This window comes from Schistocerca piceifrons, chromosome 9 (genome assembly GCF_021461385.2).
Source record: "Schistocerca piceifrons isolate TAMUIC-IGC-003096 chromosome 9, iqSchPice1.1, whole genome shotgun sequence".
NCBI classification, from domain to species: domain Eukaryota; kingdom Metazoa; phylum Arthropoda; class Insecta; order Orthoptera; family Acrididae; genus Schistocerca; species Schistocerca piceifrons.
Window position 1 is genome coordinate 168086251 of NC_060146.1, and position 288358 is coordinate 168374608.

Genomic DNA, 288358 nt, shown 5'->3' on the forward strand with positions numbered 1-288358 from the left:
TCTCTCCCCCCCCCCTCCCCCCCGAGTCCTTTTGTATTCCCCTCCTCTGCCTTTCCCCACACTCTGTCGCGTACGCCCAAACCCCCCGCCCCCCCACCCTCTTATGGGTCCTCGTCTTCCCACGGCTCCTTCGCCCCCTCCCCCTTAGTTTCTCCTCTCCTTCCCCCCCCCCCCCCTTTTCTTTCCCATCACTTGTCCAGGTTCCCCCCGTCTGCCCCCGGCTGTGGTGTGTCACATTTGTACCAACATTTTAGTGCAGTGTTCAAGTGAATGTTCAGTGTTGTTCGTCTTTAGAAAGTGTTGCGAACAGAAATCATGTTGTGGTTGGGTGTGAATTTTATGTCTCTTGCGAACAGAAACCAGACTGTCGCCGTGTTTTTTAATTGACTGTATGTATTATTTTACCCGTCTGCTTCATATGTATTTTATTACCATCATCACCCTTTGTTCTATGTTTTTAAGTTCCACGATTTTTCGCCGTGTTACCATTTAAGTCTCCGATTTTATCGCCTGTTTTTATTATTTATTCTCTTCATCTTTTTAACACAAAGTCTGTAGGCTGAAGAGTAGCATACTAAGCTGCTGCCAGCCCGCCCACTTCAGGGGGAATCGAAACTCAATAAAAGAAGAAAGAAAAAAAAAGCATTCTATCATTCGATTATTTCAAAAGTATTAAGCAGCAGAACAATAAACAACACCAACACGAAAAGTCCAACGAAGCACTTCGGAGATCTTTAGATCGCGCCGAACTTAGACGGCAGGCGAAGCGGTTCGGCTGTAAGATCAGAGCTGGTTCAGCAGCCTCGGAAGACAGACGTGTTGTCTGCCTTGGTCGAATCGGTTAAAGACTTAATCAGCAATATCTGGTTGTTGGGGCATGTAACTGAGAACAATTTGATGGTAATTACGCATATACGCTGTTTATTTTCTACGAAAGTGTGAAGAATGGAAATTATTTGTGATTCATAAAGTGAAATAATAGTGCAGTTTGTCGTATTCTGCTAATGAAAAGCGAGTGGTATCCCATATAAAAAAACTAATCGAACATTTAGTTATTTACACAATATCAGTTCCTCGATAAGAGTTTATTACAGGCTCAAGATAACGGATATATGTCCTAAGTGCTGTTTTCTGCGCAAGAGACAACAACTCTGGGAGACTGCAGGTTGGTGAACATTATACAAAACGTATGTGTTCCACTCAAGGTGGGGGAGGCAAATAGGCACCTCGCGTCTACTGCAGCCTTACAAGGGGACGCCACGACTTTGCGACCACTGATTTACTTCCGACTTTGTATACTCTCATTAGGCAACTCAAACAACGTAGTGTGCGAATAGTAGGGCAATTGCACTGCTCTGGCAATTCCGAAAAAATCGCAAGAGAAGTTTTACGCGTCTATCATGTAACTGATGTGTCTGGTCGTAGGTGCGTAGGTTAGAGCTCATGGTGGTCAGGTGGTTAGCATTCGAGATCCGTAAAACGAATGTGTGTGAGGCGACAGTTAGACTACCGCTAAAGCCTTCACTTTTGTAGTACAAGTGTAAATTCTATGATGTTGAAAATATTTGCACTTTCACTATTCGTTCTCGCTACATTAGCAACGTTTGAACGATACGCAGGTTAAGTGCCTATTTCGGCTTGCATCTGTGTCTACAGCACGAAGCGTCGAGGTGCAAAGTAGTTTCGGGTATCTTACCAGATTTCTTGTATAAGGTATTTCGGAAATCCCGACAGGCGTATATGTTCAGGAAAACACTGTTCGTTTCTTTATGAATTTGTCGATATTTATAAATATATTTGTTCTACTAATTAAATTTAATTAAAAGTAGTAATTACTCAAATACTACGAAATTCACTATGAGAGTTGGCAATACTCTCTTAGGATTTAAGGGTTGGCTACAGCGCGCATACACAAGCTCTGGAATCTAAGATATTGTTGTCGCGCCTCGCAGCGCACGGATTAATTAGTGGCAGTTTGGAAGCCAGTGTAGGGGCCCGCCTGCTGTGGTGTGCGCGTGTGTTGGGCGAAGGGTCGTCGCCGAGCTGCCGCACTGCCGCGTCCGCCAGCAGCGACACAGGATTTGGTATTGAGTTGATATTTTTTATAATTTTCAGCGCGCTCATTAATTTAAAGGAAAGGGTTTGTGTATGTGCGTAGCAGCAGACGGTAATTTTGATAATGATAGGAGTTGAATTCTTAAGGGAAACCATTGTTAGGCGAATAGATTAAGAATTGATTTTTGTCATCCATTTCTTTTGTAATTGTCAGGGAATTGTTTCACTATGTATTTAATTGAGAAGTATTTCAGTCTGTCTCAAGAGTTTCATTAATTTGTAATATTGCTTTAATGCCACTGGAGGCAGATTTACATACGAAGCGATTGTTCAAAGAACTTTTAGCGTTTTGTTAATTGAATGAGAAAGAATCGCTTTCAGAATATAGTTTTTGAAAAAAGGAATTACTTGTTTGGGTTATCATTTATCGAGTTTACATTTGACCAAACCCTTTCTCTTGAATTATATGTAGTTGTAGTAAGCAGCAGCAGCCGCAGCAACAGCAGGAGCCGCCGCACAGAACATGTATTGCACTCAGCATGAATAATAGGTTTTTTATGTTTTTGTTAAATAATGTAATGCAGCAGATCAAGCAGTGGCAGCGGAAAGACCAAGTAAGTTACTTGTTCCGCACAGGACCAATTAAAAAAAAAATAAAGTTTTGGCGATCACTGTAATAGTAAAGTTAACAAGAGTACAATCACGAGATTTTCAGTAGAAAACACGAGATACGAAGATAGAGCTCGCGACTTTCAGCTAAAACTTGATACAAAAAAATCTGATTTTTTAAAAATTATATTACCTCTCAAGTGTCATATAAACTAAATATGACCAGTGATGAAAAAAAAATGTAGATAAAAAATCAAGCGTAACTGGTAGCGGAAACTTCGTCTCATGCACATTCATTTTACGAAACTGGAACGCTATCGACTAGACCACCGTGTACCCTGTAATGTTGTATCTACACACAGGCTCATCTCTTACACGATAAACGCGTAAAATTTCTCTTGCAATTTTCTCGGAATTGCCAAATTAGTGCAGCTTATCATATGTGCATTATGTTGTTTTAATGGCCTACTAAAGGTGTACAAAGTTTAAAGTAAATCTGTGATCCCAACGTCATGATCTCGTTTTGTTAGTACACATACATCAGCGACACGCCATCTGTGATGACACACATGTATGAAAGAGAGAAATTTTCGAGGGACTTCCCACTTGCTATAAGCCACAACACATGCTGCTCCAGGCTTTCAAAAATGTTCAAATGTGTGTGAAATCTTATGGAACTTAACTGATAAGGTCATCAGTCCCTAAGCTTACACACTACTTAACCTAAATTATCCTAAAGACAAACACACACACGCCCATGGCCCAGGGAGGACTCGAACCTCCGCCGGCATCAGCCGCACAGTCCATGACTGCAGCGCCTAAGACCGCTCGGCTAATCCCGCGCGGCCCCGGGCTTTCAGAATTTGTTTCATCCTCTGTATTCTGCTGACATGGCACACACTGAATTTCTCCCCTTTCCGCCGTTAAAGAAACCTTTGAGTGGCAATCAACACCGGAATGAAGGCTAGGCGATTTTGGAGGGTGGAACATTTGCTAGTTAGCAGAAACGGTGACTCCTATACGCAGGCGTTCCACCAAGTTATCCACCTTTCGGGAAAATATGGTGCGATCAATATCATCATCATCGAGTTTGGTGGTCCGTGCATGACATTTTCGAGGGACAATTAAAACTTCACGATTACGCCTCTGTGTGAAGAGCCTCCTTTCTTCACTTTGCACTAGCGTATTCCTAAACACGATGGAAGCCCACACAGCGGGCTGGCCCCAGACTCGATGGCCAAGAATGCGGTCGGCGATTCCTAGCTACCAGAGCCAGAGGCGATAAGGCGTTACGCAAGCCGTGGCGTCAGACGGCGCATTGATATGCATCAACCGATACCGCCGCCGCCTTGCATGTAAATATGGTGACTGGCGGGGGGGGAGAGCTTTCGTCGTCTCCTCGTCTGTCGCTAGACGGCTTCCGACACATCGCCTGGTATCCTCTCTGAAGTAGAGCTGTTCTCATCTGTCTTATTAAATGGAGGTACCGGTGAAGTTTCATCTTGGTCGCAAAAAAATCACAGGGGGCTGAGAATTTATCTCATATCGTGGGGTGTTGAATTCTGTAGGTTAATCCAGTTTGATAAACACAATTTTTTCAACACTTTCTAATGTTTGAGTTTTAAAAGTAACTATTATTTTTTTCAAATGCACACGTGGAGCTGTTGGTTATCTAGGACTGTATTTACAAAAACGTTTTGAGCCAAAAATTTGTGAAATTGGCAGAGGAGTAGCATTTTTTTCATTTTGGCCAAGAATACTGAAGTATAGTTACCTTTATAAAGCTATATAAATAAGAAAAGTGTACATCAATTATAATTTTTTTATTTATAATAAATGACAAGAATTTAGAGTAAAATAGAATTACTACGGTATTATGCAATGTATGGCCCAGTATGAACGAAAAATAAGTAAAAGACGACTTGATAGTTTGACAGTTGCATTCTTCATGTTCAGCTTACATATTACTGCACACATTCCCGTGTCCGCTGCGTCCGCACGGGCGGGTGGTCAGTTTCGGGGTACAGCTGGTCACGAGGAATAAAATTGAGTCTTTTCCGGTCGCCAGGCGTCGAGCTGGGTTTTCGCGTCGTATTACAGTTGACAGACTGCAGGACAATTACAGGTAGAATGTACGCTTTTCCATGGTATAAATAAAGTTATGTAAATTAACTGAACTGTGTTCGAATGTTGATCACCTGTCCCTTAAAAGCCTCACGCTCTACTGCCACCCACTCTGGGCCAGACCATCTCGCCGGGTTCTACGGCTTTCCGTGAACCGCTCTGCACACACCTGTTGCACTGCCGAAACACTTCGTCCCACACGAGCAGCAATTTCCCGGATGGATGCATCACATTCTCTCATGCCAATAATGCGCCCTCTTTCAAACTCACTGTTTTAACGGTACGGTTTGCGCATACGTATGCGAGGAATCCTGCACGTCTACTCAAGTCATACTGATCCATTACCTGCGGTTTATAGCGACAACAAAAGCCGCAGGCTCATTTTAACGGTAGGTGGTATTGCGTCGCCATTTCGATGTTGTCCCTAAAGCCCGCGGGTCGACATGGTTCAAATGCTAATCATCTGCAGAACATACGAGGGTGACTCAAATGAAAACCTTAAATCTGTAATTTTTTTTTCGCGCCGTTATCCTGTAAGTTGGTAAGCGTGCTACAAACAGCGTGCAGAATGGCCTGTAGGTGGCAGCATAGTGCAGATGCACACATACCGTCGCAGTATCAGTATAAAGATGGCCGCCCCACTTGCACCTTGCACCAGGGAAGAACAGCGTTCTGTTATTCTGTTTTAGCGTAGTGAAGATGTGAAACCTATTGAAATTCATCGACGAATGAAGGTTCAGTTCGGTGATGCATGTTTGTCACAGCAGCGAGTCTACGAATGGAGTAGGAAATTCGCAAATGTTGTGACTTTAGTGGAAGATGCTCCTCGTCCAGGTCAGGTACAACGAGTTGTGACTCCACAGAACATTGCGGCAGTTGAAGCCATAATGAATGAAAACCGCCGAGTGACACTGAATGACATTGCAGCATGTTTACAGAATAGTCATGGGTCAGCACACTACATTGTGCAGGATGAGCTCCAGTTTCAGAAAGCGCCTGGAAGATTGGTGCCACGGCAGCTGACTCCTGAAATGAGAGAACGACGTGTTCACGCTTGTGAAGAACTTGTTCGGACTTTGAACGAGAAGGTGATGGCTCCCTTGCAAGAATCGTTACTGGGGACGAAACCTGGGTTCGCTTCCACCAACCGGAGACGAAGAGAGCGAGCAAGGAATGGCGCCATTCCTCATCACCAAAACGAAAGAAGTTTCGAACAGAACCATCAGCAGGGAAGGTTACGCTGACTCTCTTTTGGGATGAAAAAGGCGTCATTTTGGAGCATTACATCCCTAGAGGGACCACTGTCACCAGTGCATCATACACAGATCTCCTAAAAAATCATCTGTGGCCTGCAATCAAATAAAAAAGCGACGTGGGTTGCTGTCAGCAGGTGTCCTTTTGCAACATGACAATGCAAGGCCCCACACTGCCCGTACAACAGTTACAACAGTCACAGACCTGCATTTGGAGTGTCTTCCTCATCCAGCATACTCACCAGACCTTGCCCCAAGTGATTTCAATATGTCTGGACCACTGAAAGACGCAATGGGAGGAAAGAAGTTCGGTTCTGATGAAGAGGTACGCCACGCGGTGCATGAGTGCTTGCGCGGACTACCAAAAGAATTTTTTTCTAAAGGAATTTATGCACTTTGTAAGCGCTGGCGGACTTGCATTGAGAGTGGGGGAGATTATGTTGAAAAGTTATACAGCTTTGTACCACTTCTGCACAATAAATAATATTTAAAAAATATTTAAGGTTTTCATTTGACTCAAAAAAAAAAATGGCCCTGAGCACTATGGGACTTAACATCTGAAGTCATGTCCCCTAGCACTTAGAACTACTTAAACCTAACTAAGGTAAGCACATGACACACACCCATGCTCGAGGCTGGATTCGAACCTGCGACCGCAGGGGTCGCGCGGCTCCAGACTGAAGCGCCTAGAACTGCTCGGCCACACTGGCCGGCCTCATTTGACTTATCCTCGTACAAATGTACATGTCGTGTGAAAATGAACGTCCTCTCTATAGTCATTCAATATGTTCTGTTTTTTTGAACATGAGAGTATAATTCTTAGAATACTTTATTCTGTTTATCTACGTGCGGGAGCTAATGATTACGAGGCTTAGCGCCGTAAACAACATCAAACGGCCGCCATCACCACGACCAGCACCAATAATGACAACAACAACAGATCAGGAGAGGTCCTCAGGAAAGGAAGAACAACTGTAGGTGTGAGTATCTGAGACCGGGAGAGGTGGCGGGGTCTGGTTACGGCCATGCCGCACCTCTTTCACTACCCTGAGAAGCTTCAACACGCCCACCTCCGCACTTCCGTGGACGCAGGATGTGCGCGATCAGCGGCTAACAAGAAGACGTCAGACCGACAATTCGCTAACTCGCCGCTAATGCAGTTTGCGGGCAGCTGTCGGGCGATGACTACATCACACACACCGCGGTTTCCAGAAAACCAGCACCCAGCGTCTTCCATGAGGTTTCTCCACCATTTCCTGTTGTCTGCTTCCTTCACCTTTTTGTCAGTCCTCTGTTTATTTGCCGCTGATACAGTCTTCGTTGTCGACCACACTGATGGCCAAAACATTATGACCATCCGCTTAACAGCTTTTCTGTCCATCTTTGGAACAAAATACATCACTGATTGTGCATATTGCGGATCTGACTGTTTATTGGTAGGTTTGTGGCATTAGATATCTACGCACAGGTCAGGTAATTCGCATAAAAAACGGGCGTACGAGCTAATGGCACCCAATAGCTACTGAGATGCGCTCCATAGGATTTACTTCAGGCGAATCTGGTCGCCGAGACATCAATGTCAGTTCACTGTGATGCTCCTCAAACCACTGTAGAACGAAACTTCCTGGCAGATTAAAACTATGCGCCAGACCGAGACTCGAACTCGGTACCTTTGCCTTTTGCGGGCAAGTGCTCTAGGAATGTAGGAGACGAGGTACTCGCGGAAGTAAAGCTGTGAGGACGGGGCATGAGTCGTGCTTGGGTAGAGCACTTGCCCGCGAAAGGCAAAGGTCCCGAGTTCGTGTCTCGGTCCGGCACTCAGTTTTAATCTGCCAGGAAGTTTCATATCAGCGCACACTCCGCTGAAGAGTGAAAATCTCATTCTGGAAACATCCCCCAGGCTGTGGCTAAGCCATGTCTCCGCAATATTGTTTCTTTTAGGAGTGCTAGCTCTGCGCCGCCCGGGATTAGCCGAGCGGTCTTGGGCGCTGCAGTCATAGACTGTGCGGCTGCTCCCGGCGGAGGTTCGAGTCCTCCCTCGGGCATGAGTGTGTGTGTTTGTCCTTAGGATAATTTAGGTTAAGTAGTGTGTAAGCTTAGGGACTGATGACGTTTTTTTGCTAGCTCTGCAAGGTCCGCAGGAGAGCTTCTGTAAAGTCTGGAAGGTAGGAGACGAGGTATTCACTGCAGAACGGTTTTGGCTCCGAGACACGGACGATTATAATGCTATCAGGTGGCAGCGCTGTCGGGAAAGACACCAAGCATGAAGGGACGCAGATGGTTGGCAGCTGTCAGCGTGTCTTTGATTACTACCGCAAGTCCAATGCAAGTGCAAGAGTACCTATAATACTGCTCCCACCTGCCTGCATCCGTGACACGCTGCACGTTTCGAACCGCCACTCCCCTCCACGACGGCGTTTTTGGACACGACCAACGACCTGCTGTTGTTGTTGTGATCTTCAGTCCTGAGACTGGTTTGACGCAGCTCTCCATGGCTACTCTATCCTGTGCAAGCTTCTTCATCTCTACCTACTGCAACCAACATCCTTCTGAAACTGTTTAGTGTATTCATCTCTTGGTTTTCCTCTACGATTTTTACCCTCCACGCTGCCCTCAAGTACTAAACTGGTGATCCCTTGATGCGTCAGAACATGTCTTACCAACAGATCACTTCTTCTAGTGAAGTTGTGCCACAAATTTCTCTTCTCTCCAACTCTATTCAATACCTCCTCATTAGTTATGTGATCTACCCAACTAATCTTCAGCATTCTTCTGTAACACCAAATTTCGAAAGCTTCTATTCTCTTCTTGTGTAAACTATTTATCGTCCACGTTTCGCTTCCATACATGGCTACACTCCATACAAATACTTTCATAAACGAGTTCCTGACACTTAAATATATATACGATGTTAACAAATTTCTCTTCTTCAGAAACGTTGCCACTGCCAGTCTATATTTTATACCCTCTCTACTTCGACCATCATCAGTTATAGCAAAATTCATTTACTACTTTAAGCGTCTCATTTCCTAATCTAATTCCCGCAGCATCACCCGATTTAATTCGACTACATTCCATTATCCTCGTTTTGCTTTTGTTGATTTTCATCTTATATCCACCTCTCAAGACACTGTCCATTCAGTTCAGCTGGTCTTAAAGGTCCTTTGCTGTCTCTGACAGAATTACAATGTCAACGACCTAGTACAGCAAAAATGCGAAACGTTTCCATTGATAGAAGGTCGAATCCCGATGGTACCGTGCCCAGTGAAATCGTAACTTACGATGTTGTTTGGTCAACAAGTGGTCCGCTGCGGAATTCCATGTTCAACAACGTACCACGAACGGTGTGCTCCGAAACGCTTGTGCCTGCATCAGCATTGTGCTCTGTCGGCAGAGATGCCACAGATCACCGTCTACTATATTTTACAGAGCAGACAAGCCTCGAAGCCCCACGTTCTGTAAAAAGTCGTGAACCTCCAACCATTTAGCGCCTACGGGTAGTTTCAGTGTCCTTCCATCTCTTTCCGTAGATGCTCACGACAGTAGCACGTGGACATTCCAGCAGTTTCGCCGTTTATGTGACACTCGTTCAAATGCTCTGCATAATAATAATCTGCCATTTCTCAAAGTCGCTTATCTCAATGGATTTCCGCATTTGCAGCCCATATCTTCGCTAGAGCAATCTACCATCAGCGTCTGCTCCTCTTATATACAGACAGTGTCACAAGAAAGTGTACGCCGTTATCTGTGTGAAATAAAAGACAGTATTCCATGTTCAACAACGTACCACGAACGGTGTGCTCCGAAACGCTTGTGCCTGCATCAGCATTGTGCTCTGTCGGCAGAGATGCCGTTGCAGCATCCCTGAATATGGAAGTTAATAGGAATATAAAAAAAGGGAGGAAGGTTTAACTGTTTAGCAAGAGTAATAGAAGGCAGATTTCAGACTACCTAACAGATCAAAACGAAAATTTCTGTTCCGACACTGACAATGTTGAGTGTTTATGGAAAAAGTTCAAGGCAATCGTAAAATGCGTTTTAGACAGGTACGTGCCGAGTAAAACTGTGAGGGACGGGAAAAACCCACCGTGGTACAACAACAAAGTTAGGAAACTACTGCGAAAGCAAAGAGAGCTCCACTCCAAGTTTAAACGCAGCCAAAACCTATCAGACAAACAGAAGCTAAAAGATGTCAAAGTTAGCGTAAGGAGGGCTATGCGTGAAGCGTTCAGTGAATTCGAAAGTAAAATTCTATGTACCGACTTGACAGAAAATCCTAGGAAGTTCTGGTCTTACGTTAAATAAAAAAAAAAAAATAACCTCTGGCGTACCACAGGGGAGTGTTATGGGACCATTGCTTTTCACAATATATATAAATGACCTAGTAGATAATGTCGGAAGTTCCATGCGGCTTTTCGCGGATGATGCTGTAGTATACAGAGAAGTTGCAGCATTAGAAAATTGTAGCGAAATGCAGGAAGATCTGCAGCGGATAGGCACTTGGTGCAGGGAGTGGCAACTGACCCTTAACATAGACAAATGTAATGTATTGCGAATACATAGAAAGAAGGATCCTTTATTGTATGATTATATGATAGCGGAACAAACACTGGTAGCAGTTACTTCTGTAAAATATCTGGGAGTATGCGTGCGGAACGATTTGAAGTGGAATGATCATATAAAATTAATTGTTGGTAGGGCGGGTACCAGGTTGAGATTCATTGGGAGAGTGCTTAGAAAATGTAGTCCATCAACAAAGGAGGTGGCTTACAAAACACTCGTTCGACCTATACTTGAGTATTGCTCATCAGTGTGGGATCCGTACCAGATCGGTCTGACGGAGGAGATAGAGAAGATCCAAAGAAGAGCGGCGCGTTTCGTCACAGGGTTATTTGGTAACCGTGATAGCGTTACGGAGATGTTTAATAAACTCAAGTGGCAGACTCTGCAAGAGAGGCGCTCTGCATCGCGGTGTAGCTTGATCGCCAGGTTTCGAGAGGGTGCGTTTCTGGATGAGGTATCGAATATATTGCTTCCCCCTACTTATACCTCCCGAGGAGATCACGAATGTAAAATTAGAGAGATTAGAGCGCGCACGGAGGCTTTCCGGCAGTCGTTCTTCCCGCGAACCATACGCGACTGGAACAGGAAAGGGAGGTAATGACAGTGGCATGTAAAGTGCCCTCCGCCACACACCGTTGGGTGGCTTGCGGAGTATAAAAAAAAAAAAATTATAAACATATGTTTAGATGAAAATGCATATCATTACCAATGGCAAAATTGCCTAATAGTTAATCGAATAGCCGTCATTATTCATAACTTGGCACCTTAGCCCTCTCTCCGGAAAATTATCCACATTTCAACCTCTTAACTGTCGGTTTACTCACTGCGCAACGAATGGCTTTCACTTTCTAAGAATTTTAGCAGCAGCTCCACATGAAAGCTTTGATCCCTTTGGATGATTTACGAGGAACACTGCCTCGTGACGCTTCAGATATTTTTCACTCATTTTAAACTTCAACAGACAAAACAAAACATTCCACTCTCATACTGTTTATCTATAGACTGTGCAGAAGCGCATTGATTAGAGATTGGAGACCACTACCAGAGATTTCGCAGCGGGCATTACACTTAAACTAGTGGCGTACATCTGTTGTGAAGCTGACTGCGATTCTGCTAGCGCGTCACGCGCCAGCAACGCCCACAGCGTCGCAGTGGGCTGTGGTCGTGATCCAGAATGGGATTTTCACTCTGCAGCGGAGTGTGCGCTGATGTGAAACTTCCTGGCAGATTAAAACTGTGTGCCGAACCGAGACTCGAACTCAGAACCTTTGCCTTTCGTTTGTAAGTCCTCTACGGACTGAGCTACCCAAGCACGACTCACGACCCGCCCCAACAGCTTCAATTCCGCCAGTACCTCGTCTCCTACCTTCCAAAATTCACAGAAGCTCTTCTGCGAAACTTGCAGAAGAGCTTCTGTGAAGCTGGTAACAAGGTTCCCACAACAAATGCTCCAAGGAAATCAAATAGTCTTTTGGCAGTGGCGGGGCCTGAGGGTGGCGGTAATGTGCCACCGAAACTAGTTGGTGGTGTGCGTACTGTAAGACCTTTAGTACACACACCATCAGATTATTTGACTTGTCGCTCTAACGAAGTAGGCGAGTGTCAGCAATGTGTCTCGTGGTCTTATCGTGGTGTGTTCATCTTCTGCCTTTAGGTCAGACGATAGAGATGCCACTTGCACGCTTAGAGTAGCAGATTGACGGTGACCAACTTTAAACAGAACTTGATTAATTTTCACACACATAAGCATAAAAATTACTTAACTTGGTTCTGGATGCTATTTACAATTGACAATCTGAAGTTCCCTTCGTATGGGTACGTTAATCTTATTCTCAGATATCTTTGATACTTGACAAAAGTGTCTACACATTTATCTTCATGGCTATGTACAGGAATATGGTAATCCTATTAGGCGCAGACTGAAACTTGACCTTAGGCTGGTACAGACAAATATAGAACTCGTACGGACTGGTACAGACTAATGCAGACTGACTAATCGGAGGTCTGTACACTCGTTCTAATACCTCGCGTGTTCATGTATCACTGCGCGAGTGTGATCCGCAAGGAGAAAAGGTTCTACGTTAGCAGCAATCTCATTGGCTGCCTTACATATTAATACGCGGATCGGCGGAAGCACAATTTGGTCCGTCTCTATGGCAGCGCCATCTCGTAGTGCGGAGACGGACGAGCGCTGCGCCTGTGCTGTTGTGCTTAGCGGGGCGCGCTCTAGTGGGAAAGTTGTGTACGTGCTGACTACGCAGAACTATGTACACGACACTAGTCGTGTGATAAAATAAAGCTACTCTCAAGTTACAGCTGTGATGGTACTTTTTCTCATATGAAATTAAACTGTCGACGTGCGTTGTGCTATCTCTCGTTCTGGATGTATTTCAGGTGGCCTGCCTTAAGCAACATTTCCAGCGTGGGTCCTTTATCACCAGAACAGAACAGCCTATAGTTCCGCTTCGGCCTGTTTCCCCGCTTTTGCACAGTAGATGTGTGACGTCACTGGTAGCGGCGGGGAGCGACCCGGCGCGGCGGCAGCTGGGCGCCACCGAGATACGAAAGTCAAACACCGGCTCCACTGTGCTCTGACGTAGGCAGCCGCTGTTTGCCCGCCGCGTTTTCTGCGCAGTTTCCGCAGCCGGATCCCGACACGCGGCGTTCCATCACGTCGAGCACAAATAAATTCCCGCTGCCGCTTTGGTACCGCCGAAACTTCTCCGACTCACGATTCTGCGTTTACGCTCAGCGGCAGACGCTTGGTTGACTACAGCTGTCCTGGTCTGGTAACGTTGTCGTGGTGCTGTACAAGATTTGAGGCATCGCTCCCTTGTCACCTCACGTTGAAGAGGCATTGGCGCGCATGAAGCACAAAATAAGTCGTGACATATTTCGGGAAAGCGCTACGAAACGTTGAACGAATAACAGACAAGAACGCTATCAACATCACAAGCAGAATTTCAGAGGCGCTATAATGGATTTCTTCGTTGGCAGTTGACTGCCATACTTACTAAGTTTTATATTCGAAGCGCGTTAATGGAAACATCGGACAGGAATGCGAATGGGGCATTCGATTGAGTTCAGTGACCTATGTCAAAGTCTGTTTCATTACACACGTTAGCTACCATGTACACAAGCCACCAAAGACAACATATGACTCTTCTCATATATGAAATACGGAGGAGTGATTTCCTTAATAATATTAGTAACATTTACTTCAGTTACCGCAAAATATTGAGTGGAGCTCCCTCGGCCATTTTATCAATAATTGCCCTCCAAAAATATATAAAGTAAGAATATCAGGCCACACCCCTTGGAAGAAAAATATCACATAAAAAAATTATCAATCACTACACTTTGCCATGTCCAGCATAGCTATTATCATAACAGACAAGACATGATACCTGGAAGCTATAAACTGAACTAACACAATACGTAAAGAACAAATACTTTCCATACACATTGACTTTACATACTAAAAACAGGCAGGAACAGGATTACACAAAAATAGTTCAAATAGCTCTAAACACTACGGGAATTAACATCTGATGTCATCAGCCCGCTAGACTTAGAACTACTTAAACCTAACTAACGTAAGGACATCACATACATCCATGCCCGAGGCAGGATTCGAACCTGCAACCGTAGCAGCCGCGTGGTTCCGGACTGAAGCGCCTAGAACCACTCGGCCACAGCGGCCGGCTCAGGATTACACAGAGAGGTAACAACCCATATCTCAATGTATGCTAATATATAAAAAAGGGTTCCTTCCCTTTCCTTTTTGTAGGTTTGGATCCCTCGCTCCAGTCCTCGAATACGGGTCGTACCAGACCGTTCAGTAAAAAGAACAGACAACAACAAAATCACAGGCCGGAGTAGGGTAGTATTAGACACCAGCGACGCACACTATAAAAACGGGAGCTTCTACATTGAAGAACCAACGAAACTGGTAGACCTGCCTAATATCGAGTAGGGCCCCCGCGAGTACGCAGAGTTGCCACAACACAATGTGGCTTGGACTCGACCAATGTTTCAAGGGAATCGACTCTGCGGAAACAGGCAGGGCAGTCCATAAATCCGTAAGAGTACGAGGGAGTGGAGATCTCTCTCCCGAACAGCACGTTGCAAGGCATCCCAGATATGCTCAATAACGTTCACACCAGGGGAGTCTGGAGGCCAGCGGAAGTGTTTTAACTCAGAAGAGCGTTCCTTGAGCCACTCTGTAGCAATTCTGGACGTGGGGTGTCGCATTGTCCTGCTGGAATTGTCCAAGTCCGTCGCAATGCACAATGGACATGAATGGATGAAAAATGCACAATGGACATGAATGGATGCAGATGATCAGACAGGCTGCTTAGTGGTGTCACCTGTCGGAGTCGTGTCTACTTGTATGAACGATCCCATATCACTCCAACTGCATACACACCACACCAGTACAGATTCTCCACCAGCTTGAATAGTCCTCTTCTGACATGCAGGGTCTCTGGATTCGTAAGGTTGTCTCCATACCCGCACACGTCCATTAACTCGATACAATTTTAAACGACTCTCGTCCGACCATGCAACATGTTTCCAGCCGTCAACGGTCCAGTGTGGTGCCGACGGGCCCGGGCGAGGCGTAAAGCTTTGTGTCGTGCGGTCATCAAGGTTACACGAGTGGGCCTCCGACTCCGAAAGCCCATATGGATGATGTTGCGTTGGATGGTTCCCACGCTGACACTTGTTGATGGCCCAAGCAGTAAAATCTGTAGCAATTTGCAGAAGGCTAAAGGCCGAAATACTAAATATCTTTTTCCAAAGCTGTTTCACAGAGGAAGACTGCCCTGTAGTTCCTTCTCTAAATTGTCGCACCATGACAAAATGGTAGATATCGAAGTAGATGACAGAGGGATAGAAAAACAATTAAAATCGCTCAAAAGAGGAAAGGCCGCTGGACCTGATGGGATACCAGTTCGATTTTACACAGAGTACGCGAAGGAACTTTCCCCCTGTTCTTGCAGTGGTGTACCGTAGGTCTCTAGAAGAGCGTAGCGCTCCAAAGGATTGGAAAAGGGTAGAGGTCATCCCCATTTTCAAGAAGGGACGTCGAACAGATGTGCAGAACTATAGAGCTACATCTCTAACCTCAATCAGTTGTAGAATTTTGGGACACGTCTTATGTTCGAGTATAATGACTTTTCTGGAGACTAGAAATCAACTCTGTAGGAATCAGCATGGGTTTCGAAAAAAGACGATCGTGTGAAACCCAGCTCGCACTATTCGTCCACGAGACTCAGAGGGCCATAGACACGGGTTCCCAGGTAGATGCTATCTTCCTTGACTTCCGCAAGGCGTTTGGTACAGTTCCCCACAGTCGTTCAGTGAACAAAGTAAGAGTATACGGACTATCAGACCAATTGTGTGATTGGATTGAAGAGTTCCTAGATAACAGAACGCAGCATGTCATTTTCATTGGAGAGAAGTCTTCCGAAGTAAGAGTGATTTCAGGTGTGCCGCAGAGAAATGTCGTAGGACCGTTGCTATTCACAATATATATAAATGGCATTGTGGATAACATCGGAAGTTCACTGAGGCTATTTGCGGATGATGCTGTAGTGTATCGAGAAGTTATAACAATGAAAAATTGTACTGAAATGCAGGAGGATCTGCAGCGAATTGACGCATGGTGCCGGGAATGGCAATTGAATCTCAGTGTAGACAAGTGTAATGTGCTGCGAATACATAGAAAGAAAGGTCCTTTATCATTTAGCTACAATATAGCAGGTCAGCAACTGGAAGCAGTTAATTCCATAAATTATCTGGGAGTAGGCATTAGGAGAGATTTAAAATGGACTGACCATATAAAATCAATCGTCGGTAAGGCAAATGCAAGACTGAGATTCATTGGAAGAATCCTAAGGAAATGCAGTCCGAAAAAAAGGAAGTAGGTTACAGTACACTTGTTCGCCCACTGCTTGCATACCGCTCACCGGTGTGGGATCCATACCAGACAGGGATGATAGAAGATCCAACGGAGAGCAGCGCGCTTCGTTGCAGGATCATTTAGTAATCGCGAAAGCGTTACGGAGATGATAGATAAACTCCAGTGGAAGACTCTGTAAGAGAGACGCTCGGTAGCTCGGTACGGGCTTTTGTTGAAGTTTCGAGAACATACCTTCATCGAGGAGTCAAGCAGTATATTGCTCTTTCCTACGTATATCTCGCGAACAGACCATGAGGATAAAATCAGAGAGATTAGAGCCCACACAGACGCATACCGACAATATTTCTTTCCACGAACAATATGGGACTGGAATTGAAGGGAGAACCGATAGAGGTACTGAAGGTACCCTCCGCCACACACCGTCAGGTGGCTTCCGGAGTATGGATGTAGATGTAGATTGCACTTTTGTCACGTCAAACGATTCTCTTCAGTCGTCGTTGGCCCCGTTCTTTCAGGATGTTTTTCCGGCCGCCGCAACGATGTCGTAGATTTGATGTTTTACCAGATTCCTGATATTCACGGTACACTGTTGAAATGATCATAAGGGAAAATCCCCACTTCATCGCTAGCCCGGAGATGCTGTGTCTCATCGCGCGTACGCCGAATATAACACCACGTTCAAACTCACTTACATCTTGATAATCTGCCATTGTAGCAGCAGTAATCGATCTAACAACTGCGCCAGACACTCGCTGTCTTATATAGGCGTTGAACCAATAACAGCGAAGAACGCTCTCAATGCCACAAGCAGAATTTCGGAGTCACCATTCCGGATTTCGTCGTTTATAGTTGAATGCCATATTTGGTAGGTTTTATATTATACCTGTAAATGTTAAGACAAAAAGGGGTTACTGACACTAGTTGCGTGTGGTTATTGATTTAAGTCGAAGGGGAAGTTGAAAATTAGTTCAAAATGTTTCAAATGGATCTGAGCACTATGTTATTTAACTTCTGAGGTCATCAGTCCCCTAGAACATAGAACTACGTAAACCTAACCAACCTAAGGATATCACACACATCCATGCCCGAGGCAGGATTCGAACCTGCGACCGTAGCGGTCGCGCGGTTGCAGAATGTAGCGCCTAGAACCGCTCGGCCACTCCGGCTGGCTGACAATTTGTGCCTGGCCGGTATTTCTGCTTACTAAGCACATGCTGTGACAACTTTTTTAAAATTATTGTTTAAAGGATCTTACCTTCCTGGCACCCAAAGGGAGGGGTGGGAGCAAAGTGGACAGGGACTGCAACCCGAGACCTGGCCATTATGTCCCGTTCCCTCCACCCAAGAAAGAAGGAAAGTACAGGGAATGTAGAGTAGAGGTACAAAAAATATTAGTCATTTATTTATTTATTAATTTAATAGTTATTAATATCACCGAGAATACCAGGACACCGGAGTCGAGAGGAGGAGGGAGTGGCAAGTTGGCAGACTCGGTGAGACCACCGACGCACAGTTTTGCGGAGAAAAACGTTCTAATGAAGAGACAATAACCGGTTCTAGGAGTAGAGGAGGCGTGGATCAACTCCTCACTGCAGTAACTACCCAACTGCATGGTGTGTTAAAAAAGACACTGCAACGGAAACTGGAGAAAAATTGTCTGTATTTGGGATAGCGGGCAACAGCACAACGGAGTTCACTGAAGAAGTGCCCGAAATCAAGGACATTTTTTTCGCTGTCAACAAACAAGTAGTGAACTCCGTGTCCACAAATCGACTTCACAACGTTCGTCTTCGCTTGAAATGGCTCTGAGCACTATAGGACTTAACATCTGAGGTCATCAGTCCCCTAGAACTTAGAACTACTTTAACCTAACTAACTTAAGGACATCACACACATCCATGCCCGAGGCAGGATTCGAACCTGCGACCGTAGCAAGAGCGCGGTTCAAGGACGGCATCGAAAAGCATGTTGATAATATAAAATGATTCACTCTGTGTATATTTGTCAAATATGCTTAAATATCAAAGTAGTTTATTTTCAAAATACACTCCTGGAAATGGAAAAAAGAACACATTGACACCGGTGTGTCAGACCCACCATACTTGCTCCGGACACTGCGAGAGGGCTATACAAGCAATGATCACACGCACGGCACAGCGAACACACCAGGAACCGCGGTGTTGGCCGTCGAATGGCGCTAGCTGCGCAGCATTTGTGCACCGCCGCCGTCAGTGTCAGCCAGTTTGCCGTGGCATACGGAGCTCCATCGCAGTCTTTAACACTGGTAGCATGCCGCGACAGCGTGGACGTGAACCGTATGTGCAGTTGACGGACTTTGAGCGAGGGCGTATAGTGGGCATGCGGGAGGCCGGGTGGAAGTACCGCCGAATTGCTCAACACGTGGGGCGTGAGGTCACCACAGCACATCGATGTTGTCGCCAGTGGTCGGCGGAAGGTGCACGTGCCCGTCGACCTGGGACCGGACCGCAGCGACGCACGGATGCACGCCAAGACCGTAAGATCCTACGCAGTGCCGTAGGGGACCGCACCGCCACTTCCCAGCAAATTAGGGACACTGTTGCTCCTGGGGTATCGGCGAGGACCATTCGCAACCGTCTCCATGAAGCTGGGCTACGGTCCCGCACACCGTTAGGCCGTCTCCCGCTCATGCCCCAACATCGTGCAGCCCGCCTCCAGTGGTGTCGCGACAGGCGTGAATGGAGGGACGAATGGAGACGTGTCGTCTTCAGCGATGAGAGTCGCTTCTGCCTTGGTGCCAATGATGGTCGTATGCGTGTTTGGCGCCGTGCAGGTGAGCGCCACAATCAGGACTGCATACGACCGAGGCACACAGGGCCAACACCCGGCATCATGGTGTGGGGAGCGATCTCCTACACTGGCCGTACACCACTGGTGATCGTCGAGGGGACTCTGAATAGTGCACGGTACATCCAAACCGTCATCGAACCCATCGTTCTACCATTCCTAGACCGGCAAGGGAACTTGCTGTTCCAACAGGACAATGCACGTCCGCATGTATCCCGTGCCACCCAACGTGCTCTAGAAGGTGTAAGTCAACTACCCTGGCCAGCAAGATCTCCGGATCTGTCCCCATTGAGCATGTTTGGGACTGGATGAAGCGTCGTCTCACGCGGTCTGCACGTCCAGCACGAACGCTGGTCCAACTGAGGCGCCAGGTGGAAATGGCATGGCAAGCCGTTCCACAGGACTACATCCAGCATCTCTACGATCGTCTCCATGGGAGAATAGCAGCCTGCATTGCTGCGAAAGGTGGATATACACTGTACTAGTGCCGACATTGTGCATGCTCTGTTGCCTGTGTCTATGTGCCTGTGGTTCTGTCAGTGTGATCATGTGATGTATCTGACCCCAGGAATGTGTCAATAAAGTTTCGCGTCCTGGGACAATGAATTCACGGTGTTCTTATTTCAATTTCCAGGAGTGTATTTAATGCACCATACTCCGCAAGCCATCTGACGGTGTGTGGCGGACGGTACCTTGAATACCTCTAGCGGTTCTCCCTTCTATTCCAGTCTCGTATTGTTCATGGAAAGAAGGATTGTCGGTATGCTTCTGTGTGGGCTCTAATCTCTCTGATTTTATCCTCATGGTCTCTTCGCGAGATATACGTAGGAGGGAGCAATATACTGCTTGGCTCTTCGATGAAGTTATGTTCTCGAAACTTCAACAAAAGCCCGTACCGAGCTACTGAGCATCTCTCCTGCAGAGTCTTCCACTGGAGTTTATCTATCATCTCCGTAGCGCTTTCGCGATTACTAAATGATCCTGTAACGAAGCGCGGTGCTCTCCGTTGGATCTTCTCTATCTCTTCTATCAACCCTATCTGGTACGGATCCCACACTGCTAAGCAGTATTCAAGTAGTGGGCGAACAAGCGTACTTTAACATACTTCCTTTTTTTCGGATTGCATTTCCTTAGGATTCTTCCAACGAATCTCAGTCTGGCATCTGCTTTACCGACGATCAACTTTATATGATCATTCCATTTTAAATCACTCCTAATGCGTACTCCCAGATAATTTATGGAATTAACTGCTTCCAGTTGCTGACCTGCTATTTTGTAGCTAAATGATAAGGGATCTATCTTTCTATGTATTCGCAGCACATTACCCTTGTCTACATTGAGATTCAATTGCCATTCCCTGCACCATGCGTCAATTCGCTGCAGATCCTTCTGCATTTCAGTACAATTTTCCATTGTTGCAAGCTCTCGATATACCACAGCATCATCCGCAAAAAGCCTCAGTGAACTTCCGGTGTTATCCACAAGGTCATTTATATATATTGTGAATAGCAATGGCCCTACGACACTCCACTGCGGCACACCTGAAATCACCCTTACTTCGGAAGACTTCTCTCCATTGAGAATGACATGCTGCGTTCTGTTATCTATGAACTCTTCAATCCGATCACATAATTGGTCTGATAGTCCATATGCTCTTACTTTGTTCATTAGACGATTGTGGGAAACTGTATCGAACGCCTTGCGGAAATCAAGAAACAAGGCATCTACCTGGGAACCCGTGTCTATGGCCCTCTGAGTCTCGTGGACGAATAGCGCGAGCTGTGTTTCACACGACCGTCTTTTTCGAAACCCATGCTGATTCCTACAGAGTAGATTTCTAGTCTCCAGAAAAGTCATTAACAACCGAACAACGCAATGACGTTACATTACGACAATGTCCGCCCAATGAACATGTCTTTGAGTTTATCTTCTATATTCTGCTTAGTTAAATTATTGCTAATTACAATTTATTCAGGTATTTAACGAAAACATCTAACAAAAAATCAAATAAAAATAACCCAACGTAAAAGATCCATTATAACGTGACCGCCTGGTACCGGTTGTACAGCGCTCCAAATGAACCAGTGTGCTGTGGGGAAGGTGAGCCAAAGGTTGCGTTTCATTGGCAGGACACTTAGAAGATGCAACAAGACCACTAAGAGACCGCTTACACTACACTCGTTCGTCCTCTGTTAGAATACTGCTGCGCGGTGTGGGATCCTTACCAGGTGGGATTGACGGAGGACATCGAAAGGGCGTTAAAAAGGGCAGCTCGTTTTGTATTATCACGTAATAGGGGAGAGAGTGTGGCAGATATGATACGCGAGATGGGATGGAAGTCATTAAAGCAAAGACGTTTTTCGTCGCGGCGAGATCTATTTACGAAATTGCATTCACCAACTTTCTCTTCCGAATGCGAAAATATTTTGTTGAGCCCAGCCTACATAGGTAGGAATGATCATCAAAATAAAATAAGAGAAATCAGAGCTCGAACAGAAAGGTTTAGGTGTTCGTTTTTCCCGCGCGTTGTTCGGGAGTGGAATGGTAGGGAGATAGTATGATTGTGGTTTGATGAACCCTCTGCCAAGCACTTGAATGTGAACTGCAGAGTAATCAAGTAGATGTAGATGCTGTTTGCCGGGGCAGGGAGGGGGGGGGGGGGGCGGTTGCTAATACCTGGCCATGCGTGCTTGTAAAGTACCCTCAGCCATTGGTACGCTCAATAGTTTGCGGACTCCGTATGTAACTGTGGTGGATGCGAGCGATCAGGAAGGCTGTGGTAACACCGAACAAGACCGAATCGAGGGATAGCAGCCTCGCGCTACCGCCGACCTTCCCTTGAACTTACGTTCGCTATTTCTGGAAGGACTTCAGGTGAACGGCAATAGCCACGTCATCTGGGTGACGCCATTAAAAGCTGCAGCATCATCGGCAGGCCCGGTGGTACAGGTCGCGCTGCAGTGACGCACGAGCTCAGACGGGGCCTCCTCGGCTAGGCCAGCGCGTAGCGGGGCGAAGTGCATTCTCGCCGTCGCCTAGCGCTGAATCACCGTGGGCTGACGGGAACTGGAGAACAAAGCCGCCGGCAGCCGGCCTCACAAGGAGACGGCACGGCCGTGGGGTCGGGGATTTGTCCGAAATTTTGTGTGGTGAAAGAGGACCCCTAACACCTCACGTGGTTAAAATATTAGGACGCACTACCAGGAAAATACCGGGAAAAATCGAACCAAAGTTTCCTAGGTGCCTTATGAGTATACAATGTTAGTCAATTGCCGAGCCGCCGTCCGGAGTAGAATAACATTTACACAGGATGTGCGCCGCACGGCTGCCATGAATTATGCACGATTACTACAGGCAATACGCACAGAAGTTCGCCGGAACTTACTTCGACGGATGGACCTCCAACAGCGTATGGAATACCTCAGCCTTCACGTGGCGACTAAGATGATCCACATGGCCCAGGTCCTACCGATATCGACAGCGATGGCACACAGACTGCAAGCAGCGTTTGGATATTACCTTACCGCCGGACACCTATTCAAAGTCCGCTACGAAACACTCACCCTCCCTCCGCTTGGTGGCGGACGGGGACTTATAAATGAACGAGCGAGGGCTACAGCGTTATACTTGTGCACAATGATGAAATTGTGGACCCGCAAAGATGCTTCCCTTACGGGACGTCTGTTAGAGGAATTGCTGCCTGCGTCTCTTCTGCCACCTGTCACGGTTGCGCACATTAAACCCTCACTCTCGCACCTCTCGGCATTTATTCTTGAGTATAGTTACGTGCACCCAGACCTTCCCAACACTCGCACTCCCAAGGCGACAGACGTTTACAGACTGCTGCTAAGGTCCATCCCTCGCAATGTGATTGAGAGGAAGAGCTCTACGACCGTATGGCCTGCAGTGTGGAGAGCGGTCCAGAAGCCGTTCCTCCCCACGCGGGTACAAGCCGCGTGGTACCAGTTGGTGAACGGGAAGGTTGTAACTCGACAAAGGCTGCACGCTATTGGGATGACGGATTCCCCCCTTTGCCCACGTTGCCACCTCGTGGATACTGACGAACACCGCTTAACATGTGGATCGGCGTTAGAGGTATGGCTGCTATTGCGGAAGATCCTCGCCTGCTACCTCCGTATCGCGCCTCCCACAATTGAGCCACGGCTCCTGCTTTGTCCAGAGGATACTTATTTCCCACCTGCGAAGACTCACGCTCTCACATGGTTTAAAGGCATGTCCATATACTACCTCTTTCGAGATGATGAAAAGATGGTGCTTGATTACTGGCAATTTCTGCAGGACAGTCATAGCGCACTTGAGTGTACACCCCGATACCGACAACTCTTTGGGAACTATTTGCGCAGTGTCTTCGATAATTCCCCTCACAGTTGGGGAGTACCGGGCAGAGGATGACAGCCTTCATGGGGCTCCACACGCTGCGAAATGTTGTACCAATTTGGAACATGGAATCTGTACGCAGATGAGCCATGCACATGGAATGGCGTGCGGGATTTGGTTACATTTTTCTTTCTTTGTCATCTATCATCACACTATTAGTTTCAAATTCTATTTCATAGTTTAGAAGGAACTCTCGTTCTGTTGTTGCTACGGATGTACATTCTAATTTTGTTTGTCGTAACTGAAAGACGCCTTTTTCCGTATATATATAAAAAAAAGGTTGGCAGAGGAAATAATTTACAATTAAAAAAATTAAAAAAAAACAAAAAATAAATAAAAAAGTTGGTAGAGCACTTGCCCGGCAAAGGCTAAGGTAAAAAAAAAATTCTTGGTCTGGCAAAAAAAAAAAAAAAAAAAAAAAAAAAAAAAAGTAGATGGTTAGAACGCGGACTCTTATGCCAGAGGTCTCGGGTTCGATTCCTCCTCTGGCACTTTTTTTTTCTTCTATTTCATTTTCTTTTGTTATTCCACCAATTATTCAGAAAGTTTCCCAAAGCTAAATTATCTTTATCAAATTAGTTACATTATTGAATAAAAATTATTTTCTTTTTGTCCAACAACACAATTCATGGCGGTGGGTTTTCCATTTTTCATTGTAAAGTATATGAGGAGGAACACTGGCTTTTTAATCAGAATAACAAAGTCGATTGGAAACATTGAATTTTTATACATAAAATAATTATAAACCAGAACATTGCATCGCGAGAGATTTCTTCCGAAGATGTCGATGCAATTAAATTATTTTCCATCAACAGCTTTTCATGATACACCACTGCGTCCTTCAATCTTAATTTTGATAGATCACTATGAATGGATTCTTCAGGAATTTCTTCTCCTATTCCAGACGAGCCAGCAACTTCTTCAGTCGACATGGTTTAACCTCGGATCGGAATAACACGTTGAAATTTGAAACAGGCACGTCTGTTCACGACGAAATCGAAAAACAAACTGCCATTTACTTCTCACGGCTCGCGCACAGTGCTATGCGCAGATGACCGTTATAATCCCAAGGGCACCCTTACAAAGCCCCTTTAAACCTTGAAACCCCATAAAACCAAATAGAACAACGAGCACGTATATTTTTCAGTGAATGAAAAATTTTACGTTCTTGAGCTAAAATAATGTTTTAAAAATAATGTAGGTTTGAGAAACTTTTTGAATAATTGGTGGAATAACAAAAGAAAATGCAACAGAAGGAAAAAAAGTGCCAGAGGAGGAATCGAACCCGAGACATCCGGCGTAACAGTCCGAGCCCTAACCATCTACTCCGGACGGCGGCTCGGCAATTGACTAACATTGTACACTCATAAGGCACCTAAGAAACTTTTGCTCGATTTTTCCCGGTATTTTCCTCGTAGTGCGTCCTAAAATTTTAACCACGTGAGGTGTTAGGGGTCCTCTTTCACCACACAAAATTTCGGACACATCCCCGACCCCACGGCCGTGCCGTCTCCTTGCCAGCTATTTCCGCATGTGCGGACACGGAGCGCGAATGCCAAAGGGGTGGGCATTCAGATGAGCTGGGCAGAGTCCTTGCAGCCGACGTACGCCGCCTTGTAAATGAATTGGCTGCACACTATCTGATGAAAACCATCCAGACTGCACTATGCAATGCGGAACTGGCCACGAGATGTGACGAGAGAAGGATCTGCCAGTGTAAATGGAGTCTGGGGTTGTGCGTTGTCAGCAGAGAAGCAGTCACAGCAGAAACTGTCGGCGAGGAGAGCTCATGACTTCAGAATGAGATTTTCACTCTACAGCGGAGTGTGCGCTGATACGAAACTTCCTGGCAGATTAAAACTGTGTGTCGGGCCGAGACTCGAACTCGGGACCTTTGCCTTTCGCGGGCAAGTGCTCTACCAAGGTTCACAGGAGAGCTTCTGTAAAGTTTGGAAGGTACGAGACGAGGTACTGGCAGAAGTACAGCTGTGAGGACGGGGCGTGGGTCATGCTTGGGTAGCTCAGTTGGTAGAGCACTTGCCCGCGAAAGGCAAAGGTCCCGAGTTCGAGTCTCGGCCCGGCACACAGTTTTAATCTGCCAGGAACTTTCAGGTCTCAGTGACTTCGTACGTGGACTATCCACTGAATGTCACCCGAGCAGCATATCCATCAGCGACATCTCTACCCTTATAAAGCTGTTCAGGTCAACTGACAGTTGCCGGCCGGAATGGCCGAGCGGTTCTAGGCGCTTCAGTCCGGAACCGCGCGACCGCTATGGTCGCAGGTTCGAATCCTGCCTCGGGCAAGGATGCGTGTGATGTCCTTAGGTTGGACAGGTTTAAGTACAGGGTGGCGCACGAAATGTGTTACCAATTGTTTCTTTCACAATTTACGACACACATTAGATATCTCGCTGGGATCTCTGCAGCAGTACCAGCAGAGCTTGGAAAAACAAATGAGTTACGAAATGACGTTTAATTCAGGATACTGACGCTAGGAGACTAGTAAGCAGCAATGGCTGACAATGGAAGACTGACGACACAGCAATGATCGGCAATTCTGTTACTTTTTCATGAAACGGAAAGCCTTGTTGTGACTCAGAGGCGTTTTCGACAACAGTTTAACACACGATGGGTCCCTTGCAAGAAGACCATCCACAGGTTGTACGATAAATTTGTACAGAAAGGAACAGTATTGGAAGCGAAGCGACCTCGGCCTAAGCCCGTTTGTTCGCCGGAGAATATTGAAGCGGTACGAGTTGCTGTACAGAGAAGTCCCGGGAAATCGTGTAGAAAGGCAGCAGTGCAACTGGGATTATCAAGACGCTCCGTTCAACGCATTCTTAAAAGTGACCTCCAAATGCACCCATACAAGATGACCTGTGCACAGAAGCTCACTGAAGAACACAAGCAGCAGAGACTACTGTTGCTCAGTGGGTGGAGGACAGGGAAGAAACTCTCAACAACGTTTGGTTTTCAGACGAGACGCATTTTTATTTAGACGGTGTGGTTAACAAACAAATGTACGCTTTATGAACGACAACATTGTGCTCCGAGGATTACAGCGTGGGCAGCAATTTCCAGTCACGAACTTATTGGACCCTTTTTCTTTGAAGAAACTGTGAACAGCGAGCGTTATTTGAGCATGCTTCGCAATAGCTTCATTCCACAGCTTTTTGCTGCTGCCTTGCCCTTCAACCCGCAGTGGTTGATGCAAGATGGAGCAAGGCCACACACAACTGCAAACACTGTCTTGGAGTTTTTACACGAGCATTTCGACATGCGGATCATTTCACTCAGGTTTCCAGGTCGCTGCAATGACGGACAAAATTGGCCCCCCAATAGTCCAGACCTCAATCCATGTGACTTTTTTCTTTGGGGGTACTTAAAGGAAAAAATTTTCCTGAAATGTCCACGTGATTTAATGGAGCTTAGAAGACGTATTCTTCAAGCTTGCAGTGAAATTACGGAAGACATGTGCCGTAGGGTAACCACTAACTCCAGTGTTCGTTTGAAGGAAGTTAGGAAATGAAATGGTGGACATATTGAGCATGTGCTGAGTTAGAACAAATCTCCATGGACGGCTCTTCATTGTAGTATATGTTCCTTTCAGATTGTATTGACAATAAAGTTTATATTCAAAAACAAAATGGTAACACATTACGTGCGCCACCCTGTAGTTCTAAGCTCTAGGGCACTGATGATCTCAGATGTCTCAGATGTTAAGTCCCATAGTTCTCAGAAGCATTTTTTTTCGACTGACAGTTATCTGACTGAGGAAGTGGAAATGCAAAGGAACAACTACAGTGAAATCGAGACGATGGAGACCTCATGCACTGATGGAGGGGCACCATCGAGCATTGCTGAGGATGACTGTAAAAATGGCATTGAATCAGTGAAGTGAATACCCCGAGAGTCCCGAAGTGCCACCAGGAGTCCACCTAGCACAGTGGCACGAGGACCGAGTCCTGGAGAGCCCCATCTGACCACATGTGTCACCACACCACAGCTTGTACCACTGTGCCTGCTGCTGATGCTGCAACTTTTAATGGCGTCACCCAGATGATGTGGCGATTGCCATTCACCTGAAGCCCTTCCAGAAATATGGAGCATAAGTTCAAGGACAGGTCGACATTAGAATGAAGGTCTTATCTCTCAATGCTCGTCTCCACACATACATATGCAGACCGCAAACTAGTATACAGACCAATGGCAAAGGGTACTTTACAAGCACACAAGGCAAGATGTTAATCATCCTCTCCCTTGCCGAAAAGCAACGCACTGGTTGATTTGGACCTTTGTAGAACCGGTACCAGGTGCTCACATGACCTTCCGCCTGTGAGTTGAGTCACGTCAGTAAAGTGGAGTGTATGCAATAAAGTTCATCGATCTGGAGAATGGCAGAAAGGAGCTACCGTGTCTCTACACATTTGTGAATGAACGTAGCAGATTTGTTACAGTGTCAGTGTGTACTGTCCAGTGCATCTACAAGGAGCCATGTACCAGCCACTGGCATGTAACTATGGGCAACCGCAGACATTTATCTCACACGGTGCAAAGTTCTCAAGTTGCCATTCTTATGCAACTGAGTCAAAGAATTAAAGCACATGTCATGCCGGAAGAATTCAAATGGTTCAAATGGCTCTGAGCACTATGGGACTTAACTTCTGAGGTCATCAGTCTCCTAGAACTTAGAACTACTTAAACCTAAGTAAACTAAGGACATGACACACAACCATGCCCGAGGCAGGATTCGAACCTGCGACCGTAGCGGTCACGCGGTTCCGGACTGAACCGCCTAGAACCGCTCGGCCACCCCAACCGCCCAGAGGAATTCCTTTTGACAAGAAGTAAACTCACTACACTGCCTGTATGCTAAACGATTGATGGTTGTACATGCAACATATTTTTAAAACAAACCACTTTGATACTTAAAAAGTAAGCAATTTCATAAATGTACTCGAAGTACATAATTTTATGGGCTGAGTGGAGGTGGAGGGGGGGAGGGTAGTGGTCGAGCAGCTCCTTGTAAGCCACACGTATGATATAGTCGATGCTGAGTGCCGCTTGAGCTGGAGTGAAGAGCGACACTACTCGACAGTGGATGAGTGGAAACACATGTTTTAGAGTGATGAACCATGCTATCCCCTTTAGCAATCCGATGGAAGTGTTTGGGTTTGGTGAATGACTGCAGAACATTATTTGCCATTATGTGGATTGCCAACCGTGAAGTATGGAGGAAGTGATGTTACAGTATGGAGATGTTTTCCTTGGTTAGGGTGTCTACCCCTCAGCGCACTACAGAAAATGCCAGAAGTGGAAGGATGTATACAGACTTCACAGCATTATGTACTGCATACGGCAGATGAACGGTTCGGAGATGTTGACTGCTCACATCACCATGACAGTGCACCATGCCAGGAAGCAGCGTCTGTCAGACAATGGTCTGTGGACAATAACACTCCTGAAATGGGCTGTCCTGCCCAGAGTCACAACCTGAACCCAATGGAACAGCTTCGATATGAGTTAGAAAGTTGACTTTGGGCCAGATCCCAGCGTCCACCATTCTCCGGTTCTGGCTCTTGGGGAAGAATAGGCTACCATTTCTCGACAGACATTCTGACACCTTACTGAACGTGTCCCTAGCAGGGTTCAAGCTGTCATAAACGTAAAGGTGGACACACCACTTATATCGACATATGGTAAGAGGTGTCTGGATATTTTTGATGAGGTAGTGTATGATATGGAGTAAAGTTGCCTTTGCATAGGTCATATTTATCGATACCATATGGTCAAAACAGTGTTGCCATCAACATTGCAACAATGTGGGTACAATAATTCTGTATGGCCTCGCTACAATGTTGACTGAGCATGTAGTTGCTGATAATTTCACAGCTACAGCCGGTGTTGTCCATCAAGAGTGGAGAATAATTCAGAAGACTGGGCCATACCTACCTCTGTTGCGTCTGTGAACGCTTCCCCCTTACTTTTTGCCCTGCTTTCTCTTTCTCAACGCTACAGTGCCAACTCACATGAAACTATATTATTTCGCTTCAGTTCGAAAGTTGGCACGTATATGTAGAACCTCTCGATTTGTTTGTTGTCTGCAGGAATGTAGACGTGGCACCTGAGACAACTACGAATTCCATAAATTTTATATGTGCATCGACGGACAGAGATATAGAAAACAAAAGGCAATATAGAATACAAAGAAATATATAGAGAAATTGGAGGAAGACGACTCTCTTTACCAGACATCACAAGTCTTGAGGCAATCAGATGCAGGGGCCAGAAGATGAACTGCATTACATTTGCTGATGACATGGTAGTGCCTACAGATAAAACAATATCTCTTCTAAGAACACTGTCCACATTTGAAGTAGGATTTCAAGGGCATTGAAAGAAAATCAACACAAAGCAAACTAAGGTGATGAGAGATCATGATGGACAAGATATGGAAACTGAAAGAACAGAAGCTTAAATGGAATGAGCAGCAGAGGGCAGAAATTAAGGGAAATGTTAACTGATAAGTAGATGAAGGAGTAAGAGATAATATCAAGATTTGCAACGGCAAAGTAATCTTTCCAGAAAAAGAAACGCTTATTGTGCAGTAAAATGGAGTTGGAGGTAAGGAAAAGGTTGGTTAAATACGTCATGTGTAACATTTCTCTGTACGGCTGTGAAAGCTGAACACTGAAGAAAAAAGAAAGAGACAAAACTGAAGCAAGTGAGATGTGGACTTGCAGAATGGCTGATGTGAAGAAGGATTACATACTGGAATGAGTAAAGAAACCAAAGAATTCTTTTAAAGAAAGGATAGGAAACTGGGTGGGATACTTTTCTGAAATTATTTGTATACTAGAAGAAAGTGCTCTATTGTTGGAGTCAACATAAAAATACGCAGTTTTCTTCCACTGCATGTTTTCAACTCAACAATATAGGGTTTTAGGGGTAGAGGTGCAAACATTTCTACTGATGACTGAGGACAGTATTATGTACAACGTTACATCAGTATTTACTTCATTTACAGACCATTAACAATGAAAATTTTATTTTTGTATGGGTCCACAGCATCAACATGTTTTGAGAATGAAAGCATGGTCCAAGGTGGCTGCAATCTTTTTATTATCTACGAGAGATAGGGCAGTTTCAACTTTCGGTCCTTTTCAAACACTTATCTTAAGCTTACAGCTTCATTTTACATTATCATATAGGCCTATTGCTGATACATGTGGACAGAAGTAAGATGTATTCCCGTCCACACGTACCAGCAATATACACTGACCAAAATTAAAGCAACAAAAGGGAACTTTGCGCGGCTGCGTTTATTTTGTCACAACATGGTGTAAATAGGTGATAGTAAAGTAGAAGCAATGTAAACAATACAGATTGAAACAACTGCAACGTGCATAACGGTACACTAATATGTTCTTCCTTTTTCTCAACTTAACGAATCTGAACACACACTCCGACAACTGGTTAATGTGCTCAGCATGGAGTGTGACCACCTCTGGCAGCAATACAGGCCTGACAACGACGGGGCATGCTCTGAATGACGTCATTACTCTCATGTTGAGGCAATAACGCCCATTCTTCCTGCAGAGCTGCTCGTAGTCTTGGGAAATGGTTGGTGGATGCTGACGTGTTCAAATGGCTGAGCACTATTGGACTTAACATCTGAGCTCATCAGTCCCCTAGAACTTAGAACTACGTAAACTAACCTAAGGACATCACACACATCCATGCCCGAGGCAGGATTCGAACCTGCGACCGCAGTAGTCGCGCGGCTCCAGACTGTAGCGCCTAGAACCGCTCGGCCACTCTGGCCGGCCCCAGACATGCTCTATGGGATTCAACTCGGGAGAGCATGTTGATGGTGCGACCTATTCTTGAGTACTGCTCGAGTGTTTTGGATCCCTACCAGGTCGGATTAAAGGAAGACATCGAAGCAGTTCGAACATCACGTAAGTGTAACGGAGGTGCTTCGGGAACTCAAAAGGGAATCCCTGGAGGGGAAGAGGACGTTCTTTCCGTGAAACAATGTTGAGGAAATTTGGACAATCGGCATTTGAAGCTGACTGCGAAACGATTCTACTGCCGCTAGCATACATTGCGCGTAAAGACTACGAAGATGAGATACGAGAAATTAGGGCTCATACGGAGACGCATTGATAGTCGTTTTCCCCTCGCTCTGTTTGCGAATGGAACAGGAACGGAAATATATATGAAGATGGTATCTGTTCTTTCGAACATATCCAAAAGAACAGATACCATCTTCATATAGTTAAGGCTAACCGGCCATTGACCTTCTTCTTCTGTGCTGGATGCACACGCATTGCCCGAACTCTTACGGTACTCGGTAAGATTGTCTGCCGCTAGTAATGAGTGTAATGGGCAGGGTCACTACGAATGTAGTGTGTGAGCATTAAGTTGGGAATGTGGGTCTCACGGGGAGCGTGCAAGGGATAAGTGCCTGCAGTCGCACTATCCTCTGTGCCCTCGGTGGCTGATATGGATAGAGTGTATGTCATGCAAGCAGGAGATCCCAGGCTCGAGTCCCGGTCGGGGCACACATTTTCAACTTCCCCGTTGACTTATATTAACGCCAGTGTGCAGCTAAGGGTATTCATTTCATTGTAATTTCATTCTAACAATCTGCATGCTCACTGATGGTATCTGTTCTTTCGGACATGGCCGAAAGATACCATCTTCATATATATGTAGTTAAGGCTCACCGGCCATTTGACCATCTTCTTCTGTGTGACTGCACAAACAGTGCCCGAACTCTCACGGGAATCGGCGGTAATGCCGCAAGTAATGAGAATGATGGGCAGGCGCACTATGAATATAGTGCTGGACAAAAAGTTGCGAATGTGGGTCTCACGGGAGGCGTGCCAGAGATAAGTCCCTGCAGTCGCACTATCCTCTGTGCCCTTAGTGGCTCAGATGGATAGAGCGTCTGCCATGTAAGCAGGAAATCCCAGGGTCGAATGCTGGTCGGGGCACACATTTTCAACTGTCCCCGTTGACTTATATCAACGCCTGTATGCAGGTAAGGGTATCCATTTCACTGAAATTTCAAGGAAAGGAAATGACAAGTAGTGGTACAAGGTGCCCTCCGCCACGCACCGTACGGTGGCTTGCTGAATATCTATGAAGATGTAGGTCTTTCTTTCTCTTTCTTTCTTGGGGCCTGTGTGCCGCTCCAACGCGGGGTCGGCTCTGTTATGACGGATTTGGCAGTGTTAATTGCAGAGGGTGGCCAGATGCCCTTCCTGCTGCCACCCTGAACCTCCCCCCCCCCCCCCCCCCCCCCGCCCAGCACGGAAGTAGTGTACCCCAGCTGTCTGCGTCTAGTGTAAGTCATGAAATCATGAAATAGTACGAACGTTTGCAAATGTCGGTGAGACGTGTAACTAAGGCGGAACTTGGGGACCAGCCCGGTATTCACCTAGATGGATGTGGAAAACCGCCTAAAAACCACATCCAGGCTGGCCAGCATACCGGCTCTCGTCGTTAATCCGCCGGGCGGATTCGATCCGGGGCCGGCGCGCCTACCCGAATTCAGGAAGCAGCGCATTAGCGCTCTCGGTTCCCCTGGCGGGTTATCTATGAAGATGTAGATATACCTTCAAAAATTGCTCCAAAAATCTTCTCCATCAATAAAGAGAATGAATCAGCTTTATAAACATGTTTTCATCTCCATTCCAGGCAGTTCCTCCCTGACTCACATAAAACAGATCTCATTCTCTGGCAAATTCAACTGCTCGCTACGATGCCTCAAATGAGAATGCCGCAGCGCTAAACAGCTGACAGACTAGAAGTGAATCAGAGATAAAATTAAACACAGAGCCAAGGATGCTATTCACTACTCGCGCAGTGCGCTCATTCATCTTTGCCCAAGGACAGTAAAGGTGAATTAGTTACCGCCATGGAGGTAAGAATAGAGGGAGATGCCGTGACGTCACAGCTGTGAAGCTATGTGAAGCCGAGGGTAGCCATCTCAATCCGACCAAAACATTGCTGCTGTAAGCTTGTGTGCATAGGCTTGTCGCTCGCTTTTGGAAGGATTTTGCGCTATTATGGTGACTTGTGTGGTGTTCGGATGTACGAATCGTTCTGATTGTGATGCGAAATCAAAGGGAATAACATTCCATGTGTAAGTTGTCGCGTTAAGTGTGATTTTACAACTTCATTGTGAATGAACGTGTGCTACATCGGTAATTGTACTATAACGTGTTTTTCTCCTGTATGATTTTAGATTTCCTAAAAATGAAAGTCGGAAAGCTCTGTGGGAGAATGCCGTGACGAGGAAGAATTGGCGTGCGTCTAAATGGAGCACTATATGTTCTCAGCATTTCCGAGAAGAGGGCATAGACCGAACTTCCCTTTCAACAGTAAGGCTCCGAGAAAATGCTGTACCATCAGTTTTCCCTACACACCCAAAACATTTGCAAAAGGTGTGTTAATTCAAAGAATTAAATTCTTAGTTTTCAAGTTCACGTTTCAGTATAATACGTACGTATCGTCGATAATCGAAGTGTTGAGTAACTCACTTTGTCTTCATCATGTACCAAATTAAAAGCTAACACTACATTGACTGGCGTAAAGTATAGGCCTAAACAGGACACTGTGTAGATTTGCCATTCTATGTACCGTATTTCAGTAAATATTGGTGGTAATGAACAGTGTTTCCCAGTAGTGTAACGTAACTGAAATGTCCCAGTACGTATTACAAACAAGATGTATTTATGGGGCTTTGGAGGGAGGGTATAGCTAACTTAGTTTTCAGTTTCTATTATTTAGTTTGTGATACACGTTTATTACTGAATTAACAAAATTGTATCGTTTACATTGAAGGCTAGCTATTCGTAATATTACATTAAAAACTATTTTTAATCAGAAGAAACGCGGAATTTCGCCTTTACGAGATTTTATTTTGAACAAAAAGTTTGAAACAACCAATCTGATGACGTTACATGCGTATATGGTGCAATTAGCGACTGTAATACACGCCGCGCTATAGCACACTGGCAATGTTTTGGTCAGAGTGTCATGGCAGCGAGCCACGCCCCCATGGCTTCAAAACGTAGTACGGCTGGGATACGTAGCGCCATCTCCCCTTATTCTTACCTCCATGGTTACCGCAGCAGAAAACATATGAAAACAACTGACGTCATTCGCACACTCGCGACGTGGTTGGCTGCCGATCTACGCGCAGGTACGAAAGGCGCACTCACTTCGAGCGGTCAGTCTCGACCAGAAAATGGCTCGTGTAGGCTGTGCTATACAGACGAAGCTATTCGCCATGTGCGGTCTGCCATCTGACGGAGCGGCAGCGGTGCATCGCACACCGTGAAGCACGGCTGTCCAGGATTAGCAGTCGCGGGCAGCGAGGCGAGGTGCAGAGGGCGGCGCGGGCTATGAAGCTGTCATCGCAGCAGCCGCTTGCCAGGGAATGCCGTATTTCTGGCCGCCCTGTCGACTGGTGTCTATCCCACTGACATTCGGCTTCACATCGGACGTGTGAGGTACCCACGTGATTCAGCTGAGCTGTTGCTCTGCGGGCATTCTGAAACTACTCCCTGCACCATATGACACAGCATTTACATACACCAGAAGACGCAACGCACAAGTTGCGAAACCGGTTGTGTGAGTCTGTAACTGACCTGAATAAATACAGCTACGGTGGACTACTGGACTTTTCATTCAATTTTATATTTGATAATTTTAACACCAGTATTAAAAAACTGTTTGCTGTATGAACTGTCGGTCAATCAAGTATCGTAATTCTGTTTTCATCGAAACAAAGTTTGAAAAGTCCGTCGCAGAAGGATGCATAGTCCCTTTTCATTGCTATATTAATTACAGAGATCTCGCAGACTTGTTTATCAAATATTAGGACACGTGAATAACATGGAAGAGCGTTTTAATGTGATGAGGAACATTGGATTATTACAAAAAGAACAAGTCATAAAAATCATTGACCTCAAAAATGGTTCAAATGGCTGTGAGCACTATGGGACTTAACTTCTGAGGTAATCAGTCCCCTAGAACTTAGAACTACTTAAACCTAACTAACCTAAGGACATCACACACATCCATGCCCGAGGCAGGATTCGAACCTGCGACCGTAGCGGTCGCTAGGTTCCAGACTGTAGCGCCTAGAACCGCTCGGCCACTCAGGCCGGCGTTGACGTCAAAAGGAGCTTATGATTTTATCCACAGATCTTCACTGATGAAGATACGAATTTCGGTCTCACCTACATCTATATCTACGTGATTACTCTGCTATTCACAATTAAGTGTCTGTCAGAGGTTTCAATGAACCACCTTCAATCTGTCTCCCTACCGTTACACTCTCGAACGGTACGCGGGAAAAACGACTTCTAAAATTTTTCTGTGCGAGCCCTGATTTCTGTTATTTTATCGTGATGATCATTTCTCCCTATGTAGGTGGGTGCCAACAGAATCTTTTCTCAATCGGAGGAGAAAACTGGTGATTGAAATTTCGTCAGAAGATCCCATCACAACGATAAACGCCTTTGTTTTAATGATTACCACTTCAATTCACGTATCATGTCCGTGACACTATCTCCCCTGTTTCACGATAATACAAGACGAGCTGCCCTTTTTTGTACTTTTTCGATGTCATCCGTCAGTCCCACACCGCACAGCAATACTCCAGAATAGGGTGGATAAGCGTGGTGTAAGCAGTCTCTTTAATAGACCTGTTGCACCTTCTAAGTGTTCTGCCAAGGATTCGTAGTCTTTGGTTTACTCTACCCGCAATATTATCTATATGATTGTTCCAGTTCAGGTTATTTGTAATTGTAATCCCTAAGTATTTAGCTGAATTTACAGCCTTCAGATTTGAGTGACTTATCGCGTAATCGAAATTTAGCTGATTTTTTTTTGGTACTCACTTCACACTTTTCTTTATTCAGGGTCAATTGCCACTTTTCGCACCACACAGATATCTAAATCATTTTGCAAATCTTTCTGATCGTCTGATGACTTTATAAGACGGTAAATGACAGCGTCATCTGCAAACAATCTAAGACGGCTACTCAGATTGTCTCCTATGTCGTTAATATAGATCAGGAACAATAGAGGGCCTATAACACTTCCTTGGAGAACGCCGGATATTACTTCTGTTTTACTCGATGACTTTCTGTCTATTACTACGAACTGTGACTTTTCTGACAGGAAATCACTCCATCTCAAATTAATAAAAACTTAAAACTTAGCTCTAATAAACAGGAAATCTAAAATAAAGTTCACAGGAGAAATATTTGAGCCATTTACGACTAAAATAGGGTTAAGACAGGGAGATGGTTTATCGCCATTAGTCTTCAACTGCGCACTCGAGTATGCAACGGAATGGTACAAGGAAAATCCTAAAAATTTACGAATCGGAACAAATAAATATCAATGGCTCAAATGGCTCTGAGCACTATGGGACTCAACTGCTGAGGTCATTAGTCCCCTAGAACTTAGAACTAGTTAAACCTAACTAACCTAAGGACATCACAAACATCCATGCCCGAGGCAGGATTCGAACCTGCGACCGCAGCGGTCTTGCGGTTCCAGACTGCAGCGCCTTTAACCGCACGGCCACTTCGGCCGGCTCAATAAATATCAAATAAACTGAAATTACTTGGGATTCGCAGATGACTTGGTGTTACTAGCTAAAAACATTCAAGAAGCTAGAAATCTAATAACAAGCCTATAAAATATAACACAAAAGATAAGACACCAGATATCATTCGAAAAGACTGAGGTAATGGTAGCAGATCCACTAGTAATCAACAAAATAATAATAAACAACATGAAAGTAAAAATAGTGAATACCAGAGAGAAATTTAACACACAACTTGGACGGGAAACCTGCACGGCAAGTAAGAACTAACAAATTGATAAAAGTTCAAAAATTAACATGGTCTATATATAATAAAATTGTCTGTCAATCAAAACTAAATTAAAGCATTACAAGGCGGTGATTCTAGCAGAGGTGACATACGGACGTGAAACATTTTTCAAATTCACCCAGAAATACAGAATCGACAAAATCTGGAAAGTAGAGAGAAGAATAGCTACAACATGCGTAAATATGAAATATCAAAAACATTGCGGAGGATGCTACGTGAAGTGGTGTACACTGAACTGGAGCTCGTTACAGATACTATTTGGAAAGAAAGGATCTCTTTTTTTGGTCACATTATGAGGACTGCAGAATCCAGATTGCCAATAAAAATCATACCGAAACTTTGCAACATGAAACAACAAGTAGGATAAGTCAAAGAAATAAGGGAGGATGTGAAAGAGCTAGAATTAACCCTAGGCGATTTGCGAAACAAAATAGAAAATTTAAACAAACTGAAAAACATAAAAATAAGATTTAAACTAAAAGCAGACAAGTGACAAGCAATAAAAAGGATATTTACAGATGAGGAACCACAAAAGTATCAGAGCGAATGAAAAATTACTGGGCAATATGGAAAGAGAAACTATTGAAGAAGATGACCTGAAAATGATTTACTGAAGCGGTCCAATGAGGCCGTAAAAGGAGAAGAAGAAACAACAATGGCTCACAGCATTATTGCAAAAAAACTCGGGATGGTGAAATGAACAGGTCTGTGCAAAACGAGGAAGCCTTGGAATCGAATGCGGATAAGGCTGAACAGCAAGCATTAGCAAATATACAGAGAACAGAAAGTCAGTAGCAAGTGATTGTGTAAATACCAAACTGATAAATTTCGCTTCAGTAGGATTAATAAGCAGGGTTGCTTAGATTTCTGAATCTTTGCTGGATAAAGAAGGAAACATCAAAATAATCGACTACATCGCTCGTAAAACCAATATTCCGGAACGGAGGCAGATCAAACGCCGAAAATTATAGAGATACATCGTTACTGACCTTGGCGACTAAGATGTATGCTAGAATAGTAACCGGAAGACTCAAGTCCATAGTGGAGGGCTTTCTGTCTCATGAACAAAATTAAAGTCACAGGAGGAGGAACGCATTATAAAGAAACACAAGGAATACAATAAAGAAATACACGTTTCTCGTTTACATTATGTAAAGAACTTTGATAAACTAAACAAACAATTGATAAGGACAATAGCCGGCCTTAGTGGCCGAGCGGTTCTAGGCGCTCTAGTCCGGAACCCCGCTGCTCCGACGGTCGCAGGTTCGAATCCTGCCTCGGGCATGGATGTGTCTGATGTCCATAGGTTAGTTAGGTTTAAGTAGTTCTAAGTTTAGGGCACTGATGACCTCAGATGTTAAGTCCAATGGTGCTCAGAGCCATTTGAACAAGGGCAATATTAAGAAGAAGCGACATATCAACATATATTACACATGTAAGGAGGAGATTTGTGATGACACGGGAACAAAAATAATTCGGAGGAGTGGCGAAAGAACAGAAGATAGTAATTTAGGAGATCGACAAGCTTATAGTCTTATGCCATTTTTATTTACATTTGCGAAATTGTGCGCCTATGGAAAATGAAAGTACAGAATTACACATACAATTTCAATCAACATGATTGTAAGGGTATTTCACAATTCATGTTACACACTTCTAGACGTTGTAGAGGGGACTTAGTAGATCAGGTTTTACACAGGAACCCGTGTGCAGAAACGTCATCCAACGACGCTCCAGGACGCCTAAGTTATAGGCGCCGGCGACTGTAAATGTATGTATACAGAGTGTGTTTCCGTGATGATGGAGTGTGTTTCTAGGATGATGGAGAAGAGCAAGTGTACCAATGTAAATAAGAGTCTCTCTATCGGAAACGAACGAGTCGAAAGTTATAAGCCAAAAACATTCAGATACATCTGACAGTGGAATACATGTACCGGTACTGTTGTTGCCAAGATTTTAGGATAGGCAACTTTTGGAGGTCGTAATGTGTACCAAATCAAGGAAAAAATGTCCAGTAAACATGGGTTCTAAAACGCATACCTTAAGAGCTATGACCACTTGTTCATCTTCGCTACTGTGAAACACGTCTCCTGTGTTCAACAAGTGTTCATAGTTCTTTAGGAATGCATTTTAGAGCCCATGTTTACTAGACATTTTTTCCTTAGTTTGGTCCATACTAGCACCTCTGCAAGTTGTCTAGCCTACAATCTTAGCAACAACAGTACCAGTACAGTATTCCACTGTAATAGGTATCAGAACGGTTTTCACCTGTGACTTTCGACTCATTCGTTTCCGATATAGGAACCCTTACCTTAAACTGATACACTTATCCTTCTCAATCATCCTAGAAAGTTTGTAACATCATCATGGAATCACCCCCTTGTATACATACATTTATAGGCACCGACGCCTATAACTCTGACATTCTGCAGCGTCGGTGGATGACGTTCCCGGAGATGTGTTCCTGTGTAAAAGCTGATCTACTAACTCGCCTCTACAACCTCTAGAAGTATGCTTTCAAACAGTAGCATTAATGCGGTGGAGTTTACAGGTTCCTCACACGGTACACCCACTGCACACATATGTTATGCTCTGACCCGCCCATCGATGACGATAAAAGTGAGACATAAGAAATGCTAAATATCTCAAGCAAATGTAGCCTACAAGTTGCAGGTAGTACCTGCAGTAGTCCAGAAATTGCTTCATTACTCGCTTCGGTACAGAAAAATGAATTAATTGACACCACGACACACCAGTAACTAAATAAGGGCTACTTCAGTGCTATACATCTACATCTACATGGATACTCTGCAAATCACAAACAAGTGCCTGGCAGAGAGTTCATCGAACCACCTTCACAATTCTCTATTATTCCAGTCTCGTATAGCGCGCGGAAAGAATGAACACCTGTATCATTCCGTATGAGCTCTGATTTCCCTTGTTTTATCTTGCTGATTGTTCCTCCCTACGTAGGTCTGCGTCAAAAAAATATTTTCTCACTCGCAGGAGAAAGTTGGTGACTGGAATTTCGTGAGAAGATTCCGTCGCAACGAAAAACGCCTTTCTTTTAATGATGTCCAGCCCAAATCCTCTATCATTTCTGTGACACTCTCTCCCATATTTCGCGATAATACAAAACGTGCTGCCTTCCTTTGAACTTTTTCGATGTACTCCGTCAGTCCTACCTGGTAAGGATCCTACACTGCGCAGCAGTATTCTAAAAGAGGACGGACAAGCGTAGTGTAGGCAGTCTACTTAGTAGGTCTGTTACATTTTCTAAGTGCCCTGCCAGTAAAACGCAGTTTTTGGTTAGCCTTCTACACAACATTTTCTGTGTGTTCCTTCCAATTTAAGTTGTTCGTAATTGCAATACCTAGGTATTTAGTTGAATTTACGGCTTCTACACTCCTGGAAATTGAAATAAGAACACCGTGAATTCATTGTCCCAGGAAGGGGAAACTTTATTGACACATTCCTGGGGTCAGATACATCACAGAACCACAGGCACATAGACACAGGCAACAGAGCATGCACAATGTTGGCACTAGTACAGTGTATATCCACCTTTCGAAGCAATGCAGGCTGCTATTCTCCCATGGAGACGATCGTAGAGATGCTGGATGTAGTCCTGTGGAACGGCTTGCCATGCCATTTCCACCTGGCGCCTCAGTTGGACCAGCGTTCGTGCTGGACGTGCAGACCGCGTGAGACGACGCTTCATCCAGTCCCAAACATGCTCAATGGGGGACAGATCCGGAGATCTTGCTGGCCAGGGTAGTTGACTTACACCTTCTAGAGCACGTTGGGTGGCACAGGATACATGCGGACGTGCATTGTCCTGTTGGAACAGCAAGTTCCCTTGCCGGTCTAGGAATGGTAGAACGATGGGTTCGATGACGGTTTGGATGTACCGTGCACTATTCAGTGTCCCCTCGACGATCACCAGCGGTGTACGGCCAGTGTAGGAGATCGCTCCCCACACCATGATGCCGGGTGTTGGCCCTGTGTGCCTCGGTCGTATGCAGTCCTGATTGTGGCGCTCACCTGCACGGCGCCAAACACGCATACGACCATCATTGGCACCAAGGCAGAAGCGACTCTCATCGCTGAAGACGACACGTCTCCATTCGTCCCTCCATTCACGCCTGTCGCGACACCACTGGAGGCGGGCTGCACGATGTTGGGGCGTGAGCGGAAGACGGCCTAACGGTGTGCGGGACCGTAGCCCAGCTTCATGGAGACGGTTGCGAATGGTCCTCGCCGATACCCCAGGAGCAACAGTGTCCCTAATTTGCTGGGAAGTGGCGGTGCGGTCCCCTACGGCACTGCGTAGGATCCTACGGTCTTGGCGTGCATCCGTGCGTCGCTGCGGTCCGGTCCCAGGTCGACGGGCACGTGCACCTTCCGCCGACCACTGGCGACAACATCGATGTACTGTGGAGACCTCACGCCCCACGTGTTGAGCAATTCGGCGGTACGTCCACTCGGCCTCCCGCATGCCCACTATACGCCCTCGCTCAAAGTCCGTCAACTGCACATACGGTTCACGTCCACGCTGTCGCGGCATGCTACCAGTGTTAAAGACTGCGATGGAGCTCCGTATGCCACGGCAAACTGGCTGACACTGACGGCGGCGGTGCACAAATGCTGCGCAGCTAGCGCCATTCGACGGCCAACACCGCGGTTCCTGGTGTGTCCGCTGTGCCGTGCGTGTGATCATTGCTTGTACAGCCCTCTCGCAGTGTCCGGAGCAAGTATGGTGGGTCTGACACACCGGTGTCAATGTGTTCTTTTTTCCATTTCCAGGAGTGTAGATTAGACTGATTTATCGTGAAACCTAAGTTTAACGAGTTCCTTTTAGCACTCATGTAGATGACCTTTATTCATGTAGATGACCTTTATTCAGGGTCAACTGCCACTTTTCGCACTATTCAGATAATTTTTATAAATAGTTTTGCAGTTTGTTTTGATCTTCTGATGACTTTATTAGTCGAAAAACGACAGCGTCATCTGCAAACAACCGAAGACGGCTGTTCAGATTGTCTCGCAAATCGTTTATATAGATAAGGGCCTATAACACTACCTTGGGGAACGCCAGAAATCAGTTCTGTTTTACTCGATGACTTTCCGTCAATTAGTACGAACTGTGACCTCTCTGACAAGAAATCACAAATCCAGTCACATAACTGAGACGATATTCCATAAATACGCAGTTTCAATACGAGCCGCTTGTGTAGTACAGTGTCAAAAGTCTTCCGGAAATCCAGAAATAGGGAATCGATCTGAAATTCTTTGTCAATAGCACTGAACATTTCATGTGAATAAAGAGGTATTTGTGTTTCACAGGAACGATGTTTTCTAATCCCATGTTGACTGTGAGTCAATAGACAGTTTTCTTCGAGTTACACAGTTTATTATTATTATTGTCGTTATTAGAGTGGTGTACATGTAAATGTCGTCTGACTAGGGCCTCCTGTCGGGTAGACCGTTCGCCGGGTGCAGGTCTTTCGGTTTGACGCCACTTCGGCGACATGCGCGTCAATGGGGATGAAAAGATGAGGATTAGGACAACATAACACCCACACCCAGTCCCTGAGCGGAGAAAATCTCCGACCCAGACGGGAATCGAACCCGGGCCCTTAGGATAGACATTCTGTCGCATTGACCCGTTTTTTATTTTTTTGTTGGTTGCTGGACAAAAGCAGTAATCACACCAATCTTTAAACATGGAAACAGAAAAGATTGTAACAACTACATAGGTATCTCTTTAATCAGCGTTGTGGGTAAAATCTTCTCAGGTATTGTTGAAAGGAAAGTGCGAGTATTAGTTGAGGAGCAATTGGATGAAAATCAGTGTGGCTTTAGGCCTCTTAGAGGTTGTCAGGACCAGATCTTTAGCTTACGACAAATAATGGAGAAGTGTTACGAGTGGAACAGGGAATTGTATCTATGCTTTATAGATCTAGAAAAGGCATATGAGCGGGTTCCTAGGAGGAAGTTATTGTCTGTTCTACGTGATTATGGAATAGGAGGCAAACTTTTGCAAGCAATTAAAGATCTTTACATGGATAGTCAGGCAGCGGTTAGAGTTGACGGTAAACTGAGCTCATGGTTCAGAGTAGTTTTAGGGGTAAGACAAGGCTGCAACTGTCTCCACTGTTGTTCATATTATTTATGGATCATATGTTGAAAACAATAGACTGGCTGGGTGAGATTAAGATATGTGAACACAAAATAAGCAGTCTCGCATATGCGGATGACTTAGTTGTGATGGCAGATTCGATTGAAAGTTTGCAATGTAATATTTCAGAGCTAGATCAGAAATGTAAGGACTATGGTATGAAGATTAGCATCTCCAAAACGAAAGTAATGTCAGTGGGAAAGAAATATAAACGGATTGAGTGCCAAATAGGAGGAACAAAGTTACAACAGGTGGACGGTTTCAAGTACTTAGGATGCCTCTTCTGCAAGAAGGAAGTCAGTACCAAGACTAAGTTCTCTGTGCACCGTTCAATCTTTCGACCAACTTTGTTGTATGGGAGCGAAAGCTGGGTGGATTCAGGATACCTTATCAATAAGGTTGAGGTTACGGATATGAAAGTAGCTAGGATGATTGCAGGTACTAGTAGATGGGAACAATGGCAGGAGGGTGTCCACAATGAGCAAATCAAAGAAAAACTGGGAATGAACTCTATAGATGTAGCAGTCAGGGCGAACAGGCTTAGATGGTGGGGTCATGTTACACGCATGGGAGAAGCAAGGCTACCCAAGAGACTCATGGGTTCAGCAGTAGAGGGTAGGAGGAGTCGGGGCAGACCAAGGAGAAGGTACCTGGATTCGGTTAAGAATGATTTTGAAGTAATAGGTTTAACATCAGAAGAGGCACCAATGTTAGCACTGAATAGGGGATCATGGAGGAATTTTATAAGGGGGGCTATGCTCCAGACTGAACGCTGAAAGTCATAATCAGTCTTAAATGATGATGATGATGATGATGATGTTGGTTGCGTTTGGTCTAGGCGGACGTCACAAGACATCCGTTCAAGTTGATCGTTGATTCCTTTACTCAGTTTCTTTTATTACAGAGGGCGAGCAGCCCTGTGACCGAACACGCTGAGGTACCGTGCCGGTACCACTCAGCTACCGGGGGCGAACATTAGAGAGGTTAGACACAAAGCATTAACTGACTGAAGTCGTCCAGTTTCTGGCACTTCAGAAGTAAGGAGTGCAGCACTCGAGTGATTTGCGAGCAATAACTATAGTGCACACATCTGAACTTGTTTGATTTTCAATGGGGTTGCGGTGTTCAGGTGAAGCAAGTGCCGCAATGGAGAGCAGTAGTGCAAGGGAAGCACGTTTTGTAACAAGTGTCTGCCCTCACTGTGCATAGCTTTCTCTTCTGAGAAGGAGTTGTGGGTAGCACTTGCGGTAACCACAAATTGCTTCATCACTCATTCTAAAACACACACACACACACACACACACACACACACACACATACACACACTAAATATCACTCATCTTTCACTTCTTTCATAATTTTAAAAACCGAAGTGTTCCAAGAAAAGTCTTTCATTCTACTAAAGTTGATGATAACGTGGGGGAGGAGGGGCAACAGACGGCATAAATGGTGGGGGAGGGGGGGCGGAGAATAGGGATACACGCTAATATCTAAATACACTCGAGGATAATGGTCTAAGAAACTTTGCGAACCGTTGACCTAAGGCATTGAAGTCTGAGAGCAAGGACTTTGAAGCTACTTAGGAACGGCGCTGTGGGACATAAAGAGGGAACATGTAAGACCTCCTTCCCATAAATTATTGTTTTGTGTATCAGACGTCGTGTTTGCCTATGAAAAGGAACATACACTACTGGCCATTAAAATTGCTACACCAAGCAGAAACGCAGATGATAAACGGGTATTCATTGGACAAATATATTACACTAGAACTGCCATGTGATTACATTTTCATGCAATTTGGATGCATAGATACTGAGAAATCAGTACCGAGAACATCCCCCTCTGGCCGTAATAACGGCCTTGATAGGCCTGGGCATTGAGTCAAACAGAGCATGGATGGCGTGTACAGTTACATCTGCCCATGCAGCTTCAACACGATACGACAGTTCATCAAGAGTAAAGACTGGAGTATTGTGACGAGCCAGTTGCTAGGAGACCATTGACCAGACGTTTTGAATTGGTGAGAGATCTGGAGAATGTGCTGGCCAGGTCAGCAGGCGTACATTTTCTATATCCGGAAAGGCCCATACAGTACTTCCAACATGTGGTCGTGCATTATTCTGCTGAAATGTAGGCTTTCGCAGGGATCGAATGAAGGGTAGAGCCACGGGTCGTAACACATTTGAAATGTAACATCCACTGATCAAAGTGCCGTCAGTGCGAACAAGAGGTGACCGAGACGTGTAACCAATGGCACCCCATAGCATCACGCCGGGTGATACGCCAGTATGGCGATGAGGAATACACGCTTCCAATGTGCGTTCACTGCGATGTCGCTAAACATGGATGCGACCATCATGATGCTGTAAACAGAACGTGGATTCATCCGAAAAAATGACGTTTTGCCATTCTTGCACCCAGGTTCGTCGTCGAGTACACCATCGCAGGCGCTCCTGTCTGTGATGCAGCGTCAAGGGTAACCGCAGCCGTGGTCTCCGAGCTGATAGTCCATGCTGCTGCAAACGTCATTGAACTGTTCGTGTAGATGGTTGTTGTCTTGCAAACGACCCCATCTGTTGACTCAGGGATCGAGACGTGGCTGCACGATCCGTTACAGCCATGCGGATAAGATGCCAGTCATCTCGACTGGTAGTGATACGAGGCCGTTGTGATCCAGCACGGCGATCCATACTACCCTCCTGAACCCACCGATTCCATATTCTGCTAACAGTTATTGGATCTCGACCAACGTGAGCAGCAATGTCGCGATACGATAAACCGCAATTGCGATAGGTTACAATCCGACCTTTATCAAAGTCGGAAACGTGATGGTACGCATTTCTCCTCCTTACACGAGACATCACAACAACGTTTCACCAGGCAACGCCGGTCAACTGTTGTTTGTGGATGAGAAATCGTTTGGAAACTCTCCTCATGTCAGCACGTTGTAGGTGTCGCCACCGGCGCCAACCTTGTGTGAGTGCTATGAAAAGCTAATCATTTGCATATCAGAGCATCTTTCTTCCTGTCGGTTAAATTTCGCGTCTGTAGCACGTCATCTTCGTGGTGTAGCAATTTTAATGGCCAGTAGTGTAGAAGTCAGATTTAAATGGATATGGGTTGCAGGAGTTGGGAGAGGAAGAGGCTCGCAGAGGATAGATTGGCGTGGAGAGCTGCCTACGTCACAACGGTCTTCCGATTCAAAGGCTCCGACGACAAAACGCCCTCCGGAAAAGGCACGGCCTGTCAGTGGATGTGCGTCACGGGTGCTCTGAACGGAGCGGCGTTCTGCGTCACAGGTCGTCCGCTCGCTGCGCGTTCCTACCATTCACCGAGCGGTTGACCACAGGACGTCCGGTTGAGGGGGTGGCGAGTGCCAAATTGAGGCTATGTACTCACGAATTTAAGGTTTTGCAAGAAATAAAATGTTATCAGTCAGACAGGGAGTGACAAAGAGTGAGAAGAGAGCACAACTTAATAAGGAAATGATTTTGGCCAACGACAGAGTCGAAAATGCACCAGAGAAGGTCGGGGTCTAAGAAGGCGAATATGGAATTTCTCCTGTAACTCTACGGATGCTCCTACGTGCTCTATAGTATTGCTTCCTTTGCGCACTCTTCAGGTACTTGTTTGTCTGTTCAACTAGACCCGCAAATTAATAGCTCAGCTTCTTCTCCACTTGTGAGGCTAGCTGCCTTCAGCAAAATAGCCAGCTGAATTTCCTGTCACAGCGCATTCGACACAATTCGAGTGTTTCCGGGTAGAACCAGGAAAGCACAAGACGTTGAGTAGGGCGATACAAAACGGCAAAAGAAGCTGACTTATCTAAAATATGTGGACACGACTGGAAGACCTCACATTACCTTCATTTACAAGCTCTCATGCCCACTGGACTCGCATTCGGGAGGACGACGGTTCAATCCCGCGTCCGGCCATCCTGATTTAGGTTTTCCGTGATTTCCCTAAATCGCTCCAGGCAAATGCCGTGATGGATCCATTGAAAGGGCACGGCCGACTTCCTTCCCTAATTCGATGAGACCGATGACCACGCTGTCTGGTCTCCTTCCCCGAACAACCCAACCCATTACTCCTGGATCCTCCTGTGTAAAGGATCACTCTCATGCCCATTCTCTGCGGATCTGTGATCATAGTCTTAAAGGTGAGCGAAATACTGATATTGGTGTCTGTACACTTCTATTTTATATCGTGTAATTTTTGATTTGACATCTTGTGATGCTCTCTGCACCTACACCACGGGACGTATTACGAATCGAAACGTTGTTAAAGTAGTAAGAGTTCGTTGCTCACATAGTTCTTAAATAAAGCTTCTCAAATTTTAGGACGAATTTTCTGAATAACAGTTTCTTGGACGTAACTTTGAAGAATGTCATAAGCAGCGATGTAAGAATTTTATTGTTATATTACAATACTTTACATTTTTTGTTGAGAACAAAGGCTTGCAAGTAGACGCTGTTTTTGCAACAATTTTTCCTACGGTTTAAATAACTCTCGGGTAAGTAATACTTTTACATTAATAAATATTAGTTGATACCTCTTAAGCCTTAAACATTTACTGATGGTTTAATAATGATTTAACGAAATTATTTTACTAAGGTTCGAAGCTCCTCTTCTCGTTCTTCCGTATTTGCGATTTAAAAACTGGGTTATTTCGGGAATCAGCCTTATGCAAACACAACTAGTTTATTTTTATACTTCCCCAGACATGTTTCGACACCAGTGTGTCATCTTCTGTGAGTTAACTTTTATTTTCTGTAAAGTACAATATCTTATTTGTAATAATTTAACTACTGTAGGCCTAAGAAATACAATATTTGCAATTTGGTTCGTTTTGTTTGGACACCCACCTTCAAATTACATCGCTAATTCAACTGTATTATTAAACATCGATTTTATTGCTCGTTTTCGTCGTTTTTTTGACAGCCTGTCATCTGCAAACTAGCCATGAAGAAAATTATTTGTGCAGAGCTGCTTCGAGGTTGCAAGTACAGAAACGTACATAACCTCTAATCTCGAAACAGCTCTCCACAAAAACGCAATAATTTTCTTCATGGCTTGTTTGCAGATGAGATACTGTCAAAAAACGACGAAAACGAGCAATAAAATCGATGTTTAATTATACAGTTCAATTAGCGATGTAATTTTAAGGTGAGTGTCCAAACAAAACGAAACAAATTGCAAATATTGTATTTATTAGGCCTACAGTAGTTAAATTATTACAAATGTGATACTGTAATTTACAGAAAATAAAAGTTAGCCCACAGAAGATGACACACTGGCGTCGAAACATGTCTGGGGAAATACAAAAATAAACTAGTGGTATTTGCATAAGGCTGATTTCCGAAATAACTCAGTTCTTAACGAAATTACCTTATAAGACTTCGTGCATGCTTATGTATGTATGCAAAATTTCGACTGCGGTTAATATGGCGAACTATCCAAAGACTAAGATGGCAGATTGGTAATCTTACCCGCCTATCTCTGGATACCTTCGTTGTTGTATAGTCATGTCATTTTGGCTGCAGGCTACGAATAAACGTAGGGAAAGTTTACATACGGAAGACAGATCGACAGAAAGGGAGCAAGGAATCAATTAAAGACGCAGTGCAGCACGTAACAAATAGAAACAGTCCTTCTGTATATGGATGATTATATATCACATGTGACACTGAAAGCCATTACCATCTGCAGGGACAATGTCATAACTCCTCTAGCTTTCCCACCCCACACAAGTCACAGAGTGCAAGCGTTTGACATATGTCATTCTACGGACCTCTGAAACTCTCTATTAGCAAAGCTCGTACTGGCTATCTTGCTGATCGTATGTGACAAGTGATAACAAAATGAGTCACTGCAAGATTTTGAACATGGCCTTTAGCAGAGCTGCGTCTCTAAATAATGCAATGAAGAGCTTTACGGACACGGGAATTGAGCCATAAAATTCACAGATATTTAGTGATGAAGACTTCGCACGATCACTAACAATGGACAGTCCCATCAGTGAAATTGCGCCCGGAGCAGAGGCTCTACCTAGGAAAGTGGTTCCCAACCTTTGTTAGACCATTACCCCGGAGCGCAGTCAGACATTAGCTAGTATCTCAGCCCTCTCTTTCCCCCCTCCTGCAGTCAGACACTAGCTAGTATCTCAGCCCTCTCTTTCCCCCCCGCCTGCTGTCTGTTGACCCCGCCCCACCCACACATTATCACCAAACTTAGCACCTAACTAAATTGCAGAATGAAAGACTTTTCTTGGAATACTTTCAGTTTTAAAATGATGATAATTGAATGATATTGTAAGGGTGTGTGTCTTACAGTGAATGACGAAGGAATTCGTAATGCATTGCAGGTGCTACCCACAACTCCATCTCGGGTAAGAAAGCCAACTGTCCACAGAGAGGTTAGACACTTGCTACAAAACGTGCCTCCCCTGCATTACTCCTCACCAATGCGGCACTTGCTTAACCTGCACACTGCAACCCCATTTAAAATGAAACAAGTTAAAATGCGTGAACTATACTTACTGCTCGTAAATCACTTGATTGCTGCACTCCTTACTTCTGAACTGGCAGAAATGGGAAGACTTCAGGCTGTTAATACTTTGTTTCCGACCGAAGCCACTAATAGTTATAATAATAATAATAAGAAGAAAGGAAGGAGGAAGGGAATTTATCGACATAAAAAACCTACATTATGGACAGGTAGACAATTTAAGAAAATTCTTTCTAGAACGAGCAGAAACTAGCAAAATACACAAGGCAATCACTCATATCAATACATCGGCTACACCACTGCAATTTCCTAACCACTTCTACAACCCCTTATATCACATAACATCAACAGATACGAAGAAAGTAAATTGGAAAAAGAAAACACTTCATGGCAAGCACCCGTATCATCTAACACAGCCAGACATCGATCAAGACGCATCCAACACATGGCTAAGAAAAGGCAATATATACAGTGAGACGGAAGGTTTCATGATTGCAATACAGGATCAAACAATAAACACCAGGTATTACAGCAAGCATATTATTAAAGATCCCAATACCACAACAGATAAATGCAGACTTTGCAAACAACAAATAGAAACAGTAGATCACATCACAAGCGGATGTACAATACTAGCAAATACAGAATACCCCAGAAGACATGACAATGTCGCAAAAATAATACATCAACAGCTTGCCTTACAACATAAACTTTTAAAACAACACGTTCCTACATACAAGTATGCACCACAAAATGTACTGGAGAATGATGAATACAAATTATACTGGAACAGAACCATTATAACAGATAAAACAACACCACATAACAAACCTGACATCATACTCACCAATAAAAAGAAGAAATTAACACAACTAATCGAAATATCCATACCCAATACAACAAATATACAAAAGAAAACAGGAGAAAAAATTGAAAAATACATCCAACTGGCTGAGGAAGTCAAAGACATGTGGCATCAGGATAAAGTTGACATCATACCAATTATACTATCAACTACAGGAGTCATACCACACAATATCCACCAGTACATCAATGCAATACAGATACATCCAAACATATATATACAACTACAGAAATCCGTAATTATTGATACATGTTCAATTACCCGAAAGTTCCTAAATGCAATATAACATATACCGTACAGTTAAAAGGAAGTGACGCTTGATCAAGGTCCGCGTCACTCCATTTTTAACCGGACTTACCGTCTGAGAAAGTGAAGGAAATAATAATAATAATAATAATAATAATACTGTGTACAGCACTATAGTAGTCCTTATGTAGTTACTGCTGTGTCGTGCTGTCAGTTAATTCACTTGTCTGTATTGGTGCCAGTAATGACGAAATTTCTGGGCAATTTCACTTACTATCTACAACGTGGAGAAGACATTTTATTGAGATATTTAGCATTTGTTACGTAATGTCTCACTTTTATCATCAGTGACGTATGGGACAAAGCACAAGAGATGTGTGTAGTGGGTGGAGTAAATGAGGAACCTGTAACCTCCACCACATTAATGGTACTAACTGAGGAAAAGTAATTATTGATAATTTATGTAATCAGTATATGAGTCACACAAAATTGTGATAATAGTAACAATATTTCGAAAATAATTTAGTTTCATGACTGAAATAGAATCGAATAGTTTAGTTTTTACCCCTCAGAAAATTTCATTTTATCCCTCAGGGGGTAGTTACCCCCCGGGTGTGAACCACTGACCTAGGACATCAGCAAACCTGTGCAGAATTTGATGAACTACTAGGGCCTACGCGTAACTCTACTACTTCTTCTATTTTACCTTCGTTACTCCAAGCAGAACCTCTCCCATGGTCTTCATCTAACCCTACACCTTTTCCTATTTTATCTGTATTACCCCATGCATAACCTTGTGTATTATCAGTCCCCTCACCTACATCTAACTCCACATCTACTTCTACTTTACCTTTGTTACCTCCAGCTACACCTGAAGGATGTCCAAGAAGCCGAAGAAAGAAGCTGCCATTTCTACACATAACCAGAACACCCATGAAAATAGCTCTCGAAGAAAAAAGATAAAGAAAAGTAGACAATGAGAAGAAGAATGCAAACGCAAAAAAAAAAAAATGAACAAAGGCCCTAAATATAAACTTGCGTTCAGTGGAGGCTTCGGGATGAAACAGAGAAAGGATCCAAGAACTGACTTTAGCGACTCATCTTCAAATTCGTCACCGAGCGAGGTGGCGCAGTGGCTAGCACACAGGACTCGCATTCGGGAGGACGACGGTTCAATCCCGCGTCCGGCCATCCTGATTTAGGTTTTCCGTGATTTCCCTAAATCGCTCCAGGCAAATACCGGGATGGTTCCTTTCCTGATCCGATGAGACCGATGACCTCGCTGTTTGGTTTCTTCCCCCAAACAACCCAACCCCAACCCAATTACGGCCACATGATTCAAATTCGTCCATCGCAACTGAATACGCCGACAGTCTTTTGAATGATGTCGATGAAAGAGACTGCATCCCTTGTGGTAAGGCTGGCAAGATAGAAATGTGGTATCAATGTTCTCGATGCCTAGAGAGGACTCATGCTCAGTGTATGGGCTTAGATTACAGGGAAGCAAAAGAGAAATGTTGTGTTTGTGACTTTCGTTATAAATATATAACCAATAAAAAAGTCTTTGTTTCCTAAATAAAACGTTTGTTTCGTCATCTTACCCATACCCCAAAGTTATCTTACCCTTCTTGTACGGTAAGCTGAATGGTACTACCACAAACAAAAGTAAATCAGTCTAAGAAATCACTATTTTAGAAAACGCTTTAAGACGTTGAATCTAAAGGAAATACATGAGGTAATAATTTTTTCCAAAAATAAAATATTTGACTTCAAAGTCAAGCCCAGAAAAATCATAATATACTTAATTTCGTCTTTTACCGCCGGCCGCTGTGGCCGAGCTGTTCTAGGTGCTTCAGTCTGGAACCACGCGATCGCTACGGTCGCAGGTTCGAATCCTGCCTCGGGCATAGATGTGTGTGATGTTCTTAGGTTAGTTAGGTTTAAGTAGTTCTAAGTTCTAGGGGACTGATGACCTCAGATGTTAAGTCCCATTGTGCTCAGAGGCATTTTCTCGACTTTCATCTACCTAGAAACGTTCTGAATCTGAAAGTTCTCACGACTCGACGGAATCGATTAAATCAAGGGGATGTATGAACTACACTTTGAATAAGATAAAATATTTTTCTCCGAGCATGAAAACACCGATCTGTTTCCTTCCGTTGCTGTTTAGCAGCGTCTTCTGTGAACTTAAATCTGTACATTACTTGAGATAACAGTAAAAAAACAGATTTTCTTTACCATCAGTTTTATTCTGAGCACTGCGTTTATCGTTTTGCCAGCAAACACTCAACTATACTCTAAATATGCTTGCATTTGTTCTTATGCCGCTGTAATTACACAGAGTGTCTCAGGAGCAATGGTCAGTGTTCGGAATATGGCAGGAAGGATCATTCGAAGCAAAACAGTCCAGTAAACAAGGGCTCTAAAATGCATACCTTCAGAGCCATTTTCACTTCTTCAAATGGTTCAAATGGCTCTGAGCTCTATGGGACTTAACTTCTTAGGTCATCAGTCCCCTAGAACTTAGAATACTTAAACCTAACTAACATAAGGACATCACACACATCCATGTCCGAGGCAGGATTCGAACCTGTGACCGTAGCGGTCGCGCGGTTCCAGACTAAAGCGCCTAGAACGCACTTCTTCATTTTCGACCTTGTGAAACAAATCTCTTATAGTGCAAAACGTTTGATTTCCATATTTTTAAAGCATGTTAGTATGCAAATAAAAAAGAAAAAAATACCCAATAAGCATGGGCTCTAAAATGCATACCTTAAAAGCTACGAGCCCTTGTTCAGTAGAGAAGGTGAGTTTCGTAACAGCGAAGGCGAAGGAGTGCTCATATCTCTTAAGGTAGGCACTTTAGAGCCCAAGTTTATTCGACATTTTTTTCGTTATTGTCCGTACTACGAACTCTCAAACTAACGACAGCAAACAGTTTGCAGCAGAAGAGATTAGTTCCATAGTATCGAAAATTAGGAAGTGCGTTTAGCTCTGAAGGTACGCGTTTTAGAGTCAGTGTTCGCTAAACTTCTCTGTTGCGAATGACCGTTGTCATATCCTGAATACTAACCACTCCCTCTTGGACACTCTGTATGTTGCTGCCGGGACACACTATGTGATGAATTCCACTTCTTTGAAATGGTGGATAAATACGCGAGACTTAGCAATACAAAGAAGCGTCCAGATTAATGTCTCGATAAAGCGGAACTTGTCTTTGGTAATGTCCACGACTGCGTATAGAGGATGATAACGAAAAATTCAAAAAGTAAAAAAAAAGCAAAAAAATGTTTTCGCTTTATTGGTATAGATTCAAAAGGGCGGCTTACCTAAATGACATACTAAAACAATGAAATATCTACGCTGGAAGAGATATATAGTAGTAAAAATCAATATAACGGCACGGTTCCTACGAAAGTAAAAGTACAATGTCTGAAGCATACATGTATCGAATTTATTATGAAAGTAGTAGATGCAGATAAGACATAAAGAACCATCACGGAATTACACAATTTCTTGAGTAACTAAGCACTAACTTCTTTCATAACACGAGTAACTAAGCACCAAAGATACTAGTATAGGCACGAGTTACAAATACAGAGATACGTGAACAGGCAGTATACGCCTATATAAGACAAGTGTCTGGTGCACTTGTTAGAACGGTTACTGCTGCTAGAATGGCAGGTTATCAAGATTAAAGTGAGTTTGGATGTGGTGTCATAGTCGCCGCACGAACGATGGGACACAGCATCGTCGAGGTAGCGATGAAGTGGGGATTTTCCCGTTCGATCATTTCACGAGTGTTCCGTGAATGCCACGAATCCGATACAACATCCAATCTCCGACAACGACATCAAATCTTCGACATCGCTGCGCCCAGAAAAAGATCCTGCTAGAACGGGACCAACGACGACTGAAGAGAATCGATCAACGTGACAGAAGTACAACCCTTCCGTAAACTGCACCAGATTTCAGTGATAGGCTATCAACAAGTGTCAGCGTGCGAACCATTCAACGAAACTTAATCGATATGGGCTTTCGGAGCCAAAAGCCCACCTGTGTACATGACTTCATGACACAAAGCTTTGCGCCTCGCCTGGACCCGTCAACACCGACTGGAAACACGTTGCCCGGTAGGACGAGTCAAATTGTATCGAGTGGATGGACGTGTACGGGTATGGAGACAAGCTCCCAAATCCATGGACCCTATTGTCAACAGGGGAGTGTTTAAGGTGGTGGAGGCTCTGTAATGGTGTGGGGCTTGTGCAGTTGGAGTGCTATAGGACCCCTGATACGTCTTGATACGACTCTGACACGTGACATGTACGTAAGCGTTCTGTTTGATCACCTGCATCCATTCTTGTCCATTGTGCATTGCGACGGACTTGGCCAATTCTAGCAGGACAATGCGAAACCCCACACGTCCAGAATTGATACAGAGTGGCTCCAGGAACACTCTTCTGAGTTTAAACACTTCCGATGCCCACCAGACTCCACAGACATGAACATTATTGAGCATATCTGGGACGCCTTACAACGTGCTGTTCATAAGAGGTCTCCAACCCCCCGTACTCTTATATATTTATGGACAGCCCTGTAGAATTCATGGTGTCAGTTCCTTCCATCACTACTTCAGACATTAGTCGAGTCCATGCCACGCCTGGTTGCGGCACTTCTGCGTGTTCAGTGTGGCCCTACACGATATTAGGCCAGTTTCTTTGGCTGTTCAGTGTATTTCCGCATAGAAAGTGGTACAAAGGAACTCACAGTTCTTTTGTGGTATTGCATTATCAGATCTTCCTAATTACATCAAAAATTCTCTTCGGAATTCATTTCGTTGGTCTGAAATTGTCGCTGACTCTACTCGCATCTCTCCTTTGAGCTGACACATGGACTCAAATTGCCTTCCATTCGGATAAATATGTCTTGCAAGTATTCCCAAAGGTTTTCCTGGAGATTCAAGTCCAGGCTACATGCAGGCCAGGGCAAGACATCGACTACACAGGTGATTGTCTTGTTGAAACGTTGGACTTTCGACCCATAGATCCTCGTTCATTCTAATCCATTCTGTCTCTAGCATCTCAACGTACACGTTGAGTTCATTCTAGTGTTCGCCCAAGCAACGCGTCATTTACCTTTAGTTCAGAATGCTGCCCAAATCATAACACTTCCACCATCAAAATGTCTGCAGACGTTCTGCTATGTTCCCAGAAGACGCCAGACATACTGAAATTCGTCCGGACCATCTTAATTAAACTTCTACTCGTCACTGAAGATCACTTTATCTCATTCTCAAGTCCAAGACATATGTTTTTCAGCAAACTACAATCTAGCCTTTTTACGTTTGGATGTTAGAGCAAGTTTCTGCAGCCGTTTCTTGAATGCAAGATATTTTCATCTCAGTAAATTTGTCGTAAGCGTCTGGCAGTTATTGTGAACTGTAAATTAGTAACAAGCTGAGAAGAATAAAGGTTTATGGCACTTGCTTTGCACAAAAGTAGCCGTTTTGTTGTCTCAGATAATTTTCTAGTTTGCCCGTACTTTCCGCTGTGTCCATATCCTGCGCCAAATATAACGAAATTATGAATCACTGTACTTGAACGGCCGCGCGGGATTGGCCGAGCGGTCTTAGGCGCTGCAGTCTTGGACTGTGCGGCTGGTCACGGCGGAGGTTCGAGTCCCCCCTCGGGCTTGGGTGTGTGTGTGTGTGTGTCCTTAGGATAATTTAAGTAGTGTGTAAGCTTAGGAACTGATGACCTTAGCAGTTGAGTCCCATAAGATTTCACACACATTTGAACATTTTTTTGTACTTGAACGGTTCAGTTTCTTGGTGATTTGACGCTTAGAGAGTCCCATTTCCTTCTACACACCGATTTTTGCTTTCTCGTCACATGTTAACTGTTTTGCTCGTGGCTATGTCACAATCGTAGTTTCTACACACAGGACGCACTGTCACTAATCGTATTTGTTTACTATACGCAGGAAAGGCAGGTAAACACACATTAAAATTTCACTGAGCCGATTGCTTTTATACCACTTGAATCACTGATGTCTTGTTTATATACTGTACTACTTACATCAAATACAATTTGATTGCATTGTCAATGTACTGGATCTCATACTGTTGCGTATACAATGTGCGCAACTATTCCAACGGACAATATTAACTTTCTTACAAATATCTATGCCTTTAGAGTGATTTCCACTACCGCACCAAGTGCAGAAGTATGAAACCGGAATTTCCCTATAGATGGTGCTAGCCGTAAGTGTAGGAGGGACAGTGAGACCGCGTCTGCAGCTCCATCTGCTTCCTTTAACGGCTGACGACGAATGTCAACACACAGTAACCCAAGTTCCGTACATCGGTATCTGTTTCAAACCCGTAAACATATCGATTTTTGTGTCTACGAACTACGATTTGCGGACAGTATTGGTTTTCTGCAATCATTTGAAGAAAACTGCTGCAGAATCGCATCGAATACTTGTGAAGCTTTCGGCGAACATGCTCTTGGGAAAACAGAGTGCTTCGAGTGGTTCAAAAAATTCAAAAATGGTAATTTTGACGTGACAAACGAGGAGCTGGGGAAACCACCGAAAATGTTCGAAGACAGCGAATTGCAGGCCTTATTGGATGACGGTGATATTCAAACTCAACAGGAACTCACGGAACAATTGAATGTGACAGAGAAAGCCGTTTTTCTTCGGTTGAAAGCTATGAGAAAGGTGCAGAAAGTGGGAAAATGAGTTCTACACGAACTGAACGAAAGACAGCAAGCAAATCGAAAGACCGCTTGTGAAATGCTGCTGGCCAGATACAAAAGAAAGTCGTTTCTCCATTGAACAGTGACAGGTGACCAAAAATAGATATATTTTGGGAATCCTAAGCGTCGTAATTCATGGCTGAATCCAGGCAAACCATCGACATCCATTGCAAGACCAAATTACTTTGGAAAGAAGACAATGCTATGTGTTTGGTGGGATCAGAAGAGCGTCGCCTATTACGAGCTGCTAAAACCTGGTGAAACCGTTAACACTGAACGCTAACAACATGAAATGATGGATTTAAATCGAGCATTACATTAAAAACGACTGGAATATGGAAAAAGGCAAAGCAAAGTCATATAGCTCCATGATTACGCCCCGTCACACACAGTAAAACGCGTCAGGGACACGATCGAGGCGTTCAGTTGGGAAATACGAGGGCATGCGGATTTTTCTCCAGACTTGACTCCGTCAAACTGTCATCTATTTGCATCACTGAACACCATCTCGCTGAACAACGCTTCACTTCGTACGAAAATAGCTCGCTGACTGGTTCGCTTCAAAATAAGAACTGGTCTCTTGGCGTGGTACTCATAGCCTGCCGGAGAGGTGGGAGAAATGTATAATAACAATGGAGATTATTTTGAATAAAATATTGTTTATCAGTTTCAAACAACACACGTGGCTTTAAGCACTATGAGACTTAACATCTGAGGTCATCAGTCCCCTAGACTTAGAACTACTTAAACCTAAATAACCTAAGGACATCACACACATCCATTCCCGAGGCAGGATTCGAACCTGCGACCGTAGCGGCAGCGCGGTTCCGGACTGAAGCGCCTAGAACCGCTCGGCCACAGCGGCCGGCGTGTAATTATTGCAACCAAATCCCTGGTATAAGGAACATCAGCCATACATCGATCTAACACGTTAAATAAATCACGTATCGCCCAACACTGCGTCGAATGTAATCTTGAAATATACACTTGAAGGAATGCCGAGAAAACCCGAGCGCTGACATGAGTTATTTACGTTTTTACTCTTTAGCAGCCGACCGGTGTGGCCGAGCGGTTCTAGGCGCTACAGTCCGGAACCGCGCTGCCGCCACGGTCGCAGGTTCGAATCCTGTCTCGGGCATGGATGTGTGTGATGTCCTTAGGTTAGTTAGGTTTAAATAGATCTAAGTTCTAGGGGACTGATGACCTTAGAAGTTAAGTCCCATAGTGCTCAGAGCCATTTGAACCATTTTGAACGCTTTAGCAGGCAGTTTACCGACGTCCTGTTCGTCAGTTCTCGGTTTCGACACGAGTAACGACAGCCGACGGCGAAGACGGACAGGGATGGCCAAACACGGTGGCAGGATGAGGACGAAGCCACGCCCCCCGCATCCGCCACCGCACACGCTCCTCGATACAGCCCGCGGGCCGCCAGTGTGAAGTCAGTAGATGTGCGTCATTGTTGCCGTACGTGGAGCACCGGCTGGCGTCATTCGTTCCATTAGGACTGGCGTTACGGCGTTCTCAGTTCCTGACGGCGACGTCTCAGCTATGGAGGGTGCGGCTGTGTGTGTCCGCAAAGAGTTCAACAGCCCGGCAGTTATTATTTCCTCATGATAAGCAGAGGACGTTTCTAGCATCACAGGGATTCGTGGTACGTTACCTCTTCCTTCTGTTGTGCGTAATCGGTTTTCGTAACAATATTAGAAATAGTCCAGTTTTGGTCATCGTACACTGTGTGATCCAAAGTATCCGGACAACCCCAAAAAACAAACGTTTTTCACATTAGGTGGACTGTGCTGCCGCCTACTGCCAGGTACTCCATATCAGCGACCTCAGTAGTCATTAGATATCGTGAGAGGGCAGAATGGAACGCTCCGTCGAACTCACGGACTTCGTCAATTATTTAAAATTACAGTCACAATCGCATTATTTATTTTGCCGCCAACCGGTTTCAAGCCGCGATGGGGTCATTTTCACAGCAATTTACACCATTTGGTCGCTCATTTAAGTGTTTGAAATTAAAAATCTAAAAACTTTGATTTTCGGCCAAAAAAGTCGTAATCCCGTACGCGTGCTGTAGTAAAACTAGCAGCACGCGCGTACGGGTAGGACCCACCAACCCACCCCCTATAACCGCCCACCGTGCCATTGCACAACACATCATGCTGTTGCTAAATAGTCATCATCGTACTCAGTATAGTAATTTTTATCAATTTGGTGCATCCTTTAGCCCCCGGTTCTCAATGTACATCTAGCGGTTGATGACATCAGCGGTCAGAGAGTAAGGCAGACTTAGTGTCTGAAAAATTAAATTGTTAATAACTTCGTTATTTGTCAGTATAGCTGGCTGATACTCAGACAAATGGAGCGACCAAATGGTGTAAATTGCCCTGGAAATGACCCCATCGCGGGCTGAAACCGGTTAGCGGCAAAATAAATAATGCGATTGTGACTGTAATATTAAATAATTGATTATAAGTAAATTAATCGCTGCTTATCTCTATACAACTACGCTGTCTAAAAATTCACGGACTTCGAAGGTGGTCAGGTGATTGGGTGTCACTTGTGTCATAAAGTGGGAACGTGAAGGGACACGTACAGCACAAAAGCGTACAGGCCGACTCCGTCTGTTGACTGACAAAGAGCGCCGACAGTTGAAAAGGGTCGTAATGTGTAATAGGCAGACATCTATCCAGACCGTCACACAGGAATGCCAAACAGCATCGGGATCCTCTGCAATTACTGTGACAGTTAGGCAGGAGGTGAGAAAACTTGGATTTCATGGTCGAGTGGCTGCTCGTAAGAGCAATTTGGGGATGGCGATTGCATCTTTCAACACGATCGAGCACTTGTTCATAGTGCACGACCTATGGCGGAGTGGTTACACGAAAATAACATCCCTGTAATGAATTACTTTTGAATGCATTATGGGAACAGCAGTGATCAATGTCTTATAAATAATTACTATTAAAAACAGTCTTGATCACGATTTATTTAACAAGGTGACCGGTTTCGACCACTACTGTGGTCATCTTCAGACCATTTAGTTGGAACGTCTTTCTGTTGGAGAATCACTACTCAATTCTCCAACAGAAAGAGGTTCCTACTCAATGGTCTGAAGATGACCACAGTAGTGGCCGAAACCGGTCACCTTGTTAAATAAATCGTGATCAAGACTGTTTTTAATAGTAATCCCTGTAATGGACTGGTCTGCACTGAGTCCTAACATGAGTCCTATAGAACACCTTTGGGATGTTTTGGAACGCAGACTTCATGCCAGGCCTCACCGACCGACATCGATACCTCTCCTCAGTGCAGCACTCAATGAAGAATGGGCTGCCATTCCCCAATAAACCTTCCAGCACCTGACTGAACGTATACCTGCGAGAGTGGAAGCTGTAATCAAGGCTAAGGGTGGAGCAACACCGAATTGTATTCCAGCATCGCCGATGGAGGGCGCCACGAACTTGTAAGTCATTTTCAGCCAGGTGTCCGGATACTTTTGACCCTATAGTGTATGTCTTCATATTACCTAGTTACACTTTCTATCCACTCAGCTACTGTACTTAACGGAAAAATGTATCTAGTGCCTGGTATACAAGGAACCGTCACAAAAAAGCTTTGATTCAAAGTAAGTTATGTGCTAATTACAGAGGGGTAATACACTGAAGGACTAGCTTCGCCCTCATGCTTATGCTGGTACGGACGTCTAAAGAGTATTAATAACTTAAATACAAAGTACTGATGTTCCACCGTAATATTCATTAGCTCGTTATGAACCGGCTTTCGCTTTCTTAGGCCAAAGTCACAAAAATTAATGCTAAATAGATAGTCCACATAACTTCAGCGAGAATTCACAGCTGTACAAAGAATGTCTGTATAAAGATATGTGACATTTTATGACTATATCGACACAAAACACAAGCATGATGTAATACATAAGAGACACTGAACAAATAAATCTTATATTATAGCGAATTCAAATAATAAAACTGTGTGCATGTATAAAACAGAAATGTTGTACAAGTCAGTAATGTTACAGGCTGCTATGTCCTATGGGCAAACTAGTGTATGTGACGAACAGACCGAATGAAGGGAGGGGAAGAACGATCTCTATGGAACGTGGACGTGGAACATTTACAACAAGCTTATTAGCTAATGATGAGAGGAATAATAGCCTGCTGCTACTTTAATAAAGGTGAGTAATGGAACTGTGCTTGGTTATTAAGGATCAGCTCAGGATTCGTTGACTGGTGTTCATTAATGGCCAGAATTTCAAGTAATGTTAGTTTTATCCCTTTAGTTCCTTTATGCAGAACATAAGACTTCATATCATATGAATAACGTTCATTCTGAGCATTTTCAGCAGTGGTGGAATCTTTCTTTCTCAGTCTCCAACTCCTTTTATGCTTGGTCAGTCTAGCAGTTATAGCTCTACCTGATTGACCAACATATAATTTGCCACACAGATTGCAGGGAATTCTACAAATTCCGCTCTGTTGTAAAGGTGGAATCTTATCTTTACTGTTGGACAGAAAGTGGGCAACAGTACTCCATGCGTAACAAGCTGGAGAATATTTCTTGAGTTTTAGTTTCCTGGCAAGTACCCGTGAACTTCTACCCACTTATAGCACGAGGCCGCATCAAGAGCAGTTCATCTATACCTCCACTGACGCCGTACTTGAACTTAACCTCCTTTTTCTTGTCAGTATTCGCCACGAATTCCTCTAATGCGCCGTCCTCTTCATTTTCCGTCCAGTTACAAACTGCCTGCTGTTTTTCGTACACTTCAGCTCCCTATAGTACCATGGAAACCCCTTGCCATAACCAGCGATTTCCAGATGTTCCTTTCGTCCACGTTTCAGCGGAGAACCAACTCCTTCTTACGGAAGGAACTGTTGTTGCGGTGGTCTTCAGTCTACAGGCTGGATGGATGCAATTTTGCACGTCCGTCTACCATGTGCAAGTTTCTCCATCTCCTAATATCTACTGCAGCCTACATCCATTTCAGTTTGCTTAATGTGCACATTACAAGATATCCCCTCTGTACTTCACAGTCCCTCCCCCTCTTCCTCCAAAACACTTGCCACTGTGACTACACTGACATGTCTTTGATGTCTCGGAATATGCTTTAACAACGTACGCCTTCTTCTAGTCAGGTTGTGCCACAAATTTATTTTCTACCCAATTCTATTCAGTAGTCCCTGTTCGGTTACGCGACCTACTCATCCAGTCCTCCCCAATCGTCTGAAACACCACATTTCAAAAGCTTCTATTCTCTTCTTGTCTAAACCGTTCACATCCGTACGAGGCTATACTCCAGGCAAATAACTTCAGAAAAAACGTAAATCTGTAGCCCCTGTTAACGAATTTCTCTTCTTCACACCTTTTCTGGCCATTGCCAGTCTACGTTTTATATTCTCTTTGCTTCGGATATCATCAGTTATTTTACTGGCCAAACAGCAACACTCATCTGCTACTAGTATTTCATTTGCTAATCAAACTCATTTGACTCCACTCCATTGCTCTTAATGGTACCTATTTGATGCTTGTCTTATATCCTCTTTTCACGACACTATTTATACCGTCAAACTGCACTTTCAAGTTCTTTTGCTGTCTCTGAAAGAATTACAGTCTCACTGACAAACCTCAAAGTCATTAATTAAAACTTCCGGGATCACCTCAGAAGATGTTGCCCGCAGTAGGCAACGAAACGTCAGGAAGGAGAAGCAGTTTTATATATGGATCACGGCAATTCAGCCCGGAAGTTTTAATTAATGAAGACGCCCGCCGTGAAAGCTTACATGTTATGAAACCTCAAAGTGTTTACTCCTTCTCCCTCAACTTTAACTACTCCTTCAAATTTTTCTTTTCAGCCAAGAAAAACCACTGTTTACGAATAATATAAAGGCCAGTAAAATGAAAACTTTTTGACGAAAAAAAGAAAGTAAACTGTTTGTTACTTAAAAAATAATCACCATAACTGTTAATACACTTACCCACTTTCAGACAAGACAGTCAATACCTTTGTGGAAAACCGTGTGCGGTTGCCTACGGAAACATGACTGTACTCAGGCGTTCACCTGTTCGTTGGAAGCTAATCGAAACCCACGAATATATTTGTTCAGGACTCCAAAAATATGGGAATCGCATGGGGAGAGATCGGGAATGTATGGAAGATGTGGCCATAAAACTAGCCTGATTGAACACAAACGCAGCTGAAGTTTGCCGAACGCGTCCTGAAGGAAGGACACAAATACCAAATGCACACAGATGCACTACATGTAGCCAACAAAGGAAGAAAACTAAGCCTACCAGAAGCACTTGAGATAGAAATTTAGTCCAAAATCACCAGCTGGTTCTAAAAGATCAGTTACAACTGAGCACAACTTTTAAGTTTCACAAGACGCAATCAAGCAGCCACATACCCACAAACTGTCACAATGACACACACTGCTTAACAAAATTAACCCATAACAGACTTTCCTATTCCTTAAACCACGAACATCAACATTGTAACCTTTAATACTTTAATATTGTATATTTTAACCATGTGATGTGTTAAATATTGCCCACTGCATAAAAATGTTGTTTACAGTGTAAAACATGTTTGTTTCTAAATATAAGTTGTTAGTGCTCATTTACGGCATCTTAACCATATATCCTATAACAACATAAGATTACGTATTCTAAATATTCTTTTTTACACTGTCCATTGCCTAGTGTTTAGTTTACGACGGGGCAAAAACTGTTTGTTGCTCAACATGAACGAAGAGTACTCAGTTTAACAGTATCTCACAAGAAATATTGTGTATTTTAATTATTTATTGTGCTTAACATTATCCATTTTAAAAGTGTAAGTTCAACATTAAGAAATAAGTTTGATGCGCAACACTCTATGCAAGTGATTGTATCTTTGTCTATAATGTTTGGTTATTTAACAACCAGTGTCCCTTGCAAACGCTAGTCAATTATTTCCTGGAGATGACCTAATAAGCCGAAAACTAGTTCGAAATAAACGGAAGTCAGTAGAACGAAAACAGTGTACTTGTTATTAAACCTTAAATATGGAATTGTTCTACCAAGAAGTAATGGAAGAGCCCATGAATAAATCTGTAAGAGGTGCAAAAATTCCAAAGAGAGAGTAACTGTTGCTCTCTGTAGTAACCCTAAACGTTATTGTTTGTTATCATGTCGTACCGTACGATACAGACGTGTTTCACAGTACAAGCACTTTCACTACCGAACATTAAACTCTCGTGTAAGATTTTTTTTTTAATGTGTCCACTTTTTTAACACGGTATGTTGTAACGTTGAAGAATATTTCAGACAGTATTTCTAGTTGAAAATTCAAGTTGTATTGTACAGTATTTTATAGTTTTTTTTTTCTTTTGAACCATCAGTCTTTTGACTCCATGGATGTGGTTCGCCAATAATTTCTTTCCTGTGCCGGCCTCTTCATCACAGAGGAGCTCTTGCAGCCTACATCCTCAATTATCAGCTGGATGTATTCCAGTCTACATCCACGTGATTACTCTGCTATTCACAATAAAGTGATTCCCAGCGTGTTCAATGAACCACCTTCAAGCTGTTTCTCTACTGTTCCACTCTCGAACGGCACGCGGGAAAAACGAGCACTTAAAGTTCTCTGTGCGAGCCCTGATTTCTCTTATTTTATCGTGATGATCATTTCTCCCTATGTAGGTGCGTGTCAACAGAATGTTTTCGCGATCGGAGGAGAAAACTGTTGATTGAAATTTCGTGATAAGATTCCGTCGCAACGAAAAACGCCTTTGTTTTAATGATTACCGCTCCAATTCAGGTATCATGTCTGTGGCATTATCTCTCCTATTTCGTGATAATGCAAAACGAGCCACCCTTCTTTGTACTTTTTCGATGTCATCCGTCTGTGCCGACCGGAGTGGCCGAGCGGTTCTAGGGGCTACAGTCTGGAACTGCGCGACCGCTACGGTCGCAGGTTCGAATCCGTTAGGTTTAATTAGTTCTAAGTTCTAGGGGACTGATGACCTCAGCAGTTAAGTCCCATAGTGCTCAGAGCCATTTGAACCATCCGTCAGTCCCACCTGATGCGGATCGCACACCGCACAGCAATACTCCACACTAGGGCGGACAAGGGTGGTATAAGCAATCTCTTTGGTGGACCTGTTGCACCTTCTAAAGTGTTTTGCCAATGAATCGCAGTCTTTGGTTTTCTTCACCCACAACATTATCTATGTGATCGTTCCAATTTAGGTTATGTGTATTTGTAATCTCTAAGTATTTAGTTGAATTTACAGCCTTCAGATTTGTGTGACTTACCGCGTAATCGAAATTTACTGGATTTTTTTAGTAATGTGAATGACATCACACTTTTCTTTAATCAGGGTCAAATGCCACTTTTCGCACAATACAGTTATCTTATCTAAACCATTTTGCAATTCGTTTTGGTCATCTGATGACTTAACAAGACAGTAAATGACAGTATCATCTTCAAACAATCTAAGACGGCTACTTGATTGTTTCCTATATCGTTAATATAGATCAAGAACAATAGAGAGCTTATAACACTTCCTTGGGGAGCGCCGCATATTACTTCTGTTTTACTCGATGACTTTCCGTCTATTACTACGAACTGTGACCTCCCTGACAGGAAATCACGAATCCAGTAACACAACTGAAGCGATATACCATAGGCACGCATTTTGGTTAGAAGACGCTTGTGAGGAATGGTGTCGAAACCCTTCTGAAAATCTACAAATATGGGATCAATTTATCCTCTGTCGATAGCACTCATTACTTCATGAGTATAAAGAGCTAGTTGTGTTTCGCAAGAACGATATTTTCTGAATCCGTGCTGACTATGTGCCCATAAATCGTTTCTGTTAGAATACCGAATACGTTCCAAAACGCTACTGCAAATCGACGTTAGTGATATGGGCCTGTAATTCAACAGATTACTCCTACTTCCCTTTTTGGCTATTGGTGTAACTTGACCAATTATCCAGTCTTTAGGTACGGATCTTTCTGTCAGGGAGCGGTTCTTTATAACTGCTAAATATGGAGCTATTTTATCAGCATAGTCTGAGAGGAACCTGACTAGTATACAATCTGTACCAGAAGCCTTGCCTTTATTAAGGGATTTAAGCTGCTCTGCGACACCGAGGATATCCTATGTTTCTAATCTTGGCAGTTGTTCTTGATTGGAATTCAGGAACATTTCCTTCGTCATCTTTAGTGATGGACTTTCGGAAAGACGTGTTTAATAACTCTGCTTTAGTGGCACTGTCATCAGTCACTTCATCGTTGTTATCGCGCAGTGAAGGTATTGATTGCGTCTTTCCATTGGTGTGCTTTATGTATGACCAGAATCTCTTTGGATTTTCTGCCAGATTTCGAGACAGAGTTTTGTTATGGAAATTATTAAAAGCATCTGGCATTTTAAGTATGGGCTATTTTTCGAACTACTGTAAAACTTTGCCAGTCTTGGGGATTTTGTGTTCCTTTAAATTTGGCATGCTTTTTTGTTGCTTCTGCAACAGCGATCTGACACGTTTTGTGTATCATGGGAGATCTGTACCATCACTTATTAATATATGTAGTATATATCTCTCAATTGCTGTCAATACTCTTTCCAATCATTCCATAAATTTTCTACGCTAACATAATCAGATTGGAAGGAGTGAATACTGTCCCCTGAAACGGCGTTAAGTGCATTTTTATCGGCTTTTTTAAGTAGATATACCTTCTGTTTCTTTTTGATAGTTGTAGGTGTTACGGCATTCAGCCTAGCAGCAACTGCCTTGTGGTCGCTAATCCCTGTATTCGTCACGATACTCACTATTTGTTCAGGAGTATTAGTTGCTAGAAGGTCATGTATTCTTTCGCAACCGTTTACGCTTCGAGTGCGCTCATGAACTAATTGTTCGAAATAATTTTCTTAGAAAGCATTCAGTACAATTTCGGATGACGTTTTATGCCTGCCACCGTCTTTAAACGTATAATTTTTCTCGCATATCGAGGGTAGATTAAAGTCACCACCGACTATAACTGTATGAGTGGGCACCTGCTTGAAATGAGACTCAAGTTTTCTTTGAACTGTTCAGCAACTATATCTTCTGAGTCGGGGGGTCGGTAAACTGATGCAATTAATAGTTTAGTCCGATTGTTAGGTATAACCTCTACCCACACTATTTCGCAGAAACTGTATTTCAATTTCACTACAAGGCAAACTACTTCTGGCAGCAATAAATACTCCATCACCAACTGTATTTAATCTGTCCTTTCTGAACACTGTTAGACAATCTGAAAAAAATTGGGATAAACTTATTTCTGGCTTTAGCCAGCTTTCTGTACCTGTAACTATTTAAGCTTCAGTGCTTTCTTGGAGCTCTGTTCTTTCCCAACACACCTACGACAATTTTCAACTACAATACCGATCGTTTCTACAACTAACTTACTGTGTTTTACCTTTCCCCTTTTAGACGGACGCCCTTTCTGTAGTTCCCTGAGGCTCTCTAATCTAAAAAGCCGTCAGTCCCTTCCACACAGCTCCCGCTACCCGTGTAGCCGCTTCCTCTGTGTGTAGTGGACTCCTGACCTATTAAACGGAACCCGGAAATCCACCACCGGATCTGCAGCCTACACGGACACGGTCACAGAACCGATTCTGACCATCCACTCGGCTCTGCACCAGAGGACCACAGTCTCTGTCTTCCTCTACAGTTTTTTCCCTCTACAGCTCCCTCTACTACCATGGAAGTCATTCCCTCATGTCTTATCAGTTGTCCTATGATACTCTCCCTTCTTCTTGTCAGTGTTTTCCACACCCCTCTCCTCTCAGATTCTGCGCAGAACCTCCCCATTCCCTACCTCATCAGTCCACCTAATTTTCAACATTCGTCGGTAGCACTAAATCACAAATGCTTTGATTCTCTTCTGTTCAGGTTTTCCCACAGTCCATGTTTCACTACCATACAATGCTGTGCTCCAAACGTATATTTTCGGAAAATTCTTCCACAAATCAAGGCCTATGTTTGATGTTAGCAGATTTCTCTTGGATGGGAATGCCCATTTTGCCATCGCTAGTCTACTTTTGATGTCTTCCTTGCTCCGTCCGTCATTGGTTATTTTGCTCCCTAGGTAACAGAATTCCTTAACTTCATCTAATTTGTAACCATCAATGCTGATGTTAAGTTTCTCGGTATTCTTATTTCTGCCACTTGTCATTACTTTCGCCTTTCTTCGATTTACTCTCAATCCATATTCTGTACTCATTACACAGTCCATTCCATTCAGCAGATCATGTAATTCTTCTTCACTTAGCACAGCAATATCATCAGCAAATCGTAGCATTTATACCCCTTCACCTTGAATTTTAATTCCACACCTGAACCTTTCTTTTATTTCCATGACTGCTTTTTCGATGAACAGATTGAACAGTGTTACGGGTAAATAAAAGTGTTCCTCTGAGCCGGCCTCTGTGGCCGAGCGGTTCTAGGCGCTTCAGTCCGGAACTGCGCTGCTGCTACGGTCGCAGGTTCGAATCCTGCCTCGGACATGGATGTGTTTGATGTCCTTAGGTTAGTTAGGTTTAAATAGTTCTAAGTCTAGGGGACTGATGACATCAGATGTTAAGTCTAGTACTTAGAGCCATTTTTGTTCCTCTGATAATCCGACCTTTCGTGAGTTCTGTTAATGCTTCTGGTCTCGTAACGACAGTTTAGCGAGATTCTACTGTATTGTGATACAAAAACGGTTTACGCTACAATATGTTGCTCCTGTCAATTCTCTCAGAGACCTGAAGTTTACTAGTGCCGCTAAAATTTCACGTCAAGGTATTGGCGCCATATCTGTAGAAACATCTTATACACGGTCTCCATAAAGTCCCTTTACCACTTCAAAATTTTATTACAACGGCAGTTGTTGAAATATTCTAGCAAAATTTCTTTTATTGTAATCACTGATTACTAAAGTTTTTATATGTACAAAAATTTAGTGTTTCAGATACTCTGTTGTTGGAAGGAACTGAACCTCTAAAAAGTGGTAACTCCTCAAGAGAGGCACTGGTTTATTGAGACAAAATCGGATGTTGAGACTCAACGAAACTTGAGAACGAAGTATGAACGAGATCCACCATCGCGCCCTTCAATCCGTGCATGACAAAAAAAAAATATGGAGACAGGGACAGTGTCGGATAAAGGGAGGAGCGAGCGACGAAGAAGATCCGAGGAAAACATCGATCACGTTTTAAACATCCTCACTAGTTCACCTACGAAGTCCATCTGCACTGCTGTCAGACAGTTCAACTGTGCATAAGGTCAACCACAAGAACTTACGGTTGTACACTTACAAAGTGCAACTGTTACAGACACTTGAGCCAAATGACAAGCCAAAACGGACAGAGTTAGCACTCAACATGCTGGAACGACTTTCGGAGGACGAAGCATTCCTCAAGCAAGTTTGTTTCCAGGCAACTTCTCATGTTTCTGGGACATTAAACAGACACAATGTGAGAATCTGGGGATCTGAAACACCCCCCATGTGACTAGAGAGCTTCACCGGGATAGTCCAAAAGTGAATGTGTGGTGTGGAATCATGTGCAACGGAATATTTGGTCTACTTTTCTTCGACGAGTCAACAGTAACTGCAGATGTTTGCCTCGACCTTCTGACCGAATGCGTAGCATCGCAACTGAATGACTTACAACCAACTATCATTTTCCAGCAAGATGGTGCACCACCACATTGGGGACTGCATGTTCGTCCGTTCGCCGGCCGGGATGGCCGAGAGGTTCTAGTTGCTAGAACCTGGAACCGCGTACCGATACGTTCGCAGGTTCGAATCCTGCCTCGGGCATGGATGTGTGTGATGTCCTTAGGTTAGTTAGGTTTGGCTCAAATGGTTCAAATGGCTCTGAGCACTATGGGACTTAACTGCATTGGTCATCAGTCCCCTAGAACTTAGAACTACTTAAACCTAACTAACCTAAGGACACCACACACATCCATGCCCGAGGCAGGATTCGAACTTGCGACCGTAGCGGTTCCGGACTGTAGCGCCTAGAACCGCTCGGCCACTATGGCCGGCTTTAGTTAGGTTTAAATAGTTCTAAGTTCTAGGAGACTGATGACCTCAGAAGTTAAGTCCCATAGTGCTCAGAGCCATTTGAACTATTGTAGAATGAAGGCTTTCACGACCGGATGACATGGCTATTTATATACTTTCCGGGATGTGAGGTCGTGGTCCAAGAACTTTTCTGCTCCTTACGTTTCGTCCAGGACGGCAAGACTCAGCGGAGCAGCGCCTCTGAGGAAGTCCAGAAAAGTTCTTGGACCACGACCTCACATCCCGGAAAGTATATCAATAGCCATTTGAACTATTTTTTTCGTCCGTTCCTCAATGAAACATTTCCAAGCAGATGGGTTGGGAGGGGTGGACCAATTCCTTGGCCACCGCGTTAGACAGATATCACTACCTTGGGCTTTGTTTTATAGGCGTATGTTGAAGATATCGTGTATCAAACACAGATACGGGACATATATCGTGTATCAAACACAGATACGGGACATTGCTGACTTGAAGTAAAGGATTCGTAATGCCATTGCCACCACTTATGCTATGCTACAGCGAACATGGCAAGAAATCGAGTACCGTCTTGATGTGCTTCCTACAACTAAAGGCGCCCACGTAGAGGTCTATTAAACACAGTCAAAAAAAACTTCTATAATAAAAGAAATGTTGTTAAAATATTTCAGCAACTGCCGTAGTAATAAAATTTTGAAGTTGTAAAGGGGCTTTATGGACACTCTGTACAATAAAACACACACACACACACACACACACACACACACACACACACACACACACACACACACAGAATTCTATACAGTAGAGCATCCGTGCTGCGCAGCATGCTCCCAACACGGAACAAAAGAACAGACTTTCCTTCCAACATACATGCAACGCATGTCCGTATATGAGGATACCGGAGGCGCCATTGGCGTCATAGCCGGCATCTAGACTACATAAAGGCGGTCTAACAGCCCGCCAGCAGTCACTCCACTTGACAATGCCCGGGGAGTAGTTCCTAGTCGAGAGCTCGCGGCACTTCAGCCCGTTGACGCGGCTGCAAGCCCGAGACCATTTTATTTACTGTTACATGCATTTTAGCAGGGAGACCAATTTTTGCGAGAATATTGAAGTGGCATTTAGAGGGCAATTCCTTGATGTTACAAATTTTCAGGGACGATGCAGATGGGTAAGTGTATCAGTCTGAGGTAAGGGACGCTGTCCCGAAAACGGACGAGTCAAAATTTACAAGCGAAAATCGTTCTGACACCTGTGACAGTGGAAAACACGTACCGGTACAGTTGTTGCTAATATTGCGGGGTTGGCAACCCTCCTAGGTGGTAGTGTGGACCAAAATAAGAAGAAAATGTCCAGTACACGTGAGCTCCAAAAGCAATAACTTAAGAACTATGAGCACTCCTTCATCTCCGCTACTGTGGTGCATAAGTATTTTACTGAACAAGTGCTCATAGTTCTTGGGGTGTGCGTTTTAGAGCCCACATTTACTGGACTTTTTTTTCTGACAGTTCTGAAAGTTGCTTACCCTACATTGACGAAGATACCAGTACATGCATTCCACTGTCACAGAGATCACAAAGGTTGTCGCGTAGATCTTTCCGCTCGATCCTTTCCACCTTAGGGTCCTGATATACACTACTGGCCATTAAAATTGCTACACCACGAAGATGACGCGCTACAGACGCGAAATTGAACCGACAGGAAGGAGATGCCGTGATATGCAAACGATTAGCTTCTCAGAGCATTCACACAAGGTTGGCGCCTGTGGCTACACCTACAACGTGCTGACATGACGAAAGTTTCCAAACGATTTCTCATACACAAACAGCAGTTGACCGGCGTTGCCTGTTGAAACGTTGTCATGCCTCGTGTAAGGAGGAGAAATGCGTACCATAACGTTTCCGACATTGATAAAGGTCGGATTGTAGCCTATCGCGGTTGCGGTTTATCGTATCGCGACACTGCTGCTCGCGTTGGTCGAGATCCAATGACTGTGAGCAGAATATGGAATCGGTGGGCTCAGGAGGGTAATACGGAACGTCGTGCTGCAACCCAACGGCCTCGTATCACTAGCAATCGAGATGACAGGCATCTTATCCGCATGGCTGTAACGGATCGTGCAGTCACGTCTCGATACCTGAGTCAACAGATGGGGACGTTTGCAAGACAACAACCATCTGCACGAACAGTTCGACGACGTTTGCAGCGGCATGGCCTATCAGCTCGGAGACCATGGCTGCGGTTACCCTTGACGCTGCATCACAGACAGGAGCGCCTGCGATGGTGAACTCAACGACGAACCAGGGTGCACGAATGGCAAAACATCATTTTTTCGCATGATTCGAGGTTCTGTACACAGCATCATGACGGTCGCATCCGTGTTTGGCGACATCGCGGTGAATGAACATTGGAAGCGTGTATTCGTCATCGCCATATTGCAGTACCACCCGGCGTGATGGTATGGGGTGCCATTGGTTACACGTCTCGGTCACCTTTTGTTCGCATTGACGGCACTTTGAACAGTGGACGTTACCTTTCAGATGTGTTACGAGCCGTGGCTCTACCCTTCATTCGATACCTGCGAAATCCTACATTTCAGCAGGATATTGCACGACCGCATGTTGCAGGTCCTGTACGGGCCTTTCTGGATACAGAAAATGTTCGACTGCTGTCCCGGCCAGCACATTCTCCAGATCTCTCACCAATTGAAAACATCTGGTCAATGGTGGCCGAGCAACTGGCTCCTCACAATACGCCAGTCACTACTCTTGATGAACTGTGGTATCGTGTTGAAGCTACATGGGCAGCTGTACCTGTATACATCATCCGAGCTCTGTTTGACTCAATGCCCAGGCGTATCAAGGCAGTTATTACGGCCAGAGGTGGTTGTTGTGGCTACTGATTTCTCACTATCTATACACCTAAATTGCGTGAAAATGTAATCACATGTCAGTTCTAGTATAATACAGGTTGATTCAAAAAGAAACCACAACTTTAGGAATTTTAAACTCTGCAACGACAAAAGCCAGAGCTAAGCACTATCTGTCGGCGAATTAAGGGAGCTATAAAGTTTCATTTAGTTGTACATTTGTTCGCTTGAGGCGCTGTTGACTAGGCGTCAGCGTCAGTTGAAGCTAAGATGGCGACCGCTCAACAGAAAGCTTTTTGTGTTATTGAGTACGGCAGAAGTGAATCGACGGCAGTTGTTCAGCGTGCATTTCGAACGAAGTATGGTGTTAAACCTCCTGATAGGTGGTGTATTAAACGTTGGTATAAACAGTTTACAGAGAATGGGTGTTTGTGCAAAGGGAAAAGTTCTGGACGGCCGAGAACGAGTGATGAAAATGTAGCACGCATCCAGCAAGCATTTGTTCGGAGGCCAGGAAAATCGACTCGCAGAGCTAGCAGAGAGCTGCAAATTCCACAATCAACTGTATGGAGAGTCCTACGAAAAAGGTTAGTTATGAAACCTTATCGTCTGAAATTGGTTCAAGCACTGTCTGCAGCTGATAAGATTAAAAGAATCGATTTCTGCGATTTTATCCTTGCTCAAATGGAAACAGATGAATCTTTCGTTTCAAAGATTGTGTTTAGTGATGAAGCAACTTTCCACACACGTCAACCGTCACAATGTCTGTATATGGGGCACTGAGAATCCGCGGGAAACAACTCAGTATGAACGTGACTCGCCTAAGGTGAACGTTTTCTGTGCCATTTCAGCCAATAAAGTTTTTGGTCCCTTTTTCTTCGAAGGTGCTACTGTAACTGGACTACAGTATCTGGAGATGTTAGAGAATTGGCTGTTCCCTCAGCTCGAACAAGAAGCACAACAATTCATATTTCAGCAGGATGGAGCGCCACCACATTGGCACTTATCTGTCCGTAACTACCTGAACGTCAACTACCCGAGGCGATGGATCGGCCGCCAGGCAGCCCGTGACAGAGCACTTCATCACTGGCCTCCAAGAAGCCCTGATCTTACCCCCTGCGATTTTTTCTTATGGGGGTATGTTAAGGATATGGTGTTTCGGCCACCTCTCCCAGCCACCATTGATGATTTGAAACGAGAAATAACTGCAGCTATCCAAACTGTTACGCCTGATATGCTACAGAGAGTGTGGAACGAGTTGGAGTATCCGGTTGATATTGCTCGTGTGTCTGGAGGGGGCCATATTGAACATCTCTGAACTTGTTTTTGAGTGAAAAAAAAACCTTTTTAAATACTCTTTGTAATGATGTATAACAGAAGGTTATATTATGTTTCTTTCATTAAATACACATTTTTAAAGTTGTGGTATTCTTTTTTAATCACCCTGTATATTTGTCCAATGAATATCCGTTTATCATCTGCATTTCTTCTTGGTGTAGTAATTTTAATGGCCAATAGTGTATAAGGGTTCCAGTGATAAGTTATGTACAAAACGTTATGGGTCGACCTCTGGCGACGGTGTCTGCCGACCGTTGCCGGTATCATTGTGGGCGTAGCCTAATAGGAACCATAAAATCTGGCACATTATCAACCCATGGAGTGTAGCCGTGTATGGAAGTGAAACATGGACGATAAATAGTTTGGACAAGAATAGAAGCTTTCGAAATGTGGTGCTACAGAAGAATGTTGAATATTAGATGGATAGATCGCATAACTAATGAGGAGGTACTGAATAGAATTGGGGAGAAGAGGAGTTTGTGGCAGAACTTGACAAGAAGAAGGGACCGGTCGGTAGGACATGTTCTGAGGCATCCAGGGATCACAAATTTAGCATTGGAGGGCAACGTGGAGGGTAAAAATCGTAGAGGGAGACCAAGAGATGAGTACACTAAGCAGATTCAGAAGGATGTAGGTTGCAGTAAGTACTGGGAGATGAAGAAGTTTGCACAGGATAGGGTAGCATGAGCTGCATCAGACCAGTATCAGGACTGAAGACCACAACAACAACAACAACAACAACAACATCACCCCATTTGACGGTATCGGGTACAGCCACTGCGCTGGCGTGTGTATAGCGGCTGCGTGCGTGGTGGGGCGGCGGCCCCGCTGCGGAGATATAGACATGTTTAGGACTGCCGGTCCGGCAGACGGGCGTGTGAGGCCGACAGCCAGCCAGTTAGCGCGCCTTCCTGCCGCGCGCGGTTCCCGCCGGCTGCTGACGTCACGACGCATCCGCACGCGGCGTTCCGCCCTGTTTGGAAGCGACGCGCTGGCCGGGGACCCTGCCCGTATCACCAACGCCGACTCAAAGGAAGGCCTCGGCGCTTGTTCGTGACGTCACGTCAGCTGGGCACAGCGAACGCCAGGTCTGTCGCAGGCATACTCATAATGGTGGTGTCTCCCTCTCTGACACAGGAAAATGTGAAACTATTGGCGGTAGTTGACCAACACACACATTGTTCTGAGAGATTTCTACAATCAGTTAATTGTGCAATTTATTACACTTGTTAACAAATAGTGTACTTCTGAACTTAAATTTCCACCTGTATTAAGGAGTGACATGCGGAAACAACTTCGGGGTCCAGCAGCAACAGAATTCGTGCTTCTTTACCTTATTTGTAAATCTGAGGAAGTTACGTTTGTACTGGGTTGCTTTTACAAGAAACTGTGAACATACTGGTGCTCTTCTTTAGGTATCTTGCTCGACTATGGGGTGAGGAGCACTGAATGTTAATGAAATATCTTGCGATTGTACACGTTGGGGGACAGAAGAAGAGGCAAAAGAGAGATACTTGTTTTATCAAATAAAATTTTTTTATCTTATAAAGTTTCTCCTTTCAGTTGCAAGAGGGGAATATTTGTCTTTTCTAATGCGCATGTTTAAAGAAGTTTAAGCTCAGCAGTATTTTCGATGTAAAAAGCTATTTTGTTTACTGTTTAGAATTCCTTTCGTTGAAAACGACTGTAATATAATGACTGTCAACAGTTGGACATTTACACATGTAAATTAGTTCACATTTCCAGGGACGAAGTCAAACGAAAATAAATAAATAAAAGATACGAATTCATTGTAAGGGGGCTGGGGTAAGTTTCGATAACAAAATGGATCAAGTAAATATAGTTACTTGAATGTAAAATTTCCGAAGCTTGCAATGGGGCAAAGCATCTCCTCATATTGATCTACGTTTATTTCGAGAGGATTCAGTAATACAGAACTATGATCTTCATTTGTAGCTTTACGATAGTATGAAAATCTTTCATTTAAATAAAACAGCAGAATCCAAAACAATACCAAACATTCTGTCCAAAAATAAGAGATTTATAGTGATAAGCACGCCCAGGCGTTTCTGCCTGCAACAGACCAGGCGTTCGCCGTGCCTAGCTGACGTGACGTCACCAACAAGCGCCGAGGCCTTCCTTTGAGTCGGTGTTGGTATCACACACAGGCTGAGCACTGGCTGACGTCACGAGTGTCCACAGCACCGCACTCAGACACGGGTCTACGTCGGCAGGATTGGGCGCCTGAGACTCGCCAGCCATGGTAGCCGCGCCGGTCAAAACAAGTAGCCAGCCCGAGACCACATCGTGCCAAAACGGTGGAACACTGCATCTAGTTGTGGAAGACAGTACAGAAGTTTCTTCAGGCATGCCATTTCCAATTTAAGTAACTCATTCGTGGATGCTGCCGCAGAGCTTGAAACGTCTCTGTGAAGTCGTTTCATAAGACGCTTGTCGAACTCGGTACAACTTACTCACTTTACAACCTGATTTTAGTTCAATCCACGAACTCTTCCAGACAGACTGAGCACTGAAATGAGGCCTATTGAATATTGATATTATATGTGCAACTGCAAAAAGGTGGGAATTTAAGGAGATGGGACCTTGATAAACTGACTAAACCAGAGGTTGTGGAGAGGTTCAGGGAGAGCATAAGGGAACAATTGGCAGGAATGGGGGAAAGAAATACAGGAGAAGAAGAATGGGTAGTTCTGAGGGATGAAGTAGTGAAGGCAGCAGACGATCAAGTAGGTAAAAAGACGAGGGCTGGTAGAAATCCTTGGGTAACAGAGGAAATTTGAATTTAATTGATGAAAGGAGAAAATATAAAAATGCAGTAAATGAAGCAGGCAAAAAGGAATACAAACGTCTCAAAAATGAGATCGACAGGAAGTGCAAAACTGTTAAGCAGGGATGGCTAGAGGACAAATGTAAGGCTGTAGAGGCTTATGTCACTAGGGGTAAGATAGATACTGCCTACAGGAAAATTAAAGAGACCTTTGAAGAAAAGAGAACCACTTGCATAAATATCAAGAGCTCAGACGGAAACCCAGTTCTAATCAAAGAAGGAAAAGCAGAAAGGTGGAGGGAGTATATAGAGGGTCCATACAAGGGTGATGTACTTGAGGACAATATTATGGAAATGGAAGAAGATGTAGATGAGGATGAAATGGGAGATACGATACTGCGTGAAGAGTTTGACAGAGCACTGAAATATCTGAGTCGAAACAAGGCCCCTGGAGTAGATAACATTTCATTAGAACTACTGACAGCCTTGGGAGAGCCAGTCCTGCAAAACCCTACTATCTGGAGCAAGATGTATGAGACAGGCGAAATACCCATAGACTGCAAGAAGAATATAATAATTCCAATCCCAAAGAAAGCAGATGTTGACAGATGTGAAAATTACCGAACTATCAGTTTAATAAGTCACGGCTGCAAAATACTAACGCGAATTTTTTACAGGCGAAAGGAAAAACTGGTAGAAGCCGACCTCGGGGAATATCAGTTTGGATTCCGTAGAAATATTGGAACACGTTGAGGCAATACTGACCCTACGACTTATCTTAGAAGCTAGATTAAGGAAAGGCAAACCTACGTTTCTAGCATTTGTAGACTTAGAGAAAGCTTTTGACAGTGTCGACTGGAATACTCTCTTTCAAATTCTGAAGGTGGAAGGGGTAAAATACAGGGAGCGAAAGGCTATTTACAATTTGTACAGAAACCAGATGGCAGTCATAAGAGTCGAGGGACATGAAAGGGAAGCAGTGGTTGGGAAGGGAGTGAGACAGGGTTGTAGCCTCTCCCCGATGTTATTCAATCTCTATATTGAGCAAGCAGTAAAGGAAACAAAAGAAAAATTCGGAGTAGGTATTAAAATCCATGGAGAAGACATAAAAACTTAGAGCTTCACCGATGACATTGTAATTCTGTCAGAGACAGCAAAGGACTTGGAAGAGCAATTGAACAGAATGGACAGTGTCTTGAAGAGAGGATATAAGATGAACATCAACAAAAGCATAACGAGGATAATGGAATGTAGTCGAAATAAGTCGGGCAATGCTGAGAGAATTAGATTAGGAAATGAGACACTTAAAGTAGTAAAGGAGTTTTGCTGTTTGGGGAGCAAAATAACTGATGATGGTCGAAGTAGAGAGGATATAAAATGTAGACTGGCAATGGCAAGGAAGTCGTTTCTGAAGAAGAGAAATTTGTTAACATCGAGTACAGATTTAAGTGTCAGGAAGTCGGCAACGACCTACGTAGGGAGAAATGATCATCAAGATAAAATAAGAGAAATCCTTTTTCCCACGCACCATTCGAGAGTGGAATGGTAGAGAAGTAGTATGAAAATGGTTCGATGAACCCTCTGCCAGGGACTTAAGTGTGAATTGCAGAGTAACCATGTAGATGTAGATGTAGATCTGGGTGGACAGATAATTCGCTCGCATTGTCCAGAAAGTTCTTTAAACCAATCGCGAACAGCTGTGACCCGGAGACATGTCGCATTGTCATCTATGAAAATTTCGTCGTTGTTTGGGAACGTCCATGAATGGCTGCAATTTGCCCCCAAGTACCAAAAGACAATAATTTTCAGTCAATGATCCATGTGACCGCAATCCACACAATCATGGAGCCACTATGAGCTTGCACAGCGGGTTGTTGACAACTTGGGTGTACGGGTTCGTGTCGTCTGCACCATAGTCGAACCGTACCACCAGCTCCGCGGTCGCGCGGTTCCAGACTGTAGCGCCTAGAAGAAATGAGGTCCGACGCTGTATTAGGAGGTACACTACAAGGGACACGACACAGTGCATATCCAATGGCAGCGGTGACGGCGTCCGAAGTAAGAAGGCGACGGCCGTAATGATAGCAGTCCCTGTGGCCGTGAGCCCTGGTTTAGCGTTTAGCGCGACCTACTTGCTAACTGGCGGCGCAAGCTCGAGTCCTAGGCCCTCGGCGCTGGGGCATCGCACGCTCATCCCAGTTCCTACCAACAAAGCGGGCAGCTGTAGGAAGAAAGAGAGAGACAGAGAGAGAGACTGCCCTTGCACTAGATGCGGTTTAAACAGTGACAGAATTCATCAGGGCTCTGTAGCGGGACATTTGCTAGTTTTCATATTCACCCCAGTAGACATACACTGAAGAACCAAATACCCCTGCGAGCACGCAGAAGTGCCGCAACACGACGTGGTATAGACTCGTCTAATGTCTGTGGAGGGAACTGACACCATGGATCCTGCAGGGCTGTCCATAAATCCGTAAGAGTAGCAGGGGATGGAGACCTCTTTTGAACAGCACGTTGCAAGGCATCCCACATGTGTTCAATAGTGTTCATGTCTGGGAAGTTTGGTGGAAAGCGGAAGTGTTTCAACTCAGAAGAGTGCTCTTGGAGCCACTCTGTAGCAATTATGGACGTGTGGGGTGTCGCATTGTCATGATGGAATTGTCCAAGTCCGTCAGAATCCACAATGGACATGAATGGATGCAGGTGATCAAACAGGATTCTTACGTACATGTCACCTGACGCATCAGGGGTCCCATATCAATCCAACGGCACACGCCCCGCATCGTTACAGAGCCTCCACCAGCTTGAACAGTCCCCTGCTGACATGCAGGGTCCGTGGATTCATGAGGTTGTCTCCATACCCGTACACGTCCATCCGCTCGATACAATTTGAAACGAGACTGTTCAAATGTGTATGAATTCCTAACGGACCAAATTGCTGAGGCCATCGGTGCCTAAGCTTACACACTACTTAAACTAACTTATGCCAAGGACAATACACACATCCACGCCCGAAGGAGGACTCGAACCTCCGGCGGGAGAGGCCGCGCAATTCGTAACATGGCGCCTCAAACCGCGCGGCCACTTCACGCGGCCTGAAACGGGACTCGTCCGAACAGGCAACACGTTTCCAGTCATCAACAGTCCAATGTCGGTTTTGACGGGGACAGTCGAGGCGTAAAGCTTCGTGTTGTGCAGTCATCAAGGGCACACGAGTAGTCCTTCGGCTCCGAAAGCCCATATCGATGATGTTTCGTTGAATGGTTCACACGCCGACATCTGTCGATGGGCCAGCATTGAAATCTGCAGCAAAATGAGGAAGCCTTGCACTTCTGTCACGTTGAACGATTATCTCATTGTTGCAGGACCTTTTTGCAGCCGCAGTGATGTCGGAGATTTGATGTTTTACCGGAATCCTGATATTCACGGTACACGCGTGAAATGATCGTATGGGAAAATCTCTACTTCATCGCTATCTCGGAGAAGCCGTGTCCCATCGCTCGTGCTCCGACTATGGCACCACGTTCAAAACTCACTTAATTCTTGATGACCTGTCACTGTAGCAGCAGTAACTTATGTAACAACTGCGCCAGACACTTGTTGTCTCATATAGGCGTTGCCGACCGTAGCGCCGTTCTCTGCCTGTTGGCATATCTTTGTATTTGAATACGCGTGCCTATAGTAGTTTCTTTGGCGCTTCAGTGCAATTTGTTGTCAGACTTGCACTGTAACGTCAGCGCATAAGTACCCACAGAATATCCAGTTTGTTCTCTAGTGTGTGTCAGATACCACCAGGACTAAATAATAAGTTGCGGACTAGTATTTCATTTGGTTAAAAAAAAGCGTTTGATGTATGGCAGAATAGTTTAGTAGAAATTGAAACATCTACATGCACATCTATAATCCGCAAGGCACTTTACCAAATACGAGTGCCGTCCAGTACAAACTTTTAATCTGCCAGTAAATTTCATCATCCCAGCAGTTTGACAGCTTGTAACGTATTACTATCTTTACGACGTTTCTCATCGAGCCATATACGTTATCTCGCATTTCTCGCTGCTTCTCTCACACAAATAATGATAAAAATTCAGAAATTCAGGGCCGCCACCAGCCCAAGCCCTTCTAACCATTTAGAAAAAAAAGGAGCTGGAAAATTATTAGTTTAATTGCTTTAATAATTTAATTACAAGTATGCAAATTTCTTTAAGTAACCAGATATATAGCACTCCATGTCGTGCATGAAGCAAATTGATTAAGTCAGGATTGGAAATCGGAGTAAGTGGGTAAGATCAACACTACAGAATTTATCTTTCACGTAGATTATTTACTGTAACGAAGTATTTGGTTGCACATCCTAACTAACATAACTGGTGCCTGACTAGAAATATTTAAGTAAGAATTACGTGAGAATGTAACAGAGAACAATTTAACTACAGCAAGAAAAACACAGAAAACGGGGGTGGGAGACAATGATACTATCAACTCCTTTGCATTCATACCATAAAAATATCTCAGTGAGATTCGCATTACGATTAACGCATGCACTATTCTGGACAGAGGTTTAACCAATGCACGAGGCTGTGCGATAATTATCCAACATACTAACTGCGTCTGCTGCTTGCAAACGGCCGAACTAGAGCACGTGGTGCATTCCGAATCAAACCGTTCTGTTGCTTTGTAGGAAGCACACGAAAGAACAGATATTCTTGCAGAAATTATAGCTCATTAAACAAGCAAAATGTTAAAATAAAGCCTATTGCGGTGCCGTGGTGGACCAGAAGGGTCGCTGATTACCAAACACGTGGCATAAAATCGACACATAAAGACAAAAGCAACTTCCAAAAAATATAAGATTAAAATCATTAAAAATCATACTCGCTTCACACGCTTCAGTTAATCTGAAGTTCTTAAGTATTTCAACAGTTAAACATAACGAAGTACTAACTCAACCTGCTGCCTATCACCTGAAACCCCCCTTAAGAGCTATGATCCGTACTTACCGAAGAGTGCCGCTTTCTCTTTCCAGATTACCTAGCTCCCCGTGCAGCGGAAGCTACCAGAGGGGTAGCACTCCGTTACCAACCTCACACACAAAAACAGCCTTCGACTAAGATGGGTAAACCTCTCTGTTCAGGTATGGGAAACCTAAGTTGGTCATCCTGTGCTCTCCTTCGAACGAGAAGCAACATCGTCTGCTCGCAGAAGACGATGACCAACTCAGCGTTTTCCACAAATCAAAACTGAAACCCCACATTAAAACACATATATAATATTCAATAGGCCTTATTTTAGTGCTCAGTCTTTCTGGAAGAGTTCGTGAATTCAGCTAAAATCAGGTTGTTGTTGTTGTGGTCTTCAATCCTGAGACTGGTTTGATGCAGCTCTCCATGCTACTCTATCCTTTGCAAGCTTCTTCATCTCCCAGTTCGTACTGCAGCCTACACCCTTCTGAATCTGCTTAGTGTATTCATCTTTTGGTCTCCCTCTACGATTTTTACCCTCCACGCTGCCCTCCAATACTAAATTGATGATCCCTCGATGTCTCAGAACATGTCCTACCAACCGATCCCTTCTTCTACTCAAGTTGTGCCACAAACTCTTCTTCTCCCCAATCCTATTCAGTACCTCCTCATTAGTTATGCGATCTAACCATCTAATATTCAGCATTCTTCTGTAGCACCACATTTCAAAAGCTTCTATTCTCTTCTTGTCCAAACTTTTTATCGTCCATGTTTCACTTCCATACATGGCTACACTCCATACAAATACGGGTCTATACAAGGGCGATGTACTTGAGGTCAATATTATGGAAATGGAAGAGGATGTAGATGAAGATGAAATGGGAGATATAATACTGCGCGAAGAGTTTCACAGAGCACTGAAAGACCTGAGTCGAAACAAGGCCCCGGGAGTAGACAACATTCCATTAGAACTACTGACAGCCTTGGAAGAGCCAGCCCTGACGAAACTCTACCATCTGGTGAGCAAGATGTATGAAACAGGCGAAATACCCTCAGACTTCAAGAAGAATATAATAATTCCAATCCTAAAGAAAGCAGGTGTTAACAAATGTGAAAATTATCGAACTATCAGTTTAATAAGTCACGGCTGCAAAATGCTAACGCGGATTCTTTACAGACGAATGTGAAAACTAGTAGAAGCCGACCTCGGGGAAGATCAGTTTGGATTCCGTAGAAATGTTGGGACACGTGAGGCAATATTGACCCTACGACTTATCTTAGAAGGAAAGGCAAACCTACGTTTCTAGCATTTGTAGACTTGGAGAAAGCTTTTGACAATGTTGACTGGAATACGCTCTTTCAAATTCTGAAGGTGACAGGGGCAAAATACAGGGAACGAAAGGCTATTTACAATTTGTACAGAAACCAGATGGCAGTTATAAGAGTCGAGGGACATGAAAGGGAAGCAGTGGTTGGGAAGGGAGTGAGAGAGGGTTGTAGCCTATCCCCGATGTTATTCAATCTGTATATTGAGCAAGCAGTGAAGGAAGCAAAAGAAAAATTCGGAGTAGGTATTAAAATCCATGGAGAAGAAATAAAAACTTTGAGCTTCACCGATGACATTGTAATTATGTCAGAGACAGCAAAGGACTTGGAAGAGCAGTTGAACGGAATGGATAGTGTCTTGAAAGGAGGATATAAGACGAACATCAACAAAAGCAAAACAAGGATAATGGAATATAGTCAAATTAAGTCCGGTGATGCTGAGGGAATTAGTTTAGGAAATGAGACACTTAAAGTAGTAAAGGAGTTTTGCTATTTGGGGAGCAAAATAACTGATGATGGTCGATGTAGAGAAGATATAAAATGTAGACTGGCAATGGCAAGGAAAACATTTCTGAAGAAGAGAAATTTGTTAACATCGAGTATTGATTTAAGTGTCAGGAAGTCGTTTCTGAAAGTATTTGTATGGAGTGTAGCCATGCATGGAAGTGAAACGTGGACGATAAATAGTTTGGACAGCAAGAGAAGAGAAGCTTTCGAAATTTGGTGCTACAGAAGAATGCTAAAGATTAAATGGGTAGATCACATAACTAATGAGGAGGTATCGAATAGAATTGGGGAGAAGAGGAGCTTGTGGCACAACTTGACTAGAAGAAGGGATCGGTTGGTAGGACATGTTCTGTGACATCGAGGGATCACCATTTTAGTATTGGAGGGAAGCGTGGGGGGTAAAAATCGTAGAGGGAGAACAAGAGATGAACACACTAAACAGATTCAGAAGGATGTAGGTTGCAGTAGGTACTGGGAGATTAAGAAGCTTGCACAGCATAGAGTAGCATGGAGAGCTGCATCAAACGAGTCTGTGGACTGAAGACCACCACAACAACAACACGACCGCCATCTGGATATGTGCATATCGCTATTCCATTACATTTGTCACCACTGTGTACGTTCCAGGGGAGTTGAGTGACGGTAGGTGAGGCCGTATTTTTTCCAGTGTTTTCATTTTACTAATATCTAAGCAATTAATTAAACTATGTAACTGTGTTCACGTCATCTGTTTCACGGTGCAGAGCAAGGGCACAGGAGACGAGCAACGGGCCTGAAGGCGCCGGTCACAGGAGAGCTAAAGGGGTTGGACAAAAATATGTGAGCACCACGAGAAATGCACCACTGAACATAAATACAAATGTCAGCCAAACCTGCAGCTCCCGCTGCTGTATTTGATCTGTGATCACAAACAGCACGAGTGCAATTTTCTCAGTACTGTTTCTCGTAGTCAGGACAGAGTTCTGTGTTGTTGCGACTTCGTTATGTTGCAGCCAGGTGAATTCGAACGAGGGCAGATATTTGGTGCAAGTTATGTGGGTGCTTCCGCGTTCAAGGCAGCCGACGTGATTGCTGTTTCGCGAGACACAGTATCGGAGATCCATACCGCATTCAGAGAAAGCGGAGAAATGTCGCCCGTTGAGTCACAACGCATATGAAAGCGTGTTTTGAGTTATCGTCGCAGAAGAGGATTGTTACGATAAATAAGAGGACGACAGTTGAAAAAGTTACTTCAAAACTGACTGCCGCATTCGCAAACCCTGTCAGCTCAAAAAAAAAAAAAAAAAAAAAAAAAAAAAAAAAAAAAAAAAAAAAAAAAAAAAAAAAACAGACCTGAGATTTGCAGGGAAATGGGTAATTCCAAAAGCACTCATCAGTGATGCAAATACTCGGAACAAGAAAACGTGGTGGCAAAGCCATAAAACCTGGACTGAGTAACTTCTGGCCAATTGTACGTCCCAGGAATTCAACATGGCGAGGGTTCGGTGATGATTATGGTAAGAATATAAGATGGTTCAAATGGCTCTAAGCATCATGGAACTCAACATCTGAGGTCATCAGTCCCCTAGATTTAGAACTACTTAAACCTAACTAACCTAAGGACATCACACACATCCATGCCCGAGGCAGGATTGGAACCTGCGACCGCAGCAATTCCAAAACCACTCATCAGTGATGCAAATACCCGGAACACGAAAACGTGGTAGCAAAGCCATAAAACCTGGACTGAGGAACTTCTGGCCGAATTTACGTCTCAGGAGTTCAATATGGCGAGGGTTCGGTAATGATTACGGCAAGAATATGAAATGGTTCAAATGGCTCTAAGCACTATGGGACTTAAGTCGCCTAGACTTAGAACTACTTAAACCTAACTCACCTAAGGACATCACACACATCCATGCCCGAGGCAGGATTCGAACCTGCGACCGTAGCAGCAGCGCGGTTGCGGACTGAGGCGCCTAGAACCGCTCGGCCACAGCGGCCGGCGGCAAGAATATACTGGTGTCGCGTGGTTTCCACGGTTACTCTGCAAGTTCGCATTACTGACAACGATTATGTGATCATTTTCGCTGATCACATCGTGGTACAAAGTTTGTTCCCCAGTTGTGATGCTGTGTTCCCAGACCGCAGGGTCCCTGCCCACACAGCTCGCATCCTTCGGTCACCAGGGCTACCAAATCTCAATATTGTTGTGCCTTTGTGGTCTATTTTGGAGAGGTGCGTGATCGCTACCCGCCATCATTACCTGAACTTGTCTCTATTTTCCAGGGTAAATGGTGCAAGATGCCCTGGAAAACAACACAGGATCTGTAGTTACACATCCCGAGAAGAATGGAAGCTATTTTTAGTGCTCTCGTATGGCGACGGCTGGAAAAACGTAATGCAGCCAGCAACTTTGACGAACATGATCGTTTTGATAGTGTGGGTGTTACTGTGTGGGGAGGCATAACGTTGTAATGTTACAAGTCATTCTTTTTTTTGTCATCAGTCTTCTGACTGGTTTGACGTGGCCCGCCACGGATTTCTCTCCTGTGCCAACCTCTTAATCTCACACTAGCACTTGCAAGCTATTTGCTGGATGAATTCGAATCCCTGTCTTCCTCTGCAGCTTTTACCCTCTACAGTTTTCTCTAGTACCGTAGAAGTCATTCCCTGATGTTTTAACAGGTGTCCTGTCATCGTGTCCCTTTTCCTTATCAGGGTTTTCCACATATTCCTTTCCTCTCGGATTCGGCGCAGAACCTCCTTATTCCTTACCTTATCAGTCCACCTAATTTTCAACATTCGTCTGTAGCACCACATCTCAAATGCTTCGATCCTCTGCTTTCCGGTTTTTCCACACTCCATGTTTCACTACCATGCTGCGCTCCAAAACTTGGTTCTTAGAAATTTCTTCCTTACAGTAACGCATATGTTTGATACTAGTAGACTTCTCTTGGCCAGGTATGTCCTTTTTGTCTGTGCTATTCTGCTTTTGATGTCCTCCTTGCTCCGTCCGTCATTGGTTATTTCACTGCCTAGATAGCTGAATTCCTTAACTTCATCTACTTCGTGACCATCAATCTTGGTGTTAAGTTTCTCGCTATTCTCATTTCTGCTACTTCTCATTACTTTCGTCCTTCTTCGATTTACTCTCAGTCCATATTCTGTACTCATTAGACAGTCCATTCCATTCGGCAGATCATTTAATTCTTCTTCACTTTAACTCAGCATAGTAATGTCATCAGCGAATAGTAGCATTGATACCCCTTTACCATGAAGTGCTTGGATGGGTCACTGTCCATGTCCACTGATTGCTGTTGGCAAGTAGGGTGCACTCAGCCCTTGTGAGTCTAACTGAAGAGCTACTTGACTGGGAAGTAGCGGCTCCAGTCATGAAAGCCGACAACGTCTGACAGAGGAATGTGCTGATAATATGCCCCTCCACATCTGCATTCAGTGATGCCTATCAGCAGAGGGTGACAAGCTGTTGTTCCATACTTTTAGGCCTTACAAGGCCTGTTTAGTCGGAGAGACACAGAGAGAGAGAGAGACAGAGAGAGAGAGAGAGAGAGAATAGATGTCTGAATACTTTTGCTCAGATACTATAGATTACTATCCAGCATACAATTTTTCAGTGTACTCCTCATATATCTCGTACGAGCAAGAGGCAAATCTTTATGAGCCACATTGCATTACATTTGAGACCAATGTATTCTGAGTAATATTTACACAGTTTCGTCAAAGATACATATACTATACAAAAAAACCACACAGTGCAACCATGTTCATAGTACCCTATGATGCTGATCAGTGCCCCTGTCATCTTGTATCGTATAGCATCACTTGGATGCGGTCTGGGGGGGGGGGGAGGGGGGAATGGGGCCTGAACACTCCTCTGTCAGCACCTGTCAGCTTCTCGAAGCTTCGAGCTGCCACTCCACTCAAGTACCTCCTCAGTTGGCCTCATGAATCTGAGTGGGGCCCATTTCTATCCCCTCCACCAGCGTAATGGTAATGGATCTTGAACCCTTATCCTTTGCAGTGCAGTGACTACCAATCTGCAGATGAGGACACATAATCAGTGTTATACTTCAGCGTCAATAAGCAATTTTGGGTCTAGTAATGTTTATGTCCGTTGAAAAGCCTTAAAATTTGATATTCGTCCTGATACAGAGACTTACCATTCTTCCTGTGCACCACTCATGAGTGGAATTGGAGATGGGAAAAGTGACAACAGCACAGTTCTCCATCACACACCAAAGGTTTCTTGTGGAATATGGAGATAACGGTGGACTCAGATTTATGAGGTATGAAGATCGTGACTTACCTTTGTTCCCTGGGCATCGGCAGCAGTCGAATCCGTCAGCGGCGTGTCTGAATCCCACTCCGAGCTGAGGTCGTCACTGGAGGCTTCACCGTAGTCGTGTGGACAGGGCACACCCAGCAGTGACTGCTGGTACATAGTGTAACCGGGCAGCCCACCCCCGATATAGACCGTGTTCTGCTCCTCCGTCTCCCAGGGTGGAGGCGGATCGTCAGGGGGTGGCGGCTCTACAGTCGGTGGAGGGGGCGACGGTTTGGAGCGTCCACAGCTGGGGAACACGTCGTCGTCCTCAGGTTCCGGGGGTGGGCGGGGCAGGCGCAGCTCACGGGGCGGTCGGAGGCCCATCCGTGGTGCCTGGTTGTTCTGGTGGCGGTGGCCGTGCCGCCGTTCTGGATGAAGTCGATGGTGACCACTGTCAGCATTAGCGACTGTTGAAGTGGATTCGCCGTCCACACTATGTTTGGCTGGTCGTGCCTTCACCACTTCACTGTCCACAGAAGGAGACCTGGCTCCACTGTCAGGGGTGTCGTCACTGGCCGACTGGTACCTCGGGATTGCCATAGGCCGCTGCGATCGCTGCTCGACTTGAGCCGCTGTTTCCTCCCCAGATTCTGAACTATCACCCTTCTTGAGCTGTGCAGTCTTGGCCAGTTTGTAGCGATTCAGCTGCTCCACACCGAAGACAGGAGGGTCCCTGACGGAGGCCACTGGGGAGTCGTCACTGCCTTCCACTTCGTTCCCATCTTTGCTCCTGGACGAGGCTTCCTCCTTGTCACTGGAGCTGGAACTGTCATCAGCTGACGCCATCCTGTGCTTGAGCAGCTGTTTCCTCAGCTGCTGATGGCGGGGTAGTGAGTCTTCAAAACTCTCCGTGTCACCCTCGTCAAGGTCTTCGGTATCTTCTGGAGTGGCGAGTGTGATCCTCGGGGGCGACGGTGGATCGTCACTGTGTTTCTTCTCCTCGTCATTTGCCTCAGCACTGTCCATCTCACCTCCCTGAAGCTTCTCACAATCTAGTACACCAGAAACCTGTGAACTATATGAAGGAATTCCTGGAGCTTCGTGCTTTGACGATGGATCTCCTGTGAAATCAGAAGCAACCAGAGGCTCCTTGTCCTCTCTCGCCCCACTGAGTAGCATTTTCTCCTGTTCACTCTGCTCATCACAAGTCCTCTCCGTGGTCCCCACATCCGCGATTGCGGCTAAAGCCTTAGTGGGTGAGACCCGCTGGTACGGGATGCAGCAGCAGCATCTGACGTCAGCCTCAGTATCAGTGGCTGCCACAGTCCGTGGTTCCATGGTGTTGGCTGAAGACCCTGGCCTCACTGCCGAGTGTGGTGGGGTCATTATCACATCGTCCAACAGGATCCTCGGTTGTCGATCACGGTCTCTCAGTGATTCCTCCATGTTCACTCAACCACCTGGGGTTGGTGCCCATGGCGCTATCTGCAACACTTCTGCACGTAATGTGCTAACATTCATAGCACACATCCTCTCTTCTCTCTACTATTTCGACAGGCTGTTAAAAAGGTGCAGATAATCTGTACGTTTGCGGCAAACAGATTCCTGCCACATACGATTCTAAGAAATAGCTGGCCAATTTCTTTTACTGCCTCTGCTAAAATATCTTTTCCCATTCACTGATAATTCGAATGTATGTCACTTGAGATTTTTGGGAATAGCTTAAGCCGCTGGTTATTCACTGGAAGTTTTGATGAAACAATAAAACTTTCAGTCAAAAAAAATCCTGTATATCACCATAATATACAATAAAGATGGATATTTTTCCTCAAATGTGGTACACTGCTTACAATTTCAGATTCTCCTCCGCGCTATATTTATGTCTCTCAAGAATCGAGCACTTCACGTTATTGGATATCCCTATTGCATCCCATCCTGTAGGGTGCTTTCGACGGAAGGCAGCAAGATATAATGTGTCACATGTCAAGTTATCAGCTAGAAACAAGTCATGCACACCGCACAGTTATTTCCAGACTGCTGGCAGCGGCAAGCGCATCAATGTCGCACAAGGCTGATATGCAGTATTTATCACACTGAAGACGTACATGTAAACACACTTCTGTAAACAAACACACTTCTACACGCCCGTCGGCAGAATGTCACTCCAGTGCGACGCACACTGCCTCACTGGCCGCTGGCAAAGGCGCTCGGGTAGCGGTGGACTGAGACGTTGTTGCAGCCGAGTCAGCGTCCAGAGATTGTCTACCATCCGCGGCCAGCGTCGCACCTGTGGCGCCAGTACAGCTGAGCTGGCGACGCACTGGCGCGCGGCGGAGACCGAGGGAAAGGGGTCACTCCGCCGCCAACAGGTGTTCTGCCCACGCCAATGTCACGGCTGAGCTCCTCGCCTCGCTGGCAGTCGGTGTACCGCGGTGACGTCACAGCCGTGCGGCAACAGGTTGGCGGGCGCCCCTCTGCCCGAAATCCACTCTCTGAAAACGCGCACACGTCACCAACACACACACAAGGGGTCTACACAACCGTGCTGCACGATTTATGGCCTATACCGCGCAACGACCAAAGTAAACAACGCCGAAATTTCAATGTTTCATCAGCTACATGTTATACAGGGTGGTCCATTGACCGTGACTGTGCCAAATATCTCACGAAATAAGCGTCAAACGAAAAAACTACAAAGAACGAAACTTGTCTAGCTTGAAGGGGGAAACCAGACGGCGCTATGGTTGGCCCGCTAGATGGCGCTGCCATACGTCAAACGGATATCAACTACGTTTCTTTAAAGTGCCTATACTTCTACAAATAAATTCATAAAACTTTGTCAGCATGACCAGGAAGGATTCAGGATTCACACTCATAGCAGTGGAAGTTCAAAAACATAACAAAATAATTTTCTTTTACATGTGAAATTTCATCATTTTTTCACTTACTATTGGCTGCATTTGTTGCTATAGGTACATTTTTCTTCACAAGTAAGAGAGATTCTTTGATAAATTTTGCACAGCATACAAACCATACTTGCAGGTGTGTGAAACTCTAGAATTTTCAAAATCTATTAAAAACTATGGTAAAAATAGGGATAATTAACTACAAAATTTGATTTTTTTTCCAAACATAACGCATAAAACAGCTCATTTATGTTTTCATAAATTAAATAGATTCTATAGTTTCAGACACCTGTAAGTATGGTTTGTATGCTGTGCTAAATTTATCGAACAGTCTCTCTTGCTTATGAACAAAAGTGTACCTATAGCAACAAATGCACCCAATAGTAAGTGAAAAAATGATGAAATTTCACATGTAAAAAAAATCATTTTGTTATGTTTTTGAACTTCCGCTGCTATGAGTGTGAATCCTGAATCCTTCCTGGTCATACTGACAAAGTTTTATGAATTTATTTGTAGAAGTATAGGCACTGGAAATTAAAATGTCCTGTGGTGCCTCTCGTGCTCCAAGTCGGCCCGTTTGAAGTCCTACCCCCCTTAAATAGGAACCCCCATTTTTATTACATATTCGTATAGTACGTAAAGAAATATGAATGTTTTAGTTGGACCACTTTTTTCGCTTTGTGATAGAAGGCGCTGTAATAGTCACAAACGTATAAGTACGTGGTATCACGTAACATTCCGCCAGTGCGGACGGTATTTGCTTCGTGATACATTACCCGTGTTAAAATGGACCGTTTACCAATTGCGGAAAAGGTCGATATCGTGTTGATGTATGGCTATTGTGATCAAAATGCCCAACGGGCGTGTGCTATGTATGCTGCTCGGTATCCTGGACGACATCGTCCAAGTGTCCGGACCGTTTGCCGGATAGTTGCGTTATTTAAGGAAACATTAAGTGTTCAGCCACATGTGAAACGTCAACCACGACCTACAACAAATGATGACGCGGCTGTCACGGCTAATTCGCACATCAGTAGCAGACAAATTGCGCGAAAATCGGGAATCTCAAAAACGTCGGTGTTGAGAATGCTACATCAACATCGATTGCATCCGTACCATATTTCTATGCACCAGGGATTGCACGGCGACGACTTTGCCCGTCGTGTACGGTTCTGCCACTGGGCACAAGAGAAATTACGGGACGATGGCAGACTTTTTGCACGCGTTCTATTTAGCGACGAAGCGTCATTCACCAACAGCGGTAACGTAAACCGGCATAATATGCACTATTGGGCAACGGAAAATCCACGATGGCTGCGACAAGTGGAACATCAGCGACCTTGGCGGGTTAATGTATGGTGCGGCATTATGGGAGGAAGGATAATTGGCCCCCATTTTATCGATGACAATCTAAATGGTGCAATGTATGCTGATTTCCTATGTAATGTTCTACCGATGTTACTACAAGATGTTTCACTGCATGACAGAATGGCGATGTACTTCCAACATGATGGATGTCCGGCACGTAGCTCTCATGCGGTTGAAGCGGTATCGAATAGCATATTTTATGACAGGTGGATTGGTCGTCGAAGCACCATACCATGGCCCGCACGTTCACCGGATCTGACGTCCCCGGATTTCTTTGCGTGGGGAAAGTTGAAGGATATTTGCTATCGTGATCCACCGACAACGCCTGACAACATGCGTCAGCGCATTGTTAGTGCATGTGCGAACATTACGGAAGGCGAACTACTCGCTGTTGAGAGGAATGTCGTTACACGTATTACCAAATGCATTGAGGTTGACGGACATTATTTTGAGGATTTATTGCATTAATGTGGTATTTACAGGTAATCACGCTGTAACAGCATGCGTTCTGAGAAATGATAAGTTCACAAAGGTACATGTATCACATTGGAACAATCGAAATAAAATGTTCAAACGTACCTACGTGCTGTATTTTAATTTTAAAAAATCTGCCTGTTACCAACTGTTCGTCTAAAATTGTGAGCCATATGTTTGTCACTATTACAGCGCCATCTATCATAAAGCAAAGAAGGTGGTCCGACTAAAAAATTCGTATTTCTTTACGTACTACACGAATATGTAATAAAAAATGGGGGTTCCTATTTAAAAAAAACGCAGTTGATATCCGTTTGACCTATGGCAGCGTCATCTAGCGGGCCAACCGTGGCGCTGTCTGGTCTACCCCTTCAAGCTAGACGAGTTTCGTTCTTTGTAGTGTTTTCGTTTGACTCTTATTTTGTGAGATATTTGTCCCGGTCACGATCAATGGACGACCCTGTACATAAATTTTATTTTCTTGGTGCTTGATATTGCTTCTTCCACGAAACTCAGGAAAAATTAAAAGCCGAACTGCACACTCTTGTATTATTCGTCTTAATGCGTCGACTCTACATGGAAAACATTATTATTTTTTTATACATCACATATGACTAGTCGCGAAAGTTGCCAATCAGATCCACACGATGTCAAACATGTGACACAATCTTACGACAGTGATGTGCTTTGCTTGTAGGTGGTTACAGCCAAGTGCGCCATTTGACTGTCAGTGTACTGTGTTTAGCTTTTAACTTACATGTGGTTACAGCAGGATGCTCCATTTGACAGCCACATTACCATGCTTACATTACAAGTGGTTACAGGCAGACGCTTCATTAACTATCACAGCACTGTGCTTATTTTATAAGTGTTAACAGTCAGGTGCGCAAATTTACTGCCACAGTAATGTAATTAGGTTACTGATGTTTACTGTCAGGCAGTGCTGATGCTGATGAAAGTATCATGCTTAACCTGTAGGTGGTTACAGTCAGGTGCTCAATTTGACTATCACAGTACCCTGATTAGATAACAGGTGTTTCCTGTCAGTGCAACAGCTGACTGTGACAGTACCGTTGCACATTTTACAGTTGTTTACAGTCATGTGTTCTACCTGATTGTCACAGTACTATGCTTCTCCTATATATGGTTATATACAGGTGTTCCACTTGAGTGTAACGTATGCACCATTATAAGTGAGTCTACAAGAGCACCTGGTTATAACCGGTCCTAAGCTAACCACAGCACTGTGATAGTCACGTGAAGAACGCGACTGCAAACACCTGTAACGCCTGCTGTGATTACGTTGCATCACATGTTTCACGCCGTGATGATCTGTTTGTCAAAACTAGCCAGGTGTGAAGTACAAAAAAGTTAAATTATTTGCTACCAATAATCAACATGTTAACAAATGTGCTGAAATTATCAATTCCGCTTATGTAGACCTTACGTCTTCTTCCGTTACGTGTAGTATTTTCTGACAAAAAGAAACGTCCCACTGGAAACTCAGGTATTGAACAAGCTGCTGAAACATTTAATGTTCTGAATATGCGTGTTGCTCGTTGAAATTGGCAAGAGCATAGGATTACCTGGTGACTGTGTTCGCGAATAAATATTTTTTGAAAAATTGTAAATCTTTGCTTTAATTTCAATCTATATTTCGGTATGATCCACATTTAGTTCGTACAGTGCTAAGTTCTACTGTTGCACAAACAGTCCAGGGACTACAGTCTGCTGCTTCAATTATTTGGCATCATTACCTCAGCAATTTTCCATGTGGTTTTCCACAATCATTAACCACATATTTCGAAATCCTAAATGGAATCTGCAAGATATGAAATACAGAAAATATGTACTTGTGAAGCTGTTTATAATCTCTAAACAGACTTCGGAATTTAGATACAAGGAACTGTTCAACCTCGTGTTCACTAGGCTGACCAGACGTTCCCGTTTTGCCGGCGCAATTCCGGTTTTCACATAAATGCCCTGGTGTCTCGAGAAAATCATTCGCGATACACAATTGTCCCGGGTTTCCACTGACAAAAAATGTGCATGCAATAATCTCAGTTAATTAAATATTTTTGGAGAAACATGTTTCCTAGGAGTAGAATGTTACAGAAATATATATTTTCACAATATATTTGCTCACCGCATTCGGTTTAAATAGTCTCATGTCAACAGAAAGAGTAAGAGGTATATTGCAAAGAAAAGTAGGCACGTTATTAGCTACCCCCGTAACTAACTTGCCGACTTTTCATTTTATGGCCATCGAAACAAGTAAAACCAAAGCCAAAGGGGGTATAAAGGAGCATCACTTAAACCATTTCTCCTAATGGGACTGCAGCCAAATGGAAGTTAATTTTGTGAAGAATGTGACCGATGCGGCGTGTGTTAGCAGTCCTTATTGAATACTGTTTAGCATGTACGCATGATTGCCCAAACAGTCTGCAGTCAAACGGAATCATTAACTATAGTGTGAAACGTATATTTTGTTTCTGCTTACTGATTACTAATACTACACAAAATTTAGGGTTATAAAAGTGTACCTAGTTACCTAGTAAGTGACTAAACATTCCAGAAAATATATCCAGCCCATTACTCTAAAAAAAGTATGTATTAGTCGTTTTTATTTCTGAACAAAATAATTTTGTTTATGTGTGATGCACCTACATATTCCTTTCCAGTGCACCAAATGGAGATATATTCTTCCTATTGGTCTTTCAGCTGCTGCTTCGCCATTGACGTAATATCGACTTCAAAATATCACGATAACTGACGAGAAAGGTAAGCATTAGTATTCTGATAAAGTTAAGTCTACTAAAGTACAAACAGAAATGTCCCGGTGTTTTTCTTTTTTTTTTCTGTCTTTGAAATATGGTCAGCCTAGTGTTCACGCATGTAAACGACCTGCAGTTATCTGTCTCCCAATACAACGAGCTTTTGGAGCTCTACTACATCTACAATCACGAAATTATCGTCTATGTTCGGTTAAAGCGGATGACTGACATCGGTTTCTTTGGCACGAAGATGTTCCTTGCTGTTCGAAACGTGTTGTTGTAAATGCAGTGGAATATAGCGGTTTTTAACCTGCCCCTTAATGTTCTTTATGTATTGAAAATTAAATACTCAAAGGATGCAACAGAGAGCGGTATGCTTGAAAATACCATTCTCTTGGCGCACAAGCTGATATTCTGTGCTACGTTCACTCCACTCTTTACAGAACATTCAATTTCATAAATCCTGCAGCAAACGGTATGGTATGGCGATGTAATACTAAAAGTAGGAAGTGACTTCATTCTTGGATAATCATGGGACGCAGGTAGTTTTTTTCATTTCGAGGAGAAAAAAAAAAAATCTGAAGATGTTACAAAAAAAAAAAAAAAGAGTTAAAAGCCCTTCGTGACATATAGAACATTATTTGAAAATAACGCAGCGCTCCTGCCAAACTTACATGCCCGTTTCTTGCGACGCCGATTGCAAAGTCGTGTTTCCCGCTCCACTGCCGACTGTGTTTCGCTATTTAGCAAAACTGCTCTAACCACTTGTAGCTGTCATATAAGTTTATTTTTGAAGAATATATGGCTCGAAATCGAACCATTAAAAGGTGAGATAAGTTATCAGCTCCGTTTACAACCAGTTAACAACTCATGTTTCGTATGTACCGCTTAAGAGCTGTTCATGATTAAAGTTTTCCATTAGCTTACCACTTATCTGGATATCGGTGACAGGCAACATATGACTGAATGGGGATAAATTTGGGTCTCGTTCTCTAAAATGGGATTTTTCTGACCTTGGGCACTGAGTGAAATCTCCAGTCGTTAGCTAGGACACGAAAATAGTGTCTGAGAAAAAGTGGATCATAAACCTGTACCGACCATTCTGATTTAGGTGAACGTGGTTTTCGTAAGTCAGGCGTAATTCCCTCCACAACACCGTAGCTAGACCACTTTTTCTAGCTGGGCTAGTGACGCGTCAGTAATGACTTTGATGTCGACGGGACATTAAAGTCTAATTTTACCTTCATTTGATTTTTTCTGATCTCTTGTCGCTGGGATGTTGGAATTTGTGGGTAATGAGAATTATTGTCATAGGAGGGTACGGCTACATGAATTTTGTTCTCCCGTGTCTGACCAAAACTGAGAATTTCTCTCAGATCTTGTAAATAGCGTTATCAGGAAATTAAGCAACACGTGTAAACGTAAATATTAACAAAGTTCGCTTGCTACTTTATGTAAGTTGTTATCAATGAAGGTGCAAATGTTTCCGCACTTTCTAAAAATTAAAAACATGTAGAATGAGAATGGAATTGGACTACAGAAAATGACAGTATAACAACCGCGAGTGGTATGCAGAACTTGTGGTGCTATAAAACGAAGGCCTCTACGGAGTAGCAGATGGTAGTTAAGAAAATTTTTACAAAAGGGTATAGCAAATTATAAACTGTGACAAATATTACCGCGAATGTGCAAATGGTTCAAATGACTGAGCACTATGGGACTTAACATCTGAGGTCATCAGTCCCCTAGAACTTAGAACTACTTAAACCTAACTAACCTAAGGACATCACACACGTCCATGCCCGAGGCAAGATTCGAGCCTGCGACCGTAGCGGTCGCGCGGTTCCAGATTGTAGCGCCTAGAACCGCTCGGCCACCCCGGCCGGCATAGGTGACTTGTTCTCAGTGGGAATTCTATGGTGCACTAACGGTGTAGCAGGCAATCGTTCAGGAAGGCTCACCAGTTCCGTGTATTCCTAATATTCTCTCCATGTCCACTTTATCACATTTGTTCAGATGCGACGCTCTTTTCCTTAGAGAAGTTAAAGCGACAAACTGTCCTGGCTTCATGTAGCCTACATTGAAATCCCTGTTCAACTCATCTTCCTCTAAGACTTCAAAGTCAGCTATCAGTGCAATTTTTATAGCCTTACCTCTTCGAAACTATAGTTACATTACAACATTACAACAAATACATTTCTCTCGCCGCTTCTTCCACTGTTCGAGACATAAACTGTAGTGATCTTTACAAACGGCTGGGAGTCCCTCTCTCCTTTTTTCTTGACTTCGTCAATGTTGTCAACTCGTTGCCCTTTCATTCCCCTTTTCATGTGTATGTGTGAAAATAAGAAAAAGTGGCACGGAGCCAGGTCAGGCCAGTAAGATGAGTGGGGCAGCAAAAAAAGCCATTTTTAGCAAAAAACTAATAGACATGGCAGTGAGTTCAGGTGCGTTTTCGTGGTTGAAGAACCATTCTCCTATCGGCCCAAATCTTCCGTTGAAATTCGTAGAACCGAGCTCCAAAATACGAGGTGCGTTTGAAAAGTCCGTGCAAAGTCCGAGAGATGGCACCGCCGGCACGTATCGAGGTCATGTTTAGTTAATAGCATCTTTGGAAAGAACACACACCAAATTTTTAGCAGTATTGGTCTATTTCTTTCCGTCTGGCATTCGTGTGAATCAAAGTAGTCGAGTAATTGTCAAAAAATGGACGAAAAAGAATTTCGTGTGGTCATTAAACATTACTTCATGAAAGGCAAAACGCGCCAGGAGACTAAAGAGAAGCTTGACAAACGTTACGGTGACTCTGCACCTTCGATTAGAACAGTTTATAAGTGGTTTCAAAATTTTCGGAGGGGCCATATGGGCACAAATGATGCTGAACGTTCTGGATGCCCTGTGCAGGTTACGACTCCAGCAATCATTGATAAAATCCATGATGTGGTGATGGACGGCAGAAAAGTTAAGGTGCGTGAGATTGCTACTACTGTAGGCATCTCAAATGAACGGGTACTTAATATTTTGCATAAACATTTGGACATGAGAAAGCTATCCGCAAGATGGGTTCTCCGAGTGCTCACGCTTGACCAAAAATCGAATCGTGTGAAGTGTTGCAAGGATGGTTTGCGGCTGTTCAGGAAGAATCCGCAGGACTTTAAGCCTCTTTTCGTCTCTGTGGATGAAACATGGATACATTACTATACTCCTGAGACCAAACAACAATCTAAACAATGGGTTACCAAGGGAGAATCTGCACCAAAAAACGCGGCCGGAAAGGTTATGGCGACTGTCTTTTGGGATTCGCAAAGGATAATCGTCATCGACTATCTGGAAAAGGGTAAAACCATTATAGGTGCATATTATTAATCGTTATTGGACCTTTTGAAAACCGAGCTGCAAGAGAAACGCCGGCGATTCGAGCGCAAAAATGACCTTTTCCATCACGACAATGCACCAGCACACACCTCAGCAGTTGTGGTCGCAAAATTAATTGAAATAGGATTCCAACTCGTTTCACATCCCTCCTAATCTCCAGACTTGGCTCCTTCCGACTACTATTTGTTCCCCAATTCGAAGAAATGGCTGTCAGACAAAGATTTTGTTGGAACGAGGAGGTGATTGCAGCAACTAATAGCTGTTTTGCAGACTTGTACAATTCCTATTATTAGGAAGGGATCAACAAATTAGAACAGCGTTGAACGAAGTGTCTCAGTCTAAAAGGTTTACCCATAACACGTAAGTACTTTTTATTTTTGCACGGACTTTTCAAATGCCCCTCGTAACCCATTAATCTCTGACAGTTGACCAACTGTCTGTCGAGGATCTGTGAGCACAAGCTCTCGAATTTTTTCAATATCTTCGTCGATTTCGGCAGTTGATGGATGTCCAGAACGACGTTTGTCATCAGTCGACATGCGCCATGTTTAAATCGAGCAAACTACTCGTACACTTGAGTTTTTCCCACAGCGTCACCTTGGTAAGCTGTTTTCAACATTAAAACAGTTTTAGAAGCAGTTTTACCGAGAAGAAAATAAAATTTCACAGCTGCACGTTGTTCGCTCAGACTTGCCATCCTAAAAAACGAAACAACAACAAAACGAGGCTAGGAGAAACAATGACTGCGGATGAACAGAACAAGCAGGGTCGACAAAACAGGCGGCACATACTTCAGACATTAGTGTTTCAGAGCCGCGCGGGGTAGCCGTGCGGTCTTGGGCGCCTTGTCACGGCTCGCGCGGCTTCACCCGTCGGAGGTTCGAGTCCTCCCTCGGGCAAGGGTGTGTGTGTTGTCCTTAGTTTAAGTTAGATTAAGTAGTGCGTAAGTCTAAGGACAGATGACCTCAGCAGTTTGGTCCCACAGCCCTACCACAAATTTAAAAAAAAAAAAAAAGTACTGTTTCAGAACATGGGTAGGGGGTTTCTTTGACTAAGAACTGAATGCGTATCTAAAGGAGAAAATTAAACAAGTACAATAGAATACCTCCCGTGGTCACAGGCTCCATCCTCTGTCGCATCACATCACATTTAGACCGTCATTTGTTGTAAACAAAAAAAATGGTTCAAATGGGTCTGAGCACTTTGGGAATTAACAACTGAGGTCATCAGTCCCCTAGAACTTAGAACTACTTAAACCTTACTAACCTAAGGACATCACATACATCCATGCCAGACGCAGGATTCGAACTTGCGACCGTAGCGGTCGCGCGGTTCCAGACTGAAGCGCCTAGAACCGCTCGGCCACAGCGGCCGGCTGTTGTAAACAAGGATGGCGTCTGGCGACTACTAGGTCCAAAGAACATATAGCAAAAGAGAAACATTATCCACCAGACCGTGCCATAGGTTACCCCAGAATCGTAACACAACACACACGAATGTCACACTAACACATGTAAATCCACCTGATGATGGAGGTTTAAACCTTCGAGATACGTTGTGGATATAAACTATCAGTGACCCAAAAGTTAACTTGTTGTTCCATTCGAACACTGATACTACTAAACAGTACGTACAGGAGCACTGTTCACCACCGTTAACGATCAACTGATGGCGAATGTTCCTTGGAACAGATGAGTGATACGCCGACGGGACAGTTCACTAACAGAAGTCACTTAACACAGCGCTAGTACACCTCTGGAACTCAATACGGCAGCCATTCTGTCTTGAATGGATTCGACGGGTCCTCGGCAGATTCCAGAAGTGTGTGGCAGCAGTCTCCTACCCACAGGTCACGTGATACTCGTGAATTACGGGAAGGTGGTTTGTGAGCGCGAGATGGCGCCCCAGATGTCTCCCGTCCGCTTCAGCTCAGGAGCCTTTGGTGCTCGAGACGTCAACGTAAGTTCACCATGAGGAGCATGCAAATTAAATAAAGTACACTACTGGCCATTAGAATTGCTACACCACGAAGATCACGTGCTACAGACGCGAAAATTGACCGACAGGAAGAACATGCCGTGATAAGCAAATGATTAGCTTTTCAGACCATTCACACAAGGTTGGCGCCGGTGGCGACACCTACAATGTGCTGACATGAGGCAAGTTTCCAACCGATTTCTCATACACAAACAGCAGTTGACCGGGGTTGCCTGGTGAAACGTAGTTGTGATGCCTCGTGTAAGGAGGAGAAATGCGTACCATCACGTTTCCGACTTTGATAAAGGTCGGATTGTAGCCTATCGCGATTGCGGTTTATCATATCGTGACATTGCTGCTCGCGTTGGTCGAGATCCGATGACTGTTAGCAGAATATGGAATCGGTGGGTTCAGGAGGGTAATACGGAACGCCGTGCTGGATCCCAACGGCCTCGTATCACTAGCAGTCGAGATGACAGGCATCTTATCCGCATGGCTGTAACGGATCATACAGTCACGTCTCGATACCTGAGTCAACACATGGGGACGTTTGCAAGACAACAACCATCTGTACGAACAGTTCGACGACGTTTGCAGCAGCATGGACTATCAGCTCGCAGACCATGGATTCGGTTACCCTTGACGCTACATCACAGACAGGAGCGCCTGCGATGGTGTACTCAACGACGAACCTGGGTGCACTAATAGCAAAACGTCATTTTTTCGGATTAATCCAGGTTCTGTTTACAGCATCATGATGGTCGCATCCGTGTTTGGCGACATCGCAGTGAACGCACACTGGAAGCGTGTATTCGTCATCGCCATACTGGCATATCACCCGGCGTGATGGTATGGGGTGCCATTGGTTACACGTCTCGGTCACCTCTTGTTCGCATTGACGTCACTTTGGCCGGCCGGAGTGGCCGAGCTGTTAAAGGCGCTACAGTCTGGAACCGCACGACCACTACGGTCGCAGGTTCGAATCCTGCCTCGGGCATGGATGTGTGTGATGTCCTTAGGTTAGTTAGGTTTAAGTAGTTCTAAGATCTAGGGGACTTATGACCACAGCAGTTGAGTCCCATAGTGCTCAGAGCCATTTGACGGCACTTTGAACAGTGGACGTTACATTTCACATGTGTTGCGACCCGTGGCTCTACCCTTCATTCGATCCCTGCGAACCCTACATTTCAGCAGGATAATGCACGACCGCATGTTGCAGGTCCTGTACGGGCCTTTCTGGATACAGAAAATGTTCGACTGCTGCCCTGGCCAGCACATTCTCCAGATCTCTCACCAATTGAAATCGTTTGGTCAATGGCGGCCGAGCAACTGGCTCGTCTCAATACGCCGGTCACTACTCATGATGAACTGTGGTATCGTGTTGAAGCTGCATGGGCAACTGTACCTGTACACGCCATCCAAGCTCTGTTAATGCCCAGGCGTATCAAGGCCGTTATTACGGCCAGAGGTGGTTGTTCTGGGTACTGATTTCTCAGGATCTGTGCACCCTAATTGCGTGAAAGTGTAATTACATATCAGTTCTAATATAATATATTTGTCCAATGAATACCCGTTTATCATATGCATTTCTTCTTGGTGTAGCAATTTTAATGGCCAGTAGTGTAAAAATGACATTAATAAAAAATCGCGCTTTTTCCTGCGGACGTAACCGTCACAGGAGGCCACTATCAATTGTTCCGGTGACTGCGAGCGCTGGAGTCGCGTCACCACATATTGTTTACTAAACAGTAGCCTCAACCCCCCCGCCTCCCCCCCCCCCCCCTTGCTTAACCTCTGTCCCGGATACGCTACTTCGGGACGATGCAGTTTACCCCAGATAGAGATTTTTCTCTCCTATTTTCGGCGGCTTCGAAATAGATCCGATAGCAGTGGGTGTAAGCTGTGAACAGAGGCGCGCAAAATTTATCGCGTGCTTTCGCGGTTGTTGCCTCAGCTGCCAAACATCGACGGGACACCCCGGGGAGATTGTGTGTGTGTGTGTGTGTGTGTGTGTGTGTGTGCGTGTGTGTGTGTGTGTGTGTGTGTGTGTGTGTGTGTGTGGACACAGAGTAGCGGGTCGGTTTACAAAGCTAGCAGATTCCAACTATAGGCTGGCAACGTGCCTAGGAATAATTTTCTTTTCCCTCTGCACTCTTACCGCCATGTTTCATGCCCACTACAAAACCGACATCCTTTGCTTTGGGGGTGTCAGCAATTTTATGGTATTCTGATAAAGGTCACAAACATTTATTTGTGCATACGAAACTCTTTCCTGGCCGCTCACAACTTTAATAAAGGGGTAATAAAGGGAATTTTTTTCTCTAGTGTTGTAGATATCTCTATCACTATTCCTCTTAAACAGAGGTGGATTACTTATGACTAAATTCATTAGCAGATATACATATTTTCATGGTGCACAACTCCTTGAAGATGTATCTACATAACGACAACGCGCGCGACACGACGTATTATTCTTACTGCTCGCTTTGGTGCCGTCAGTACTTTCTTTCTTCTAACTGGTGAGTTACCACAGAAAATTAGTCAGCCAGTCAATCACGCAGCAGTAGTCGACCGAGACAAACGCAGCAACAGGGAAGTTACCGCTTTTGTGTCATTTACGAGTTCCTAACCCGGAGTGAATTTTATTGTATCATCTGTGTGCTTTAATATACTACTGGCTATTAAAATTGCTACACCAAGAAGAAATGCAGGTGATAAATGAGTATTCATTGGACAAATATATTATACTAGAACTGACATGTCATTCCATTTTCACGCAGTTTGGGTGCATAGATCCTGAGAAATCAGTACCCAGAACAACCACCTCTGGCCGTAATAACGGCCTTGATACGCCTGGGCATTGAGTCAAACAGAGCCTGGATGGCGTGTACAGGTACAGCTGCCCATGCAGCTTCAACACGATACCACAGTTCATCATGAGTAGTGACTGGCGAATTGTGAGGAGCCAGTTGCTCGGCCGCCATTGACCAAACGATTTCAATTGGTGAGAGATCTGGAGAATGTGCTGGCCAGGGCAGCAGTCTAACATTTTCTGTATCCAGAAAGGCCCGTACAGGACCTGCAACATGCGGTCGTGCATTATCCTGCTGAAATGTAGGGTTCGCAGGGATCGAATGAAGGGTAGAGCCACGGGTCGCAACACATGTGAAATGTAACGTCCACTGTTCAAAGTGCCGTCAATGCGAACAAGAGGTGACCGAGACGTGTACCCAGTGGCACCCTGTACCATCACGACGGGTGATACGCCAGTATAGCGATGACGAACACACGCCTCCAATGTGCGTTCACCGCGATATTGATGCTGTAAACAGAACCTGGATTCATCCGAAAAAATGACGTTTTGTTATTCGTGCAGCCCGGTTCGTCGTCGAGTACACCATTACAGGCGCTCCTGTCTGTGATGCAGCGTCAAGAGTAACCGCAGCCATGGTCTCCGAGCTGATAGTCCATGCTGCTGCAAACGTCGTCGAACTGTTCGTGTTGATGGTTGTTGTCTTGCAAACGTCCCCCATCGGTTGACTCAGGGATCGAGACGTGGCTGCACGATCCGTTACAACCATGCGGATAAGATGCCTGTCATCTCGACTGCTAGTGATACGAGGCCGTTGGGATGCAGCACGGCGTTCCGTATTACCCTCCTTAACCCACCGATTCTATATACTGGCAACAGTCATTAGATCTGGACCAACTCGAGCAGCAATGTCGCGATACGATAAACCGCAATCGCGATAGGCTACAATCCGACCTTTATCAAAGTCGGAAACATGATGGTACGCACTTCTCCTCCTTACACGAGGCATCACAACAACGTTTCACCAGGCAACGCCGGTCAATTGCTGTTTGTGTATGAGAAATCGGTTGGAAACTTTCGTCACGTCAGCACGTTGTAGGTGTCGCCACCGGCGCCAACCTCGTGTGAATGCTCTGAAAAGCTAATCACTTGCATATCACAGCATCTTCCTCCTGTCGGTTAAATTTCGCGTCTGCAGCACGTCATCTTCGTGGTGTAGCGATTTTAATGGCCAGTAGTGTAGTTTAGTTTCTTGAGTTTGTGCGTGTAAATTTATTATCTAATAGCCACAAATCTGTTAATTTCCATCGTGCGGGCAATATGATGTCAGAAATGTTTTCGCAGGAATCAGCTGAGAGGAAATGAGAGCTCCGGGAACGCACTGTCGTCTTATACACAGTGTACGCGATACTACCGCCATATGTATATGTGCAAATCGCTGTGTCGTGACGTTTGTAACCTCAGTGTGTGCTGGCCTGCCGAGTACAGCTGTATATGTAGATGCACGTCAGCGTTGATGTCGCTTGACAGGCCGTGTCAACCGAGCTTTTGAACCGAAACGCGCCGTGGCAGCAAGCGAGCACGTAGCCGCGCCACAGCGCTGCCGGGACACAAAAGCGGCCAGGTTACTTCGCATGCGAGGCGACTCGCCGCTCATCCGCAAAGGCGCGCACCTGCACGACGGTACTCGTACGGCACGTTGCGACACTTAGGGGCCTCGCGGACGCGAATGGCCGCCCGACAAAAGCTTTGGCCAGCGCCTGTCGCCGAGACGTTCGCGTCTACGGCTCATTTGTCTTCTGCTAACGTTTCCCCTTTCGTGGGGTAATCGCACGGGCGCGAGAGTGGGTACAGTGTCTAACAACCCTACCACAACAAAGGTCAAAATTTAATTATGATTGTGGTGTTGCTCACGCTGTTAAATACTGCATTTTCGGGCAACAACAAAGTTATTGTGTGGCAGGTGTCATTGGAGCACAGTTAAGAAAGTCATTTCATGTAATAATGAATAAACGAGGCACACATCTTTTCGTTGTAAAATCGTGGCTCAATCGTCGAAAATCTAGGTGATGATTCCAAGCTCGGATGCAAAGAGGCCTAGGTTTTATTCTGCGATATTCAAAAGTTTTATAGATGCGTTTCACAAACCATTCTTGAAGATTACACTTTTGCAGAACAATGGCGATGTAAAAAAAGTAATCTGCACTCCGAATTTAAGTTACACTTCTTTTTTATTACTTTTGTTGCAATAGCACGTAACACACAAAACATCACTTCACTATACAAAACATACTTGAAAACATCTTCCTCACTGTTAAAGTTCACATTTTATAAGCTGACTACAATATGCGTCTTTTCAACATGACGTCCAAGACTTGAGTTTCTCATGGTCCGACTCTCTAACTAATAATCGCTTTCGCGCCCAAAAATCAAGAGTTACAAGAACGTCAAAGATCATAGTGACAATAGAAAGAATACACATAAGAATAATATCATTGCAATACAAACATATCGATGTATCAAAGTACCTCTACATTAATGAAATCAAATCTGAATGTTGTCTCACAAATATGTTAACTACTTTACAGAAACACAGTTGAATATTGCTGGTATTGAGAGGTTCAGGTGAGGTGTCGTAATGGTTGCGTAATTCAAGTACCATTACAAGTGGTTCGGACGGCGTCGTCAGTGCAAGTAATACACTGGAGAGCCAAAGAAACTGGCACACATGCCAAATATCGTGTAGGCTCCCGCCAGCATGCAGGAGTGCCGCAACACGACGCGGCATGGACTCGACTAGTGTCTGAAGTACTGCTGAAGGGAAATGACACCATGAATCCTGCAGGGCTGTCCATAGATCCGTAAAGGTACGATGGGGTGGAGATCCGTTCTGAACAGCACGTTGCAAGGCATCCCAGATGTGCTCAATAATGATCTTGGCTGGGGACTTTTGTGGCCAGCGAAAGTGTCTGAACTCAGAAGAGTTCAAAAAATGGTTCAAATGGCTCTGTGCACTATGGTACTCGTGAGGTCATTAGTCCCCTAGAACTTAGAAGTAGTTAAACCTAACTAACCTAAGGACATCACACACATCCATGCCCGAGGCAGGATTCGAACCAGCGACCGTAGCGCTCTCGCTGTTCCAGACTGCAGCGCCTAGAACCGCTCGGCCACTTCGGCCGGACTCAGAAGAGTGCTCCTGGAGTCATTCTGCAGCAATTATAGACGTGTAGGGTGTCGCATTGACCCGCTAGAATTGCCCACGTCCGTCGGAATCCACAATGGACATGAATGGATGCAGGTGATCAGGCGGGATTCTTACGCACAAGTCACCTGTCAGGATCGCATCTAGACGAATCAGAAATCCCATATCACCAAATGCACATGCCCACATCACTACAGAGCTTCCACCAGCTTAAACAGTCTCCTGATGACATGCTGGGTCCATGAATTCATGAGTTTGTCTCCATACTCTTACACGTCCCTCCTCTCGATACAATTTGAAACGGGACTCCTCCGATCAGGACACACGTTTCAGTAATCAACAGTCCAATGTCGATGTTGACGGACCCAGGCGAGGCGGAAAGCTTTGTGTCGTGCAGTCATCAAGGGTACAGGAGTAGGCCTTCGGCTCGAAAAGCCCATATCGATGATGTTCCGTTGAAAGGTTCGCCAACTGACACTTGTTGTTGGCACAGTTTGAAATCTGCAGCAAATTGAGGAAGGGTTGCACTTCTGTACGTTGAACGATTGTCGTCAGTCGTCATTGGTCCCGTTCTTGCAGGACCTTTTTCCGGTCGCAGCAATGTCGGAGGTCTCACGGGAAAATCCCAACTTCACCGTTGCCTCGGAGATGTTGTGTCCCATTGCTCGTGAGCCTCCTATACCACCACGTTCAAACTCGGTTACATCTTGATAACCTTCCATTGTGGCAGCAGTAACCGATCTAACAATTGCACCAGACACTTGTTGTCTTATACAGGCTTTGCCGACCGCAGCGCCGTTTTCTGCCTGTTTATATATATCTGCATTTGAATACGTATGCCTATACCAGTTTCTCTGGCGCTTCAGTGTACCTTGGTCCGCACAAATTCGTGCGTTCCTGGTGGAAGAGGCTGTTCTAAATGTCGGATCTGTGGTCAACACACAGCTCGCATGTCGTATGCAGTTGCCCTTGGTCGCCATGACCGCTTCCATTGCATCCACAATTTGGAAGTTGGCTTCTTATTTTGGATCGACCTCTTCCGATGGAAAAGAAAACTTCTTGGCCAATTCAGGATATGAATGTCAGCGGGAAAAGTGGATATAGTGCGGGTTTCAGTTCAAGAATTCTCCAAGCGTTCTGTTTGTAAGCACTCCGATCAACTTGGACGTCTGCCACTAGCGTAAGAAGTATCCTCCAAGGAGACCTTAAATTGCACGCATACAAGATGCAGGCAGTGCAAGAATTAAACGTAAGAGACTTGGAAATGCGAACGAATTTATGTTGCGACAATCTGCACAGTATTCCTCGCACTGCTATTTTGATCTGTAGTCACCAAGCCCATTTTTACGTGGCCAGAACTATTAACTAAAGAAAATTTCAGGTACTGGACTGACAATAACCACGGGAATCTTCACTAACGACCGCCCGAGAATCCTCGAGTGACAGTGTGGTGCACTGTATCAGTGTACTGTATCCAGACGGTACATTTCCGAACATGGGTCCCCTCTACAACCATAGAGATCCGTAACAGGAATTGTGAAACACGCTTCCAGAGATGTGACTCCCAACTTCTTCTTTTGACTCATCTCTGTTTCCGATTGACTGCAGTTCTCCTTCACTTGTGACTCTAGTCCTGTAAGACCTGTAAGATTAGTTTGTTCACAAGATGCGCCACGTAAACAAACAGTTCTTACAGCAAAGTCATCAGAATGGTCACAGTATACATTAGAAGCTATTGCCACACCAGCATTATTCAGCATTCAGTTAATTGAAAACCGAATGTGGAAAGAGAGAGAGATTTCTGCGTGAATATGTTGCGAACTTTCGAAAAACCTGTATGCTGGGAGAGGCGTATTTATGGCTAATCGTCCGAAACAGTGTAAATCCTACGCATTCGCAGATGGAAATTATGTGGAATACTGTCATTGAAGCTGCTATTCTCAGAGATCCAACAGCTGCAGAGATCTTTCTCGTATCCTATACAACACTGATTCCATCTGATTTACTCACTCATTTAAGCGACTTTATTCCCCATCAAGGTTTCGTTTGCAAAAACGGTAAACAAATAAACATAGTTCAACCTCAGACAGAGGGAGAAAAGAAAATATCGCCAGTGAGAGAGAGAGCTAGCGAGAGGGGGCGACGGGGGGAGGAGGGGGGTTGAAGAAACAGGCATACAATTGGGAGGGAGGGTAATGAAGAGATGGAGAGAGAAGAGGCGGGCGAAGAGATGAAGAGAGAGAAAGGGGAGAGAACGAGATTAGGACGTATATGCAGTTCGCACACATATTTAGCAACTGCGAAGCATTGCCGCGTTCTGAAGTATTTATACGGGATGAAATTCATACAAGTCCAGATATTTTTGCATGTGGTACCTTAATATGAACTCATGTCAGTGTGTTGGATGTTTTATCTATGCGACGAACAGTCTCCTCGCAAACACAGTACACAATTTACTGCCTGATAGCTTTCGCCCGGTCGCAACTGCACCGCTGACTGCGACTGTCAGTGTAGACTAGCCATTTTGCACCCAGGCATCCACATTTCAACATCTGACCTGCTGCCCAGGGGAAAACCCACATTTGCATGCTCTTGCCATGCGTACCACATATACCTGGAGGTCCTAACCAATCTAAAAACATACAAGTTGTACGAGCTGTAATTATTAGTCTACAAATGATGTAAATATTGATGTAATGTCGTTCAAAACACCATCTGCTGATCACTCCGTCCGTCAGATCGTTTTTGTGTTTACAGAGATCAAGAGCGCTCGTACTGGCGATATCCTTGTATGTGATGTGAACATTCGCCGTCCTGGACAACGTACTTGGTTCTATTTCTTACAAAGTCTTCGAGCAACTCACATATCCGAGAAGCTACTTCGTAAGCTCCGAACTTCGTTAGCAGTTTGCAGTGTGGCACTCCGTCAAACGATTTCTGGAAACCTAGGAATGAAGTATCTGCCTGATACCTTTCAGCCACGGTTTGCAGGATATTAGCGCATAAAAAGAGAGTGCCATCTCGTATTAACAAACTAATCGAAAATTTTATTATTTATAAAATATCAGTTCCTCGCTTAAGAGTTTGTTACGGCCTCAAGATAACGTATTCACGACCTACGTGCCTTTTCTGCGCAGGGAACAACCACTGTAGAAGACTGTAGGTTGGTGAACATTAATTATAGCTTATGTATTCCACTCAGGGCGGTGGAAGCAAATAGGCGTCTTGCGTGTACTGCAGTCTTAGTAAAAATGAGATCAGTGACACGTCACCTGTTATGGCACAGAGGTCGGAAGGAGAGAGATTTTTGAGGAAAGGAGTTTATCGCACGCACGTGTATACAGGGTGCCAATTATTGAACTATATGAAATAAAATCGTCATAACGTCTGAACGGTTTGTCTTAGGACGTTCAAACTGCATGGTTGGTCCCGGGGAATGTTGGGAATTAGCATGCGCATACATGGTTTGGTTTATCGACGAAGCCGACTTTCATTCGGGTGGGTTCGTCAATAAGCAAAAGTGGCGCATTTGGGGGACTGAGAATCCACATTTCGCGATCGAGAAGTCTCTTCACCCTCAACGGGTGACCACGTGGTGTACAAGGTCCAGTGACGGAATAATCGGTGCGATATTCCTTGTTGGCACGGTGACTACCGAACGGTACGCGAAGGGTTTGGAAGATGATTTCATTCCCATTACCCAAAGTGACCCTGATTGCGACGAGATGTGGTTCTTGAAAGACGGAGCTCGACCCCATCGAAGCAGGAAAGTGTTTGATGTTCTGGATGAGCACTTTGGGGACCGCATTCTGGCTCTGGGGTACCCAGAGGCTACTGCCATGGGCCACGATTGGCCGCCATATTCTCCGGATCTGAACATATGCACTTCCTTTTTGGGGGCAATATTAAAGACAAGATGTACAGCAAAAACCCCAAAACCGTTGCTGAGCTGTAAGCAGCCATTCAGGGGTGCATCGACAGCATCGATATTAGATTAGATTAGTACTTGTTCCATAGATCATGAATACGACACTTCGTAATGATGTGAATGTGTCAGGTTAATAAAAGGTATCTATCCAAGATATTACATTACACAAAATATTACGTAAGACTTAATATTTTTAATTTTTTTGTGTTGGGTGAGGAAATTAATCACTTACTATATCCAGAAATTCATCTAATGAGTAGAAGGAGTTGCTATTCAGAAATTCTTTTAATTTCCTTTTAAGGGGGGGGGGGGGTAGGACGTCAAACGGGCCGACTTGGAGCAGGAGAGGCACCACAGGACATTTTATTTTCTACTGTCTATACTTTTACAAATAAATTCATAAAACTTTGTCAGCATGACCAGGAAGGATTCAGAATTCACACTCATAGCAGTGGAAATGCAAAAACGTAACAAAATAAATTTTTAAAGATGTGAAATTTCATAATTTTTTTGTTACTATTGGCTGCATTTGTTGCTATAGGTACACTTCCCTTCATAAGTAAGAGAGACTCTTCGATGAGTTTTGCGCAGCATACAAACCATACTTACAAGTGTCTGAAACTCTAGAATCTATTTTATTTATGAAAAAATGAATGAGCTGTTACATTTTAAGCTTTATGTTTAGAAAAAATCAAATTTTGTAGTTAATTATCTCAATTTTTGCCACAGTTTTTAATAGATTTGGAAAGTTCTAGAGTAAGTATGGTTTGTATGCTGTGCAAAATTCATCAAAGAATCTCTCTTACTTGTGGAGAAAAATGTACCTACAGCAACAAATACAGTCAATAGTAAGTGAAAAAATGATGAAATTTCATATCTAAAAAAAAATTTATTTAGTTATGTTTTTGCACTTCCACTGCTATGAGTGTGAATCCTGAACCCTTCCGGGTCATGCTGACAAAGTTTTATGAATTTACTTGTAAAAGTATAGACAGTGGAAATTAAAATGTCCTGTGGTGCCTCTCCTGCTCCAAGTCGGCCCGTTTGACGTCCTAGCCCCCTTAAATGCTATATGACTATCTGTCAGACTTTTGATGCTATCATCGGGTCATCCAGAATCTCACTATTCGTCTGCGCCACGTCATCTCCAATGATGAGACGCATATCGAACATGTCATGAAGTAAATTCCGAATACCTGTAGTGACGTTTACGTGTTGTACGCCGTAGATTTTTTTTCATACACTTTAATAATTGTCACCGTGTATCACCCGGTCTCCCTCTCCTTTTTCAACTTGCCTTACCAAGTGTCGCTTGCTGGCCGCTTGGGGCGCTGCTATCGCTGTAACAAGACGTGGCGGAGTGTCGCGACTGTTCTATCAGACTGTGGTATAGCGCGTAGTTCTGCAGAGAGGACGGGCTCTTTGTTCCTCCGTGGAGGGAGGAGGAGGCGACCCTCTGAGGCTGGGAAAGCGGCCACGCATCCGGCATCCGACAGCGCCCCACACGTCACACCTCGCACTGCCGGCTCCCAAGTCCAAAGGGCTCCCGCATCAAGGACAGAGTGCGGCGGCGCCCTCCCGCCGCAGAGAGCGTGGGATACCCGCACGGTGAGACCCGTGTCCCGGTGTTACTCACGCGCTACACTCAGGCTGTGACGGCACCGCAGGATAAACTCCACTGGCAAAAGTCATGCGACACCTCCCAATATTGTGTCGGACCTCCTTTCGCCCGCCGGCCAGAGTGGCCGAGCGGTACTAGGCGCTACAGTCTGGAACCGCACGGCCGCTACGGTCGCAGGTTCGAATCCTGCCTCGGGCATGGATGTGTGTGATGTCCTTAGGTTAGTTAGGTTTAAGTAGTTCTAAGTCTATGGGACTGATGACCTCAGATGTTTCGTCCCATCTGAACCATTCCTTTCGCCCGGCGTAGTGCAGCAACCCAACGTGGCATGGTTTCAACAAGTCGCTGGAAGTCCTCTGCAGAAACAGAGAGCCACGCTGCCTCTAAAGCCGTCCACGACAGTGTTGACGGTGCAGAATTTCGTCCACACCTCATCTCTCGATTGTTGTTGTTGTTGTGGTCTTCAGTCCAGACGCTGGTTTGATGCAGCTCTCCATGCTACTCTATCCTGTAAAGCTTCTTCATTCCCCAGTACCTACTGCAACCTACATCCTTCTGAATCTGCTTACTGTATTCATCTCCTTGATGCCTCAGAACATGTCCTAGCAGCCGATCCCTTCTTCTAGTCAAGTTGTGCCACAAATATCTCTTCTCTCCAATTCTATTCAATTCCTCCTCATTAATTATGTGATCTACCCATCTAATCTTCAGCATCCACATTTAGAAAGCTTCTATTCTCTTCCTGTCCAAACTATTTATCGTCCATGTTTCACTTCCATAGATGGCTACACTCCATGCAAATACTTTCAGAAACGACTTCCTGACCCTTAAATCTATACTGGATGTTAACAAATTTCTCTTCTTCGGAAACGCTTTCCTTGCCATTGCCAGTCTACATTTTATATCCTCTCTACTTCGACCATCATCAGTTATTTTGCTCCCCAAATAGCAAAACTCCTTTACTACTTTAAGTGTCTCATTTCCTAATCTAATTCCCTCAGCATCACCCGAGTTAACTCGAGTACATTCCATTATCCTCGTTTTGCTTTTGTTGATGTTCATCTTATATCCTCCTTTCAAGACACTGTCCATTCCATTCAGCTGCTGTTCCAGGTCCTTTGCTGTCTCTGACAGAATTACAATGTTATCGGCGAACCTCAAAGTTTTTATTTCTTCTCCATGGATTTTAATTCCTACTCCAAATTTTTCTTTTGTTCCCTTTACTGCTTGCTCAATATACACATTGAATAACATCGGGGAGAGGCTACAACCCTGTCTCACTCCCTTGCCAACCGCTGCTTCTCTTTCAAGCCCCTCGACTCTTATAACTGCCATCTGGTTTCTGTACAAAATGTAAACTGTAAATAATTGTAAATTGACATCTCTCGATTATGTCCCATAAATGTATGATGGGATTCATGTCGGGCGATATGGGTGGCCAAACCATTCGCTCGAGTCGTCCTGAATGTTCTTCATACCAACCGCGAATGGGTATGGCCTGGTGACATATTTGGGAACATGTAGTCCATGAATGGCTCCAAGTAGTTGAACACAACCATCTCCGACCAATGATCGGTTCAGTTTGACCAGAGCGAGCAGTACATTCCATGTAAACACAGCCCACACCATTATGGAGCCACCAGCAGCTCGGACAGTGCATTGTTGACAACTTGGGTCCATGGCTTCAAATGGCTCTGAGCACTACGGGACTTAACATCTGAGTCATCATTCTCCTGGATTTAGAACTACTTAAACCTAACTAACCTAAGGACATCACATACATCCATGCCCGAGGCAGGATTCGAACCTCAGGCCGTAGCGGTCACGCGGTTCCAGACTGAAGCGTCTAGAGCTACACGGCCACACCGGCCGGCTTACAGTTGCAAGAAAGCAATTAGACCTTTGCTCGAAGTAACCAAAGGAGTAACTCGTCGTTAACAGCAACGACGACGACACCTCTGTTAATGTCTTCAGAAATCAACGCGAGTGGAGTTTGTTTATTTGTCCGCGCTGAAGGCCTGGCCAGACAGAATGCGGCCTGGCCGTCCGGCCTGTGGCCTTGAACCGCAGCCGGCAGGCCGCACTGTTGAATCGCTCGTTATTGAATGACGGCGGTCACACAGAGTGCGGCTGTGACGCACCGGCAGCCGGACTGCCGCACCGGCCGGCGCCGGGTTGTCACAGATTTACAGATTCGCCGCGAGCCGGAGCGGCTGCCTGCCTCTGTTGGCGCACTCAACTGCTCAACTGGAAGCAGCGGCGTGAGGCGGTTTTCGTCTTGCAGCTCGTAGTGCATGCATCATGGACACAGAAAGACTTCCAGAGGAGGTGAGACAATACAACTTTTTGTATGATACACGCGGTCCTGATTTGGAGGTAGAATACTTTTGCCCTCGATATACTCTTGATAGAATTCTCAGAAATAGTGTTGTCACTGTGACGTGCATAATTTCCAATATCAACTAGTGTAAACTCGTAGTATGGATCGACGATCGCCAGGAGAACCAGCGAAAAGAATTGTTTGTAACAGAAGAACTGGGATCCACTATCCTTCGGGCATTTTAACCTGATATGCTTTCCGTCTATGCTTCCAAGGCAGTTTGGAAACCCCCAAAGTTCTAGAAATCCTTCTTCAGATTTCTTCCACATCTCTGTTGTAGGAGTAGGTAAATACTTGGGTTGTAGAACAGTCCATATTGCCTGGCACACTTGTTTCACAATTTCTGAGATTGTTGAACGTCCTAACCGAAAAGAAAAAGCTATGGTCTGGCGACTGTCGCCTGTAGTCAAGTGTCTGGAAAAGATTAAAATAAATTACGCCGATAGAACGAATAGATAAGTTAACGACCAAAGATATGTTTGTTTAAATTCAAAGACAATGTTATAAATACAATGAAACAAAACAATTTGTTAAGCAGAAAATTCTCTCTAGCGGGACATACGGAACTAGATGTTACCTTTGTTTGCTGTATTCGTTAACACTGCAGATAAATTTATCATTCCACTCGTAACTACGTTGTGGGATAGCACTTTCTTCCGCCAAACCTTTCATATGATACAGCAAAACTGAAATGGAATAAATTATATGACTTCTGTTTGAAGCACAAAGAGGCCACAAATGGCTAGTCTGTGCCTTGTATCAATTGGCTTTCTCCAGTTCGTTCTGCACTTCTCGATGCTACCTTTTTATCAGGCGATGCAGTTCCTCGAAACATTCTCGCGACATACGAAAATATTTGAAGAACATATCTTCGTCAGACTCTAGATCAATACACACACGATGGTATTCTCGCAACCTTTCTCTCTTGCTATTAATGTCGTGCATCCAACATCTCCTCTTCTTGGTGCCATTTCGTATCGCACAAAGATAACGTGTCCCGCGTGAAGCTTCCAAATCGTCTACCGCCAAGACAATCGCGCTACGCATGCAAGCTTAATAATGGGGTTCGGCCCCTTCCACAGTGTAACAGCTGACGCATCAAGAGCCGCTGCGCCCGGCCGGCCGTTGCCTGTGTGGCGTCCCTGGCCGCTGACTGGCCGGGCCTCCCGTTGCGCCGTCCGTCTCAGCGGCAGGCCGGATACTGTCTGGCCAGGCCATGACTCGGGGCTGGTCTAGCAGCCGCCCGTCATGGTGCTGAAGAACGCGCCCAGACACCGGCCAAGAGGCGGAGAGATAACGCGGGTGTCGAAACCGCCGTTGTGCGAGGAGAAGTAATCGTCGCCGGCATACGCGGTTGCCCAGCCAGCTATCGCCTTCGATACTCACTTTATTCGACTATTGCGAAGATGGATACACATTTCACAACGCCTCGTCGCTGTGTCCTGGTCCGAAGTTCGAGGACTGGTCAGATACAATTCGCCACACTGGTCTATCTTATCCGGTTCCCTTCGTCTCTGCGTAACAATTCCAAAATACAGGGTGAAAAGTGTTTAAACCGACAAACTCTGGGGGACATCGAAACAAATATTTTTTCCTAGTGTCGTTTTTTTCTATGAGGAGTGTTTAAACCAGTAGAGGAAGATTTCTCTGGCGGCGAATTAATTAAACCAACAAACACTTTTCCATTTTTTATGACCCAGAGACAACACATTAACACAACCCAATTTCAATTACAGTAGATTTTCAAAAATGCCGCCATTGACACGCAAACAGAGGTTACACCGTCGGATCATGTTCTGTCTGACACGGGCAAAAACCCCAGGAGTATCCTGAATTGTTCCTGCTGCTACTATCCGGGCAACCAGATCCTCTTCTGATGCAACAGGAGTTGCGTAAGGAAGGTTGCGCATCTCTCCCCACACAAAAAAGTCCACAGGGTACATATCTGGGGATCGAGCAGGCCATGGTACAGGACCACCTCTGCCAATCCATGTTTCTGGGAACCGTCGGTCCAGGAATCGACGCACACGACGACTGAAGTGTGCCGGCGCCCCGTCATGTTGGAACCACATGCGTTGTCTTGTAGGGAGCTGGACGTCTTCCAGCAATTCTGGCAATACTCTGGCGAGAAAATTGTAATAGTGCCTGCCATTTAATGGCCTAGGTAGCAGATGCGGCCCAATTAAACAGTCCGCAACAACACCGACCCACACATTAACGAAGAACCACTCTTGATGAGCGCTAGTAACTGTGGCATGTGTGTTATCCTCACTCCAAACATGCGAATTGTGCATGTTGAAGACTCCAACACGCCCGAGCGTTGCTTCATCGGTAAAGAATACGGAGAATGGAAATGTAGGATGCATTTCACACTGTTCCAGGTACCACTGCGAAAACTGTGCTCTGGGTGGATAATCAACTGGTTGCAGGTTGTTGACACGCTGTAAGTGAAATGGACGTAACAATTGCTCTCGAAGGACTGTTCTTACATTCGTCTGATTCGTCCCCATGTTACGTGCAATTGCACGAGTGCTGATAGAAGGATCCCGATCCACATGCTGCAAGACAGCTTCCTCAAATTGTAGCGTTCTGACCGTACGATGGCGTCCCTGTCCAGGTAATCTGCTAAATGACCCGGTCTCACGCAGACGTTGGTACAGAGCAGCAAAGGTCGTATGATGCGGGATACGGCGATTAGGATATTGTTGTTGATAAACCCGCTGTGCAGCTCGTCCGTTGTGGTGCGCTACGTAGTACGCACCAACCATATCAGTGTACTCACTCCATGTGTATCGCTCCACTAGTAAACAGAGACAATGCACTACTACACTGGTGGACAGCAGTTGCCTACAACTGAAGAGCGTAATACGCCCTCTAACAACTGAAGAACGTAATATGGCCTCTAACAACAGAAGAGCGTAATACGGCCTCCACCGGGTTTAATAATCCTCATAGGAAAAAATGACATTAGGGAAAAATATTTGTTTTGATATCCCCTACAACCTCCCAGAGTTTGTCGGTTTAAATACTTTTCACCCTGTACAGTCTGATTAAAATTACTTGTCACTCCAGCGTTTCCACATCGGCTGCCAGCTACCGCCCTGTTATAGGCGTCAGATAAACACGGAAAGTCACTTCACAAATGCTGTTAATGAATAACGCAGAACAACGTTGAAAGCGGCCGGCGCGAGATATGGCGGAAGTCAGAGATACTCTTGTCAACAGCTGATTTTAAATGACCAATGACCGAACTTCGCTAGACGACGCGTTTTTTAGGCCTCAATTTAAACTCGTGTCCCAACATAACCATTATCTTATGATGTGTACTGTATCCGGGAAAGCGGCAGTCAACAGTCTGCGGCAGAACTAAAATCACAATGGCGCTGTTCGTTGCGATTAAACTTCTACGAGCAAACTCCAGACAGAAAAAATTCAGTTTTAGTGCTAAAAGCAGATTCTAATTTCTCGCCATCATGGGTTATCCGAAACTATCCTCGCACTGCCTACGCGAGCTTCTGCGTTACCAATCGATGAGCAGTGCTGGTTGGCACTTGGTTGCAGATTGTAGACGACACAAGTACAAGGTGGGGCACGAAATGTGTTACCAATTGTTTCTTTCATAGTTTACGACGCACATTAGATATCCCGCTGGGATCTCTACAGCAGTACCAGCAGAGCGTGGAAAAACAAATGAGTTACGAAATGACGTGTAATTCACGATACTGCCGCTAGGAGACTAGTAAGCAGCAATGGCTGACAATGGAAGACTGACGACACAGCAACGATCGGCAATTGTGTTATTTTTTCATGAAACGAAACGCCTTGTTGTGACTCAGAGGCGCTTTCGACAACAGTTCAACACACGATGGGTCCCTTGCAAGAAGACCATCCACAAGTTGTGTGATAAATTTGTACAGGAAGGAACAGTATTGGAAGAGAAGCGACCTCGGCCTAAACCTGTTTGTTCGCCGGAGAATATTGAAGCGGTACGAGTTGCTGTACAGAGAAGTCCCGGAAATCGTGTAGAAAGGCAGCAGTGCAACTGGGAATATCCAGACGCTCAGTTCAACGCATTCTTAAAAGTGACCTCCATATGTACCCATACAAGATGACCTGTACACAGAGGCTCACTGAAGAACACAAGCAGCAGAGACTCAGTGGGCGGAGGATAGGGAAGAAACTCTCAACAACGTTTGGTTTTCAGACGAGGCGCATTTTCATTTAGGCGGAGTGGTTAACAAACAAAATGTACGCTTTCCGGCCACTGAAAACGCACAAGTGCTTCATGAACGACAACATTATGCTCCGAGGATTGCAGCGTGGGCAGCAATTTCCAGTCACGGACTTATTGGACCCTTTTTCTTTGAAGAAACTGTGAACAGCGAGCGTTATTTGAGCATGCTTCGCAATAGCTTCATTCCACAGCTTCTTGCTACTGCCTTGCCCTTCACGTTTCGACATGCGGATCATTTCACTCAGGTTTCCAGGTCGCTTCAATGACGGACAAAATTACCCCCCCCCCCCCCCCCAATAGTCCAGACCTCAATCCATGTGACTCTTTTCTTTGGGGGTACCTAAAGGAAAAAATTTTCCCGAAACGTCCACGTGATTTAATGGACCTCAGAAGACTTATTCTTCAAGCTTTCAGTGAAATTACGGAAGACATGTGCCGTAGGGTATTCACTAACTTCAGTGTTCGTTTGAAGGAAGTTAGGAAATGAAATGGTGGACATATTGAGCATGTGCTGAGTTAGAACAAATCTCCATGGGCGGCTCTTCATTGTAGTATATGTTCCTTTCAGATTGCATTGACAATAAAGTTTATATTCAAAAACAAAATGGTAACACATTTCGTGCGCCACTCTGTATATTACAAACGAAAAAATAATGCTAAGAAGAAAAACAAGAGCAATGATACAATAAAGAAAAAGATGCGACAAGGTATTAGAAATAGAAAATATTACGTTTGAACCAATTAATTGAATAAAAATAATACCGCAATTGTCGCTTGGAACCGGCAACAATGCAATCCCCGTCCTTCGCTCGAACTGCACCGATGCCATCGTTCGTGGATCGGAATATAATAGCTTGAAATGAATTTTTTAACACTTCCTTACGTTAAATTCACATTATTGTTTAATCTGTTGACATAGTTGTATCATATACGTGGATAATGAGTAAGATAGTAGTTGCGCACATAGAAGAAGTATAGTGTGTTGTCGACGTCTACGTCATTAGAGACAGGGCTCTAGTTCATTTTGAAGGGTAAAGAACGGGCAATCGTTGCGCTACAAGGAAACTGGTAGTGCTGCGAAGTAGTCAAAAGCAAATTTGAAAAATGTAATATCAAAATATTACTTAAAACTCATAAATATAAATGTTGGTCCGTTAATATAGATAGGTAACAATGAAAAATCCGTCATTGTTCTTTGCGTCTGCACGTGGATTCTCCACATAGATTGCCATCTGACGGCATCATCTCAATGCCGCAATATTGTGCTTTTTTTACTTTACCTCTTGGTCCCGGTAATGCTATTGGAATTTTCTGCCGTTATCTGTCCCACATCCTATACTTACGGCAGCATCCAGTATTGCGCAACTGAATACTTCTGCGAGCGGATTGTACAATACGTTTCAGTGACTGAAAGTATACATGACACACTCTGTACTAGAGTGTGTTTGCTCTCCCCCTCCCCCCCCCCCCCCCCTCCCGTGCCGAAACGACAGTGTTGTTGTCCACGCTGGTACAGGCAGAATGTTCCCACTTGCCACGTGTGTTCTCACGTGTGCTAACAATCATTGGAACCTACACTGTTAAAGATCTTTTTTCTGCACCTTCAAGTCGGTGTACCTCCCTTGGAACGCATTTTCGGTCATATGTCCGTATGACCTTTTTCGCTCCTTATTCTGTCAGTAGTAGTTCCCAGCGATTTCTTCTCATTTAGGAAAATCACCTTGTATATACAGGGTGGTCAGGAAAGGTCTGAAAAGCTTGCAAGTGTATTATAGGATAGGCTGTGCGGAGAAATAACTCTTAAGAAAAAAAATGCGCTACGTTGCACCATTTTTCCGAGTTAATTAGCATCGAAATTAACCAATCAGGCTGATGCTCGCGAAAAATCGAGACAATGTCGACAAACGTCACCTACATTCGGTTTCCTAAAAGCGAACAAGAGAGCGATACAAAAATTGGACCTGGGACGATAGCAAGGATCGAACCCGAGCCAAAGGCTGACTAGTGCCGAGCCCTATCACCAAAGCCACGGGTTCTCAAACTTTCTCCGTAGCACCCCCCTCCCGAACCATAAGTTTTTTTTTTTTACAGTTGCAGTGTGCGCATACACGTGCTTTGCGTTTGATGAAAGCGCATATCCTGCGAATTACGTTGGGGTGGGTTGTTGTTGGGGGAGGAGACAAAACAGCGAGGTCATCGGTCTCATCGGATTAGGGCCGGGCGGGGAAAGAAGTCAGCCGTGACCTTTCAAAGGAACTATCCCGGCATTTGCCTGGAACGATTTACACAAATCACGGAAAACCTAAATCAGGATGGCTGAACGCGGGTTTGAACCGTCGTCCTCCCGAATACGAGTCCAGTGTGCTAACCTAGCTCGGTCGAATTACGTCTCTCGCTTTCTCGTGTAGAATTTGTCCCTCACCACCACCATCGGCCATGACAACTCGCAACAAATTAAATAAAAATTCACTGAATAACTCGCTACGATCGCGTGTAATGCTCGCACAGCGTACGCCGTTCACGGCAGGGCGTTCGGAACACTACTGAATAGACTTGGCCACTGTTTCTATGTTTCGATACAGTGTATCAATACGAGGAACTGTTTCAGTGTTTCAGAACGGCTATAGTTCACTGTTTCGAAACAGTAGTGTTTCATTCCTCCCCTGTCTCGGATAACCGGACCAGATTCGATCTAGAGGCAGACACAGAAACTGTATCGTGGTTTCAAAATAAGACTGTTTCAGTCCACCTGTGCTTGGAACGGACTAATTGAATCGAAACAGTGATTTTTCATTCCGCTGTGTGTCGGACGAGATTCGAGCTCGGCACAGGTACTGAAACACATTTAACATCAAACACTTTCAAGAGTGTCGAAATCTTTTTGACAAGGAATTGCATGAAGCTTAAGCTCTCCGAAAATAAAGCTTCGTTTCTAGCTGACTGCCCTATTCTGAAATGGCGTAACATCTGCTTTATAAACATTAAGTTGTGTAGAGGCAGATCTGCCATGAGGTAGGTATCACAAGGGCATTGCACTGTATGAATTGTTTTAAATTTTAGTCTGGATTTTATACTTTAGGAAACATACCGATCTTTGCATTTCAGTCACCTTGAAATATTTTAACATGTTTTCCAGTTCTATCAAGTGTACATATTAAGAGCTGTATTCAGCTGACTTGTGAATGTTTGATGAAAAACTGCCATACTTGACCACTGCGTTATATGCTCCAGTCTGTTACGGTAATGTTTTGATCTGTGTGCATCAGTCGCTTTGCAGGCCTGCCCTGTGTGGCGAACAAAGGAAAATTTAACGGTAAGAAAAGTGTGAGTGGTAAACGCATAAATGTTAATTCAGTGCCTCGCTTCCCAGAATGCAATCTCAAGAAATTACATCTCACGATATGCCTTTTCAAGAGTATATACGGATTTTCACTCATAAAACCTATCAAAATTAGGAGCTAGAATACAGGGAAACGAGTTTGGCAAAATCTATTATGTCAAACATACATACTCTGTCCTCAGCCAATTTAAAAGTATGGAAGTCACACGACACGAAAGCAGCGCATTTGCTGCAGGAAATACGAAACTGCCGAGACACCTAAATGAAAGTTTCATATTTTCTGCCATATGATTAGCGCTCTCGCACCTCATTTGTGTTTACATGGACACTCTTATACTGCAGACATTCAAGATGATAAAATGTGCAGTCTATTCGATTACGAAATAGAAACTGTTTCACTATTTCGAAACAACGTATCGAAACATTACATTGTCCTGTTTCATTAGTTTCGAAACAGTTACGTGTTTCGGTTTGCCCATCTCTACTACTGAACGCTCGTTGGATGTCGGAGACTATGTGACGTAGGTACGCAGAACAAGCCTAAAGTCGACTGCCACCGTTGGTGACTCCGACTATGGTTCTGAGCGATTTTTTTTGCCCGGCGCAGTCAGCTCTGTCGCCTCGACAACGAGCTAATTACGGCCCGACAACACTGAGATAAGACGACCAGCATTTAGGATAGAAGCAGGAGACCCTTCCCACTCACCAATTGTTCTGCAGCCACGAACAGCCCTTGCTCAAAACATATCGCTTTTATGACTCATGTGTGTGTGTGTGTGTGTGTGTGTGTGTGTGTGTGACTGTGAAAGCGCGCTTAACTAGTGGTTAGGGCAGTTCTTCGCGTTCAGGAAACTCTCGCTAAAGCCTGTCACCAGCTAGTGATTTCCGTCCAAGGACGCCACGAAACGCATAGCTGTTAGTGAAAGCTTCTAAAAATTAGTGACAGCATACAGTCCATAGGATAAAATAATTAAATATTACTTATCCACTAAATAAATGTCTGGATATCGGTGTATCAATATCAACAGTTCAGATGTCAAGCCAGTACTACGCAAAGAAGGGAAAACTGAAAGGTGCAAGAAACAAACAGAAGGGCTATGCAAGGGAAATGATTTTGGAGTGAATATTGTAGAAAGGAAAAAAAAGAAGATGAGACGAGATGGGAGATATGATGTTACGGAAAGAATCCGACAGGTCACTGAAAAATGAGAGTAGAAACTACGTTCCTGGAGGAGACGGCATTCCCTCACAACTATTGACACTCTTGGGAGAGCCATCCGTGAGAAAACAGGTCTATCTGGTATGCAGGATACATGAGAGATGTGAAATAGTCTCAGACTTCAAGAAGAATGACATAACCTCAATTCGAAAGAAAGCAGGTCCTGACAGGTAAAATATTACTGGTAGAGGTCTAGCTCGGGGGACATCACATAAGGACAATGTGAGGCAACACTGACTCTTCAACCTGTCTTACAAGATAGGTCGAAGAAAGATAATGTTACGTCTGTAGCATTACCCGATTTACAGAAAGATATTGACAAAATTGACAGGAATACACTCTTTGAAACTTTGAAGACTGCTGCGATAAAATAGAGGGAGCGAAAGGTTAGATACAGCATGACAGAAATCAGACGACAGTTACAAGAGTTGCGAGGCACGGAAGGGAAGCCATAAATATTTCCCAGACGTTATTCCATCTTTACATTCAGCAAGGAGTAAACCAAATCACGGAGAAATTTGAAAATGAAATTAAAATTAAAAAAAAAAAAGAAACAAACGAAACTTCGTGGTTTGACAGTGTTAGTGTAATTCTGTCAAGGACGGCAAAAAACGTGAAAGACCAGCTGAACGGAACGGATAGTGTCTTGAAGATGAACACCAACTAAATTAAAACAATGTTAACGGAAACACAGTCGAAATAAATCAATTGATACCGAGGAAATTAGATTAGGAAATAAGACATAGAAGGAACTAGATGTCAGTTATGTTTCGGCATTTCGCCAGCAAAATAACTGACGACGGAGAAGTAGAGAGAATATAAAATCCAGATTAACAGCAACACGAAAGGCACTTCTGGAAAAGAGTAATTTGATAGCACCGAACATGAAAATCTTAGGAAGTGTTTTCTGAAGTTAATTTTACTGTAGAATTGATCGAAAGTGAACTGTGAGTGGCAGGCAGTTCAGACGGAGAGAATGAACACTTTGTAAGAATGTGGAAGGTTAGATGGATAGTTCTGCATAGGAAGCACTGCATCGATTTCGGAAGAAAAGAAATTTACGACACAACCGGACGTAAAGAGGTGATCTGTTGACGAATCGGCAGCTTCGCGTATGTGTGTGGGTTCGTGTGTGTATGTGGAGAGGGGGGCGGGGGGGGGGGAGGGGGATAGAGCAGAAATTGTAGAGGGAGAATACATTAAGATCGGCTCAAATACACGCTGTCACTGTAGCTATGCGGAGATGACGCTTCCACAGGATAGAGTAGCATGGATAGCTGCAACAGGTCTTCGGACTGAAGAGCAAAACAGCATCAACAAGACAAAATAAAAGAGCACTGGTTGTTGTTGTTGTTGTGGTCTTCAGTCCTGAGACTGGGTTGATGCAGCTCTCCATGCTACTCTATCGTGTGCAAGCTTCTTCATCTCCCAGTACCTACTGCAGACTACATCCTTCTGAATCTGCTTAGTGTATTCATCTCTTGGTCTCCCTCTACGATTTTTACTCTCCACGCTGCCCTCCAATGGTAAATTTATGATCCCTTGATGCCTCAGAACATGTCCTACCAACTGGTCCCTTCTTCTTGTCAAGTTGTGCCACAAACTCCTCCCCAATTCTGTTCAATACCTCCTCATTAGTTATGTGATCAACCCATCTAATTTTCAGCATTCTTCTGTAGCACCACATTTCGAAAGCTTCTATTCTCTTCTTGTCCAAACTATTTATCGTCCATGTTTCACTTACATACAAGGCTACACTCCATACAAACACTTTCAGAAACGACTTCCTGACACTTAAATCAATACTCGCTGTTAACAAATTTCTCTTCTTCAGAAACGCTTTCCTTACTATTGGCAGTCTACATTTCATATCCTCTCTACTTCGACCATCGTCAGTTATTTTGCTCCCCAAATAGCAAAACTCCTTTACTACTTTAAGTGTCTCATTTCCTAATCTAATTCCCTCAGCTTCACCCGACTTAATTCGACTACATTCCTTTCTCCTCGTTTTGCTTTTGTTGATGTTCATCTTATATCCTTCTTTCAAGATACTGTCCATTCCGTTCAACTGCTCTTCCAAGTCCTTTGCTGTCTCTGACAGAATTACAATGTCATCGGCGAACATCAAAGCTTTCATTTCTTCTCCATGGATTTTAATTGCTGCTCCGAATTTTTCTTTTGTTTCCTTCACTGCTTGCTGAATATACAGACTGAATAACATCTGTCAACACCTGCTTCCTCCGGGATTGGAATTATTATATTCTTCTTGAAGTCTGAAGGTATTTCGCCTGTCTCATACATTTTGCTAACCAGATGGTAGAGTTTTGTCAGGACTGGCTCTCCCAAGGCTGTCAGTAGTTCTAACGGAATGTTGTCTACTACCGGGGCCTTGTTTCGACTAAGATTATCCACTGAATAAATGTTTGGATATGTTCAAATCTGCTATTGTCATACTGATGGCTAGTACTTATGTACTTGGGGTGTATTCAGCTATCGCAACATTAGGCAAGGGTTTGTTTGGGGGGAATAAGCTAGATAAGGGTGTTTTTAAAAGCTTCATCCGATTTGTCAATAGTAAATCTTCTACATTACTGAAGAAAGAAACTTGGGCTAGATTTTAAGTTACGCATGGAAACTAAAAGTTTACATTGGAGGCAGTTGCGAGATGCAAGTTCAGGTGGTCACTGCTAAGGTGTAGCTGACTCACTCTCTCGCTCGCACCTTCATCTGGCCTTTTCGACAACTGTCAGGACAATTTCTGTTGACCCGTCGTGGATCGAGGCGGCGGCCTGTCAGATCCTTACCAAAGAAAAATCGCCGAACAGCCGGAAGTTTTCATAAGTTGTTTTACTTAGACGACTAGTTTCGGCATCTCTTTAATGCCATCTTCGGGCTCCTATGCACTCTATGTATAGACAAACAGACACATCGATTCGTCCATAACTGGTGCCATCCATATCTAGATTCCATGAATTTTTTGCCGAGTGTGTATTTCGAAGACTTGTATTTGCTGTCGAACCTTCCAAGTACACACCCCACAACAAATACAGATATTGATGGCACCAGTTATGCAGGTATCGATGTATCATGATTGCCTATACATGAAGTTCATAGGGGCTGAAGATTGCGTTAATGAGATGCCGAAACTGATCGTCAAAATAAAATAATGGCTGTTGGTGATTTTTCTTTGGTAAAAACTGTGGCAACACACCGATAATTTCATTTTTGAGGAGGAAAAGCACCAGCACTCTAGCATCTGCATGAAAAAGCTTTCCTTAAGTCGTGGTTGTCAGTGGGGCGATACGATATTCAATGCTACTAGTGATACGACGTAGAAGCACACAGAAACTTAGTTGAAGCGAGTTGTCTGGATCACTGTGGAATGACAGCGAAACTACACTGACAGAATTCTCCGTCGTATCGCCCGGTGCAATGCAGGGTGCCAGTTGCCGATGCAACTACACTCATGCTCATAAATTAAGGATAATGCTGATACATGGTGAAACAACGCTCTGTTGGGCGGTATGGGGTTTAAATCACCTCGGGGTATGACCATGCTGTGCATTTGACATGCGATCGTCGCACGGTGGTGTTTACAGGAGTCCACAAATGCAGACGTGTGTTGGTGCATGTCAGAGTATGGTGCAGCGAGTAAGTGTGCAGGCATTTTCAGACATGCTAATGGTGACTGTGTGTTGAAAATGTCTCAAAGAACACATGACGTTAAGAGAGGTAGAATACTAGGGCGACTGGAGGCTGGTCAAACAGAGAAGGTCGTAGCACAGGCCCTCCGTGTGCCACAAAGTGTGATTTCAAGATTATGGCAACGATTCCAGCAGAAAGGAAACGTGTCCAGGCGCTACAGTACGGGACGTCCACAGCGTACAACACCACAGCGAGACCGATATCTCACCATCAGCGCCAACAGACGGCCACGGAGTACTGGAGGTAGCCTTGCTCGGGACCTTACCGCAGCCACTGGAACAGTTGTCTCCAGACACATCGTCTACAGACGACTGAACAGACATGGTTTATTCGCCCGGAGACGTGCAAGGTGCATACCACTGACCCCCGTAAAGGCTGGAGTCAAGAACACGGTACATGGTCATTGGAGCATTGGTCCCAGGCTATGTTCACGGGCGAGTCCAGATACAGTCTGAACAGTTATTCTCGCCAGGTTTTTATCTGGCGTGAACCAGGGACCAGATACCAACCCCTTAATGTTCTTGAAAGGGACCTGTATGGAGGTCGTGGTTTGATGGTATGGGGTGGGATTATGATTGGCGCACGAACGCCCCTGTAACAGACCAGGTGTATCGGGACGTCATTTTGCACCAGTATGTCCTCCTTTTCAGGGGTGCAGTGGGTCCCACCTTCTTCCTGATGGGTGATAACACACGGCCCCACCGAGCTGCCATCGTGGAGGAATACCTTGAAACAGAAGATATCAGGCGAATCGAGTGGCCTGTCTGTTCTCCAGACCTAAACCCCATCGAGCATGCCTGGGATGCTCTCGGTCGACGTATCGCTGCACGTCTTCACACCCCTAGGACACTTCTGGAGCTCCGACAGGCACTGGTGCAACAATGGGAGGCTATACCCCAACTGCGGCCTGTGTACATGTACGTGGTGATCATATCCCATACTGATGTCGGGGTACATGCGCAGGAAACAGTGGCGTTTTGTAGCACATGTGTTTCGGGACGGTTTTCTCAATTTATCACAAATACCGTGGACTTACAGATCTGTGTCGTGTGTGTTCCCTATGTGCCTATGCTATTGCCACCAGTTTTGTGTAGTGCCACGTTGTGTAGCACCACATTCTGCAATTATCTTTAGTTTATGAGCATGAGTGTAATACGATACACGGGGAGGAAAATTACATATCATCTGGTGTGCCTGAAGAAAACTGTTTTGTGCATTTGAAGCAAAGCTGCATTGTCTCTGTAGTTAGTTATTCAGTAAGCCTTTGACTTACCGTGTAAAAAATTAAAGCCCACTCTTTTGGGATTCTCTCGTGTTCTCCAGTGTGCACTCTTTCTCATTCGATTTAGACAGGACTGTGTGGTAACGAAAAATTTAATTTTTTTCCCATCTTATCGTCCGATAAGATCAGCCTTACGGATAGTGAGCGCTAAAGGGAGTAAACTGAAGTAGAAGAACTCTGTTTTTCGTGTTAACTTGTCTGTTTTCAAGGGCTAGAAGCAGAGAACAGCATGTTCTGTAGAAACGGGCAGCAGATCAGCTACTCAAATGGGTTAAAATGGCTCTCAGCACTATGGGACTTAACTTCTGAGGTCATCAGTCCCCTAGAACTTAGAACTACTTAAACCTAACTAACCTAAGGACATCACACACATCCATGCCCGAGGCAGGATTCGAACCTGCGACCGTAGCGGTCGCGCGGTTTCAGACTGTAGCGCCTAGAACCGCTCGGCCACTCCGGCCGGCAGATAAGCTACTACCTGTTTTTATTATATACTATGAATGAACTGTTAAGTTTTTTTATTGCTTCATAGAAATGGCAGACAAATCTTTATTCTCTAAAGCAAATGAAGCATCGTACTTCATTGCTACATCAATTCGTAAAAATATTGCCAGGCTAGCGTTGGTGCCATTTTCCAACACTATGGATGTCCAGGGACGACAGCGAAACACTGGCGTATAGACCAGGTGGGGGTAAAACTCGCACACTGCACATACACGCGTACTTTAAGCTACGACACACGGCAACATGGGAATCATTGTCTCACCAGTACTGTACCAATTCTCTTGCCAAGGTTCTGTTGCCAGTTTCATTCGGCACTGTTATTAAAATACTACTGATCGCTTTGCTCCTTAAAAAACACCAATATCAGAAATTGAGTCCATCTTGATGCAAAACACCTTGTTGTTTGTTTACTTGTTTATTTTCCCAAACTAGTTGTGTTTGTATAAGTATGCTATTTTCTGCAATTTTTAGATTTTAAAAAACCCACTGATGATGATGATATTTGTCGACGAAACTAGTTTGGAAAAATAAACAAGTAAACAAACAACAAGGTGTTTTGCATCAAGGCGGACTCAGTTTTTCTATGCAAACACGGACGAAATGGATGAGTTCCAAGATAAAGTTATTGCTTTTCTCATTTTCTATTATGACGCAATACTTCAAATCAACGTAAACTTGACGAATAGAAATTACTCGTTTTTAAAAGCGTCTATTTGAAAACGAAAAATTTTTGCGCTGCTGTAACGGCTAATGTCGTTTTTTTAGCCAGTTATCAGTAAAAACTAAAACCACCTGTTATAACCGACACCAAACAAACAACGAAAAATACCGGTTATTCAGAACTAATATACCGGTATCGGTTTTAACTGGTCGTTTTTTTCCCATCCCTATATGGAGCACACCTGGGACCAGGTGCCCACAGATCTCAGGCCAATCATTTACGGAGAGGGCGTGACGTGCGCCGGGACACCTGTTGCAACGCACCCCCAAACAGCCAGCAGCCACTCGGCGAATCCCTGCCACGCGCAATGGCTGCTGCGCCGCGTACCACACCGATATTAACCCCCTCGGTACTCGCGCTACAATTCCTGATATGGTTACCCCTGCGAATGACAGGTGTCACGCTTTGAACGGTGTGTATGAATTATTTTAGGAGTATTTCGTTTAAATGTAAATATAATACACATGATACACAAATGCAGTAAGGTATACACTCTTAACACTTGTTTGTAAATAGCAGTCAACTTGTCATTCTCTCTGCGAACACGTCTCTCAAGGATACTATCAAACCTCAGATATCTCAAGCACAAACTGAAGTTACTTCCACTCATGCATAAACAGCATGATCCAAGTCCGTTGTCCTATGAGTTATCCCACAACTCAGACAAAATCTTTTTAGAATGACTCAGAGATCCACGCAGATATTACAAACTAATGAAATCACTGATTCTATAACATCTGTTTCTTTAGCATTCCTTTCCATAGAAAAGTTACCAAGAAATATTAGTAGACGTTGCAATAATGGGTATTATACACTACTGGCCATTAAAATTGCTACACCACGAAGAAGACGTGCTACAGACGCGAAATTTAACCGACAGGAAGATTATGCTGTGATATGCAAATGATTAGCTTTTCAGAGCATCCACACAAGGTTGGCGCCGGTGACGACACCTACAACGTGCTGACATGAGGAAAGTTTCCAACCGATTTCTCATACATAAACGGCAGTTGACCGGCGTTGCCTGGTGAAACGTTGTTGTGATGCCTCGTGTAAGGAGGAGAAATGCGTACCATCACGTTTCCGACTTTGATAAAGGTCGGATTGTAGCCTATCGCGATAGCGGTTTATTGTATCGCGACATTGCTGCTCGCGTTGCTCGAGATCCAATGACTGTTAGCAGAATATGGAATCGGTGGGTTCAGGAGGGTAATGCGGAACGCCGTGCTGGATCCCAACGGCCTCGTATCACTAGCAGTCGAGATGACAGGCATCTTATCCGCATAGCTGTAACGGATCGTGCAGCCACGTCTCGACCCCTGAGTCAACAGATGGGGACGTTTCCATTACGACAACCATCTGCACGAACAGTTCGACGACGTTTGCAGCACCGTGGACTATGAGCTCGGAGACCACGGCTGCGGCTACCCTTGACGCTGCATCACAGACAGGAGCGCCTGCGATGGTGATGTACTCAACGACGAACCAGGGTGCACGAATGGCAAAACGTCATTTTTTCGGATGAATCCAAGTTCTGTTTACAGCATATCATCCGGGGTGATGGTAGGGGTGGGGGGGGGGGGTGCCATTGGTTACACGTCTCGGTCACCTCTTGTTCGCACTGACGGCACTTTGAACAGTGGACGTTACATTTCGGATGTGTTACGACCCGTTGCTCTACCCTTCATTCTATCCCGGCGGAACCCTACATTTCAGCAGGATAATGCACGACCGCATGTTGCAGGTCCTGTACGGGCCTTTCTGGATACAGAAAATGTCCGACTGCTGCCCTCTCCAGCGCATTCTCCAGATCTCTCCGTAATTGAAAACGTCTGCTCAATGGTGGCCGAGCAACTGGCTCGTCACAATACGCCAGACACCATTGTTGATGAACTGTGGTATCGTGTTGAAGCTGTATGGGCAGCTGTACCTGTACAGGCCATCCAAGCTCTGTTTGACTCAATGCGCAGGCGCATCAAGGCCGTTATTACGGTGAGAGGTGTTTGTTCTGGGTAGTGATTTCTCAGGATCTATGCAGCCAAATTGCGTGAAAATGTAATCACACGTCAGTTCTAGTATAATGTATTTGCTCAATGAATACCCGTTTATCATCTGCATTTCTTGTTGGTGTTGCAATTTTAACTGCCAGTAGTGTATTTTCGTCCACAAATAACTTCGCAATATCAATTTCTGTCTTTGTTATACGAGCTCCATTTTTGTGTCCAGGTAAATCCGTAATAACATCACGAGATCCTTGTTCTAGCATTAGTAGGATATTTACTTTTCCTCCATTTAGCTATTCCGTCTTTTCATAAGAGAAATACGCCCTTTTGAACTACTTCTTCCTATGATTGGTATTCAGCATTTTCTAACACGTCTTGGTCCGTTCGCGAATCCTCACAGCTTTCATGTACCGCACATAATCCTGGTTCTGTGAGTCAGCAATATCACTGTGAGGATCTGCATCACTCAGCTCATGGTACGAATCTAGTTATACGCCGGAAGCTCTGCTAAGAATTCAAAATCCAAACGAAGTGCGAAAGTTATGTTTTTCTGTGCATAAAAGAAGCTACAAGGCGTCTAACGAACTCGCAAATGACATGATGTATGCCGAGAAAAACGGCAACAGAAAAGCACAGAAAAAAAAATGCCGCAAACAACGACAACAATCTTAAACCATGCTGTGACGTATTGTAAATAACAATTAAGGAGCTCACTCATGATGGCGATATTTGTCGCTGAAACTAGTCTGCGGAATAAATACATAAATAACAAAAACGTTTTGCATCAAGACGGACCCACAATTCGCATACTGTTGTCTTTATTTTAAAAAAATTACGCAGATGAAATTTAGATTGAACTTAGGAAAGCAGTGAAGTAACATACACTTAGTTTGTTTCAGATTGTAACAGAAGTTCTCACGCGCATGACCAGTGTCCTCCAAGCTATAATAATATTTCATAAACGGTGCAACTATGCGTAACTGAAACCAATGATGGCTGAACGAATGGCTGGAGACTTAACGGAAAGGCACCGAAAATTGCCCGATCTCAGTCTAACCCAGTCAGAGAAAATGGAGCGGTAAAATGACGGGGCTCACGAGTGACCGAGCGATCAACGGAACGTTCAGATTGGGGTTGCGAGCATAATGTCTTGGCTTATCGGTGTTACAGGATCGCCCACGTCTAGGGCGAGAGAACGAACTGTAGCGGCGCAAACATCAGGCCAATGATTAGTGTGTTTCTTGCGACTAGCGTCCAGAGCTGGTTCAAACCTGGCTTAAGACCACGACAGAAAGTATAAAGGTGTCAAAGTACCTTTAACATCCAGTCAGTTACGTGTACGAATGACTGAAGGTTCAAATCTAATTTCCCATCTACATCACAATCATTAGGGTCTGAGCGATATATAGCGTGGAGCGGTTTTCGCCGGAATGAAAACACTACATTGCAAATTACAGCCGACAGGAAGCGAATCAGGTTATAGATAATGTGTTGCGCGACTGCAAATTGGAAAACGACGGAAGTGTAGCCGCAGTGTGGTTTCCGGACCGTTTAGCCGGCACACGTGTCGTTGATTCCAGAAATGACCACGCAACCTATGAAACCACAAACCGCGAGTGTAGAACTCGAAGATGTGGAAACCAAAACACTGACCCGCTTGCATCAGCAGCAAGTGGATAAAAAAAATGCCTCCACATCTCCAACTGTTATAGAGTACTACGAAATAATGGAGGTTTTGTATCTGCATCTTAACACTACTATCTGTTACACAGTAACAAAAATTAAAACTAATTCATGTTAAAGGCACAGGTCAATTCAGATTGAATATACCATGTAGATACGATAACGTGGTATAACTATTTAATGTATACTGAATCGTCGATTGGCAGTACACAAAATATAAAAATGTTCAATTTTTTAAAAACTTTATAGGGCTTCTAGATAACTCCCCATGGCCTCACGAACGACGTCTCCATTCCATGCCATACATTCGAAACCTTACGTCGAGTCATTAACACCAGCACATTAGAATTTCTAAATCGTTTTGCAATTTGTTTTGATCTTCGGATGTCTTTATTAGTCGATAAGCGGCAGCGTCATCTGCAAACAACTCAAGACGGCTGCTCGGATTGTCTCCCAAATCGTTTATATAGATAAGGAACAGCAAAGGGCCTGTAACACTACCTTGGGGAACGCCAGAAATCACTTCTGTTTTACTCGATGACTTTCCGTCAATTATTACGAAGTGTGACCTCTCTGACAGGAAATCACAAATCCAGTCACATAACTGAGACGATATTCCATAAGCACGTAATTTCACTACGAGCCGCTTGTGTGGTATGGTATCGAAAGCCTTTAGGAAATCCAGAAATATAGAATCGATCTGAAATCCCTTGTCAATAGCACTCAACTCTTCATGCAAATAAAGTGCTAGTTGTGTTTCACATGAACGATGTTTTCTAAACCCATGCTGACTGTGTGTCAATAGACCGTTTTCTTCGAGGTAATTCATAACGTTTGAACATACCAAAATTGCTGCATATCGACGTTAACGATATGGGCCTGTGATTTAGTGGATATTTCTTGAATATTGGTGTGACCTGTGCAAATTTCCAAACTTTGGGTATGGATGTTTCGTCTAGTGAACGGTTGTATATGACTGTTAAGTATGGAGCTAACGCATCAGCATATTCCGAAAGCAACCAAACTGGTGTACAGTCTGTACCAGAAGACTTGCTTTTGTTAAGTGATTTAAGTTGCTTCACTACTCCGAGGATATTTACTTCTACGTTACTGATGTTGGCAGCTGTCCTCGATTCGAATTCTACTTTATTTTTCGAAAAAAGCAGCGAACTGTGGGCACCGGCCGGTGTGGCCGAGCGGTTCTAGGCGCTTCAGTCTGGAACCACGCGACCGTTACGGTCGCAGGTTCGAATCCTGCCTCGGGCATGGATATGTGTGATGTCCTTAGGTTGGTTAGGTTTAAGTAGTTCTAAGTTCTAGGGGACTGGGGACCTCAGATGTTAAGTCACATAGTGCTCAGAGCCATTTGAACCATCTGAACTGTGGGTTGACTACGCTTTCCTTTATTTGCCTGTTTGACTTAATATTTCGTTGCTGTGTGTCTCAAAACTGAAGGAGTCAAAACTTTTCCAGCTTTTTCGATTTCTATGTTTATTATAGGAAATAAAAGGAATAAAGAACCGGATAATCGATTATTTCAGAAACGGGTCATTTAGAGTTCAGGTCAAGCTAACGTTGGAAAAAAAACAAAAAAACAAAAAAAGCGATATAACCGAAAACCGGTTGTTTCAGCGATAACCGCCATTCTTAGTTCGTAACACCCACGAGAATAGAGGAAAGATACGTAGGAAAGTGATTAATTCTAAAATGTAGACTTTCACGGAAAGAAATATCATGTCCATTATAATTATCCGGGCTGTTATGCCGTGGTCGGTTGATGAATTCTGTGTCAATTCCCAACGTTTCGTCTCCGACTGCGGGAGACATCGGGGTCAAAGGTCAAGCGCTCAGAGAGATGACGTAACATGCTGTTGCATACTCTATGTCGACAGATTCTAGATGTACCCTTGTCCGATTTTAAGCTACGCTACAGATCACTTTATTTGTGAAAATACATTGTACAATCTCCTACAAATTTAACATATTCACAGGTACCTTTACCTTTGATCCAAATAAATACAGTTTCATTAACAGATATCTTACGTCTACTACGTGTATACAAGGAAAAGGGTGAGGGTGACATATATGTTGATTTGCCAAAGTCTTTATTTGCATTTTCGGTAACATGATATGTTCGATAGGCTATGATGTCACGATCAACGAAGCTTTCCAGTCCGGATACATTGGGTACGCCTGTACCTCCTCGTACGATTGCAACTGTTAACCAGCCATTACCATGCGAGAAGGTATCATTCAGATCAATACTAAAGTTTAATCTGCAACCACAGAATACGGCGGGTCCGTCCAGTAGAGAGTCGGCGGCAGATGTGGTCATTTCGACGTCTTCAATTGTTTTATATATAGTCTGTCTTGCACGGCGACGGCGGCTGTATCTTCTGTAAGGCTCGATGGAAGGTCCAACACACCCACTGGCTCGCTACTGACTGTCAGTAGCGAGCCAGTGTGTGTGTTGGACCTTCCATCGAGCGACGGACCCCCTTGAAGATGTCTCCCGCAGTCGGAGACGAAACGTTGGGAATTGACACAGAATTCATCAACCGACCACGGCATGACAGCCCGGATAATTATAATGGAAGTGATTAATTCACACGGATTCAGAACGCTGCTAATCCAGTCAAGCCACTCAGTAGCCTCTGTTCACAGCTCGGCGTCCGATTAGTATGCCGACTGCTGACCTTTGGCGGGTGTAATTACAGGTATCCGCTTTCACGTCCTGGTCCAGTGATTGATTCTCGTGCGAGCGACGTACATCACCGTCCCGGATTCCTGCTCTGCGTTACGGCGCCGCAGGTGGAACAGTGCGACGTGAGAAAGTCGGCCGACGCCAGCCTCTGTTGTCCTGCCGTCCGTAGCCAACAAGAGGCCGCAACCTTGGCATTCGCGCTCGCGGGACAATACCCACACCCGGCGACTGCTGAAGGCTTACCAGATGCACGCGGCCAGTTGTGCACTGCCACCAATAAGAGGTGTGTTTCATGCTGCCAAAGGCACAGTCGGACGATGTGTTCTATTGTATTGTACACTACTGGACATTAAAATTGCTACACCAAGAAGAAATACAGATGACTAACGGGTATTCATTCGACAGATATATTATACTAGAACTGACGTGTGATTACATTTTCACGCAATTTGGGTGCATAAATCCTGAGAAATCAGTACCCAGAACCACCACCTCTGGCCGTAAAAACGGCCTTGATACTCCTGGGCATTGAGTCAAACAGAGCTTGGATGGCGTGTACAGGTACAGCTGCCCATGCAGCTTCAACACGATACCACAGTTCATCAAGAGTAGTGTCTGGCGTATTGTGACGAGCCTGTTCCTCGGCCCCCATTGACCAGACGTTTTCATTTGGTGAGAGATCTGGAGAATTGGCTGGCCAGGGCAGCAGTCGAACATTTTCTGTATCCTGAAAGGACCGTGAAGGACCTGCAGCATACGGTCGTGCATTATCCTGCTGAAATGTAGGGTTTCGCAGGGATCGAAAGAAGGGTAGAGCCACGGGTCGTAACACATCTGAAATGTAACGTCCACTGTTCAAAGTTCCGTCAATGCGAACAAGAGGTGACCGAGACCTGTAGCCAATGGCATCCCATACCATCACGCCGGGTGATACGCCAGTATGGCGATGACGAATACACGCTTCCCATGTGCGTTCACCGCGATGTCGCCAAACACGGATGCGACCATCATGATGCTGTAAACAGAACCCGGATTCATCCGAAAAAATGACGCTTTGCCATTTGTGCACCCAGGTTCGTCGTTGAGTACACAGTCGCAGGCGCTCCTGTCTGTGATGCAGCGTCAAGGGTAACCGCAGCCGTGGTCTCCGAGCTGATAGTCCATGCTGCTGCAAACGTCGTCGAATTGTTCGTGCAGATGGTTGTTGTCTTGCAAATGTCCCCATCTATTGACTCAGGGATCGAGACGTGGCTACACGATCCGTTACAGCCATGCGGATAAAATGCCTGTCATTTCGACTGTTAGTGATACGAGGCCGTTGGGATCCAGCACGGCGTTCCGTATTACCCTCCTGAACCCACCGATTCCATAATGTGCTAACAGTCATTGGATCTCGGCCAAGTCGAGCAGAAATGTCGCGATACGATAAACCGCAATCGCGATAGGCTACAATCTGACCTTTATCAAAGTCGGAAACGTGATGGTACGCAATTCTCTTCCATACACGAGGCATCACAACAACGTTCCACCAGGTAACGTCGGTCAACTGCTGTTTGTGTATGAGAAATCAGTTGGAAACATTAATGTCAGCACGTTGAAGGTGTCGCCACCGGCGCCAACCTTGTGTGAATGCTCTGAAAATCTAATCATTTGCACATCACAGCATCTTCTTCCTGTCGGTCAAATTTCGCGTCTTTAGCACGTCATCTTCGTGGTGTAGCAATTTTAATGGCCAGTAGTGAACGTTAACCGGGCCTAGAAACGACAACAGGCTCTGTCTCTGCCGCAGCCGCAGTGGTCCACAACCCCACGACGAGTACGGCAGTCCACTTCACTCCTCCGCCGCCGCCCCACACTGAACCACTCTGTCAGGGTTATTGTGCGGTTCGGCCCCCGGTGGACCCCCTCAGGGAACATCTCGCACCAGACGAGTGTAACTCCTATGTCTGCGTGGTAGAGTACTGGTGGTGTACGCGTACGTGGAGAACTTGTTTGCACAGCAATCGCCGACGCTGAGGCGGAAGAAGGGGAACCAGCCCGCATTCCCCAAAACAGATGGGAAACCGCCTGAAAACCATCCACAGACTGGCCGGCTCACCGGGCCTCGACACAAGTCCGCCGGGCGGATTCGTGCTGGGGACCGGAGGAGGTGTTACTCGAGGAACATTATTTTACAGGATGCGTCTTAGAGAGAAGCTTACGTGCACGAATCAGCGTGATTTCAGCAAGCATCGCTCGTGCGAAACTCAGATTGCCGCTTTCTCACATGATATACTGTGAATTATGGATGAAGGGTAACAGGCCATATTTCTAGATTTTAGGATGGCTTCTGACATGGTTGCCAACTGCAGGGTGTTAATGAAGGTACAAGCATATGGAATAAGCTCACAGGTACGTGAATGGCTAGAGGACATCTTAGGCAATAGAACCCAGTATGTTGTTCTAGACGGCGAGTGTTCATCAGAGACAAGGGTATCGCTAGGACAGCCCCAGGGAAATGAGATAGGACTGTTGTGGTTTTCTTCTTTTCTTTCTTTCGCTTACGCCATAGTCCCGCAGCGATCGCCGGGTCTTCGTAGTTACAACGGATGTTAGTGTTAGGGATGGCCGGATGTCCTTCCTGCCGCCATCCCGTACCCCCCAGGACGGAGTCAGTGTACCCCACCTGTCTAGTGTAAATCGTGAAATAGTGCGGACGTGTTTCAAATGTCTGCGACGCGTGTAACTCAGGCGGAACGTGGGGACTAGCCCAGTATTTATCTAGCGGGATGTGGAAAACCGCCTAAAAACCACATCCAGGCTCGCCGGCACATCGGCCCTCGTCGTTTATTCGCCGGGCGGATTCCATCAGGGGCCTGCACCCCTACCCGAGTCCAGGAAGCAGCGCGGTAGCGCTCTCGGCTACCCTGGCAGGTCGTGGGGTTCTCTATGTACATAAATGGTCTGGCGGACAAGGTGGGCAACAATCTGCGGTTGTTTGCCGATGATACCGTGGTGTGCCGTAAGGTGTCGAAGTTTACAGACTATAGAAGATACAAGACAACTTAAACAAATTTTCTGGTTGGGTTGGTGATTGACAGCTATCCTTAAATGTAGAAAAATGTAAGTTAATGGCAAAACATTTTTTCGGATGTATCCAGGTTCTGTTTACAGCATCATGATGATCGCATCCGTGTTTGGCGACATTGCGGTGAACCCACATTGGAAGCGTATATTCGTCATCGCCATACTGGCGTATCACCCGGCGTGATGGTATGGGGTGCCATTGGTTACACGTCTCGGTCACCTCTTCTTCACATTGAACAGTGGACGCTACCATTTGAGATGTATTACGACCCGTGGCTCTACCCTTCATTCGATCCCTGCGGAACCCTACATTTCAGCAGGATAATGCACGACCGCGTGTTGCAGGTCCTGTACGGGCCTTTCTGGATACAGAAAAGTTCGAGTGCTGCCCTGGCCAGCACATTCTCCTGATCTCTCACCAACTGAAAACGTCTGGTTAATGGTGGCCGAGCAACTGGCTCGTCTCTATACGCCAGTCACTACTCTTGATGAACTGTGGTATCGTGTTGAAGTTGCACGGGCAGCTGTACCTGTACACGCCATCCAAACTGTGTTTGACTCAATGCCCATGCGTATCAAGGCCGTTATTACGGCTAGAGATGTTTGTTCTGGGTACTGATTTCTCAGGATCTATGAACCCGAAGTGCGTGAAAATGTAATCAAATGTCAGTTCTAGCATAATATCTTTGTCCAATGAATACCCGTTTATAATCTGCATTTCTTCTTGGTGTAGCAATTTTAAAGGCCAGTAGTGAACTTAACGTAAAAATGAAGATTTGGCCCTGTCTGACTACTCCCTGAAGCAGATCTTAGGATCTCTGAATGGTGATATCATCTCCTTCCTCTCGCTCTTTAACATATAAATTACAACATAAATGAATAATTAAGGGAACTAGTAACTACAAATGATAAATACTGTTTCTGCTTATACGTTTATTGTGCATTAAAACCCCTTTATATATTACAGATGTTTATATACCAATGTCCAGTAATCATAAAGAGATAGAAATGGATTTCCTAACCAATATTATTGATCAGTTGCCAAAATCTTCCCCTTTTATGGCTACGCGATCTAATATAAATAAAGCGAAATGACTGACATCACCTACGTACCAAACACTAGAAGACGCCGGCCGGAGTGGCCAAGCGGTTCTAGGCGCTTCAGTCTGGAACCGCGCGACCGCTACGATCGCAGGTTCGAATCCTGCCTCGGGCATGGATGTGTGTGATGTCCATAGGTTAGTTAGGTTTAAGTAGTTCTAAGTTCTAGGGGACTGATGACCTCAGATGTTAAGCCCCGTAATGCTCAGAGCCATTTGAAGCATTTGAAGTCTAACCGTATTCGCAATTGAGGATACGTTTATGCTATTTCGCACAGCTATAAATCGTAGCAGTGGGTACAGTACACCGTAAAACAAAAGACACTGTAAGCCAGTAACTGCAGCAGTCTGGGAGTCGTGTGCCGCAGTGCGGACGCGTGAGGCGCACACCGAATGTGCGGCCGCCTGTACCGGCCCATTAAAGCCCAACACCTCGCCGCCTCCCAAAAGAAAGATGGCCGTTTCTCTACAGGACAGGCCCCACCGCCCTCGGGCTGGCGTGCAAGTCCGGTTCTCCAGATCTGGAGAAAGCCGGTCCAGGGCGCGCCATCTGTTCTGCTGGAGCGGCGCTATTAGAAGCCCCTTCGTTAGCGCGGCACGTCTGCCGAACAGCGATAAGGAACCGATTTCGGTTCCGCATTTCAGTCACGGAAGCATCTACAAGGTTCAAGATAGTCCCAAGACTCTGACTGGTTCAGAAAGGGATGTAGTGTATGAATACGTGATGTCTGTTCTTTTGGACACCACGCAGAATCCGCAGCTGCGAAACATTATAGGTATATTGAAGGTCATCACTGCTGTCAGCTGCTGTGGGTATTACACTCAATCAGGGCAAGCGGCGAAAATGTGTACCGGCCCGGGATTCGAACACGGAATCTCCTGCTTACGAGGAAGGTGCGTTAACCACTGCGCTATCTGGGACACTATACGAGGTATGTCCACAAAGTAAGTTCCGTTTGGTCATAAAAACAAACGTGTACAGATACAGAAAAAATATTTATTGTACAAAAATCTACAACTATATCTATCGCTTGCGCCTTTGTCCCGCATTTAGCGCGGGGTTGGCGTGGTTAAATCGGATTTGGCATGTTAAAGTGAAGCGGTGGCCGGATGCACTTCCAGCCGCCACCCCGAACCCCCCGGGACAGAATCAAGAGTACTCCATCTGTCTGCGTCCAGTGTAAATCATGGAAAAGTGCAGATGTGTATCAAATGTCTGTGAGTCGTGTAAATGAGGCGGGACGTTGGGACCAGCCCGGTATTCACCTAGCGGGATGTGGAAAACCGCCTAAAAACCACATCCAGGCTGGCCGTCACACCGGCCCTCGTCGTTAATCCGGCGGACGGATTGGATCCGGGGCCGGCGCGCCTACCCGAGTCCAGGAAGCAGCATATTAGCGCTCTCGGCTAACCTGGCGGGTCTTGTACAAAAATCTACAACTGTTAAAGTAATTTTCTACATAGCTTCCGAAACTTTGTAGGCGCTTGTCGTAGCGTGGCACAAGTTTTTGTATGCCTTCTTCATAAAAGGTTGCCGCCTGTGTATACAACCATGTGGTTCAAATGGTTCAAATGGTTCAAATGGCTCTGAGCACTATGGGACTCAACTGCTGTGGTCATCAGTCCCCTAACTAACCTATGGATAGCACACACACCCATGCCCGAAGCAGGATTCGAACCTGCGACCGTAGCAGGAGCGCGGTTCCGGACTGAAGCAATTAGAACCGCATAGCCACCGCGGCCGGCTCAACCACGTGGTAACATGTACTTTCAGCTCATCATCATAGCTGAAGTGTTGACCACCAAGGACAGATTTTAGGTGTAAGAAGAGATGACATAGGCTAGGAGCGAGGTCCGGGTTGTACGGACGATGATCAACGCGTCCCAGTGAAACTCCCGTAAGAGTTGTTTGGTCATGTGAGGTCGGGCATTATCGTGGAAGAAAACAGCACCATTTGACAGTAATCCTCGGCGCTTGTTCTGTATTACGCGGCGCAATTTCTTAATGGTCTCGCAGTAACCATGTGCATTGATTGTTTGGCCTCGTGGTAAGAAATCAATCAGCAAAATGCCTTTTCTGTCCCTAAAAACGGTGCACATGACTTTTCGAGGTGTCAAGATTTGCTTAGGCTTAACCTTCTTTGGGGATGAAGTGAGGCTGCATTCCATTGATTGCCGTTTTGTTTCAGGGATGTCGTACGATACCCAAGTTTCATCCTCTATGACTATCCGAGAAAGAAAATCATCGATTTCTTTATTGTACTGCGTCAAAAACTGGAGTGCACTGCCCATCCGTTGTTTTTTGTGTTGTTCAGTAAGAATTTTGGGTACCCAAAGTGAGAAATTTCAGTTTTTCAGTAACAATTTCATGAATTAGTGATCGTGAGATTTGCGTAACTTCCATAGCAAGAGCAATAAGTGTAAACTTACGGTTCTGCTTAGTCTTCTCTTCAGTTGTGTGAACGAGTTCATCAGTAACCACAAACGGGCGTCCACTTCGTTCTTCATAGCGCACTTGATCACGTCCTTCATTGAACAGTCTGACCCATCTTCTAACCATTGAATCACTCATAGCATTTTGTCCATAAACCTCCGAGATTTGCCGAAGAAATTCCTTTGGTTTGCCTTCCTTTGCATTTAGAAAACGAAGCACAGATCTGATTTCACACGCGGTGGCATTTTCAGTCACGGCTGATATCATAAAGAAGCACTACAAAGCACAAGTCGGAGGCAGCGATGTGAAAATGGCGAACATGTCTTCTCCTTGAGTCAGAGTAACTGACGCGCATGCTCCGAACTCCGATCGTAGCGCTGCCGCGGATAGAAATAGACTACTGACCATTAGAATTGCTACACCACGAAGATGACGCGCTACAGACCGAAATTTAACCGACGGGATGCTGTAATATGCAAATAAGTAGCTTTTCAGAGCATCCACACAAGGTTGGCGCCGGTGGCGACACCTACAACGTGCTGACATGAGGAAAGTTTCCAACCGATTTCTCATACATAAACGGCAGTTGACCGGCGTTGCCTGGTGAAACGTTGTTGTGATGCCTCGTGTAAGGAGGAGAAATGCGTACCATCACGTTTCCGACTTTGATAAAGGTCGGATTGTAGCCTATGGCGATAGCGGTTTATCGTATCGCGACATTGCTGCTCGCGTTGGTCGAGATCCAATGACTGTTAGCAGAATATGGAATCGGTGGGTTTAGGAGGGTAATACGGAACGCAGTGCTGGATCCCAACGGCCTCGTATCACTATCCGCGTGGCTGTAACGGATCGTGCAGCCACGTCTCGATCCCTGAGTCAACAAATGGGGACGTCTGCAAGACAACAACCATCTGCACTAACAGTTCGACGACGTTTGTTTGCAGCAGCATGGACTAACGGCTCGGAGACGGTGCCTGCGGTTACCCTTGACGCTGCATCACAGACAGGAGCGCCTGCGATGGTGTACTCAACGAAGAACCTGGGTGCACGAATGGCAAAACGTCATTTTTTCGGATGAATCCAGGTTCTGGAATGAGATTTTCACTTTGCAGCGGAGTGTGCGCTGATATGAAACTTCCTGGCAGATTAAAACTGTGTGCCGGACCGAGACTCGAACTCGGGACCATTGCCTATCGCGGGAAAGTGCTCTACAGTTTCAATCCAGGTTCTGTTTACAGCATGATGATGATCGCATCTGTGTTTGGCGACATTGCGGTAAACACACATTGGAAGCGTGTATTCGTCATCGCCAACTGGCGTATCACCCGACGTGATGGTATGGGGTGCCATTGGTGAGATGTCTCGGTCACCTCTTGTTCGCATTGACAGCACTTTGAACAGTGGACGTTACATTTCAGATGTGTCACTACTGTTGATGAACTGTGGTATCATGTTGAAGTTGCATGGGCAGCTGTACCTGTACACGCTATCCAAGCTCTGTTTGACTCAATGCCCAGGCGTATCAAGGCCGTTATTACGGCCAGAGGTGGTTGTTCTGGGTACTGATTTCTCAGGATCTATGCACCCAAATTGCGTGAAAATATAATCTCAAGTCAGTTCTAGTATAATGTATTTGTCCAATGAATACTCGTTTATCATGTGCGTTTCTTCTTGGTGTAGCAATTTTAATGGCCAGTAGTGTAGAAAGGGAGCATACTTTGTGGACTACCCTCGTATTACCGCAACAGCGCGGACTATCTCGGAATGCCTTACGGCCGATCTACGTTCCCACCGAGCGCCACCTACCCGCAATCCCTGTCCATTGACTCCATGTTCGCTACTCTGAGCTCTCCGCAGGAGATCCGATGTATTTGTCCATCCGCACTGAAGAAGGATGGATCCGTTGCCCAGCTAGGCATATCAATTGTAAGACTGCATGGTGTCTGTTCTTTTGGACAATATTCCTAGCTGGACAATGGACTCAATCTTCTCCAGTGCGGATGCAGAAATACTTCCGATATCCTGTGGGAATCTAGGAGTAGCGAACATGGAGTCAAAGGACAGGGACTGTGTGTAGGTGGGGCTCGGTGGGAATCCACGGAGCGGCCGCGAAGCGCGCAGTCGCTGTAAAGCTGCGTCTCGGATTTCGCAGTGGTTAACGCACAAACGAATGGAAAAACTGGTAGAAGCCGACCTCGGGGAAGATCAGTTTGGATTCCGTAGAACTGTTGGAACACGTGAGGCAATACTGACCTTACGACTTACCTTAGAAGAAAGATTAAGGAAAGGCAAACCTACGTTTCTAGCATTTGTAGAATTAAAGAAAGCTTTAGACAATGATGACTGGCATACACTCTTTCAAATTCTGAAGGTGGCAGGGGTAAAATACAGGGAGCGAAAGGCTATTTACAATTTGTACAGAAACCAGATGGCAGTTATAAGAGTCGAGGGACATGAAAGGGAAGCAGTGGTTGGGAAGGGAGTGAGACAGGGTTGTAGCCTATCCCCGATGTTATTCAATCTGTATATTCAGAAAGCAGTAAAGGAAACAAAAGAAAAATTTGGAGTAGGAATTAAAATCCATGGAGAAGAAATAAAAACTTTGAGGTTCGCCTATGACATTGTAATTCTGTCAGAGACAGCAAAGGACTTGGAAGAGCAGTTGAACGGAATGGACAGTGTCTTGAACGGAGGATAAATATGAACATCAACAAAAGCAAAACGAGGATAATGGAATGTAGTCGAATTAAGTCGGGTGATGCTGAGGGAATTAGGAAATGAAACACTTAAAGGAGTAAAGGAGTTTTGCTATTTGGGGAGCAAAATAACTGATGATGGTCGAAGTAAAGAGGATATAAAATGTAGACTGGCAATGGCAAGGAAAGCGTTTCTGAAGAAGAGAAATTTGTTAACATAGAGTATAGATTTGTCAGGAAGTCGTTTCTAAAAGTATTTGAATGGAGTGTAGCCATGTATGGAAGTGAAACGTGGACGATTAATAGTTTAGACAAGAAGAGAATAGAAGCTTTCGAAATGTGGTGCTACAGAAGGATGCTGAAGATTTGATGGGTAGATCATATAACTAATGAGGAGGTACTGAATAGGATTGGGGAGAAGAGAAGTTTGTGGCACAACTTGACTAGAAGAAGAGATCGGTTGGTAGGACATATTCTAAGGGCATCAAGGGATCACCAATTTATTACTGGAGGGCAGCGCAGAGGGTAAAAATCGTAGGAGACCAAGAGATTAATACACTAAACAGATTCAGAAGGATGTAGGTTGCAGTAGGTACTGGGAGATGAAGAAGCTTGCACAGGATAGAGTAGCATGGAGAGCTGCATCAAACCAGTCTCAGGACTGAAGACAAAAACAACAACAACGCATCTGTCTGCTAAGCAGGAGTTCGAATCCCAGTCCGTACACATTTTCGCTCATAGCCGTTTATTCCGTAAGTGTTGAGATGCGAGAGGTCGGCATTTTCACACGTCGGTCGTTCAAAATTGCTGCCTCAATGGCCCCGACATCCTGCGGGATCGCAGCTGTTGCCGACCGCCCGGAGCCTGGCGAATCACTAAGGTTCACACGGCCTTTCTGGCCGGCCGCTGTGGCCGAGCGGTTCTAGGCGCTTCAGTCCGGAGCCGCGCTGCTGCTACGGTCGCAGGTTCGAATCCTGCCTCGGGCATGGATGTGTGTGATGTCCTTAGGTTCGTTAGGTTTACGTAGATCTAAGTCTAGGGGACTGATGACCTCAGATGTTAAGTCCCATAGTGCTCAGAGCCATTTGAACCATTTTGTGAACGGCCTTTTTGGAAGATTGCTACGAACCACACACGCCACTCATGTCGCTTTGAATTTCACTCCGTTTGTGCCCCTTGGCCTACAAATACCGACTACACTACACCGCTCTTCACAAGTTGAAGACAATAACATGAGCGCCATTTTTGTTTCGTAGTTGAGGCTTATCTCGCCAGAGCAGCACACGGAATATATATATATATATATACCCTCTGTAGCGCAAACTTCAAATTCCAACATTTCGGCCGGCCGGTGTGGCCGTGCGGTTAAAGGCGCTTCAGTCTGGAACCGCGTGACCGCTACTGTCGCAGGTTCGAATCCTGCCTCGGGCATGGATGTGTGTGTTGTCCTTAGGTTAGTTAGGTTTAAGTAGTTCTAAGTTCTAGGGGACTGATGACCACAGCAGTTAAGTCCCATAGTGCTCAGAGCCATTTGAACCAACATTTCGGCTACAATACCAGGAAAGAAAAAAATTATCGTGCATCACTATCCCGATCCTTCCATGTATTTTATTTGGCGAGCTTAGCGCAAAAAGAAAAAAAAAAATTCGCGAAGAAGTAAATTTAGTTGGAAGTATTTACACAGATTGTGTGAAATGTTGATATTAATGGCCTGTATAATGGTAGTATATTTGTATGCAATCTTGTTACGTCCGTCTCGATGCAGGCATTGTGGTCATTATAGGCGACCAACACGTTTAGATTTGCCACAGAGCAGTAAAAGAAAAATCAGTTATGCCTAGTTAGGGGGGGGGGGGGGGAAGATGGAGAGCGGTTGGGAGGAAAGGGACTGGAATCCAGACCGTCCGGATTAACAGCGGCAGCTTCCTGGCGACACCACCCGACTGCAGCCAGACATGGATTAATGGCCCGCCGGAACGGCCATTTAAAAGGACGCGAACTCGCCTTTAACGGCAGTGCAGAGTGGGCGCCCTGTTGCCAAACTAGTTTTATCATCGCCACTGCAGCGAGTGGTCCCATTACTCAGGGCGCAGATAGCTCTTCGGAGGATGATACTGCTAATGACCCACCAGAGACCCGCCTTATTGGGCACCGAAGGCGAAGGCGCAGGCGTGGGAAGCCAAGCAGGTCTGGGAGCCGCCGACTCAACGCCGGCGCTGGTCGGAAGTCCGTTTGACTGTACGGCCTGGTGAAACTACACTGAGGCGACAAAATATCTTCAGGAATAGGTGGATAATATTTTTTCGAAACTCTGATGGTATCTTACAATGCTCCCGACACTGTATGAAATTGATGGTATAGGAAACCAACAGATGTTGTACCTAACCAAAAGAATCCTGGGAGTCGTACTCATTAACCAATTTAAGCAGGGTTGATGTAACTGACAACGGACACTAGAATACACGGCAGGGGTCGGATCACGAGGCATATCCGTAGTAGCAAGCTGCGTCGCTGACGTCACAGTGAACCCAACCGGCGTGTAATAGCAACACCTACTCTATAGAAGGCCCTAGCGCTACGTCACCAGTCGTTAGTGACGTCACAACGCCTAGGCATGCCACATGGCGTATGATCGTAGTGTTGGTTGTGCAGTGCCGTTCTTTTTGTGTTACTTATTGTATTTTTTCGACTACAGGAGTTATAGTGATTCACCATGGTGTACAAGTGTTGTGTTCCTCGCTGTAACGGGAATTGTCCAAATGGACCTAAGGTCCAAGTGTTTTCGTTTCCTAACGACGAAGACCTTCGTCGCAAGTGGATTGCCGCAATTCGCAGGGGTGCATTTTCACCAACCAGATATTCCAAAGTAAGTAAATCTGATACTGTTCCATGTTTTCAGTTTTTGTAGTTCTTTATTCTTTATTTGTACCTTTTGAAGACCTGTACGATATTGTACCCAGGCTTACATAGTAAACAAATTTTGACCGGTCAGTTCAGAAACTAGTATTCACACCTGAATAGACGAAATCGCGTTTTCTACATTATTTTTTATTTACTCGAAGGAACTATTTATTTGACCTGCATGTAGGCAAAGACTGCTTTTCAGAGTAAAGATCATACAGTTAGCTGTGTTGTGACAAGTCAGGTTTTAGCAAAGATTTCCACTGAAAATAATTGTACGATGTGTAAATTCGAAGTTATGAGCTCTAATACAATCGAATTAGTGTACAACTTCAGTCATTATTTTCGAAATTATTTTCAGGTATGTGAACTACATTTTCCACAAGAGAATTCAGTAATACAGAACTATGATCTTCATTTGTAGCTTTACGTTACTAAGAAAATCTTTCATCTAAATAAAATTGCTGAATCCAAAACGATAACAAACATTTTGTCCAAAAATAAGAGATTTATAGTGATAAGCACGCCCAGGCGTTTCTGCCTGCAACAGACCTGGCGTTCGCCGTGCCTAGCTGACGTGACGTCACGAACAAGCGCCAAGGCCTTCCTTTGAGTCGGTGTTGGTAATAGCCCGCAACTGTCATAACCTACTGTGTTGTAATTGCGTTTACGAGTGAAAACGATAGCGTAAATTTTTATTAGTGACTGTCGATTGAGTACAGAGAGACGCGATAAGTAACAGTGTATTGAGATTTTTATTTAGAGTGGGTCTTGAAGTGAAAAAATAGTTCACTGTGTGATTACCAGTTGTAATTATCACAGCAGACAAATAAATAAGTCAGCAATCAAGTTTCACATATTTCCTAATAACAACGACACAAAACGAAAATGGGTAAATGCTTGTAAACATAAGGATTCGTTCTCAGCTGAAAACGCTCGTATCTAGTTCAAAATGCTCAAGTCCACTCAAACTATTTTACTCATTTGGATTATGGAAGGCGTTTGAAAATCACACTGTTGAACACTCATTCGAAATGGAAGTTGACGATTGATGCTGTTTCAACTACAAATTTACGATCCTTCGGTGCAATGAGACAAATAATTAATCACAAAAACGAAGCAAGAAGAAAGAAAATAGAAGTAGAGGATATTTCATTTTTATATTTTTTAACATTTTTTTATTTTTATGTTTTATATTTTTTTATTTTATGAACTACTGAAGACATTACTACTAGACAAAACGTAAACTGTGAATGTGACAGTGCGTCCTTACACCAACAATTATGGAAACAAAAATAAAAGAAAAAATTTTGGAAATTTGTGGTAAGGTGTTATGGGACCAAACTGCTGAGGCCATCGGTCCCTAAGCCTATACACTATTTAACCTAACTTAAACTAACGTACGCTATGGACAACACACACACACACACACCCATGCCCGAGGGAGGACTCGAAATTCCGACGTGGGGAGCCGCACGGACCGTGACAAGACGCCTCAGACCGCGCAGCTACCCCGCACGGCTAAAAAAAAAACACTTTTGGCAAAACAACGCAGATTTACAGGATTGTATTCCTGAATGTAGTGAGGAGTTCTGAAATTAAAATGTGTTCAAAACGTGCGTCGCGGCTCTTTTTCTGTCAACAGCTAGTGGTTATGGGAGGGTGGAGTACTAACTGGTCATCTGAAGGTATTTGTAAAGGCTGCTCCCTAACGTTGCCTATCTTATAAAGAAAACCTGTTAAAACAGTCAAAGAATTTAAAATAACATTATTGGAGGCTTGTCCGTACACAGGTCTATGAGGCGTATGCCTGTGTGAGTCTATTCTCCCAGAAAAAAAATGAACTGTGCCCTCCTTGATGGTGAAAGAGGGTGATGTCCTTCGGAGTCTTCATACTAGCAATTCCCTGACTGTAGTAAATATAGTCTGACTGATGTGAAAAAACAACACTAAATACGCTAAAGTCCGGAAAATGTCGATAACATTCATACATGCATATCAAAGACGTGTGCCAATAAGTTCCAATGCAGGGCGGTGTGGCGAGAGGGTTCATGGTGACGTCACAGTTCACAGCCAGCCTCAGCGTCACCACTACCGCTTATTCTGGTATCCGTGTATCTGACTGAGGAGAGATGTCAGTTATGGTGTACCACAAGGTTCAATTCCTGATCCACTATTGTTTCTAATACACCGAAGAGCCAAAGAAATTGATGCATCTGCCTAATATCGTGTAGGTCCCCAGCGAGCTTGCAGAAGTGCGCGTGACATGGACTCTACTAATGTCCGAATTAGTGCTGCAGGAAACTGACACCATCAATCCTGCAGGGCTGTCCATAAATCCGTAAGACTACGAGGGGTGGAGATCTCTTCTGAACAGCACGTTGCAAGGCATCCCAGATATGCTCAATAATGTTCATGTTTGGGGAGTTTGGTGGCCAGCGGAAGTGTTTAAACTCAGAAGGTGTTCCTGAAGCCGCTCTGTAGCAATTCTGCAGGTGTGGGGTGTCGCATTGTCCTGCTGGAATTGCCCAAGTCCGTCGGAATGCACAATGGCCATAAATGGATGCGGGTGACGTACGTGTCACCTGTCAGAGGCGTACCTAGTTGTATCAGGGGCCCCATATCACTCCAACTACACATGCCCCATACCATCACAGAGCATCCACCAGCTTGAACACTTACCCCCTGACATACAGGGTCCATGGATTCATAGGGTTCCTCCATAACCGAACACGTTCATCAGCTCAATACAATTTGAAACGAGCCTCGTCCGACCAGGCAACATATTTCCAGTCATCAATGGTCCCAGGCGGGGCGTAAGGCTTTGTGTCGTGCAGTCATCAAGGGTACACGGGTGGGTCTTCGGCTCCGAAAGCCCATACCGAAGATGTTTCGTTGAATGGTTCGCACTCTGGCACTTGCTGATGGCACAGCATTGAAATTTGCAGCAATTTAGGAAAGGATTGCACTTCTGTCACGTTCAAAGATTCTTCAGTCGTCGTTGGTCCCGTTGTTGCAGGAGCTTTTCCAGCTGCAGCGATGTCGGAGATTGCTGTTACGTAGGCGTTTTCGACTGCAGCGCCGTGTTCTGCCTGTTTACATATCTCTGTATTTGAATACGAAAGCCTATACCACTTTATTTAGCGCTTCAGCGTAATATATTATATAAACGACCTTTCATCTACACTACTGGCCATTAAAATGGCTACACAACGAAGATGACGTGCTACAGACGCGAAATTTAACCGACAGGAAGAAGATGCTGTGATATGCAAATGATTAGTAGCTTTTCAGAGCATTCACACAAGGTTGGCGCCGGTGGCGACACCTACGACGTGCTGACATGAGAAAAGTTTCCAAAATTCAGTTGACGTCTTTCTAAGAGACAGTCTCCAATCTTTCCAAATTATGTAAGTGAAGACCATATGTAGCTTAAGTTCAAAGAAATAGTATCAACAGCACTCAAGAAATTCATACCAGACACAAACAGCAGTTGACCGGCAATGCCAGGTGAAAAGTTGTTGTGATGCCTCGTGTAAGGAGGAGAAATGCGTACCATCACGTGTCCGACATTGATAAAGGTCGGATTGTAGCCTATCGCCATTGCGGTTTATCATATCGCGACATTGCTGCTCGCATTGGTCGAGATCCAATGACTGTTAGCAGAATATGGAATCGATGGTTTCAGGAGGGTAATACGGAACGCCGTACTGGATCCCAACTGCTTCGTAACACTAGCAGTCGAGATGACAGGCATCTTATACGCATGGCTGTAACGGATCGTGCAGCCACGTCTCGATCCCTGAGTCAACAGATGGGGACGTTTGCAAGACAACAACCATCTGCACGAACAGTTCGACGACGTTTGCAGCAGCATGGACTATCAGCTCGGAGACCATGGCTGCGGTTCCCATTGACGCTGCATCACAGACAGGATCGCCTGCGATGGTGTACTCGACGACGAACCTGGGTGCACGAATGGCAAAACGTCTTTTTTTCTGATGAATCCAGGTTCTGTTTACAGCATCATGATGGTCGCATCCGTGTTTGGTGACACCGCGGTGAACGCACATTCGAAGCGTGTATTCGTCATCGCCATATTGGCGTATTACCCGGTGTGATGGAATGGGATACCATTGGTTACACGTCTCGGTCACCTCTTGTTCGCATTGACGGCACTTTGAACAGTGGACGTTATATTTGAGATGTGTTACGACCCGTAGCTCTACCCTTCATTCGATCCCTGCGAAACCCTACATTTCAGCAGTATAATGCACGACCACATGTTGCAGGTTCTGTACGGGCCTTTTTGAATACAGAAAATGTTCGACTTCTGCGCTGGCCAGCACATTCTCCAGATCTCTCACCAATTGAAAACGTCTGGTCAATGGTGGCCGAGCAACTGGGTTGTCACAATACGCCAGTCACTACTCTTGATGAACTGTGGTATCGTGTTGAAGCTGCATGGGCAGCTGTACCTGTACACGCCATCCAAGACTCAATGCCCAGGCGTATCAAGGCCGTTATTACGGCCAGAGGTGGTTGTTCTGGGTACTGATTTCTCAGGATCTATGCACCCAAATTGCGTGAAAATGTAATCACATGTGAGTTGTAGTATAATATATTTGTCCAATGAATACCCGTTTATCATCTGCTTGTTGGTGTAGCAATTTTAATGGCAAGTAGTGTATTATGTAAACGACCGTTCATTTAATATAAGGCAGTAGAATTAGTTGTGCAGCTGACAGTAGTAGCGTAATGGGTGCAAAAATACGTACAGTGATAGAAGAAATGGTAAACAATGTCGTTAAACTTGTTACTGAGCCTTGCAACTGTGCAGCGCCGTTGGTGGTCCCGCAGGTTAAGGCAGACAGACAGACGGCAATCACGGCCGCCTGCTGTCCACTGTGCGGTGGTGCAGCCGGCTTCGGCCCTTTGATGGCGCCGCGGCTCCCTGTATGGCGGAGCGCCGTCGCTGTCGCGGTCGCCCAACCGCACAGTGAGTGCCATTGCCGCACGGTTCACATTGACTAACAGGCCAGTGTCTCCGGCGGCTGCACGCGTCGCGGCATCCCACAGCGTATTCTAAACTACAGTTTCATCCTGTTGATGGAGTGTCCTTTCACTTCAGGAATGCATTCTTGGGTCCTCTGCTGTTCTTAATATATATTAATGACTTCTACATCTACATCTACATCCATACTCCGCAAGCCACCTGACGGTGTGTGGCGGAGGGTACCCTGAGTACCTCTATCGGTTCTCCCTTCTATTCCAGTCTCGTATTGTTCGTGGAAAGAAGGATTGTCGGTATGCTTCTGTGTGGGCTCTAATCTCTCTGATTTTATCCTCATGGTCTCTTCGCGAGATATACGTAGGAGGGAGCAATATACCGCAGACTCTTCGGTGAAGGTATGTTCTCGAAACTTTAACAAAAGCCCGTACCGAGCTACTGAGCGTCTCTCCTGCAGAGTCTTCCACTGGACTTTATCTATCATCTCCGTAACGCTTTCGCGACTACTAAATGATCCTGTAACGAAGCGCGCTGCTCTCCGTTGGATCTTCTCTATCTCTTCTATCAACCCTATCTGAAACGGATCCCACATTGCTGATCAGTATTCAAGCAGTGGGCGAACAAGCGTACTGTAACCTACTGCCCGCATCTCGTGGTCGTGCGGTAGCGTTCTCGCTTCCCACGCCCGGGTTCCCGGGTTCGATTCCCGGCGGGGTCAGGGATTTTCTCTGCCTCGTGATGGCTGGCTGTTGTGTGATGTCCTTAGGTTAGTTACGTTTAAGTAGTTCTAAGTTCTAGGGGACTGATGACCATAGATGTTAAGTCCCATAGTGCTCAGAGCCATTTGAACAATTTTTTGTAACCTACTTCCTTTGTTTTCGGATTGCATTTCCTTAGGATTCTTCCAATGAATCTCAGTCTGGCATCTGCTTTACCGACGATCAACTTTATATGATCATTCCATTCTAAATCACTCCTAATGCTTACTCGCAGGTAATTTATGGAATTAACTGCTTTCAGTTGCTGACCTGGTATTTTGTAGCTAAATGATAAGGGATCTTTCTTTCTATGTATTCGCAGCACATTACACTTGTCTACATTGAGACTCAATTGCCATTCCATGCACCATGCGTCAATTCGCTGCAGATCCTCCTGCATTTCAGTACAATTTTCCATTGTTACAACCTCTCGATACACCACAGCATCATCTGCAAAAAGCCTCAGTGAACTTCCGATGTCATCCACCAGGTCATTTATGTATATTGTGAACAGCAACGGTCCTATGACACTCCCCTGCGGCACACCTGAAATCACTCTTGCTTCGGAAGACTTCTCTCCATTGAGAATGACATGCTGCGTTCTGTTATCTAGTAACTCCTCAATCCAATCACACAATTGGTCTGATAGTCCATATGCTCTTACTTTGTTCATTAAACGACTGTTGGGAACTGTATCGAACGCCTTGCGGAAGTCAAGGAACACGGCATCTACCTGTGAACCCGTGTCTTGCCATTCTATGCTCACGAAGATGCAAAGCTGGCACTTTTTGCCGATGATACAAGTATAGCTATCACACCCGACAGACAAGAATTAACTGGTGAAATTGTAAACGATGTTTTTCAGAAAATCATTAAGTGGTTCTCTGCGAATGGGCTCTCATTAAACTTTGACAAAACACAGTATATACAGTTCCACACAGTAAATCGAATGACCCCATTAATAAATATAGACTTCGATCAGAAATCGGTAGCTAAGGTAGAATATTCAAAATTTCTAGGTGTATGCATTGATGAGGGGTTGAATTGGAAAAAACACACTGAGGATCTGCTGAAACGTTAGAGTTCAGTTACTTATGCTATTAGGGTCATTGCAAATTTTGGCGATATACATCTGAGTAAATTAGCTTACCACGCCTATTTTCATTCTCTACTTTCGTATGGTATCATATTCTGGGGTAACTCATCATTGAGTAAAAGAGTGTTCATTGCACAAAAGCGTGTAATCAGAATAATGCTGGAGCTCATCCAACATCATCCTGCAGACACTTATTTAAAGAGCTAGAAATCTTCACTGTAGCCTCACAATATATATATTCACTTATGAAATTTGTTATTAACAATCCGAACGAATTCAAAAGTAATAGCAGTGTACATGGCTACAACACTAGGAGAAAGGATGATCTTCACTACTCAAGGTTAAATCCGACTTTGGCTCAGAAGGGGGTAAATTATGCTGCCACAAACGTCTTTGGTCACTTACCTAATAGCATCAAAAGTCTGACAGATAGCCATATAGCATTTAACACGAAATTAAAAGAATTTCATAATGGCAACTCCTTCTACTCATTAGATGAATTTTTGGATATAGTAAGTGGGTATTTTCCCAACCCCCAACAATAAATAAATAAATAAATAAATTTAAAAAATTAAAAATATTGAGTGTCATGTAATATTTTGTCTAATGTAATATCTTGTATAGACACATTTTATTAACCTGACACGTTCCACATCATTACGAAGTGTCGTATTCATGATCTATGGAACAAGTACTGTACTAATCTAATCTGATCTAATCTAATCTAATATAGTTTCGGGCTGTTGTTCATTGAACAAAATACGACGTTACCGAACATTGATTCAGGATTTCTTTGCACATACACTGACCTGGCAAATGTCATGGGATAGGCGCGTTGGGGCTCCTATTGCCTTGGCGACGGATGTGAGACGCCGCGGCAGTGAGTCTACAAGTCCCTGGTACTCCTCTGGAAGCAGCTGACAGCAAACCGTTTGCAGACCGGCAGCCAATTCTGGTCTGTTCGTGGGTGCAGGATCTGCGGCACATAGCCTGCGGTCCGTGACATCCCAGATGTGCTCCATCAGGTTCAAATCTGGGCGCCTAGGCGGCCTTCTCAGCCTTTGGATCTCCCTTAGTGTTTCTGGAACCATTCCCGGGCGATGGGGGAGCGATGTGCCGGCGCAGCATCTTGAAACACCGCAGAACAGTCAAGGTGTCGGAAGGTTAAAAATGGTTAGAGATAATCCCCAACATACCGTGAACCATTCAAGAACAACTAGGGCACCCATTACATATCAGCAAAATGTACCCTAGACTGTAGCAGAGACACCACCGCCTTGGACCACACCTTCCTGGCAGGCAGGATCCATCGATTCGTTGGTCTGCGCCAAACCCGGTGCCTCTCATCGGCACAGTGCAGACCGTGATTACGTTACGCCATTGTTCCAGTGTGCATCCCGGGTGACTGACGACAAATGCAAACCGTTGTACCCCATGACGTCAGCTTAATAGTAGCGAGCGAGTGGGGCGCTCGCTCCGGTACCCCATGGAACCCGTGTTCCGATGGATTGTCATCTGGGAGGTCTCTAGTACGAATTGAACTAAAAACCTGCTACCGAACAGGCCATGAAGGCCCAACGGGACCGACCGGTCGCCGTGTCATCCTCGACCATAGACGTCACTGGTGCGGATATGGAGGGGCATGTGGTCAGCACACCGCTCTCCTCGCCGTATTTCAGTTTCCGAGACTGGAGCCGCTACTTCTCAGTCAAATATCTCCTCAGTTTTCCTCACAAGGGCAGAGTGCACTCCACGTAACGCTCGGCAGACGTTATGGTCACCCATCCAAGTGCTAGCCCAGCCCGACAGCGCTGATCTGACGGGAACCGGTGTCACCAGTGAGCCGTGATTTTTTGCACTTTTGGCCTTGTGTCACTATTGACGATCCGTCTCAGATATCGCCGATCACTTTCTTCGTTGGCGGTTGGTAGTTGGTCTGTTATGGACTGTAGCACCCTCATTCAGCCTCTCACTATACACCCTGAACGCGGCTGAACGTGTGAAGGCGAATTCATTATCGAAATTCCTGTCCATTGGGCATCGACCACCATACCCCGTTCGAACGGCGTCAGCTCACGATGACGTTGCACGTTACACAAATCACTTTCACTACCACTTCTCAGAATGTCTCCTACACAACTGCACCTGTCATAGGGGGAATGTGGCGCGCATGCAATACACCTGCGCCATTACTAGGTCCTGTACTAAGACATTTTCTAACCCAGTGTAGAACCCAGCACGTCATTCTTAGCGATATAGTACATACAGATATGCTTTCAAGCGCGCCCTGAAGAAGTGTCACCCCACCATTATTGTTTACAAAATATACAGCGTGAGACAGAAATCATCCAACGAACCTTCAGAGGTGGTAGCATGGACAAAAAAAAATCTAGAAAGCACACGCACTAAGATATTATTTTAACATTTACGAGCATTTGTTCATCTTCGATACTGTAAAACGTATCGTCGCATGGGATCTCTACATCTATTTCTGCATCTGTACTCTACCAGTACATGGCAGGGGATACGTCCCATTGTACCAGCTATCAGGATTTCTTCCCATTCCATTCGTATATGAATCGCGGGAGGAACGGCTGCTGCAGTGAATCTAATTTTGTTCTTATGATATTAGAGGTTGTAATACACTCCTGGAAATTGAAATAAGAACACCGTGAATTCATTGTCCCAGAAAGGGGAAACTTTATTGACACATTCCTGGGGTCAGATACATCACATGATCACACTGGCAGAACCACAGCCACATAGACACAGGCAACAGAGCATGCACAATGTCGGCACTAGTACAGTGTATATCCACCTTTCGCAGCAATGCAGGCTGCTATTCTCCCATGGAGACGATCGTAGAGATGCTGGATGTAGTCCTGTGGAACGGCTTGCCATGCCATTTCCACCTGGCGCCTCAGTTGGACCAGCGTTCGTGCTGGACGTGCAGACCGCGTGAGACGACGCTTCATCCAGTCCCAAACATGCTCAATGGGGGACAGATCCGGAGATCTTGCTGGCCAGGGTAGTTGACTTACACCTTCTAGAGCACGTTGGGTGGCACGGGATACATGCGGACGTGCATTGTCCTGTTGGAACAGCAAGTTCCCTTGCCGGTCTAGGAATGGTAGAACGATGGGTTCGATGACGGTTTGGATGTACCGTGCACTATTCAGTGTCCCCTCGACGATCACCAGTGGTGTACGGCCAGTGTAGGAGATCGCTCCCCACACCATGATGCCGGGTGTTGGCCCTGTGTGCCTCGGTCGTATGCAGTCCTGATTGTGGCGCTCACCTGCACGGCGCCAAACACGCATACGACCATCATTGGCACCAAGGCAGAAGCGACTCTCATCGCTGAAGACGACACGTCTCCTTTCGTCCCTCCATTCACGCCTGTCGCGACACCACTGGAGGCGGGCTGCACGATGTTGGGGCGTGAGCGGAAGACGGCCTAACGGTGTGCGGGACCGTAGCCTAGCTTCATGGAGACGGTTGCGAATGGTCCTCGCCGATACCCCAGGAGCAACAGTGTCCCTAATTTGCTGGGAAGTGGCGGTGCGGTCCCCTACGGCACTGCGTAGGATCCTACGGTCTTGGCGTGCATCCGTGCGTCGCTGCGGTCCGGTCCCAGGTCGACGGGCACGTGCACCTTCCGCCGACCACTGGCGACAACATCGATGTACTGTGGAGACCTCACGCCCCACGTGTTGAGCAATTCGGCGGTACGTCCACCCGGCCTCCCGCATGCCCACTATACGCCCTCGCTCAAAGTCCGTCAACTGCACATACGGTTCACGTCCACGCTGTCGCGGCATGCTACCAGTGTTAAAGACTGCGATGGAGCTCCGTATGCCACGGCAAACTGGCTGACACTGACGGCTGCGGTGCACAAATGCTGCGCAGCTAGCGCCATTTGACGGCCAACACCGCGGTTCCTGGTGTGTCCGCTGTGCCGTGCGTGTGATCATTGCTTGTACAGCCCTCTCGCAGTGTCCGGAGCAAGAATGGTGGGTCTGACACACCGGTGTCAATGTGTTCTTTTTCCATTTCCAGGAGTGTATATACCTTGAGTCGTTATTTAAGGCAGTTTCTTGAAACTTTGTAAGCAGGCTTTCGCCCAGCACTTTTCGTCCATGTTCACGAGTCTGCCAGTTTCTTCGGTATCACTGTAACATTATTCCACGCATCAAACAAACCTGTCACCATTCGTGCTGCCCTTCTCTGTATTCAGTATCCCCTGCTATTCCTATTTGGTACGGATTCCACACACATGAGCATTATTCTAAGATTGGTCGGACGAGAGATTTGTAAGCAATCTCCTTTGAAGGCTGAATACATTTCCCCAGTATTCTACCGTCTGTCAACTGCTCTCCACATGACTGCATCAACGTCATTGTTCCATTTGATATTCCTACAAAGTGTTTCATTCAGGATTTTGTATGAATCACTTCCATTTGTGACCTATCCAGTCAAAGGATACTACGTTTTTTCGTTTTGTGAAGTGCAGAATTTTACATTTCTGATCATTTGAAGCAAGTTGCCAATCTTTGCACCACTTTGAAGTCTCATCAAGATCTGACTGAATATTTATACCACTTCTTCCATACTTCATATAGATAATTACATTATCTGCAAAGAATCTCAAGCTACTATTAATATTGTCCCTATTAACATTGTCCGCAAAATTATTAATGTGTTCCATGAATAGTAGCGGTACAACACACTTCCCTGAGCACACCCAAAGTTTCTTCCACATATTCTGTCGATGAATCTGCAGCCAAATAAGTTTCTGCGTCGTCCCTACCAAAAAATTCTGAATGTGGTCAAAGATTTGGCTTGATAGCACATGCGTTCGCATTGTTGACAATAAGAATATGTGTGGTACTGAGTTAAAGCTCTTCGGAAATCTCTACTTGACTACATCGATTTAAGTTTTCAATAGGTCATTTGACAAATACCCGATTGTATGTTTATGCTGCTTCTATGTTTTCAGTGTTTTGGGAGGATGTAGTTTGGATCAAAACAGGAACAAAATGTTCAGTAAGCGAGGGCTCTGTAACACATATCTTAAGAGCTATATAGCTCTTGTTCAGTATAAAATATGTGACGCATAGCAATGAAGATGAGCAAGTGGTCGTAGCTCTAAATTTATGCATTTTAGAGCCTATTTTTACTGGAAATTTTTTCCTTGTTTTGGTCCATACTAGCCCCTCTGAATGTTTATCGACGGCGTTCTAGTTCGCCCAGAATATAGCGTGATTCGACTAAAACTGTTCAGCTCAAACATTCTCTGAGCCTTTTAATGTAGCGTAATTCCATTTTCACCCAAGTGAATTGTGAAGAAGTCCTCGCCAAATGACGTACAGTCTCGTTTTATATTTATATTAATTACAGCTCGTGGTCTTGCGGTAGCGTTCTCGCTTCCTGCGCACAGGGTCCTGGGTTCGATTCCCGGCGGGGTCAGGGATATTCCCTGCCTCGAGATGACTAGGTGTTGATGTGTTGTCTTCATCATCATCATTCATCCCCATTACGGTCGGAGGAAGGCAATGGCAAAAAACGGCCTTAATACGCCCGGGCATTCAGTCAAACAGAGCTTGGATGGCGTGTACAGGTACAGCTGCCCATGCAGCTTCAACACGATACCACAGTTCATCAAGAGTAGTGACTGGCGTATTGTGACAAACCAGTTGCTCGGCGACCATTGACCAGACGTTTTCAATTGGGAAGAGATCTGGAGAATGTGCTGGCCAGGGCAGCAGCCGAACATTTTCTGTATCCAGAAAGGCCCGTACAGGACCTGCAACATGCGGTCGTGCATTATCCTGCTGAAATGTAGGGTTTCGCAAGGATCGAATGATGGGTAGAGGCACGGGTCGTAACACATCTGAAATGTAACTTCCACTGTTCAAAGTGCCGCCAATGCGTACAAGAGGTGACCGAGACGTGTAACCAATGGCACCACATACCATCATGCGGGGTGATACGCCAGTATGGCGGTGACGAAAACACGCTTCCAATGTGCGTTCACCGCGATGTCGCCAAACACGGATGCGACCATCTTGATGCTGTAAACAGAACCTGGATTCATCCGAAAAAATGACGTCTTGCCATTCGTGCGCCCAGGTTCGCCGTTGAGTACACCATCGCAACCGCTCCTGTCTGTGATGCAGCGTCAAGGGTAACCGCAGCCGTGGTCTCCGAGCTGATAGTCCATGCTTCTGCAAACGTCGTTGAACTGTTCGTGCAGATGGTTGTTGTCTTGCAAACGTCCCCTTTGTTGACTCAGGGATCAAGACGTGGCTGCACGATCCGTTACAGCCATGCGTATAAGATGCCTGTCATCTCGACTGCTAGTGATACGAGGCCGTTGGGATCCAGCACGGCGTTCCGTATTACCCTCCTGAACCCACCGATTCCATATTCTGCTAACAGTCATTGGATCTCGACCAACGCGAGCAGCAATGTCGCGATACGATAAACCTAAACCGCAATCGCGATAGGCTACAATCCGACCAAGTCGGAAACGTGATGGTACGCATTTCTCCTCCTTACACGAGGCATCACAACAACGTTTCACCAGGCAACGCCGGTCAACTGCTGTTTGTGTATGAGAAATCGGTTGGGAACTTTCCTCATGTCAGCACGTTGTAGGTGTCGGCACCGGCGCCAACCTTGTGTGAATGTTCTGAAAAGGTAATCATTTGCATATCACAGCATCTTCTTCCCGTCGGTTAAATTTCGCGTCTGTAGCACGTCATCTTCGTGGTGTAGCAAATTTAATGGCCAGTAGTGTACATAATTCTCCCATTTGTCTGCTCGTGCTATCTTCTGCGCTGTATTGATGAGATTCTAAACGATAATCAGGGAATAATATTCTAACGAGCTTTAAACGAAATGGATACACACAGAAATCTTACATCTGACTACCACATCTCCCTTCGGGAATACCTTTGGGCAATCGTACGTATAGAATATCAGATCCTCTACCACGCCAGTTTATGTGCACCTAATGGACCAGTCGGACAACGTTCTAGAACGATTACTGGAGCCGTGGCACAGTATAATGAGGTGTCTGGTATTCTTCCACTCCGGCCTCACAACACAATAAAGCTGTCGTGGACACATCACTGCTTCTTGTGCTACTCTCCTTCATCTACAGGCTGGTCCTATTCGAGGCAGGTGTCCCCAACACTATAACTGATAGCGAAAACTGACATGACTGGAAATACGTGATAACAGAAGCGAAAATGTTCCAGTAAACTCTTGCCTTCTAACCAGCCGCTGCGAATGTATGGCTTTGACCCGCTGCATACATCAGTACGAAGTACTGTCATAGTTAGTACAAAATGTAATTGAAGTTGAAGTTTTTCAGGATAAATTCCAGTCATTAGTTGCAAATACATTTACTGATTTCGGCAACTTAATTTGTCATCTTCAGAAGCCTATAAAATTAGGCATATTATATATCGTATATTATATATTGTAAAGACTATAGATTTACGTGAAGTAAGAAAAGATATTATAGAAACTTAGTTTAGCAGACAGTCAATAGGAAGGTGGTATGTTTAGAACTTTACATATCGTATATGAATATTTTAAACACTGTTTGTCAATTTACAATAACTCAATCACAGCTATGTATTTGTTGAAGTGAAAACTTGCTGATATAGTTGGCACGTAGTGGAAAGGCTCAAAACTGTATCAATTTTGAGATTTTATTTATAATAGCCTGAACAGAAAGCTACAAAAATAATTGAAACAATGCCATCGTTCACTACAAGATATTGTTCTTTGCTCCTGACTTAAAGAATGGACTTTCTGAGAGAAACAAACACGCTACACTTAATTTTCTAAACACCTGTGGTTTCCGAATATCTATTATTGACTGTATAAACTGTCCACCGTTACAAAACATGTCTCTCAACTTGAAGATATGTACTTGTCTAAGTTTAGGGAAATGTTCTACATTTAAGTTCTCACATCACTATTTGCCGGCATTACAATATAACTTCTCCACGCCTTTCATCGCACTTTCCATGACTTCTCATTCTGCACTTCCTGCATCCGGTTATTTCATTCATTCATGTGTCCTTGAACAAATAGCAGTACCCTCTTCCCTACATAGTCTGCAAGACACTTCCTTTTCACAGATGAAGTTTTTGTTCTAGATATTGCCTCCTTTGCTTCGGTTAACTAAGTAACACCAAATGCTATTCATCTGTACTGCACATTCCACAACGCCGTTTTGCGGCCCTACTGTAACAGAAATACTTACTTATTAATTACTAAGGATGAAGAACGCATTAGAAAATTCACCACATCTTTTCTAAACTTTATATAGCACTACTAATGCTAAACGCATTTTTTTAATGTACACTTTACAAGCAAGTTTGTTGAATTGTACTGGTACAGTATCGGAAACTTATAGCGGTACGTTATAGGCCATTTTCTCTTTCTCAGTTCCCTACAATCGAATCACATTGATAATAGATTCATGACTGTGTGAAACGCAAGGTTACTTCATGTATATTCACCCGTAAATGAAACATTGTGTTGTCACTTGCCTATAAAAATAATCAGGTTACCTTCCATTCGGAAAGTGGGAGCACTCAGCGACTGTTATGTGACTTATAAATTATAGAATTCAAAGAACTGTGACTGACGCCCGAATAACAGTGACTTACATGCATTGACAATAGCAAACAGTGCATTGAGAATGGCTAGCTACTAGCCGAAATCTGGATTTGCGTTAGAAAATCTAAGAAAGGTTGGTTCAAATGGCTCTGAGCACTATGGGACTTAACAGCTTAGGTCATAAGTCCCCTAGAACTTAGAACTACTTAAACCTAACTAACCTAAGGACATCACACACACCCATGTCCGAGGCAGGATTCGAACCTGCGACCGTAGCAGTCCAGCGGTTCCGGACTGCAGCGCCAGAACCGCACGGTCACCGCGGCCGGCAAAATCTAAGAAAGAACGACTGATTGCTACACTATAATTTATATAAAAATAATTTTGATCTCAAAATACACAAAAAGTTACATGTAAATTAGACTCAAATCGACTTTGTCTTCAGATAATCTGTTCCGAAAGCTACACTACTCACAGCTCACAATATGGCTCCAAGAAGCAGATGCGACACGAAAATAGTTTTTCATTAAAAATCTTCTGTGCAACGTTTATAGCAGTAAAGTACAGCAACTCCAGTAGGTAGAGCAGTTCCAGAAATGAATTTTTTAATGGAATGCTCCTTGGATGAGTTAAAACTTAAACGGAAAAAGGTCTAAACTATTGCTTCCTTTCGATAAATCCAAGTAAGATCAGTAATGTGCTGCGACAGATGAAGGAAATACATATTTCTTCCTTTCGTGTTTCGTTGTGTTGCATTAATGTTGTTCTATGCTCCAAAATACGTAGAGTATCACTATTAACAGAGAAAGCTGACTTCACTAAATGTCAGATCTGCTCCCCAAGACACAGAACACAAAGCAGAAAATGTCAGATAGTAGAAGGAGTACTAATTTTATGGTGGTGATGCAAATTAATAGACGGTACAATAGAGGCAACCTTCCTCTTACTGGGCTCAAATTGCACCCATGTCTTACCTTCACAAGAAGTACAATAATGTCTCAGCAGGTGACAAGTTACGATGTGCTGTTCGCCACTATCTGTTAAACGACATGTTGCCGCGCGGGATTAGCCGAGCGGTCTCAGGCGCTGCAGTCATGGACTGTGCGGCTGGTCCTGGTGGAGGTTCGATTCCTCCTTCGGGTATGGGTGTGTGTGTTTGTTCTTAGGATAATTTAGGTTAAGTAGTGTGTAAGCTTTGGGACTGATGGCCATAGCAGTTAAGTCCATAAGATTTCACACACATTTGAACATTTTTTGAAGGATGTATTCCTCGTGTACCCCTGCATTTGGTGCAATACTGAGCTCGCCTCTGGGGTGGTTTAAGAATTTGTCCAAACTTCCCCGTATAGTCTCGTAATCTGTAGGACTGTACGATTCGCTGTTATCAATGGGACTACGGTACAATGCGCTTTTCAGATGACTCCAAACAGAAAAATCCGGAAGGGGGATATCGTCAGATCCTCTTGTACGCCAAGGTACCGTCTCTGCTCTAGGCTATCCGTCTTGGACGATACTGGCGTATAGGATGTCACCTTACATCAACAGCAGAATGTCCCGATACACCATCACGCATCTACAACCATCGACCATGGTTGACCTCTCAGCCAAAATTAAACACGAAATTGATTAAAAAGTTTACGTTTCAGATCAATATGTACTGACTTCAGCCATTTCGTTCTGAACTGAATGACAGCTGGTAGCAATCCGCAATTACCGCGCAATCGGATGACCTTCCGAACCCTTTTTCCCTGGAACGGTTTTGCTTGTGTTATTGTCAGCTTTCTCTGTTGCCGGGCGAGGTGGCCGAGCGGTTCTAGGCGCTTCAGTCCGGAAGCGCGCAACTACTACGGTCGCAGGTTCGAATCCTGCCTCGGGCATGGATGTGTGTGATGTCCTTAGGTTAGTTAGGTTTAAGTAGTTCTAAGTTCTAGGGGACTGATGACCTCAGATGTTCCCGTAGTGCTCAGAGCCATTTTTTTTTAGCTTCCTCTGTTAAAAGTGTACACGCCGTATTGTGGCGCATAGAATAACATTATAGGAAGATCGCGACACACGAAAGAAGAAGTGCGTAACTTCCTTCACCTGTCACAGCACGTCAGTAATTTGACTTCGATCTCTTGGTAGGAAGCAACAGTTTTCGTGTTCTTTTTGTCTAAATGTTAACTTATACAATCCTTTTAAAAAATCATTTCTAGATCTACTTTACATATTGGAGCTGGTGTACTTTGCTAACATAACATTGCACAGACGAGTTTTAATTAAAAAGTATTTTCAAGTTACATTACTTATCAAGATTACGATCGTATGGCGTATCAAACAAATTTGTAACAGGATTGGGTATTTTTTTTTGTATGGAGAATGCACCAGGTTATTTTGGCTCCAGAGTCATTGACAGATGTAGGAATAACTTCAGGTGTACCCCAGGGAAGTGTGTCGCAAAGTGGAAATTTTTGGTAAGGACTATGGGACCAAACTGCTGACATCACCGGTCCCTAGGGTTAGGCACTACTTAATCTAACTTAAACTAATTTACGCTAAGGGCAACACACACACACCCATGCCCGAGGGAAGACTCGAATCTCCGACGGGGGGAGCCGCGCGAACCGTGACAAGACGTCCAAGACCGCACGGCTACCCCACGCGGTGAGGTGTGTTGGGTCCCTTGCTGTGCGAGTTGTATATCAATGACCTTGCCGACAATATTAATAGTAATCAGAGCTTTTTCGCAGATCATTCAGCTATGTGAAATGCAATCTCAAAAGACCTGCACACATCCGCACTCAGATCGTGATAACGCAACCTGCTTTAAATGCTCAGAAATATAAAACTGTACAATTCACAAAACGATAAAACAGAGTAGCCGAGGACTATAATATCAGTGGGTCACAGTTGGAATAGATCAACTCATACAAATACTTGTGTGGAACACTTTGCGGGGATATGAAATAGAATGACCACACCAGCTCAGATGTGAGTTAAGCAGGCAGCAGATTCTACATCCACATCTACATCTACATTTATACTCCGCAAGCCACCCAGCGGTGTGTGGTGGAGGGCACTTTGGTGCTACTGTCATTACCTCCCTTTCCTGTTCCAGTCGCGTATGGTTCGCGGGAAGAACGACTGCCAGAAAGCCTCCGTGCGCGCTCGAATCTCTCTAATTTTACATTCGTGATCTCCTCGGGAGGTATAAGTAGGGGGAATCAATATATTCGATACCTCATCCAGAAACGCACCCTCTCGAAACCTGGACAGCAAGCTACAACGCGTCGCAGAGCGCCTCTCTTGCAGAATCTGCCACTTGAGTTTGTTATACATCTCCGTAACGCTATCACGCTTACCAAATAACCCTGTGACGAAAGGCGCCACTCTTCTTTGGATCTCCTCTGTCAAACCGACCTGGTACGGATCCCACACTGATGAGCAATACTCAAGTATAGGTCGAACGAGTATTTTGTAAGCCACCTCCTTTGTTTCCAGAATGAGATTTTCACTCTGCAGCGGAGTGTGCGCTGATATGAAACTTCCTGGCAGATTAAAACTGTGTACCCGACCGAGACTCGAACTCGGGACCGAGTTTTAATCTGCCAGGAAGTTTCACCTCCTTTGTTGATGGACTACATTTTCTAAGGAGTCTCTCAATGAATCTCAACCTGGCACCCGCCTTACCAACAATTAATTTTATATGATCATTCCACTTCAAATCGTTCCGCACGCATACTCCCTGATATTTTACAGAAGTAACTGCTACCAGTGTTTGTTCCGCTATCATATAACCATACAATAAAGGATCCTTCTTTCTATGTATTCGCAATACATTACATTTGTCTATGTTAAGGGTCAGTTGCCACTCCCTGCACCAAGTGCCTATCCGCTGCAGACCTTCCTGCATTTCGCTGCAATTTTCTAACGCTGCAACTTCTCTGTATTCTACAGCATCATCCGCGAAAAGCCGCATGGAACTACCGACACTATCTACTAGGTCATTTATATATATTGTGAAAAGTAATGGCCCCATAACACTCCCCTGTGGCACGCCAGAGGTTACTTTAAGGTCTGTAGACGCCTCTCCATTGAGAACAACATGCTGTATTGTTATTGCTAGAATGCTGGGCAAATACAATCAGTCTACAAAGAAGACTGCTTACAAAATGGTTCAAATGGCTCTGAGCACTATGGGACTTAACATCTGAGGTCCTCAGTCCCCTAGAAAGAACTACTTAAACCTAACTAACCTAAGGACATCACACACATCCATGCCCGAGGTAGGATTCGAACCTGCGACCGTAGCGGTCACGCGGTTCCAGACTGAAGCGCCTTTAACCGCACGGCCACACCGGCCGGCCAAGACTGCTTACAAATCACTCATGCGACACTTTCTAGAATACTGCTCAAGTGTGTGGAACTCGTACGAAATCGGAATAACAGGGGATATCGAACGTGTCCGGAGAACGGCAGCACGAATGGACGCAGGTTTGTTTCGTTCGCTCACAGAGGTGCTGAAAGGACTTAACTGGCAGATTCTTGAAGACAGACGTAAACTATCTAGATAAATCTACTAACAAAGTGTCAAGAACCGGCTTCCATTGGTGACTCTACACGAAAGTGTCCCACAGGGATCGTGAGGACTACATTAGATGCGTTTAAGCAGTCAAATGGCTCAAAATGGCTCTGAGCACTATGGGACTTAACATCTGAGGTCATCAGTTCCCGTAGAACTTAGAACTACTTAAACCTAACTAACCTAAGGACATCACGCACATCCATGCCCGAGACAGGATTCGAACTTGCGACCGTAGCGGTCGCGCGGTTTCAGATTGAAGCGCCTAGAATTCTCGGCCACACCGGCCGGCCTTTAAGCAGTTATTCTCTGCGCGCTGCATACGTGAATGGAACGGCGAAAGCCATAATAACTGGTACAACGGGATGAATCCTCTGCCATGCAATTTACAGTGGTTTGCTGAATATGGATGTATATGTAAATGCAGAGTACCTGCTATAGTCATTATGATTCAGAAGAAGTTCAGAATTATATCAGAATCAGCTGCTGGGTAACTCTGTACTGAAGCTTCAAAAATAATGTAACCACGCATTTCTATTAACTATCGAACTTCTTTCACTTACCTATAACGTCCATAATTAATGTTTTGGTCTTAGCAAATCACTCATCTTGTACGTTGCTTGCAAAGTAATTTATCTTCCGGTGACGAGTAAGAAGTGCTGCAGCTTCTAAACAAGAGGAGGGGGTCCTTTATGCGTGTCACGATTAACGGGGAGAATTATTACCCAATTTGTACCACGTGACGGAAACTCATTTTGTCTTTCATTAACGGCTAGACCGGTTACTATGTTAATGCAACCTCCTGCTCATGGCCGGGAGACAGTATTAATAAATTATATAGCTAAGGGGTTACAAACCTGTTCCGCTATTGAGCTTACTCCGTCCTAAACAAACGCTGGACCACCTTAACAAGCACTGCGTGTAAACGAAGAACCGCGGTGTACCCGAACATCACAGCAATGGATAATTTTTTGTGGAGTGTGCTTATTAATCGTTTCGTGATTAAAATTCATTTTCCTCATATCTGAAAAATAACTGTTCGAAAACTGTCTTGCTTCATGGTCGATATTACGCTTTCAGTGACAATTTTTTTTAAAGCTAGCTTTAAAAAAGGTTTTTAAGGTCAGTGTGGTGGGAACATCGTGTTCCATGAAAGTAAACTGATGAATGTTTTGATCTCAGCCTAACATCTTCATAGTTAATTTTTTATGGAGAGATTTTCACGATGGTATGTAAGCAGAAGTGTGACAAGCCAGCACCAATACACGTTTATTACCATGAAAATGGAAAACATGAATTATTGTGCAAAAATTTTCAAGATAAAATTTGAAGTTGCGGTTGATGTATCACGTACTGATGCCATTTTTTTATTTCATTCTGTAAAGTTTACTGGGTCATATACGTCCAACTAAATGCAAATGATGCTCAAATCAGGACATTTACTGAGGAATGTAGTAATGTTTCAAAATAATGTCTATAAGTATTTTTTATGTTTTCTGTTTGATAGTTACATCTATTTATTATTCTTTGAGATGTGGTCTGCAATTGTAATAAAGGCGCTCTAGTTTGTGTCATATTTGTTAGGTTGGTGCATAAGTTCTTAGTGTTTTTGTTTTGCATGTTGGCATTCCGGCTGCTATGAGTTTATTTACAGATTGTCATTTTTTATTTGTTATCGGAGCTGTGGACGCTAGGAAATTGAGTGACAAGTGGAGAAATCAGAATATTTACGACATATTCTTCTGTCAGAGTGACAGAAGCTGAGGCAGCCAGAAACATTTGAGGCGTGTATGGGGAATTATGCCATTGGGCAGACGAACGGCAAGAAAATGGTTTTTTCGTTTTAAAGAGGATCGTTTTGACATTAGAGACTCTCCACGTTCAGGAAGACATTTGGGATTTGATGAAGATCGTTTGAACGCAAAAACCCACTATCATCCACGCCAGGGTACTCGAGAACTGGCAAATGTGATGAACTGTGATCATTCCGCCACTGTGTGACGTTTGCATGCAAAGGGGAAGGTTCAAAAATTGTATGTACGATTTCCCCAAGATCACAAAAATCAGCAGGTAGCCATATGTGCATTTCTGATTGCTCGTTATCAACTGGCTCGTGAACAACACCGACCATTCCCGCATTGTATCGTTACTGGTGATGGGAAATGGTGTCTTGATCCTAACGGAAGGAAAAGAGATGAATCGTTGTGCCCAAACAAAGCAGCAAGTTTCCATACAAACACTTGCGCGCATCCACAAAAGATAATGTTGTGCATCTGATGGAATAGCGACGTTGTGGTGTATTACGAACTGCTTCCTCGAGGTGTAACAATCACTGGTGATATTTACTGTCGACAACCGAGACGTCTTGCAGACACAGTCCAAGAACAACGAGTGGGAAGACTGCGTGAAGTGATGCTATTGCACGGTCACGCCGGCTCCATTCTACTCTAAAGCAGTTGGGTTGGGAAGTCATTCCGCACCAACCTTATTTACGTCATGTTGGGCAAGATCGTTTGAACGCAAAGACTTTCAAGGAACTTCCTTTGCAATGAAAATGTGCTCCGAACATGGATCGACGAGTTCTTCGCCTTACAAATACGTGATTTCTACAGTCGCGGAATCTAAAAGTTACTCACTGTTGGCAGACTGTTTTAAACTTATTTATGTGATGTTGGTCAAGATCGTTTAAACGCAAAACCTTTCAAGAAACTTCCTTTCCAATGAAAACGTGCTCCGAAGATGGCTGGACGAGTTCTTCGCGTTAAAACCACGTGATTTCACAGTCGCGGAATCTAGAAGTTACCCAGCGTTGGCAGACTGTTTTAAGTAGTGAAGGAGAATACCAGTACATTATTGATGACTAAAGTCCCCATTGTGTGTAGCCTATCTGTTGTGTCTATTAAATTTGTGGAAAGACGCTACGAGCCCATTTTTCGCGTCATTTTGTTTATGAACAATCTTCAATGGCGATTTTATAATTTTGTTATTCCATATGTCTCGTCTTGGGGTTGCAGGCCTACTTAGTTGTCCTGTGTGCACTAGGATGTCCGATTTAAGGCGTTTTCGGTCACATTTCACTTCAATACTGCACTTTCGCAAAAAAAAAAGTAAGTCGTGTGACTACGGTCTCCCGTCGGGTAGACCATTCGCCGGGTGCAAGTCTTTCGATTTGACGCCAGCGTCGATGGGGATGAAATGATGATGATTAGGACAACACAACACCCAGTCCCTGAAAGGAGAAAATCTCCGACCCAGCCGGGAATCGAACCCGGGCCCTTAGGAGTGACATTCTGTCGCGCTGACCACTTTTTTTTAAAAAAAATCTCATTTTGTTCGCTTTCGTTCGTTGCATCTGCTCGGGGCGGGCGTCGTAAGACATCCGTTTAAGTTCGTTGTTGATCGATTAACTCAGTTGTTTACTACAGAGGGCTGCTAATCCTCTGAACACGCTGACCACTCAGCTACCGAGGTTGGACTTCACTTTCGCTGTGCGTTCGTTGTGTGTTTTCGTTGTGTATCTCTATACAGGAGATGCATAGACCGACCGCGGCTCTAATAATAATAATGTATTAAGTCGGATGTCTTTCTACAAGTACACACAGCAAGTAAATGAGCTATTAAAACGATGCAATGCTGTCTTACAGGTACAGCGGCCCCCATAGTCCATTTATGTTGTTCATGTTTAGTGTTGTTTCCAGACCAGGTGGGGTATCTAAGGGACGTCAATCGCGTCGGATGTTTAGTGATTACTGTGCACACAGTTTTAATCTGCCAGGAAGTTTCATATCAGAGCACACTCCGCTGTAGAGTAAAAATTTCATTCTAGAAACATCCCCCAGGCTGTGGCTAAACCATGTCTCCGCAATATCCTTTCTTTCAGGAGTGCTAGTTCTGCAAGGTTCGCAGGAGAGCTTCTGTAAAGTTTGGTCGAATCCGCCTGGCGGATTAACTACGAGGGCCGATGTGCCGGCCAGCCTGGGTGTGGTTTTTAGGCGGTTTTCCACATCCCGCTAGGTGAATACAGGGCTGGTCCCCATGTTCCACCTCAGTTACATGGTCCACACGGTGTTAGCCGAGCGGTCTAAGGCGCTGCAGTCATGGACTGAGCGGCTGGTCCCAGCGGAGGTTTGAGTCCTCCCTTGGGCATGGGTGTGTGTGTGTTTGTCCTTAGGATAATTTAGGTTAAGTAGTGTGTAAGCTTAGGGACTGATGACCTTAGCAGTTAAGTCCCATAAGATTTCACACACATTTGAACATTTTTTAAACTCCTATTATTATTATTACACGGCTCTCAGACATCTGAACACTTCCACAATGTTCCATGGATTACGCTCGACGCAGACAATTGGGCTACACTAATTCCGTCCTAGGGGGTACGGGGTGGCGGCAGGAAGGGCATCCGGCCACCCCTTAAACATTAACGTGCCAAATACGATTAACGATGGCGACCCCGCATAACTGCAGAACAACGCTCAAGCAATAGATAGATACATAGTATAAAAACCAATAGCATTCTGAAACTCCCATAAGAGCGGGTGGAACGAACAACGGAATACCACTGGAGTGAAAGTGGCTTTCGGACCCAGGTAGAGTAGCACTAGAGATACTGGCCGGTGGGCTGCTCAGACAGGGAGAAGCTGCCTGAATTACCAAACAGAAAAACTGGCGTCAGTTGGAATCGCCTAGGCCAGTGTGTGAGTCAGACGAGGTATTTTCTGTTTCTAGCCTCGCAGAAGGCAGGAAATGGATGCCGCCTGTCTCGGTGTGGCTGAGCTGCTGTCCGAAACCAAACAGCGGCTACTTTGAGGCGGTGCTCTGTCGCAACAGGAGGACTCAGCGCTGGCTGCGGTGGCGGCCCATTGGAGGTTCCGCTGATGGGATCGCCCCGAAGTACACGGCGGCCGCTGTTTCGTAACTCGCTGACACTCAGACTGAAGGGGCCTGGCTGTGCACGAGCGCGCGTGTGTAGGGGCCGCCCCACACTCGCGCAGCCACTTGCCAACAAATTCGTTTCCTCAAAGTTCTGTGTTTATACAGCGTCGTCCATTGATAGTGACCGGGCCAAATATCTCACGAAATAAGCATCAAACGAAAAAAACTACAAAGAACGAAACTCGTCTAGCTCGAAGGGGGAAACCAGATGGCGCTATGGTTGGCCACCTAGATAGCGCTGCCATTGGTCAAACGGATATCAACTGCGTTTTTTTAAAATAGGAACTCCCATTTTTTTATTACATATTCGTGTAGTACGAATGTTTTAGTTGGACCACTATTTTCGCTTTGTGATAGCTGGCGTTTTAATAGTCACAAACGTATAAATACGCGGTATCACGTTACATTCCGCCAGTGCGGACGGTATTTGCTTCGTGTTACATTACCCGTGTTAAAATGGACCGTTTACCAATTGCGGAAAAGGTCGATATCGTGTTGATGTATGGCTATTGTGATCAAAATGCCCAACGGGCGTGTGCTATGTATGCTGCTCGGTGTCCTGCACGACATCACCCAAGTGTCCGGACTGTTCGCCGGATTATTATTTAAGGAAACAGGAAGTGTTGAGACACGTGTGAAACGTCAACCACTACCTGCAACAGATGATGATGCCCAAGTAGGTGTTTCAGCTGCTGTCGCGGCTAATCCGCACATCAGTAGCAGACATATTGCGCGAGAATCGGGAATCTCAAAAACGTCGTTGTTGAGAGTACTACATCAACATCGACTGCACCTGTACCGAACTTCTATGCACCAGGAATTGCATGGTGACGACTTTGAACGTCGTGTACAGTCCTGCCACTGGGCACAAGAGAAATTACGGGACGATGACAGATTTTTTGCACGCGTTCTATTTAGCGACGAAGCGTCCTTCACCAACAACGGTAACGTAAACCGGCATAATATGCTCTATTGGACAATGCAAATTCCACAATGGCTGCGATAAGTGTAACATCAGTGACTTTGGCGGTTTTATGTATGGTGCGGCATTATGGGACGAAGGACAATTGGCCCCCATTTTATCGATGGCAATCTAAATGGTGCAATGTATGCTGATTTCCTACGTAATGTTCTACCGATGTTACTACAAGATGTTTCACTGCATGACAGAATGGCGATGTACTTCCAACATGATGGATGTCCGGCACATAGCTCGCGTGCGGTTGAAGCGGTATTGAATACCATATTTTATGACAAAGTGGATTGGTCGTCGAAGCACCATGCTGTGGCCCGCACGTTCACCGGATCTGACGTCCCCGGATTGCTTCCTGCGGGGAAGTTGAAGGATATTTGCTATCGTGATCCACCGACAACGACTGACAACATGGGTCACAGCATTGTCAATGCATGTGCGAAAATTATGACATTCCTCGCTGTTGAGAGGAATGTCGTTACAGGTATTGCCAAATGCATTGACGTTGACGACCATCATTTTGAGTATTTATTGCATTAATGTGGTATTTACAGGTAATCACGACGCTGTAACTGCATGCGTTCTCAGAAATGATAAGTTCACAAAGGTACATGTATCACATTGGAACAAGCGAAATAAAGTGTTCAAACGTACGTACGGTCTGTATTTTAAAAAACCTACCTGTTTCCAACTGTTCGTCTAAAATTGTGAGCCATATGTTTGTGGAAGGTAGGAGACGAGGTACTGGCGGAAGTAAAGCTGTGAGGACGGGGCGTGAGTCGTGCTTGGGTAGCTCAGTTGGTAGAGCACTTGCCCGCGAAAGGCAAAGGTCCCGAGTTCGAGTCTCGGTCCGACACACAGTTTTAATCTGCCAGGAAGTTTCATATGTTTGTGACTACTACAGCGCCATCTATCACAAAGCGAAAAATGTGGTCCAACTAAAACATTCATATTTCTTTACGTACTTACGTATTTGCGAAAATTATTTTAAAAAACCACGATATGTAGTGTACCATTTGTCAGCTTCATGAACAATTAATTTCATTAAACTCGCTATAATCCACCTTACACGCAGTAATCATTTTCATCTCTAATTTCACGGGGAAAATGTGATATACTATAGAAGACATGCTTTAGGTATTTGTATTGGTATAAATTATCTCATCTACATCTACGTCGGCGTGTTTACTCTGCAATTCACACTTAAGTGCCTGGCAGCGGGTTCGTCGAAAAACTGTCACATTATTTCCTTACCATTCCACTCTCCTACAGCTCGCGGGGAAAACGAACACACAAATCTTTCCACTCGAGCTCAGATTTCTGGCCGCGCGGTGTAGCCGCGCGATCTCAGGCGTCTTGTCACGGTTCGCGCGGCTACCCCCGCAGGAGGTTCGAGTCCTCCCTCGGGCATGGGTGTGTGTGTTGTCCTTAGCGTAAGTTAGTTTAAGTTAGCTTAATTAACAAAATGTTACCCTTTTTTACTCTTTCGAAGTAAGAGTGATTTCACGTGTTGTAGTGGGACGCGAAATTGAAGCGTCACCCATCCACCAGTGTCAGCCCAGTTTGCAGGTGAATATAAGTTTAATTTAGTTTTTTGTTGATGTATTTTTGTAATATTTGTAATGGTTGTGAAATGACTAAAGTTTGTATTTATTTTTTATGTTTCTTGTACGGAGAGGGCGGCGCAACGAACGGAGACAGCATCTTCGCTGCCGGGACCAGAGAGAAAATTGCTGGCCACTATACGTCGCGGGTCGACAGCCAAAGAGCAACAGAAGATCCTGAAACCGAGTTGTTGCGTCGTGCTTCTAAAGACTGAAAAAATAAGAATTTGTAATGTTTATACAACAATGATGTCATAGAAAGTTTAATCATGTTGTAAATGGTCAGTCCTATCTTGTCAAGGCTCAGGTTCACGTCTATATGTAGGAAGATAATAAACTAGTGGATGCTACAAAAGTTTAAATACGTGTTCCGAGAATTTATTTATGAAGAATTATGTGAATGAATTAATAATATATTTGACAAGATTATTAATTTTTCACAACGTTCATCGCGAGTTTGAATCTCGAAAGTTTATTCAATGTGGTTCTAATATATATTAAATCAGGTAACGTGCATTAATATGATTTCTGAGGAGAAACAAACGACATCTAAATTGAAAAAGTTTGCGCAAACGAATTGGACTGAGTGACGTAATTCTGCGCATACGACTCAAATGATGTTTTACAGTTTCGTTCAAGAACCATTCTGAGACAATTTAAAAAGAATATAAATAATTTTGAAGTGTGTTGTAAGTGACGTAGGTGACGAAGTCTACACATGGTCATATGTCAAAAGAAAATCATTTATAAAAAACTTACGTCGTTACACTACAGTGTGCCGCAGGGGAGTGTCGTACGACCGTTGCTATTCAAAATATGTATGTAAGTGACCTTGTGGATAACATCGGAAGTTCACTGAGGCTTTTTGTGGATCATGCTGTAGTATATCGAGAGGTTGTAACAATGAAAAATTGTACTGAAATGCAGGAGGATCCGCAACGAATTGACGCATGGTGCAGGGAATGGGAACTGAATCTCAATGTAGACAAGTGTAATGTGCTGCGAATACATAGAAAGAAAGATCCTTTATCACTTAGCTACAATATAGCAGGTCAGTAATTGAAAGCAGTTAATTCCATAAATTATCTGGGAGTGTGCACTGGGAGTGATTTAAAAAGGAATGACCATATAAAATCAATCGTCGGTAAAGCAGATGCCAGACTGAGATTCACTGGAAGAATCCTAAGGAAATGCAGTCCGAAAACAAAGGAAGTAGGTTACAGTACACTTGTTCGCCCACTGCTTGAATACTCAGTAGCTCGGTACGGGCTTTTGTTGAAGTTTCTAGAACATACCTTCACCGAGGAGTCAAGCTCCCTCCTACGTATATCTCGCGAAGAGACCATGAGGATAAAATCAGAGAGATTAGAGCCCACACAGAAGCATACCGACGATCTTTCTTTCAACGAACAATACGAAACTGGTATAGAAGGGAAAACCGATAGAGGTACCCTCCGCCACACACCATCAGGTGACTTGCGGAGAATGGATGTAGATGTAGTAGTAGTGTGTAAGCTTAGGGACCGATGACGCCAGCAGTTTGGTCCCTTAACATCTTACCACAAATTTCCAATATTTCTGATTTCTCTTATTTTATTGGTTGGTTGGTTGGTTGGTTGTTTCGGGGAAGGAGACCAGACAGCGAGGTCATCGGTCTCACCGGATTAGGGAAGGACGGGGAAGGAAGTCGGCCGTGCCCTTTGAAAGGAACCATCCCGGCATTTGCCTGGAGCGATTCAGGGAAATCACGGAAAACCTAAATCAGGATGGCCGGACGCGGTATTGAACCGTCGTCCTCCCGAATGCGAGTCCAGTGTCTAACCACTGTGCCACCTCGCTGGTCTTATTTTATTATGATGATCATTCCTCCCTATGCAGGTGAGCGCTAACGAAATATTTTCATATTCCGAGGAGAAAGTTTTTGACTGAAATTTCGGCGAAGGTCCTGCCGCAGCGAAAAGCGCTTACGTTTTAATGACTTCCACCCCAATTCGTCTATCATATCCATTGCACTGTCCCGCCTACTTCGCGTTAATACAAACCGGGCTGCCATTCTCTGAACTTTCTCGATGTGCTTCGTCAATCCTGTATGCTGCGGATCCCACACCGCACAGCAATACTCTTCAGTAAATCTGTTACATTTTCTAAGAGTTCTGCCGACAAGTCGGAATCTTTGGTTTGCTATCTCCACAACGTCGTCTATGTGATCGTTCCAATTTATGTTATTCGGAACTGTCTTTCCTAAGTCTTTAATTGAATTTACAACCTTTAGATTTGTGTGATTTATCCTGTAACTAAAATTTAGCGGATTCTTTTTAGCGCTCACGCGGATGACTTCACAATTTTCGTGATTTAGAGTCAAGTGTTTGTATCATACATATATTACAATTCGTTTTGATTATCTGATGACAATACATGACGGTAAATGACAGCCTCATCTGCAAACAGTCAAAGGGGACTGCTCGCATTGTCTTCTAAATCGTTTACGTAGATCAGGAACAGCAGAGGGCCTCTCTTTCTTCGGGAACTCCAGATATTACTTCTGTTTTACTCAATGATTCTCCGTCTGTTATTAAGAACTGTGCTCTTTCTGAGAGGAAATCACGAATCCAGTCACACAACTGAGGCGATACTCCGCAAGTACGCAGTTCAATAAGAAGACGCTTGTGAGAAAGGGTCTCAAAAGTCTTTTGGAAACCTAAAAATTTGGTGTCAGTTTGATGTCCTCTGTCGATAGCACTCATTACTTCGTGCGAATAAAGAGCTACCTGTGTTCCAAAACAACGATATTCCCTGAATCCTTGTTGGCTATTTGTCAATAAATCGTTTTCTTCGAGGTGATTTATAATATTGACGCACAGTATATGTTCCAGAATCCTACTACAAATCGATGTTAGTGACATGAGTCTGTAATTAAGCGGATAACTCCTATTTCTTTTCTTGGATATTGGCGTGACTTGTGCCAAAACATGAAGAGAACAAATAAATTTAATTATTTCAAATGGTTGAAATGACTCTAAGCACTATGGGACTTAACATCTGATGTCATCAGTCCCTTAGACATAGAACTACGTAAACCTAACTAATCTACGGACATCACAAACATCCGTGCCCGAGGCAGGTTTCGAACCTGCGACCGTAGCAGCCGCGTGGTTCCGGACTAGAGCGCCTAGAACCGCTCAGCCACAGCAGTCGGCTAGCCCGAGGTAGGATTCGAACCTGCGACCGTAGCAGCAGCGCAGTTCTGGACTGTAGCGCCTAGAACCGCTCGGCCACCACGGCCTGCTTTATTTATTTAAAAATTGTGCGGTGAACATCACGTTGGAGAGGGGGGGGGGGGTGGGGGTTGGGAGGTCGTCCCACATCTCTCCAACTCTCACCAAGAGAGAACAAAATAAAAGAAAAAAAGCACATACCACTCCGAAATTATCGGACGCCCCTGCGGCTATCGACGTCAGTTTCTATTTGCCCTAAAATCTCCCCAGGCGCACCGACATATCCGCTCACCCTGTCCATCCATCACCTCTCTGCCTCCCTCTTTCTTCTCCGAATCTAATGGCTAGCGTTGCTACCTCTGGGTCACGGGGTTGTTGTTGTTGTTGTTGTTGTTGTGGTCTTCAGTCCTGAGATTGGTTTGATGCAGCTCTCCATGTTACTCTATCCTGTGCAAGCTTCTTCATATCCCCGTACCTACTGCAGCCTATATCCGTCTGAATGTGCTTAGTGTATTCATCTCTTGGTCTCCCTCTACGATTTTTACCCTCCACGCTGCCCTCCATTGCTAAATTGGTGGTCCCTTGATGCCTCAGAACATGTCCTTCCAACCGATCCCTTCGTCTAGTCAAGTTGTACCACAAACTCCTCTTCTCCCCAATCCTATTCAATACCTCCTCATTAGTTATGTGATCTACTTATCTAATCTTCAGCATTCTTCTGTAGCACCACATTTCGAAAGCGTCTATTCTCATCTTCTCTATTTATCGTCCATGTTTCACTTTCATACATGGCCACACTACATACAAATCCTTTCAGAAACGAACCAGGTTCGATTCTTGGCCGGATTGGGGATTTTCTCTGACCGGGGACTGGGTATTTGTGTTGTTCTCATCTTTCCATCATCATTTATGAAAAGTGGCGAGATTGTACTGCGTTCAGATTGGGAAACTGTAAGGCGCTAATGACCGTGCAGTTGAGCGACCTACAAAGCAAACATCATCATCATCTTCTCCGACAGCTGACCAGCGGCTGGTAGACCAACTGGTATCGTGTAGGTTTAGACGGCGAAGTCGGCGAGCTGACGCGCAGCAGTTAACTCGCTCGCGGTACGAGAGGCCAGGCTGAGCGGCTTATGTCACGCGAGACAGAGGCGGGCGGCGTGACGTCATAACCACTGTGCGTGGCCGGGGTTACTGAGGCCAGCGGGAAGTGGCGGCGGCCCGAGTGGGCGGCCTCGGCCGCACAGTCCGCTCCTCCTCCTGGACTGGAGGCAGCCGTCCAGCGGCCGTGTCTACGTCTGTACTGCGCGCGTCACCTTACGGTGTGTGGCGGAGGGTACTTTGCTAACCACAGCCAGTTTCTCCCCTTTCCTGTTGCAGTCGCGAGTGCTCTGCGAGAAGAGTCGTTTGTTGGTAAGCCACTATGTGCGTTGCTTAATTCCTTTGGCCCCTATGGGGGCACAGAGCATCCAGAACTCGCCATCCGTCTCTGGCTTTGGCCCTTTCCATCAATTCTGCCCAGGTCTGTCCAACTCTTTTTGCTTCCTCTTCCACTGTCCTCTTCCGTGTGCCCCTAGGTCCTCTCTTCCTTGTTCCCTGGGGATTCCATTCCAATGCATTTTTCTCGATGCCTCCATTCGGTTTTCTCAAGGTGTGCCCCAACCAACCCCACTTTCGTGTCTGGTCTACTGTAGGTATTTGATTTGTTATTGGCCAGAGCTCTTCATTACATTTTTTTTTTTTTTTTTTTTTTTTTGGCCACCAGATATTCAAGATGCGTCGAAGACATCTATTTCTGAAGCTTTGTAACTGGGATGTTATCTTTTGATCCATTTTCCAGCTTTCACTGGCGTACGGAAGGACAGCCTTCACATTTGAATTGAAAAGCCACCGTGTGACCCCGAGTTTTTTTACATGTTACCTTCACAACCATTGCGCCGACGCAATGTATTTGTTGACTCTTCTAGGAAAGCACGATGCCGAAATTTTAACTTATAAAGGGTGAATCACCTAAAACTTGCACTGCAATTATTGCTGAAATGGAAAGAAATACTGAAGAGCGGTTCTCACAGAACACATTGGTAGTCAGGGGCTCATACTGATAGCAAATAAGGAGATTGTAATCATAATTATAACGGAGATGTCTTGTGCAAACACACACTTTTTTGAGTGGAACAATACCTGTTGATATCTACAAACCAAAAGTAGCGTAAATTACAATGTCAGTGGTGTTTGGTGCAGGATTCTAGTGCCAGTTGTTTACGAGATACGGTATTTTGAATAATTTCCACATCGAGACTTGTTTGTGCCATTCAACCTGCGTAGTTGCTACGTACGATACTGTTAAGTTTGCTTACTGTGTGGTTGTGAGTTCCTTGAGGACACTGCAACTTACTAATCAGTTAGTGTCTGATAGTCTAAGCAGTAAGCCTACATCTACATATCTACATATATACTCCGCTACCCACCAGGTGGTGTGTGGCGGAGGGCACAATTGGCGCGAAAGTCATATTGCCCCCCCCCCCCTTCGCCATCTGTTCCACTCGTGGGTCGCGCGAGGGATAAACGACTGTCCGAACGCCTCACTACGAGCTCTAATTTCCCTTATCTTTGAATCGTGATCATTGCGTGATTTGAAAGTTGGTGGTAATAATACATGCTCTACATCCTCGGTAAAGATCGGAATTCGGAATTTAGTGAGCAGCCCCTTCTGTTTAGTGCGCCGTCTATCTGCAAGTGTGTCCCACTTCAAACTTTCTATGGTTCAGATGGCTCTGAGCACTATGGGACTCAACATCTGTGGTCATCAGTCCCATAGAACTTAGAACTACTTAAACCTAACTAACCTCAGGGCATCACACACATCCATGCCCGAGGCAGGATTCGAACCTGCGACCGTAGCGGTCACGCGGTTCCAGACTGAAGCGCCTAGAACCGCACGGCGACACCGGACGGCAAACTTTCTTTGAGATCTGTAACGCTCTCGCGATGGCTAAATGTACCAGTCACGAATCTTGCCGCTCTTCTTTGGACCTTCTCAATCTCTTGAATCAGACCCAACTGGTAAAGGTCCCATACAGACGAACAATACTCCAAGACTGGACGAACCAACGTTGTTGAAGGACTGCATCGCTTCAGGATTCTACCAATAAACCGCAATCTAGAGTTCACCTTATCTGTTACTTGTGTAATCTGATCATTCAAAAAAAAAAAAAAAAAAAATGTTCAAATGTGTGTGAAACCTTATGGGACTTAACTGCCAAGGTCATCAGTCCCTAAGCTTACACACTACTTAACCTAAATTATCCTAACGACAAACACACACAGCCTTGCCCGAGGGAAGACTAACCTCCTCCGGGACCAGCCCCACAGTCTATGACTGCAGCGCCTAAGACCGCTCGGCTAATCCCGCGCGGCCTGATCATTCCATTTGAGATCATTTAGAATAGTCACACCCAGATACTTGACGGACGTTACCGCTACCAAAGACTGGGCATATATTTTGTACTTGTACATTAATAGGGATTTTCGCCTTGTTATACGCTGTAGGCTACACTTATTAATATTGAGAGGTAACAGCCAGTCTTTACACCATGCATTTATTTTCTGTAAATCCTCATTGATGTGTTCACAACTTTCGTGTGATACTACTTTCCTGTAGACTACAGCATCATCGGCCAACAGTCTAAGGCCGCTGTCAGTACCATCAACCAGATCGTATATGTAAATCGTAAAAAGCAGCGGACCTATTGCGCAGCCCTGGGGTGCACCTGAAATTACGCTTGTTTCTGTTCACAACGTAGGCCGTAGGTCATAAGTAGACGATGGGAAAGCCTGCATGCTCATGATGTATAGAGAGGTTAGGAAGAATGCAGTTCGTCCTTGTACGGAGTGTGCAACAAGGTATCCCAATATACGTGAACCATCTCTTCAGTTGAAACTTCCTGGCAGATTAAAACTGTGTGCCCGACCGAGACTCGAACTCGGGACCTTTGCCTTTCGCGGGCAAGTGCCCTACCATCTGAGCTACCGAAGCACGACTCACGCCCGGTCTCACAGCTTTACTTCTGCCAGTGAGACCGGGCGTGAGTCGTGCTTCGGTAGCTCAGATGGTAGAGCACTTGCCCGCGAAAGGCAAAGGTCCCGAGTTCGAGTCTCGGTCGGGCACAGGGTTTTAATCTGCCAGGAAGTTTCATATCAGCGCACACTCCGCTGCAGAGTGAAAATCTCATTCTGGAAACATCTCTTCAGTTATTTCTCACCCTCTTCAATCAGTTTCGTGAAAGTGGTAGTTTAACACCTAGCCAAGGTAACAGAAGGAAACAAGTGACGACAGAAGAGTGAAGTGCCACGAGCCAGGCAAATGTGCTAGGCATTCTCCATTCCCATAGGTTCCATCCCTATCGCATCTCTCAATCACGAGCTAGATGGAGACTATTATGAGAATCGTGTTGACTTCTCTACATGGGCATTGAGACAAGATACTGCAGATGTGTCGTGTATCTTCTTCAGTGAGGTAGCCACATTTACCACTCACGGCAAGGTAAACCGCCGAAACGTGCACTATTGGCCTGTTGACAATCGCCGTTGGCTTCGTCAGGTGGAATGTCAGCGTCCATGGAGTGTAAACGTGAGGTGTGGGATAGTGCACCATCAGCTCTTAGGTGTGTGTTCCATAGCTGTAACATTACACGCGCTCAAGTATCACAGTCTCCTAGCAGACCGTCTTCCGCGGTTGCTGGAAAACCTATCTGAGCATCTCGTTGACGTTTTTTCACTTGTCTGCTCTGGATATTCTCCAATATTCTCTATTTTAACGTGTTTCGGTGAGATCGCTTTCTTGTCTGACTCTTCGGTACAAACTTAGCAATTAATTTCAAACTAACTTCCCGATGAGCTACAGATTCCGAACGTTCACCATAGCTCAGAACTTTACGACACTGCAATATTAACTCGCTTTCGTGTCTGATGAATGGCAGAGGGTACTTCGTTTTTCACTCTGTTTGTCTATTCGGTACAAATGTTGCAAATGATTTTACACTAACTTCTCGAAGAACTATATACTTGCAACTTTGTACATGGCTCATAACTGGATGACAACACAATGTTAACTCGCTTTCTTGTCTGGTGTGTGGCTGGGGGTACTTTGTGCACTACTGCTATTTTGTGCTTTTCCTGTTCGAACCGCAAATGGTTCGTCGCAAAAACGATTGCTGGTTAGTCTCCGTGACAGATCGATTCTCTTTACTTTTTGGCTTCAGGGCCTTTCCGAGCGACGTGCGTTCCAAGAAGCAATTTATGTCTTGACTTAAATAAACCTAAAATTTATCACGTATCTCTCTTGTAATTTTATCAAAATGTTTGAAATCGATTGAAAAATGTCGCACGCATAAGACTAAAAAGCAGAAAATAGTTATTTAAATATAATTTTTTTCCGAGATAACACGTTTTTAAAAGGGTCTGAAAATTTAAAATAATGTCTCCTAACCCCATACAAAAAGTCCTGAAACTTCGTGTTTGCAAAATTGTAATAGCTGTGACAAATACAACGAAAATTTAAAATGGAAAAAGTGGGGCGCACGGAGTAAATAATAGTAGGGAATGTAGACAGTAGCTGTCATTGAGAAAAATCACACAACAGCAGTGCAACAAAATTTTTACTGACTTGGGATAGTGAACCATAGGCCCGATTTCCATAGACTGAACGCGCCCAACTAGCGAAGCCTCCTAACAGAGACTCTTCCACGGAAACTAGAAGACATTCCACTGCAGACTAGTAGGACCCTATGGTACCAACAGGATGACTGTCCAGCCCATAGTGCACGAAGCATGTGCGTAACATGTCTGCACGAGTCGTTTCCTAATCGTTGGACTGGACTCGGAGGACATATACATTCGTCTGTCCGTTCACAGGTTTTGACGCGCGTAGACTATTTTTGTGTGGGGACAGCTAAATGAAGCTGCCTAAAAGGACACACTAACTACAGCCGATGATGGACAGCAGCTCGGAAATCTCCGGTGAATTACTTGCACATGTGCAGCAGCCGTTCCATACCAGACTGGAAGCTGGCTTTAACGCTGCCCTTGGTCATTTTGAACACATCTTGCGATGGTCAGTGTTTCCGTAACACTCGTGTGATGATCAAACCAACCAGTAACAAATGTAGCAGCCCACCTCTGAATTGCTTCTATGTCCTCCCTCAATCCGACCTGATAGGGATCCCAAACGTTCGATCAGTACTGAAGAATAGGTCGTATTAGTGTTTTATAAGCGGTCTCCTTTACAGATGAACCACATCTTCTCAAAATTCTACCAATGAACCAAGACGATTATCCGCCTTCCCCACAACTGCCATTACATGCTTGTCCCACTTCATATCGCTCTGCACTGTTACGCCCAAATATTTAATCGACGTGTCTGTGTCAAGCGCTACACTACTAATGGAGTACTCAAACTTTACAGGATTCTTTTCTTATTCATCTGCATTAATTTACATTTATCTATATTTAGAGTTAGCTGCCACTCATTTCACCAATCAGAAATCCTGTCCAAGTCATCTTGTATGCCCCTACAGGCACTCAACGACGACACCTTCCCGTACACCACGGCATCATCTGCAAACAGCCGCACATTGCTATCCACCCTATCCAAAAGATCATTTATGTAGATAGAAAACAACAGCGGACCTACCACACTTCCCTGAGGCACTCCAGATGATACCCTCACCTCCTATGAACACTCACCATCGAGGACAACGTACTGGGTTCTATTACTTAAGAAGTCTTCGCGCCACTCACATACTTGGCAACCAATCCCATATGCTCGTACCTTAGGAGTCTGCAGTGGGACACCGAGTCAAACGTTTTCCAGAAGTCAAGAAATATGGCATCCGTCTGATACCCTTCATCCATGGTTCGCAAGATATCATGTGAAAAAAGGGCGAGTTGCGTTTCGCAGGAGCGATGCTTTCTAAAGCCGTGCTGATGCATGGACAGCAACTTCTCTGTCTCAAGGAAATTCATTATATTCGAACTGAGAATATGATCGAGAATCCTGCAACAAACCGATGTTAAGGATATTGGTCTGTAATTTTGAGGATCCGTCCTTCTACCCTTCTTGTATAAAGGCGTCACCTGCGCTTTTTTCCAGTCGCTCGGGACTTTACGTTGGGCAAGAGATTCGCTATAAATGCAAGCTAAGTAAGGAGCCAATGCAGTAGAGTACTCTCTGTAAAACCGAATTGGAATCCCATCAGGACCTGGCGATTTATTTAGTTTCAACCCATTCAGCTGCTTCACAACCCCAGGGATGTCTATCACTATGTCCTCCATACGGGAATCTGTACGAGACTCAAACGGCGGTATGTTTGTACGATCCTCCTGCGTGAAAGATTTCTCAAATGCTAAATTTAAAATTTCAGCTATCGTTTTGCTGTCTTCCGTTGCCAGACCAGGCTGGTCAGTGAGTGACTGGATGGAAGCCTTCGACCCGCTTACCGATTTTACGTAAGACCAGAATTTCCTTGGGTTTTCAGCAAGATCTTTTGCTAAGGTATGACGGTGGTAGTGGTTGAATGTTTCGCGCATCGCTCTTTTCACAGCAGCACGAATCTCTACTAACTTTTACCTGTCCTCATTCTCCCGATCTTTCTTGTACCGCGAGTGCAACTGCCTTTGCTTCCTGAGCATTCTGCGAATTGCGCTGTTCAACCAAGGTGGGTCTTTTCCGTCTGTAACCAACTTTTTCGGCACATACTTGTCAAATGCGTGATTTGCAATGTGTTTAAAATCTGCCCATAATTCTTCTACTTCCATCGTACCGGAAGTAAATGAAGTTGATTCATTTACTAAGTGGGATGCTAACAACTGCTTATCTGCTCTTTCTAGTAAGAATACTCTCCTAGCCGTCTTGACAGACTTTTTAACTTTCGTAACCATAGTCGTAATGACAACATCATGATCACTAATCCCTGTCTCAACACTGACACCGTCGATGATGTCTGGTCTGCTCATGGCTACCAGATCTAAAATATTTCCATTACGCGTTGGCTGTCGATTTAGCTGCTCAAGACAGTTTTCGGATAATGTGTTCAAAAGTAATTCACACGACGAGTTGTCTGTGCCACCTGTAATGAATCCATAGACATCCCAGTCTATACTAGGTAGGTTGAAGTCGCCCGCGACTAATATAGCATGATCCGGGTACTTCTGCGATACAGAATGTAGACTCTCTTTGAATTATTCTAGAACTGTCCTGGCGGAACCTGGTGGCCGGTAATAACACCCAACAACTAACTTTATTTCTCCTAGCCCTGTTAAACGTGTCCAGATAACTTCACAATCACACTCTACTTCGACCTCAGCAGACACAATATTTTTGTCAACTGCCATGAAGACACCACCTCCTACGGTGTCTAATCTGTCTTTCCGATACACGCTCCAACCCTCACTAAATATTTCAGAACTTCCTGGAGGGCAGTAAATTCAGGAACTTTATTCCGAACACTCTGAAAATTTACTGCTAATATCTTGATAGCTGAAGAGTCTTTACACTGAGCGCGTCCTGATTCCCCTGCCTGCACGTCGACTGGTGAGTGTTCATCAGGACACCTCGCACTACTGCCTAGCCTAAAAAAACCCCACGTGCTCGCCACAAGTACTCTGCTACCCGAGTAACCGCTTCCTTATTTTATACAGTCAACGGCGACTATCATCTCTTTTAAGAAATATTATATGACTGTGAATCCCAACCATGAGAAGTTAATCAAATGTATGGTTACAATCTGTTGCTTGGCTAAAATATGAGCACCTTGCCACCAATCCATCCTGTGAAAACCGAATATCAGTAGCAGTTTACGCTTCCTCAGTATTTGCGGTGCAAGTTTCAGGTGATTCACCCTGTATGAATATCGCGCCATAAGAATATCTTCTGTGCTTAGTTACGGGCGGGAGAATGAAGTTTTTATAAGACGGCAAGACGTCAGCATGCATGCAGTGCGTCAGCGGGAGGTACTTGGCGTCTCGCCTTACGTTGCGTTACGTTACACACTGCGGAGCCGTGGTGAACGTCCCGCGTCAGGTAGCCGCGTGCTGGTGACGTCAGCATCCCGCCGCTGTCGTGGGGAACCGACGGTTCGGCGCTGTGGGCGTATCCACACCCCACACTCCACACAATATTCCAGGACAGGTCGCACGAGTGTTTTGCGCGCAATCTCCTTTGTATACTGAATGAATTTCCCTATTATACCGCCTGCTTTCACTGCAACTAAATCTTCGTGATTGTTCCATTTCACATCTCCAAAAAAATTTTGCATCACGTATTTGGGTACCAGTCGACAGATTCCGGCAGTGACTCACTGATACATTTCTCAACATCTAAAGTAAGTTGTCGTGCACGGCAACACTTTGAAACCTCAAGATCTGACTACATACACTCCTGGAAATTGAAATAAGAACACCGTGAATTCATTGTCCCAGGAAGGGGAAACTTGATTGACACATTCCTGGGGTCAGATACATCACATGATCACACTGACAGAACCACAGGCACATAGACACAGGCAACAGAGCATGCACAATGTCGGCACTAGTACAGTGTATATCCACCTTTCGCAGCAATGCAGGCTGCTATTCTCCCATGGAGACGATCGTAGAGATGCTGGATGTAGTCCTGTGGAACGGCTTGCCATGCCATTTCCACCTGGCGCCTCAGTTGGACCAGCGTTCGTGCTGGACGTGCAGACCGCGTGAGACGACGCTTCATCCAGTCCCATACATGCTCAATGGGGGACAGATCCGGAGATCTTGCTGGACAGGGTAGTTGACTTACACCTTCTAGAGCACGTTGGGTGGCACGGGATACATGCGGACGTGCATTGTCCTGTTGGAACAGCAAGTTCCCTTGCCGGTCTAGGAATGGTAGAACGAGGGGTTCGATGACGGTTTGGATGTACCGTGCACTATTCAGTGTCCCCTCGACGATCACCAGTGGTGTACGGCCAGTGTAGGAGATCGCTCCCCACACCATGATGCCGGGTGTTGGCCCTGTGTGCCTCGGTCGTATGCAGTCCTGATTGTGGCGCTCACCTGCACGGCGCCAAACACGCATACGACCATCATTGGCACCAAGGCAGAAGCGACTCTCATCGCTGAAGACGACACGTCTCCATTCGTCCCTCCATTCACGCCTGTCGCGACACCACTGGAGGCGGGCTGCACGATGTTGGGGCGTGAGCGGAAGACGGCCTAACGGTGTGCGGGACCGTAGCCCAGCTTCATGGAGACGGTTGCGAATGGTCCTCGCCGATACCCCAGGAGCAACAGTGTCCCTAATTTGCTGGGAAGTGGCGGTGCGTCCCCTACGGCACTGCGTAGGATCCTACGGTCTTGGCGTGCATCCGTGCGTCGCTGCGGTCCGGTCCCAGGTCGACGGGCACGTGCACCTTCCGCGGACCACTGGCGACAACATCGATGTAGGGCCCTCGCTCAAAGTCCGTCAACTGCACATACGGTTCACGTCCACGCCGTCGCGGCATGCTACCAGTGTTAAAGACTGCGATGGAGCTCCGTATGCCACGGCAAACTGGCTGACACTGACGGCGGCGGTGCACAAATGCTGCGCAGCTAGCGCCATTCGACGGCCAACACCGCGGTTCCTGGTGCGTCCGCTGTGCCGTGCGTGTGATCATTGCTTGTACAGCCCTCTCGCAGTGTCCGGAGCAAGTATGGTGGGTCTGACACACCGGTGTCAATGTGTTCTTTTTTCCATTTCCATGAGTGTATTTTTGGAGGTTTTGTTCAGACTTTAGGGTAAGGTGTCCTATTTTCGGATGGTGGCCTAGTTCCGGATGGGTGAATATTTGATCACTGGTCAGCGCTGACGATGCAGAAACTAGCGTAAATGCTTGTGCTTACGCCATATTAATGTCCTGCTATCTACCAAGAGCATCAGACGCATTCTGTGCTCGCCGATGATTTTGTCTTAATATTTCAGCTGCGTGGTAAGTAGTTTGATATTTTAGTTTGATTTAATAGTGATGTATTGTACTTAGTGATACTTGTGAGCAGCTTTTAAATGGAATAATTCATTGCAGCCGGCCACAGTGGCCGAGTTGTTCTAGTCGCTACAGTTTGGAACCACGCGACTGCTACGGTCGCAGGTTCGAATCCTGCCTCTGGCATGGATTTTCGTGATGTCCTTGGGTTAGTTAGGTCTAAGTAGTTCTAAGTTCTAGGGGACTGATGACCAAAGAAGTCCCATAGTGCTTAGAGCCATTTAAACCATTTGAATTCATTACATATTTGGATAGTTCAGCCATGTTTGTCAAATGGTACAGGTGCCTAATTTCCGATACTGCCAGTGTGCCTAATTTTGATCATCTGACAATTGCGCCCCTTTATAGGTTTCGGTTTTTATTTATTTTCAAGAGGTGCTCGGGAAGAAAATAAAGTATTGGGCAGAGGAAAATATGAGAAAGGCAATGGAAGGCATTGGAAATAAATAAGTGGCCTTCTTAAAGGCGTCCAAAGTGTCTCAACTGCCAAATCCTACACTTTGAGACTGCGTAAAGGCAGGGAACTTACACGAGACACTAAGCTCTAGAATAGGCAAAAATGTGCCCTCTACTCAAGCTAAAATTCAAGGGGGCAATTTTAGAAAAAGTAGGAGAATCTTCAAAGAGGGGAAAATGTCAAATGGTTCAAATGGCTCTGAACACTATGGGACTTAACATCTTTGGTCATCAGTCCCCTAGAACGTAGAACTACTTAAACCTAACTAACCTAAGTACATCACACAATCCATGCCCGAAGCAGGATTCGAACCTGCGACCGTAGCGGTCACGCGGTTCCAGACTGAAGCGCCTACAACCGCACGGCCACAGCGGCCGGCGAGAAAACAACAAAGCACGCGAAAGGCCAGCCAGAAGAACATAGGTAAAATGATTAGAGGACAAAGAAAATCTATATGTGGGTTGTCTTCGTCTGAAGATTCCGAAAGTTCTGTTTCCCTCGACACGACAGATGATGAAGACAGCAGATGAGGAATGCATCTATTGTTCTGTCCCATACCGGGAAGATAAATCTGAAGAAGACTGGGTAAGGGTCTAGGGTATCTGCGTTGGGCATATGAACTGTGTGTTGCGACTGAAAAACACAGATGAAGACGTACAAATGTGAAAATTGCAAATGATAGTCTCAACGCAGTTAAAACTGTATAATTTTTGCAAATCAAACTGGAATAGCTAAATGTTACTTTTTGTAATAGAATATAATCCTTTAGGTATGCAATCTTCATTTTTCCTTATGAAATAACACTATTCGAAACTAAGAACCACACTACCTGAAATTGCGCAACCTTTTAGTACACTCTGCGAAATACACAAATATATCTGAGATGTAATACGAAATTTAATCTGTTGACTTTCGCTATAAAAGGTTATATACAGCCATAATTTATTATGTTTTACATACGTCACTTATTTTCGGGAGCTTTCAGCTGATTGTCAACCACCATATCCTTAAATTTCCTTAGCTATCCGAAAAATATGGCACCTTACCCTACTTTATTATACAGGGTGTCGCAGTTGGACTGGTCGGTGTTGAGCGATATGACACGAGCGATCATTGGAAACAAAAAGGTGTAGTAAACATGCGTTCTAAAAGCTATGAGCACTTTCATCTTCGCTACTGTGAAAGACATCTCTTCTACTGAACAAATGCTCGTACCTCTTAAGGTATAGGCATTTTAGAACGCATTTTAGAGTCTACATCTACATCTACATCTACATTTATACTCCGCAAGCCACCCAACGGTGTGTAGCGGAGGGCACTTTACGTGCCACTGTCATTACCTCCCTTTACTGTTCCAGTCGCGTATGGTTCGCGGGAAGAACGACTGTCTGAAAGCCTCTGTGCGCGCTCTAATCTCTCTAATTTTACATTCGTGATCTCCTCGGGAGGTATAAGTAGGGGGAAGCAATATATTCGATACCTCATCCAGAAACGCACCCTCTCGAAACCTGGCGAGCAAGCTACACCGCGATGCAGAGCGCCTCTCTTGCAGAGTCTGCCACTTGAGTTTATTAAACATCTCCGTAACACTATCACGGTTACCAAATAACCCTGTGACGAAACGCGCCGCTCTTCTTTGGATCTTCTCTATCTCCTCCGTCAGACCGATCTGGTACGGATCCCACACTGATGAGCAATACTCAAATATAGGTCGAACGAGTGTTTTGTAAGCCACCTCCTTTGTTGATGGACTACATTTTCTAAGCACTCTCCCAATGAATGTCAACCTGGTACCCGCCTTACCAACAATTAATTTTATATGATCATTCCACTTCAAATCGTTCCGCACGCATACTCCCAGATATTTTACAGAAGTAACTGCTACCAGTGTTTGTTCCGCTATCAAATAATCATACAATAAAGGATCCTTCTTTCTATGTATTCGCAATACATTACATTTGTCTATGTTAAGGGTCAGTTGCCACTCCCTGCACCAAGTGCCTATCCGCTGCAGATCTTCCTGCATTTCGCTACAATTTTCTAATGCTGCAACTTCTCTGTATACTACAGCATCATCCGCGAAAAGCCACATGGAACTTCCGACACTATCTACTAGGTCATTTATATATATTGTGAAAAGCAATGGTCCCATAACACTCCCCTGTGGCACGCCAGAGGTTACTTTAACGTCTGTAGACGTCTCTCAATTGATAACAACATGCTGTGTTCTGTTTGCTAAAAACTCTTCAATCCAGCCACACAGCTGGTCTGATATTCCGTAGGCTCTTACTTTGTTTATCAGGCGACAGTGCGGAACTGTATCGAACGCCTTCCGGAAGTCAAGAAAAATAGCGTCTACCTGGGAGCCTGTATCTAATATTTTCTGGGTCTCATGAACAAATAAAGCGAGTTGGGTCTCACAAGATTGCTGTTTCCGGAATCCATGTTGATTCCTACATAGTAGATTCTGGGTTTCCAAAAACGACATGATACTCGAGCAAAAAACATGTTCTAAAATTCTACAACAGATCGACGTCAGAGATATAGGTCTATAGTTTTGCGCATCTGCTCGACGACCCTTCTTGAAGACTGGGACTACCTGTGCTCTTTTCCAATCATTTGGAACCCTCCGTTCCTCTAGAGACTTGCGGTACACGGCTGTTAGAAGGGGGCAAGTTCTTTCGCGTACTCTGTGTAGAATCGAATTGGTATCCCGTCAGGTCCAGTGGACTTTCCTCTGTTGAGTGATTCCAGTTGCTTTTCTATTCCTTGGACACTTATTTCGATGTCAGCCATTTTTTCGTTTGTGCGAGGATTTAGAGAAGGAACTGCAGTGCGGTCTTCCTCTGTGAAACAGCTTTGGAAAAAGGTGTTTAGTATTTCAGCTTTACGCGTGTCATCCTCTGTTTCAATGCCATCATCATCCCGTAGTGTCTGGATATGCTGTTTCGAGCCACTTACTGATTTAACGTAAGACCAGAACTTCCTAGGATTTTCTGTCAAGTCGGTACATAGAATTTTACTTTCGAATTCACTGAACGCTTCACGCATAGCCCTCCTTACGCTAACTTTGACATCGCTTAGCTTCTGTTTGTCTGAGAGGTTTTGGCTGCGTTTAAACTTGGAGTGGAGCTCTCTTTGCTTTCGCAGTAGTTTCCTAACTTTGTTGTTGTACCACGGTGGGTTTTTCCCGTCCCTCACAGTTTTACTCGGCACGTACCTGTCTAAAACGCATTTTACGATTGCCTTGAACTTTTTCCATAAACACTCAACATTGTCAGTGTCGGAACAGAAATTTTCGTTTTGATCTGTTAGGTAGTCTGAAATCTGCCTTCTATTACTCTTGCTAAGCAGATAAACCTTCCTCCCTTTTTTTATATTCCTATTAACTTCCATATTCAGGAATGCTGCAACGGCCTTATGATCACTGATTCCCTGTTCTGTACATACAGACATGTCTAATAAATATTTTTCTTGTTTCGGTCCATACTTCCTCTTCCCAGAATATGGAAAGCGAAGAGTTTGCAATGGAAGGGATGTGTTTTCAGTATCGAAGACGAAGAAATGTTCATAGCTCCTAAAGTACGCATTTTAAAGTCCATGTTGACGAGACTTTCTTCCTTCGAATGATCGTTCTTGTCACATCCCTGAATGCTGACCATTACTCCTGGGACAACCTGTACAGGGTTGCCAACAAATTAAACCTACTGAATTTTCGAGTGTTTAGAGGAGATATAAATTAAAAAATACCTTTTTGTGCGACAAAAATCCGCAACAAGTTTCTTATAAATGAAGGAACGCTTACACATTCTGGAAAGTCGCTAACCGCACTTCACATCCATCATCAGGGTTCGAACTTGCTAGTTCAGTGCTGAGCGTGGTTGAGGGTTGTTTGTTACAAAAACTAGCGCACGCAAGGGACTGTAAACATGGAAAAACAGACATTTAGTACACGTATTACATCGTTTAATTATTTTATCTGAAATGGCGTAAACAATAGTTTCGATGACCTCGGTTTTTTCTTATTCTTCCAAGTCGATTGAGTCGTCTTCTGGAGTCCCAGAATTTTCCTTTCCTTCTTTTCAAGTTCTTCAAGCTGTCCCTTTTTCTTCACAATAAGACGCTCCAAAGCACAGAGTCCTTCCGGTTTTGTAAATGAATTATAGTGTCTGATTTTCGCCTTGTAGTATGTCGCTCGGTTTTTGCACCTGTTCTGTGTTTATCTGTAAGCAGGATATCTTTCTGGCTCTTCCTTTGATTGCCTCTTTATCCAGTCAGTTGCGCTGGATACATTCTCCTAAATACTTGAATTCATCTGTCTTTTTATTCTTCCCATATTTTACCACAAACTATTTCTCCCCTTGATGGCTGCGCTCCATATATACCATTTCCATACGAGACTTGGTGTCAGGTTTTTTCAGCGATTTCTTGCTAGACTTCCAGTATTCTTTGCATATCCTTCCGGTTTCTGGCTAAAAGGTCACTGGCAAAAATTTAACGCCATATTTACAGGCTGATTCCTTTCTTCCCAAGGAGTATCCCACTTATTCTCTCCATCTTGAGAGCTTCTGTTCAGATTTTCATTATTTTCTCCAGCTAGATACTGAAGAGAACTGAGATACCCCGTCTCCTAGCCTGACTCCTCTCCTTATCTCAAAGAGCTCATAGATTTCTCCAGAATATTTAATTTTCGAGATGGTGTCTGTCAAGATTTGTCTATCAGTCTGCATCTTGAAATAATACACTCCTGGAAATTGAAATAAGAACACCGTGAATTCATTGTCCCAGGAAGGGGAAACTTTATTGACACATTCCTGGGGTCAGATACATCACATGATCACACTGACAGAACCACAGGCACATAGACACAGGCAACAGAGCATGCACAATGTCGGCACTAGTACAGTGTATATCCACCTTTCGCAGCAATGCAGGCTGCTATTCTCCCATGGAGACGATCGTAGAGGTGCTGGATGTAGTCCTGTGGAACGGCTTGCCATGCCATTTCCACCTGGCGCCTCAGTTGGACCAGCGTTCGTGCTGGACGTGCAGACCGCGTGAGACGACGCTTCATCCAGTCCCAAACATGCTCATTGGGGGACAGATCCGGAGATCGTGCTGGCCAGGGTAGTTGACTTACACCTTCTAGAGCACGTTGGGTGGCACGGGATACATGCGGACGTGCATTGTCCTGTTGGAACAGCAAGTTCCCTTGCCGCTCTAGGAATGGTAGAACGATGGGTTCGATGACGGTTTGGATGTACCGTGCACTATTCAGTGTCCCCTCGACGATCACCAGTGGTGTACGGCCAGTGTAGGAGATCGCTCCCCACACCATGATGCCGGGTGTTGGCCCTGTGTGCCTCGGTCGTATGCAGTCCTGATTGTGGCGCTCACCTGCACGGCGCCAAACACGCATACGACCATCATTGGCACCAAGGCAGAAGCGACTCTCATCGCTGAAGACGACACGTCTCCATTCGTCCCTCCATTCACGCCTGTCGCGACACCACTGGAGGTGGGCTGCACGATGTTGGGGCGTGAGCGGAAGACGGCCTAACGGTGTGCGGGACCGTAGCCCAGCTTCATGGAGACGGTTGCGAATGGTCCTCGCCGATACCCCAGGAGCAACAGTGTCCCTAATTTGCTGGGAAGTGGCGGTGCGGTCCCCTACGGCACTGCGTAGGATCCTACGGTCTTGGCGTGCATCCGTGCGTCGCTGCGGTCCGGTCCCAGGTCGACGGGCACGTGCACCTTCCGCCGACCACTGGCGACAACATCGATGTACTGTGGAGACCTCACACCCCACGTGTTGAGCAATTCGGCGGTACGTCCACCCGGCCTCCCGCATGCCCACTATACGCCCTCGCTCAAAGTCCGTCAACTGCACATACGGTTCACGTCCACGCTGTCGCGGCATGCTACCAGTGTTAAAGACTGCGATGGAGCTCCGTATGCCACGGCAAACTGGCTGACACTGACGGCGGCGGTGCACAAATGCTGCGCAGCTAGCGCCATTCGACGGCCAACACCGCGGTTCCTGGTGTGTCCGCTGTGCCGTGCGTGTGATCATTGCTTGTACAGCCCTCTCGCAGTGTCCGGAGCAAGTATGGTGGGTCTGACACACCGGTGTCAATGTGTTCTTTTTTCCATTTCCAGGAGTGTACATTGCGCCATAACGAAAAGCATTACTTCCACATATGTAGAATACGTGCGCTTAAAAATGTAACGAACCATGCCTAATATAATAAAAGCAGATTGTTATCTTCGAGAGATACTAACAAAATCATCTGCGCATCGTTGAACAGAACTGGAAACGTGGTGCGGACTAGGACGCGGTGCTGGCTAAGTCGTCATGCCAGTGGCTCTGCTGTTCACAATAAACTGGGCCACAAAAAACATGTTTGTGTCGTAAACCCGTTATTTGTTGCTACTGACCAACGTACAATTATACAAAATGCACGTAAGTAAAGAATTGCAGTGAGGTAAAAACTATTCTCGGTTTAGAAAGCGTGTAAGTTTCCACAGTAATAAAATGGAATGCATTAAAAACGCAAATGAAATTAAATTTTAAAGTGGTTAAAATTAAAATTTGTAATCCTCGTATCTATGTTTTAGAGATGAAAGTTAGCACATCTTTCATTTCTTTTAAAAGATCTGAAGATGTCCGGAATTTGAATGAACTTGGTAATAGTTATTAACACAAATAGCCTGCGTAAAAAATATTACAATAAAAAACGCGTCTATTTTCGATTATCAGCGTTTTTCGGTTTCTCGGGACTGTATTAACCCAGGATACAGGGATACGTGGGTTCGAGTCCCGGTCGGGGCACACATTTTCAGCTGTCCCCATGAAGGTATGTCAACAACACCGGTCGGAAGCTGAGGGTTTCAATTAATTATCATTTATTTGATATTTAGTTTTTTTACCTGGTTATTGGTAAAAATTAAAAAAGCACCAGTTATAAGTGAGACCAAACAAGTACCGATAAATACGGGTTATTCAGAACTAAAATACCGGTTTTTCCCACCACTAGCCAGGGGCAGAGGAGGGTTTAGGAATAGGCCCGTGCCAAGTTGAGGCGTAGCGCCTTCCCATCGCTTCGGTCACTTGTTAGGACGATATCGTTATAGGCATGAGTCATCGACAGATGTCACCAGCTGACATGGACCTGAGTTACAGAGCTGCACGTAGTTGCACTAGTAGGCGGCAGAGGTCATCAGTTGACGGACAGTGCTAGCAGTCGTAATCAAAACAATGTTGTAAAGTTATGTTTGACTAATATTTAATGTATTTGCATAATTATAATTGTTTTATATGTGTAGTAATTAGCAGTGTGACTGTTGTATGAGTGAAGAAGAAGTAAATGAAAATTGTTTTGTTTATTCACGAAGTACCAGTTAAACTATACAGGGGATTTACTGTAGTTAAATGTGCAGTCAGTTTATGGTACTAATAAATCGTGAGTAGAAAACAAATTAATCGGTAATTTCAGAAGGAGTAATTTTATATTTGATACTTTTCTAAATTTATTTATTTAGCAATTACCATAGAAAGAAATGTTTTACTATGATTGGTCATTGAAGTAAAGCGCGGGTTAGCGCGGGATAATACTGCAACCTGATTTGCTGTTTGTGATATCAGCCAATCAGAAAAATGCAGGCTCGGGCCAATCTATGCTGGGACCAAAGCCTCTGGTGTGATCTAGGAGTCAGTCGGGGCTGAGGGTTCGAACTAGTAACATCTCACTGAAAGTAGCTCCGACGAAAGTACTGTAAAATCGCGGAAAAATGCTAGAAGAAAGTGTATTTAAGTGAACGGTATAGTGGAAGTCGTGTGGAATTTTGGATGGACTATCAAAATTATTGCTTTTGACTGTTAGTTAAAACCGCGTAGCGTGTTGTGCGATCTAAGACTGGAACAGGTATTACGTGTAGAGCAGAGTGCACAACATTTGAGCGACCATTTTCATAACGATCCGGTGAACACTATTAACTTCGGTAACAGGTGTAAATACCATAAACTGGCTACATGTGTGATTGTGGTGTGTGCGTGTGAACTTTACATTACGTTTCCACTTAGTACGGACTTGGCAGTATTAACTGTGATCTCTATCGTAAAAATACACCTGAAAATTTACATTGCCAAGTTAAAACTTTTATTTCAGTAGCGAGCCACATCCCGTTTACCGGACAATTCTAAGTATGTTGCGACCTGCAATAGACAGTAGTGGTCTAGTATTTTCTACTACAGCTTTTAGCTAGACAAATGAACATTGCTGAACACTGGCAGGGCGGTAAAAAAGTAACGTGCCGCGCCGCAAAGTGAAGCACAGTGCTGTCGCAAGCAAGCTTCTAGATTTACTTTTCGCCTAGCGACGTATATTTAGGAACAGGATGTCGCTCTGTGGGACGTAACAGCGCGATAAATACGGGTAGAAGAGGGCGTAGCAGTGTTCGCAGCCTGCTCCGCTGCCAGAGCGCCGGTCATTAGTCTACGGGTTTGTGGAAACGAACGCCGCTCTGGCACCGATTCCCCAGCGGCTGTTTCGCCACCTCTGGCAGCAGCAGCTACTGTAGCGGGCCCCACGGCGAAGCCAGGGAAGCGTGGCAGAGAACGCATCGTGTCCTCAGTATACAGTGGTACGCAAACTTAACGACGAAAGTAAATCTCGCATAACGTTTCACTGCTAAGTAACATAGCTCGATGAAACTCTGACCACACGATCACGATCGACAACGCTGGACTTTGAAAACAAGTGTCACCAGCTGTTATTCTAGGTTATCTGTCTTCACCTGTCTGCAGCTTATTGCAGTCAGCTCAAGACAGATAACGAATAATAACAGATTCAATCGATTCAACTTGGTATAATCCTGCATAATTGTATAGGGCATATGTAGGGAGACAGGCCGGCCGGTGTGGCCGAGCGGTTCTAGGCGCTTCAGTCTGGTTCAAAATGGTTCAAATGGCTCTGAGCACTATGGGACTCACCTGCTGAGGTCATAAGTCCCCTAGAACTTAGAACTAGTTAAACCTAACTAACCTAAGGACATCACACACATCCATGCCCGAGGCAGTATTCGAACCTGCGACCGTAGCGGTCGCGCGATTCCAAACTGTAGCGCCCAGAACCGCTCGGCCACTCCGGCCGGCGCTTCAGTCTGGAACCGCGCGACCGCTACGGTCGCAGGTTCGAATCCTGCCTCGGGCATGGATGTGTGTGTCGTCCTTAGGTTGGTTAGGTTTAAGTAGTTCTAGGTTCTAGGGGACTGATGACCTCAGAAGTTAAGTCCCATAGTGCTGAGAGCCATTTTTTTAGGGAGATAGACATTTCTTGTTATACAGAGATTGAGAAACTTCTTTGTAATCATGACTACATGAGGCAGCTACTGGCGTTGCATTAATCCACTCAGCACAATGTGGGGTTGTCCAATGTAAGGGTCCTAATGAAGTGTCTACGATGACCAGGTGTTTGATGATTTTATAGTACGATTGTATTGGTTTGCTTCGGGGATGCAATTGGGTTTTAAGACAAACTCTTTTATGCTTTTTATCGTTAATATTGCGGCAGCTGTTTGTCGTAGCACACATAATACGACCTAGACCACACATAAGTAAACTTGTATTCTGACATGGTTGTCACATTTTCTCGTATTTTAATTTATTTTATTGTTATTTATATTAGTTAATTAGTATTAAAAAATTCTTCCACTCTTCCACTGGACATACGAATGTATGCAGTACATCTGATGTGTTGCATGGCCTGTTACAACTGTGTGTTACGGTTTTATGAATAATAGCGTACACATGTGTTCATATATCATGCGTTATTTGAGTAAAACAGGGAAAACTATTAACAACAGCATGACATAGGCAGAAGCATATGTGCCCTAATGTTACATATAATTGTAATGACATACAATATATCTCTTTGAGTCACTTACATAGTTAACATGATACCTGTCAATTGTTAACGTATGTTCTATATTTTCTATAATAGTACATTTCGTCCACTCATTGTACAGGGGCCTGAAGATGGCATCAGTGTACTGCCGAAACTGGTAGCACATAAAAGTTCATAAAATAAAATAAATTTCTACAATACATACGGCTGTTGGTAAATTATTGCATCAAGAAAGAAAAAATATATAATAGCAGATGCTGCAGAAGATGGCCACACAAACAAACATAAAATGTCACCAGTTCCGGATGGAATATCAGTTTGGCTTTTCAAAGAGCACTCTTACAGCATTGTTTCCTTGCCTAGTTTGCATTTATCGCGAATCTCTCGCACAGCGCAAAGTCCCAAGCGGATGGACTCCTGTACATCAGAAGAGTAACACCATGGACACGAAAAAAATACAGACCTGGTATTCCTAAGTCCGCAGCTCGTCGTCTTGAGGTAGCGTTCTCGCTTCTGCGCACGGGGTCCCGGGTTCGATTCCCGGCGGGGGCAGGGATTTTTCCTGCCTCGAGATGACTGGGTGTTGTTGTCTTCATCATCATCATTCATCCCCATTACGGTCGAAGGAAGGCAATGGCAAACCACCTCCGCTACGACCTTGCCTAGTCGGCAGTGCGGGTCTCCCGCATCGTTTCCTACGCCCCTCGAAGTATGGGACCTCATCACCAGTATATGCTTTCTGCAGTCTGGAACCGCAAGACCGCTACGGTCGCAGGTTCGAATCCTGCCTCGGGCATGGATGTTTGTGATGTCCTTAGGTTAGTTAGGTTTAACTAGTTCTAAGTTCTAGGGGACTGATGACCTCAGCAGTTGAGTCCCATAGTGCTCAGAGCCATTTGAACCAGTATATGCTTCCTGCAGAATCCCTAAACGCATTCTTATTTCGAATATAATAAATTTTCATGAGACCCAGAATTTTATGTCCACGAATTAGCACGGTTGTAGAAAGCATCGCTCGTGCGAAAATCAACATGTCTTTTTCTCACACGATACACTGCGAATTACGGATGAAGGGCAACAGGCAGACTCCATTCTTCTAGATTTCCGCAAAGCATTTTGACGCGGTGCCCCATTGCAGGTAGGAGCACATGGAATACGTTCACAGATATCTGACTGGTTCGAAGACTTCTTAAGTAATAGAACTGAGTACGTTGTCCTCGACGGCGAGTGTTCATCAGAGGCTCGGGTATCGTCAGGAGTGCCCCAGGGAAGTGTGATACGATGGATCAAATCGTTCAAATGGCTCTGAGCACTATGCGATTCAACACCTGAGAACACCTGAGAACTTAGAACTACTTAAACCTAACTAACCTAAGGACATCACACACATCAAGGCCCGAGGCAGGATTCGAACCTGCGACCGTAGCGGTCGCGCGGTTACGGACTGTAGCGCCTAGAACCGCTCGGCCACAGCGGTCGTCGTACGATAGGACTGCTATTATTCTCTGTCTATATAGATGATTTGGTGGACAGGGTTGGCAGCTATTTGCGGTTGTTTTCTGATGCTACTGTGGTGTACGGTGAGGTGTCGAAGTTGCATGACTGTACAAGCATACAGGATGAGTTAGACAAAATTACTAGTTGGTGTGATGAATGGCAGCTAGCTCTAAATGTAGAAAAAAAGTGAGTTAATGGAGATGAGTAGGAAAAACAAACCCATAATGTTCGGATACAGCATTAGCAGCATCCTGCTTGACACCATCACGTCGTTTAAATATTTCGCTTCGACGTTGCAAAGCGATATGAAATGGAACGAGCGTGTGAAGATTGTAATGGAGAAGCCGAATGGCAGAATTGGGAGACTTCTAGGAAAGTGTGGTTCACCTGTAAAGGAGACCACACGTACGACGCTGGTGCAACCTATTCTTGAGTACTGCTCGACTGTTTGGGATCCGTACCAGATCGGATTAAAGGAAGACATCGAAGAAATTCAGAGGCGGACTGCTAGATTTGTTACTGGTAGGTTCAAACAACACGCAATTGTTACGGACATGCTGGGGGAACTCAAATGTGAATCCCTACAGGGAAAGCGACATTCTCGTCGAGGAACGATACTGAGAAAGTTTCGAGTACAAACATGTGAAGCTGATTCCAGAACGACTCTGCTGCCTCCAGCATACATTGAGCGCAAGGATCACGAGGATAAGGTATCAGAAATTAGGGTTCATATGGAGGCGTACAGACAGCCGTGTTTCCCTCGCTGTATTTGCGAGTGGAACAGGGAAAGGAAATGGGGTATCTTCTGCCAGGCAGCGTACGGTGGCTTGCGGAATGATTATGTAGATCTAGATGTTGCTGTAACGTCATATGGCGAAAGGATGGAGCATGTACTGTGCCCAGTAATACTGTCGAACGTGATGGTTTCGATGGTCCATGTGTTATAGTGTGGGGAGACATAATGTTGTATGGTCGTACTGACCCTCAAATCTTTGAACACGGTACACTCATGTCGGTCGCTGTTACTGTGACACTATTCCACGTGTGCATCTCCTCAGGGGTGCATTCGACCCCTTGTATTGTATTGTATGAAACCGGGGACCTTGAAACGACAGAGAGGCTTCGTCTCCGCCATAGCCTTCAGTGGCTCACAACCCCACAACAGGCTACAGCAGTCCACCCACCCCACCGCCGCCCCACACCGAACCCAGGGTTATGGCGCGGTTTGGCCCCCAGTGGAACACCCCGGGAACTTCTCACAGCAGACGAGTGTAACCCCAATGTTTGCGTGGTAGAGTAATTATGGTGTACGCGTATGTGGTGAAAGTGTTTGGGCAGCAATCGCCGACATAGTATAACTGAGGCGGAATAAGAGGAACCAGCCCGAATTCGCCGAGGCAGATGGAAAACCGCCTTAGAAACCATCCACAGACTGGCCGTCACACCGGACCTCGACACTAATCCGCCGGTCGGATTCGTGCCAGGGACCGGCACGCCTTCCCGTCCAGAAAGGCTTGTGTTAGACCAAACGGTTAACCGGGCGGGCTGCATTCGACCCTTACTTCATTTTTATGGATGACAATGCGCGACCGCATCGAGCAGTGCAGGTAGAGGTACTCTCTGAAGGGAAAGAGCTACAGCCAATGCACTGGCCTGACCATTCGATCACGCATGGGCTGCGTTGAGGAGAGGATTGGACACGCACAAACACCAGCGACCATCTAGCAGGACTCAACCGCGTTGGTGGAGGAATAGAACGCCCTACCACAAGAACTCCTTACCAACGGAGTGCCCAACTTGGGGAACGTTTCAGAGAATGCATTGCCGTCCGCGCTGATCATACAGTCCATGGCAGCCGCGAAGGCTTCTTTAGGAGTCTGTTTTGACCACTGGAAAATCGCTGAGGCAATAGCAGCACGGCTGGTGAATGTGCGGCCACGGAGAGTGTCTTTCATTGTTGGAAAAAGCCAAAAGTCACTATGAGCCAGGTCAGGTGAGTAGGGAGCATGAGGAATCACTTCAAAGTTGTTATCACGAAGAAACTGTTGCTTAACGTTAGCTCGATGTGCGGGTGCGTTGTCTTGGTGAAACAGCACACGCGCAGCCCTTCCCGGACGTTTTTGTTGCAGTGCAGGAAGGAATTTGTTCTTCAAAACATTTTCGTAGGATGCACCTGTTACCGTAGTGCCCTTTGGAACGCCATGCATAAGGATTACGCCCTCGCTGTCCCAGAACATGGACACCATCATGTTCTCAGCACTGGCGGTTACCCGAAATTTTTTTGGTGGCGGTGAATCTGTGTGCTTCCATTGAGTTGACTGGCGCTTTGTTTCTGGATTGAAAAATGGCATCCACGTCTCATCCATTGTCACAACCGACGAAAAGAAAGTCCCATTCATGCTGTCGTTGTGCGTCAACATTGCTTGGCAACATGCCACACGGGCAGCCGTGTGGTCGTCCGTCAGCATTCGTGGCACCCACCTGGATGACACTTTTCGCATTTTCAGGTCGTCATGCAGGATTGTGTTCACAGAACCCACAGAAATGCCAACTCTTTAGGCGATCTGTTCAACAGTCATTCGGCGATCCCCCAAAACAATTCTCTGCACTTTCTCGATCATGTCGTCAGACCGGCTTGTGCGAGCCCGAGGTCGTTTCGGTTTGTTGTCACACGATGTTCTGCCTTCATTAAACTGTCGCACCCACGAACGCACTTTCGACACTTCCATAACTCCATCACCACATGTCTCCTTCAACTGTCGATGAATTTCAATTGGTTTCACACCACGCAAATTCAGAAAACGAATGATTGCACGCTGTTCAAGTAAGGAAAACGTCGCCATTTTAAGTATTTAAAATAGTTCTCATTCTCGCCGCTGGCGGTAAAATTCCATCTGCCGTATGGTGCTGCCATCTCTGGGACGTATTGACAATGAATGCAGCCTGATTTTAAAATAATGCGCATGTTTCTATCTATTTCCAGTCCGGAGAAAAAAAATCGGAGGCTCAAATGGCTCAAATGGGTCTGAGCACTATGGGACTTAACATCTGTGGTCATCAGTCCCCTAGAACTTAGAACTACTTAAACCTAACTAACCTAAGGACAGCACACAACACCCAGCCATCACGAGGCAGAGAAAATCCCTGACCCCGCCGGGAATCGAACCCGGGCGTGGGAAGCGAGAACGCTACCGCACGACCACGAGATGCGGGCAAATCGGAGGCTTTAGAACTTGAATGCACCTCGTACAATTGTATCACCTTTGGATACAAAGCCTCATTTCTGTCCATTGCAGTGCCAATTTCTAGCGGTTATCTTCCTTCTGTACTATACTGTACCAGTTCTTTCCATGTATGATCCAAGTGTCATAGAGTTATCTCTCTTTCTAGTAAACACCTGTCAGAGGTTCGAATCCTCCCTTGGGCATGGGTCTGTGTGTCGTCCTTAGCGTTAGTTAGTCTAAGTTAGATTAAGTAGTGTGTAAGCCTAGGGACCAATGACCTCAGCAGTTTGGTCCCATAAGACCTTAGCACAAATTTCCAAATTTCTTGCCAATAACACATCATGCTAAAATTACTTTCGTCCTTAAGTTTTGCACACAGGTGTACTTAAACGAATTAAGAGATAACAAGCTTCTTCTGCTCGCCACTTTTGCAGTAGCTGTATATAAATTACAGCAATTAAAAAAACGCCTTTTGCACGTTGCACATTAAGTTTCGTATTTATCTTGTGCACCCAGAAGCGTTTCGCCTTAGTTACGATGCATCTTCAGTGGGTGTCCTGAAATACTATACGAATTTTCGTTTGCACATACAGGTTATCATGTGTACGTCGAAACGTCCCCACATCCGCTTTGGAAAATTATGAATTACTTTGCTGGTAAACCTCTTACGTTATTTGATTTTCAAACAGCTGAGCAAAGCTGAACGTACTCAGACAGTTTTCTCTTACTTAATATGATCATCAGTAAACTGACACACAATATTTTTAGCGCAATGCAATATGACTTTCAATAATCCCTACAAAAGAATGGCCCTGACTAACAATAACCTATACCTTTCATGAATCACTTACCTCACAAAAATGTTCGTTACTCGAACTACTGCAATACAGCGAGCGCCAATACTGCCAGCTACAAAAAATATTCTAACTACTGAAGGCACTAACTACTGATAGGCATAGTTAGCAAATGAAAGATTTCGATGGAGAACGAACATTTATTTAGCTTAATAATGATCAAAAGTAATCATATATATATATATATATATATATATATATATATATATATATATATATATATATCAATTCATGACCTCCATCTGTACAAATTTTCTTTTTCTGGCAGACACACGTCCAGATGTTCCGCTTATAGCAACCTCTCAAAACTCTGCCATCTCTCCCCCCACATCCACCACTGCTGGCGGCTCACCTCCAACTGCCCAACGCTACGCGCTGTTCACATCCAGCTGCCCAACACTACACAAGCGAATATTCCAACAATGAGTCCAACCAGCCACAGACTGCACACAGCACTGTCAGTGATTTTCATACAGGGCGCTACATGGCGTTACCAACATAAAAATCTAAACAGCCTGCTTAGAACGTATAGGATATAGACTTAAAACAGTTCGTTGACGTGTTTATAATAAAATAGAGAAGTATTTACAAATAAGCGTCTTATTCATCATTTTTAAGTCACACAGCTTTCTCTCAGGTGGCATACTGGTCGAAAGTTAGCAGTTTTCCTTTTTGTCACTGTTTCCAACTTGCAACTTCCAAATTGCAAACTTTGAACCACTATGCCACCTGAGCGAAACCTGTTTGGCTTAAAAATAATGAATTAGACTCTGATCTGTAAGTACTTTTCTATTTTATTATAAAAACCTCAACCAACTGTTTTGAATCTATATCCTCTCCCTGTAAACAATAATTCGTGTTGTATTTCAGGACGCCCATTGAAGATGCCTCGTAACTAATGTGAAACGCCTCTGGGTGAAGGAGATGAAATAAAAATCGTAATGTGCAGATTGCAAAAGCCGTTTTTCTTTTGAGCTTCTGTAATTTATATATCAGACGGATTCGAACTTGCGATCGTAGCAGCAGCGCGGTTCCGGACTGAAGCGCCGAGAACCGCTCGACCACAGCGGCCGGCTGGCCCAATAACAGTTAAAGCAGTGATGGGCAATACAATAGTAGAAGAAGTCAGACATTTTACTTACTGGGATGTGATATTGTCACGTCGTAACCAGAATTAAGTCAAAATCCGAAAACAGGGTCGTCAATAAAGTCCGCACTTACTACTGAAAGCACATTTATTAAGAACACCAGTGCAGGGTCAGAATAGAACATAGCTTCTGGAGGTAGAGAGCTGCTATTAATATATTAGCAACCTAAGAAATTTCGCGAAGTTTTGAGAAATAGTAAATAGTCAGCAAGAAATAACTTTTTGTCGAGTGTGAAGCGGCGATCCGCACACGCCGCCAGGACACTAACCGCTACGTCACACTGCACACACCGCAACTAACGCCAGTATCACGAAGTATTTAGGGCTGAATGCCGACTAAATCAAAATTACACTACACCGGAGGTCACAGGTCACTTAGACCTAAATAGAAATTTTTCCGGAATTCTTCTCCCAGGACTGGAGAGAACTCCCCCCTCTTTTCTCTGTATCTGCGTCAGTTTTCTTGTTTACTGATCCGCAGTTTCCTTTCTCCCCCCCCCCCCCTATTCCTTATTATTTTAGTGTCTGCATCATGCACTGGACGTTGCATTCAACAGGTCTAGTGTATTGTAGACACGTGGTGGATTGTGCCGTATACGAAACGTAGCACTGACGTGTATTCCCTCTTCACCTTTTATCCCCCTACCCAAGTTCTGCCTGCCTTACTTGTCTGCTTCTTCGACGTAGGACGCAAGCAACAACAGTAATAACACTGCACACAATCGTATCAATATCGCGGCGCCGCTCTTGACTTTCCACGTCAATTAAACTCGCCTTTTTTGCGGGCGAGCGAAGCGCATTTGTGTTTGCAGCGTAGTTTGCCGTGAAGGCCGATGACGTCATACCGCCACGCGTGGCCTGCGTGGGAATGCGACAATTTCGTACACGGAGTCAACTCCGCAACCGGTCAACTACAAAGGGCGAATTCCAGTTGAGACGTATTAAGCCAGTTATGTAGGACAATTGGAAATGTCTCCTTACAACTACAAAAAATGCTTTTGGTTTTACTAATTCATACCAATCATCAATACACGCACGTATTCCAGGTATACAGGAAGAAATATATAAACACCAACAAAATTTCGGAAGTTGTTCGTGAACGCTTTCTCAGTATTTTTGTATGATGGGCCAGTTGTTTCATCTGGCTCGTTGCCGAGTAATCGCATTTCGCTTGATTTTTCACCATTATTTATCTTTGTACTGACATTGCACTGATAATATCTGCCGGCCGCGGTGGCCGAGCGGTTCTAGGCGCTTCAGTCCGGAACCGAGCGTGTGCTACGGTCGCAGGTTCGAATCCTGCCTCGGGCATGGATGTGCGCAATGTTCTTAGGTTAGTTAGGTTTAAGTAGTTCTAAGTTCTAGGGAACTGATGACATCCGATGTTAAGTCCCATAGTGCTCAGAGCCATTTGAACCATTTTGGTAATATCTCTAAAACGGTGTAAATATGGACGGTATGCGCTATGTGGCTCGTTTGGAAACAAGATTGTCCCATTTAGTCACGGCCCTTGCCGCTGACAACAGTAGTTGCCACTTTACTCTACTCTCAAGTTTTCTACATCTACATACATACCCCGTTCCACTGGCAAACAGAAAGAAGGAAAAACCACTTTCAATATGCCTCCGTGTGAGCCCTAATTTCTCGAATCTTTCATTCGTGGTCCTTACGCGCGATGTATGTTGGCGGCAATAGAATCGTTCGGCAACCAGCTTCAGATGCCGATTCTCTATATTTTCTTAACAGTGTTTCTCGAAAACAACATTTCCTTCCCTCCAGGGATTCACATTTGAATTCTCAAAGCATATACAGGGTTATTACAAATGACTGAAGCGATTTCACAGCTCTACAATAACTTTATTATTTGAGATATTTTCACAATGCTTTGCACACACACATACAAAAACTCAAAAAGTTTTTTTAGGCATTCACAAATGTTCGATATGTGTCCCTTTAGTGATTCGGCAGACATCAAGCCGATAATCAAGTTCCTCCCACACTCGGCGCAGCATGTCCCCATCAATGAGTTCGAAAGCATCGTTGATGCGAGCTCGCAGTTCTGGCACGTTTCTTGGTAGAGGAGGTTTAAACACTGAATCTTTCACATAACTCCACAGAAAGAAATCGCATGGGGTTAAGTCGGGAGGGCGTGGAGGCCATGACATGAATTGCTGATCATGATCTCCACCAAGACCGATCCATCGGTTTTCCAATCTCCTGTTTAAGAAATGCCGAACATCATGATGGAAGTGCGGTGGAGCACCATCCTGTTGAAAGATGAAGTCGGCGCTGTCGGTCTCCAGTTGTGGCATGAGCCAATTTTCCAGCATGTCCAGATACACGTGTCCTGTAACGTTTTCTTCGCAGAAGAAAAAGGGGCCGTAAACTTTAAACCGTGAGACTGCACAAAGCATGTTAACTTTTGGTGAATTGCGAATTTGCTGCACGAATGCGTGAGGATTCTCTACCGCCCAGATTCGCACATTGTGTCTGTTCACTTCACCATTAAGAAAAAATGTTGCTTCATCACTGAAAACAAGTTTCGCACTGAACGCATCGTCTTCCATGAGCTGTTGCAACCGCGCCGAAAATTCAAAGCGTTTGACTTTGTCATCGGGTGTCAGGGCTTGTAGCAATTGTAAACGGTAAGGCTTCTGCTTTAGCCTTTTCCGTAAGATTTTCCAAACCGTCGGCTGTGACACGTTTAGCTCGCTGCTTGCTTTATTCGTCGACTTCCGCGGGCTACGCGTGAAACTTGCCCGCACGCGTTCAACCTTTTTCTTCGCTCACTGCAGGCCGACCCGTTGATTTCCCCTTACAGAGGCATCCAGAAGCTTTAAACTGCGCATACCATCGCCGAATGGAGTTAGCAGTTGGTGGATCTTTGTTGAACTTCGTCCTGAAGTGTCGTTGCACTGTTATGACTGACTGATGTGAGTGCATTTCAAGCACGACATACGCTTTCTCGGTTCCTGTCGCCATTTTGTCTCACTGCGCTCTCGAGCGCTCTGGCGGCATAAACCTGAAGTGCGGCTTCTGCCGAACAAAACTTTATGAGTTTTTCTACGTATCTGTAGTGTGCCGTGACCATATGTCAATGAATGGAGCTACAGTGAACTTATGAAATCGCTTCAATCATTTGTAATAGCCCTGTACGTAAAACTGTCCGCAGCTCGTGGTCTTGCGGTAGCGTTCTCGATTCTCTGCACGAGGTCCCGTGTTCGATTCCCGGCCGGGGGCAGGGGTTTTTCCTGCCTCGACATGACTGGGTGTTGTTGTGTCGTCTTCATCATCATCATTATTGATCCCCATTACGGTAGGAGGAAGGCAATGGGACCTCTCCTAGTACAGCAGTGCGGGTCTGCCGCATCGTCCCCTACGCTCCTCAGAGTATGGGACATCATCCTCATCATCATCATCATCATCATCATACCTAACTCTTACGTGTTGGTCTCTCAACTGCCTCGGTGTCCTCCCGCAATTGACCTAATACGGATCCCAAACACTCGAGCAGTAATCAGGAATATGTCGCTCCAGCGTCCTATATGCAGTCTCCTTCTACGGGCGACCCATTCTTTCCTAATATACTCCCAATAAACCGAAGCCGACCTTTGGCTTTCCCTACCACAATCCTCAGATGTTCGTTCCACTTCAATTGCTTTGCAACGTTACGTCCATGAGTCATCTTGTATCTCCCTGAAGTCACTCAACTTCGACACCTTACCGCACACCACAACATCATCAGGGAACACCAGATTGCTGCCCACCCTGTCCGCCAAATCATTTACGTATACAGAGAACAAGAACGGCCCTATCACACTTCCCTAGTGCACTCCTGATCATACCCTTGTCTCTGATGAACTCTCACCGTCTAGGACAGTTTACTGGATTCCATTACGTAAGAAGTCTTCCAGCCACTCACACACATTTGAACTAACTCCATTTACTGGTACTTTCGTTAATAGCCTGGAATGGGGCACCGTGTCAAATGCTTTGCGGAAATCTAGAAGTATGGAATCTGTCTGTTGCCCTTCATCCATAGTTCGCAGTATATCATGCGAGAAAAGGGCAAGCTCAGTTTCGCAAGAGCGATGCTTTCCAAAACCATGATGATTCGTGGAAATAAGCTTCTCAGTGTTAAGAAAGTTTATTATATTCGAGTTTACAATATGTTCAAGGATTCTGCAGCAAACCGAAGTCGGGGATATTGGTCTCTTATTTTGCGGGTCCACTCCCTTACCCTTCGTATATGCTGAAGTCACCTGCGCTTTTTTCCAGTCGCCTAGGAGATTCACGATAAATACAAGCTAGGTAAGTGGCCAATGCCGTAGAGTACTCTTTGAAAAACCCAACTGGGATTCCATCCTGACCTGATGACTTATTTGTTTTCAAATCTTTCAGTTGTTTCTCTACGCCAGGGACACTGAAAAGAGTATACTGGGACACACTTGTGTGTGGCAGCAGAATAAGATAAGAATATTAATTAATTGAAACTAGCGTACTATAAACAATGAATGATAATGTGGATCGCTGATTGCGTGCGACCAGAGGGCCAAAGATACTGTACTGTTGGGGGCCCATTTGCAGATAGCTGTCCGAGAGGCTCAAATGGTTCAAATGGCTCTGAGCACTATGGGACAAGACGTCTGAACATGGTTGTTACGTTATGTTATGTTAACTGGGGACCTAGAAACGACGGAGAGCTTCGTCCCTGCCGCAGCCGCAGTGGTCCACAATCCCACGACGACTACCGCAGTTCACTTCACCCCTCCGACGCCCCACACCGAACCTAGGGTTATTGTGCGGTTCGGCCTCCGGTGGACCCCCCAGGGAACGTCTCACACCAGACGAGTGTAACCCTTATGTTTGCGTGGTAGAGTAATGGTGGTGTACGCGTACCTGGAGAACTAGTTTGCGCAGCAACCGTCGACATAGTGTAGCTGAGGCGGAATAAGGGGAACCAGCCCGCATTTGCCGAGGCAGATGGAAAACCGCCTAAAACCATCCACAGACTGGCCGGCTCGCAGGACCTCGACACAAATCCGTCGGGCGGATTCGTGCCGGGGACCAGGCGCTCCTTCCCGCGTGGAAAGCCGTCCGTTAGACCGCACGGCCAACCGGGCGGGACTGAAGATGGATACTTAAATTCCAAACACGTTCCATAATAAAGTAAACCTTAATCCGATTCTAGCTGGTTGCTGCAGCGAGCTATAACCGTTCTATATCCAAATTAGATACCGTATTTACTCGAATCTAAGCCGCACTCGATTCTAAGTCGAACCTGAAAAATGAGACTCGAAATAAAGGAAAAAAAAATTTCCCGAATCTAAGCCGTACCTGAAATTTGAGACTCGAAATTCAAGGGGAGAGAAAAGTTTTAGGCCGCACGTCCAAATCGAATCAAAGTTGGTCCATTGTAATATGAGACACAATTTAGGTCGAATGAATGACGATACAGCTACAGTAGTTTGGTTCGAGTCGTAAGCTTAGCAGTTAAGCTTTACCAGGTAGCCATTGCTATGTGTCAGTCGCTCCGTCAGTATTTATACGGGTACCCTTTCTTTTTCACGTGCTTCGTCTGGTTTGAATCTATTGCTTATTTTGCTTCGATCTGATAAGTGCCGTTTTCTTTGTTATAGGTGTTTACGTCACTCTAAGCTGAAAATGCATTACTGTACTGTGTCGTGCATTGTTTGCCGCATTCTGGTAGTGCGTGTTTACGGACTGTCGCCGCTCGCGGCATAGCTTGCTCTTGTGCGCGCTACTGCCGCTAACAATAAAAAAAAAAGAGAGAGGAATCGTCTCATTAGCGAAACAATGGCAAGAGACTGCTATTTGTTGTTACTTACACTGCTGCTTTCTTTCACAATGATCAACAAGAACCAAATAATAGACTGCGTATGATAGAACATGTTCTGAACGAGAGTTAGGCGAAAATTTTTCTCCGTTTGAAAATCTTTGCGGCCGCTTCTTTAGTACATCAAATTCTGCACAGAAATTAGTCATCTTAGATTTGAAAATCTAGTCAGTTGCTGTACTTCATTTCTGACTGTGTCACTTAATACGAATATAAACATGATACGTATATTCTTCCGCGTTTGCTGTTGTCTCACTCTAGTTTCGTAGTTTATTAGGCAGGCAGGATTTAAATGAGATAGCAGCAAACACGAAAGAAAACATGGCAAAATGTTTATATTCATATTATTCTTATGGTGAAGAGAATACTGCATGTGATTCACAATTCATAAAAGTTCCTATTAGCAACCATCTCTTGTCACAGGTAGGAAAAAATTCAGAACGTAGAGTTGGCCATATTGACAAACGTCCCAAACGGTCTTGCCAGTCGGATTTTCGTAGTACATTGAAATGCTGCTACATTCGAAGATGAACAATACGGAGTTTGTATTTACTTCGTTGGATAATGTATGAAAATGCAGTGGTCGAAACGCGGGGCGGAGAAAAAAAACTCGTCTTCCACCTTTTTTTAAAAAAATCTATTTACTGACGCAGAGGTTTTGGCGCCAGTATTTATCTTCGTGCCTACAAACCATGCCTGTGTAGCGCTACATATATTCGACGGCAGAAGTTAGTTGTGGCGGCACCAACCGACATATTTCAGAACTTCCCCTTGCTTTGCACTCGATTCTAAGCCGCAGACGGTTTTTTGGATTTCAAAAACCGGAAAAAAAGTGCGGCTTAGATTCGAGTAAATACGGTAACTGAAACGGAAACGGCAGTCTTAGAGATTAAGACATTCAGACGGAACGGAAAATAAACATAATGGTCTCTCATAAGTGCAAAGAAAAAAAAAAATGAAGACAATAAAGACATGACGACTTAGTTGCAACGAATGCTTAGGTAGTTACTATCTCATGTAACTAACAAGCAGCAAAGTGGTAACTACGAGTACCACATCACGTCAGTAAAAACTTGTTTTTAATAAGCAGTATTTTGATTATAAGTGATTTCCCAACCCTAGGGAGGATTCTGACAATAACGTTTTGCTTTAAATTACAAGAAAAATCAGTGGTCATATTCTCCGTTTACATCGCTGGAGCGTGTTCTCCCAAACAACGGAGTCCATTTAATACACATAAGTACAAGTAAAACTACATAGTTGCATTGTTCTGTTATACAATGTTTTTAAACATATACAGTAGGCTGGAAACAAAATGATGAAGAAAAAAGAGCACTTTGCTACTCGGCTTACATTTAAACAGGATACATCTTCAGCTAATTACTCGTTCGAGTTGCGGCGACAGGCGTAAGGTAACAAAAGCAAATAAATGCATGTAATCTGTGGAACCAAGGTGCCGCTCCACGTCCTTACTTCGATTACACAGGCACTTAAAAATACGTACTCGGTTCACGTGGCGGAAAGAAATAGACTATTGTGTCCGTTAATAGCCGTGAAGCGACACGCAATACTCGATAGGGGAGGGGAAAAAAAAGCCTAGCGTTATTTTGCTTCAGCTAACATTATGTTCTCCTTCAAACGCACGTCAGTACACACAATACATTTCCCATTAAAGCGGCTGACAGGTAAAATTCAGCGCGAGTGAATTAGCCGAGTTACGCGCCAGTCCCTGTGACTCAGGTATTTCCGACCAAACGTCAGACGGCGGTAGAGAAGGCTTATCTACAGCTGTGGAGATAACTCCGATAGCGAAACGCCGCTTCTGAGCATTTGCACTGCCGGACACATCTGAGGAGTGAATCGCTTAATATGATGCACAATGATATTAAGAAAGATTTTGGGCAGTAGGGAATGAATGAAGTCACTTCCTAAGAAAAGCGTTTAAGATAAAATGGGTGCAAGAAGCACAACAAAAAAGACAATACAACAAGGAGTTACAAGTAATGTAAACCGGAGCGACCATCTCCACCAGCTGATGTACTAGAATTCTCACAGTATTATGTACCGTATTATAATCTACTTATGCGAGCCGTATTCATAAAGTTACAATTACCACCACGAAAAACATAGTTAGGTGTCATAAAAGTGGGCAACTTTGTGAGGGCCTTATCTTTTTTTGTGTCATAACCATATCAAAATACGTGCTGCAGAATTTATGTTGTAAATTTATGCAATCTTATAACAGTTATCCGTTAACGTTGCTAGAACTAAAGTTCAATGAGGTATCCGGAATATTACGCAGTGAAAATGATTGGACTATATGAAAAAAAACGTAAATTAATTACAAACTACGGCATTTTATTCAACATAAACGTCACTACAGATATTCGGATTTAGGATGTTCGATATGCCTGCCATCACTGGTGATGATGTGGCGCAGACGAATAGCGACATTCTGCATGACCCGATGAAGTGTTGGGGCATCGATCCAATGGATGACATCCTGAATGGCTGTTTTCAGCTCAGCAATGGTCTTGGAGTTATTGCCGTACATCTTGTCTTTAATATAGCCCCACAAAAAGGAGTGGCATGTGTTCAGATCCGGAGAACATGGCGGCCATTTGAGACCCATGCCCGAGACCTCTGGGTACTCCAAAGCCAGACTGCGGTGCCCAAAGTGCTCCTCCAAGACATCAAACACTCTCCTGCTTCGATAGGGTCGAGTTACGTCTTGCATGAACCACGTCCTGTTCAAATCAGGGCCGCTCTGGACAATGTGGATGAAATCATCTTCCAAAACCTTCACGTACCGTTCGGTAGTCACCGTGCCATCAAGTAATATCGCACCGATTATTCCTTGACTGTAGATTGCACAACACACAGTCACCTGCTGAGGGCGAAGAGGCTTCTCGACCGGGAAATGCGGATTCTCAGTCCCCCAAATGCGCCAATTCTGCTTACTGACGAACCCATCCAAATGAAAGTGGACTTCGTCGCTAAACCAAACCATGCATGAGCACGCTGATTCCCATCATGCCCCCTGGTCAACCGTGCCGTTTGGACGCCCTAATGCAAACCGTTCAGAAGTTATGACGATTTTATTTCTTATAGTTCAACAATTGTCACCCTTAAATGTCAAAAAGATACTCCCCAGCACAAGACATCATTGTGACATGAAGCCTGAGCCAGGCAAAATAGAATTAAATTCTTCTGTCGCATCTCTGGGTTTACCTAGTGTCCCTCTATGAAACATGGTTATAACTTTGTTACAAGTTCGCCCAGTTGTGTGAGTTCTCCTACACCCATACACAGACAAACATTTGTCATAAAGTTTGCCAATTGGCAGGTGAATAAGACAGCCAACGATTTGGAATCAATGGTGGTATTCAATTAACCTTACCGTTTTTTTTTTCCTCGTGTGGTTTTACTTAACAGACGCGCGAACCAGTGTGTGCAACTTTGGTTTAATTACCATGCTTAATAGAGTTTTCTGTTTTTCATTATTATTATTTTATTTTAATGATGGCAGGTCTATAGTTACTGCGATTTTAAGAAAGTCTGAAACATAAATCTCACCAAATTGGCAAATGTTTTGAACATGGCTTCACTTCAGCAACAGTTACAGGATAGCAAGTGAATAAGACAGCCAACAACAGTCAACAAGATGCAGTATATGGTGGTATTCAATTAACGTTAACCATGGTTTTAACGGATTTAAACCCGTCTTCTTCTGAAGGACAAGAAACCTGCATATATTGCGACAACATAAATCACAATCAAAACATCATGGACCAGCATCACTTGTCATACAAAAACTACTACCTACAACACAGTGCGACACGTAATACTGGTTCATGATGTTTTGACCGTAATTTAATGTATGCAGGTTTCTTGTCCTTCTGAAGAAGACGGGGTTAAATCCGTTGAAACCATGGTTAAGGTTAATGGAATGCCACCATTTATTGCAACGGGTTGGCTGTCTTATTCACCTGCTGTTCTGTAACCGTTGCTGAAGTACAATCACGATCAAAAATTGATTCGATGTGATTTACCTCCCCTTCTTCAAATCCCAGTAACTTGTAGATCTGTCCTCATTAAAATGAAATAATGATGAATAAAGAAGCAAACTGCATTAACCACGGTAATGAAACAAAACTTGCAAACACTTATTTACGCCTGCGTTCAGTGGAAACACATGAGGAAGAAACAAGAAAGGTCACAACACTTACATTTAGCACAGTATTATAATATTTTCTAAGTAAGGTTCCAACTGTTACACACTAACATCCCGGGTCAATGGTATAAATAAATTTAAAAAAAAATTCATAACGCCTTGCATACAATATTCTGAGTAATGGTTTGTTATATTTAGAAACAACGTTATAATACGAATTAAAATTTTGTCTATTTATAAACCATTCACACATGTCTCTAATTCCATTAGAGAGACTTGTTTTCTGCAGTTCCAACTGCTACACTAGCTTCTGCAGGCGTATGTTGTGTTACGAAGTTACCCGTATAACATACGGAAATAAAAGTATCGCTTTCTAATGGCTGAAGAAAATTTTTTATAAAATTCGGCTCTTTTATATTATGTTCTGTTCATATAACTTGTTTATATCGACTTACGTTCCCTTAGTCGGCTCTTCAAAGTTATCGGCATTAACATAAAGTTTCCGAGAAGTCTGCAAACGCTTTTTTACAACGGGCAACAAATTGGCTTTGTGACCGCGTCCTTGCAGTTTAAATCAGTAGAGGTAACAACACACTGCAGCAGGGCTATTTGTTGAATGTCGACACAAGTTACAGCATTTAAGAATAAAAAGTTTGTCGTCGTTGTTGTCGAAAAGTAATACCTCGGTCACAAAGTTGTCCACTTTTACGGCAGTTAACTTTTTGTTTGTTTGCTGATACACGTCATCTTTAAAAAGAAAATAATGCAAGGATATAAAAATGCGTGAAACCATTCGTAGACATTTTTATAATTAATTTTGCGCTCCACGAATATTTCTAAGCTTTACAATCTGCAATAACTAGTCATCTGGTGGTGCAATACAGAAAATATTTTATATGTCATTAACTACGTTATATGACGGAAAATGGTGTATTGGAAAAGTTTTACATTACTTATAATTCCTTCGGAACATGTAAATTGATAGATTATACTTATTAACTACGAATATGCATAAATATTAAAATGACAATACTGTGGAAAACTTAAGAATAAAATCTTTCTACTTTGTTTTGAGTAGCAGCTTTACTTCTCCAGTGTACATTTCGAAGCCACACAGCTCCATCATGAGGCTTCAGCTGTTTTTTAAGAAGCTTTACTGCGATGTCGAGTCACCATAAAAGCGTATGAACCGATTTCCAAATTTTGATTATAACACAACAGCAAGTCCAAATTACCTCATTGTGGTGTCATATAAGCAAGAAATCAGTACATTTCGCTAATACGTGTTTCTACCATGTTGACATCACGCATAAGGTCCTTACACAACAACAGAAATCTCCGACGAGGCAGTTGTGGCTTCGAAATGTACACTAGCATAGAAAAAATACTATAAAGACAGTGGACGAAATTTATTTTTGAGTTTTCTATTCATTTCAGAGCACCTCATCTCTGTCAAGAGTTATCTCTATGGATAGCATGAAAAACAGGAGGCTGCTACCCTTGGCTAAACAGAATAAATTAATTTTTTTTCAGTTATGAATGACTGCCAACATATACGCTCGACGCATTTCGACAGAAGGTTGCATTTGCCTGATGTTTCTCATTTTTGTGTCTCGTTGACGTGCAGTGCGGCGTAAGCAACGGAAGTGCACTGTTTGAAGACTGTAGGACTATTATACAATGGTGTTGTCTGAGGGTCACAGAAAGTCGAACGTATTTCCCCTCCTACAGGTATTGACGGAAGCAGATGTGTTCTGATAGAAGCTGGAAGTTATCGATTTATTCCAGGGCGTGGTCTTGCTGATACCGCAGTGTCGTCAGTTAAAAGCGTTCGCTCTCTTAGGGTCACTCAGACCTGTGGTGATACCGTGAAGAGAGAGCACCAGCAATCGCTTAAAGAAAGAGGCGCTGACCACGTGGTGAGGCTAGAAGGGTGTTCAAAGGTTGCTTCAGCTACAGTGGTTTGTATGGGCTCTTTCGAAATACTGTAATCTGACACACTTGTTTTCTCATTTGTACCCACGCATTTTGACCTTGTGTTTTGCTAAACAAATATGGGTCAGAACGAACTTAAAAAGTTACAGTAGGAACAACATACCGTAAAAATTCACAGGCGTGCTCAAAGATCACTCAAATGAATTAGGAAAAGCCATTCTTTTATATCCATGAAGACCAAATTACCATAACGTCTTAAACCGCGTGGAATTTTCTCATAAAATTGTCGAAAAGAGTGGTGAAAGTAATGTGTGATAGTTCAGATGTTACAGAATTGCTACCACACAATGGTTACGAACTTAAGTTCTACATATCAGATTTCTATAAAATCTTTGTTACTTTAGGCTTTCTCAGATTCTGTTTAATATCAATTTTATCTTCGGCACTTACTTCTTTCTCGTCTACGTATTACAGCAAGATTTCGGATGTATCCGTAAGGATATTTAAATTATTGCCTCCGACGGAACTAGATTAGACTGAAAAAAAAAAAAAAAATCTTGAGATGTGGATAATGGAACGTGAAATACTGAAGGTCAAATGCACAAGTGTGCCTTTTATATATTATTATACTCTGAAACGCCAAAGAAACTGGTATTCGAATACAGAGATATACAAACAGGTAGAATATGGTGCTGCGGTCGGCAACGTCTATATAGGGCATAAATTTTTAGTTGATAAACCAGAATAACTCGAAAAATAAGCTTCACACGAAAAAAATGTGTAGAATCCAAATCTGATTATTTTCGAGAGGGACACTTGCTGGTGCTAAAATCAGCCCGCCACCCCAGCCCCCTGGGGGTGGGGCGGGAGGCAAATTTCAAATTTCAAATGGGAACACACATTTTTTATTGCAGAATCACATTCTACATAAAAAACAACGTACATTTTGTCTTAAACATTTGTTTTGATTCTTGCTAGTGGGCACTGTAATTCAAGAAAATCCATGTTCTCATTTTTGGGTGGAAAATGGTTACAGATAAATTAAAATACTTATTTACTTCGTAAATTTTGATTCGCTAAAACTAAAACTCTCCCTCTCTCCCCACAGGTTGTGATTTGAGAGAGAGGAATTAGAGTTTTACAAATATTGACCCAAATATGGACCCTGCAAGTCATCAGGGAACTGTTCAAGCTGGTGGTGGCTCTGTAATGGTGTGGAGCGTGTGTAGTTGGAGTGATATGGGACCCCTGAATCGTCTAGATATGACTCTGACAGATGACAAGTACGTAAGCATCCAATCTGGCCTCCTGTATTCATTCATGTCTATTGTGCATTCCGACGGACTTCGGCAAATGCAGCAGGATAATGCGACACCCCACACGTCCAAAATTGCTGAAGAGTGGCTCCAGGAACAACCTTCTGGGTTTAAACACTTCCGCTGGCCACCAATCTCACCAGACATGCGACATTATTGAGCAAATCTGGGATATCTTGCAACGTACTGTCCAGAAGAGATCTACTCTTACGGATTTACGTACAGCCCTGCGGGATTAATGATGTCAATTCCCTCCAGCACTACTTCAGACATTAGTCGAGTCCATGCCACGTCATGTTGCAGCACTTCTGCGTGCTCGCGGGGGCCCTGCACGATATTCGGCAGGTGTACCAAGTTTCTTTGGCTCTTCAGTGTATATGCTTGAATAAAGCTTTTGTTATGAAGAGGGATATGCCTTGTTATGAAACTTGCTGGTAAATTAAATCTGTGTGTCTGACTTAGTACACGAACCAGCAACCCTGTCTTTCACGTGCAATGACTTTATCAACTGAACTACCTAGATACAAAGGCAGCTTCAGTTTTGCCATTACTTCTCAGCTACATCTCGAAATGAAGCTATGAATGTGAGTTGTGTGTCGTGACAGGGTAACTCAGGTGGCAACAGCAGGTGTGAAACTATGTACTACCATCTGAGAACTCATTCTAGCATAAATACTTCGGTACATAAAAACATTAAAAGCAACATTGCTATGCACTAAATTACTGGCCTTCCTTGTAACTTAATCTAGTAGAAAATATTGTCTCGATATTTTCAAAAATCCTGGAAAGAACGAAGTTAACATCCTGAATGATCCATCTCTGACAGTTCATACTAACTTTGCAACCAACAAATGTCATTCTCTTGTACGATAAAATAGAAGAAATCTAATGTTCACTCGATGGCGATAGAGTACTTTCCCACACTGATATGATTACGGAAAAATCCCTTGCCGATCACTGCTGTTAACAAATGTGCAAGGAGAAAAGATCAGGAAACATTTTCGAGCTGTACCCGCGCCTAGAAGTTGGGTTGTAAATATAAACATCCTGCATCTTTCGCATTTCGAAAGCGGAAATTTATATCTCTGGGTTCGAAAAGTACGCTCCCAGCTGGTAACAAACAAAGAAAATATGTGATGTAATGGGGGTCGGGTGATGGCATATGTCTGTTCTACAATTGGACCGTGACTCGTAGTAAACACGCTTGGAGATAAGGTATCCCAAGTATCAAACTTCACTCCCAGCGAACTCACTTCTTCATCAAAGCCAACAAACAGTACAAATCTATGGTAGAAACGTCCACCAGAGCACAAGTCGTTGTACTGTGTTACGCAGACAGAATGAAATGAAGGGAACAAGTTACAAATAATGTGTACACAGTCGAAATGTTTTGAGCGCATATGTAAGGCAGTCGCTGTTGCTTTTTGCGTAACTGTTAGAAGACTAATGTTACGCTGTGGTTCTGTCTTTAAGGTAACATTTGTTTATTCGATTACTTACCGTGGTCCGATCAGTTTCCTATGATGGTGAAATTAAAGGAAAAAATGCGCGTATTATGAAACACGTCTTTCAATTACTCTATTTAGTACACGTTATGAGTGGTTTTAATTTGGAATGTGAGAACTGTGTACCGTGCCTAACCTAGGAAATACATGTCCATACCAACGAGAAACTTAGCACATGAATTTGTAGGAATTTCAGTGGGGTAGAGCGAATCTTACATGAGAGTAAGAGCTACGATAGACAGGGACGTAGAAGCTGAATGGTCCCATGGGTGTAACTTAATTCTAACAATCTACTGATGCTTTCGATCCTTTTCACTGTTTTGTGACACAGAGAAAAAAACTACTGAGGGCAATTTTTCAGAAACCGATCACTGTGTAGGTTTTCAAATTAACTTTGTTATCCTTGTTCGATTCCGAATGCTCTCACATCCGCCTTCGGCAAATTCATATTGTGTGTAATGATGTAAAAAGCTAGTAGAACTGAAACGGGCATATATAATAGACCTTTTTAACGTTACTGATCATAATGGTGTTTATAGACAGCTCACGTTCATGTTTAATGCGGTGTATTCATTACTAAACGGAATAATGCTACAGAATGATGTTACATCAGTGAAATTCGCATTCATATTAAACAGTAAAAGGTAAAAATAGTTATTTAATGATTTGATTTAAGAGAAGTTTTTTTTAACTTACAAGTCGCTGTAAACGTCTTAACAAACAATACTGGAGAATGATATACGATTATAACGTGTGACTTACAGAAATACCGGGCGTACCAATTGTACTTATTACGCATTGCCATACGAGTTGCATAGTCACTCTAACAGAAAGAATGAATAATTCTCGAGTAAAGCGAGAAAACTACATCAAGGTGGTTGTATGTGTATAAGATATACCTACGACACTGAGGGAGTCACTTGACAAAATGAGACACTGAAGATAGCAGATGAGTTTTGTTATTTGGGCAGCAAAATCACCGATAATGGTCGAAGCAAAGAGGATATAAAACGCAGACTGACCATAGAAGAAAATAGTTATGAAAAAGAGGAAATTGTCAATATCAGGTAGAAATGTAAGGTTAGAAAGTGAATATTTTTGTTTGAAGTGCAGCCTTGGACATGGACGATAAACAGTTAAGATAAGAAGAGAACAGAAGCTCTTGAAATGCGATGCTGCAGGACAATGCTGAAGATTAGATGGCTAGATAGAATGAGTATAGACAAGTTACTGAAACGAAATGGGACGAGAAGAAGTTATGGCGGAGCACAACTAAATGAAGGGATCGGTCGTTATGATGCATTCTGAGGCATCAGGATAGTCAGTTTGCTAATGGAGGAAAGTGTGTGTGTTTGTGTGTGTGTGGAGGGGGGAGAGGGGATATTTTAGAGAGGGAGACCACAGCAAGCGGGTTCAAATGTATGTATGGTGCAGCAGTTATGCAAAATGAAGAGAGTCGTACAGGATAGAATACTGTGGAAAACCGTAACAAACAAGTCTTCTGACTGAAGATAACAATAACAACGTGAGAAAAATACAATCAGGTTCTTACGTGTTGTGTGTAGTATTTATGTAAGTCTCGCAAGTCCCAGATGGATACTAAGATATCCGGAACAATTTAATGGTAATAACAACCTGAATTTAGAAACGGAAATTCCACCTGTTTTGCTGTAGATGCTTCATCAACAGTATATTTCACAGCCACCTGTTATTGGATAATCCGTCAGGGCGAATGAAGAATAGAGAGGGTAGAGATTGGGGTGTGATTTGGTGGGGGGGGGGGGGGGGGGAGGGAAGGGACGAGGAAATAAAAGCGTTGTTAAGCGAACAACTCGCAAATGCAGAAAAATGTTGATTTCAGAAAAGTCGGCTACTGGCTTATGATAGCAGGTCTCTTTTTGAAAAGACGTACTGTTTTGCATATGTAATTCTGACTTCCCCAATCAATGAAACACGATATGTCTTGCCTGTGTTGAGTAATAATAGATAACGCAATTATTTCCGCCATGTGATGAGAGAGAGAGCAAGAATCGCTAACACATAAAGACTACATGAATGGTGGTCATTCAACTGTACACTTACAAACTCATTAGTAAGGATTACGTTACGCTGACGTAATAGTATGTAGCAGAAGAAGGCGGCAGTGTGCTGTCAAAAGACACACGTACATATACGAGAAACAGTGTGAACAGTGCAGATGGGAAGCAAAGTGAATAAAAGGGCAGGCCGCAACTAGTATGGTGTGAAGAGAGAATTGAGGCAGAGTAGGAAATTGAATTTATACAAGTAGTTTGTTGAATAGTCAAGGCCTCAACAGAACAGGTACAGAAATTTAATATTTTCATCAAATGAAAATGAATAAAATGTTTTTGCTCGTACGATGTAGATCGCCCTTTGTAACGATGATAATGACACGTTTCTCCTTGTGTCAAAAAACCTAGCTTGCTGTACAGTTACCCTTTTATTTACTTTTTCAAAGTCATTGTTTACATGTATAAAATATTTTCTGTCTTGACAGGCACTAACAGCGTTTTACATATTTTGAAGTCTCACTGATGTTTCGTCTCAGAAAGTGTTGGAAACAGAAATCACGGTCAAAAGCTCGGTGTAAATAATATGGCACCTACTACACGTTTTACACTTAAGTATGGTGTTTACTTATGTACCGGTATATATTACGTTTTATTTTATTTTTTTATTGTTAGACGCACACTGTAGCCATGGGAAATTATTTTCAGCTGTTCACCCTTCACTCAATATCATGTTTTGTCATGCTAATAGGTTTTCTGTTAGTAGACTGTGTAGTACTTTTGTAGGTATGGATTTAATTTCTACATATTGCAACTTATTTTATGTTTGGACATGTACTTCAGCCATGTGAAACCATTTTAATTAACGACTAGAGATATTCAGTTCTAAGTTACTGTGTCTATGAAGCTGATTAATTACGTATCCTGAGGCTCAAACATAAGTATAGGCCACTTTCAGGGCATCACAAGTACTTGTTATGCATCTGTGTGAGCAGCAAATTTGACGTTGATTCTTGTATCACAAAGGTATGTGATGGCTGGCTGCCTCGTTATCTTTTTTATGAATTCTTAGATCTTCTGTATATCTGGCCTTCAGCCAATCTGACTCACTGTTTTGTCACTTTGGCGTTTTTGTATTTTTGTGACAGATCTCGGAATGGCAGTATGCCGAAATCGTTCTCGAGAATTATATACAGTAGTCAGTCATACGAGAGCCAGACAGATATTATGAATAAAGTTCCAAACAGGATCAAAGATCTGTTTGCAGCCTTCATGTCTTCAATTGACAAAGCCGTACCGCGCGGAATGGGCGCGCGGTTTGAGGCGCCATGTCACGGATTGCGCGGCCGCTCCCGCCGCAGGTTCGAATCCTCCGTCGGGCATGGGTGTGTGTATCGTTCTTAGCATAAGTTAATTTAAGTAGTGTGTAAGTCTAGGGACCGATGACCTCAGCAGTTTGGTCCCTTACGAATTCACACACATTTGAACGTTTGATAAAGCTGTCTTATCTAGTGATCAAAAAGATCTACTGAAACTTCTGTATGTCCATCCCTTATTTTTTGTCACGATCTACTGAAAAGGTTTGTCATAGCAAAACTTCTACGATGCAGTGTTGTTTGATTCGTTCTTAATATATGAAAATTTTGCTTCGAAGCTGAGTTAGTGGTGTGGCTTGTAAAACAGTACACGCCTGCAAAGATGAGACGCATTGAGAACTTAATGGAACAAATATGTATGGGAACAATATTATTACGTGAGGAGTAATTGTTGTTTATAGCAAAGAAAAATGCAAATTCGGTATTTACGTTAAAGGCAGAACCACTGCGAAACATTGGCTTGGAACAGCCGATATTTTAATTAGGTAAGGATAATTATATTAAATCACCTTTGACAGGAAGGTAGATGGTAGATTCAGGCCAGAAATGTCGTAACGACGATCTTGGGAGTGTGGCGGGCTCTTCCCGGTAAACACAAGCCAGAGAGAAGCAGAGGTGACGTCATCGGCCGGTGTCTTCCCAGAAAAGAGAATCACTTGTTACAGCCTGCAGACACCTATCGCAGCAACCTTGCGATGCACACTCGCATAATTCCACGCACACCACAGACGCACATAGAAGCTCGCACAGGTTGGCGACCGCGAACGACCCAATTGCCGGATGCCCGCAGCCCGCTTTCTCGCTGACGGCCGGCAGCAATTCAAATCACACGCGTGTAAACACGCACTCACACACACACACTCACTCACTCACCGACGCCACGCGTGTTACACAAAACCGCGTTACGTCCAGTCGGCCGCTATCTCAGCACCGAGCGAGAAGCAACAAGTGCCTGCGGGCCGCGCCGGCTTTCTGCGCATGCGCCGTGGGTCCACACACACACACACACACACACACACACACACACAAAAGGGGCCCGACGCGGCCGCCGTAAAACTCGCAGCAAGAGTCGGCAACGATTGCGTCTCTGCGCATGCGCCGCGGGGGCACACACACACACACACACACACACACACACACACAAACGCTCGGGCGGCGCGCGGCACGTGGAGCGACGGAGACAAGAGAGACGCAGGCGCACCGCAATTACGTCTATCTGACGTCATGTACGACGTCATTACTGAGGGCGTGGACTGGTTTGTCCGGCTGCGGAACCGCGTCGCTGTCGCCGGCGAGTTCGAACGACCGCTGCACTGCTGAACGTGCGTGTACAGCATTTTATAACAACACTCCGAGAAACCAGACTCTGTCTACGGAAGCACGCGATCTGATATTCACAAGTGTTTTTATTTCTAGTGTTGCAGAATAGGGGCCGTCACACGGCCATTCCTAACTGCGCGATTTAACGACGAGCCACGCAGATCCGTGAGCACGAGTGCCCGGTGAAATGCACCGCGTACCTGCTCGCTAGTAGAAATCCTTGGGTAACAGAAGAAATATTGATTTTAATTGATGAAAGGAGAAAATATAAAAATGCAGTAAGTGAAACAGGCAAAAAGGAATACAAACGTCTCAAAAATGAGATCGACAGGAAGTGCAAAATGGCTAAGCAGGGATGGCTAGAGGACAAATGTAAGGATGTAGAGGCCAGCTCACTAGGGGTAAGATAGATACCGCCTACAGGAAAATTAAAGAGACCTTTGGAGATAAGAGAACGACTTGTATGAATATCAAGAGCTTAGATGGAAACCCAGTTCTAAGCAAAGAAGGGAAAGCAGAAAGGTGGAAGGAGTATATAGAGGGTCTATACAAGGGCAATGTACTTGAGGACAATATTATGGAAATGGAAGAGGATGTAGATGAAGATGAAATGGGAGATTTGATACTGCGTGAAGAGTTTGACAGAGCACTGAAAGACCTGAGTCGAAACAAGGCCCCCGGAGTAGACAATATTCCATTGGGACTACTGACGGCCGTGGGAGAGCCAGTCCTGACAAAACTCTACCATCTGGTGAGCAAGATGTATGAAACAGGCGAAATACCCTCAGACTTCAAGAAGAATATAATAATTCCAATCCCAAAGAAAGCAGGTGTTGACAGATGTGAAAATTACCGAACTATCAGCTTAATAAGTCACAGCTGCAAAATACTAACGCGAATTCTTTACAGACGAATGGAAAAACTAGTAGAAGCCAACCTCGGGGAAGATCAGTTTGGATTCCGTAGAAACACTGGAACACGTGAGGCAATACTGACCTTACGACTTATCTTAGAAGAAAGATTAAGGAAAGGCAAACCTACGTTTCTAGCATTTGTAGACTTAGAGAAAGCTTTTGACAATGTTGACTGGAATACTCTCTTTCAAATTCTAAAGGTGGCAGGGGTAAAATACAGGGAGCGAAAGGATATTTACAATTTGTACAGAAACCAGATGGCAGTTATAAGAGTCGAGGGACATGAAAGGGAAGCAGTGGTTGGGAAGGGAGTAAGACAGGGTTGTAGCCTCTCCCCGATGTTGTTCAATCTGTATATTGAGCAAGCAGTAAAGGAAACAAAAGAAAAATTCGGAGTAGCTATTAAAATTCATGGAGAAGAAATAAAAACTTTGAGGTTCGCCGATTACATTGTAATTCTGTCAGAGACAGCAAAGGACTTGGAAGAGCAGTTGAATGGAATGGACAGTGTCTTGAAAGGAGGATATAAGATGAACATGAACAAAAGCAAAACAAGGATAATGGAATGTAGTCTCATTAAGTCGGGTGATGCTGAGGGAATTAGATTAGGAAATGAGGCACTTAAAGTAGTAAAGGAGTTTTGATATTTGGGGAGCAAAATAACTGATGATGGTCGAAGTAGAGAGGATATAAAATGTAGGCTGGCAATGGCAAGGAAAGCGTTTCTGAAGAAGAGAAATTTGTTAACATCCAGTATTGATTTAAGTGTCAGGAAGTCATTTCTGAAAGTATTCGTATGGAGTGTAGCCATGTATGGAAGTGAAACATGGACGATAAATAGTTTGGACAAGAAGAGAATAGAAGCTTTCGAAATGTGGTGCTACAGAAGAATGCTGAAGATTAGATGGGTAGATCACATAACTAATGAGGAAGTATTGAATAGGATTGGGGAGAAGAGAAGTTTGTGGCACAACTTGACCAGAAGAAGGGATCGGTTGGTAGGACATGCTCTGAGGCATCACGGGATCACCAATTTAGTATTGGAGGGCAGCGTGGAGGGTAACAATCGTAGAGGGAGACCAAGAGATGAATACACTAAGCAGATTCAGAAGGATGTAGGTTGCAGTAGGTACTGGGAGATGAAAAAGCTTGCACAGGATAGAGTAGCATGGAGAGCTGCATCAAACCAGTCTCAGGACTGAAGACCACAACAACAACAACAACCTGCTCGCTAGCGCATTTAAGACATACATGGCAGGCGTGTGGCATTGTCACCCGTACTGCTGTGCTCTCTGTCCCAGACTTTTTCTGTCAGTTGCCTACAATACGCGACGGGATAGTTGTGTACTCGTTTGTAGATTATTATCAGTAACTTAGTACAAAAAAAATGTTCAAATGTGTGTGAAATCTTATGGGACGTAACTGCTAAGGTCATCAGTCCTTAACTTTACACACTACTTAACCTAAATTATCCTAAGGACAAACACACACACATCCATGCCCGAGGGAGGACTCGAACCTCCGCCGGGATAACTTAGTACACGACACGATCATGGCATATTCCCGCTGCTTGACCAAGGACGTTTTGATGGAATTTATAAATATGTACTAAGAGCAAGACTTCTTGTGGAAACTGCGATCCAAACGCTATACAAATAAGAACATAAACACTGAAGCTTATGATAAATTGACTGCATTTTGGAAACCAGTTTTTCTCGGAGCGGCCCGTTATTTTGTTGCAAAAATAAATAAATAAATAGAAAGCTTATATGGCTGATTTAGAACTTAAATGAAGAAAATTTGTGATCGTAAGCGTAGTGGCAGGTCTGTCGTTTAGATTTATATACTAACTTTGTGGTACTGCGAATTGCTTTTATTTACTATGCATCAAAATCTGCCAAGTGTTGATGAAAATACAATTGAAAGAAAACAGCCCTCATTCACTATTTTTAACGAATTAACCGGGTTTCAACACTGTTAGGAGCGTCTGCCTCAGAATTTAAATCAAAAAATGGTCTATGTCCTAGCAGTGTTGAAAGCCGGTTAATTCGTTAAAAATAGTGACCGTGGGCTGTTGTCTTTCGATTGTATTTTCAACAACACTTGGGGCTGTTTTCTTTCAGTTGTAACTATTCACGGTCTCTGAACGTGCAGCCACGTACAAAATTTTGTTGTTGAAAAAGTTGACTACGCATACCGAATTGTGTAACGAGAGTATCGATGGTAGGCAATGAAAACCCCGTAAATCTATTTGCCTGCGAAAACTCGTAATCGCAGTTACTAGTAAGTCCGTAATAAAAGATTTGAACATGCATGTGTTTGAAACTTCCTGGCCCCCAGGCTGTGGCTAAGCCATGTCTCCGCTATATCTTTTCTTTCAGGAGTGCTAGTTCTGCTAGGTTCGCAGGAGAGCTTCTGTAAAGTTTGGAAGGTAGGAGACGGATACTGGCAGAAGTAAAGCTGTGAGGACGGGGCGTGAGTCGTGCTTCGGTAGCTCACATGGTAGAGCACTTGCTCGCGAAAGGCAAAGGTCCCGAGTTCGAGTCTCGGTCGGGCACACAGTTTTAATCTGCCAGGAAGTTTCATATCGGCGCACACTCCGCTGCAGAGTGAAAATCTCATTCTGGAAACATCCCCCAGGCTGTGGCTAAGCCATGTCTCCGCTATATCTTTTCTTTCAGGAGTGCTAGTTCTGCTAGGTTCGCAGGAGAGCTTCTGTAAAGTTTGGAAGGTAGGAGACGGATACTGGCAGAAGTAAAGCTGTGAGTACCGGGCGTGAGTCGTGCTTCGGTAGCTCACATGGTAGAGCACTTGCCCGCGAAAGGCAAAGGTCCCGAGTTCGAGTCTCGGTCGGGCACACAGTATTGATCTGCCAGGAAGTTTCATATCAGCGCACACTCCGCTGCAGAGTGAAAATCTCAATCTGGATGCGTGTGTTTGTCTAATCTGTTCAATAACTGAGCTTGTAATACACAGCTAAACGTGTGGCAACTTTCTATATTATTTTAAACTATTTTTTAAGAAACCGTTATTGCTTCATCTGCAAAATTTAACAAAATGGAGTTAAAAGGTTTTCATTGTTCCTCATCGATATATGGAAATACAGGCTGTTACCAGCACCTTTCCATGCTTCAACACTTTTTCGTCTCCTTGTGCATCTGCGGGGTTTCACACTAATTCTGTACCATTCCAAGGTACGATGTCCCTTAACAAATTTTACGACATATATTCTAATGGAAGAATGGAAATGAGCGTTAGGCGTCATTGGCCGGAGGCAACTTACGGGGCAGGTCCGGCCGCCTTGGTGCAGGTCTTATTACATTCGACGCCAGACTGGACGACCTGCGCGCAGGATGAGGATGAAATGATGATGAAGACAACACAGCACCTACTCCCTGAGCGGAGAAAATCCCCGACCCAGCTGGGAATCGAACCCGGGCCCGTAGGACGGCAATCCGTCACGCCGACCACTCAGCTATCGGGGCGGACATATTGTAATTATACGACCACAGAGTAGTAATAGTGGAGAGGTTTTAACTTGTTTTTAAGCAGTAACATCATTAAAGACTTGGATATGTGTCTGAATTTTCTTCCATGCAATTTTCAGCAATATTTTAAACAAAAATAACAGTACAATAACCAAAACTGCCGTCCGCTGTGGCGGAGAGGTTCTAGGCGCTTCAGCCCGAAACCGCGCTGCTGCTGCGGTCGCAGGTTCGAATCCTGACTCGGGCATGGATGTGTGTGATGTCCTTAGGTTAGTTAGGTTTAAGTAGTTATAAGCCTAGGGGCCGATGATCTCAGATGTTAAGTCCCATAGTGCTTAGAGCCATTTGAACCATAACCGACACTTTTCATTGTTTACCTTCATGACCTTCACCCGCATGCATCATCAAGCACGTTGGATGTCTTGGGAATTATGTTAGACAGCGATGACATGGAAACGGCTCAGCGACATTTCAAGTGTTCGAGGGAGTGATCCGTCGCCAAAAACCTGAGAGCAGCTCTATAGAAATGCTTCCTTTGTAATTCAAACACATTTCGTCCTTGACGAGGTCCGGCAACTTATCATTCTGAAATACACTATTGGCCATTAAAATTGCTACACCAAGAAGAAATGAAGATGATAAACAGATATTCATTGGACAAATATATTATACTACAACTGACATGTGATTACATTTTCACGTAATTTGGGTGCATAGGTCCTGAGAAATCAGTACCCAGAACAACCACCTCTGGCCGTAATAACGGCCTTGATACGCCTGAGCATTGAGTCAAACACAGCATGGATGGCGTGTACAGGTACAGCTGCCCATGCAGCTTCAACACGATACCACAGTTCATCAAGAGTAGTGACTGGCGTATTGTGACGAGCCAGTTGCTTCGCCACCACTGACCAGACGTTTTCAATTGGTGAGAGATCTGGAGAATGTGCTGGCCAGGGCAGCAGTGAACATTTTCTGTATCCAGAAGGGCCGTACAGGTCGTGCATTATCCTGCTGAAATGTAGGGTTTCGCAGGGATCGAATGAAGGGTAGAGCCACCGGTCGTAACACATCTGAAATGTAACGTCCACTGTCAAAGTGCCGTCAATGCGGACAAGAGGTGACCGAGACGTGTAACTAATGGCATCCCATACCATCACGGCGAGTGATACGCCAGTATGGCGATGACGAATACACGCTTCCAATGTGCGTTCACCGTGATGTCGCCAAACACGGATGCGACCATCATGATGCTGTAAACAGAACTTGGATTCATCCGAAAAAATGTCGTTTTGCCATTCGTGCACCAAGGTTCGTCGTTGAGTACACCATCACATGCGCTCCTGTCTGTGATGCAGCGTGAAGGGTAAATCGCAGCCATGGTCTCCGAGCTGATAGTCCATGCTGCTGCAAACGTCGACGAACTGTTCGTGCAGATGGTTGTTGTCTTGCAAACATCCCCATCTGTTGACTCAGGGATCGAGACGTGGCTGCACGATCCGTTACAGCCATGCGGATAAGATGCCTGTCATCTCGACTGCTAGTGATACGAGGCCGTTGCGATCCAGCACGGCGATCCGTATTACCCTCCTGAACCCACCGATTCCATATTCTGCTAACAGTCATTGGATCTCGACCAACGCGAGCAGCAATGTCGCGATACGATAAACCGCAATCGCGGTAGGCTGCAATCCGACCTTTATCAAAGTCGGAAACGTGATGGCACGCATTTCTCCTCCTTACACGAGACATCACAACAACTTTTCAGCAGGCAACGCCGGTCAACTGCTGCTTGTGTACGAGAAATCGGTGGGAAACTTCCTCATGTCAGGACGTTGTAGGTGTCGCCACCGGCGCCAGTCTTGTGTGAATGCTCTGGAAAGCTAATCATTTGCGTATCACAGCATCTTCTTCCTGTCGGTTAAATTTCGCGTCTGTAGCACATCATCTTCGTGGTGCAGCATCTGTTCTTTGCCGAGCGCACGAGTTCGTGACGAGGTGGCCCGGTGTTTCTCTGCGGTACAGTCCACTGCTACATCCTTAGCGACGGCCGGCGCCAGAGAGAAGACGCCGTCTATATTGCGCACTGTTACACTGAAGAGCCAAAGAAACAGGTACATCTACCTAACATCGTGTAGGGCACCCGCGAGCTCGCAAGCGTCGCAACACGACGTGGCGTGGACTCGACTATTGTCTGAAGTAGTGCAGGTGGAAACTGGCACCATGAATCCTGCAGGTCTCTCCATTAGAGCAATAGGCGGCGGAGATCTCATCTCAACAGCACGCTGCAAGGCATCCCACATATGCTCAGTAATGTTCATGTCTGGGGGGTTCGGTCGCCAGCGGAAGTGTTTAAACTCAGAAGAGTGTTCCTGGAGCCACTCTGTAGCAATTCTGGTAGTGCGGGGTGTCGCATTGTGCTGCTGGGATTGCCCAAGTCCGTCGGAATGCACAATGGACATCAATGGACGCAGGTGATCAAACAGGATGCTTATGTACGTATCACCTGTGAGAGTCGTATCTACACATACCTGGACACGCCACACCATTACAGAGTCTCCTCCAGCTTGAACAGTCCACTGCTGATATGCGGGGTCGATAGATTCATGAGGTTGTCTCCGTACCCATACGCGTCCATCCGCTGTATAGAATTTGAAAAGCGATTCGTTCGACCACGCAACGTGTTTCCAGTCAACGGTCCAATGTTGATGTTCACATGCCCAGGCTTGGTGCAAAGCTTTGTGTCGTGCACTCATCAAGCCCACAAAAAATGGTTCAAATGACTCTGAGCACTATGGGACTTAACAGCTGTGGTCATCAGTCCCCTAGAACTTAGAACTACTTAAACCTAACTAACCTAAGGACATCACACACATCCATGCCCGAGGCAGGATTCGAACCTGTGACCGTAGCAGCCGCGTGGATCCGGACTGAAGCGCCTAGAACCGCTCGGCCACTTCGGCCGGCCCATCAAGCCCATATCGATGATGTTTCGTTGAATGGTTCGCTCGCTGACACTTGTTGGTGGCCCAGCATTGAAATCTGCTGCAATTTGCGGAAGGGTTGCACTTCTGTCACGTTGAACGATTCTCTTCAGTCGTCGTTGATCCCGTTTTTGCAGAATCTTATTCCGGCCGTACCGATGTCGGAGATTCAATGTTTTACTGGATTCCTGATATTCAAGGTACACTCGTGAAACGCTCGTACGGGAAAATCCCCACTTCATCGCTACCTCGGAGATGCTGTGTCCATCGCTCGTGCTCCGACTATAGCAACGTGGTGAAACTCATTTAAATCTCGATAACCTACTATTGTAGCAGCAGTAACCGATCTAAAAAGTGCGCCAGACACATGTTGTCTTATATAGGCGTTGCTGACCACAGCGTCGTATTCTGCCTGTTTGTATATCTGTGTATTTGAGTAAGCACGCCTACATCAGTTTCTTTGTCGCTTCAGTGTGTAGGTTATCGTTCACAGGTAGAGGATATAGATTCAAAACTGTTGATTGGTCTATTTGAATACGCGTTGCTATACCAGTGTAATATATAGAAAATATGTAAAGAAACACGTATAAGGACTGTGAATTACTCAGTAGCGTGTTCTTCATTAGTCTATCGATCGCTGAGACGATATAATATTGTTCATTGTTCTGAGTGTAATACACTTGAATAAAATCGATCTTGGGGACCAAGAATTACTGAAATTTAATTTGACTGGAATACTTATTTTATCTAGAAATCATTTCGATATAAATCAAGATAAATATTTTTCAATAATGGAATAGTGAAATACCTTAAAAAATATGTAAAGAATAATATGCTGCGACATTAGGAAGGAACATAAGGAAGTATTATCATTGAAATACTGTGTCATATTGGAGTTCAGAGCTCATTGCTCATGCTTGCAGAAAAATAATGATGCGTTAAGGATGGTTCCTCATTTTTGTAAGTACACGAATTATTGTTTCGTGTTATCACCCAAATACGTATCACTACAGCTGTGACATCCTGAGTGTTTTTTGTTTGTTTGTTATTTTCCTTATATTTTACATTGTTTGCGTGCTGTGGCTAGGTCTAGTTCAGTACACCATGTCATCATAGTAGCATTTTGCTAGTCCTTAGCTATTACAAGTTTGTTTTTATGTATGAAACGTGTCTTTTCTTTTGTAGTTGGGCTGTAGGTTCCCTCCTGTTCGTTGTAAATACTGCCTTGTGCTACGTTGCTGTGGCTTGAGCAAAGGTTTCACTCACCAATTTTACGTCTCTGCGAAACGTGTGTCCAACACAAACCACAGCAACATAATACAACGCAGTATTTACAAACGAGCAGGAGAAAACTTTAAGTTCAACTACAGAATAACACGTTTGACGCATAAAAACAAACTTGCCACAGCTAAGGACCAGCAAAATACTACTATGAGGAGGTGGTGTACTAAAGTAGACCTGTGGCTGATTTTGGTTCACAGTCACAGAACGCACACAATGTATAATATAAGGAAAATAATAAAAAAAAAAACACTGAGGATACTACAACTGTAGCGAAACGCATTTGGGTGATAAAACGAAACAATAACTTCTGTACTTGCAAAAAGGCGGACCCATCCTTAATTGACATACTCTATGGTGAATTACTCCGTGCCTTAGCTTTCAACTAATACCAGTTAGAAGAAATGAAATTTTGCACCTCACTGGGGTTCAAGACTCTGCAACAAAATAAACAGTAAGACATTTAAATTTTCAAATTACATTTTTAAGAGAGAGAAAAATGAAAATTTTAGCAGTTTTCGTGGTGTTGTCATTCGCCACACAGTCATTCACGTCGTAAAGCGAAGACAACGTCATATGACTCCACTAAAATGTGATGAAAGGAACTTTAAGCTATAAAGAGGGAACACTGCAGACTGGAATTGTCTTGACCGCAAAAATGACGAAGTTGGCCGTTTCAGCTGCTACCACTCGCAAAACGTTGTCACTGAAAATTTGCAAATTACTTATATTTTGGTCATCTACATGTAGTTAGATACGATATAATAGAGCACACATTAAACGAAATGCTTAGCTCCCGCTTCAGTAATGCGTACCATGTTTTATACCACCAGTACACATGTTTATTTATGTAGCAACATACCTTAGAAATATTTTGTACAGGAAACCTGTTAATTGAATCCCTGAGTTGAAGAATGCTTCGAAAAAATATTAATTTATAATGAATGAAGAAGATAACAGTAGATATCGCCAGAGTACATAATACTGAGTACAAACAGTTTAAAGTTCTGACCTGACGCTTTGAAACTAATAAATTAACCGCGTTATCCTGATTGGTTTGTCACTTAACGAGTTACATCCGGAGCGTTCCTGGCAACAGTGTAGCAGAAGTCTGCTGAAATAGCAGGAGTTCACTTTTCTGCATCCATCTTCTCCACGACTGCAATATACTGTTAAAATCGCTCGCCATGTCCGTCAGAACATTTTCACGGAAGAAGTCGAAGTGGACACGAAAGAACTGTATTTCAGAGCCAAGTCACGCTTTGCCAGGCAGCGTTGTCATCACCGTTTAACATCTTGTCAAACGGCCCTGTGTCTGGAAAGCTCTGGAGTCGCAAAAGGCGTGACGTCTATGAGCTCCCAAGCAAATATATTAACAGATCTTCATAAAACGTGTTTGTAAAGACTTTTATATTTCTTTTTTACTAAGTATTTAGTGGATCACTTAACCACTATGATATTACTGATTACGCTTTTGACAAATTTCAAATTGGTATACAACTGTGTTTTATCAAGACGATCCTCAACAAAATCTTTATAGTTTTTTAAGTTCTATTTCTAAAGTGATGTAGCAATTTTGTATAGGATAGTGGTATGTACGTATTAATGATCCTTTGCATAGGGTTTTGTGGATGGCTTCACCACTAAGATATAAACAAGAACGTTGTAAGATGGCATTTGTCAAATATTTCAAAGTGTATGATAATCTGCTTGCTGGTTTCAGATATTAAAAAAAGGGTTTTAAGCTACTGTATTGAAATGAAACTCTCTTAATTAATTTGCACTATACAGGGCGATACGTGCACTGCATGACGTAAACTAGGGCTGCTGTACTTGATGTAACCAACCGTCTCAGTTTCTGTCTATGCACCCGTATGATCGTATGGTGACATGTACCGCGGCGAGTTTCATGGATTGTAATTCAAATAGTATGTTGACAGGAATGGACTGCTGCTACCGGATGACAGGGGGTAAACTAAAGTAATCCGATTTTGCAATTTCCTTGAATTTCGGCACTGAAGACGGCGATTTACTGGTGAAATGCTGATATGCAAGAGTAATAAAAACATATTGTGACTAGTTGTTGTGTGCCTCTCCTCCTTTGTACACTGAGGAGTCACAGAAACTGTTACAGTTGCCTAATATCAGAAAGGCCGCATCACGACGTGGCATGGACTCAACTAATGTCTGAAGTAGTGCTGGTGGGAACTGACACTATGGACCCTGCAGGGCTATCCATTATACCTTAAGAGTAATAGCGGGTGGAGATTCCTTCTGTACAGAACGTTGCAAGGCATCCCAGATATGCTCAATAATGTTCATGTCTGGAGAGTCTGGTGGCTAGAGGAAGTGCTTAAACTCAGAAGAGTGTTCCTGGAGTCACTCTGTAGGAATTCTGGATGTGTGGGGTGTCGCATTGTCCTGCTGGAATTGACCAAGTCCGTCGGAATGCACAATGGACATCAATGGATGCAGGCCATCAGACAGGGTGCTTACGTACTTGTCACCTGTCACAGTCGTATGAAGAGGTATCAGGGGTCCCACATAACTCCAACTGCACACGTCGCACAGAGCGTCCACAAGCTTAAACATTCCCCTGCTGACATGCAGGGTCCATGGATTTATCAGGTTGTCTCCATACTCGTACACGTCCATCCACTCGATATGAGCAGCGCGGGATTAGCCGAGCAGTCTCAGGCGCTGCAGTCATGGACTGTGCGGATGGTCCTGGCGGAGGTTCGAGTCCTCCCTCGGGCATGGGTGTTGTGTTTTGTCCTTAGGATAATTTAGGTTAAGTAGTGTGTAAGCTTAGGGACTGATGACCTTAGCAGTTAAGTCCCATAAGATTTCACACATTTTTTTGTTTTGAACTCGATATGATTTGAACCGAGATTCGTCCGACCAGGCGACATGTTTCCAGTCACCAACAGTCCAATGATGGTGTTGACAGGCCCAGGCGCGGCGTAAAGCTTTGTGTCGTGCAGCCATCAAGGATACACGAGTGGGCCTTCGGCTCCGAAAGCCCATATCGATGACGTTTCGTTGAGTGATTCGGACGCCGACACTTGTTGATGGCCCAGCATTGGAATCTGCAGCAATTTTCGGCAGGATTGCAGTTCTGTCACGTTGACCGATTCTCTTCAGTCGTCGTTGGTCCCGTCCTTGTAAAAACTTTCTTCGGCTGCAGCAATGTCGGAGATTTGATGCTTCACCGGATTCCTGATATTCACGGTACACTCTTGAAATGGTCGTTCGGGCAAATCCCCACTTCACCGTTACCTCGGAGACGCTGCGTCCTATCACTCGTGCGCCGACTATAGCAACACGTTCAGACTCTCTTAAATCTCGATAAACTGCCACAGTAGCAGCAGTAACCGATCTAACAACTGCGCCAGACGGTTCGAATGGCTCTGAGCACTATGGGACTTCTCAGGTCATCAGTCCCCTAGAACTTAGAACTACTTAAACCTAACTAACCTAAGGACATCACACACATCCATGCCTGAGGTAGGATTCGAACCTGCGACCGTAGCGGTCGCGCAGTTCCAGACTGTAGCGCCTGGAACCGCTCGGCCACCCCGGCCAGCAACTGCGCCAGACACTTATTGTCGTATATAGACGTTCCCGAACGCAGCGCCGTATTCTGTCTTTTGTATATATCTGTACTTGAATACGCATGCGTATACCAGGTTCCTTGGCGTAGTGTAGTTTACGACGGCTGTGCACAACAACAGTTCCTTGGGGAATTAAAGTGGGTCAAATGGAATCTATTATCTATCGTAGACCTCGCCAAGTGCTAGACGGTGGCTCCACGGTCAGCTATTTGCACAGAGTGCTGGCACCCCCTCTGAAACGGCGACACTCGCATAGACATCCACCAGTTTGAGTGGAGCTCAACGCCGCGTGCCGGAATGCACTGACTGGGTCTCCCCAGTACTTCTGCGCAGGCTGGACGGCTTGAGTAGTCGCTGAGGATCACTCCCTCCCTCCAGATTAGTGCCACGCGATTCAAGTGTCTAGTTTCCTGATCTAAGGCCCTCAGCATCACCTGATTTAATTCGACTACATTCGATTATCCTGGTCTTGGTTTTGCTGATGCTCACCTTACACTCACCTTTCAAGACATTGCTCTTCGAAGTCTTTTGCTATCTCTGACAGAAGTACCTCAAATTTTTATTTCTTTTCCCTGAACTTCAATTCCTACTACATTATTAGGCTTCTTCATATAAATTGGTAGGTATCTCGTAATGGAAATAATGTAAAAAGTTTCTAAACACTCATTCTGGAACTTCGAGTATGTTACGACATGTCTGTAAATTTCAGCAAAAGTTTCCTCACTCCATAGATGTTTTGAAAGTGGACAAAGACTTAGTGGCTGACAAATGTGTGGAAAAATATGTTAGAGACTTAAGGCCATTTTGCAGTACATAGGCTTCCAGTTTGAAATTTTCACGCTGCAGCGGACTGTGCGCTGATATGAAACTTCCTGTGAGATTAAAACTGTGTGTCGGACTGAGACTCCAACTCGGAACCTTTGCTTTTCGCGGGCAAGTGCTCTACCTACTGAGCTACCCAAGCACGACTCAAGGCCCGTACTCAGAGCTTTACTTCCACCAGTACCCCGTCTCCTGCCTTCCAAACTTTACAGAAACTCTCCTGCGAAACTTGCAAGACTAGAACTCCTGAAGAAAGGATACTGCAGAGACACGGCGTAGCCACAGCCTGGGGGATGTTTCCAGAATGAGATTTTCACTCTGCAGCGGTCTGTGCGCTGATATGAAACTTCCTGGCAGATTAAAACTGTGTGCCCGACCGAGACTCGAACTAGGGATCTTTGCCTTTGACGGCCTTACGCGGCCTATCAACCCAGAAGATTTTAACTTTAGTGACAACGGCCATAAAAGGCTGCAGACTTATATAAAATATATACAGCTGAAGTGGTAAAACGCCACGTTCTTTTAATAAATTTCTTGCTGAGGTATCCACTATGGAGAAAACAGCAAACAAACGCTTGAGCGTCAAAGGGGAGTGCGTCGCCCATGGAGGGCACGGGTTCGATACCCGATCCAGCTCGCAGCTCTATCAAAGGCTGCATTCAGCCGCCTGCGCGTTCGCCGGGAATCCCTGTAGCGGCTGCAACTTAGGGATGGCGGTTTTTGCCGAAACAACCGGTTGTAGGTTATATCGGCTTTTTACACACCAGCTTAACCTGACTGTTAAAACGGCTCAAAATAACCAGTTTCTTAAGTAACCCATTTTCTGTTTTTTTTTTATTCCTGGTACTTCCTGTAATAAACGACGAAATCGAAAAAAATTGAAAAATTTTGACCCTCTCGGTTTCAAGATATGTAGAACCAAAGTATTAAATGAAACATTGGCAGGTTCCATGCCCTCTTTTGTATGTCTCCTCTCATTTTCATCAATTTTATTAATCCAGGATGAGATTTTCACTCTGCAGCGGAGTGTGCGCTGATATGAAACTTCCTGGCAGATTAAAACTGTGTGCCCGACCGAGACTCGAACTCGGGACCTTTGCCTTTCGCGGGCAAGTGCTCTACCAACTGAGCTACCGAAGCTCGACTCACGCCCGGTACTCACAGCTTTACTTCTGCCAGTATCCGTCTCCTACCTTCCAAACTTTACAGAAGCTCTCCTGCGAACCTAGCAGAACTAGCACTCCTGAAAGAAAGGATATAGCGGAGACATAGCTTAGCCACAGCCTGGGGGATGTTTCCAGAATGAGATTTTCACTCTGCAGCGGAGTGTGCGCTGATATGAAACTTCCTGGCAGATTAAAACTGTGTGGCCGACCGAGACTCGAACTCGAGACCTTTGCCTTTCGCGGGCAAGTGCTCTACCAACTGAGCTACCGAAGCACGACTCACGCCCGGTACTCACAGCTTTACTTCTGCCAGTACCTCGTCTCCTACCTTCCAAACTTTACAGAAGCTCTTCTGCAAACCTTGCAGAACTAGCACTCCTGAAAGAAAGTAAAGTTTGGAAGGTAGGAGACGAGATACTGGCAGAAGTAAAGCTGTGAGTACCGGGCGTGAGTCGTGCTTCGGTAGCTCAGTTGGTAGAGCACTTGCCCGCGAAAGGCAAAGGTCCCGAGTAATTTTATTAATGTTCAATGTCATTGCACGGTAGTAACAGACTGAATAAGGTTATTGTAATGAGAGTTTTTGTACTGAGAGCTCAAAAAATACTTTTCACTTGATTCTTGAACATGTTGTTTTACTTCCCTGGGTGGCCTGTGTGAGGCGAGCACCGGATGATGTGGCACACTGTGTTTCCGGTTGGGGGCTGCACTTCCCTGAATTCTGAGGGGTTCGCACAATAGGCTTAAGCGCCTGGCAGAACGACTGACGTCAGTCGAGTTTCGCCTATTGTATGCAGGGCGAAACGACCTGCGAGGCGTTTGAGTGTCGCCGCAGTTTATGTGTCTACCGTTCGGGCGCGTCCGGAACGAAGATTCCTGGCACCGACTGACTGCATTGTCCTCTTGATTCTGAGAATACTTGTGGACCGTGCCCTGCTGGGTGCGACTGTCTGGAGCCGGACGGCCGGTGGTCTTGGCAGGTTGTTTTCGTAGCCGGTCAAACGGCAAGTTCTGTGCCGTGAGCTGAATAGCAGAGGCATGATTGGTCAACTTAACTGTGGATAGTTGACGAAATAAAGCCCTGCTCGAAATTGGAGGGAACAGTCGCTATTGGCGCGAATGATGTTCTGAGACAGTGTGGGGGAATTTTGGAATCAGAACTGAATGCTGATTCGCGGTTTTCGAGGGGAGTAGGGAGCAGAGTAATGTTGGCTTCGCTCATGCGGTGCGCAGGCAGTGGGATTCGGGATCTGATCTTCCTCGGAGTCGGACGGTCTTGCGACTTGGTCGCTCGTTTTCGGAAGAACTTAGAATTCTCGGACAGCCTCGGACAGGAGGGGGTGCAGTGCATGTCTAGTTCTCGTGCAAAATTCGTCTGACTTAAAGACGTACAAACTCCTCTCCACCCCGGCACCTTGCAGCATGCAAATTAAAGAAAACTAAGTCCGTCCACCGTTCGCTGCTTTTCTCGAAAAGTGATAAGTGACAGAATACTACAAAAAGAGTCACCAGTATTCTCCTACTGATTCAAATTTTTCTCAAACTACGCTCAAAAACAATGTTGTAATCGGGAACCATACCACAATTTAGGTACTATGAATAGTCACTGCTAAAGGGTGAGAACTGAGGGTGAAGAATTCGGTTTTTTTTTTTGTAAAATAACTGCGTAGGCTTCCACCGATACCGTAACTTGACAGAAAAGTTTTCTCAGCATCGTACGGCGTAATACTGTAAAAAAAATAAAAAAATAAAAATTAAAAAATAAATGTACTGGAGAAACCAAGGTTTCGGCCAAAGTTACACTGAGATTGTTCTGCGTCGGAGGTTCGAGTCCTCCCTCGGGCATGTGTGTGTGTGTTTGTCCTTAGGACAGTTTAGGTCAAGTAGTGTGTAAGCTTAGGGACTGATGACCTTAGCAGTTAAGTCCCATAAGATTTCACACACATTTGAACATTTTTTTCGTCTGAGTCTACTGATGACCCAGACGCAGGAGACTCTGAAGAAGGCCACTGTAATCGTAGCCGAAACGTTGCTTTTCTCAAGTATAGTTTCTTACATTATGACGCGGTACGGTACTGAGAAAACTTCTCTGTCATCTGTTCTTCGTATTAATTCGTCCGTTGTAAACAGCTACGAGCAGATAAAGGCGTATTCTGCAGACACGGGCAGCAGATCAGCTACTTCCTGCTCTTATTGTACACTATGCATGAGCTGTTGTGAAGTTTTAATTTATTACTGTCACTATAATTTCTCTTCCTGTTTTCATTATTTCGTAGTAGCGACAGATAAATATTTAATCTCTCAAACCAAAGAAGCATTGCGTTTCACTGGTATGTCACTGCGTAAAAATATTTCCACACTAGGTTTTCGCCATTCTCAGTGCAATGGATGTCCCTTGAGACAGCAAGAAACTACGGCAGATAAGGGGGGAGGGCAAGTCGCGAACGCTGCAAGTGCACGAGTCCCTTAAGCCGCGACACACGGCAACTGGGGCAATGCTGTACCAGTTGCTATGTCACGTGTTTGTTGCTCGTTTCTGTAGGTGTTCTTATTAAAACAGCACTGACTCCTTGTCCCATTGTCGGAAATAGCGCAATATTTCAAGCCAATGCAAATTTTACGAATAAAAACCGGAACCGCGCTGCTGCTATGGTAGCAGGTTCGAATCCTGCCTCGGGCATGGATGTGTGTGGTGTCCTTAGGTTAGTTAGGTTTAAGTAGTTCTAAGTATAGGGGACTGATGACCTCAGATGCTAAGTTCCGTAGTGCTTAGAGCCATTTGAACCATTTTTTTTAAACGATTTACTTAAAAACGAAAAATTTTAGCAGTGCACCTATGGCTAATTCATGTTTCGGTTTTTTATTCGGTTGTTAGGAAAAAAAAGGAATACACCTGTTGTAACAGCGATCAAACAAATACCGAGAAATACTAGATATTCAGAACTTAAATACCGGTATCTGTTTTAAGTGGTGTCAGGTTTTCCCAGCAGTTCTGGAACTGGAGCGCGGCGCTGCACTGTGACCGTGTCAATTTGGCCGGCCGTCAGTCGGTCAGCTTAATGTCCGCGCTGACCCGCCAGCGGCAGCTACTGTGCCCTGTACGCCCACGCACGTGTTCAGCGTGTGATATCGTGCGTCAGCTTCCTTTATCGAAAGCGTCCAGTAATCAGCGGGCTAGAAGTCTTCACGGCCTGTCACGGATCCGTCAGAAGCGTGTCAAGCAAGTATGTCAGCGGAAATTTTTCTGCCACTTTTATTTCCTACTAGCTTAGCATCCGCTGCTTCCCTCGCGTATAACGTATAGTCTGCACGCAGTTTGTAAATATTTTTCTTTAATCGAAATTTTATGTTGCACACAAATTGCAACTATTCAAAAGAAGAGATACGTAAACAGGTACAATACAGCGCTGCGGTCGGCAAAGCCTGTATAAAACAACAAGTGTTTGGCGCAGTTATTACACTACTGACCATTAAAATTGCTAAACCAAGAAGAAATGCAGATGATAAACGGGTATTAATTCGACAAATATATTGTACTAGAACTGACAAGCGATTACATTTTCATGCAATTTGGGTGCATAGATCCTGACAAATCAGTACCCAGAAAAACCACCTCTGGCCGTAATAACGGCGTTGATACGCCTGGGTATTGAGTCAAACAGAGCTTGGATGGCGTGTACAGGTGCAGCTTCAACACGATACCACAGTTCATCAAGAGTAGTGACTGGCGTATTGTGACGAACCAGTTGCTCGGTCACCATTCACCAGATGTTTTCAATTGGTGAGAGATCTGGATAATGTGCTGGCCAGGGCAGCAGTCGAACATTTTCTGTATCCAGAAAGGCCCGTACAGGACCTGCAACATGCGGTCGTGCATTATTCTGCTCAAATGTAGGGTTTCGCAGGAATCGAATGTAGGGTATAGCCACGGGCCGTGACACATCTGAAATGCAACGTCGACTGTTCAAAGTGCCGTCAATGCAAACAAGAGGTGACCGAGACGTTGCATGGGGGCTTAATTAAATACAATGCAAATAATTTTAATTTTTAGTAGCTGTCTGTCCGGTTACACAGTCTCGTAACCGGTTGGCCCTGACTAGTATTAGTACGCAATCTGACTGCATAGAATAACAACAAAGAATGAAAGGAAATTTCCGTTAACACAATTAATTAATTAAGTCCCCAGCAACTATAAAAGCTACGAAACAAAAACTACGAAACAACAAAGCACAAGTGTAACTGTTCTGTATGTGGAAGTGTGATTCAATGTACACATCTGGCACGGTTCTTCCTCAATAGGACAAGATATTTTAAATACCATTTACACTGAATTAATTAGAAAAAAACTGAAATACTATAAGTGCACATAGAAACCCGAATTACAGTCTAATACATGAACACAAGCCAGATGCTTTGTTGACTGAACCTGTGACCAAGAGGCATTGTTAGTTAGGAAATTAAAAAAATAAAAAATACAAAAAATGTTTTTTACCTTCATATGTATTGACTAAAAATACACTCTGATCATTACAACATTTCCATTCGAACAACATCTGCTGTCTAGCCCATCAAAACAACTGCACACGACATCCTCTCAGCAAGCACTAACCACCACAACTTCTGAACAAGCACTGCCAGTGGAGGCGGCGGAATAAAACTCTTTGGCGCGATCTCTGGCGCTGTGACTCAGTGTAGCCACCTTTCAACGTGTAACCACTTTTCATATGCCCCTCCTCCACGGGCGAGAATTTGATGGTATTTTTGCCAGCATTGGTGGTGAAAATACCACCAAATTCGTCAAAAAAAAAATAAAGACAGAAATAAAAGATAATATTAATAAGTAAATATCACATAATTAGATAAATTTTGGCTTTGCACTGACCCTTCAATAACCTAATATATAAAATACAGTAAGGAATACAAATGCTTGCGTACATGTGACTTTACATAATAGTTTACACAAGTATCATTCAATTAATGGCACCAGCAATGACGAATAGCTTATACATTTCATAAACAGTAAATACACAAAAAATCAGTTTATACAAATATTCACATAAAATCTTTTCAATAGTTCAATAAACAGGTAGCATTCCTCAGAGTAGTTGACAGTTCCAGCAGTAGCACCCAGCAATGGTCAACAGGTGCAAATAGCAGTCTCATAATATTTCATCAGCAGTATTTAAACAGCTCCAACAGTGGCACCCAGGAATGTTGAACAGATGCAGACACCAACAAGTGACATCATTTCATTAGAAGCAGTTCCATCAGTGGCACCCAGCAATGTTGAGCAGGTGCAGACACCAACAAGTGACTTCATTTCAGTAGAAGCAGTTCCATCAGTGGCACCCAGCAATGTTGAACAGGTGCAGACACCAACAAGTGACATTATTTCAGTAGAAGCAGTTCCACCAGTGGCACCCAGCAATGTTGAGCAGGTGCAGGTAACAGTCCATAATATTCACTATCACTAATCAGACAGTTCATCAGAGTTTATCAGCAGACACAAATACCAGTAAACCTATAATATTTATGGATGTCAGTGCAAGCCACAACAAACAAGTAAAATAATATTTAGGAGATAGGTCGATACCAATTATTTGGGATTAGGAAAGGAAAACACACAAAACACATTCACTCATCTTTCATCCACATTAAGTACTACTGTGTAATTGGATAGTGTTAACTGTGTAAATGCAATTCTGTCAAAATTTGATGTTCAACATGTGTATCAAGTAGTAGTGGCAACAGTGTATAACAGCCAATAATAGTTAGTAAACGTCATAGTCATCATGGCAAGACCAATGTTTGCCAAGCCAAATCAAAATGTACGGTTGCTGAACAACTGTCAATGTGCCAAGATATGCAAATGCTTCCTCTCTCCAAAAAAAAGAATATACTGCTCATTGATTTAACAAAGTGTGTGTGTAGACAATCTTCCTTCCACTTGAGTGTTCTAGTCTGCCATCTTCATCCTCCTTGTTCCATATAAACCAACAAAAAAAATATGCTCCTCACTTACTTTACCTCTTATCCACCAAAACTCCAATAATCATCAGCATCACATAATCTTAATACTTCAATAATACCTCTTACGTCGATACATATAAACCTTATCATCAATATCATTTACCTTACCTCTTGTCCACCAAAACTCCAATAATCATCAACTTCACACAATCTCAATACCTCAATAATACCTCTTCAATACGTCGACACATGTAAACCTTATCGCCAATATCATTTCACTTCCATAACAACTCTGTCCTCTAGTCAGTCTCCTCGAACAAGTACAGATAAAATCCTAGTGCAAACTTCATCATCCCATACAATCCGAAGACACAATGTCCACACACAACCTCTGTGTAATCCATCTGACCCAAATCTTCTACTCATTATGAATAATAAAATACATTTTGGTTACCTTGTCCATCATTAAATAAAAGAAATGCATACACGACCTCTAACAGCCTTTAGTTTGAATAACTCTCAGTAAGTAAGTACGAGTACGGAGTGTTAATGATCGTAATATTTCACAGTGTGTACACCACTACAAGAATCATGGCCAAACAGAAGCAAACATGTGGAGTATTTCTTGTGTCAAGTGTCACTTGCTATTTCAATTGCTCACGAAGAATGCAGTGTAATAACTGTCAATGGTCTAAACCTAGTGTTGGTATGTCATGTCGTTAGCTTCCTTCCTACTAGCATAAATTTATACAGCTTCCATAAAACCTCCAGTTCATGTGACTTCAATGAAGTTTCTTGTACCAACGTCGTTCGTAGAATTATAGCAGTTCATTTTTTTATCTTAAAAATATAAGGCACTGAGCGTAAGCAAAACATGCAATAGCGAGTAAATATATCATTAGAGAACAGAATGTTAACAAGTGGATGTAGCACAATCCCTATAACGAGGCTCTGCCAAGCGAACAATCTATAATTATTACCATAGTGTGACCTAAACTCCATGTTCGTACACCGTATATCAGCATTTCTATATACCAAATTAAAGAGTAGTAATGACAACAAAACAAAAATGTGTAAATATGCAATCCATACGCAAAGCAGCAAATATATATCTTACACAATAAACAGGTCATTAGCATCATATCAGCATAAGCAAATAAATGTTCATATGTAATCTTAATAAGTAAACATGAAGACGCAAGCAGATAAATCACAAAGTATAACCTACACATAACTATATCAGCACAATTAATCAGGTGACAATTATAATTTAAATAAATAAGCACAGCAGGCACGTAATAAAAACAAATGTGACATCAGTAAAAAAGCAGTGCACCCAAGCGATGCATAATATACATAAGCAACAACCCTGCTCATTAATAAAACATTGTCAAAATCAGCAAATGTACGCAAGCACGTCGCTTCACAAGTAAATTCATAGAACATGAAATTTAGCACAAAGTATAAATCACGTAATCGCGAGCAGCAAATTACGTCTTAAGTACGTACCTAAGTGGAAATATGTTACCTGAAAAATAAACTCAATTAATAGTTACATTTTAAGTTTATTAGTTTCTTCTTCGAAATTACATTCTACCTGAAATTTTCTCGATAGCAAGTCCTCTTAACGTCGGACACACACAGAATTTACCTGAAGTTCTTAAATATTTTATACAACCGTATCCTGAAAAATACTGAACGTTAATAACATAATTTATCAAGTCACTACAGCTTTATACTGAATTTATTCGGAGAAATTAGACTGTGTATTTGTTTACGGCTGTCAGTGCATTCGCACTGAGCGCTCGATCAGCTGTAGGTACGCGTGACGTAGGAAGTAATTGTTTGCGGTCAACGACTGCCTTGTGCGGCGCGCAGACTTGACTGTTGCTTTAAGTATGTGCCGCCGCCAGAACACGGCGCGGTATCCTTGTATTCTCTGCATGTTTACATGTAACTGTTAGTTTCTCAAAAGTATGTCATTCCACAAAAATTTTAACGTTCGATATATGATGTATTCCCTTAGAGCGCCGAGATTTAAGAGTTTCTACTTCGACAGTGTTATCATGAATAATTTTGCGAACACTATATGGACCGTTATAAAGCAGAAAAAATTTGCGACACAAGCCCTTTCCTTTGTGGGACAAACGATGAGACTTTATTAACACCTTTTGACCAGCTGACAAGGTTTTTAAACGACCAGGACGTTTAGCTGATTTCTCTCTTCTAGCAGCCGCAGATGCAATATTTTGTAGAGCCAGGTTGACAACTTCAGAATGCCGCAGTTTCCGTGAAGGCGGAAAAGGAACGATTTCAGAAATGCGATTTGTCGGTGCTTTATTTTTTAATATCAATATAGGCGGTAAAGAAGTTGAATCATTAGGGAGTTCATTCAGAATGTTTTGAAAAATATGAAGATACTGATCCCAAGTTCTGTGATTCTGATGACAATAAAGTCGACAGAATTTATTGATTTCCTTCATCCATCTCTCTTAAGCGTTAGATTGAGGGTGAAAAAGTGAAATGAAAATTGGTTTAATCTTACGACTCCGTAGAGTACGAAGCCAAATTTTAGAGCGAAACTGTGATCCATTATCCGATATAACCTTATCAACATGACCCACTTCTTTAAGAAAATGTTTGATGAAAGCATTAGATACTGAACGAGCTGTTGCTTTGCGTAAAGGTGTAAAACACACATATTTTGATGTCAATTACACTGCTACCAAAATGTACGCAAAACCATTAGTAGATCGAACCACTGGACCGGATAAATCGACTGCAGCCATCTCCTTTAATTTCGCTGGAATGATAGGAAACAACGGTGCTCTGTGAGAAATAGTTGGCGGCTTAGCCTTTTGACATAATTTACATTTGGCAAGAAAAGATCGAATACGTTTTTCCATATTACTGAAGTAGCAATTGTCTCGTAATTTATGAAAGCATTTTCTGGGACCAAAGTGTGCATAACTGAAATGTGTATACCAAATCAATTTATTAACCCACTCATCAGGAATGCAAACTGACCAAACAGAGTTGTCGACCGATTTTCGTTTAAAAAGAATATCATTGCGAACTAAATAATACTGTCTAATCGCTACGCTTTCCTTTCTCCTCCACTTCTCCTTAATGTCCTTCCAGATTGGATCCTTATTTTGCTCCTTAGCGATGTCCTGGAGCGAAGACGAAATAAAATTTTCAAACGCAACACCTTGAACATACATCAAACAATAATTGTTTTCCTTGCAGTCCTCTTCAGCACTTTGTTTCAAACCCATAGGTGCACGTGATAAAGCATCAGCAATAATATTTGAAGAACCCTGTATGTAAACAATACTAAAATCAAATTCCTGTAGATACAGCGCCCATCGTGACAATCTTCCATGTGTTAATTTTGTTGACATAAGAAATTCCAGAGCTCGATGATCGGTGTAAACCTTAGTATGTCTCCCATACAAAAATGTCCGAAATTTTGTGAAAGCGCAAACAACAGCCAAGGCTTCAAGTTACGTAATCGAATAATTCTTTTCTGATTTAGAGAGAACACGACTTCCAAATGCAACAGTTTTCTGTACTACAACGCCGTTTTCTTCTATCTTTTGAAATAAGTGTGCACCTAGGCCTTTGTATGATGAGTCCGTCGCCAAACAAAAATCTTTAGATAAATCCGGATGTGAAAGAAGTGGAGCAGCAACTAAAGCATCACGAAGTTGTACATATTCTGATTGAGCTTCCTCATCCCAACACCAATTAGAATTTTTTCCAGATAGTTCACATAAACGAGGTGTGGCCAAATTGTCCAATCTAACAAAGCGTCTAAGAGTATTACAGATACCAAGGAAACTACGAACATCACGTTTTGTAGTAGGAACAGCATAATTACGAATAGCATCTAGTTTCTTTGGATCAGGAAGAATACCTTCTATAGAAATAATATGACCAAGAAACTTCACCTGAGAACGACCAAATTCTGATTTTTCCAAGTTCACTGTAATGCCAACTCTTGCAAAAATACGTAATAATGAATCCAAAATTTTGTTATGCTCACTCCAAGAACGTTTAGCAATAAGAATATCGTCAACATATGAAGTAATATTGTCACGAAGATAAACAGGTAAAATTTCGTTTAAACTACGAATGAATGCTGCAGAAGATACAGTAAGTCCAAACGGTAATTTCCGAAATTGATAACAGTTACCAAAGGCTAAAAAGGCAGTGTATTTTCTACAATCAGGGTGGAGTTCTACTTGCCAAAAACTTGCGCGCATATCAATCGTGGATAAAACTTTAATTCCATGGAAATGTTGAAGAAGTTTATCTAAATTTTGTGGACGGTCAGTTTCAGGAATGATGATATTATTTATCTGTCTGGAATCCAGAACCAAACGAACTGACCCATCCTTTTTAAGAACGACGTGTAATGGGCTGGTATAACGACTGGTTCAATAATGCCTTGATCTAACATGTATTGATGTTCACTCTTAACCTTGTCTCTGTAAGCCAAAGGAATAGCGTACGTTTTTCCTCGAAATGGTGTGTGTACTTTTACTTTAAACAAATATTGTAAGCCTTGTATAGTTCCTGTGTGTGAAGTCAAAATTTGGTGCAGTTCTTCTCTTGCAACGTCATCTGGCACTTCAGCTTTCTTAACCTTTTCATTAATTAACTCTTCGTTATTAATTATATCATCCATCGCGTCTCTGTATCTATTGTCGTTGTCATGAATGTACACATTTTCGTCATAATGCTCAGCGAAAACATCAGAAGTAAGAAACCTTAAACATTTTGTGTCCGATTCAGATTTCGTTGAACACTCGAAAAATTTCAAACATCTCGGCATTCCGGCAACAGTCAAGTTCAAACTTCCTTCTTTAAAGTTTAAAATTGCCTTATGTGTGTTAAGAAACTCCATACCTAATATAATTTGTGCACTGAGTAATGGAACAATAATGAAATTAGCAGAAAATTCGTATCCTTGACAAATGAAATTTAGGTTGGTCTGTTGTTTGACTTCCACACTTTTTCCAGAAATAGCTCCTCGAATTGTAGTTTTAGAAACAGGTAACACAGGACAAGCAATAGTTCTTACACATATACGAAAAACTGATTCACTAATAACATTCAATGGGCTCCCAGAATCTAAAACCGCAGTGAACTTATTCATACCCACACATATTTCAATAACAGGATGTAAAAATGCGTCTACATTATTTTCCTTTTCGTCTAGCAAAATGTCTCTCATGTCTTCCAGGCGTACGTAGTGTAAAGTCGTAGTGTCATTACTTTCTGAACCGTCTATATTGCTGCCAGAAGCCGAAGCTACAAGTCATTGTCGATTGTTTGCGTCACGTCTTTGATTATTCGCGTCATTTCGCGGATCAATTTCTACGATTTGCACTTGTCTCTCTGAATTTCTGTCACGTGGAGGATTCCAATTAGGTCCCTCCTGTCTGTTACATGTAAATTCTTGGTTGTGTCTGTTATTAAAATTTCTGTTTTCCTGGCTATCTGCATGACTACTTCTTGTGTAATTTCGACTGTCACTTCTGAAATTACTGTTATATTTACTACCCTGGTTATTTTTGTAGTAAGAATTTCTATTATTGTATGAATAATTCCTGTCTTGATGATACCGATTACTGTTTCCGTATGATTGATCATTCCGGTAGGAATTTCCGTTATTATAATTGTCTGTGTAATTTCTGTTAGAACGTCTGTTATTGTCATAAGGCTGGTATCTATTGTCCTGTCTGTTTCGTCTATCATTCTCAAAATTACCCATATAACGTCCGTTCCGATCATTATCCCTTCTCTCTGAAAATCTATTGTGATTACCGTTACTGAAAAAATTACAAGAAGTCCCGTCGTCGTTGTCATACTCAAGTTCTTGTAGCAAAGTCTTAAAAGTCCCAATGTCGTCTTTACATCTTCCGGCTAAAGCAATTTGTCTTATGGATTGTGGCAGCTTAGTTAAACAAATGCGAATTAATTCAGTCGGGCTATAAGGGTTGGAAAGGAACTGATTCTTTCGAATCATGTCTTCAAAGTATTCTGCTGGCGTGCGGAACTCAGACTGTTTAAAATTACGCTGCATAATAAGACTGTGTTTCACTCTGTCTTCCGTGTTTTCGGACCAATATGCCGATAGAAATGCATGATAAAAATCATTTAAATTATTACAATCTTTAGTAAGTGCGCGCATGCGCGTCGCCGGTTCGTTTTCCAAATATCCACACATAAATTCCAGCTTGTGACTTAGTGGCCAATTTGGTGGAAGTGCGTACATAAATTGATCTAACCATGAACATGGATGTATGTCATTCTTAGAATTGCGAAATATCTTAAATTTCCGAACAGTTAAAAAGTGTTTATAGTCGAAGTTTTCGCCTCGTTGCGACAAAGACCTACCGCGTCTGTCCCAGTCCGAATGTCGATTATTGTCAAGTTCGCGCGCCTGGCGCTGTCTTGTTGCATCCCGTAAATGAAACAAATTATTTTCTTCAAAGCCCTCTGCTATCGGTGATTCTAAATTTCTTCTACTGTCTTTTCCTAGGATTTCGCTTTCAATTTGTTTAACTTGCTTTCGTAACGCCTCAAATTCCATTTTAACGCGTTCATTAAATTTTCCCTGATTTTCAACATGTTTATTTATGTTCTGGTACTCTTCGGTTTCTGCAAATAGCAATGGAGCTGTATCATCTGAATCTCTGTCCCCATTTAAACTAAGACTTGTCAATTTATCTGAAATCTCCTCAACTCTTTCCGATAAGTCACCTATTTGTTCTTTCTGTTTATTTACGTCTTCCGTAAGTGTCCCGACTCGGGTTTCAGTATTGACACATTTAGTAGTTAACTGTTCATACTGTTGTGTTAGGTTATTTATTCTGTCATTTGGTACGGATTCCTCGATTCTCTCAAATATTTCTTGCTTATCGTGTGCACGTTGTAAATTTAACTCTGAAAATTTTTCTACTATCACGCTATCTCTTTCTTCCTGTTCTCTATCCCGTTCCTTTTGTCTTATTTCTATTGAAATTAATCTATTATTGTGAGCATTCAAAATCGGTTGTACTTCTTCTCTAATTTCTATCTTTAATTCATCTTTCATGTTTTTGAAACATGTCCCTATTCGTGAGTCTAACCGTGTTTCCATTGTTCCCATATCAGTTTCTAGCCGTATTGCCACTGTTTTTAATTCAGATCCCAACTGTGATCCCAGTGAGTCTAACCGTGTTTCCATTGTTTCCATCTCTGTTTTAATTGTTCCTATTTGTGAGTCTAGCCGTGTTGCCACTGTTTTTAATTCAGATCCTAACTGTGATCCCAGTGAGTCTAACCGTGTTTCCATTGTTCCGATATCAGTTTCTAACCGTGTTGCCAAAGTTCCCATCTGTGATCCCAAATTTAATATAGCACCCATCAACTGCTCCATATTAACTGGTTCAAAATTATTTTCGCCCCTAATATTTCCCATAAAACTAACTTCCTTCGTCATAGCCGTAAAGATATCTGTGTTCGATACTATTCCAGAATCTTCTGTCGTTAATCTCGTATTCTGAAAATTTTTTGATTGTGAAAAATTTTGAACTGGTTCCGGACTATTTTCCCGACTTACTAAATTGTTTTCTACTTCATTATTCATCATACTGTTCTCCTGTGTTGGCCAGTTCGCCATGTTAACATTTTCGTCATTCTCCCTATCCATCATTTTTGCCTTTTTCATCAATCGCGTAATCATTTACAATACATACAAAACTCGTCACTATGCGAAAATTACACACAATATGACACTTTATCACCAACAATACCATTCACACGAAATGTTTCCCGACAAACACGATTAACGAACAATTGAAATCCTCATAATTGCACAAAATTGTCAAACCCCTATACAAGAACTCAAAAATTAAATTCTGCAAAAATACCATTAGAAGAATGACAAGACCACTACAAATGTTCAATTACCAATTCTACACATGCAATATAGACTACAATTACTAAACTACAAATTACTACAACAATACTACTGTCTGCTATTTTACTATCAAAAGAATTCCAAGGGTCGATCCGAAGCAGCGGTCGCCACGTGCATGGGGGCTTAATTAAGTACAATGAAAATAATTTTGATTTTTGTAGCTGTCTGTCCAGTTACGCAGTCTCGTAACCGGTTGGCCCTGACTAGTATTAGTACGCAATCTGACTGCATAGAATAACGACAAAGAATGAAAGGAAATTTCCGTTAACACAATTAATTAATTAAGTCCCCAGCAACTATAAAAGCTACGAAACAAAAACTACGAAACAACAAAGCACAAGTGTAACTGTTCTGTGTGTGGAAGTGTGATTCAACGTACACATCTGGCACGGTTCTTCCTCAATAAGACAAGATATTTTAAATACCATTTACACTGAATTAATTAGAAAAAAAACTGAAATACTATAAGTGCACATAGAAACCCGAATTACAGTCTAATACATGAACACAAGCCAGATGCTTTGTTGACAGAACCTGTGACCAAGAGGCATTTTTAGTTAGGAAATTAAAAAATAAATAAAAAAATGTTTTTTACCTTCATATATATTGACTAAAAATACACTCTGATCATTACAACATCTCCATTCGAACAACATCTGCTGTCTAGCCCATCAAAACAACTGCACACGATATGGCCTCAACTAGTACAGCTACGAAATCCTCTCAGCAAGCACTAACCACCACAACTTCTGAACAAGCACTGCCAGTGGAGGCGGCGGAATAAAACTCTTTGACGCGATCTCTGGCGCTGTGACTCAGTGTAGCCACCTTTCAACGTGTAACCAATGGCACCCCATACCATCACGCAAGGTGATACGCCAGTATTGCGATGACGAATTCACGCTTCAAATGTGCGTTCACTGCGATGTCGCCAAACACGGATGCGACCATCATGATGCTGTAAACAGAACCTGGATTCATCCGAAAAAATGACATTTTGCCATTCGTGCACCCAGGTTCGTCGTTGGGTACGGCACCGCAGGCGCTCCTGTCTGTGATGCAGCGTCAATGGTTCAAATGGTTCACATGGCTCTGAGCACTATGGGACTTAACTTCTGTGGTCATCAGTACCCTAGAACTTAGAACCTATCTAAGGACATCACACACATGCCCGAGGCAGGATTCGAACCTGCGACCGTAGCGGTCGCGCGGCTCCAGACTGTAGCGCCTGGACCCGCTCGGCCACCCTGGTCGGCAACGTCAATGCTAACCGCAGCCATGGTCTCCGAACTGATAGTCCATGCTGCTGCAAACGTCGCCGAACTGTTCGTGCAGATGGTTGTTGTCTTGCAGACGTCCACATCTGTTGACTCAGGGATCGAGACGTGGCTGCACGATCCGTTACAGGCATGCGAATAAGATGCCTGTCATCTCGACTGCTAGTGATACGAGGCCGTTGTGATCCAGCACGGCGTTCCGTATTACCCTCCTGCACCCACCGATTCCATATTCTGCTAACAGTCATTGGATCTCGACCAACGCGAGCAGCAATGTCGCGATTCGATAAACCGCAATCGCGATAGGCTACAATCCGACCTTTTCAAAGTCGGAAACGTGGTGGTACGCATTTCTCCTCCTTACATGAGGCATCACAACAACGTTTTACCAGGCAACGCCGGTCAACTGCTGTTTGTGATTGAGAAATCGGTTGGAAACTTTCCTCATGTCAGCACGTTGTAGGTGTCGCCACAAGACGCCAACCTTGCGTGAATGCTCTGGAAAGCTAATAAGTTGCATATCACAGCATCTTCTTCCTGTCGGTTAAATTTGGCGTCTGTAGCACGTCATGGTCGAGGTGTAGCAAATTTAATAGCCAGTAGTGTAGATCGGATACTGGTGCCACAGTGGCAGGTTATCAAGATTTAAGCGAATTTGAACGTGGTGTTGTAGTCGGTGCACGAGCGATGGGACACAGCGTCTCCAAGGTAGCTATGAAGTTGGGAGTTTCCCTTACGACCATTTCACGAGTGTACCGTGAGTATCCGAAATCCCGTAAAACATCGAATCGCCGACATCGCAACGGCCGGAAAAAGATCCTACAAGAAAGAGACCAACGTGTCACAAGTAGAACCCTTCTGCAAACTGGTGCAGATTTCAGTGTTGGCCACCAAGAAGTGTGAACCGCTCGGGATTAGCCGAGCGGTCTAAGGCGCTGCAGTCATGGACTGTGCGGCTGGTCCCGGCGGAGGTTCGAGTCCTCCCTCGGGCATGGGTGTGTGGGCTTGTCCTTAGGATCATTTAGGTTAAGTAGTGTGTAAGCTTAGGGACTGATTACCTTAGCAGTTAAGTTTTCACACACATTTGAACCAACAAGTGTCAATGTGCGAGCCATTCAACGATACAACGATATCGGCTTTCGGTGCCGATGGCCTACTCGTGTACCCTTGATGTCTGCACGACACAGAGCTTTAGGCCTCGCCTGGGCCCCTCAACACTTGACTGTTGATGACTGGAAACGTGGTGCCTGGTCAGAGTCTCGTTTCAAACTGTATCTAGCACATGGAAGTGCGCGGGTATGGAGACAACCTCATGAATCCATGGACCTGCATGTCAGCATGGGACTGTTTAAGCTGGTGGAGGTTCTGTAACGGTTTGGGGCGTGTGCAGTTGGAGAGATATGGGACCCCTGATACGTCTAGATACGACTCTGATAGGTGATACGTACGTAAGCATCCTGTTTGATCACCTGCATCCATTGATGTCCATTGTGCATTCCGACGGACTTGGGCAATTCCAGCAGGACAATGCGACACCCAACACGTCCCGCATTCCTACAGAGTAGCTCCAGGAGTTTAAACACTTCCGCTGACCACCAAACTCCCCAAACATGAACATTATCGAGCATATCTGGGATGGCCTGCAATGTGCTGTTCAGAAGAGTTCTCCTGCCTCTCGTACTCTTACTGATTCATGGACAGCCCTGCAGGGTTCATGGTGTGAGTTCTCTCCAGCACTACTTCAGATATCAATCGAGTCCATGCCAAATCGTGGGTCGGCATTTCTGCGTGCTTGCGTGGGCCCTACACGATATTAGGCTGGTGTACCAGTTTTTTTGGCTCTTCAGCGTAAAATATGAGCGATAATTAAGCCGCAGTAGCATGGTATTTTTCCGGAGGGACGTCTGACCAAAAAGCGACTCCGATAGCTATAGACCAACGTTTTAGTAAATCATGCCTTCTGCGTTCTTGTGGTGATATATCCATAGGAAGTGTCACCCATTATTTCTTTGTCTAACCGAAAAGTGAATTACCATTTTCACAGATTCTGGTTTCAACCTTTTTTAATACAACGAAATATTTTCTTGATAATTTTCGGCCCCTATTCCGCCCGCTAGTGGTACTTCAGCTTTCCATTAGATCACCGAAGTTAAGGGTCGTCGGGCTTGGCGACCACTTGGACGGGACACCGCACGGGCCTGCCGAGTGGTGTTGGCAAGCGTGGTGCACTCAGCCCTTGTCCGGCTAATTGAGGAGCAACTTGAAGTACCGCACCGGGTCACTAAAGCTAAATGCGGCCGGGGTATGTTGTGCTGACCACATACCCCTTCGTATCCACATCCAGTGACGCCTACGGGATAAGGATGACACAGCGGCCGGTCGGTACCGTTGACCCTTCAAGCCATGTTTGTTTCCTTGTGCGTTATTCTGTGAGTAACCATTGATTTGACGGAGGATGGTGCCTGATTAATAAAATTTTAGCAGAGACAGGCAATGCCTCCAACGAAAGGAAAGTGTGACATGTTAAGTGCATGAATGTACTGAGAAAAAATGGCCCATTTGTGTTGTGACTGACAATTCTCAATTTTTCACAAACACAACTTATATTTATGTATGTTTACAAGGTTAATGACTGAACAACAAAAGAAAGGTAACAATAACGATGCCAGTAAAAGTCTCCTAACTGAGGCAAACAAAAGATCACTTCTAATTTTTCACAAAGGTTCCTGGTAACACAAAAACACACACTAGTAAAAGTCCAGTCCAGAGACGAAGTCCACGAGGTCGGCATCCGGAGTGAACTAGCTTTGGGGCTGGTTCTACCCCTAAATAGCTGTATCCAGCCGATCGGATTCTGGTGTAGTGATACTTTCTGCAGGCCGTGGCTCGAGCTCCCCCTGCAGGAAGTAGTGCTCGGTATGTCTGTTTCCCTTGTAAGTAAAGAGCCAGTGTTTCTCATGGTGCTTTTGGTACGCCTTGGACATAGACAACCCCGTCCTCTTTGGTGTAGTATGGGTTGCCAGCCCTCAGGGGCTGCCTCGGCTCCGGCATATCAGTGACTGACTGTGTTCTGTGTCACATACCCTGAGCCACTGGGGTCTTCAAGCAACGAACTTTTGATTGTTCTGTTTGTATATTCAGTCAACTACAGATATGAGTCCGACACGTTTTGTTGGACTATCTCACATACTCGTCTGCAGCCTATTATTACCTGGGGTGCTCAAAAATTTTCAAATGTGTGTGAAATCTGCAAAAAAAAAAAAAAAAATGGCTCTGAGCACTATGGGACTTAACTTCTGACGTCATCAGTCCCCTAGAACTTAGAACTACTTAAACCTCATTAACCTAAGGACATCACACACAAAACCAATGCCCGAGGGAGGACTCGAACCTCTGCCAGGACCAGCCAGGACCGCTCGGCCACCCCAGTCGGCTGGGGTGGCCGAGCGGTTCTAGGCGCTACAGTCTGGAACCGCGCGACCACTACGGTCGCAGGTTCGAATCCTGCCTCGGGCATGGATGTGTGTGATGTCCTTAGGTTAGTTAGGTTTAAGTAGTTCTAAGTTCTAGGGGACTGATGACCTCAGAAGTTAAATCCCATAGTGCTCAGAGCCATTTTTTGCAGCACCTTAGACCGCTCGGCTAATCCCGAGCGGCACCTGGGATGCTAATTTGATAGTAATGTAATGATCATTTAATGAAATGGAAATTCAATCCCTAAGGGGGATTCAGTGACTCATCATCGCCCAGCCCAAACCGCAAAGTGTAGCAACTTGAAATTTAGAGAGGCTGTGGATCTTACACTGCAGGCATCGTATAAGAAGGGACTGTTCGAAATTCCACTCATCTACATCTACATGGTTACTCTGAAATTCACACTTAAGTGACTGGCAGAGGGCTCTTCGAACCGTTTTCATACTACTTCTCTACCATTCCACTCTCGAATGGCGCGTGGGAAAAAGGAACATCTAAACCTTTCCGTTCGAGCTCTGATTTCTCTTATTTTATTATGATGTTCGTTTCTCCCTACGTAGGTGGGTGTCAACAAAATATTTACGCATTCGGAAGAGAAATTTGGTGGTAGAAATTTCGTAATTAGATCTCGCCGCAAAGAAAACCACTTTTGTTTCAGTGACTGCCACCGCAGCTCGCGTATCATATCAGTGACCCTCTCACCCCTATTGCGCGATAACACGAAACGAGCTGCCCTTCTTTGCACTTCTTCTATGTCCTCCGTCAATCCTCCCTGGTAAGGATCCCACACCGCGCAGCAATATTCCAGTAGAGGACGGACAAGTGTACTGTAGGCTGCCTCTTTAGTGGGTTTGTCGCATCTTCTAAGTGTTCTGCCAAGAAAGTGCAGTCTTTGTTTCGCCTTTCCCACAATATTATCTATGTGGTCTTTCTAATTGAAGTTGCACGTAATTGTAACTCCTAAGTATATAGTCGAATTGACAGCCCTTAGATTTGTGCGATTTATCGTATACCCAAAATTTATCGGATTTCTTTTAGTACCCATGTGGATGACCTCAAAATTTTCTTTGTTTAGTGCTAATTGGTGCTAATTGCCACTTTTCGCACCATTCGGAAATTCTCTCTAGATCCTTTTGTAATTGGAACTGATCGTCTGATGATTTTACAAGTCGGTAAATTACAGCGTCATCTGCAAACAGTCTAAGGGGGCTGATTATCACCTAGATCATTTATACACTCCTGGAAATTGAAATAAGAACACCGTGAATTCATTGTCCCAGGAAGGGGAAACTTTATTGACACATTCCTGGGGTCAGATACATCACATGATCACACTGACAGAACCACAGGCACATAGACACAGGCAACAGAGCATGCACAATGTCGGCACTAGTACAGTGTATATCCACCTTTCGCAGCAATGCAGGCTGCTATTCTCCCATGGAGACGATCGTAGAGATGCTGGATGTAGTCCTGTGGAACGGCTTGCCATGCCATTTCCACCTGGCGCCTCAGTTGGACCAGCGTTCGTGCTGGACGTGCAGACCGCGTGAGACGACGCTTCATCCAGTCCCAAACATGCTCAATGGGGACAGATCCGGAGATCTTGCTGGCCAGGGTAGTTGACTTACACCTTCTAGAGCACGTTGGGTGGCACGAGATACATGCGGACGTGCATTGCCCTGTTGGAACAGCAAGTTCCCTTGCCGGTCTAGGAATGGTAGAACGATGGGTTCGATGACGGTTTGGATGTACCGTGCACTATTCAGTGTCCCCTCGACGATCACCAGTGGTGTACACGGCCAGTGTAGGAGATCGCTCCCCACACCATGATGCCGGGTGTTGGCCCTGTGTGCCTCGGTCGTATGCAGTCCTGATTGTGGCGCTCACCTGCACGGCGCCAAACACGCATACGACCATCATTGGCACCAAGGCAGAAGCGACTCTCATCGCTGAAGACGACACGTCTCCATTCGTCCCTCCATTCACGCCTGTCGCGACACCACTGGAGGCGGGCTGCACGATGTTGGGGCGTGAGCGGAAGACGGCCGAACGGTGTGCGGGACCGTAGCCCAGCTTCATGGAGGCGGTTGCGAATGGTCCTCGCCGATACCCCAGGAGCAACAGTGTCCCTAATTTGCTGGGAAGTGGCGGTGCGGTCCCCTACGGCACTGCGTAGGATCCTACGGTCTTGGCGTGCAACCGTGCGTCGCTGCGGTCCGGTCCCAGGTCGACGGGCACGTGCACCTTCCGCCGACCACTGGCGACAACATCGATGTACTGTGGAGACCTCACGCCCCACGTGTTGAGCAGTTCGGCGGTACGTCCACCCGGCCTCCCGCATGCCCACTATACGCCCTCGCTCTAAGTCCGTCAACTGCACATACGGTTCACGTCCACGCTGTCGCGGCATGCTACCAGTGTTAAAGACTGCGATGGAGCTCCGTATGCCACGGCAAACTGGCTGACACTGACGGCGGCGGTGCACGAATGCTGCGCAGCTAGCGCCATTCAACGGCCAACACCGCGGTTCCTGGTGTGTCCGCTGTGCCGTGCGTGTGATCATTGCTTGTACAGCCCTCTCGCAGTGTCCGGAGCAAGTATGGTGGGTCTGACACACCGGTGTCAATGTGTTCTTTTTTCCATTTCCAGGAGTGTATAAACAGCAGAGGGCCTATGACACTACCTTGCGGAACGCCAGATATCACTTCTGTTCTACTCGTTGATTTACCGTCTATCACTACGTACTGTGACCTCTCTGAGAGGAAGTCACGAATCGAGTCACAAATAGGGGACGAAAGGCTTTGTGGAAACATGTCGCCATTAAGGCAATTTTGAAGCTAGAACTACGAAAGTTGGTATTTCGTTTCTCAGTCATAAATAAAAAGCAAGTGTTTCAGCATTTTTGGAAATTCAACCATTATGGGGTAAAATAGTGAGTGAAAGTTTTTTTGGAAAGAATTTACTATCAAAGAACTACTAAAGCCTTTTAATGCCACATCTTCGAAGATTGGTATTTCGCTTATCGATTTGAAAGAACGAAATACGTGTTTCGGTGTTTTTGGAAATTCAGCTCTCTAAGAGACTGAAATAGGGGATGAAAATTTTATGAAATTATTTCATTACGAGAGCATTTTGAAAGCTGAATATATAAAAATTTGTATTTGGCTTCTCTGTTAGAAATTAAAAAATACGTTTCAAAATGTCCTTAGTGGAAAATGCTGTTTTCATTTTTATGCTGACTCTTCCTTGGTACAGGCAGGTTGAGTCTGCATTTTGTTTCACGGTCACGGATGGGGCTGTTTTTGCGCCTCACCAACGGTGAAGTTGGTCGGCTGGTCGTGAGTATCTGTGGAAAATGGCTGAGGGCCGATGAAACCACGAGAAGGTGACAAGGTGTTGTACTGTGAGCTGCTTGTTCCTGAGGCGACCGGCCGTAACGTTCTGCCCTTTTTCAAAGTCGCTGACGTCAGGCGGCTTCCCGATATGCGACCCGTATCATCGTGCAGTGATTCCCCTCGGCTTGCGACGGATCTTCACGTAGTTGTGCATGATTTTCCGGCTATTTATTGGAGTTGGCAGCGTGTATATGTTTTCCTCTTATTTTTGTCGATATTTTTTATTCAGTACATCATTTATGACTGCCCTCTTGTTTACTCAGTTTGCCTACAGCCAGTAGCAGTTGCAGCTTCGGTCATCGCTGAAAACAATTCTGCTCCATTGAGTGAGTTTCCTGGCCGACGACATGTGTGGATATTCCCCGGACAGCGGTGCGATATCACCCTCAGTGCCGCCCTTCATAAGGCCGACAATCTGGAGTGATGGTCTGGGATGCCGTTTCTTTTCATAGCAGGACCCCTTTGGTTGTCATCCGCTGCACGCTTACAGCACAGCGGTACGTCGACGATGTTCTACGCTAAATTTTGTTGCCCTTCGTGGCAAAACGTCCTGTGGTTATATTTCAGCAGGATAATGCCCGCCAGCACACAGCAATGGCGTCTCCTGTAGAGATGGGTCATACGCGAACTAACGGGTCCAAAGGAACGGTTCACCAAGATGAACAGAACGAGCGAGGAACGAATTCTAAGGAATAGTCTTTCATAGTTCACTTCGGTCGCTGCTTTCTACTTCCCGGGAACGGGAAACGGTCGGTCTCGTTCCCGAACGGCACGTCGGCCGGTCTCGTTCCAGCCTCGGTCCCGTTCCCGTCTGTCTCGGCCGGACTCGTCCTTCTTCGCGTGGCCACTCGTCGCACTTCCACAGCCGACTGCTCATAGTTGGTTCAGCATACAGTTGTTGTTGTTCGTTTCGTTCGCTTCGCACGCCCATTCTAGATCTGTTTCAAACCTTTTTTTGATCTCTGAACTTCTGGTTCTTTTCGTATTCCACTCAGCGCCCACGACCGGTAATTAAAATGTATTTACAATTACGTAAACTACATAAAAATTACGTGATATCTAATACATACATCTTTTCAGGTAACAAAACGGCGTATCAGCTTGCTTCACTACTTAGATGAACAGCAGAAGAAATACCTGTAAAAAGGCAAGATTTTTTTGTTTTTATACATGCAAAGGACGTCGGCACGGCACACGCGAGTGGCCATTTTCCGTCTTTTTTTCGATCGAACGTTAAAGAGACTGCTCATTGTTATGGAAGGCAGATCGACTTACAATCGAATGAAGCCGGCGCTTCGTAATCGAATGTATGGTGTCTCATTTTGTAAAGAGAATATAGTAACTCCTACAATACTATTTCAGTGGTACAGGGTGTCGCACGTAAACTCGGCCCCGAGTACTGGACTGCTCACTGTCGCTTACCAGTCGTCATTTATTGTTTCGCAGTTGTTTGCATTAGCTTATTTGTTACTTCTTCACTGCCTAATTATTACATGTTTATCTATCCTGCTCGTAGTGGTCAACAAATCGTGCGTAATTGGCTAGCAGTCTGTACTCGGGGACAGTTCTTCGTGCGCGACCTTATATTATTTCCGTGCGATCAGCCACATAACGCTGCAGATTGTTAAACGAGATGTTTTGCAGAATCACGAGAATTACAAGTGTGTGAGAATTCTGTTATGAATAAAAACTCTGTACTCCAGGGGGTAGGCAAGTGCCCCCTCTTGGAACCTTCCATCTTCAGTCACGTATGCTACTAATTTTCAATTTTCTGTAAGAACCATATGCCAAGCACAATGGACGGTGAACGAGTAAAAATGAACGATTCCCAAAAAAGAGCGCTCACCCAAGGATGAACGATTTTGCCCATCTCTAATCTACTGCTTGTCCTCTTGCTTGCTCCAACCTACCTTGGACAGTAAGGTCTTCGCGTATCTACCCATTCGAGAACGTTTGGAAGATTACGGGCAGGGCCCTCCATCATTTCGGAATTTTGGCGATCTAACTCGCCAGTTGGACAGAATTTGGCACGGTATCCCTCAAGTTGACATGCTACAACTCTGCCAACGAACGGCAAGCTGAATAACAACTAGCGAAAGAGCCAGAAGTAGACCAAGGCGTTACTGACTTTCTCGATTTGTGAAACTCTTTCTCTTGAATGAATCATTCAAGTTTTTTTTGAAATGACAAACGTTTGTTTCTCTGTACATGCACATGACCTCTACCGATTTCCATCCCATTCGGATAGTTCTGTCGTGGAGCGTAGCTTTTTTTCCCTTAAAATGTAATTTCATGGGAAATTTACGTCCCATCAACCATGAAATGGTTACGTGTTGTATTTTAGTGTGTCACTTTCCTTTCTGACCTCAAACAGTTACCTTGTTTTGGTTTTGGGGGAGATAATCAGCAGGGTTTTCTACAGGTCGGTAGCAGCATCTGTAGTCACTGTTCGCGTTGCTCATTTCTCTGTCAAGTGGTCGAATGTGAGAGTTCTGAAAGCACGGAAGATGAGATTTAGTCTGTTACTGGTCTACGAAAGGAGCGACGGGAATATTCAACGAAGGCAAATACTACCATTCGTGGTAAGAAACTACAAGTGAGAGAAACTGAATAGTATGAAATTACAATGAAATGAATACCCATAGCTGCATACAGTCGTTGATATAAGTCAACGGGGACAGTTGAAAATGTGTGCCCCAACCACGTCTCGAACCCGGGATCTCCTGTTTACATGGTTCTATCCATCTGAGCCACCGAGGACACAGATGAAAGTGCGACAGCAGGGTCTTATCTCTGGCACGCCTCCCGTGAGACCCACATTCCCAACTTATTGTCCCGGACTATACTCATAGTGCCCCTGCCCATTATACTCATTACTCGCGGCTTTTTGCCGATTCCCGTAAGAGTTCGGGCACTGTTTGTGCATCCGCACAGAAGAAGATGGTCAAATGGCCGGTTACTGTATATATATATATATATATATATATATATATATATATATATATATATGAAGATGGTATCTGTTCTTTCCGACATGTCCAAAACAACGGATACCGTCTTCATATGAAGTGAATAGTATCTGATGTCAGTACCTGTTTTATAACTGCTTCGGATTCTGCTGACTGGATCCACCTTCTTCGTAAAACAGTCTCCGCATGTAGCCGTTACATAAACCCTGGCTGTAGCTGTTGCTTGAGGAATGCGGTAGTATTATACCATCAAGCGGTGATGCGACGGAAACGTGCCCTGGATCAAACTACGTCAGCAACTGGAATAGTGCTGAACTCACACGACACTGCCTCGATCTTTATTGCCCATTCAACCCGACGTTTACGATGATGGCGCTACGCTGAAGATGGAGTAGGTGGCGTGATGTTCACTTACAGGACACTCTAAGCACGTTGGAGCTACACCGATGTTACCTCTCGCGTAGTCACTCGAAAGTGTGTGGGGACCGGTATTGTCTAAAAGTTAACCGCAGCAAGGCAAGAGGAAAGTCGAAACGACAGTCAAAATTACGCTACAGTTCAGAAATGAACTAACCGTAATGCAATGGACAACTTTCTTGTCAGAATAGCACTGATTCGAAGATAAGGAAAAGCATGGCATTACATTCATAATCTCTACAGCTACAACTCATTGTAATGTCTGTGACGGAAGATAGGGAGGGCTGGTTTTACTATCAACGGTGAATAATATTTATGTCATTATCTAGAATATTGGCACTAAGTTAGAGCGTATGTCAACCACTGTTTCTTGACTCTTCCTCTTTTTAACATTCTTACTTTTGTCGTGTTCTTCTTTTTATTGTTTTTTATTACTGTAATGCCTTTTATACGTTATGAGCTCATTACAGACTTCAAATATTGTATCCCCCTTTATTTTCGCTGTTTCAATTAATTATAGAAAACTAGTGTATGCCGACATTAGCGACATCTGGTGAACTTACAAACATCTTGTGGCTACTGTACGGCAGCTTGTTTTAAACAGTAGTGCGACTGACAACATGACTCGTGCGTGTGATGTTATTTATATGAATTTGACGATGCTGGTGCTCATTCTGCATTTAACATTTGACGATGCCGCTATAGCTGCAGTACATTAGGACTTTGCTTTTATGAAACAGGTATGCCACATGACTATTGAATGATATTTTTATGCTTTGCTTTTCATAGTTGCTTATTTCATTTGATGTCTGGTTTCCAGCTGTGTTGCAGCATTGCTTTTATAAAATGAAATGCATTTGCTAATGTGAACACTTTCTGTCAACAGATCTATTAAATAATTATTTTATGATCCGCATTCTTTAAAAAAGGAGCACTTGGAAAGGAAAGAACAATAAGAAGGAACTAGTAACAGTAACACATAATTTTCTTTTCAAGTACATGGTAATATTTTTTTTACAATAAGTTGTTATGGTGCACCACTTTAATTACATAGACATTAAGATGTGAATATACATTTCCCTTGTCTGCATTATCGTCTTTAGTATAATATTTTTTCTGCTTGCGCTATGTAATGTTTAGGTATAAGTTGCTGCTGTTTGCCAGGCATAGTGTTATTGAATTTAACTTTTGCTAATTTATGCTGCTAGCTTTGCCAATTTGCATTTTTTGTCATTGCTGTTTGTGTTAATTTGTTATGTGATGCTGCATTGCCTCGTCCCTTGGTATATATATCTCTGAGCTCAATAGATTTAAGTTAGCTTAAGAGAGGGTAGACTATATAAGAAACTGATTATGGAGAATAGGTAAAGAATGCAATGCGAAGTTATATGAAAAAGATTTGGGCCCAAATGAGTATCGTACAATCAGAAATAATTATTTTGAAAGAAATATGAATAGAATACAGGAAGGAGGTATAGATAGGACTTTTTGGGAATAATGATGAATGAAGGGCGATCTCCGAGAAGTAAAGAAAGTTTTGTTTGCAAAATACTGCAGTTAAACAAACCCTGTCCTTTCCTTCTATTATTCCGCTATATGTTTGTGTACCCTTGTGTATTTGTGTTTTTCCTGTCTTTATGTGTTTAGCTGATGAGAGCTATGTTGTAGAATTTTTCTAATACTCTGTTATTTTCTTTGTAAAGATCCTTAGACATTATTTATTCTGTTTTGTTTTAATGCTCATGTGTAAAGTTGATGTTTCAAAAGTTATTCCGATCGTTTATGTATTTACTTATATTACAATTCCTGTAACACTGATGTATATGTTTATTTCTATTCTGTTGTAAAGCCTGTACTACAAATGTTATCTGTATTGTTATGTTTTTCATGATGTATTTTGTACCTTTGTTACTGTATTCTTCTGCTATAAAATTGTAATTGACACCGGTTCATCTAATTAAGTAACTTGTACGTTACATTTCACTGCACACGTTTCTGTTGGTCATAGTATATGGACAATATGTGAGAAGTAGGGACTGATAGTGTTTGCACGTGTGTTAATAATTCAGCAAGGGACTGGACAACAGCATTGCTGGGTCTAAGGACAATTCCACAAACTTTGTGAGTGCACAAGTGGGGGTATATGGACTTGCTGTCTTCTCTGCAAGCCTCTTCGATGGTGATTGTGCACCTGCACAGTCGCAACAGATGGCTGCTGGCCATCTCTACAAGGACTACAGTGGGTCTGCATCTCTGATGACCCACCAATACCATTATTTCTATAAGGACTGCAGTGGGTCTGCACCTCTGGTGGCCCACCAGTACCAATACTCTCTACCAGGACTACAGTGGGTCTGCTCTGTGATGACCTACCTACCAATATTCGTCAGAACTTCGAATGACTCTGCTGTGGGTTTGCTCCATTGTGGCCCATTACCTGTCAGCATGTCAAGAGTCAGCACTGTCTTTCCGTTGGAAGGACAACACTACTTCTTCAAGACTGCATGGAAATCCACTACTTCTGTGTGCAATTTTTTTTACTAATGAGACAATGTGAAAAAAAACTGTAATTACTATTGTGATGAATGATCAGGACTGTCTTTATGGACTGTGAGAAAATTTTAGCTTTTGACCAACATTGTATCAATAAGTGTGTGCATTGGATATCTTTGTTAGTGTAATTATGAAAAATTTTATCAAATCATTATTGGCCACTGGCCAAAAACATTTGTAAAATTTTTTGTGGGGAGCATGGGGGCTATGTAAGTAGGCTGTTTATATTTTCTTATTGGCAAAGTTATGTAGCGCTCTATATGAAAATCACTGGCTGTGCTGTGTGCAGTCTGTGGCTAGTTTGCATTGTTGTCTGCCATTGTAGAGGGGCAGCTGGATGTTAACAGCGCGTAGCGTTGCGCAGTTGGAGGTGAGCCGCCAGCAGTGGTGGATGTGGGGAGAGAGATGGCGGAGTTTTGAGATTTGTCATGAACTGCTATATTTATATATGATGATATCAAGGTAAATACATTGTTTGTTCTCTATTAATATCTTTCATTTGCTAACTATCCCTATCAGTAGTTAGTGCCTTCAGTAGTTTGAATCTTTTATTTAGCTGGCAGTAGTGGCGCTCGCTGTATTGCAGTAGCTTGAGTAGCGAAGATTTTTGTGGGGTAAGTGATTTGTGAAAGGTATAGTTTAATGTTAGTCAGGGCCATTCTTTTGTAGGGATTATTGAAAGTCAGATTCCGTTGCGCTAACAAAATATTGTGTGTCAGGTTAAGCACAGTCGTGTATAAATTGTACTAAGGGGACGTTTCAATACTTTCTGTAGTTCACAAGTTTTCGTCACTTACAACTGTTTGCAGATCACAGTCAAACTGTCGGCAGCCTCTCTCTACATGAAAAAGGGGACAACTGGAAACGACAAGATCAGTGGAACCTTCCTCCACGTATTCAAAGATTGGCGCGTTACTACATCCTACTCGATGCAAATGTTTGGGATATGGACCGTGACCTGCTAATAAGTGGATCATACTTCAAGCAGGGGCAATGTGACGCAGTTTGGGCCTCTTCCTGATGTTTGGGAATATGCTGTAAACCCACCTTGCAGTGTTTCTAGTGCTCCAGTCAGACTGCCATTCATCTAACTTCTAGGCTCGTAAATGTTTTTTTATCAGTAACATCAGTTCCTGTGATCTCCTACACACGATCATACCTTCCACGCCCCAATCAATACAGCGCTGTCCTGTAACGTACAACGATATCCCTGGGACATATCCCGAGAATCACCAGGTGTCGTGCGAAAGCCACCGGTGAGCGTCAAAGTACGCTCCGCTGAATTCGTCTCAGTATTCTTTTGCAGCTCTCTAGTCTAGTAAGGCGACGCGTCCAAACGCTGGCAGCGAAACCCTACAATAGCAACGAATATAGCTTAGTAATATGACCGCACCACATGCAGCAGTGCTAGCTCGGGCAGTCTTGTGCATACTGTCATCCGCTTTCTGAGTAACAGATTGCACACTTTCTAGAACGTTTATTTTCTCCGACAGAAGAATGCCTAAACATCTACAAACAGAGCTGGTTTTTTCAGGGATTCCGTGTAGCCTCAGTGAAGGATTTCTAGCAAGAGAGAATCTTCCCTTCAGAAGTACGTATGTGCTTTTATGAACAGCTACAGTCAGTTCGTTGCCCTTGCACCAGTGCTGCATCTGAGCAAGCACATCATTCGCCTTTTCCTCAAGTCTCGCCCTGGAGTCTGCAGACACAAGTAATAGGATATCATCTGCGTATCCAAGAACCTCTTCAGTAGCTTCTGCCCCATCTAATGGATGTAACTGGGGTTCAGTACTAAGAGTCCAGACCAATGGGTCACTTATGGAGCCTTGAGGACAGCCCTTGGTAATCTTTTTGATTACATTGCTCTGACCTGCAAGCCACTCGCCGCTACGTCAACCAAAATAATCTTCAAATCTAATACGTACATGTGCGGACCTTGAGACCTCAGGATATCGTCAGGAGTGCCCCAGGAAAGTCTGACAGGACCACTGTTATTCTCTGCTATACATACTAGCTCGCCTTCCATGCAAGCGGGTCCGGGTTCGATTCCCGGCCGGGTTGGGGATTTTCTCCGCTCGTGGACTGGGAGTTGCGGTGTCCTCTTCATCATTTCATCCCCATTACCGGCGTGCAAATCGTTCAATGTGGCGTCGACCGAAATAAGACTTCCACTTGGCAGCCGAACTTCCCCGCATAGGGGCCTCCCGGCCAACGATGCCATATGCTCATTTCCATACATACTAGGGCTGTTCGGGAAGTAAGGTCCGATCGGGCGCGAAATGGAGACGACTTTGAAAATGGAAAATGTTTTACTTACAACAGTTACCTACGGCTTCCAGCTGCTTATTTACATACACTCCTGGAAATTGAAATAAGAACACCGTGAATTCATTGTCCCAGGAAGGGGAAACTTTACTGACACATTCCTGGGGTCAGATACATCACATGATCACACTGACAGACCCACAGGCACATAGACACAGGCAACAGAGCATGCACAATGTCGGCACTAGTACAGTGTATATCCACCTTTCGCAGCAATGCAGGCTGCTATTCTCCCATGGAGACGATCGTAGAGATGCTGGATGTAGTCCTGTGGAACGGCTTGCCATGCCATTTCCACCTGGCGCCTCAGTTGGACCAGCGTTCGTGCTGGACGTGCAGACCGCGTGAGACGACGCTTCATCCAGTCCCAAACATGCTCAATGGGGGACAGATCCGGAGATCTTGCTGGCCAGGGTAGTTGACTTACACCTTCTAGAGCACGTTGGGTGGCACGGGATACATGCGGACGTGCATTGTCCTGTTGGAACAGCAAGTTCCCTTGCCGGTCTAGGAATGGTAGAACGATGGGTTCGATGACGGTTTGGATGTACCGTGCACTATTCAGTGTCCCCTCGACGATCACCAGTGGTGTACGGCCAGTGTAGGAGATCACTCCCCACACCATGATGCCGGGTGTTGGCCCTGTGTGCCTCGGTCGTATGCAGTCCTGATTGTGGCGCTCACCTGCACGGCGCCAAACACGCATACGACCATCATTGGCACCAAGGCAGAAGCGACTCTCATCGCTGAAGACGACACGTCTCCATTCGTCCCTCCATTCACACCTGTCGCGACACCACTGGAGGCGGGCTGCACGATGTTGGGGCGTGAGCGGAAGACGGCCTAACGGTGTGCGGGACCGTAGCCCAGCTTCATGGAGACGGTTGCGAATGGTCCTCGCCGATACCCCAGGAGCAACAGTGTCCCTAATTTGCTGGGAAGTGGCGGTGCGGTCCCCTACGGCACTGCGTAGGATCCTACGGTCTTGGCGTGCATCCGTGCGTCGCTGCGGTCCGGTCCCAGGTCGACGGGCACGTGCACCTTCCGCCGACCACTGGCGACAACATCGATGTACTGTGGAGACCTCACGCCCCACGTGTTGAGCAATTCGGCGGTACGTCCACCCGGCCTCCCGCATGCCCACTATACGCCCTCGCTCAAAGTCCGTCAACTGCACATACGGTTCACGTCCACGCTGTCGCGGCATGCTACCAGTGTTAAAGACTGCGATGGAGCTCCGTATGCCACGGCAAGCTGGCTGACACTGACGGCGGCGGTGCACAAATGCTGCGCAGCTAGCGCCATTCGACGGCCAACACCGCGGTTCCTGGTGTGTCCGCTGTGCCGTGCGTGTGATCATTGCTTGTACAGCCCTCTCGCAGTGTCCGGAGCAAGTATGGTGGGTCTGACACACCGGTGTCTATGTGTTCTTTTTTCCATTTCCAGGAGTGTAGTACCCGATCCAACTTCCCAATACCCTCGCCATAGAAGGCAGCCACCAGTGCTTTCTGCAAATTCTCTACGCTGGTCTACAGCTCGTGGTCTGTGCCAAAACGTTGTCTTCATAGCCAGAGGTTCATGTTATCACAGATGAAACCCAGAGGGAGCCATCTGTGGGCTATATTGTGGGTGCACAAACACTTGCCAGCGAAAACGCTGCATGAGCATTTTCATTGCCCCTGCAGAATGCGGCTGAAAATTGTTTTGCTTATGGAGCTACCTTAGAGTTGTTTTTGTGCTGACAGGGTTCGCGTTCTGCAGTGACTTTTGCAGCTGCCGTCCTCTTATTTTTCGTGAAAATCCTCTTCAATGACAGCCCGTGACGATCAGTCAGCACACACTTTCGTCCGTGTTGTGACGTAGCGGATGATGATTTTCTTCCTTCCGTGTATGCAGGATCAATCTTCGATACGGGGCCTCTTGAAACACACTTCAGCTCCCTTGGTTGCGGAAGCAGCGACTATGCGAATACGAACAATGTGCCTACTTTCGAATACACTGAGCTGCGACATGACGAACTCACAACAACACCAGCTACACAGAACACCGTATTGACCACGACTGACAGTTGCAACGTATTGAGTGTACCTTTCGGGGTCAAACAGCACCACCTTCACACTTGGCTAGCATCTGCATTTATGTACAGGCATGTCTTCCGCGTCATGTTTCCATGCTTTTGTTCAACTCCTGTAGTTAGATACTGTTTTGGCTTAATGGCAGCACCATTTGTCGAAGGCTGTGGTTCTGAATTTTCCTCTATCTTACGGTCATTAGGCAACCCCTAACGAGCTCCTGTGGTTGTAGCCCAAGCAAGAGCATTCTGTTTCGATATGGCCCGTAAGAAAAACACCGTCTTTGGTTTTCGTAGCAGAAAAATCATGCTTGTTAAACACAAGGATATAGTCAGGTTCGATTCAACATTCTTTGAACCCATTAAATGCATTGCAGACTGTTACTGCTCAAATGTTCAAATGTGTGTGAAATCTTATGGGACTTAGCTGCTAAGGTCATCAGTCCCTAAGCTTACACACTACTTAACCTAAATTATCCTAAGGGCAAACAGACACACCCATGCCCGAGGGAGCACTCGAACCTCCGCCGGGATCAGCCACACAGTCCATGACTGCAGCGCCTTATACCGCTCGGCTAATCCCGCGCGGCTGTTACTGCTCTGAAGAAAGCACTGAATAAGAGCTGCCCCACTAGTGACGAGCTCTTCTTGTCGCAGTCGGCTATAACAAAAGTCTGTCGTTTTGGATTAGGAAATAACAAGGATAAGAGGCGTATAAATGACGAGTCAAATGGCTCTGAGCACTATGTGACTTAACTTCTACAACTTAGAACTAATTAAACCTAACTAACCTAAGGACATCACACACATCCATGCCCGAGGCAGAATTCGAACCTGCGACCGTAGCGGCCGCTCGGCCCCAGACTGTAGCGCCTAGAACCGCACGGCCACTCCGGCCGGCCAACGAGTGAAATGTCACGCATTATAAATGCTTTTATCGCTGTTGTTTTCTTGGTACTCTTCCATGTAGCTAGACATTTTCTGTGTGCCAATCATGGAGAATTTATTTGAGGCAGTTGTTAGTAGATGGTATATGGTCTCTGTATCAAGCAGTGCATCACTATGGCGGTCCACGTGCCAAGCCACAAGGTGTTGTCCGTTTATCGATGCACAATTTGTGTAGCAAGCAGAGTGCATGTAAGCTTTCGTTTCTATCAATAAAACGTCGTTGTAAAGGAAGGAGATCGTGTGGGTTTCAAAAACAGAAAAAAAAGGTTGGGGAAGTGAAGACAGAAAACAGGGTCTGCCTGGAATATGTTGTGAAAAGCCATAACAGCACAAAGAGCTATGCAGCAAACTGTTCAACATCGGATGCCAAGAATGTAGTTGTGTAAGAAACAGAAATCAGTACTGAAATATATTTTTCTTGAATTAATTGCTATTCTCATGGAAATAGTTTAAAAGATATGAGATGTGCAAGAATCGTTCAAATTACTCTGAGCACTATGGGACTTAACATCTGACGTCATCAGTCCCTAAGAACTTAGAACTACTTAAACCTAACTAACGTAAGGACATCACTCACATCCATGCCCGAGGCAGGATTCGAACCTGCGACCGTAGCAGTCGCGCAGTGCCGGACTGAAGTACCTAAAACCGCTCGGTGACCGCGGCCGGCATGAGATGTGCATTTTGTTGACAACAGTGTTACTGGTTAAAACATTACCGTCGTATACATCTACTTGTACTACCGCAAATAAATCGTAGAGCCTCCTTATTAATGACACGCGAAACAGAAACTCTCTTACTGGCACTAGAACCAGTCAGTTCCCTAGTATGGCTCTTAGAACTTTCTTAACAAATTACTGAGTTTTCTAAGTTTCCTCATTTTTTTTGCATTGCTGAGGTGATGAGCATAAAAATCTTGAATATTTCGTTCTCCGCAGTTGGCAAATATTCATTAAAGGTCATTCTGGGAACACCATATGCTGCATTTAAAATGTTTAATAGTCAAATAAGTATTCGTTTGCATAACCCATCGTCAGCGGCATATTTTGTCTATCCCTATACCAGGGATACGTGTGTCAATTATAAATTTTTTAATCAATGACATCTGAGTTAATTACAAACTCGAGCCGGCCGCTGTGACCGAGCGCTTCTAGGCACTTCAGTCTGGAGCCGCGTGACCGCTGACCGCTACGGTCGCAGGTTCGAATCCTGTCTCCGGCATGGATGGGTGTGATGTCCTTAGGTCAGTTAGGTTTAAGTAGTTCTGAGTTATAGGGGACTGATGACCTCAGATGTTAAGTCCCATAGTGCCCAGAGCACCATTTTGTTAAACTAGATGTTCATCTAGAAACAAAACAAACGTGTGGATACCTATAGCCTAATTACAGCCATGTCTGTATTAATCTGACAGGGTAGGAAACGTGTCCTAGCTCATACTGACCAAAATGGTACTGAAACAGAGGATGACAGACTGAAGGCCGAAATACTAAATGTCTTTTTCCAAAGCTGTTTCACAGAGGAAGACTGCACTGTAGTTACTTCTCTAGATTGTCGCACAGATGACAAAATGGTAGACATCGGAATACACGACAAAGGGATAGAGAAACAATCCCTCAAAAGAGGAATGGCCGCTGGAGCTGATGGGATACCAGTTCGCTTTTACACAGAGTACGCGAAGGAACTTGCCCCCCTTCTTGCAGCGGTGTATCGTAGGACTCTAGAAGAGCGTAGCGTTCCAAAGGATTGGAAAAGGGCACAGGTCATCCCCGTTTTCAAGAAGGGCCGTCGAACAGATGTGCAGAACTATAGACCTATATCTCCAAAGTCGATCAGTTGTAGAATTTTGGCTGGCTCTGAGCACTATGCGACTTAACTTCTGAGGTCATCAGTCGCCTAGAACTAATTAAACCTAACCAACCAAAGGACAACACACACATCCATGCCCGAGGCAGGATTCGAACCTGCGACCGTAGCGGTCGCTCGGCTCCAGACTGTAGCGCCTAGAACCGCAAGGCCACTCCGGCCGGCGTAGAATTTTGGAACACGTATTATGTTCGAGTATAATGACTTTTCTGGAGACTGGAAATCTACTCTGTAGGAATCAGCATGGGTTTCGAAAAAGAAGATCGTGTGATACCCAGCTCGCGCTATTCGTCCACGAGACTCAGAGGGCCATAGACACGGGTTCCCAGGTAGATGCCGTGTTCCTTGACTTCCGCAAGGCGTTTGATACAGTTCCCCACAGTCGTTTAATGAACAAAGTAAGAGCATATGGACTATCAGACCAATTGTGTGATTGGTTTGAAGAGTTCCTAGATAACAGAACGCAGCATGCCATTCTCAATGGAGTGAAGCCTTCCGAAATAAGAGTGATTTCAGGTGCGACGCAGGGGAATGCCGTTGGACCGTCGCTATTCACAGTATATATAAATGACCTTGTGGATAACATCGGAAGTTCACTGAGGCTTTTTGCGGATGATGCTATAGTATTTCGAGAGGTTGTAACAATGGAAAATTGTACTGAAATGCAGGAGGATCTGCAGCGAATTGTCGCATGGTGCAGGGAATGGCAATTGAATCTCAATGTAGACAAGTGTAGTGTGCTGCGAATACATAGAAAGAAAGATCCCTTATCATTTAGCTACAATATAGCAGGTCAGCAACTGGAAGCAGTTAATTCCATAAATTATCTGGGAGTAGGCATTAGGAGTGATTTAATATGGAATGATCATATAAAGTTCATCGTCGGTAAAGCAGATGCCAGATTGAGATTCATTGGAAGAATCCTAAGGAAATGCAATCCGAAAACAAAGGAAGTAGGTTACAGTACACTTGTTCGCCCACTGCTTGAATACTGCTCACCAGTGTAGGATCCGTACCAGATAGGATTGGTAGAAGAGATAGAGAAGATCCAATGGAGAGCAGCGCGATTCGTTACAGGATCATTTAGTAATCGCGAAAGCGTTACGGAGATGATTGATAAACTCCAGTGGAAGACTCTGCAGGAGAGACGTTCAGTAGCTCGGTACGGGCTTTTGTTGAAGTTTCGAGAACATACCTTCGTCGGGGAGTCAAGCAGTATATCGCTCCCTCCTACGTATATCTCGCGAAGAGACCATGAGGATAAAATCAGAGAGATTAGAGCCCACACAGAGGCATACCGACAATCCTTCTTTCCACGAAGAATACGAGAGTGGAATAGAAGGGAGAACCGATAGAGGTACTCAAGGTACCCTGCGCCACACACCGTCAGGTGGCTTGCGGGGTATGGATGTAGATGTGGATAGTACTCAGATTGTGTTACTGCAGTCATATCTTAAACGTTGACATCTTTACAGCAGTGTTTACAACAGAAATGCTAACCTTTAAGATTTAACAGCAGTTTCATAGACGAGAACAATTGTACTGTGAGCCAGGACATACTTCGTATCATCATATCAACAGAGAAATTGTTGTAACTGCGTTCTAGGTATCCAAATGGTTCCTTGCTTTATAGATGAACTTCGAGTTGAACATCGCTAAGAATTTATGATTGACACGCGAGTGTCGCAGACGCTAGGTTATACACTCAAATACTGGTTTGGTATGTTTTTACATGCAGTTCACGGCGTCTACAGGAAGTCTTTTACAAAGTAATTGTGTGGCTTCAGAATACATTATCAGTTTTTTTTGGATACACACAAGTCAAGTACTAAAAGAAATTCATTATCAAGGGATCGCCAATTTAGTACTGGAGGGAAGCGTGGAGGGGGGGGGGGGAGGGGGGCAGAATCGTAGTGGGAGACCGAGAGATGAATACAGTGAGCAGATTAAGAAGGATGTAGGTTGCAGTAGTTATCCGGAGATAAAGGGGCTCGCACAGGATAGAGGCGTGTAGAGAGGTGCGTCAACCGGTCTTTGGACTGAAGGTAACAACAACAACAACATTGGTTATTAGTATGATTCATGTCTTCTGTTGTTTTCTCATGACACCAACAAACTGTGTACCCGCATAAAGGGCCAAGCCCTTATTCCATTGGGTGGGCTGTGGAATATCGGCTGTATACGAAGCAGGATATCGAGCACCTGTTACTAAAGATGTTGGCAGTCTTGCCTCAAGAGTGGACACATCAGCATCATGACACCTTTCCGAATCAAATCAGTGCGCATGCATCCGGGCCGAAGGGGGTGCAACATCGTATGATAAAGTGAGCCAATATTGACAAGTTCGCTGTAAATGTGATTCGATTTTGTAATCACTGAAATAACATCACATAATCTCTCAGCCAGCGAAATTTAATTGAGTTATCTTCTTTTTGTGGGTGCTTCACTTTTCTTGTCAGGTAGTGTAAATAAACTGGACGAATCCGGAGAATAGGACATAGGGTGCAAAGCCGCTCCGCTTATAACGGCTCGCGCCTGTCACCGCCTGGAAGTGTCCCCTCTGGCAGACGTGCTTGGCGGGTGGCCTGCACAGACAGCAGAAGGCGCGACTCGTCGACTTCAGATCTCTGGGCTCGTTCCCGCTGAAGCGCTGCAAGCGTAGACAAGAGAACCACCATTCGCAGTCGCTTCGCCAGCGTTCACAGCTGCCTGTGAACACAAGCGCTTATAATTGAGGGAATGGCGTAGATGATGAGGTGACAAGTGTGTGCCAACCTACCAAAATTGCGGTGTTGCTTTTTCTTTCCATTTTTTTCACTAATAATCTATATACACGTTTCACTCGATTCAACGCTGATATATCCTCGATGCAAAACTGTGATACTCAAATAGGATTATTTTTGCATAGGGAGCGTAATTACATAGAAACGGGAAAGAAAAATATGTCTGAATTTTTATTCAAGCGGTGAAAAGCGTGACGATAGTGATTCAGTTATTGTAAACTGTCAAACAGTGTTTAAAATAATCATATACAGCATGTAAAATTCTGAACATACCGAGAAATTATCCTTTTACGAAGAACATATTGACGTATGACAAACTGAAGCTTCTGAAGATGGCAAATTAATTTGTCGGAACCGTAGAGTATAAGCTAAGAGAGCTATAGAACAGTAAGTCCCCGATTATTTAAAGACTCAAACTCGCATGTGTAAAAACGTTTCAGACTTCTGATTGCCTTACAAATGAGTTAACGCGTTAAATGTTTGACGTAAAGCATGTAAGTGAGAAAAGGTTGAGAAAGATTGCAGGTTATGTTCAGCTGGAAATCGCTGAAGTTATCTTGATCAAACACTGGATGAGTACAGTCAGTGTAAGCTGAGCTCCATCTCAATATATATGATGTCTTATCTCGTGAACTATGTGTCGTGCTGTGATATAATTTTGGAGACATGTTTAGTGATATATGAGAATACTGCCTGGAAAAATGTGTTGTGAATAGAGTTAGAGGAAAGAAGTAATAAATTAAAACATCACGGATTATGCTGAAGTTTTCACAGCAGGAACAGTAAAAATGTAGTAACTGATGAACTTCTTTCCTTTCATCAGTGAAGAAAAGTTTTTTACAGGTCTGAAATTAGCTGTAAACTTTGTTAGAAGTAGCTAAGTGTTCCAGTTATTACATACTGGATGAATATAGCCCGGGTATTTGTGTGCAGATAGTTACACTTGTTGGAGAAATTTCTTCTAACTGCAATACTTGTCATACTACGCAAAAAAAGCAATTTGCATTTTGAAATTCGGTCAATTATTACATGAAATAATGAAAATAAAATTTTTGTTGCCTCTGGAAGTCGTTAGGCAGGCAATTAGCAACAGGTAGAGTGCGATATAAACCGTGAACAGTGTCAGTTCATTTGATGCAAATAATCATTAACTGACCCAAGTGACCCAAGTTTACCTGAGGTCAATGTAGGACGGCAGGGAAACGGAATTTTATTTACGCAGTGTATCTGAGCATAGTTTTAAGAATTTATCATTTTTTCCTATATTTTTCTCATTTTATAGATACATAAATTATCATACTGAACTAAAAAAATGCATAAAATTTGTGAATAGTCTGTGGCTGTCGTACTATTTAAACTATCCATATTATACAAGTAGTTGCAGGTAACAAAGGATAAGGTCATGTAATTTGGCAACCTCAGTGCTTTTGTTGTTGTTGTGGTCCGAAGTCTGGTATGACAAAGCTCTGTGCGCTACACTATCTTCATCTCAGCACAGCTACTGCAACCTACACCTGTGTGATTCTGTTGCTGTATTCATCCCTTTGTCCCGCTCTCCACCTTTTACTCCAGCACCTGTTTCTCTCCATTAGCAAGCTGACATACCTTGATGCCTCAGTACGTGTCGAATCAACTGATCCCTAAATTTAGCCAGGCTGTGCCACAAATTTCGCTTCCGCACTTCTATGTTAGTTATCCCACACAGCCCTCTGATCTTCACCAATCTTCTGCGGCAACCCATTTCAAAAGCTTCCAACCTCTTCTTGATTAAATTGCATGTCGTCCACATTTTACTTCTGCACAAGGTTAACTCCACACAAATACCTTCAGAAAAGACTTCGTGAAATTTAAATTTATATTGGATATTAACAACTTCTTCTTCTTCTTCTTCACAAATGCTTTTTCAACTATAGCCAGTATGCATGTTGTATACTTTCTGCTTTGTCCATCGTCGTTTATACTGATGCCCAATTAGCAAAACTCATGTTCTACTCTTATTGTCTCATTTCGTAATCCATTCCTCTGAACATCACCTGCTTTAATTCGACTACATTCCATTACCCTTGCTCTACTTTTTGTTGACATTCATCTTATACCCTCTTTTCAAGAGAGTGTTTGTTGTGTTCAACTGCTCTTCCAAGTTCATGCCGTCTCTGAAAGAATTACAATGTTTGCCTCTCAATACACGGCGTCATCACGAATCAATTAACAATACACGCTTAATTCATATATATATATATATATATATATATGTCTTAGAGTGGTTAAGAGTACAGTGTATATACACTACGTAATCAAAAGTATCCGGACACCCCCAAAAACATATATTTTTCATATTAGTTGCATTTCGCTGCCACCTACTGCCAGGTACTCCATATCAGTGACGTCAGTAGTCATCAGACATCGTGAGAGAGCAGAATGGGGCACTCCGCGGAACTTACGGAATTCGAACGTGGCCAGGTGATTGGGTGTCACTTATGTTATACGTCTGTATGCGAGATTTCCACACTCCTAAACATCCCAAGGTCCACTGTTTCAGATGTGATAGTGAAGTGGAAACGTGAAGAGACATGTACAGCACAAAAGCGTAGAGGCCGACCTCGTCTGCTGACGACTGCCGACAGTTGAAGAGGGTCGTAATGTGTAATAGGCAGACATCGTGAGAGAGCAGAATGGGGCACTCCGCGGAACTTACGGAATTCGAACGTGGCCAGGTGATTGGGTGTCACTTATACGTCTGTATGCGAGATTTCTACACTCCTAAACATCCCAAGGTCCACTGTTTCAGATGTGATAGTGAAGTGGAAACGTGAAGAGACACGTACAGCACAAAAGCGTAGAGGCCGACCTCGTCTGCTGACGACTGCCGACAGTTGAAGAGGGTCGTAATGTGTAATAGGCAGACATCTATACGAACCATCACACTGGAATTTCAAAGTGCATCAGGATCCACTGCAAGTACTATGAAAGTTTGGTGGGATGTGAGAAAACTTGGATTCATGGTCGAGCGGCTGCCCATAAGTCACACATCACGCCGGTAAATACGACACCTCGATTGCGAGCGTAAACATTGGACGACTGAACAGTGGAAAAACGTCGTGTGGAGCGGCGAATCACGGTACACAATGTGACGATCCGATGGCAGGGTGTAGGTATGGGGAATACCGGTGAACGTCGTCTGCCAGCGTGTGTAGTGCCAAATTCGGAGGCGGTGGTGATATGTTGTGGTCGTGTATTTCATGGAGGGGGCTTGCACCGTTGTTGTTTTGCGTGGCACTATCACAGCACAGATCTACATTGATGTTTTAAGCACCTGTTGAAGAGCAATTAGGGATGGCGACTGCATATTTCAACACGATCGATCAACTGTTCATAATGCACGGCCTGTGGCGGAGTGGTTACACGACAATAACATCCCTGTAATGGACTGGCCTGCACAGAGTCCTGACCTGAATCCTATAAAACACCTTTGGGACGTTTTGGAACGGCGACTTCGTGCCAGGCCTCAGCGACCGACAGCCTCAGTGCATCACCCCATGAAGAATGGGCTGCCATTCTCCAAGAAACCTCCCAGCGCCTGATTGAACGTATGCCTGCGGCATTGGAAGCTGTCATCAAGGCTAAGGGTGGGCCAACACCATACTGAATTCCAGCATTACCGATGCAGGGCATCGCGAATTTGTAAGTCATTTCAATCACGTGTCCGGATACTTTTGATTACATGGTGTATCAACAAATCTCTAAGTTTTTGTTTCTTCTCCTTTAACTTTAATCCCGTTCCCAAATTTCTGCCTGGTGTCCTTCACAGCAGGCTCGGTGAACAGACTGAACGTCATGGGGGTCAGGTTACAGCTCTGTTTCAGTCTCTTGTCAACCCCTGGTCCCCTTTTATGTCCTTCCGCTGTTATAACTACAGTCTCGTTTCTGTACAAGTTTTAAATTTTTTTTTTCAATTTCTCTAAAGCTACATACCCCATAAACGTGGTTTTGCTTTCTTTAGCCTTTCTTCTAAATTAATTCGTAGGATAAATACTGGTTCTCGCGGCCTGTAACGCATACTGCTCTTCCCGAAATTATTTAATTCTTCTGTGAATAGTTCGCGTCAGTAGTTTGGACGACGAGTTATAAACTCATAGTTTGGTAATATTCACTAGTGTAATATTCACTCGTGTTAGTCACCTGCCTTCTTTGGAATTGTACTTGTTATATTCTGTCATTCTTTATTGGTTACAAAATCGTAGGTACCGGTAATGTTTTAAATAACGATGAAATAGAATCCAATATAGTAAGATTTCATTTGATACTGGAGAAATTAGTAGTCAGCATCCCTAGTTTCATAAATCGGTCTCTGCTGGTCTACCGACGCCTACTGCACTTATAACTTAATGAAATCTGATCGAGTTATACATCTGCTTTACAAACTAATAGCTCAGTGGAAGGAATCCATATATATTTTTTTTCTTTATTGAATTTCGATTCCCTCCGAAGGGGGGCGGGCTGGCAGCAGCTTAGTATGCTGCTCTTCAGCCTACAGAATTTGTTTTAAAAAATGAAGATACTAAATAATAAAAACAGGAGATAAAATCGGTGACTTAAATGGTAAAATGGCGGAAAATTGCGGAACTTAAAATATAAACCAAAGTGTTGGCGATGCTGATAAAATGCACAGGAATCAGACAGTTCAAATGGCCCTGAGCGCTATGGCACTTAACATCTGAGGTCATCAGTCCCCTAGAACTTAGAACTACTTAAACCTAACTAACCTAAGGACATCACACACATCCATGCCCGAGGCAGGATTCTAGCCTGCGACTGTAGCGGCAGCGCGGTTCCAGACTTAAGCGCCTAGAACCGCTCGGCCACAACGGCCGGCAGGAAGCAGACAGGTAAAATAATAAACAGACAATTAAAAAACACAGCTACAGTCTGGTTTCCGTTCGCAGGAGATATAAAAATCACACCCAGCGACAATATGATTTCTGTTCAGAACAATTTGGAAAGACGCACAACACTGAACACTCACTTCAATACTGCACTAAAAAGTTGGCACAATTATGGCATATCACAGCGAGGGCAGATGGGGGGAACCTGGACAGATGATGGGAAAGAAAAGGGGGGAAGGAGAGGAAAAGCAAATGGGGGGAAGCGGGGAAGGAGCCGATGGAGGACGAGGACCCATAAGAGAGGGGGGGGGTGGGCTGGGCAGGCGCGAGAGGGAGTGGGGAAATGCAGAGGAGGGGAATGCAAAAGGACTCGGGTGGGGGGGGGGGGGAAGGGCGGCAGAGAGAGGGTAGGTGGGGAAAAAGCAGGATGGAATGGGGGAAAAGGGAGCCTGGGGGAAGGACAGAGGAAAAGAGGGGGAGATGAGGATCAGAGTTGATAGGAGGGGTAAATGGAGGGAGAGAGGGCATCATTCGGGAGGGGGAGTTGATGGAAGCCACCTTGGGAAAGGAAATGAAGGGTGTAGAGGTGGAGGGTATGGGGGACGCAACAGTGAAGGTGTGGCAGAGGGCAAGGAATCCATATATCAAATGACTTCATAACAATTTAAAGTCACTTACGTTGATCCAGGAACCTCATATTATAGATAATATTAACTAACTTTTCCGTTTGTGCTTGGCAGATTCAAAAAATGGTTCAAATGGCTCTGAGCACTATGCGACTTAACTTCTGAGGTCATCAGTCGCCTAGAACTTAGAACTAATTAAACCTAACTAACCTAAGGACATCACACACATCCATGCCCAAGGCAGGATTCGAACCTGCGACCGTAGCGGTCGCTCGGCTCCAGACTGTAGCGCTCAGAACCGCACGGCTACTTCGGCCGGCCGCTTGGCAGAACATGATAATAATATTGAAAAGGAAAACATTTCCTAATGTTCTGCAGAACATTACGGAGTGTGTTCCTTTTTGATATTAATGTTTTAAATAGCTTGCTAACTGCCATTAAGTATGCCTAACACACTGGCGTGACAAAAGTCATGGAATAGCGATATGCACATATACAGATGGCGGCAGTATCGCGTACACAAGCTATAAAAGGGCCGTCCATTGGCGTAGCTGTAATTTTTACTCAGGTGATTAATGGGAAAAGGTTTATGGGGTCGTTGTGGTCGCACGGTAAGAATCAACAAACTTTGAACGAGGAATGATAGTTGGATAAAGACGCATGGCGCATTCCATTTCGGAAATCGTTAGAGAATCCAATATTCCGAGATCCAAGGTGCCAATAGTGTGCCGAGAATATCAAAATTCAGGTATTACCTCTGACCACGGACAAATCAGTGGCCAACGGCCTTCACTTGACGAGACAGAGCAGTGGCGTAGGCGTAGTCAGTGTTAACAGACAAGCAACACTGCCTGAAATAACAGCAGAAGTCAATGTGAGGCGTACGACGAAGGTATCCGCTAGGACAGTGCGGCGAAATTTGGCGTCAATGTACTATGGCAGCAGGCGACCGACAGGAGTGCCTTTGCCAACTGCACGACATCGCCTGCAGACGACCGGAAAACCGTGGCTGGTCAGGTGAGTCACGATTTCAGTTGGTAAGTGCTAGCGATAGGGATAGAGTGTGGCCCACCCCATGAAGCCACGGACCCAAATTGTCAACAAGGCACTGAGCAAACTTCTGATGGCTCCACAATGTGGGCTATGTTTATGATCCTCTGATCCAGCTGAACCGATCATTGACTCGAAACGGAACAACGATGGACTTTTCATGGATGAGAATGCGCCATGTCACCGGACCACAATTGTTTACGATGCTTTGAAGAACATACTGGTTAATTACGTCGAATGATCTGGCCACCATAATCGTCCGACCGACATGAATCCACTCGAACATTTATGGAACGTAATCGAGCGGTAAGTTCGTGCACAATATCCTGCACCGGCAACACTTTCGCCATTATGGACGGCTATAGAGGTAGCACGGCTCAATACTTCTGCAGGGATCAAAATGGTTCAAATGGGTCTGAGCACTATGGGACTTAACTTCTGAGGTCATCAGTACCCTAGAACTTAGAACTACTTAAACCTAAGTAACCTAAGGACATCACACACATCCATGCCCGAAGCAGGATTCGAACATGCGACCGTAGCGGTCGCGCGGTTCCAGACTGTAGCGCCTACAACCGCTCGGCCACCACGGCCGGTTCTGCAGGGATCTTCCAATGACTCCATCTCACGTCGAGTTGCTGCACTGAACCAGGCAAAAAGGGGTCCGACTGAATATGAGGAGGTATCCTATGACTTTTGCCACCTCAGCGTATAGTGTGTGCAATTTGCGCAAATATATAAAGCTGCCGCAAGACACAGACCCTGTTTCTAACTCTGATACTTGTCTTACTGTGTTAAATCGTTAACATCAGATTATGCCTGTTAATGAGTACATTATGACAGCAGTTAAAATTTTTAAATTCTATCAATAATATATGAAATACTGAAAATCAAATTTTTGTTGCCCCTTGAAGCTGTACAGAGACAACTTGAAACTAGACCGGGTCACTGGGTGACCCGTTTTAGATGGCCGAAAGAGTCAGCCTACAGGAATTGTGAAACGAACCCTGTCGTCCAGCACCGTGTGCCACAAAGGGCGCAGATTCACCACGAGATGGGGAAATTCACAGGCGTCTGTTGTCTATTGAGGCCTAAGCGCTGTAGGGTGCGAGTGAGACAGACGAGAACCTACGTCATAGGAAACCCAGTATAGGGCTTTTGTGGCCGAGCAGATGTAGCAGTGTTAAATATGGTGGACCTAAGATCGAACATAAAGGGAAACATTTACGAAAACTATTTAATTCTGTAGTAATGCAGGCAATCAAGCC

The 288358-nt window shown here is 44.4% G+C and overlaps 1 protein-coding gene and 2 non-coding genes across 3 annotated transcripts; 2 read left to right on the forward strand and 1 right to left on the reverse strand.

The window, feature by feature from the left end:
- Nucleotides 1–25763: 25763 nt before the first annotated feature.
- Trnas-cga lies at nt 25764–25838 on the forward strand. Its single transcript has one exon. It is a non-coding gene; the product is annotated as a tRNA-Ser (tRNA).
- A 37023-nt stretch (nt 25839–62861) lies between these two features.
- Nucleotides 62862–227828, reverse strand: LOC124716814 (histone-lysine N-methyltransferase SETD1B-like). Its single transcript, XM_047243364.1, has 3 exons — nt 227432–227828; nt 89429–91878; nt 62862–63041 (listed from the first exon to the last, which is right to left on the reverse strand). Exons 2-3 carry the CDS (start codon nt 90830–90832, stop codon nt 62862–62864), a joined length of 1584 nt encoding a protein of 527 aa, XP_047099320.1. The 5' UTR covers nt 90833–91878; nt 227432–227828.
- Trnas-cga lies at nt 176556–176630 on the forward strand. Its single transcript has one exon. It is a non-coding gene; the product is annotated as a tRNA-Ser (tRNA).
- Nucleotides 227829–288358: the final 60530 nt, after the last annotated feature.

What these genes read in the sequence shown, in the direction of transcription:
- LOC124716814 (XM_047243364.1), bottom strand. Translation starts at nt 90,832, where the DNA reads ATGGAGGAATCACTGAGAGACCGTGATCGACAACCGAGGATCCTGTTG. An exon ending in CCGATGCCCAGGGAACAAAG is followed by an intron (nt 63,042 to 89,428) that starts GTAAGTCACGAT and finishes ATGGTACTATAG; the next exon opens with GGAGCTGAAGTGTACGAAAA.